Source organism: Mastacembelus armatus, chromosome 6, assembly GCF_900324485.2.
Source record: "Mastacembelus armatus chromosome 6, fMasArm1.2, whole genome shotgun sequence".
NCBI classification, from domain to species: domain Eukaryota; kingdom Metazoa; phylum Chordata; class Actinopteri; order Synbranchiformes; family Mastacembelidae; genus Mastacembelus; species Mastacembelus armatus.
Genome location: NC_046638.1, coordinates 8,425,173 through 8,627,837, shown reverse-complemented (window position 1 = coordinate 8,627,837; position 202,665 = coordinate 8,425,173). Strand labels below are relative to the sequence as shown.

The 202,665-nt window shown below is 40.5% G+C and overlaps 16 protein-coding genes across 33 annotated transcripts; 6 read left to right on the top strand and 10 right to left on the bottom strand.

The window, feature by feature from the left end:
* Positions 1-1,134: 1,134 nt before the first annotated feature.
* Positions 1,135-7,262, bottom strand: LOC113132730 (unconventional myosin-Va-like). Of its 2 annotated transcripts, XM_026311057.1 has the most exons (19): positions 7,081-7,262; positions 6,594-6,704; positions 5,778-5,949; positions 5,349-5,493; positions 5,096-5,252; positions 4,860-5,003; positions 4,592-4,673; positions 4,355-4,462; positions 4,135-4,241; positions 3,733-3,998; positions 3,568-3,649; positions 3,346-3,486; positions 3,085-3,210; positions 2,453-2,536; positions 2,020-2,145; positions 1,725-1,781; positions 1,490-1,576; positions 1,266-1,374; positions 1,135-1,153 (listed from the first exon to the last, which is right to left on the bottom strand). In XM_026311057.1, the coding sequence occupies exons 1-17, from the start codon at positions 7,105-7,107 to the stop codon at positions 1,490-1,492; spliced, it is 2,022 nt and encodes a 673-aa protein (XP_026166842.1). In that variant the 5' UTR covers positions 7,108-7,262; the 3' UTR covers positions 1,135-1,153; positions 1,266-1,374. The 2 variants fall into 2 exon arrangements, with proteins under 2 accessions (XP_026166842.1, XP_026166843.1); XM_026311058.1 differs by lacking the exons at positions 1,135-1,153; positions 1,266-1,374; positions 1,490-1,576; positions 1,725-1,781 and having other exon boundaries at positions 2,453-2,532.
* A 1,274-nt stretch (positions 7,263-8,536) lies between these two features.
* Positions 8,537-10,453, bottom strand: arpp19b (cAMP-regulated phosphoprotein 19b). The gene is made up of 3 exons (XM_026311087.1): positions 10,278-10,453; positions 9,712-9,834; positions 8,537-9,623 (listed from the first exon to the last, which is right to left on the bottom strand). The coding sequence occupies exons 1-3, from the start codon at positions 10,320-10,322 to the stop codon at positions 9,453-9,455; spliced, it is 339 nt and encodes a 112-aa protein (XP_026166872.1). The 5' UTR covers positions 10,323-10,453; the 3' UTR covers positions 8,537-9,452.
* A 716-nt stretch (positions 10,454-11,169) lies between these two features.
* rsl24d1 (ribosomal L24 domain containing 1) lies at positions 11,170-13,696 on the bottom strand. Its single transcript, XM_026311086.1, has 6 exons — positions 13,538-13,696; positions 12,480-12,593; positions 12,324-12,396; positions 12,169-12,232; positions 11,923-12,008; positions 11,170-11,567 (listed from the first exon to the last, which is right to left on the bottom strand). The coding sequence occupies exons 1-6, from the start codon at positions 13,616-13,618 to the stop codon at positions 11,491-11,493; spliced, it is 495 nt and encodes a 164-aa protein (XP_026166871.1). The 5' UTR covers positions 13,619-13,696; the 3' UTR covers positions 11,170-11,490.
* A 995-nt stretch (positions 13,697-14,691) lies between these two features.
* Positions 14,692-28,354, bottom strand: LOC113132719 (protogenin B-like). The gene is made up of 19 exons (XM_026311036.1): positions 28,221-28,354; positions 27,506-27,805; positions 24,542-24,686; positions 24,282-24,415; positions 23,897-24,193; positions 23,481-23,640; positions 23,145-23,392; positions 22,414-22,578; positions 21,868-22,173; positions 20,820-21,005; positions 18,943-19,038; positions 18,655-18,841; positions 18,277-18,404; positions 17,976-18,146; positions 17,377-17,559; positions 16,945-17,068; positions 16,716-16,854; positions 16,450-16,557; positions 14,692-16,356 (listed from the first exon to the last, which is right to left on the bottom strand). Exons 1-19 carry the CDS (start codon positions 28,285-28,287, stop codon positions 15,943-15,945), a joined length of 3,558 nt encoding a protein of 1,185 aa, XP_026166821.1. The 5' UTR covers positions 28,288-28,354; the 3' UTR covers positions 14,692-15,942.
* A 2,214-nt stretch (positions 28,355-30,568) lies between these two features.
* On the bottom strand, positions 30,569-42,843 carry rfx7b (regulatory factor X7b). 4 transcript variants are annotated; one of them, XR_003295933.1, is made up of 11 exons: positions 42,435-42,843; positions 40,496-40,529; positions 39,418-39,503; positions 38,959-38,997; positions 38,746-38,868; positions 38,522-38,638; positions 37,793-37,877; positions 37,486-37,693; positions 36,943-37,238; positions 31,936-36,846; positions 30,569-31,636 (listed from the first exon to the last, which is right to left on the bottom strand). XR_003295933.1 is itself a non-coding variant. In XM_026311033.1 (10 exons), exons 1-10 carry the CDS (start codon positions 42,560-42,562, stop codon positions 33,448-33,450), a joined length of 4,515 nt encoding a protein of 1,504 aa, XP_026166818.1. In that variant the 5' UTR covers positions 42,563-42,843; the 3' UTR covers positions 30,569-33,447. The 4 variants fall into 4 exon arrangements, 3 of the variants coding, with proteins under 3 accessions (XP_026166818.1, XP_026166819.1, XP_026166820.1); XM_026311033.1 differs by having other exon boundaries at positions 30,569-36,846; XM_026311034.1 differs by having other exon boundaries at positions 30,569-36,846; positions 38,959-38,982.
* A 6,961-nt stretch (positions 42,844-49,804) lies between these two features.
* On the top strand, positions 49,805-59,280 carry LOC113133082 (transcription factor 12-like). Its single transcript, XM_026311631.1, has 13 exons — positions 49,805-49,962; positions 52,407-52,506; positions 53,246-53,388; positions 53,477-53,600; positions 53,687-53,757; positions 54,125-54,221; positions 54,346-54,419; positions 54,952-55,128; positions 55,923-56,040; positions 56,151-56,304; positions 57,484-57,713; positions 57,991-58,156; positions 58,289-59,280. Exons 1-12 carry the CDS (start codon positions 49,894-49,896, stop codon positions 58,122-58,124), a joined length of 1,491 nt encoding a protein of 496 aa, XP_026167416.1. The 5' UTR covers positions 49,805-49,893; the 3' UTR covers positions 58,125-58,156; positions 58,289-59,280.
* Positions 59,281-60,108: 828 nt separating this feature from the next.
* Positions 60,109-70,353, top strand: LOC113132381 (cingulin-like protein 1). 2 transcript variants are annotated; one of them, XM_026310378.1, is made up of 19 exons: positions 60,109-60,201; positions 61,750-62,760; positions 62,858-62,925; positions 63,645-63,750; positions 63,858-63,953; positions 64,050-64,198; positions 64,684-64,825; positions 64,935-65,147; positions 65,258-65,464; positions 65,553-65,657; positions 65,840-65,992; positions 66,188-66,358; positions 66,581-66,733; positions 67,533-67,622; positions 68,437-68,520; positions 68,999-69,123; positions 69,365-69,473; positions 69,583-69,746; positions 69,857-70,353. In XM_026310378.1, the coding sequence occupies exons 2-19, from the start codon at positions 61,777-61,779 to the stop codon at positions 69,933-69,935; spliced, it is 3,198 nt and encodes a 1,065-aa protein (XP_026166163.1). In that variant the 5' UTR covers positions 60,109-60,201; positions 61,750-61,776; the 3' UTR covers positions 69,936-70,353. The 2 variants fall into 2 exon arrangements, with proteins under 2 accessions (XP_026166163.1, XP_026166162.1); XM_026310377.1 differs by having other exon boundaries at positions 62,831-62,925.
* A 227-nt stretch (positions 70,354-70,580) lies between these two features.
* Positions 70,581-74,396, top strand: aqp9a (aquaporin 9a). The gene is made up of 6 exons (XM_026311411.1): positions 70,581-70,709; positions 70,953-71,079; positions 72,117-72,254; positions 72,444-72,562; positions 73,279-73,496; positions 73,841-74,396. Exons 1-6 carry the CDS (start codon positions 70,608-70,610, stop codon positions 74,043-74,045), a joined length of 909 nt encoding a protein of 302 aa, XP_026167196.1. The 5' UTR covers positions 70,581-70,607; the 3' UTR covers positions 74,046-74,396.
* Positions 74,397-77,486: 3,090 nt separating this feature from the next.
* LOC113133014 (disintegrin and metalloproteinase domain-containing protein 10-like) lies at positions 77,487-91,631 on the bottom strand. Its single transcript, XM_026311519.1, has 16 exons — positions 91,480-91,631; positions 89,323-89,473; positions 87,735-87,853; positions 87,428-87,586; positions 86,803-86,903; positions 85,481-85,630; positions 84,422-84,514; positions 84,147-84,330; positions 83,317-83,480; positions 83,003-83,186; positions 82,085-82,235; positions 81,787-81,970; positions 81,577-81,685; positions 81,258-81,478; positions 81,024-81,150; positions 77,487-80,584 (listed from the first exon to the last, which is right to left on the bottom strand). Exons 1-16 carry the CDS (start codon positions 91,541-91,543, stop codon positions 80,367-80,369), a joined length of 2,379 nt encoding a protein of 792 aa, XP_026167304.1. The 5' UTR covers positions 91,544-91,631; the 3' UTR covers positions 77,487-80,366.
* A 1,029-nt stretch (positions 91,632-92,660) lies between these two features.
* On the bottom strand, positions 92,661-97,756 carry fan1 (FANCD2 and FANCI associated nuclease 1). The gene is made up of 13 exons (XM_026312464.1): positions 96,291-97,756; positions 96,056-96,196; positions 95,717-95,918; positions 95,400-95,633; positions 95,173-95,304; positions 94,962-95,070; positions 94,768-94,887; positions 94,470-94,634; positions 94,202-94,355; positions 93,988-94,091; positions 93,718-93,912; positions 93,505-93,633; positions 92,661-93,355 (listed from the first exon to the last, which is right to left on the bottom strand). Exons 1-13 carry the CDS (start codon positions 97,462-97,464, stop codon positions 93,218-93,220), a joined length of 2,997 nt encoding a protein of 998 aa, XP_026168249.1. The 5' UTR covers positions 97,465-97,756; the 3' UTR covers positions 92,661-93,217.
* Positions 97,757-98,147: 391 nt separating this feature from the next.
* Positions 98,148-107,730, top strand: apba2a (amyloid beta (A4) precursor protein-binding, family A, member 2a). The gene is given in 13 exon segments (XM_026311671.1): positions 98,148-98,242; positions 100,287-101,549; positions 101,684-101,791; positions 101,989-102,019; positions 102,125-102,270; positions 102,496-102,499; positions 102,727-102,863; positions 102,950-103,135; positions 103,304-103,483; positions 103,644-103,856; positions 104,286-104,405; positions 104,573-104,713; positions 107,579-107,730. Coding segments are annotated over 12 exon segments (2,571 nt in total). The 5' UTR covers positions 98,148-98,242; positions 100,287-100,316; the 3' UTR covers positions 107,651-107,730.
* A 731-nt stretch (positions 107,731-108,461) lies between these two features.
* Positions 108,462-111,505, bottom strand: duox2 (dual oxidase 2). Its single transcript, XM_026311890.1, has 8 exons — positions 111,491-111,505; positions 110,943-111,115; positions 110,697-110,754; positions 110,472-110,606; positions 110,022-110,229; positions 109,703-109,917; positions 109,426-109,616; positions 108,462-108,806 (listed from the first exon to the last, which is right to left on the bottom strand). Exons 2-8 carry the CDS (start codon positions 111,087-111,089, stop codon positions 108,795-108,797), a joined length of 966 nt encoding a protein of 321 aa, XP_026167675.1. The 5' UTR covers positions 111,090-111,115; positions 111,491-111,505; the 3' UTR covers positions 108,462-108,794.
* A 560-nt stretch (positions 111,506-112,065) lies between these two features.
* Positions 112,066-123,234, top strand: duox (dual oxidase). Its single transcript, XM_026311843.1, has 33 exons — positions 112,066-112,132; positions 112,232-112,315; positions 112,415-112,579; positions 112,971-113,158; positions 113,328-113,529; positions 114,466-114,632; positions 114,949-115,012; positions 115,401-115,497; positions 115,624-115,714; positions 116,143-116,245; positions 116,355-116,527; positions 116,622-116,797; positions 116,910-117,028; positions 117,131-117,268; positions 117,396-117,509; positions 117,732-117,934; positions 118,164-118,349; positions 118,593-118,818; positions 119,093-119,186; positions 119,272-119,447; positions 119,536-119,605; positions 119,757-119,798; positions 120,132-120,310; positions 120,411-120,641; positions 120,759-120,858; positions 120,949-120,998; positions 121,088-121,215; positions 121,332-121,485; positions 121,628-121,860; positions 121,942-122,100; positions 122,224-122,379; positions 122,645-122,773; positions 122,860-123,234. The coding sequence occupies exons 1-33, from the start codon at positions 112,066-112,068 to the stop codon at positions 122,980-122,982; spliced, it is 4,587 nt and encodes a 1,528-aa protein (XP_026167628.1). The 3' UTR covers positions 122,983-123,234.
* A 31,115-nt stretch (positions 123,235-154,349) lies between these two features.
* Positions 154,350-184,011, top strand: tjp1b (tight junction protein 1b). Of its 13 annotated transcripts, none has more exons than XM_026310483.1 (28): positions 154,350-154,487; positions 165,904-165,960; positions 166,333-166,457; positions 166,573-166,675; positions 166,893-167,208; positions 167,520-167,626; positions 167,794-167,962; positions 168,058-168,202; positions 169,902-170,035; positions 170,656-170,761; positions 171,206-171,356; positions 171,895-172,003; positions 172,090-172,309; positions 172,563-172,747; positions 172,863-172,958; positions 173,077-173,159; positions 173,263-173,473; positions 173,579-173,679; positions 173,781-174,131; positions 174,952-175,170; positions 176,234-177,094; positions 177,716-177,807; positions 178,182-178,397; positions 178,504-178,640; positions 178,957-179,428; positions 179,598-179,815; positions 181,887-182,030; positions 183,277-184,011. In XM_026310483.1, exons 2-28 carry the CDS (start codon positions 165,913-165,915, stop codon positions 183,369-183,371), a joined length of 5,214 nt encoding a protein of 1,737 aa, XP_026166268.1. In that variant the 5' UTR covers positions 154,350-154,487; positions 165,904-165,912; the 3' UTR covers positions 183,372-184,011. The 13 variants fall into 13 exon arrangements, with proteins under 13 accessions (XP_026166268.1, XP_026166266.1, XP_026166276.1 ...); XM_026310481.1 differs by having other exon boundaries at positions 154,372-154,512; XM_026310491.1 differs by having other exon boundaries at positions 154,375-154,610; positions 167,523-167,626; positions 181,887-181,970.
* A 938-nt stretch (positions 184,012-184,949) lies between these two features.
* LOC113132439 (very long-chain acyl-CoA synthetase-like) lies at positions 184,950-193,237 on the bottom strand. The gene is made up of 10 exons (XM_026310493.1): positions 192,739-193,237; positions 191,075-191,284; positions 190,691-190,849; positions 190,135-190,259; positions 189,826-190,020; positions 189,152-189,242; positions 188,838-189,036; positions 188,356-188,453; positions 188,083-188,213; positions 184,950-187,395 (listed from the first exon to the last, which is right to left on the bottom strand). The coding sequence occupies exons 1-10, from the start codon at positions 193,214-193,216 to the stop codon at positions 187,219-187,221; spliced, it is 1,863 nt and encodes a 620-aa protein (XP_026166278.1). The 5' UTR covers positions 193,217-193,237; the 3' UTR covers positions 184,950-187,218.
* Positions 193,238-194,386: 1,149 nt separating this feature from the next.
* Positions 194,387-198,660, bottom strand: LOC113133016 (very long-chain acyl-CoA synthetase-like). The gene is made up of 10 exons (XM_026311521.1): positions 198,201-198,660; positions 197,172-197,381; positions 196,932-197,087; positions 196,709-196,833; positions 196,424-196,618; positions 196,240-196,330; positions 195,875-196,073; positions 195,688-195,785; positions 194,693-194,823; positions 194,387-194,563 (listed from the first exon to the last, which is right to left on the bottom strand). The coding sequence occupies exons 1-10, from the start codon at positions 198,658-198,660 to the stop codon at positions 194,387-194,389; spliced, it is 1,842 nt and encodes a 613-aa protein (XP_026167306.1).
* Between the last annotated feature and the right edge of the window lie 4,005 nt (positions 198,661-202,665).

Genomic DNA, 202,665 nt, shown 5'->3' with positions numbered 1-202,665 from the left:
GAGGGAAATACCTCTGCCTTTCTTCTGGCCTCCTCCTCTGACTTACGTAGGTTTTCAATCTCTCTGCTCTGTTTTTCTCTCTCCATAGACTGGGTCTTCTCCACAGCACTCAGCCTCTCACTAAGCTCTCTGTTTTCTTTATGCTGCAGGGACAGACACACACACATGCTGTGCATGTGATCCAACAACTCCCAACGACCCAAGTGTTACTCCAGAAACAGATTCCAGAGTAAATAGTTATCTAATTCAGATAAAACTAAACATCCATACTCTCACAAGACACACCTGCTCATTTATCTTGTGCTGCAGCTGCACAATCTTGTTCTCCATGCCAATGTTGAGCTTCTTGTAATGCTCCACAGAGCGCGCCTCCACTTTCAGCTTCTTTAGTTCTTTCTTGGCCTTCATGCGCCGTGCACAGCTCTGCAGTAAGACGACGGCTGCCATGATGCGTCTGTAATGCTGCCTGGTCAGCCAGCCTTTCACCCACCTCTGGATAACCACAGCCTTTTTCTCAAATATCAACTGTGGAAAAAAGCAAAATATAAAAGTTTAAGTGAAATGGTAAGGACAAGTCTTTAAAAAAAAACGGAGCATTATTATTATTATTGTAAAGTTGTAAATAAACCTACTAACACTATACATTTACCATGAAATAATATATGCTAACAATCTAACAAGGATGATATTACCTTATAGTATTGCTTTCTAGCCATGTAGGCCCTCAAGAAGCATTGGAGAGTGATAGCTGCAGAGCGCTGCTGCCTGTACTGTCTCCTGGTTAACCACATACGCACGTTCTTCTGGATGACAACAGCTGCTCTGGTTCTTCGAAGGAACTGAACATAACTGACAGGGGGGGGGGACATGTAAGAAATATAGTACAGATACTTCTAATGCTTCAAAACACCTTGTTCTGCTGATATTTGACATCTACTCACCAGCGTGCCTGGTAACCTCGTACATGTCTCTGAATGATGATGGCAGATTTTCTCATCCGGAGATACTTCTTGCGGGCCAGCCAGCAGCGGATGGTCTTCTGGATGCGGACACAAGCCATCCTCAGCTTGTCAGAACGCAGCTTCTCCAGGTAAGCCACCTGACCAGCCCTGAAGAAGATCTTGTTTTTACCAAACTGATACTTATCTTGGTCCTAGGGAACATAAAACAAAACACATCAGCATACATAATGTGTCACATTCTAGTGGGTCTGTGAACGTTTTTTTTTTTTTTTTTGTTTCTGACACTGGAATGTTTTGACATACTTCTATAAGTTTTTCCAGGAGATTTCTGCAAGTCTGTTTTTTATCAGAAAGCACATCATTTTGCTTCATAAGGACCCGATAGCGACTGAAGAATTCCTGATAGGTCCATCTGCAATATTGATAGAGGTAACAAGTTGTACATATCATTTTTATAACAATTAAATGTGCATACAAGTGCCCATTGCCCTGTGCTCAATCCTAGCTGCTGTTTACTGACATACTACCTAGATGGGAAGCCTGCTGCTGAGATCCGGATTGTTTCGAGGATGCCACATGCACGGAGTTGCTGCACTGCCCTCACAGGGTCCAAGCTTTATAAAAGACAATATACAAACACTCATTATGAAAATTTGTTTACTAGTCTATCTGTGCTTGTTGTAGACAATATTTAACAGTAAAGTGATATCATCCTCCTCACGTGAACGGAGCTTTATGGTCATTTGGTTTGATGCAGCGTACGTAGTGAGGAGTTGTAGCATTTAGCGTGTCCATCAGTAAATGTAGAGACTGTCGAAACTAAAAAAAAAAAAAGCAACAAATCCATCATGAGTATGTAAATATGTTTGTTGTCAATTGTGAATCCATACTTTAATATTTACTTTAAATTAACAATATAAAAAAAATTTTTTGGTGGTTATTAATTCCCTTAAAGGTAGCTACACCTAACACAGGCCGGTGGTGGTAACTATGGGAACTAACTGTAAGAAACTATGATTATCACCACATCTCACGGTGCAGCTTGTATTGCTCTCACCTGCAGGCCAACAGTCTTCTTATTATCCCTCTGAGTCTGACTAGACCTTCCAATGATGCTAGTAGGTTTGTTAGTAGAAACAGTTGCCTTCTCATCATCTTCAAACAGCTTTGGCAGCAAATTAAACTGAAAAGATTAGTTTTCAATCAGACCTGTTATCATTAAACAGCAGATGGCAGTGTGGTCAACCTAAAACTCAAAGGTGGGAGTATTTCCTCCAATAGTTAAGGTTGAACAATTCTAGGGTGGGTGCCCTGGGACTTATAACACAAACGTACTTGACATTTTTTCTGAGCAGTTAAAAAGGTTCTGATAATAAATGACATATAATGGCGATGTACAAAAACTATATTTCATTTGCATCACTAAGACTGACTAAGTGAGAAAGACTAATAAGTTAAAATATTATAAACAACTAATAAATTATTCCAACCTTGCTCTTCTTCAATACATTTATCTGCTCCTCATTTACGGTGTCCTTGTTCTTCTCGAGGAAGCCCTCACACTGGTACTCTACCTAAGCACAAAAGACCTGGTTACACAGTGTTCTTCATCTAAAAGAGCAAAGGTCATGAAAAATTTTGATTTAATCATCCTGATTTAAATAAATAAAGTCACAACCATTTATGATGAAGGCATACATTCTGACTTTAAAGGCAAACCAATTTCAGACAACACTCTAGTGTTAGTGCTCTACATTAGAAAGTATGAGTCATCCATCCATCCGTCCATTTTCCACACTACTTGTACTGTTCAGGATAGGAGGAAGCTGGGGCCTGTCCCAACACACAGCAAGTTATACGCTGGAACAGTCAGTCTATCACAGGGCAAAGAAAAACAGATATATTTGCACCTACTAGCAATTTAGAGTTCCCAATTGACCTGACCTGTACACATTTGGTCTATGCAATGAAACTTATAGACAGGGAGAAACCCAAGCAGACACACACAGAATATGCAAACTCAACAAAGATAGATCCCAGCCCAGCCCTTCTGTGTTAAACCCAAGACCTTCTTTTTGTGAGACATACTAACCTAACTGTGCTTTACAGGGCAATTAAGTACCTTGTCTGCAAAGTGGTGTATGATGAAAGCTCTGTTTGACAACCTGGGTTTATCAAAGTGAGCGTTCTGCTTCAGCAGGGTGTTATACAGCTTCTGGGCCCATGTGTTGTCAGAGCCTTTAGGCATCTACGGAAAGAGGAAGAACTGACACATCAGTTAGTCAGGGCCTTAGTCATAATCTCTAAACACAGCATGAAGGAGATGCCTCCAGTGGAAAGTAGCTGAACAGACTTTTGGAAAAACATAAAACTGGTCTTTTACCTTACATTCCTCATCCAGAAGGTCCAGGATACCCATCTTAGCCTCAATGAGATTAATGCACGGCTGGTTATCATAGAAGTCTATCAATCTCCAGGGTATCTCTTCCCTCATGTACTCCTCTTGCTCCAGTTTGAAGACATGCTAGAGGGGGTGAAAGCTAAATATGACTTTTTGTACATTTTGACTAATGAATGTGCATGTTGGGCAGGTAAATACACATACCAGGTTGAACTGTTGTTGAAGTTTTTCATTGGCATAGTTGATACAAAACTGTTCAAAGCTGTTCACATCAAATGTTTCAAACCTAAAAAAAATATCAATATTTAAATGAAACCAACATGTCTGACTATGTGTGTAACATAAACAACCCTGGAGATGAAAACATACCCATAAATGTCCAGCACACCAATGAATGAGTGCTGTTTTGCTGCAGATTTCAAGGCATTGTTAATACTGCCCACAATCCAGTTGAAGAGTCTGGCATAGATGTGTTTAGCCAGAGCATCTCGGCCATTGACTGCATCCATTTTTGTGACAGGCTTGACATAGGTTTCTGAGGTCGTCTTGAGTTTCCTGTGACATAACCAGTGTGCCATTTCTTCACAGGCCACCCCCATCAACTCACAAAACACCATCAGGTGGGCATCATTTGGCTGGGAATACATTAACAATAAAGATCTAAACATCCTCAACACAACAATGGGACATAAACTAACATAGATTAGTCAAATATAGTACTTACTGTAAAAAAAAAAAAAAAGGCACTGCCTTGTTGTGTCCAGTACTTACCAGGATGCTGCTTCTGTCTGCTGACTGATCTTTAACCTCCACATTGCTAAGGTGAAGAATAGCTGCCAGAATCTGGTAAATCTCCATTTGTTCATTTTCACTAATTCCTACAATGAAAACAGAATAAGACTATCAGTAATGATCAATTGCATTAAATACAGAAAGAAAAAATGTTGTCTATGTAAATGAAAATCGTTATTGAAATGCAACTAAAACTCACCCAACAGTGAGAAGGCCTTCCTGGTATTGCGCATCTCTTTAGCATCATCAACTCTATCGATGACTGGGCTCTGACCCTGGTTAGTATAGTGGAAATCATCTGCGCAACCTTCAAACATTAACCATATAAAACATTGTACTAGTATAGCCTTTTGTTTACAGCTGCTATTGCAAATGTTTTTTTAAATCATCTCTAAATTCTGCTAAATGAAAAACTGATATTCAGATACTCAAATACCTAACTTGAAGGCTTTGAACTCAGATAAATGAGAAGAGGCACAGAGCTGGTAGAATATATGGTAGTTCCTTTCTCCATGGGCCTAAAAGTAATGAAAACATGTAAAATGGGAACCAAGTGAATTACACAAGTACTGGAAACACATTTACTGCAAGCTCATTGCTAAACCCAGGATAAAGCTGAAATAATCAAAACTGCTCTTTAAAATATTTGAAAGTTGATTAAAAGAATGTTACATTCTTCAAATCAACTAACTCCTGAAATTTACCTGAAACACAACTCTAGACTTTTCCAGTAAGTATGTTCTCATGTTAGCCCCAGTTATACAGTACTTCTTGTCAAAGCCAATCTCAATGTACTTCCCAAAGCGACTGCTGTTGTCATTCCTTGTTGTCTTGGCATTCCCAAGGGCCTAAATAAAACATACATGGATATATCAGTAACCTTTGTTATTTTTTATTTTACAATGATAATCATGCGTTTTCCTACAACATTAAATGCTACCTCCATGATGGGGCTGGAGGCAAGAACCCTCTCCTCAACATTGGTCTCACCAGAGGAGCAGCTGACTGTGGCAAAGTAACGCATAGCATACTTTGCAGAAACGGTTTTGCCAGCCCCAGACTCCCCACTCACTATAATGGACTGGTTTCTTTCATCTCTGCAACATACAGATAACATTACATACAGATCAAATACACGCCCATAATAAAAGGAAGCATTTAATCTGCTTTAAATTTGTAAATGTAAAAAAAACCTGGCCATCTGTTTGTATGCTTCCTCTGCTACTGCAAATATATGGGGATCCATGTCCCCCATGTTCTGCCCACTGTAGGCATTGATGATATCAGCTTCATAAATAGGCAGGTTCTCATAAGGATTGATGGCAACCAGGACAATTCCTAAACACCACAAGGAGAAGAAAATTTTAACTCTTAATAACATATACTATCTGACATAGTTAATTCAAATTAATGATCAGTTAATTCTGAATGCACTGTGTGCAATATTGATGGTGAATGTATTTAATACATTTTGGCAATTTGGTGTGTGCTCCTTTAAGAGCAGGCTGTGCTACAATAATCAGCATAACATAGTGCAGATTATGTCAGAGCATGCAATAAGCAGGACTCCAAAGTCTATAGTGACAGTGACAGTGTGAGTCAAAGGAGATGAAGCTCATTACCACAGTATGTGTAAATTAACTTGGAGTCAACAAAGCGCACTTTCAGGTTGTGCAGCACTGCTGGCTCATGGAGGTAGCTGAGAGCTGTAAGGTCATTTTCCCCCACTAGGATGTTAGGGTTTCTTAGTGGTGGCAGGTTCTTGGTTCGAGGGTCTATTTTGTATTCCACCACCTAGTAAGACACAAGAAGTTAGCTATGATTATCTATGAGCATGTAGACAGTACGTTGCTTTTAATTTAAAAAAATAACAAACTCTCAGGACAACTAGTGGAAAAAAACAAAAACAAAACGCAAGTAAAAGTGGTAAAACACAAAAATATTAGCATCAGTTGTACTTCTGTTAAAGCTGTCTATCAAACACTGCATGTTCACTTGTGTTCATGTTCATGATACTAATTTCACCTTATTTCCATACCTGAAGTGCATGCCCAAACTCGACATCACAGCTGCAGGTAGCAACAACACTGAGTGAAAAGATTTCAGCTACACTGTTCATACATTTTCATCTATCAGTCCACCAATGCTGAAGCTTTGTAATTACTGTACATAGTCTTCTTGAATACAAGGTTTTGCAGAGGCATGCAGTGTTTGGTTTCCCTGGGATCTATACACATTTACCAAACACAGTTGCCTTAGAAAAAAAAAATCCCACAGCACATAGAGATTTATGAGACCCCATTGCCAGTGTTCTTGTAGAGAAATATGTGGCTCTCTGACAGAACATCACACGCCCATTTCCATCTCAGTGCCTATTTCTCCTTGTGTGTGTATCATGCGGGTATATGTGTGTGGATGTCTGGCATTTCCCTGCTCACAGTGCCATCCTCCAGCTGCAGATACAGCGTCAGGTCTCCAGGAGTATAATCTTTGATAAGCTCTGCTGACTTCCACACTTCTGTTGCATCTGGGAGCCATACACGGGCATACTGATGGACAAAGAGGAGGAGGGGGGGGGGGGGGGGGCAGGTCAAAGTCATTCAGCCACTGAGCCGACAGTAAATTTAAAAAAAAAGTATTTTACAAACATACACCAAAGCAGAAGTGCTATGCTCAATAACCTGTTGGCAGGATAGCTAACTTCAAGTCCACACAGAGTATGCGTGTTTGGATGGTTATGAGGTATTTCAAGTGGCAGACAGGGAAAAAGCATTAAATTAAAGTTTTAATTACCTGCAGTAAATACCTGTAAGTGACTGACACCAGTAAACCACAATTTTGACTTTTGTAGCAATTGAACTAACGTTAATGTTAGCAGAGGACACGTTGAATGAGCCACAGTCTAACTAATGTAAATGTGCCTACCTTGGAATAAAGTTCAGAGGCTGCCATGTCTTTGAACTCGCTCAGTGAGCCCGCAGACAGTTTCTCTGCCGTCAGAGAGAAGGGTGAAGCATTTTTACTGACCCGCACAGGAGAAAAACATGAACTTTCCTGAGCTGCTCAGCCTGGAGGACTCACCAGCTGCCTCAGCCGTGCCACTCAGCTACGCGTGCCCGGACACGTTTTCTTCTCGTGCGTCTCGCGTGCCTCCCAGCGGCCAACGCGCTCGAGTCAACTAAACCTTCCTGAGGAGGAGGATGATGAGGAAGAGCCATGGAGGTGTCGACAGCACTTCGACAATAAGAAAGTACACCACACTGCCCAGCAACACTCTTTTTTTTTTCTGACGGTACTTTTTGTTTGTATCCTCATTAATCACAGTTTCCATACCAGCAGGGCAAAATCTATAGTTGATCCCCTGTTGATGTGTAATTTCGTCATGTGTTCCCTGAGGCCAACCAATATCCTAGAGTTAAAAGGATTAGCTGACTTTTTATCCACTGGAAAATTAATTTATTCCAAAAAATAATTTTGAGACCTAACCCTGTGATGGAATTATACCTACCTTACCAAATGTTTTATGTAGGCTATGGTAATTATCTGCTATGCAGGAAAAAAATACAACTTCATACCAATTTATAACAAGATCCACTTAAAATAAAGCAATAGCCTAACTTTTCCACCTCAGTCCACATCAAGAAATTGTAATAAATTACAGTACAATCGGGTCAAAAACTAAACTAACTAAAGTTCCTGCAGCAACTCACATATCAATCAAATTGTCATATTTTTTAAATGCAATTTTGCATGTATCAATTTGTTATTTCTATCCAATTACCCATTTCTTTTAACATTTATTTTCTATATAAAACATAGCAATATATCTTTTTCCAGTATTCAAAGTAAATTTTAATTCTAGGAAAATTGATCCACCTTCTCAAGTATTGGATTACATAGGCCACATTTCTTTAGTATCTACCTTTGAAAGCTTTGAGGTTACTTATTGTTTTACATGCAAAACAACCCCACAATATGATGTCAAGGAGACCTGCTGGTCTCTACTCACTGGTAATCTTGCAGGGGGATAGAAGAGAGACTACACCTTTATTCCTTACCAAGGTATACCATAAAAAGTCCAGCTCACCTTTACAATAGTAAGAGAGAATATCAGTAATTATGGACATATTAATATAGTCAAGTCACTTGACTTGACTTGACATTAATATAGGCTAATAAACACATGACACAGATTTTTCTGACAATCTCCAAACATGGATTTTCAAATGTATGGTGAAAGTTATAGTGTTTCTTGTTAGCCATACTTAAGCTTATACGGTACTTCAGTACAATGTAAACTATGCTCATGTTAATGCAGGTAGTTTGTTGTTTTGCAATAAAGCGTTAAAAAAAAATAAGGACACATTCAATTGAATAAGTGTACTTTAGGATATTATGCAAAACTATTTTATTTACAAAACAAACAGTATAGTGTGACTGCACAGTAAATGCACATACACACTCCAGACATTAAGGGAGTTTCTTCCTAAGTGATTCCAGTCAGACAGTAACAGACATTTTAGGCAAGATTCACAACTAAAATTCTCACTGAGGGAGCAAATATTGCTCAAGAGGAACAACGGTTCATTACTTTTAAGGCCATTTTTTGAGGTCAGGATGAGATGGAGACCAGCAGCAAGTCCTGGAAAATGAATGTCACTAAAATGAATTAAAATCCAACTGGCTAGAAGTAAGTGTGTGAAATGATCTTCAGTACTTTTAAAGCACACAATTAAATAGCTTCACAGAAAGGGAAGGGACGAAAACAACCAAGATATAGACAAAAAAAAAAAAAAAAAAAAAAAAGATGACTTCACTTTTCACAGTTTAAACAGATATGCCTCTATATGAGCAGATGAACACTCAAATGTTTAAAACTTAATCCTATCTGCTAGTTACGTTGTACTTCACACATACATCACTCCAAACCTATATTTTCTGTCTTTTTGGTATGGTCTTCAGCTGCCATATGGAGGCACATATCCTTAAAAGGGAAAATGTTCAGTGAATATATGATAAAATGAACAATGTGTTTATGAGTGTGATGTTATGTTCAGAAACCCATCACTAGTCAGTGATTTTGATTTCTTGAGAAACATTTTCAGTTACTACTTGGTTGGATTTAACAACCTGACAATTCAGTGCCTGACAGTTGCCAATTTTTTTTTTTCAAGTATTTGGCTTGGTATACAACTTGTTCTTAGAGAATACATACAAAATCAAAAAATAAAACATACATGACAGGTAGATATGTGATGGGGGGTTGGAATGGTATCAAAACAGTAAACATAAAACCATCAACCAGCCAGTTTGCTGGCCACAATTGAAGTCTTTCTTTGAGGCAGGTCCTGAGGTGTTGGGATGTGGTCCCCTGTGATCTCTGTCTTCTCTGTTGGGGCTGACGGCAACTGTTTATTCTTCACTTTTGCTTTGGCCATGTTGTAATCACCAGAGTCAAAATACTTTTGCTGGACAAAGAAAAAGAGATCAAGTGAGGATAAAGCCTGGTAATGCTTAAATGTGACTCTAGCACTAATCTTTTTTTCTGAAACGCACCCCCTTCTGAAGTCTTTTCCTGAGAAAGTCCGAGCCCCCGGGCTTGGCTCCAAGGTTGGGATACCTGGCCTTCAGCTTGGCCTCCTCTGCTTTCTCCGGACTGATTACTTTGTCCTCCGTTTCCTGTTGAAAGAGCACAGATAAATGCTTTCACTCGGCTGTAGTGCTGGGTGAAAAACGGTGCACTTTCTTTTTAGGGTGTATATAACATTAATGATTAATGCAAATGTAATGAATATCCTGACAGCAGCAGCATTAGCTGCTATGGCCTCTGATTACTTTCCATGAGGGAAAATCCAACCGGTGTTTGCATTGACACCAGCCACTTATCCTGCCATTTAACTTCACGTTAGCACGTTTAGCTACTACTAAGCAATATTAGCTATGTTATAAATCAATTTATTAAAGAAACACCGTCGACGGCTCCAGTGTTTAGCGTTACCAACAAATGGTGGTAGCTAATTAGCTGATTACTTGGCGGTAGCATCGTTGGTGAGATTAGCCATGAATAGCTAACTAGCTCGCTGCTAACCAGCTAAAATGTGCAATTCATCGTGATAATTTACCTGCTGCTCCTCCAAAGTCACTGCTCCTTCAACCTCCTCGGACATGGCTGTATGGGACCGCTAATCTCCTCGGATAAACGGTGGCTATCGCCGTCCAACGAGCTCTTGTGCAAGATGAAGGGTACCACAGGACGCGACTAGGCGGGCGAGAGCAGCAGCAGGCCGGTGTATCGATGCCAGAGATGCCGATCGATGAAAACTGGGACCATCAAATTATCATCGCGTCAATGTGTCAAACGCCCGACGTTAAAAGGTGAAAGGTGCTTTATATCTAATGTATTTTTTGTAAATATTGGCCTTTTCCTCCAATATGTATAATTTCATATTTATATATTTATATTTCATTTCATTTCTCCATTTGATGTCATAATCATCGACCTTTCACAATAAAGCACCTTTATCCCAATTCTGAATAAAATGCCTTTATGTAAAAGTATATGATTTTTGTTACCTTTATACATGTTACATTGAATTGAACTATAGGTGAATGCGTGATATGAGCTTTTAATCTTAAATTTGTGGATCAAATTGTGTATATTTTGTGTATTCTTGTGGTTGAATGAGCAGCAGCTGATTTCTTGCTGAAAACCACTACATTTATAATAGAGATTACATATTAGATAGGTAAAATGATTATATTCTTTTATGTCCTTGCATTATACAATTTATTATCTCTGTGTATTGCAGTGAAGGGCTACAACACTTTCCCATTCTCCATAATGTCCTTCATGTTTATACCAATCACTGGAGATTAAGGGGTTAGAAAAAAAATTCACATGTAGCATTATTGTTTCTGCCAGCTACCCAACCCACTATCCAGTTTACTTCCAATATAGGGGTTAATTTAGCTATGGTTATCATGCAGTTTATGACAGAATATATAACAGAAAAATTCCCATTAGATGTTTATTTTTTGTCAGATACATTTTAACGTGCTCTGCATTACTATAAAACATTTCTATGCAACAGAATAACAGCCCCAATTACCACAGAGGAAAAAAAAACTGGGAGATGTGGTTAATTGATGCTGCTTTTAAGACAGACCTCAGTTAGTTAAATGCTTTCAGTCCTTTTACAGCAAATTAACAGTGGGTGTATTACTGTGTCACTCATCTGCTATTTGGAATATTTAATCCAATACAAAAAAACAATATAACACAAGGTCCACTTGCTCTTGATCTTCACCCACATAAAGAACTCCTTGGGCATAATATTAATCATCCTCATCCCCCATGTTGACATCCTCTTGTAACTTTTGCACCATTTTGTCTTCCATTTGTTTGGCCTTTCCTGTAAAAAACAAAAAAGGCAACATTTAAACAATGATGAAATCAAAGTTTTCTTGACAGTAACTATGCCAGTATTTTAATTTTTTGCTAATTTTATTTCCTTTATAAATTACCTGTGACTGTCAAATATCTATCATCACCAAAGTGTAAAAACAAACATTTATTTTTAATCAGTCCACCTCTATTAAGGGGGATGAAGAAGCATGAAAACTAATATTTTCAGTGTTATGTGTGGACATTAGCTATAGTTTTTCAGTGAGTCAAGCTGTATTAGGTCCCTTATACAAAAAGAGTGCTGTGCATAAGTATGTGTTCATAAAGATACATACAAGTCAAATCAATTATTGTTGCCAAACCTGCATGTGGTGCTTTGATAAGATGAATATTTTTCTTCACTTCGTTGATGTCCTCTTCTTTCTCTAACTGTTTGCCCTTCTTTAATCTATATGTTGGAGAGAAAAAAGGAGTAAAAGGCAAGGCAAACACGGCTTCCCAGATTTTTAAAATGCAATATTTGGTTTTCAGTGCAAATCCAAAATATAAGCCAGAAAATGTAAAAAAAAAAAAAAAAAAAAAAACTCAAAACACAAAAATCTGCTCACCTGTTCATGATAAATCTTGCCTGTCGCTTCTGTTTTAATTCCTCCACCCTCTTCATTGCTTCCACTGTAGAAAATAACAGTGAAGCATAAATACCCTGCTCAAAAATCAGTCAATGTTTTTGCAAGAAATTCTCAGAAGTAAATTTATAAAGTACCTGTCTTGTCCCACAACATCCTGTTATATTTAACAGGAATGTTTCTGCGTTTCTCAAACTCCAAAGAGTTATCCTGAAAGACCGTATGTTTGTTGGATAAGTAACAGTGAAACACATACAGATACTGAGATAGTGCTCTATAGACAACCAACTCACCACTGTCAGCTCCTTTCCAGATGCCTTTCTGAATGCTTTGGTCCATCTTGTCTTTCTTGGGTTACGCTTCTTCTTGAAGTTCTTATGGCATTTTGATCTGCAAAATCTGAATGTCTGTATTTATTCAAAAAGAGAAACAGAAAAACAACGTTGAACTTGATAAGAAACCACAGGACTTTGACTGAATATAACCAGGTAGGACCTACAGGAAGTTTATTGTAAAATTAAGAGTTGAGGATCAAATTTGATATATTCAGCATTGAAGATTGTTCAAAGTTAAAACTCTATATTTTTCACATGTTGATTAGTATCAGCCATTATAACGGCCAAAATGAGCTTATCACAGATAAATGCATGCCATTCAATATGTAACAATGAAAGAAATACCAATAGTAGATTAAAGGTAGTTCAGAAATATCACAGTCTATCCAAGAGTGTACAATATTTCCCTAGGGTATTTATTCGAGAGGAGCTGAGAAGCAATATAAAATGTAAATCAAGTAAAATACCTCAGTACTAACGTTACAGTGAATGTACTTGATTTGCTTTCCACCAGTGTTTGCCGGGAAGTGTAAATTCACATACGATGCATAATATCGAGGAAGTGCCACATAAATCTTTACAATATCACCGACAGACAGTTTTACCAACCCGATATGATTTTCAGTTAAAACTACAAAGTGTTTATGAGACTTAATTTCTGTGTTCACATTGTACCTTAAGAGGGCGCAATTACTCCATTGGATAAAACCGAGGCCCTGCTAGTTAAATGCCCGGGATCTTCTTTATTCCTATCAAGTTTATTAGCAAGGCAGCTTGGATCTAACGCTTCAGAGACTGTGACGTTACCGTGATGTGGATAAACCCCGGGCTGTAAATTAATCACTGAGTTTTTTTTTTTTTTAACTTTATGATGGCTAATAAAACCTCCCGATCCCACGTGAATCCAGCACGTTATGTTAGCAAGCTAGCATCAACCAGCTAGCTAACGGGTTTAACAGAAAAGCATGAACGTCTGTTAAAGTTGCGGGATTATTCAGGCAGAAATACGGCATTACCTTACAGTCGTTCCGTACAAACATCACCCCATGCCCGGGGTACACTGGCCCCGAGCAGAAATAACACTTCTCGATGCGCATTTTCACAGCAAATGTGCTGCGTGCGACAGCTGACAAAAACAAGATCGCCCCGTCGTTTTCTTCTGCTGCTTCTAAACGCGCAGATGAAGCGTCTGTTTGCCACTTAACGCCCCCTGCTGGACTTGAAGCTTGTTGCTAGAAAATGTGGAGACCGGATTCCAACCCGACCTTCTTACTGTGAACATTTAAGGGTCCCATATCCCCCAATACATCACAGACAGCTGTACGTTTTACTCCTACTTTATATTTGACTTTTGTATTTAGTTTATTTATATTTTAATATATATGTATTATATTAGCCAATATATTGAAGTGATTTAGAAAGTGTTGCCACTAAATCTAGATTATTCATCTTTTCAATGAACACTTCAGGGAACATTCATTTGCTCTCAAAAACAACACATAATTATATGCCAGTAAAGTCAAGAACACAAAGAGCAACACAAAATGTATTTTGCCAAGAAGAATTTTATTATCCATTACTTGTGTTCATCTTGAGAGTATCAAAAAAAAGCCTGCTGCAACATTTCAACACTTCAAATAATTTGATTTGTTGCTCACTTTGGATTTCAAGATGCATTTTGGTATTCAAAAGCAGAAATATCAAACAACATAACTTAAATAACAGCAACAGTCAAAGTCTATGCTCTAAATCTACATTTGGCTCCTGAGTTAAGTCAGAAAAATTACCTATAGCCTTGAAATTAACCTTTTATATCAATGCATTACATTAACAAACTTTAAAGTTGAAACCAGCCTTATCAGTTTAGAAAATGTCAAATAAGTATCCAATACATTTCCAATGTAACCAAAGTATCATTTAGGTGAAACCTCATGATAAAAAGACAGCAGTATCATTCTGACATCTCAAGCTTTTTGAAAAAAAAAAAAAAAAAAAAAAAAACTACATAAAAATGCCTTTCTAGCAATCAAAACCATTGAAAATCAGATCACATTTAAATGCAAATAGTGTAAATGAAAACCAAAGAAAATCACTAAAAAACAGAGACTTCAAGTTTCTTTGGTTAAGATTATTTGAATTACAAAGATATAAAAATTGATTATGTTGCTCTTCACACATTGGGTTTCCATTATGATAGTCAGTATCCTTCATTGTCACACCTGGACAGGAAATATTATAGGGAGAGTAGATGAATTCTTCCCCATGCAGGTGAATGGCGACAGATGATTCTCTAAACACAAAAAATAAATATCATCTATCACTGGTAGGACACACTGGATCTTTGGTCTGTGTCAATAATTTCCACCTCATCACATCAAGGATCAACTGAATGAAAAGCCATACCCATCTGAGGAAGCAGACAACTCTTTGGATAATAGCATCGGCATCACCGCTGCACTTAGCAATGGTATAGAAGGCAAATGGAACACAAGCTTGAGGGACCTGTGCTAAAGCTTTCACCAGAATAAAGCATCAAGAAAAGTTACACTGAGAAAAGCATTCGAACCACCATTCTAAGAGAAATTTACATTATTGTAAGAACAATATTTTGGCAAACATACCCTTAATGTACACCCACTATATTTTTGGCTGCTTTAGAATATCTATTGTATTAGCAAAAACTCTTTGTGTATAATTTTTCTTTGGATCTTATTATCTCTAGTATGTGAAGCCCTTTATCAATATTAAGGCCATGTTAAAGCTTTGAGTTAAGTGCAGGAAATGCCAAACAACATGGAGAGTTTAAGGCTCAAAACAGTTTGGCAATATCTAATGCACTTCTTCTTTTCACAACATACATCATAAAAGACAATGTGAATCAAAAGCTCTTTCAACCATAAAAATAAAAGTTGAAAAAAATTTTAAAGACGCCCCAGCAGACATAAGACATGTCAATGAAATGTTTTCACCTTGTCCCCTGAGTCTGAGATAACACTGCACAAAGGTTCATGAAAAGGAGGTAGTAATGTATATACAAGAACAGAACACTGAGGTCTGAGGTAGATGAAGTCAAAAGGGCTTAACTACCTTCTGCTCCAGTGGAAAGTAATTAAATATAATGAAAATGTATCACAGTATATTTCTTTTTAACATTCATCGTGGGTGAGCTTCGGTTTAGGACAGACAATGCCAAACACAGATAAACAGGTAGAGGGTTGTAACAAAAATGGAATTAAAATGCTATAGCAAACATTCATACAAAATCCTGAGGTAGATTTGAAGTAAACGTACATCTTCTCAGTCACAGCAGCTGGCTTCCTGAGACCTCATGCTTCAGGAAATATCAAAGGGGACTTGGAAGCAAACAAGATAGAAGTGCCATTACTTCGACTGCTGTAGAGCAGACGCAGGTCAGGTGGTGTTAGGAGCCGACTGCCTGGGACACGTGCAGAGCAGGATGAGAGCCCTCCGAAGTGGAGCAGATCCGGGAAGCATCAGGGACAAAGTGACAGATGCGATGGCTGATGATCTCCTCATTTTCCACTTCAAAAGACTCCTTCAGCCCTGTGACAGTGCCGCCATCATCTGGCCCAAAAGATTCTGGTCTGGAGGTTTGGGTGGTTGAAGGGTTGCTCATCTCTTTATTGCTTTCTTCACTGGAGTAGTGTCCAGAGTCTCCTGTTTCATGGCTGCCCTCACTGGTGTGAGAGCTCTCTGAGTGAAGCGGTCCATAGATGATCTCACGGGACGAAGGTGGCAGGGGCGCTGCGCCTAAATGCTCCTCATACCTCAAAACAGTTTTGCCAGTTTCATACAAGCAGGCTCGTCTCTCAGCCTGAGGGGATAGAAACGACTGAATATTAAGATAAAAAGAAAGGTGATTTATAAAAAAAAAGCTGACTGACCAAAATAATGCCACATTACTTACATCACTTTCAGCTGAATTCTTGCTCTCCTTGAAAAGCAGCCACTTCGTGCTTTGATTCTTGCTTCTGACTGGACCAGCACTATTTATCACCATAAATTTAGATCCACCCTAGAACATGTAAAAATATAGAGAATAACTGGTTTTATTAATGTTTGTGTGCTCTTTCCATTATAAAACCATTAAAACATGTAACTGTGAAACTTAAAATTGTATTTGAGAAGCCAGCACTCATCAGTGGCTCCTTAATTCTGTTTTGTTTGTCTCACCTTGGTATCTAAAAAGTGATCACCCATCATGGGTATAAGGGCCTCAACATTCTCTCCATGGTGTTCATTGGGCAGGGACAAACCAGCATGCGGACTTTCACCAGCTCCCAGAGAATTGACTTTGTGACTGGAGGATTTTCTATTAGTCGTACAAAAATAGTAATGTAAACATATGTCAAACTCATTGACGTTCTAGTTTTTAATTATTCCAAGCAATTATAATCACTACCTTGGTCGGCCCTTGCTGATGAGGATCACGGCACAGATAACAATACAGGCCAAGGCGATGCTCACTCCAACAATGATACCTGTCATCGACCTCTGGTCTATGTGGTACAGACCATCAGAAAACACTGGAAGATAAATAACATTGTATTACATATTACACATTAGCTAGGCTTTAGAGAGACAATTAAGACAAACAATTAAATTAAATAAGATTACAAAACAAAGTGTATCACCTCACAATTAAATGCTGTTTTTCAACACAAGATACCTTGATTAAATAAAAGTAGATTCTAATTAACCCTGGCTTACATCCCCAACCTGACAATACAATATAGCCTGAATATTTTCAACACTAACACCAAAAACAAAGCTTACCATATACCGTACCAGCTTAGATCCCTCTATCATGTATCTTACAGTGCTTCATGATTACCTGTTGTGTCAAGGAAGCTGTCAGAGTGCCTGGGGTTCTTGCTGCGGTGGGTATTTCCACGCTTCAGTGCCAGCTCCACAGGGTCAGAGAAAGGCCCATCACCGATCTGGTTGGAAGCAGATATCTTTACCAGGTAAACATTTCCCAGCTCCAGTTTCTCCAGAAGGGCCATTGTATGGCTTCCTGTAATCAGCAGCAGAATCACACAGAAAGGATTAGCTGTTCAGTACTGATAGTGGTACACTTAATGCTGCATAAGTAATTGTTTACATCATATATTCCATTTTTTTTAAAATTTTCATTAACAAGTACAGCTGAAGATGAGGAGTTAAGGTGATACACAAAACTGTGTTATTATTAGTAAGACATCTCTCACCTTATTGGTGATATACTTAACATTTCTTAGGCACTGTGGATGAGTTACATACTCACTTTCACTATTTGTCTTTCTAATGTTCTGCTGTTTTGTATCGTCATAGCATTAAAATATCATAAGTAGAGGTGTGTCTGTAAGAGCTGTTGCTGGGACACGTATTGCTCCCAACATACTGTCTTGCATTATTGATTTCAGAGATTACATGATCCAGTGCACTACGCACCCTCCCTCTGGATTATTTCCCAGCGTCCAGACATCCAGGCTTTTTGGGAAGCGTACAGGATGGTGTAGTGGGTAACCACCACATTGGGCTCTGCAGGCGCCCTCCAGGATACCAGTGCAGTGTCATCCTCGATCAAAGTTACTCGCACTCCTGCAGGTGCCTGGCTAGGTGCTGTACACAGTCACATTCATAATAAACAACATTTACTGAGAAATATACAATTATCTGATTTGCAGAAGAGGAAAGAGCAGGACACACAGACAACAACATGATCATGTCGCAGTGTTGTCCGATTTCTCACCTGCTGGCAGGGTCTTATGGTAAACAACAGAACTCCAGGGACTTGACATCTGGTCCACATGGAGACGCACAACAAACTCATAGCGAGTGTTTGGAACCAGATTTTGAACCATCATACTCTGTTTGGTACTGTGGACAAACAACGTTCTTACATTATGGACATATTTTTGGCAATAACCCAGAGCTAGTTGCTGTTTAAAAATGTGTAAATGTAGAGTAAGCTTTAAAAATTCATTCCAAAGAGCCAGTGATAAGCCATATCCTCACATCATATAACATGCAACGTAACGTAATGTAAATACTTATGCATCAAAAGCAAACAAATCTTTTGGAGGCTTTCTTTAAGAAACAGACTCAAATGTTTGGATTTTCAGCTTACGTTTGTAGGTAGCGTATGGCAGAGGCATTGTGAGTGCCCACAGGTGTACAGCGAACTGTGTAACTAACGGCCTTTCCAGGGGGGAAACTAGGGCAGTTCCAGTGTAAAGACACTGCAGATGAATTGTTGGCTGATACAATCACATGATCTGGAGGTGGAGGAGCTGCTGCCAGTTGGTCTCTAGCCGCTGAATAAAGCAAATAAAATCCACATTTTAATCTTATTTCTTGAGAAATTAGTTCTTTTCCATTTCATTATGGGAATTCTGAAATATACAAAGAGACTTACACAAACATCCCGGAGTACTGACTGTTTGGTCTGTCTGGTAGCCATCTCCACCTTGACCAACACCCAGAATCTTGACATGATACTTTCTCCTTGGATCTGGAACACAGAAAATAATTTTTCAAACTGACATTACAATAATTGCACAGAGCCACTTTTAAAAATCAATAATCCAGGAGGGGCCAAATACGCAACGTAAAGCCTGACATCACCATAACAGGCTCACTGACAATTAGCTGCAGGAGGGAGAGGCTGTAGGTCATAGCTGGCCACCCCCCATCCATGGACAATACATGGTCTCTTGAGTCAACCTAACCTCTCATTTATTATATGTTGTCATGTGTAAGGAACAAGAGAAAAATCAACTAGCCTTAAGGCTCACTAAATATGGTGACAAAATCAATAAACTCTATGAAGATTATGACAAACTGATACCACCATTTCACTTTTGAAAGCTATTTATCCCTATTAGCTCTAAGTTGTGCTTTAAAACAAAGTACAAATAGAACAAATACTATGTAGGTTAACAGGCTGGATGAAGTAAAATATGATCCTGTCTGCACTGCACAAGTAAAATATCATATCAAGCACTAGGTAAAAGACACCAGAAAGATAAATGAGGTCTTGCGGTCAAAAGATTTCGTTTGAAGACATGCAATCAAATTTTGTGTTTGAGCTTGAACACCTACAAATGCCTTAACTCCTAAATCAGGACATTTTAGGGAGTGTTAAGATTTGTTTTATGCTTCCAGTGTGAAAGGTCATCTTATGGGTATTGACCGATGAAGGCGGCATGTCCAGGCCTGATGTGGGGGCTGGGCTAGGAGTAGCGTTCAGCTGCTGGGATCCTAGGCCCATGGGACTGGGGGGTTTGACTGGGGTCAGCAGGTCAAGCCAAAATAGAACAGAAGGAAGCTGGGCACAGGACCGTGGGATAGAAGCTGGACCCTTTTTGTTCCCTGCTCCAGGTTTTTTCTACTGGCCTTGTGCTATACCCTTAAACATGGAACCAACATGGCTCCAAAACATAAGTTAAACTGAGGTTACTTACATTATTGTATATGACACCAATGACATGTGGCTTGTGTGAATATTAATATAGAGGCAAATTAAAAGCTTAAACTTTCTAGAAACTAATTTGTAAAAAACAATAAATTGAACAGTCACTAGCAATCTCTTCATTCTATTTCAGCTTTTTTTTTTTTTTAACAGAGTAGGAATGAACCTGAGACTGAAGGCTGACATCTCACAAAATAATAATATTAAGAGTTTTAATTTTTACAGCCCTGGTTTATATTGCATAAAGATTACTTTGGGTTATTTACATGGACAGCTTAGATGACCAGTGGGGGTAGGACTCTTATTCAAGACTGCTGCCTCACAGCTAGAGGTCAGTGATTTGGTCCAGTTCTGGCCAGTCCCAGGGGTTTTAGTCTGTGTGCTCTAGTGTCCAGCTAAAGGCTGGTAGGGGCCAGAGTTTTAAGGGGGGGCCGTGGAGACAATACAATGACCAGAGATAATTATGCAAGCTGCAGGATGGGAAACGGTGGTGGGAGGGACATCTGGACCCTGACCTCTAACACTGGGAGCCTGAGCTCACACAATACTGCAGCCAGACTAGAAAGGGCTGCAGCCTATATTGATCCGGACAGGGGGTGAAAATGCAAATGCAGCACCCAACTGGCCACTGAATTAAATTGGTAATGCAAAAGACACACATTTGAGTTAGGATCCACTGGCCCATTCTCTGTTGTCTCTACACCCAATCAGAAATCAAGATTGTAGTTATGCACTGAAATAATATCATATGTTTTTCATCCATTCCACTCTCCCATGATCTCACAACAGCAAAGCTGTAACAACAAGGCCACGCCACTCACCAAGGCCACTAATGGTATAGGTATAGGTCTGAGCTTGCAGTTGGATATTGGGCTGCTCTGGTTGGCCTTCCTCATGGTAACACAGCCGATAACTCTGGACAGCCACAGAGTCTGAGGAGGTTTGCCAGCGTGCCACAATAGATGTGCAGTTAAGTGGCTCCAGTTGAAGAATAGGAGCTGAAGGCACTGAGGAGACATAAACATGGGATTAATGCTCATATTTAGAATATTGCTCAGCACAAAAAGACTAAACCTCACCCAACCTCTTTAACAATAAACTAAACGATCCTGGATAAGACCTATAATTAAATAGAACATCTCCTAATTAAGCCAATGGTTCTTTTGAAGAGTCCATTCAAATTTAGAATTTTGGATGTGGCAAATTTATTATTTTAATTGCTGTCTCTGGAAAAATAATTTTAGCTATCTAGCTGGCTTTGTAGAAAAATTATCAATTTATATATTGTCCTCATATCTAAAATTTGTACTATACTTTGTCATTTATCTAAACTTAAATATACAACTAAACTTTTAAAACAAGGAATCCAGCTTTGGTGGACAAACAGCCTCCCCCAGCACCCCTGACCATGAAAAGAGGCTATTCTTTCCCCCACATAGACGCCTGAGGCCCTCTCTTTATGACCCATGACTGAGGCCACTCTAACATCACTGACAGCGTAGGGCAAAGGTTCCTGGGTAACCAACACAAAGACTATGGGACAATGCTGCAAGAGAAAACTCTAGTCATAAGCCAGCTACTCTGCATGCATCTTGCTATTCTAAAAGCAGCAACAAACTGACCTGACAAAAGCAAAAGCAGATCCAGTTAAAACTTTTCAAGCACATATGATAATTCTATTACTCCATGCCATGTACTTGTTCTCTCATTATCCTACTGAATGTGCTTGCTTTTGAGCCTAAGAATAAATTCTTGAAAACTTTGCAAAAAATTAAAAAATTAGAAAGCTTTATAAAACCGCAAGAAATTGTAACACCAGCTTTCAAAGTTTGGTAACAAGGTTTCCTTTTCAGCCTTGTGCAGATATACCTTTGCTGCTGGAGGTTTTAGGTGTACGGTGTGAGGTCCATGCTGACGGCTCACACCAGCCCATACGAGTGGCTGCAGCCATGCGGAGCAGGTAGATGGTGTCAGGCTGCAGGCCCTCCAGCAGATATTCAGTGCTGTTCTGAGGTAGCTCCACAGAAGTGACTGTGTTGTCTGCAGCTGTGCGATAGGACAGTCTATATGCAGACACCCGACCACGACTCAACTTGGCTGGCAGTGGCTGCCAGCTCACCTGGATATCTTTTGAGCTGTGGCTGGTCAGACTTAGCTCTGGGGTACGCAGGGGCACTGTGGAAGACACGGATATTACAAATACACTTTACCCATAACAGAGTGATGAGTTTCTTTAAAATACAAACATGTTGGCAAACAACTAGACTTTCACATTTCTATCACAAAAAAAGCCCACCCCCTTGTTTCCACTCAAAATGTTCTCTCTACATACATCAATTGCATGCATGTTAGCTAAACAATCAAAGTGATTTATTGCAAGGAATGCTGGGAGTCTCACTCTTGCTCTGTGCTTACCATCTTCCAGGGTATGTTGACTGACTTGGTCTGACATACGACTGGCTCCCATTGGCATATAAGCCACAACATAAAAACTGTAGTTTTGAGCTGATTCAAGGTCATCGATGATGTAACTGGTCGTGTCGTTGCCAATAACAACTTGGTATTCTTCATTGTTTAGTCCTGACATGCATCAGATCAGAAAGCAGGTTAGCAAATAGGTCAAGTTTATCCAAAAAAACAGAGATTCCTACGAAAGGTTGTTAAGCAGGTACAGTACCATGTAAACATTTACTGTAGTGTTTTGAAAGGCTTGATGCTTGTTCTGAATGTTACTTCTCCTTTTTATTATATTAGGCCATACTTTGTTGGATATTGTGTGAGTGATATATATGACATACATTTGACGTAAAATAGTACTTTACATTATTGGTCTGCAAGACTCAAAGGTTTTTAAAAAGCTCCCTGTCCCTTTAACTGCAAGCAGAATGAGCCTGGAAGTGGACAATAAGCTAGCTGAGGCTGTTATTTCAGTGAAGTTTCCATTCTGTGTCCCCCTTGACCTCTGCTCTGCACAACAACAGCAGATGGCCTTCAATGAGGAAGTTGATCATGTGAGCGAGTGAGATTGCTTCTTGTTATCAACTGTCACGTTGCATCTTTTCACATTTTTTATCTCTCCCAGTTCACAACTGATATTTAATGCAAAATGTGAAACATATTGAAGAGGTTCTTCCTCTTGGCCTCACCTTCAGCCTTCATGTAATGGATGGAGTAGGCAATGACTTTGTCTGCATTGTAAAGGGGTCTCTCCCAGGCCAGTAAGATAGCAGAGCTTGAGATGGTCTCAGCATGGATATTTCTTGGTGCACTTGGCCTATCCTCAGACATGACAACAATCAGGCGAGCCAAGGACAGCACAGAACCCTGTTCACTCTCAGCCTTGCACTGATAGATAGCATCATCTTCAGGGATGATCTGGGTAATCACCAGTTTACTGTGAAACAATAAAAAAAAGAAATAAATCAGCAAAAATCTGAGACAATTTGCTTTTGATTGTGATCACTACTTCTGTTATACATTACCTGTTGTACATTTTTATTCTCCCATTTAAGTGAACCTCCTCTCCATTCTTTAGCCAGCTTATGCGCGGTGGGGGCACTCCTTCTGCCTGACACATAAACCGAGCAGTGCCTGCTCTGGGACGGGTCTGGCTCTCAGGCCTCTCGACAATGGATGGTGGCACTAAAATGGAGGTGTAAGAGAAAAATAAAGAAAACATTTACCATGCTTACCATTTATTAATCCACAAAACACTAATTGTGTGGCATGTTACATCTAAAACCTTCTCTACAAGCAGAAGATTGTCTGAATATAAAAACTCATTCACATCTGCAAAAGCTATTGTTGTGTTACAGCATATGGAACATATGAAGCAGCTATAATATGTAGTCTGAGGGCGTATGGTATGATGGTATCACTATTTAAGAATTTACATTACCTAGAACTGTGACGTTGGCTGCAGCAATGGTGTAATTGCGGGTTCCAGGGGTAGTGGCCCTGCAGAGGTAGACTCCACTGTGTTTTGAATTGACATCAGTAATAACCAGGTTGCCACTGCCCAGTACTTTGGCATTGTACACATCGATAGGTTTACTGTCAGCACGGCTCCAGGAGATGATAGGTCGGGGATTGCCTGTGGCAACACACTCCAGCACCACAGTTTGGTGAAGAGAAACTGTGACATTCTGAGGTTCAGCAATGATTTTAGGCCTCTGACGTGGTTTTGGGCCAGTACCTGCACAAGAAAAACAACATAATGAAATCTAAATAGTATGATGGATTAATGTCCAATATGGTGGTTTAATCAGGTGCAATGACGGTACCTTTGTTGACTGTCAGCATGGCTTCCCTACTCTTCAAGCGGCTACCAATGTTAGTTGCCACACATCGATACTGTCCAGCGTCTCCCAATTGTACGTTATGAATCTGAAGCACTCCATTAGGCAAAACTGTAATTCTACCAACAAACAGTTAAAATTAGTTAAACTAGATAAAAACCAAACGTCACAATGCTCACAGGTTACAAATAAAAGACAAATACATGTTTATGTATGATGGTGTCTAAAATGACTCAAGGTGGTACCTGTCTGTCTGTAGCGGTAATGTGCTTTGGTTGAGCTCCCAGGTGATAGTGGCAGGAGGGCTGGAGGTCACTGCACAGGAGAATCGTGCCACTGAGCCCTCAGTCACAACCATAGGCACAGGATGCAACAGAAACTCAGAGATATCTGTAGAATAAAATAAATTATTGACAAAGCCCAGGATTATTAGCCACAAAAATCTCTAACTAAAATCTACCTTCTGAGCTTACATTGAAATAAATACATTGTTTTAGTCAGGAGGATACTGAATTAGGCAAGATATTTAACATGCTTATGTGCACAGATCTATTTAGCAATTACTTTCAATTGCTTAATACCAAGTATAGATTTTTTTCACTTTTGGTAAAACATCATACATTGTGCATAGTAAACCCTGACTTTGATGAATGTTAGTTGATTACAAAAAAAGAACTGATCTACATGAGAACACCATGGTCTTGCTTTTGTGCAGATGAGCTATTAGGTCCTATACTGACCAGCTGGCATAATCAATGGATCAATAAAAGAATGACAGTGAATGATGCATTGCTGATAAAAACTAATCCATTTACTTTGCATAAGAAGAAGTGAAAGCAACCACTAGGAATAGAAAATATCTCAAATATATATTTTTTTTGTATTACAAAAGTAAAAGTATAACTTGGCTTGTCAGAGATTACACAACACATGAAGGCTTCATTAGTTTCATGTTGCACATATTTTGCAGCAAAATATATGTAAATATTTATTTGTCCATGCAATATAAATACTGTTGCAATACATAAACCACTGTGCACAATTTGTTCACTCACAGTCTGTTCATAGGCATTCAAAGGGTCCTTCTATCATCATCACTAATAAATAAGCCCTGATCTGCATTTATCTGAAGCACACTATAAGACATGACCAATGACCTTCATTAATTAAGATAATAACTCTCTCCCTTCCCCCTCACACACAGGAACAAAGTCAATATCATGTTAAGCAAAATCAATACCTTGTTCTTCCACTCAAACTCCACATTTATGTCCTGATTTCTGGAAGATCTAAATTAAACTTAACTACCATTACACAGATAAACTGGTAACCCTGCATATGTAAAATGCATTAAAGGATTAGCCAAAACTATGTTGGTTTAGCGCTAGTACATTTCCACCCATGCAAAATCACATTAAATTATTTTTCTGATGGTCAGTATTGCCTTGATGTCTGGATTTATCCAGCTACTTTGTCTCCAGAAAATATGTGTAAGTGATGAGAATCATGAAAAAAAGCTAAGTTTACTCTCATCTGATAGATACCAAACCATCTTCATTTATCCTGGACTTAGTGATGTAGATGGTAGGTGTGGCCTGCACAGACTGATCCGCTAATATGGTCACTTCTGTCGTAAAGATCAAATCAATGTCGGGGTCAAACAGCATAAAGGCTTTTCTGAAGAGGTCAAAGTTTGCTTTCCCCCCCTGTCCATTCAATTTTATTCCAAAGTGGGAGCCAGGTCAAAGTCAGTTTACCATTTATCCAAAAAAAAAACTTGTGATTCTTATACTGGATATATAAACTACCAAATAGTACAGTAGTAGTAAATTCTAACATTAAATAAAACATCTACTCATTCGCAAATATTGTAAGAATGATATTACAGATTACAGATATTACAGAAACCGTCTGTAAATCCATGAGGTGCTGAAAGTGATGATTTAGTTCAGAGACTACAAGGAAAATACTTCCTGAATGTATGTAAACATGTTTTTTAACAACTGTGGACTATAAGGGCCATTCACATGACAAACTGGGGTTTCATTAACAATAGGCCTCTGCTTGACATGGCAACAGAGGGGACTGATCCAGTGAAAGGAATTGTGGGCTAAGAGAAAGAACAGCAGGGCAGGCCAGCCGTAGCAGGCCTGTGACATCACAAAGCCTTTCCCTGCTGACCTCTGACCCCCAGTACCCCTGGACAGAAGGGGAGCACAGAGGAGGCCCATCCTCCACTCCCTGCCTGCAGCTGACCAAAAACCTTTAACCCTTTCACTGACAAAGGCTGGCCACCAGATCAAACTTGACTTTTGAGGGTTTATATGTGGTTATAGAAACTGAGTACAGCAACAAATATTGTAAACATTTTAAAATTTGTTTTAGAATTTAGCATTTTTGCTGTGTCTAATTCTTCATTGTTTTGTACATTTGAGTTCTGGACATACTTCTCAAAACTTTTTTTTTGCTGTGTCAGGTTCAGTGTCAAAATCAGATTATTTCAGGGCGCCACATTATTTTCCAAGACCCCAATCACAGTGTATCGCTTCTAAGACGTGTTAAAAGTGTCCATGGTAGACTAGACCCAGTGAATAGACGCAGCTGTCCTGTCCACTGATATGTGGACAAACAAATGCCCTGAAAACCTATCCTTTTCTTCTTGGGCAGTCAAGGGCACTCCAAACAAAGGCTAAACAGCAAATGGCCTTTCAGAGATTCCTCTGTGTAACAGACCGTTCAGCAATTACACAGAGCCACAGTTTGCACTGAATATGCAATCGTACTGCATGTGAGGCTGAGAGGACTAATTTCTAACTTTCCGCCAATGTTTCCTGAGCAGTTTTATAAAAAGTGATATTTTTTACTCAAAAGAAGAAAAGCTAGTGTTCTCAGACTCATGGTTGCATATTTATAGCGTATCTAGGAGCTTTAACAATCTATCTTTAACAGTCTCTTAAAATGATCCTATAACAGCTTTAAACAACTTCCAGTGAATGGAAACACAGGCTTTGGAGGTTTATCCCCAGTAAATAAAAAAATATAGGTGTGGGCTACATCTGCTTCCCATCTCCAGGCTAATAACCCATGAACTTGCCATTTTGAAAGGTGCATGTTGGTACCACAAAGTAACAATAACCACATATTTTAACCCACCCTCCTTTGTGGTCACAATAGTGGGACATAATAATCACTCTGAGCTGAATACTTACTTGCGATAGTCAGACGTGATCTTTGGCTTAGGATAGCTCCATATTTGTTCTGTGAGAGGCACTGGTAGAATCCTTCATCTGAATCCTCCTTGGTATGCTTTATCTTTGGTATGTACAGGGAGCCATTAGGCAGAAACTGTATGTGCTCACTTTCTGCCAATCGAAGTCCATTTTTTAGCCACCTGATAGTGACTGGGGGCTGACCATGTGCCTGACAGTCCAGGACAACAGGGTCCTTTGGTAGTACAGTAACATCACTGGGCTCTGTGATGAAGGACAACTCACTGAAACATAAAACACCTGGAGGAAAAGAAAAGAGTTTATGTTTCTGAGTAATGGACGAGCAATAACGTTATACATGTTATTCCAGTTATACATGTTATATATATTATACAGCCCGACTAATAAGCGCTGCATATTATGAACTACAGAAATATTACTGGAAAACTACATTGATACTAGAGGAAAAGTTAGAAAAAGACCATAGATGTTGCTGATGAGTTTAGAAACGTAGTGAAAAAAAACCAAACATTATTTTTAACAAATAAAATATAAATATGTATGTACTAACATCCATATTTATGTATAATGTTACATATAAATACGTATGTTTGACAAAGCAACTGGCACCAGTCGCTGTGTGTTGGTGAACAGTCCGTTCGCGGCACAACTTAGAGATAACATCAATAACAAACAAACAAAATTAGAGACTTACCAGATGAAGGAAGAAACAAAAGAAAAAGCAGCCAGTGCTGGTAGACTTTCATCTTAAATTTCGCCATTTATCCTGATTGTTGTGTCATTTTTAATCCCGGCACCACCGTCCACCCTCTCTGTGTCCTATCCGTGCATCCCCGGTCTGTGTTCTGTCGGAGGACCAACGGGTCTACAGGACCCCCCAATCTGCCCGCCCTGCCCCGCCGCGCAGGCGCATGCGCAGACATCACAGATCAGAAGCAAGTGTGTGTGCGTGTGTCAAAGTGGGGTTCGCGGACCTCAAGTGCACCCCGGGAGGAACTGTCAGAAAACGCTGGACTGAAACGTTTCCCAGCAGTTTTGACACTGACGTTGAATCTAGCACTCTTTCTCGTCTATACTTGTCTCTTTCAGAAAACATCAAAATGAGAGTTGTTTACCTATTATTTCACTTTATCTTATTTCACTTTCAGAAGTATGTTAAAACATACTTTTCAGGTCTTTACAGGTCAGGTCCAAACAGTGCACAGAAAAGTTGTTCATATCTTAATTGTTTATTTATCATTCTACCTACATTGTACATAGACATATTTATTGCATGTTGATCCTAAGAGAGTGCTCTTCTCTGTTGTTTCTCTATTGTTAATGTTTCCTGCCTTTTTTTTCCTGTTTAAGAGGTTTTTAGTGTCTCTTATCAATAATGTGGATATGTTATGTTGCAGGGCTCAACAAAAGTAGAACCTTTTTACTGCATTCACTGATAACATACCACATAAAGCTGAAATGCATTTACGCATTAAACTCCGATCAGGTCAATAGATTACACTAGGAAATTTTCAAACTACAAACTGATAAGTAATCGACCACAGATTTCCCACATAGCGACTTAAAGATATTTTCTTTTCTGAGATATTTAAGGAAAAGATATGATAATATAAAATGACCACAGTGAATTATCAGTCACTATGAGCCACTGGTAATAAGGTCACACTGAACAGCATCTGCTCCTGCCAGAAAACCTGGTAATTATGAAGAGATATTGATAGTTCCAAATCAGCTGCCTAATGAATTCAGATATTGATCCAGTGGCCGTGGCTTTTGACTATAACCCTCCCATCGCCCAGCCCTCCTTCAATAGAATACAATGGGCTACAGCTGTGAGGTTGGCCATGCTGTATCAGCACAACACCCACCCATTCAGACGGAGAAATATGTAGTGTTTTGCAAAATTCTTTATATATCAGATACATTATATAACCCTTATTCTTAAGGACAACACAGTTGATGATTTTAAGAGATTACTGCCACAAACTTACACATCCACACTTCAATATCCAATCAAAAGAGCAGAGTGAAATGTAATTATGTATTGATTAGAGCTAACTATTGATTTAATCATCTAAAGCCTTATAGTTATAATTCAAGGCTCTTAACCAGTGGTCAGTTTAATGGCATCCCATAATGTGCTTACTCAATAGTTTATGTTACTTTACTAATGATTCTATATTCAAGAAAAACACATTTTTACCCATATGTATTTAAATGGTCATTTTTTTATTTGCTGTAATTTACCACTGATGAAGGGTTATTAACCAGTTAACTGACATAAAGGTTCCTGTTTCTGCAGTCAGACAACATCCTTTGACATGTGTCATTTAAGAGAGACAAAATAAAAGCCAATGTTTTATTTCTTTGGATACAAAAATATTTTCATTTTCACAAAAAACACAGTGATGATTTTAACTATGGCAAGCATGGTAAGATGTCTATGTCACTGCCAGTAGCTTAGCAATTCTAGGGTTAAAATATGTTGTATACAAACAAGAAAGATGATCCCATATCTTTGTGAACTGTTTTGACTCTGCTAAATGACATGGTGTGGAGGTTGAGGTTAAAGCTAGGCTCCACATGGCTTAAGGTTAGGCCAGTTGGCCAAGACCAGTAGGATTAAGGTCATTATCATGTTATGAATATCGCAAGGCCATGGGAAAGCTGGGTAGAGGACCAACAAACTGGGCTCTGATTGGCTGTAGCCTGTCTCTGAGATGGACAGGCCACCCCCCATTGACCTTAGAGGTCATTTGGGGAGCTGATGACCTTTAACCTCAAACAAAGAGGGTGATGGGAAGGTTTTGCATAGACTTGACTGCTGTTTGAAAAATATCAATACCATCATATATTTTTCTTGTTGTCTTGCAGCATTTGCAGTGGAGAAATATCATACATATCTAAAATCTTCTCATCTTGTCATCAGCTAATAAATCAACCAATTCAAGTCCTACAGATTTTACTTTTACTCATGCTTTGAAGCATTTTTATTTATTGCAATAAAATACAAAAGCATTATCACTTCAACACACAAAAACATTCTTTAAAAAAGTTTATTGGCTTTTAAAACCACTTTAAAAATCTCACCAGTGAGTACTTTCCATTGAAAAAACAAAAAAACAAAAAAAACAACGCATTTGCAATATTAACAAGCTACTGTACATTAAGCAGTACACCAGACAACACCACAGAGGAGGGTTTTTTTTTCTACTGTAGAAATGGATAGTCAAACAGAGTTGGTTCTGGATCAGTCAAAGGTAAAGAATCAGTTGCTGCTTGATGGAGCTCCTGTATTGATAAAGAGGTGCATTTCCTTCATTCAAATTCAAATATCAGTGCCTTATTGTTACAGAAAAAAATGAAGAGAAAATGTTTAATTTCTTCACAAATGCATTTTGCAAAATAAAAAAAAAAAAATGCAAAATTGACAGAAAACACTAATAAACATAACATACAGAACAACATTAAATTAGTAAACAACACACAACTAAAAGAAATGTAACTCATGAAACTAGCACTGCCAGTCTGGTTAACAGAACCTGCCCAAATCACAGAAGACAGTGGTTACCAAGAATACAAAGTACAACAGAAGTCATCACACATGTGTGCGTACAATCATTTATCAACATAATGAGCATGTAGGTTTTAAAAGGTTTTTTTTTTTTTTTTTTTACTTTTTTCTCCTCAATGCTTTATATTCTCATGTATGAGAATGAGTAAGAAATGTGTATCTCACTGAGATTAATGCACATTTTGCTACAAGACAATTAGTCATTTTCTGACAATTCAGTTAATTTCCTTACTCCTCTTGCCATAAAAAATATTTTTTTTTTATTTTTTGCGGGCGTCCATCATTACATTTGTCCATAAAGATGTGGCAAAGCCATGTGTCATAAAAATTTAGTGCAATAATGTGAACCTCCAAAGTTTGTTGAAACATGAGTAATCATTTTTTTCCAGTGTCTGCTGAAAGGCTTTGAGCACAATGTCTGTCACAGAGATGTTTGCAACCAGTTAGCATTATCACAACTTATTTTTCTCAATATACCATGCTATTGATCCTGCTCAAAGCACATATCACTTCTGCAACTGCAGAGACCTATTGTCCTTGAATAGAAAAAAAAAAATAAAATCAGCAAGCGAGACCAGACAGCATTACTTTTACGACACATTGAGCCAGAAATGTAACACACAACATACAGTATCTTGCCGACTACAGATCTGTTAAGCTTTTTTTCTTTTAAATGGCACATACTTGGCTAGAATAATGGCCATAATATAGTGTCTTGATACATCAAATCTCTATGTATCTATCCTATTTACAGATGGAGCTTAAACATGACTTATACAACAGTGACAATAGCCAAAAAACTCAAGCAAGCATCCTACTGTATCACATAGCCTACCTGGCTAGCAGTGATGGTTTCAACATGCTTTCAGGTCCATGGTTACCTATAAAACATAGGACAGTGACCATTTCACAAATTTACATACTGTACATAAGATTTATGCAACTTTATCCTTTTCCTCAAATGCAATAAACTCTTGTGTCTCCGAGGCTGCCCGTTTTTCCGTTGTTGTTAATGTTTCCTAGGAGTGTCTCTATGTGTAATAATCTCTTATGTTATTCAAACAGATCATCTTTGGTATGGAAAAAAGACTGAATCTCCAAAAACATAATAATTTCATTTCCTCTTGTACTCTAGATGACATCAAATATACATGTCAGCCTCCAGCCTTCTATGTAACTAAGCCTTCTCCATACCATTGATATTCTTACCCATGCTGGGATTATAGCATGCCAAAAAACAAAAAAAAACAAAATCTCATGACTGAAAGTGTGCCTGCTATGGTTTTCATGAAATGACAGCGTATTCGAGTTCCTCTAAATCCATTACCAATAAGGGCACACACACAGTGTATTTGTTAGCCTATACAATATGCATCTATATTGTAACACTGCAAAACAAAAACAGAATAAGAAATAGTACTGAAAATATCAGAGTAACAGCTGCCTTGATACGATGAAGCTCTGGATGGTTCCAAAGATATCTTAACATTATACTATATACAGTCTCTCTAAAGATGGCATAAGGCCTTGGACTTTGGGAATAAGGCAGCCAGTTGTTGATTCCTTTCAATGTGTAGTCCACAATGTGGCCTGAATTCCCATCTCCTCACTACTGATTGATCTACTCCCTTTGTAAGATATTAAACAGTACAAGAAGTATAGGCTTTAAGAAAATTTCACTCTTGGACAATGCTCAGATGTGAATCAGTCTTCCACTGATTTGGTATATGATAAAGTATAAAGATTATGTCATAAATTCAGCACCTGGCAGCATATGATGCTACCCTTTTTTTTTAATATTGAGATATGGCAGGCAAATGTACTACAACTATTATGTGCATATACTACAGTCCCAATATTGTCTGCATTTGGTTGAACTTGAACTGCACACACTGTCAATACTATACAACAGCATACATTTTTGGTGAAGTCTTTTGTGCCAAATTTTCTACCCATCTCACTTTGACTAAGTGGTCATTAAATACAAATATTGCATTATTGATTGGTTATAACATGGATGATTAGGTTTTGCTCAATGTTCATACCACACAAGTCCGATCTCTGAAGTGCATGCTGCCACCAAGTACTCACACTTTTTGACTTGAAAAGCTTACATTTCTGATTTCAAATGAAGGAGAAATGTGGTTAAGTACTTAAATTTGGATGAGGAATGAAAAAGGAGAGAAGTAACTAAATGTCAGTAGGAGAGATTTTCTGGTAAGCCTGGCACTTTTTAACAGAACAAATGTCCAGACAAATCCCAACAAACTATAGTTTGAAACACATATACTACATACGCACCAAACAAACAACAGAGAACAGAAATCATACGGAATAAAAGACAACATTAGCCCAGCATCTCTACTGTAGTAGGCTGGTCTTTACTTTCTAGCCAGTCAAAACCAGAGTTCACAGTATCACTGCATATCTGCTGAAAAAGCGGGTCATTCTTCAGTTCTTCCAGTGTTGAGTCTTCATATTGTTCCTGCTGTTGATTAGGATCAAACAGCAGGTTGGTGTCCAATGTGTTAAGGTCAGTGATGCTACTGGACAGATCTGAGGTCAGTCTGATGTCGTTTGAGAAGTCGGACGCCACAGCGTTGAGCTCTGAAGCTACCTGACCCACTAACTGGGAACTGGGGTTGAGACCATCATCCCCCAGCAAGTCCTTGACAGTGTTGTTGAAATCCAGCTGTTGCTGCTCGTCCTCCACCTCCTGCTGCTGTGTGTTCTGGAGGAGGAGCTGTGGTTGTGTCTGAACAGGATTCTCCTGAAGCTGCTGAGCCTGCTGCTGGTCTTGCTCAGCAGGACCCACTTGTGCTTGGCTATCCCCAGTGGAGAAACTCATCTGTTCTGCACTGGTAGTGGGAAGGTAGCCATGCTGCTGGAGATCAAAGGCAGCAGGATTGGAGCTAACAGGTACCTGAGGCTGGTGTGCAGCTCCTCCAGCGAAGCCAGGAGTGGTCTCCAGGATCTGTGTGAGGTTCAAACGGGCCGTGTAGTTAGAGGGGAGGTTGTTTATGCCCAGACCACGAACAGAATCATCTCCATCAGCTTCCATCTTGCTGAGCAGAACATTTGTGATTTTGGCCGAGTTACTCTGACCCTGCACAGGCAGCATCTCACTCTGCATCATGATGTTTAGAGGCACAGACTGGCTCCGCTGGACCATGCTGTGCACAGAACTGACTGTTTGGCTGTTGGAGAGAATGCTGAGCACCTCAGAGGTGATAGGAGAGTTAAAGGGTGAGACCACGGCTCGGGTGGTAGTGGTGGTATTCGTGGTGGTAGTTGGAGGGCCTGTGTTACCACTGAAGTTCCTCTGGCGTACTGCAGGGCTGACGCTGCGGCAACGGAAAGTACTGGAGGCAGATGAGGTTGATGCTTTGTTGTCTAATGGTGCAGGCACGGCAAAACTCTCCTGTTTAGTGGGAGTAGTTACACCTGTTACTAGCTGCTGTTGTGTTTGTTGTTGTTGCTGCTGCTGCTGCTGCTGCTGCTGCTGTTGCACTGGGGAAATGGGAGTCAGACGGCCAAAGTGAGCAGCATCCTGTCTTGATTGGGCCTGAAATGACTGGCCAGGAATTGCAAAGGCATGTGGCTTACGAAACTGGTCATCTACCAGATCTTGGTAGCTGGGCAGAATACCAATGCTATGGTTGGACAAAGGACCCCCAGAGTTGCTGTTGTAGCGGTTGTTGATCCACTCCAGTTTGGCCTTGTCTGGGTGTGTGGCCATCGGCCTCTGCATGGGCTTGACAGGACTACTGGAGACAATACTGGCATCGTGATAACCTGTTATGCTTGAGTTTATAGGAGTAAATGCAAAAGGGTTCCTGCATTCCACCGGGCTTGGGGGGACACTGCTGCTGCAGTTGGACAGTGGCGTGCTGATGGGGGTGTGGCGACCCATGGCTCCGTCCACAGGAGTGATGGGAGCCATGCGGGAGCAGGGGCTCTCTCTAGTTAGGCTATGCCCAAGCGTCACTTCAGAGGTGGGGGTAGGTGTTGGGGTTGGTGTGGGTGTTGGAGTGGGCGTTTGGACAGGAGTGGTACTGCTGTGGGCAGAGTGGTAGAAGGTAGTGCTGCCCTGATGAGCATTCAGGATTGAGTTTTGATTGCTGGCTGACTGTCCTTGCAGAGAGACATCAACACAGCTAGCAAACAGACCCTTCAGCTTCATTTGTTCCTCCATTTGGACTAGCTCTTCCACAATGCTGTCCTGGGTCATGTCATCGTCATTAAATGGGAAGTAGTCCATGTTTGGCTGAGAACCTGCAAAGTCCACCATTTCCTGCGTGAGGGTAAGCTGGGCTGAGGTCTCGGAGGGTTGAGCTATAATGGAAAGTTGGTCAGCAGGGGCTTGTTTGTGTTCTGCTGGTATCTGCTGAGCAAATGCCTGCTTCCGGAGCTCATCAAGCTGCCCCTCTTCCCATATTGTGCTCTTTAATTCATTCATCACAGAGGCTTCATGTGCTCCTGAGTTAGCTGGTATGGCATGAGGGTCCCCGGTGATCTGCTGTAGCAATGCCTGATCAGACGGGTTGCTTCCAGCTGCTCCGGTGCTGGTGTCAGGGGTGAGAGAATGGTCTTCTTGTTTCACCACCAAGGCATGGGGTTTGACAACAGTCTGGGATCCCTCAGTGTGTGTGATGGGTGAGTCGGACAGCGCAAGGATCTGTGTAGGCCCTATAGATGTGTGTTTCATAGTCACTTTGCAGGGGGCACTCTCTGGTCTGGCAGGGGTTCCTGGTCTGGGGATCCTCTTCACCGCAGCACTGACTCCAGGTTTGGAACTGTCAACTACAGACAGGGGCTGCTGGGAGATGAACACCCTCTTTACAGGAATCACATGGGACTCCCCGACTGGGCCTGTGCGCTTCCTGGGGCTCTTGGCATCTGGGCAGGGATCCTTCAGTGCTGGGGTAACAGAAGAGCCACTGGATGACATGCTGCCACTGGAGTTCTGATTATCAACAGTCAAGTACAAAGTACTGTCATGGCAGTTACTGTTATTGCTGTCCTGAGTCCCAGCTACAGCTACCGTGGTGGGAGGGGATATGGGATCATTTTTAATCCTTGCCCCTTTATCTGGTCCCGGAGAACACTTAACCAAGAAGCTTGGCTCACTGGAAGCCCTAAACTTAGGCACTCTGTCCTCTTTGATGCTTACAGCAGTTTTCTCAGAAGTGTGGTTATTGTCGTTTCCAGCTTCAGACACCACTTTGGTGTCAGTGGAGTTGCTTGGGCCAGAGCTAGGGGCACTGGATCTGACTGCAGGAGATTGAGGCGCAGCCAAGCTCCCACCCTGTGACTGCTGGGAATCATCCGAAGCAGCTGTGGTGCTCACACCCGCTGAAGAAGGACGCACAGTTGTGCTGCTGCTATTACTAGTGCTGCTGCTGCTGCTGCTGGGAGCCAGCGCAATGGCCGTCATCTTCACCACATTGACTGAGCTCACATGGGAAGTGGGCATCACAGTTTTAATGGGGCTGTTGGTGATAAGCAGGGTAGGGGGTGAGCGTAGCGTGATGGCACTGGTGGCAGAGGGCTTGGGCAGGATTTGAGCGTACCGTGTACTGTGTCGTCCCAGCCGATCACCCACCGGACTAGCTGAGATATTCTGGGGAGTTTTTGGGGACTGTTTAAGAGACTGAGTGACCACTTGGAAGTTCACAGGCAACATTTTTCCCTCTGCTGTCCCTACAGGGCTGGGCGAGGTCATTAACTGTCTGCTTCTCTGTACCTGGGAGAAGAACAATAAGAACATAAAATGACATTGATGCATATTTAATATATCTGAAAAAGAAAAAATGCTACTATTCAAAATGTAGCAGCCTACCGTAACTGGGCTGGGGACAGCTGCTACGACAATGCCTATGGTGGGCTGAGGGGAGAGCAGAGCAGGACTGCCACAGGGGATGGTGGGACCTGGGGTACTGGCCTCTGTTCTTTTGACCTGGGTCTCAGTGGGCAGGGGTGAATGGAGCTTTTGCTCCTGCTGCTTCTTCTGGATCTTTCGCTGGAGTTGCTGCTTTGCATCAACAGAGGGAGAGGGCAGAGTCTTCACCTGGGGCTGGAAAGAGTTGGCCTCAGCTGTGGGCACGAACGCTGACGCTGGAGTTGGCGTCTTCATTCCTGGGAAGGACAGAAAAATTATGAACAGACTCATCAAACTTGCAAAAAGATTTAAAATTCAAAACTCTAACCCATATATTGAAAAACAATTATCTCTGGATCTCTGGTACTTTTAAAACATACTGCCCAGCCGTAATACTGCCATTGATTTCCATTTCATTCCAATTTGATGTACAGTACACGAAAACACAAACACATGCAGACAACAGTAAAATAACCACAGCGATAGGTCAGAGGACATCTTTACCTGTGGGTGTTCCGGTCATAACAGTGAGTGCAGCCATGGACTTAGTACCAATATAGTGGCTATTGAGCAGGAAGCGGGCCAGGTCCTCCACGTTGTCAAACTGCCGACTCAGTACCTTTTGGGCCCACTCACAAACCAGTCCACAGGCTGCAGATCTCATTTCATCTTCAGCACTAGGGGACTGGCCAGTCGGCTCCATCAACTCGCACTACGGGCAGAGCACAGCAGCACGTGGATAAGCACAGACATAAGCAAGTATAACTACATTATTTATTTATTGTTTCAAATTTATTTCAGTGTAACTCACCCCATCACCAGATTTCTGCAGATCCAGGTTGGGTAAAGACGGCATGTGAACAAAAGCTTTCTTCCTTAACCCGCTATAACAGTATGTGAGAAGGAGTTAAGGTTTCGTTGATGCTCAATGACAAAACCGACAGCTATGAACATATACTATGGTGTGGGAAGTATTTTGTAGCAGTCTTTCTGGATCGCATTATTTAAGGACGTTTGATTTCTCAGTAGCACCTTGTTGACATCATGTGCCTCTTTGTGCATTACTGATCCTATCTTTAACAGCATTTTCATTTATTTTTGACAAAGTCAGAACAAATGATCCACCTTGCATACTCATGTATTCACACTGCAAGCAAGACAGCCAATAATTCATCGGGTCATAATTATTCACTCCAGTCATTTGGAATAGAGCTGTATGACCATATAAACTCAGCTTTAAGCCTTTAAAACTTTTTGGCCAAAAAAAAAACTGTCATCACTGGTAAATCACAACCAGATGATTCACATTCACCTTGACCTTTCCAAAGATGGAATTTAATCTTATGAAAATGAGCCAAGAGTTTGAAATAAAAAAAAACAGCAACAGCTAAAAACATGATTAAAAGGCATTTTTTAGGCTCTGTTAAAATAAAAACAATGTGAATGAGAGCTTCACATCATGGATGCAATGAACATAAAGCATTACCCACAGAGAAAAGATGGAAAGAACAACTCTGTTTAGGTCAAAATAAAAGGATATTTGGATTTTCCCCTCATGCCCAGTCGACGTGCTTTCATGTTAGGAAAGACATTCTTCATGATCTTTCCAAAGTCTGCTGCACTCAGTGGATTGTAGCCAAGATTGTCACAATAGCTCCTGTAAGGCAAAGTCCACTTTAAGTTTGTAAGGTGATACATATTATTAGTCCCCATTTCTGTTCCTCTTTACCTGCCCCTGACCCACCGTGAAGGTCACACACTCACTTGTATTCATCATACACCTCTTGCTTTGGGAGGGAAGTCTCTGGGTGCTCCTCTAGGTGATTCCGTATCCAGTTGAATGCATACATCTGTTGAGTACGGCTTGACGACATGGAACTCTGATCACTGAAATTAGTGCATAAGAAAAATAAACCTGGTGAGGCGGTGTCCTCGACTTGAATGCATCATTTCATGTTAATACAGAAACTTTAATACCATAATCCAGGAGTGGAGGACCCCCTGTCATTCTCAGTCCAAATGGGCAGAATTTGGGGGTTGGCGTGATGAATAGATATGGGGAAACAAATGAAACACAGACAGCTAGGTATAGCACAGGTCTACATATATCAGTGGTTGGCTTAACATTGATATTCATACATGGTCATGGTCAGCTGAAAAATAAGTGATCATTTTCTACTAATAAAATAAAAACACTGATGTAAAACTTCAATTCACTTAAATTTCTGGGTGCTATCAGCCTAAACTGAGTCTGTGCAGCATCTAGTGGAAAGTGACTTGAATCTTTGACAAGCAATGAAAAAGTGCCAAAAATGTAATGGGAGCCACAACAAAAGGAGTGTGTGCATGAAAAAAAGTAGAAGGAAAAAAAAAAAAAAAAAAGCAGGCCAGTGAGCAAAGTGGAAAGCTTCAGTAAAGTGTGTGTATGCAGCATACCTTTTATCATTGCCACTGCTGGGACCAGAAGGCAACTTAAGGTAGAGGTAGAGTTTTTCGATGTCTGTAAACTTCTCAACATCTTGCTGTAAAAATAAAAACATCAAAAGGAACAGAGTGAAAGGATTATTTAATGTAGTCTATTAGACTAAAGTCTTCACCTTTTTCATAAGCAGAATCTATGAGCTTCACAATGAGACTAATACAGAATAAAATAGGAGACGTAGCACGAAGTAACTGATTTCAGGCCTATGTGTTTTAAAACACTGCATAGGTATGACAGTTGCACACAACCACCTTGCTATTGATTCCTGCCCAACAGCTTTTCAAATGGTTTCTGAGAACGGATTCATCTTACTTCTTCCTTTTCTCTTTGGCTCTTTGTTGCCAAGGGAACCAATACTTGAATGAATGAGATAAGAGCTGACAGCCAATGAGCAGTGAATGAAATCGCTTTTTACTACTCTGCATTGTTACAAGCACAGAGTGAATTACCAGCCCCTCTCTGCACACACCTTGGCTGAAACGTTTTTTTTTCTTTTGCACCACCTTCCTGTAATTTTTGGGGGGATTTTCCAATTTGACCTTTACACCTGTCATTTGCACATATACTATGATGTTATGTACCTTACTAAATATTACTGTGCACCTTTATGATATTCTGTCCTCTCATCTTTATACCAAATGGAGATTTCTGTACAGGTGCTAAAAGGGCGATGTTTCATCAGAATTTAAAAACAGTACTTGACAGAACTTGTTGCAACTAAAATAGACTCCAGGCTCCAATCACCATATTTTGTATTGGTGATTAATAAAAGGCTTGATTCACGCTTGATTTCACTTACATGACCTTAGCGATGAACCCTATGTGGCACTTCAGCTCAGATAAATATGCATAAATAAATCACCATGTATTATGCTATTGTGTTTCCCAATATGATGTTCACTATAGTACACAGATTAAAGTTTTTATCATTAAATCCTTTTTTCATAATTATTGCTGTGATGCAAATAATCTGAGAAATCTAAGAAGCATCACTGCAGGTAGAACAGTTTATTAGTGCTCATTAATACTCACCAATATGCTGTCCACTTTTGATTGTACAGATTTGCTACAATGAGAAAGAGAAAAAAATGTGAATTACCAGTACTCAGGCTAAAACAACACTGACAACAAATGGTTTTCTTGATATTTCAATTTAAGTTAAATTTCTTATCCCTAAATTTTTTTATTACACTAAATACAAGAATATCTTCATGAAGGAAGGCTTTATCACCAGGCCACATTGGGTTTAACTAATAAACCGTCAGCTGACTGTATATTTTCTGAGATATCATGACATACAGTGGAAGTATTCAGACTCCTTTGTTTTTTGCACACTTTGTGTGACACATTAAATGGTGAATGTATTTTTTTTGCCAACAATTTACAGACAGCACCATCAATAAATCCCACTGAAGAAGTGAAAACATGTCTTTTCACGTCACTTTTTTGTAAATTTTGTATTAAATTTAATTATCTGATTAAGACGATTTATTCAGTACTTCCATAAAACACCTTTAATAACAATTACACATTTGGGTGTTTTTTAATGGCAGGTCCTTTCAGAGTCTGCCCACAGATGTCTGATGGGATTGAAGTCCAGATTTTTTCCAGGGCCATTCATGGACATTAATGAGCAGTATCACACACACCACAACTTCACCCTAACCAAAGGATCTTGACTGGTCACACAGTTTGGCAGGACAACCAGGCTCTAGGAAGAGTCCCGATGGAGCTGACTGTGCTCCTGGGGACATTCACAGCTTGGTTACAAAATACACCTGCCAAGAAACATGCTCCAAAGTCATTTAATCGTGGAGGTCTACAACTTGGCTTCTGGGTTGACAAGTGCTTATTACTGACTGTTCTATTAAAATGTCACAGTACACCATGACCTGTGTAATACCAGGACCCCTGAAACTCAGACAGGTGAATGTGAACATGTGAAACTGTGTTTCTCAAATGTGACATGACAAAATGACTTCTGAAAAACAGCATATTGTGGGCTCTGTTGACGGCCTAAACCTCACATTAAAAAAAACAAAAAACAAAAAGGAATAATAGTTTATCATTTAGTTAACAAAGACCACATCCAGATGCTGCCATATAGATACCTCAATGATAATCAAACAGGTGCAGCTGAGTTCCACAGAAAACCATCAGAATATATGCAGGAAAATGAGAAAGCATCATTTTTGGATTTTTTTAAATTTCAGACACCTCTGTAACATGTTATCACATCACCCCTTGCAGGTTGTTCTCTGTATACTGACTATTAGTAAATTATTCCATTTGGGACTAGTGTGCACAAGGAGGAGGGTGAATCCTTTACCATTGTGCTCTCCTGTCATACCATGTGCATCAATACACTTAATAAAATGTCATGTTATTCTGCTGATTTGAATCATAGTTTACTGGGGAATCGAACTGAAACCGTATATGACTAATTTCCCAACCCACTGTAAATAACAGACACAGACACGCACAGAATCTAGGTCGCTATCGGAAGCAGGTCTTGTCTCACTTATTTTTTTTTTTTTTCCTGTATCACCCTGCTCTCCCACCACCGGATCAGCGTGAACCACTGTGCTTGGGTGTGTGTGTGTGTGTGTGTGTGTGAGGAGCTGTCTGCTTTGACACCTGTCAGCCTGAGCATCAGCACCACCGGTGGACTCTGGTGTCATCCATAACATGGCCTCCTATGGCTCGATGCTAACGATTACGGCTCATGCAGCTGTAAATAACCTGCCGTAGCTTGTTATCGATGCACAAACAGGCAGCGGACAGCGCGGCTTGACTCGCTGCCGTCGCATTTTAAAATACTTCAGATCTATGCGGTGATCACGGGAGCACCCGTGTTATTTTCACCCGCTTTGTGCAGCACACTGCCACCCTGCCACTGCCACGGCTAATTACGAGGCTACGGCTAGCGAAGAGGACCGTGCGGCTGCTTGAGGATCCGTCCCATCCTTACCAAATTGAATTCTTTATTTTGAACTGTAACGCGTTAGCCTCGGGCCCCTGGAGTCCTGGCACCATCGCCGGAAGAGAGCCTAACCCCGAGGCAGGCTTCTGACCAGGTTGTTGTTGATCATCAGCCATCACGGTGGAGGTGGTGGTGGGGGAGCTTTAACAAGTAGGCCTCATCCCCGGCTGTGCGCTGCACCGGACCCACCGCTGCTGGAGCGGCTCAGTCAGCTAGGACAGCCCGCTGAATCCACCACAGAGCATGGCTGCAAACGCTGTGATCAGACCCTCGCAAAACACAAAACAGAACCCCCCAAAAAAAAAAAAAAACACCCGAGCATACAAAAGGCATTTCGCAGGGGTCCCTCCGCTGCCGCAAATAGCACGCCTGCAGCAGCCACAGACGAGCCGTCTGCGTCAAGTTACGCACAAGGAGCAGAGACAGGGCCGGAAGAGGACCGGGATTTTGCCTTCGAATTAAAAGCACACATGTGCCAGGTTTAAATGACGGGTTCATATTTTTTAAAGGTTTAAAAGTCTTATACAATTATCCATGTACACAGAATTTTAGTATTGGGTATTTTGGATCTTTAGATTTTTATACATCACAGAATAAATTATTTATAAGAATTATTTTCAGTGACTAATACAAACAGTCCTGCAAACAGTCAGTCTGGGCCAGAAAACACTGACACGGACTAAATCCACAGAAGAACAGTGGCAGGTCTCCACAATGCTTAGAGCAACGTGTTCTTTAAAAGCTGCGTGCATGTGTACTGAGGAGAACTAGTGCTGTCTTAAGAGCAAACAGTATCAACTATGAATTTGATTTAGCTTTCAGTGCTGAAACCTTCCTGACATGCTTCCAGTGGAAGTGAAGGGGGATAAAACCCTCAGTACTTCATCTTTGCCTCGTCCGTTTTCTAGAGGTGTTGATTGCATTTTGAAGGGAGGTTTAATTTAAAAACCTTGAGCGGGGTTTTATTTTTTCAATGTGTCTGACTTGGCGCTGCTTGTGCGCTGCGGTTTCGCGGACGGCCGGCAGGGGGCGCTGCTGCAGGAAGTTGGTTGATCAGATAGTGACAATGACGGGTAAACAGCCAGGATGATATCACTTCACCATGTAAACTGGTCGTTTCCAGCGCGTGTATCGATCTCGATATCGGCCAGTATGTTCATGTCAAATAATGATTTGATTTGAGTTATTTTTTTTGAGGGGGGGGGGGCTTCACAGACCTCACAGGCTTCACAGACAGATTGTCCCAAGATTTGTCTTTGCTCATCACACAGCTTACTATTTTTTCCTCCGCCTGAAATCTGAGACACACTTGGGCAGGAAGAAAAATAACCCCCAAGAGGATGAAATGAATTTCGACTGTCTGCAGCAGATATTAATATACCCTTGACTTATGTCACATCAGTAAACCTGCTACAAAATGACACACAATATACACATGTGTTAATTTGATAGTAAAACAGTGCAGTCACTGTTCCTAACATACAAATGATAGTAAGTGATGATGGACACAATCCCTTAATGAGAGTATACATGAAAATTCAAAAGAATGAAGTCACCAGGTCAAGAAAAACAGGAGCTAAATACATTCTTACATCATGACTAATTTTATGCTGCCATCTGTTGATGGAAACAGGAAATGTTACTCCACAGCTCCACCGACACTGGTTGTGAATAAAAAGTAATGCATGGCAGCAATAAAGCATGTTATATGACGGCATATGTATATAGAAGTGCAGTAGAACAATATAAAACTGTAAATCTCTTTGTCTTTTCAGCTACTAAGTCGTTGCACAGAATTTGACAATGTGGTCGTGAGAGCTGATGTTAAGGGTCAGAGGCCCAGGTCAGACATCAGGGTATACAAACCTGAAATAGTCGACCACAGGTTGGCAGGGCTGAGAGTACGAGCATGTGTAGTCTCTGAACAAGGCAGTACAGCAGGTTCAGTTGTAACAGCCTCCTGTCAGAAAGTGGTTTAAGTGAGCGTCCTGCCTCATGCTCAGTTTTATGACCACTCTCAAACACAGATTCTTTTCAATTCTAATAATGTTTCATATGATAGCAAAAACCTGTTGGATGCAGTGTACCAATGCAGTCTACACGGATGAATGGAAAAGAAGTTTTGTAATTTGATGTGATGATGCAATATAAATAAGAAATTGCCTTTACAAATGTATGAAAACATTCACATTATGCTGGAGTACTAAGGGTTTCTGTTGTGTAAATGGTTAAATTATGAAAATATTCCAACTATGCAACCTATAAGCAACTGTATAAATATTGTGGTTGAATAATCAAAGCCTAGTTCATGAACTAACTCTTTCCTAGATTGGAAAAATAAGACCCCAAAAGCCACAAATCTGATAGTGGTCACATCAGGGAGTCATGTTGGGAGGCATAAGGTTGGCATGGAGCAGGCCATGAATATTACATATTTCTGTATGATTAATATTCTACACTTATTTTTCTGGAGAATATGTAGGGTCTTGTAGGTGAACTTTGGACACCCTTGGTTTATTATACTATAGACCAAATAAAAACATTGGGAAATCATTATTTACTCAGGCGAGTTTAGCCCATGTTTAGTGATCTTGATTATTTTATTAATTTAGCTTTGATCTCTAAAACTGTCAAACATTTTCTTGTACACCTGACAAATGCTTTAATTATGATTGGATTAGCAACATGCATTTTTTTACTATGATAGTCCTGACAGTTTCTCCTTCTGTTCCCTAACATATCCCACACATACATCAAACCTTGTCAGTTGCTGACTTGTTAATAAAACAGGAGGTGTGGAACGGTGACACGCCATCTAAATCTCAAGAAAATGTTGTTTCCTCGTTAGACATTGTTTTCTCACTCTATTTTTGACCTTCGGTTGCTGGCTATTCTGGACTGATTTATTTCACTGTCAATCTCCTGTCACTACTGATTTGGGTTGGAAGGTCTCATCTCCGCAGTCTTTGCCCTTGCTCATTCCTCCAAATGTTAAGATTTACACAACACTCCTTTCAAAGTGGCTGCCATTTTTGTGGCCATACCATACCACAGTACCACAGTTACAATATCTCTTCAATGTAATCTCCATATTTCTGAAACAGCGCTCCCTTATATTAAAATTTTAATTGAAATTTAAAACAACAACAACAATGATAATGATAATAATAATAAAAGAAATGTAAACTGAAAACAAATGCCCAAACACAAAATTAGTTTGTTGTGGAGCTCTGATTTTATGACATGCTTCCTGGAACTGGTCCCACATTAGACTGGCAATGACCTAAAGCCACCCGTCTTCTCCTTGTAGGTGCTGGTGAATATGGGACAACAAGGTCACTGTTGCGTGGAGGTCGAAGAGTCTGGCTCTCACGTGCAACCTGCAGCCAAGGCCTCTCCAAATCCTCTTACAGTGACCACTTCTTCCAGCGCTCAGGCCAGAGTATGAGATCAGCTCCTTGGGTTCAGTTCTTATCCCGAAGACACAGTAGATCCTCACTACAGAGTCACGTCAGCAGGTATCAAACACCACAGTTAACCCACTTACCCCTGGCCGCATACTGTTGGCCTGTTTGCTTTTGAGATGCATTCAATGACATGTCCTCCAATGGCAATTACTTACAGGCATTAGCTGTTAAATGTATATTTTAATTACTTTAACAATAACATATTTTCAACTGCATTAGATATTAACCGGGCAGCATGGTGGCTGAGTGGTTAGCACTGTTGCCTCACAGCAAGAAGGTCGTGGGTTCGCATCCCGGCCTTTCTGTGTGGAGTTTGCATGTTCTCCCTGTGCTTGCGTGGGTTTACTCCGGGTACTCCGGTTTCCTCCCACAGTCCAAAAACATGCATGTCAGGTTAATTGGTGACTCTAAAATTGCCCGTAGGACTGAGTGTGAGTGTGTGAGGTTGTCTGTCTTTGTGTGTCTATATGTGGCCCTGCGACAGACTGGTGACCTGTCTAGGGTGTACCCCTGCCTTCCACCCGAGAGAGAGCTGGGATAGGCTCCAGCGGATCCCCGTGACCCTGAACAGGAAAAAGCGGGTATAGAAGATGGATGGATGGATGGATTAGATATTAACCATTACCAAACTAACACTTTATACAGAATTAGTATGCAATAGTGTTGGTTGTGTTTTTCAAGGCCTGGCACAATCACATCATATTTACATCATACTGTAAAATGTAAAGTCTAACCCAACTCATTTTTATTTGTCTGGTAAGATGAACATTACTATTTCTTACTGGAGCACTCAACTGCTCACCAAAATATTCATTGTTAAAATGGAAAACAACAAAAGCGGAACCAATTAGTCGATTAATTAGTCAAATGACAGAAAATAATTAGGAACTATTTAAATAATAATAATATAGAAAATGTAAACAAAAAATCCTGCCTTTTGTTATTTCCAACAGTTTAAGTGTAAAGATTTGCTTCTTTTGTGTGCTCTGGGAAAATAAAATGGGTGCTTTTACTACTTTATTTTTATTGACCAAACTAATAATCGCCAGGTTAATTACTAATAAAATCCTAAAAATCATCAACAGTGTTGTTATGTTTCTATAATAGCTGACCCTAAATTTTAAGATGGGGTCATGTACCTCTGATAAAGTAAAGTATCCAGAGAGTGTCAGTGAAGAAGTAAATTTACCCATCAGATCCTAAAAGTAACACTCTCAAGTTTATAATGTCTAGGATCTTTTGTCCACTGTTTATCAGTTCAGTATCAGGTAAAATATGGGAGTCCCTGCTTTGACGTCACTTACATAATCTATCCCAGGCCAGGCTGTTATAACAGTTTTAATACAGGTTTTCTTTTTTTTCTACTTCTTCTTTTTCTTGGCATCCTGTAGAAGAGCGGATGGGAAATTCTGATGTCATCAACCTTGGCACAGCGGGACAGAGGAGCATGCAGACCCTCAGGGTGCCACGATTGGTGCCCATGTGTTTGTGCCCTGTAGATGGTGAAATAGATGGTGTGGTGCTGCCCGCCTGTGCTGCACCTGCGTCCCAGCATGCTGATTGATCAGTTTGGTCATGTGGAATGTCACCATCTGCTCCCCAGTCCCACTCACCCCTTCTTGTGTGAATGCCAATCACTGGCAGGAAGATAGTTATTTAAGCCATGTCAAATCAGGCGCATGATGATGAGGACCACGCCAACAACACTTGAAATTTGTGTTGTAAGAACAGTATGCACAACATCTTACAGTAAGAGGACAACTTGACTTCAGATTGCAAAGAGGTGTATGTTTGGTTGGCTACATTATATAGATTAGATTTTGTTCTTTATGGAATACTCAGATTGGTCTGTCACTAATGCATTCTGGTGAATGCATAACTGTATTTTTTATTTGTTTGCATAAAAAAAACAACAACTTCATTTTATTTTCAGCACGGCTCCTTATTTATTTCCCCCAAACACCCTTCAGTTGCTCTTTTCTGGCCTCTTAATGGCCAGCAGCATATCAGGGGGCCATCAGGAGTGGCATTCTTCACTGTAAAGTGTCATAACCAATGACATTTCAACCACGGGAAAATAAAGATATGCAAATTTGAACTCATTAACATTTGCATTACCTGTTTGAATAATCACGCTCCTGACAAGACTGCAATTAACTAAGATTGATGCAAAGTTCAGGGTTAGGGGACTGTATATATTTGCTCTTGGATCATTTACCCAAGATCCGTGTGTTGGTGTTATGCACGGTAAGTGTGTCAGATAGGAGAACTGATCTCTGTCAAAGGAAAAGGTCATTTAGAAGTGTGGTGTTCCTGGATTATCTGGAAAAAATATATTGTGAATTGTGTTTTTAATTGTTGACAGCAGCAGAATATTCTGTCTCTATATATTAAGATAAACTAAAAAAATAACGTTAGGCCCACATTTGATTGTTCTGATGAAGAAGAAGAGGTTGACCTCCTAACCTAGTTAACATTCGTGTGGATAGTCAGGATTAGACAGTGACTTTGAGGAAGCTGCACTGACTGCACAGCTTATGTTTAGACAGACTGAAAGCAGGAGACTCTATTTATATTTCTGCTTTCAGCTATTTTATCAGTTTGTAAATTTTTTCCCACAGTAAACACTTTTCTCTTACTCATGGTTCTTCTTTGAAAATAACACTTTGTTAATTCCCTGCATGTAGGGATTTCTGGTTTACCCAATACCATCTGTTCTTCAAATACAAAAAAGAATTCAGATGAGTTTTTACAAATATTTGACTATTGTTAAAGGAACACTGCATTAAAAATCACAGGGTATATTTAAATAGAAATACATGTTATGTTAATAGAAAGAAAAAACATGTAGCTTCAGTGTAAAAACAGTGTGTTTAAGAGAAATACGTTGCTGCTGTCTCACTTGGAATTGTTTGATTGGATTCTTATGAGGTCTCTGTAGGATGAAATGCTTTGCCAGGACAGTGTGCCATGCCAACCATGCCAATGTTTTTTTTTTTTTTTTTTCCACTATTATAAAATACAGAGAATAGCACACATGTAAAGGATATCAACTTATTCTGTTTACAGGCAGTTAAAGTATTTCAACCTAAGCATTTTAGGCAGTTGATAATGGGAAATTATTCAGAATAACATTAGTTGTTCATTGGCACATTCAGTAGGTCAATGTGACTTTGAGCACCAGGCCAGCAGACAGTAGGTTTTATGTCAAACAAGAAGTCTGACTGTTGTTCATTAGCAGATTACCCAGACAGACTACTGTATAAATAACCTTTAAACCAGCCCGGGAGGAGCTTGCCACGCCGCACGTGTCTAAAAACTAAGACTTGGTTCTATTTGTAAATGTAGGTCAGACACAGGTATGGTATCCTCTGTTTACTGGAAACCTCTACCTCTGTCTAACAGGAGATAATCATCATAGTGTCATCACAGCTCGCTGATCTTAAGGAGGCATATGTGATTTTACACCAACTACCAAAGGCATAGGATGACACCTGGATTACAACATTTGTAACCCATGCTTCTTTTTTTGTTTGTTTTGGTGAAGGTGTTTTGGTCATGAGTGGGTGGGGAATTCCCTGATTATTACAATTTTGTTTTTAAGATGTCACTTTGCATGAACAGACTCCATAAATTTCAACACACTGAACACTAAACACTAGTGCCTAAATATGTTTTACATATAAAAAAAAATTCTCTAATGAAATTAAAAAAAAAAAAAAAAATGATGTGTGATAATATACTGGACCAGACTTATAGTACAGTAATAGCATGGATCCTTGGCCACCCCCTCTCTGCTGCCTGGAATGGTCCGGCCCTGATTTGCATAAGTTGTCTGCGGGTAGCTGCATGACCAGCAGGGGTAGGTTAGGGGAAAGAGTGCATGTGGACCATATACACATGAGTAGAGACACCGACAGAAGAGCTGTGTGTGGACTATACTGTGAGCCTGGACTCTTGCTCTGAACCTAGACAGAGTTATGTACTGTGCTCATCCTGTCTCTGGCACAGGCAACAACTCATTGATGTATTGCTACAACATGAAACCAGTGAGTATATTCATATTTATTTATTTATTTTTTATTGCCTCAGTGGTTGCATGACACTGTCAGTGTGTTTGGTGATGCTGCTGTTGGACTCTGAAATTGTCCTCTCAAACATTGTGCTCGTTTGTTTGTTGACTCCCATAATTCATTTCCAGTTTTCCAGCTTTATCTGTTCACAGTGGTTGAATAATGTGTCCTCTAACAGATGTGATGCAAAACATTTTTAATATTAAGAAATCCGTCATTTGTTGCAATTTTACTTACGCAGTCTATATGAAATTCAGGAGTAACGTCATTAAATCAATGGATATACCTTTAAATAAGGGGAAATGCTTCCTACTGTGTACAAAACATGTTGAAATACATATTTGCTTTATCTGGCTGTTTTGCATGGGTGTGTTTCTGTGTTTGTGAGTGAGAGAGAGGGATACAGACCTTTGTGTTTTAAAAGTGTGATGTTTGTAGTTTGTAAGCCTTGATCAATTGTGTCCATATCAGAAAAACCTATTCTTGTTTAACTTCAGTGTTTGCCACTCAGTGGAGTTAATGCAAGAAGTGCAAGAGTTTGTCTTGCAGTCGCCTGGATGACTGAGAATATCGACAGACTGAAAGAGTTTGTATAAATATTACAGGGCTTAAAATTTTAGTAAGTTGCACATTGGATTTGTTTTTTTTTTTTTGTTTTTTTTGCCTTTCTGTTAAACCAATGTTCTTTGCAGAGTTTACATAAGAATTGACATTTCTCACATTATGAATCAAGATAATCCACAAATCCCATCATTCATTATTCCCCCATGCACAGCACCTACAATAATGTTATTAATCAGTTAGTTAAACTGGAACTACTTTCTTGCTCGATGTTAAAATGCACCGGTGAGACTCATGCTTCCTGTTAGCTGAGCACCATGTAGTCAAGCCTAGCAGCGAAAAACATCTTGACATGAAGCAGATTGCTGCTATTTCTATTTGATTTAACCCTGCTATGTTGGAGCAGTCCCTCCACCACTGCAGCCATTATCAAAGGGAGCTTTGATCTCTGTGAGACTAACCATATCCAGACATCGTGGATCACAGAGGCAGAAAATTGGTTGCATGTGGCTTGTGGCTGGAGTTGGCCATGGTGGAACACAGGCCCTGAATAGCAAGTTGATATTTCACTCATCTATCAGCATAATGCTGTGTACACTGACAAAGGGAAAACGCTGTTGCTGCTTTTTTGTTGAAGTTTACATGGATTTCTTTATTAAAATAACTTTCATGAAATTTAACTGATACATAACCAAACAGGACACATGCTCATCATTATTTAAAACAGATGTGAAGGCTTTATAGTATTTGAACACCCACTCTAACCCTTAATTGTGGTCTTCATTTGCTAAAAAAAAAAGTCCCTTATCATTTGTGATGCCATGATTGATGGGTCCTAAATCAATACTATGCTAAAAGAGGATGCCATGGTGACGGCCCCTCTCCAGCGGGGGCCAGAGAGGGCGTGCTGTGGCGGGGGTGTGACCATTATTAACGGGTCGCCTGCTATGCTGATGGTAAGGAGGACAATTGGCTTTATCCTACGCCATATGCTGCCCATGGCGGCTCAGACGGGCCCAGTGTCGGCAGGGGCTCCTCTGTTTGGCCTAGCCCACAATCACCATGGGACTCATGCCAGCCAGGGTCACGGCTGCATGTGTGTGTGTGTGCTTAAGTGTGTGTGTCTTTGTGTGTGAGCCTGTGAGTGTGCTTGCACAAGCATACTCAAGAGAGTCTTTAATAGCCTGCTTTACAGAACTTGTCGTCCGGGTAACTGACACCCCATTGATGCTGCACAGGGAGGTTTATTTTCATTTCCTGGGGCACATCAAAGCAATCGAGGGAGGTGCAGGTGCAGCCCAGACCTCTTGGTGTGTTTGAGTGAGCGAGCATGTGTTGGTGTGTTTTTTTGTGCATATGTGCGGTTTGTTGCGCTGCACTTTACAAGTAAAAGAAAAAAGAGCATAAGCTGAAGGTGTCTACACAGATTGATCTATTTGTTATTTACAGTATTTTGTTTTGTGCAGGAGAGGATCATCAGGGCGAGAATAAGTTCTCTGTTTGGTTTCTTTCTGAGGACAAAAACATGAGAAGGCCTGTAATTCAATTTTGTTGGGGAGGGAATTGTATCCCACTCTTCTGAAGTCAGCCGAACCTGATCATGATTAGGGCAGGGATTTCTCATGGTGAATGGTTCCTAAATCCGGATGAGGAGGTGCATGGATCTGCAGCTTATGGATTATCGCAATAGCACTAAGTGTGCATCAGCTCTCTGCTTTGTTTTATAATACTGTTGCTCTAGCTCACTGTACTCGTGACTTTGAGTCGGTCTGACTGGTTTAAAATCATACAGACACATAGAAAGTTTGCGTAGATGTACAGTATTGGATGGTTCACACTTGTTTTTTTTTTTGTTTTAGGTATATGGGCAGTCTCCCACTATTGACGACATCAACCAGAACTCATCTTCACATGCATCAAACAAGGCCCCCAGCAATGTGTTTGCAAGCACATTCTTTGGTGAGCTCAAATAATCCAGAATAAATTTAAATGAATCTAGCAGAGTGATGGTCACTGTAATGACAAAATGTTTTCTTTGGTTCAGTTTTTATCCAGATATTATATTACTTTCATATGTATCACATAGGAACATATACAGACACTATATGAATTTTTAAAAACACTAAAACCCGAGTGAAAGCCCTGATTTCTAAATGGGCAACAGGGATATATTCTGAAGCTAAGTTCATTTTCAAGGTCCATGAAATCACATAAATTACCGTGGCCTAATTAAACAGAGTGATTACGCAACATTAGAAATAATTAACCATAAAATAAAATTAAACAAAACAAGACCAAGGTTCTACAGGCACATTAGTGGGTCTCTGTGGCTCGACTGACATGCTGCTGTGGTCACAGTGACAAGGCTGGCATGCAGATGTTTAGATATATGTCAACCATCTTTATTTAGTGTGTTAACACACATATTTGTGAATTAGTAGTAAATGCAAAGTGCAGCCGAGGCTGTGGAGGACCATTATTTTTCAGTTATTTGGTCATAAACCCAAACTTTGACTTGATCATTGTATTTCAGGGTCAGGAAGGTGTTGCAGTTGTTGTAGGAGCACCAACTTGCATAGTGATCCATTAAATAATTGTCTGTCTAGTCTTCACTAGTTACACAGGAACTGCATGGCTGGAATGGCTGCTTGAGATTGTGTTCTCGTACAGCCTATAACATATCGTTCTCCGTTTTTAGAGGGCATGAGCAATTCACCCGACATCTGGAATGCAGTAAATGGGCTGAACCAGCAGGGCTATGAAGGTGCACTGGGAGCAGCCACAACCCACCAAACACAGTCGGGGAGCTACGGCGGCCTGCCACCACCCCACAATCACCTGGTGAGATTTACCTTCAGCACCCTGGATGTTGACAACACAGCCCTTTGTGACCCCTGTGGATTTAACTGTGCATTTACTTACTGTTTAGGACTACTCTTCACATTCAGTGATGGCTGCTGATATGAACAGGGGTCTCCCGCCCATGTCCACCTTTAACTGCAACAATACAGCATCACGCACTCCGTCAGTCAACACCTCAGATAATTCAACAGGTGAGGAAAAGGAGTAAACACTTGTCTGCTGTTTAGCTCAGGTCTGACTGCCCTTTGTTCTTAAATTTAACGATGCTCTTTTTCAGTCTCAGGAAGCCAGAGAACTGTGTCAGGAGGGTCACAGACAGGCGATACCTTGGGCAAAGCTCTGGCCTCTGTAAGTATGCACCACCTCAATCCCATTAGAGCGACTCATCTATGTCATGTTATGTTCAAACAGTCAGAGCAGAGCATAAAACCAAGCCCTGAGAGCCCCAGTGGTAAAATGCAAAAAGGAAATATGCCAGTAACAGGCTAGTGCATAATAATGACAGGCCACTCTCGTACTGCTGGACTTTTTATTGGCTGCTGACTAGTAAAATGAGCAGAATTGATGAGTTTAGTTCAGGTTCCAAAGGCTGTGGCAGCAGCTGTAAAACCTTACGCAGAAATGACAAGTTGTGCTTTTAAAATGATCCATGCCCTGGTCCCACTAACCCCCCCCCTTTCTCTCCCTCCTTTGCTCTCTCTCTGTCTGCTGCCAGATTTATTCCCCTGATCACACCAGCAGCAGCTTCCCCTCTAGCACGTCCACACCAGTGAGGTCTCCATCTCCACTGCCAAATGCAGCTGAACCTGCAGGTAAACTGGAGTAAAAGATGCTCAGAGAGAAATATATGTCATTTTTGCATATAAAAAACCCTTCATGTTGTTTTTATTTTTTATTTATTTATTTATTTATTTTGTTGTTGTTATTTCCTCCCAGGTACTAACATGTGGCCCCGGAGTTCAATTCAGGCACCGGTCTCACCACATTATGAGTCTTCACTTATATCAATGGTAAAGACCTAATTTAATGTCACTATATATCCTTATGGTTTAAGTGACTTATTCACACAGATGGGTATGGACGAAAGATTACGAGCATGAAGAAAATAGCAATATAATATGAATGAAAAAAAAATAATTTGCCTGTTATATCAATTTAAGAGAGTAGCTCCTGAGCTAACATCCAGAAGGGATTGCTCAGAGCTACAAAAGAGAAAACTTAAAAAATAAACCTATGCTAAGCTAAGCTAACACATACATGGTATTGATGTGTATATGTGACACTTGGCAAGAACATGAATAAACATATTTCCTCATGTTCAGCTAATGCTCTAAGGTTAAGTACAAATCACCTTAGACTTATATGACTATTGTTGTCAAAACAGAACACAAAACAGCTGGTTTTTTTGTTATCTAAAATATTTTCTTTTAGAGTATGAAATATCTCCTCTTTATTTAAGAAGATATTAAAAACTGTTCTTATTGCCAAAAAACACCACAAAAAAACATTCAGTTTTAACTTTGTCTCTCCTGGCACTTGCAGTCTCTGGTGGAAGACCGCCTGGACAGACTGGACGATGTAATCCACGTCCTGAGGAATCATGCTGTGGGCCCGACGGTCGGTCTGCCCACTGACATCCACGATCTGCTGAACCAGACCCATCACAGCCACCCTGGCTCCGCCAGCACTCTACCACTCACCTGCCACCCTCCAACCATGGTTAACAATCATTACTTTGAAGTATTTAAGGAAAGACAGGGCAGTGTGTATGGAAATTCCATGTTATGTGTGTGTGTCTGTGTGTATGTGTGCTGGTATTCAGTTTCAGGAATTTTCCATCCGCTATGTCTGCATGTTTTCCTCATATGAAGGTTGCTGTCCTTGAAATAGGAAACTGAGCACAATGGGAAAGTGCTGTGAAGTGTTACCCTTGTATGGAGAGCATACAGTATGTGGGGACTGTATTTCCACTGTGGGCTGATGGGGGATGTCGGCATCGTGCACTTCCATTCTGACATGTTTCCCTCTCAGCGGACCAAGGGGATTTTAACCCAGCTGGAGTGGAAGTATATGGAGGGGAAAGGGGTTTTTAGTCTAATCCCTTGAGGGAGGGGAGTATTAGATTCTCTCACTTTTATTTTTTTCCAAAGGATATGTGGGCTAGGGGTGAATCATTCCTGAAGAGAATTAGGGGTATGTTTAGGGAGTATATAGTAGTTTTAAGGAAAGGATTAAGATTGTCAGAGATTAAACTAATTCTGTAGAGCGAGAGATCTGCTCGAAACATTGCTGGAAAATGAGAGGGCAGATGTTGGTTTGTGTGATTTATTTGTCATCGGTTGGATCTAAGAGTTGTATCCTGGCTGAGCCGTACTTTTTTTGCCTTAGAAAGATTTATGGAGCCGCAACATCCTTCACACTCAACATTTAGAGGGTTCTGGTGCTGAATTTTCAGCCGATGTACTGTGAACACACGAATAACATCCTTATCTCTATCTTTGTGTGTCATAAAGGTCGAAGCTGTCAGCATGAACAACAATCACTCAGGCTTCCAGAACCGCACGCAAAATGGCCACCCTTACCCAGCTAGACAGAGGGCTACACTTCAGCCAATGCAAGGTGGAGGTAGAGGTGAGTTCTTTCATCTGTCTGCTGCTCTGCTCCTGTATTTCACCTCCTTTATCTGTAGTTTTGAGCCTTTTAGACTCTACAATTTGTCAAATTTTTGTGATCTCCCACAGGAGTCCTGGGAGTTCAGGGTAATTTGGAGCTGAAGCTGGAGAGCGGGGAAAGGGAAGAAATGATGCACACCAATCACAGTCACAGCTCCGACAGCCAGAGATCGGACGAGGAGAGTGAACACAGAACACAGGGAGAAAACAGCACGAGGAACAGGTGAATACAAACGCTGTCCTGCTTTGCACACTTTGCTGAAAAGCTAAAAAAAAAAAAAAAAAAAACTGCCCCAGACTTATTGTGCTGACTGCATAACAGATTTCCACATTATAGTCTCTCATTCAAACACAATATTCACACCTTCTTTCCATTTGGTTTGACAAATTTAAAATACTGTCAGACCTCCCGCTGTGAAGGACAGCTGTGTCCAGGCCAGCCTATTTAGCCCCACCTCATATTTCTTCTTCATGTTGTATTAAGTCACATTGAATTTAAAGAGGAAAATAGAAGAATAGGAACAGCTGCCAGGACATACAGTAGCCTACAGTACTCAATAAAGACATCATGGTAAGTCTTTATACTATTCCCTCACATCTAAAATTAAGAGTGAAATATCAACAGTCCAAAACCAAAACACATTCAAACTACAGAAATGTAAAAAAAAAAAAAAAAAAAAAAAGCAACAATCCTCAGATTAGAGAAGTTGGGGACAGAGAATGTTGCAAGTGATATTGTTGTTGTGCTTCATAAATTAGTGAAATGCTTAACCAAAATAATTACAGATACATTTTCTGCTGATAACTAATGGATTTATTGACTAAGTGTGCTATTAAATGAGCCATTGCAAAAATGATTTAAAACAACACTGTACATCATGAAGGTTTTACAGGTTAGTGTGTATGTCCTGGTGTCTTTAGTTTCAGAAGGCACAGAGACACTTTCCATGAGCTCTGAGCATGTTGGCTTTTTAGTTTGATCTATAACCTAGTTGAGGGGTATTGTCGATGACTTCCAGCCATGACTTTTCTGTTGAAACATTGTTTTTTTTTCTTTTATTAAAACTGAATTTCTAAAACTTGTCTTATAGATCAACTATTAATTTATAAATGTGTGACGGATAACAAAGACCTGTCAATGTGCTGTGTGTCACAGAGCAAATGAGTCTATGATTGACCTCGTGAGATTCTATAACATGACATAAGCTCAGTGACCAGCAGAGGGCAGGGAAATCCACAGTATAAGTTCCCACAGTCCTCCTGAGTGAAATCCATTAAAGGTTGCAGTTGAATCCACTGAAGCTTGAATATCAGCTGTGCATGTTAATCTATTATTTTAAAATATGCAGACCATTTATCAACAGCATCATCTGTATTTTCACTTCCCCTGGTGTTGTTGTAGTATCCATGAGGATGAGGATTTGAGCCCGGAACAGAAGGCCGAACGCGAGCGCGAAAGGAGAATGGCCAACAACGCTCGTGAACGTCTGCGTGTCCGGGACATCAACGAGGCCTTTAAGGAGCTCGGCCACATGTGTCAGCTGCACCTGAAGAGTGAGAAACCACAGACCAAACTGCTGGTGCTGCACCAGGCCGTGGCCGTGATCCTCAGCCTGGAACAACAAGTGAGAGGTCAGTGCATTGGTGCAGCAGGGAGGCAGGAGAGGCTACGTGTCCTTTGTCATCAGAGAAATACAAAGATGGCGCCTTGTGCCTCTGTCAAGTTAAATAACAGACAGTGGAAATAAGGTTGCGCGTTAGTGTGGGAGAGGTTTCAGTTTATACAGAGTGAACAATCTATATTTTTAGCTTTTGCTGTAATTGACCACTTGTAGGCAAGGCATGTAAATCCACACCTCTTTGGTTTCATTGTTTAGTCAGATTCTAACCTGTGTGTTGAACCCCACAGAGAGGAACCTGAACCCAAAGGCAGCATGTCTGCGAAGGAGAGAGGAGGAAAAGGCGTCTGCAGTCATGACTGATCCACATCTCGCTTTTCATCCCAGTCTGACAGACCCAGCAAACCCTCTGGGCCACCTCTGAGCATCTAGCAACTACATGGAGTCCAACATCAAGTATTTAACACTTTATAATTTGATATGAGTGATTAGTAAATATGCAAATATTTCTGTTTGGATGTAAAGTATATTTAGGAAGACCTCTTCAAAGTTCAGTAATTATTAAAAATGTCTTGTTTTGATGTCCAGATGTTGAGGGACGATCATCCCAGGAACACCCAGCTGTTTTTGGATGTCCATCATTTTCTCCTGAATTTGGACCAGAGTGGAAAGGTCGACCTCTCTGATTGTAAAGTGTGATGAACAATCATCTTCTCACTTCCCAAACGGACTTCTGACTTTGTGCCTAAACCTTACTTGTAACAGACAAATGCATTGTAAGCTGCAAATGTTTTGTACATATTTTGTATATTTATTGTTTATCTTTCTGTTTGAATATATCTGAATGGATGAAATTCAGTGGGGTTTTCATCTGAAGTTTGATTTTGGCAGAGCCAGACATATTTCTGACTGACTTTTACAGTGTATCACTATTTACTAGATCCACTCATTATTTCCACTGAGCTCAGACGACTGACATTCCCACATCTGTGTGTTCAGACAACAGATTTCATTTATCCTGTGTTATTGTGTGTGTGTGTGTGTGTGTGTGTGTGTGTGTGTGTGTGTGTGTGTGTGTGCGTGTGTGTAAGTATTGCAGGAGTTTGACCATTCTGTGAATGAACAGATCTCCAAGAATGTTCTTTAACGTGTGGGCATCATATGTTATTTGTATATTTGTGTTATAGCACTGTTAACAATAAGACACTCAACTGAAACACTGGTGGACAGAAATGATCTTCTTCTCAGTGTATTTACTGCTCTTCAGATGTAGTCAAAGCTCTTTGCATGTTTGAGTTTTTGATAGAACATCTCATTGTTTTTCTAAGTTATATAACTTATCTTTTCTACAGATATTGTGAAGTCCATGCGTTTGTCATCCTGATTTTCCACAAGACACATTTTTTTGTGCAGTTTTGCTAGATGTAGCCACAGTTCATGCTCTGAGCAATACAGTATTACAGAATAGTTAACGTCTTGTTTGCTTATCACACTGCTGAACGGAAAATAAATAATCTTAAATACTCCTATCATAACGTGTACAGTATGTGTACAATTTGAAGTAGCCAACAGGCATGTGTCAAAATGATAATGTAGCAATAAATGTCTTTTTTTTTCAATTGGTTTTAGTCTGTGCATTTTTTAATATAGCCTGTAGCAGAGGTTACGACACATATGCACACGAACACCTACTGCAGCTTTGAAATTCCAACCTTTAATTTGAAACTTGCTATAATTCAGTGAAGAGTAAGTAACAGTTTCACAAAAAGCCTAAATACATGGTATTGACTTATCACAGAACACAAAATAAATGTACGAAATTGTAATCTTATAAAGTAGAAGTTTATAATAAGGTATAAAACATATCAAAGATTCACTGGTGTTATTTATTTAAGACCTAGATGAACATACACTGACAATGGCCTTCACTGTGCGTTGTGTTCAACTTTAAAACTAAAATATGGGCCATAGGCTTAGGCCTTTACAGTCCCTATATTCTGAGTGAATGAGAAAAAGTAGTATTAAGGTTCATTAAAGGTACAGAACAGGCATTACTTATTGTTCCAAGTATTTTTATATGGCCAAAAATATGTGGAGGGTGTGTTATGACTATACTACATGATGATAATGCCTCAAACAGGCTACAGTGAAGAGGTCAAACGTGCATCGGTCTCTTCGGGTGTCTTTGCAGGTTTATGGGAACTTTTAACTTCACTTTGTACTTAAATAGACAAACCAGCACACGCAGTTTAGGACTAGAGATTTAAAATCAGAATATCACAGTGTGACAGATGGTCCTAATACTCTCATCACTCATAATTACTACCACATTAATACGCGACAGAAGATATAGAACTAAGCAGCTTGAATATCTGACACAGGGCAGGCAGTGAACGCCTCTCCGAGCGGGTCAGAGTGCCCGGGCGGAGGCAGGAGCAGCCTGAGCGCACAGAGGCGGAGAAGGAGGAGGAGGACTCGGCTTCAGATCCGACACAGAGCGGGTAAGTTTCACCTCAGCTCGAGTTCTTTTAAACACACATTTACTTAAACTAAGGAACATGTTACTGATACTGTGGAGACGTGTAGTGTGCGACCTGTGTGAGTTTAAGTACCATCATGCACTTTTTAACTTCTCTGTTCCACTTTCACTTCATCTGTTATTTTCCTCCTGCAATACTTAATGTGACTGATGTTTAGCGTTACGTACCTGGATTGTTTCAGTAACTGCAGGAGAGAATATTTGTTTAAAGTTAACAGGGAAGTTCATCAAATAAAATAAAAAAGTTTTTTCAGCGTTTAAAGAGATGAAAAATAACAATTCCCAATGATATATTGACCAGAAATAGGAACTTTTTACAAACTTAGAAAAATATCTTCTGCTAATGTCTAATATTACACTTATACAGGGCATAATCTGAACATAGTTCATTTGGTTAACAGCTTAATGAATCATTTAGGTTTTGAGAACATTGTCTATTGTTCTCTTCCTTCAGGAAGCTTAACTGCTTTGTTTGTTTTGTTTTTGACCAAGTTTCTTTTTCAAATTCATAAATTGCCCCTTAACTTGACAGTCACACTTTTAATGCTGATGTTATTAAAGTTAGTAATCAATGGACTGGGTGATGAAACAGTCTGTTTGAGTAAAAGCACAAAGTGTAATGTGGATTTTCCACAACCTGGCAACCCCAAAATTAGTCCTATTCTTTTGACTTCTGGCTGATTGTTAGGGATAATGTTGAGCATTACAAAAGTAAGGCCTCAAAAAAGTGTTTTAATTTGAAAATGGTGATCATTAAAACCTTTCAAGTTTAAGGCTGTGGACCGTTGTTGCGTGTCACCTCCCATCAGTTCCTGTCTGCTCTCTAATAAAAGCACTAAATTCCCCCAAACAGTTAATCTGAGTAGACATTTAGGTGAATTTAAGAAAGTCAAGTATCTTCTAGAAGCCTACTTGATGTTTAGAGTTTATAACTATAAAGAATGAATAACTATTCGTAATGTCAACTTACTTTTAATAAATGAGCTGCAGTGTGTAGTGTTATTAGTTGTAGCAGGCGGGATGTTGCTCTTTTACTAAAGTACCATTTGGTCTCCTGAACAACACCTCTTGTGTCCTCGTGGTTCAGTCTCACAGTGACATATCTGTCAAACAAACGTTTTTTTCTTCAAGTGTTATACCGTGAAGTGGGTGACGACACCTCAGAGACCTCGGCCAGTTGTGATCGTCATGCAGTTGTCCCAGTTTCATTTGTACAATAGTGCACTGTCATTAACGCACAGAGAGAGCTGTGTATTGCACAGCAATATCAGGCTCTTGTTAGCAGTCATTTATTGTCTTTATTGTGGCTGAGTGCAGCTGTATGAGGAGCTGCCCGGGTGTCTGTCAGTGCGTCGAAATGAGGCGCCGACCCTGCTCCGTTGTTTTGTAAACAGCAACACCAGCTCTATCGACCTGATGCCTCAGTTTTATATTCCACTTTTTGTGCAGTATTAGTCTCATTCAGTGTCATATTTTAACACAGGTGTCTGTTTTTTTTTTTTTCCACCAGTTTATCTGTTGATCTAGTGGAGTCAGGATGGAGTCACACAGACTGAACAGCCCTCTTGACGTCAGGATGCAGAGGAGCCACGTTCAGCAGCACAGTCCCAAAGGGAACCGGGACAGTCTGTTTGGAGTGATGGTTAAAGTTCAAGGGATTAAAGGGCAGCCTTATGTGGTCCTGAATACGTCTGGCCAGGAGAACCACAGGGATATCTCTGTTATCACTCACCAGGCCGGGTACAACCCGGGTATGGTGAGGAGGTCTGTGGATGAAAGATACTCTCCATGTGAGGCACAGAAGACTGCAGCCTCCTCCATGTTTCATTTTCAGAAACACCCAGAGATCCTGAGACCTTATGACCCTAAAAGCAACAATCTGAACCAAGTTCTTCCTTCACAAACAGCCTCAGTTGCACAACCTGGTCTGCTAAACACCGGCATTATTCCTCAGACATCCCAGACTGCTAATGTTACCAAACCCAGAATCCCACTACCAGCTGATAGACCAGAGGAAGACCTGGGGGCGTTGGTCCGGAACAAGGCACTTCCCTCAGGGAGACACATTCCTGCGAGGTCCCCAAACTCAGTGGACACAGAGTCAGTCATATCCGTGGGGAAACTCATAAGCCAGTTTAACAGCAGCCACCAGAGGGGACGTGGTGGCCCAAGGAACAGGCTGGACCCAGAGCAGTGCAGAAGGTCACGCAGTGTAGACAGTAGTCGGACCTCAGACTCCTCATCATCCTCCTCTTCCTCCAGTAGAACCTCATCCCTGAAAGGCATCAGGGGGGAGACACCTGATGGGATATATCCTCCTGGGTCAGCCAGGGCTCGACTCCTTGGTGGAGAGGCCACTTTGGCAAACAAGAGGCATGAAAGCAAGACCAGCACACTGCTCAAAGTTGGAAAAGAGATGCTGTCTCCACAGCCTACAAAACTGCTCCACGAAACAGAGAAACCATCCAAATCCACATCATGTAGTGACCAGACTGATGACTCTGATGAAAGAGACACACAGGTAATGAGATTTGTTTTCGAGCGCAGTTGTCAATTTAAAGTTTGTATTAATGCGTATATTCTCTAACCAGGTCACTCCTGATCTTCTGAAAGGACAGCAAGAACTTCCAACAGATCCCAGTGAAGACACAGCAAAACAAATTCTGCTCACATACCTTAAGGATGGGTAGGTTCCCCTCAGTATTCAGCACCTTTAGTTAACAGAAGTATGGTTTGTATTTGTTCTCTTGCTGACAGATGAAAAAATTCACCAGCATTTTTGTTTCTGTGACTGTACAAACTACAGTCAGCTTGTAGTTAGTGTAGTTTAGTATAATGGCAAGACTTTACACTATAAACAAGTTAAGGTGATTTATATAAGGAAAGGCAATGCATTGATCAATCTTCTCATCTAACTTCTGGCAAGAAGGAAAATAAGGATATGTCCCAAAAAAATTGTCCTGCTCCTTTAAAGGTCTGATAAATCAGTTTGAGTTTGCACTTTTAGCTGAAGCTCCAGTAGTGTGTAATGTAGTCAGATAAGGGGTTGTTGCCCCAGCTGTGTGTTCTCAAACACGTAGCAGTAAGGAATGCAGCAGATGATAAAAAAGCTAAATCACTGGGAATGTTTTTTTTGTTTTTTTTTAAGATCCACAGCAGCTATTTCCAAATGTGTGTTACAGTAGAGCTAATATTTCTTTAAAAACCAGTGTTCACCAAAAGCAGATTGAGTGAAAGTCCTTATACATTTTCTCCTCTGGATATCAAAAGCAAAACAAACCCACAACACTCAGAGACATCGACTGGCTTTTTTTTTTTGTTTTTTTTTGTCAGATTTATTTTTTTATTTAATCTCATCATTGCTGCACTTCAGTGTGGTTGTGAAACATTTCTCTTGTTTCCCAGCACAACTGATGATGACTCCACCACTCAGAGGAAGGTCAACCTGCTGCTTGAGAGGATCAACAGGCTCAAGTGGAGAAGCGCTGAGAATGTGGAGGAGGAGAAAAAAGTGAGTGTTGGGATGAGCCTGTTTGCCTGTGTTGATAGTTCGCCCTGTTTTTACATCTTTGCTTGAAACTCCTATTGCGTTTTCTTTTTTCTTTTTCGGATATGGAGGATTATGCAGCTGAGGTGAAGCAGTTGCAGGAGAAACAGGCAAGACTGGAGAGAGAAGTGTCGGAGTTAAAGCAAAAACTGGAAACTGAGATGAAGGTGTAGTGCGGTCACATTGTGTTGATTGACCTCTAAATCACTCACTTCTGGCTTCATTTTACTGATAATGTTCACTTTTGTTGTTTTGTTTTGCAGAATGAAAAGACTCTGGCCAAGGCCTGTGAGAAGGCCAGGATAGAGAAGAAGAAACTTCAGGAAGAGTTGGCCAAAAGTCAGGCAGAACTTTCCAAACTCAGGGACAGACTGGCTGAAATAGAGGCACAACTACAGTCCACCAAACACGAGTAAAGATTTGACCTGAAGTTTAAATAAATATAAATGTATTGTCTTATATTAACTCTGCAGAGGTTAAGATTTATACTTACCATACAGACATGAGAGTAGTGTTAGCGTTCTTTAAAATGTAGAACTGTTCCTTTACTAGAAGTCTAGTGCCACAGAAGAAAGTATATTAGAGAACTTTATTAGGTGTTTTCCATTGATAGCAAATGAAGCAGGTATGAAATACAGGACTCAGGACTAAATACCCACACACTTGAGCTGAATGATATGTTTCATCTTTTAAACTAAGCCTCTGCTCATAGTCTTAGGCCATCTAAGTGTACTGGGCTGTATTATCCTATGGGTCACATGCCTGTGCTTGTGTGTGATCAAGTGATTCTTTTGTGTTGTTCTAGTACTATACAGACCCCCTTTTTTAACAGACGTCTTTCCTCAATATAATATAGATAAATATCTGTTTGTCTTTCCTGCATATTTCTGTTTTCAGGCTGAGTCAGATGAAGGTGGAGAGAGAAAGATCCAGGACTGAGATGAAAGACCTTCAGCAGCAGCTCTCTGAGATGCACGATGAACTGGACCAAACCAAGAAGGCAGAGATGATAAATACAGAGAAACAGGTCCTTCTGAAGGTAAATGAAACCAGGTGTAGAATATGTACTTCACAAATGCACAGCAGCTGTAGAGCCTCTTGACCAGACTTGAGTTAGTGATGTAGCGTTAATGATGGATGTCTGTCAGGACATGGCACAGCTGCGTGTGGAGCTTCAGGAGATGTTACAGGTGAAAGAGGAGCAGGAGGAGGTGCTGGGCTGCCGGGAGAAGGAGCTCAGTGCTCTGAAGGATGCCCTCAAAGAGGAGGTGGAGAGCCACGATAAATACATGACGTCTCTGAAGGAAGAATATGAGCAGGAACTTGAGAAACTGCTTCGTGATTTAGAGCTGGCTAAAGAGGTATGACATGATGAAAACCATAAATTTATTTTAATTTCTTTTTATTTTCCAAAAGATAAAATGTAATTTATTTTGTCTCTCATTTTTTATTACCTCATCGTGTCTTTTAGAGCAATGCTTTGTTGACTTATAAGAAGGTCCAGGCAGAGGAGGACAGGGGCTCAGCTAAGGTGCAGCTGAAGGAGCTGGGCCTGGAGAGAGATCAGCTGCGAGGAAAGGTGCAGGAACTCAACAACAAGCTGGATCAGGTGACTCAGGCAATCCAGGAAGCTAAAACCACAGAGAGACTGCTGGAGCAAAGAGCAAAGCAGCTGGAGGTAGGAAGAAGGTGTAACCACATTTGGAGAACTGATATAATCTGCCATTTAATATACATTCTTGTTTTTTCTTTGTTTTGTTACTCAGAGGGAAAAGCAGCAGGTTGAGGAAATGCTAAAGGAAGTGAAGAGGAATGAAGAGGAAATGTGTCAGTCCAACCAGTCACTGCTCACCAGGCTGGAGGATGTGCAGGTAAAGGGAAGTGGCTGTTCGCTTTACAGACACTGTTTTCGATGCTAACTATGTGGTCCAGGTATCTAACGTGTGTATCATGTGACCATAATGTCTTTTACCACATGTCTCTTTCCAAAAGGGGAACAGCTTTACAGGTTTAAAAATTCTCACTCCCCCTTTCCTTTGTTTTTGTCTTCCAGAGTAAGTTGACTAAACTCAATCATGAACACAGGGACCTGAAAGAGAAGCTCAAGGAGGAGAGGAAACAGGTCGAGGAACTGTGGAAGACAAAAACTGAACTGGAGGATGAGAGAAGGCTGCAGGACCGAACTGTGGAGCAACTGCAGAGGAAGGTAAGATGTGGACCAAGACTATTTATTAGGCCTTATGGGAACGTTCACCACTGTCGGAGCCAAATGAGAGGTTCAAATCAGCTGTCCTAACCCCGAAGCCACTTGAGATAAACAGAAATAGGTGATACTTCCTGTGCTTGTATGGTTTCTTTCATCCACCCAAAGAGGTCTCACTTTGTTTATCTGTCTGATCAGATGAATAGCATCATGGAGGAGTGTGAGGCCTCTACAGACGTACTGCAGAACCAGGTTGACGAGGCCAAAGAAAAGAGTCAGAGGGAGTTGGCCGAGCTGCGGAGACAGCTGCAGGAAAAGGGAGCAGAGCTGGAGAAATCCCGACAGGCAGCCAAAAAACTGCAGGAAGAGGTGTGGCTCTCATTGTCTCTGTGATTCATTAGCATATTAGCAACAGTGTGTCACTAATAAAATAAAATGGAAATGGAAAGCATGAAAAGGAGTTATTTCTGAATTTTTTATTTCTGTTTAATTCAATGTTTTATTAATAATGTCTGACTGACCACTGGCCCAACGCCAGTCGATGCACGTTGTTGCATCTGAAGTTTATTCTGTGGTCTGCTCTGTGTTTAGCTGCTTCCCCTGGAGGAGGATGTGCGGCAGTGTCGCAGGGAGCAACAGGAGGCCCAGCACAGGGGCCAGCAGCTGGAGCAGAGGGTGGAGGAGCTGGAGGAGAGGAATGCAGCCGTGACAGAAGAGAGAGAACGGCAGGTCAAACTCATGCAGGTAAACATCTTGGGAACTTGCATTCAGGAAACTTATTGAATTAAGTTTAAAAAGGCTTCTCCTTTGCATTAACACAAGTAAATGAGTGCTTCTAAGCAAAAAGAGTGTTTACACTAGCTTCCACCTACAGTTGCTGATAAATACATTGACATATACTCAAAGGAGCATAATGGAGCATGTCCTATAAACCGTTTGTTTTTATTGTATTAGATATTGTTATTGCTGAAGCCCTAAGCAGAAACATGTCACCATAGGAAACACCCATTCCAACATACTGTATTGAATGTTTTGAAATGCTCAGGTGCCAGTATTTGCATTAACTTGCTCCTGTGAGCTATACGGGTGCTAAAAGGAGCCATGGCAACAATATCTCACAGCTCAGCACTGTTTTTCCTGCTGCTGACAAAACACTGACACCGGTGCACTCACTGTTGACACTGCGCGTCGACTGAGGAAGCGCATGTTTACTGTAAGAAGTCATCGGACCTGTCTGGGTGTTATCGGGAGTCTGCGTTCGCTTTTTAAACCTCCTTTCCACTGGCGCTCATATCAATACAGGAGTGGAAAAATTGTACACCTTAAATTATTACAGGTTTTACCAAAGGGATTATTTTTGTCTGAATGCATCCTTCCCACCATATATTATTAACCAATACTTCTTTTCTCTGATCAGAGTCAGTTTTCTTACCATATCCTCTGTGGACCTATTGTTCATGCTCTATGTAGTTGTAAACATTGCTATGCGGCGTAATATAAATTAACACTGATGATGGTTTGACACAGTTTTCTTTCCTCTCAGGGACGTATCAGCCAATTGGAAGAAGATCTGAACGATGAGCGCAGCAGTGCTGATCACCTGATGGAACGGTTAGACAAAACAAAAGAGCAGGCAGGTTTACTCCTTCATTGTCTTTGCTTTTTTTTAATTTTTTTTTTTTTATACACAACGCTCATTTTGTATTTGCTAACATTCATTAATTTCCCCAATTATAAAGAGACATCCCATTAGTGATGGAATTATGTTCTGTCTCAAGCTTGAACACCCAGCCCCACATCTGTTTTTATCATAAACAGATGTTTGGGTCTGTTTTTATGATAAACAGATGTAGGGCTGGGTACTCAGATAATCCTTTAGACTCTAAAAGCTTCTGATTGGTCAATTCAGACCACCCTATGCTAAGTTATGTTTCTGAACACTTCATAACTGCACTGAAATATGATTCAATGCCTCTGACTTCATATATGTTTCTTCAGCTCTGATTCTGTCAGAGGAGCCTCACATCCTCTGTTTCTGTAAAGTAGGTCAACATTCATGGGACCAAAATGTTGCAGACTAATTGACACAGAACACTGTTTTTGGGTGCTGTGCGAAGACAAAAAAAAAAACAAAACAGCTAACTATTGTGAGCAGCTATTCACACTCCCTTCACTGGGCCTCTGGATGTTATTAGAGACGATAGAACATTTAGATCTCATGTAGCCACTCAGACCAGACAGCATTCCCTCTGGTTTTGGGAATTAAGCCAAAGATCTTTAATTTAACCTGAAACATATCAAGTGCAAGCTCATATTTAGCTCCATGGTTAGAAATAATTAGTGGTCCAGTGCCCACATGACTAGATATTTATGATATTCTCTTTATGTATCTTATGACCGAAAGGTAAAAACTGTGTTTCTGTCTTTCTTTGTTGGTTGTGTGTCAGATGGATCAGATGAGGAATGAGCTGATGCAGGAGAGAGCAGTCAGGCAGGACCTGGAGTGTGACAAGACGAGCCTGGAAAGACAGGTACTGACCCCCGACCTCTCACGCTGCTTCACTGGACAACAAACCGGAGTTGAATGTTTTCTGGCAGAAAATATCATGGAGACCATATTCAACTAGCTGTTATCACATGACTGAATTAAGGTCATGATTAGTCTACTCGATAACAGCTGACTGTCTATGGAAACTGAAAAAAACTCCATACCCCGAAAAGGCCACGAATGAGATGTGGCTGTAAGCTATGAACAATTCAAAATAATGGACCTTAAGAGTTAAGAATTTTTGTCAAATGCTTAATAATGAAAACTGAAGCTCAAAATAGTTTAACAGATTTTATTGAGGTGATTAACACCTCAGAAAAACGCAAACAAAATCAAGTAAGTTAATCGCTAAGTTTATGATTAAATTAACTTCTAAATAGATTTTGTGATGTTGTTGCCTTTTCCAATGAGTGTCTTTAAATTTGCCTCCTTCATGACATTTTTTTAATCCCCTTTGTCAGAATAAAGATCTGAAGAGCAGAGTGACTCATCTGGAAGGGTCACAGAAGACCAACCAGGATTCACTCGTCTCCAAACTTAACAGCCGCATCCAGGAGCTGGAGGAAAGGTTGCAAGGTGAAGAACGGTAGGCGATTGCACATCATTATTATTACTTACAGACACAACTGTGCACAGGGTTTGTGTTTACTAGTGTAGAAAAACACTTTGGGTAACGTCTCCTGCAGAAACTCGCCGAAACTGTCAGGCAGTGAACCCACTCATGTCACTTTCCCTGTGCTTGTAATAGTGATAGTAACACACTGGGAAGGTGTTGAGTTACAGGAAGCTGCAGTAATGATGTGATCTCTTGGTGCTGTTGCCCTTAGGGACAACAACAGCTTGCAACAAGCGAACCGTAAGTTGGAGCGCAAGGTGAAGGAGATGATGATGCATGCGGATGAAGAGCACGTCAACCTTCAGAACCAGAGAGACCAGGTAGACGTCTCTAAACATAGAGAATGAGAGAAGTTATTAAACACTCGGGGAGGGGGATGGGGGCAGTCTTGACTCATGCTTCAGTATCTCACTTCTGTGAACTCTGCAGTTGACTCAGAGGCTGAAGATGGTGAAGAGGCAGATGGACGAGGCGGAGGAGGAGATAGAGCGCCTGGAACACGCTAAAAAGAAGCTGCAGAGAGAACTGGACGAGCAGATCGAGGCCAACGAGCAGCTTCATGGCCAACTGAACGCACTGCGGAACGAGATGAGGTTACCACTCACCTTCTGCTGCTGAGTTTCTGTGTTTCATATTCTGCGTTACATAAATCATGTTGCTCTTTAACTCTAATAGTTTTATTTATTTATTTTTGTATTAACAGGCGGAAGAAGAAATCCCCTCCTCTCATGAAGGTTGTGGAGGGCAATGTGAACAACATGGACAATTTTGATTCTGATTGACTGACTGACCTGTGATGATAACTGTCAATTATGGACTTGTTTAAGAGATGCTGAGTCCTTAAGTTCATAATCCAACATAATTCCTCTAACAACTCAGGTGTGTGGTCATGTTTCTTGCTGTGAGGATCATGGCATCTTGCCAAGGGTGACCTCTTGTGGCAATATCGATAATTACAATATTTGACCAATGGATGTTGATAGACTCTCTTAATTTACTCAATTAATGTTTTTGTTTCCTAAGTTCTTCTGTTGCCGTGTAAATTAATATGGTGCAAACCAGAAATTTAATCAATAAATGTTTTCCCAACATTCACAAATGTCTGTACACCTCAATTACAACTGAAAGAAATCCAACTGTGTGATGTTTTGGTGAATCTGAAAGCCTGTCTGTGACTATATGTATAAATAAAATCTAATGAAAATACTAAGAAAATCGAATTAATCCATTTGCATGCAAAGGAACTGCAAAACGAACCACGCCTGTCAGTCACCCTACTGTGACACGGTGTGTGTTGACAAGTGGAGTGTGATAGTTCAACTGGATCAATGGCTTTTGCCGAATGGGTGCGGTGGGGGTAGAGGTGGAGATGTGACACAAAATGCTCTGATCAACTCCAGAGGTTCACGCTGTTGGACATCTGGCAGTTTGAGCGGCATTTGGTGCAGTGATACATGGAAATACAACACACGAGAAGCATGAGGCAACACTGTGCTCTGAAACACGGAATACTCAAGGAATTCCTGGCAGAATTCCTGGGCACATTTGTCTTGGTTGTAAGTAACACTTGGATGAAAATATGCTTTTTTTTCCCAGCTGAGTTTGATCTGAGTAATAGTGGAAAATCTTTCAATATAAAGCTATTTATACAGTGTACTTGCTTTATGAATGACATTTGAGCTTCTCCTTAAGTCTTCATATCTCTGCATGTAGTTTTTTGGTGAGGTCAAATCAAGATGTTTATGAAATTCCTTTTAGGCGTGAGTAAAAATCTTGTTTTCTTTCTCTCTCTTTGTCAGTTGTTTGGCTGTGGGTCAGTGGCTCAAACCGTCCTCAGTCGAAACACCCTGGGCGAGCCTCTCACTGTCCACATCGGCTTCTCCATAGGACTGATGATGGCTGTGTATGTGTCTGGTGGAGTGTCAGGTAAATATGATTTTGTGAAGTTGTAAACATTTCTGCAGTTTATTTGAGCCACTACACCACTACACATGAGCCACTACACCACTACACATGAGCCACTACACCCAGAATTAATGTATGTAAAACAGCAATTAACTGAATGAGTAGTTATTAGTAGATGCTGCTGAGATCAGTTTCCCTTTCCACTCAAAAACATGAGTTTTAATAATAAAATTGTAAACAGCTCATCATTTGCATATTCAGCATCTCTCCTCCCATATGATCTACTGCTCAACACTACAAACTCTAAAGCACATTAAAATAATTCATCGTTAATAGAAACAAACAACGGCAGAAGATATAAAACAGTCTGACCGCTCCTTTCTCAGTGTTGTAATCTGAACATTGTTACTCATGAGGCTTGCAGCTTGTAATAATAATATAACTTTATGGCTTCCTGTCCAGCCATGTGCCAGCTCCTCAGCGCCACTGTGAGCAGGACTCTCTGCTCAGATTCAATGAATGTTTACTGACCATTGATTTGTTAGTGCACAGCAGCTCCGGGGTCATACATAACCCCGGGCACTAAATGTCCCGCAAACCCCATTGATCATAGGCTACGTTCATCTGTCGGTGACAGAGACCAGACTCATTCCAAATGAGACTGTGGCCTCATCTGAGCAGCAGCTACTTCTAATTCTACATCAAAAGGACCTATTGCATTTTATAAAGACAGATCACTGACAGATTTTTATTATGTTTTTTTAAAAATAAGAGACTGGCAGGATGTGGGCTGGGCTTGAGTTAAAATGAAAACATTAAAATGCTGATTTTTTTTTTTTTTTTTTTTTTTGACTTAACGGTTGAATTTCTAATAAGTGTCCATTACTGTGTCTCTTTGGTCGTGAACACACATAACAAAACCCTGCAATGCCCCGGGGGCTGCTCCCCTTCTGCTGCTTCTCGTAAATGTGACGGTGTCACTGATGATGGAGAGAACATCACACTGCCCCCCCCAACTGCAGCCCCCTTTTCACTCTGTGCTTTGTCTTTGGTCCCAGGGGGCCACGTGAACCCTGCTGTGTCTCTGGCCATGGTGATTCTGGGCAAACTGAAGATCTGGAAGTTTCCCTTATATGTCATCGCTCAGTTTCTTGGTGCCTTTGCTGGAGCGGCTGCAGTCTTTGGATTATATTATGGTATTATGAACTTTATTCTCTTATATTTGTATGTCAAACCATGACGGTTGTTAAGTGGTGAAATAGGACTTAGTGTCTTTAAAGAAACAGCTGTCACATTCAATTCAGTATGTCCATCAGTGTTATATAGTAATGGATAAAAGCAACCAATGCACACAAATACAGCAATTTATTTATTTGTCCTGCCAGACGCTTTCATGGATTTCACCAGTGGGGTCCTAACAGTGACGGGAATCAATGCAACAGGTCACATTTTTGCCTCCTATCCTGCGAGACACCTGTCAATCCTTGGCGGCTTCATTGATCAGGTGAGCTTTTGGCTTTTGCCTTTTGACCCAGTGACTTTCCCTATTTTGTGCACTTCTATTCAGACTCTAAATACTGTGAAGTCGGGCCAGTGGCTAATGCAGGATTGATTGTCCCATTTAGGATGAGGAGCCCCCCCCCCAATCTCTTTTTTGCTTAGTTTTAAGCCTAATGACCCATTTGCTGGAATTCAGTAGAAAGTCAAATTTATACTTAGCAGTCTGTTGATCCAAAAGCAGCGTGACTGTGTTTATGCTAATCTTTCCTTCATTACGTCTATGTGACAGTGCTTTTGAAGTGAGATTGTGGCCCTTAAATACTTTCTGTTTAAATATTTTTTTAGCACTTAAAACCTAAACTAGAAATATACTGAGGTGTTTTAATAGACACGCAGTAAAGGCTCACCACTTAATTGAAAATCTTTTATTTAGGTTTTTTGGGTATGTTTGATGGCACATTAAAAGATATGTACAGATTTGCAGAGACACACTTTATCTACATGTCCTTTGTTACGCAGGTAAAGAGAAGGAGGAAACAGACCTTTTTTTAAAAACCCAATGAAAGATGAGTTTACTTCAAGGAAAAAGAGTGAAAGGAAAATCAAACTGACACTGCAATCGGAAAGTTATCTGTGTTTGTTGTGATGTTTTTTTCAAAGGACTGTGTTTGTCCTGTAAATTCAGCAGTTTATGATGCAGATGACGTTCTGCTCCTACAGGTGGTGGGGACGGGTATGCTGGTTTTGTGCATACTTGCTATCATTGATGGTGGAAACATCGGAGCTCCTAAAGGCATGGAGCCCCTGGCCATTGGCCTGATCATCATGGCCATCGGTGTCTCCATGGGACTGAACTGTGGCTACCCCCTAAACCCTGCCAGAGACCTGGGACCTCGACTGTTCACCGCTGTAGCAGGATGGGGGATGGAGGTCTTCAGGTAAGCAGAGGATCACAGCTATTTGATTTCTAATATGTTTACTGTGTCATTTCTCTAAAGCGCCTGAGTTGAAACTAATACAGACAAATATGTATTACATGTGTCAATGTGGCAATAATCAGTATTTCTCCTGCCTCCAAATCCTCCTGTGGATCCTTTCATTAGTTTTATTTACGGAGATTGTTATTGAAATAAACTGATTAAGACCCAAGCTGTTGACAGAACTATCGTGTTATATGCTCTCAACAGATGCAGTTGATGTTTCGAAATGATCCAGTGAGGGCCTCTGTGTCAGCTTCTTGTGCATTTAGCTCTTTCTTCTTTTTGTACTTTGGTGTTTGCAGCACCGCAGACTACTGGTGGTGGATCCCCGTGGCAGGGCCCATGGTGGGGGGAGTTGTCGCGGCCATCATCTACTACATGCTCATCGAGCTCCATCACCACCATGATGAGACTGAGAAGCCCCACGACGAGGACGAGGAGGAGGAAGACGAGGAGGACGAGGACAGCAGTCTGAAAGACAAATACGAGATGATCGCCATGAGCTAAAACGGACATTAACCTCCAGGAACGATTGGTCAGATTCAGCTGTTGTACTGTCAGCAGAGCTTCGGTCTGTACGGGCAGGCTGCCTCTGTCTTTGGCAAACCCATTAATAGCAGGATAGACTGTAGTTACATTTCTGATTGGCTTTTTGCTCTGCAGAGTCGTGTTTTTTTCTAACAGAGTGATGACAATGTTACAGCTCTCATGGGCCAAAACACTAAATGATAAAATGTTAGGAACAGTTAGAATAGAAAAAACTGGAGCTAGTTGCACAAAATAAGCAGCATGGATGTGATTTCGGTGTAGAAATGCAGAAAACGAACCAACTAAAACCCAAATGAATGCTCGGCTGTCTCCCCTGCGGTTTAATTTTTTAATGTTTTATTTTTAATAAAGACTTGGGAATCTTGGTCTTTGACTTTTAATATATGCCTGCATGTGTTGCAAATATAATATGGTAATTATTAGCAAAAATACCTGGTTTTAATTCAGTCATTTGGAAATAATTGACACTGCAAAAATAGTTTAACATGCTTTGTTCCTTTTTGTCATGTGTTGTATTATTATCTGTATACAACCGTTTTGTTTAGCTTTTTTTTTTTTTTTTGGTTCTAACTTATTTTGTTCTATTGCAAACAAAAATTTCTGTTCATTATTAATATTTGTATTTTGTTCAGTGCTGTTTTGTCTACATTAAAGTTTATACAAATATATATTTCATAAGAGAGATTTCACTTCAGGGATTTATTCCACTTTATTTCTCACTTCTCAGTATTTTCACAGTTATATCCTCATAAATAAATCATCATAAACCTGCTGTGTAGGCTTTAATAGTCTATGTGATAAAGTGCAAGAAGACAGTAACCTCACCAGCACACGTTCATTAGCCTGAGACTGGACACTATGAAGAGATGAAGAGATGGATCATTTGTGTTTAGATGATTGAATTGCAGAGGATGGTGCCTCACAGTGTCAGCTCAGAGCATCGTACTGTGAAATATTTCCTGTATCAGTCGGGTTAACTGGTGACCAAACAAATGAAAGAGTTAACATCAAAGGGACTGTGGAGACTCCTCACAGTGATGGTGGATGAAGTATTTGGATCTTGTGTTTGAGGGTGTTTGAGCGGGCTTTGAAGGATGAGCTGATTGAGCCAGACTGTGAAGAAGCACTGACAGGCTGCTCAGCACAGAAGCACAGAGCATAACACTCAGAACAGTCTTCTGGGAGCTGGATCTATAAAAATGCCTTTCTCCTTTTTTTTTTTTTTTCTTTTTTCTGATGCTGGCAACAAGTTTATTATGAAGGATGTTGTTTCTACGAAGCAGCTGTTACTTTCAGCTACACTACGATTGTGTGGATCTGTGGGTCTGTAGGTGGTTAAAAGGAAAAGACAGTAATATTGATAATAACATCTACATTTCCACCAACTGGCATCAACATCCAGCTAATTTTGGATGAGCTAATCTGAATAAATTTCCTCAGATTGACTGAAACTATGAACCTTGAAAATCTATGGGCCATTATGTGTTGGTGGACAATCAACTGGCAGTGATTTCTTTGTCTCTGGTGTATTTCTGTTCTTTGTTTTGCAGGTCAGCTGCTCATTTATTGTTGAGTGTGGGCAGGCCGGTGCCACTTTTACAGCCATGCAATGTCACTGCAAGGAGAGACACTGTGACATCAGCTCCTTGCACAGAGCTGCCACTCTAAATGTAGGATATTGACAAGGGTTAGTATCTCTGTCCTCTCTGCAAGGACATTGTTTCAGAGTTGCATTAGCCTGAAGGAGAACTGTGGGGAAATTAACTACAGCATCAGTAATAAAAACAATATATACTTACTGGGATGCAACTCACCACCTGCATCATCCAGAAAACATTGAGCCTGAACTTTTATTGTTGGTGTCTGTGCTCATTCATGTCACAGCAGCAGCAGCAGCAGCAGCAGCTGAGGATCCGCATTGAAAATCGATAGCAGGCCACATGGCACTGCATGGGCAAGCTTGGGCTTCCAGGATTTGACACACACTGTCCTGTGTGGATGTTACATTATCAAACACATTTAAGAGGAAAAAGTCATCAATAAGTTTAAGCAATGAATAATAAATTGTGGAACAAATACCACACATATTGTGTGAATAAACTGTTTACTTGAGAGTAAAAGTGTCTGAGCAGCTGTATTTCTTTCTTCCAGTTTTACTCAAAAAAAAAACAAACATTTGTATTTAAGTTTTTAGGCTAAATTTGTCAGTGTGTGGTGAAATGGAGGAGTTGTTCATAGGTTGCTGATATTTGTGACTCACAGGCTGTGCTCCCTCTGCTGTAGGTGCTTCTTATTGCATTTAGCAAAAGGTTCACTTGGCAGGAATATTTGATAACTATTAATAAATTCACCACATTAAGTGATAAATATGGGCCCAGCTTACAGGAAAGGCAGATCCAGAATTTAAAGGACATTTAACTATAACTTCGTCCTGAGTATTAATAGCAATGGATGCATTTTGAAAAAAGATCAAAATAATCCTAACAAACTCACAGTACTTTTATATAAAATCAGTTCTGACCTTTAGAAGAGGCACCCACGTAATATAAATCTGCACACAAATAAGGTTGGGCGACTTGTGAGAAACATATTACAGATGTAAAAATGAAATAAAATAAAAAAAAAACACACCCACACAACCTGATTTCTGCAATATCTGTTTATTGAGACAAACTTCTGAGACCTTCAAGCATCAACAGGAAATTGTGAGCACAACAGAGGTAAGGTTCTGGTAATGTTGGAGTATCTGACTGAAACTCTCCATAAAACAGAATGGCAAAGTGTGAAGACTCTTTTATATTAGTTTTTACATTGAATTTATTTCTTCACCATTTTGATATCAATTAAATTAGATATAATACTCCTATTCCTCACGTCCTTCTTCTTAAAAACAACTTTGGCTGCTACTATACAACCCGACCCATCTTTAGTCTTAATGTCATGGAATTACGGGTCACTTTGTAAAAAGGCTTTTATACTTAAAAACAGATGCAACCTTCTTAAATTGGTGTGATGCAGAATTACATTTATATAAATGAATTACCTAAGATCTCAGGTCCAGCGCTTCAGACTGGCCAGTGAGCTTTGAGTTCTAAAGCAGATGTTTACAGGGACAAAAAAAAAAGAAACAACGATCAACATTGATGCAGCAGATACTGTGACATCTCAGCTTTTGGGTCCAAACACACTGAATTCCTACATTTCCTTTAATGAACATCTGCCTATGCCAACATATTTCAAATTCCAACACAAAAGTTTCTAATCCAAGCTTTGCGTTTTCAGTCTTCATCTGTTAAATCAGCAGAGCACCTCTTTAAACGCCTGATATAATTACATCTCAGTAACACACGACTGAAACTGCCCCACTTTAACAATAAAAGCCAAAGATCGCACATTACAGACAGTAACCAGGGGTCTATTTATTTTGAACAAGTCTTTTAATTAATGCATTTCAAGTACTCCAAAAATTACATCTCTTTGCACAATACAATTTGAAATTTTTTTTTTTTTTTAGTAAAAATGTTCAAAGTGAACAAAAATTTCCGATACTGTATAAAACACAGTGAACATTAAAATCAGACAGTAGTATTACTTTTTAATCTTGTGTTCTTTCGGCCTACATCACCTACAACATTTCAACTCAATTTGGACATTTTCAGTGCACGTTTATCTAAAAACTTTACCAAGACTACGAAATTAAAAAGAAAGTAAGTTTACAGGCATTATTCTTCTGCTCTTCTACCCAAACCATGCCACAGGATAACAAAGACAGAAAAAAATAAAAATAAAAAATAATAATAATAATAAAAAATGAGAATGTAACATTAACCCCATCACACTGAATTGTTTTTACCATTGATGACGGTGGAGAAAAGTATCAAGCAAACTCCAGTTCAACTAGCACATATAAGAACATAAATAACGTAGAGGAGAGGAAAATTTGTCACGTATGAACATCTTTGACTTACTCTGGATTTAGAATACAAAAAATGAAACATGTATCAAAATGTAATTTTCATTTTCAAATGAAATGTAAATTTTCGAAGTACTGTACAAGTTTACAGGTAAATTCTCCAGGCTTAACGGGCAGGCCAGCCTAAAAGATAAAAGAGCTCCATTTTGTACAGACAAGTTGCAGAAACCTTCAACAAACCTAATTCATCTGCCATGTAAAATAAATTGCTAACTGCGAGACATTATGTTCATGTTCCCTCAAGAGCACATGTGTGATTATGATGACCATCAGGACAGTGTTGCACGATATTAGTGGTGATTAGTATTGCATGCATTTACAAAATAATAACGCCAGGATGAAATAAAGTCAGAGCACAAAAAACTCACATCCTACGCAGAATATATAATGCAAAAATCCAGAGATTTTCTGGATTTCACCCAACATATCTTGTTGGGTGAAATCTTCAAAGGTAACAAAAAAAAAAAAAATATCAAGGGATTTTGCACAATATATCATGACCAGCTTATGAAATCCTCTCACTTAGTGTTAAGTCCCTCGTGTTTTGCTGCAGCGAGAGTAGAATGAAAACACCTGAGGTCCATCAATCCCACAAACAAACAAACAAAAAATAAAAATAAAAAATAAAAAAAAATCACATCATCTTCATTTGTTTCATGTAATGTGGCTCCAGAAACCTTAGAAGTGTTCCCTGTGATTTTATAAAAACCTCTGCACAAAGATCAGCTGTATAAAGTTTTATGGCACGCTGATGTAAACTCACACTGAGGCCTGCGCTCATGAGCTCTTAAGGGGATTCGGTCCATGATGAGATCTGACCAAGAGAAAACTGCAGGTGCTTAGAAAAATAAAATGAATAAATAAACTGCTGCTTCTGTTCTGTGAAACAAGTGAACACACAAATGAACAAGTGTTGGTGAACAATGTGACAATACTGCTGAGTTACACTGCTCCTTCCAGATGTTTTAAGACTAACATTAATAGCTGTCAAAGTAAAAAGCGCTGAGTGACATACAAATATTACAGACCTTGGTCAATTAATAGTCACATTTAAGAAATGTGTCTGCATGCCCACATTGAAAAATTCTTAGATTTGCTATCTTCAAGAATAATAGAATGATTTAATCTTACTTTTTTTTTTTTTTTTGTACATCCACAATGGAGTCATTTTTTAAAATTTCACACTCATGTAAACTAACTCTGTAACATGATTCACTCTCACTTCTAAACTAAGCCACAACAGCCTTCACTTTCCTTTGTCTTCATATCCGAACAGGTAGAATCATCATCGGCTTCAAATAGTGGTTATTCATTCTTCATCAACAAAAACAAATGTAGAGACATTAAATTGTGTACCAAACTAGACAGCTCATCTGGTTTGTTACACAACATGACCAAAACATGATGTTAGCAACACACACACACACATACATACACACACAAAAAAAAAAAAAAAGAAGTAAAAAGGGGCCTTGAATGAAGAAGGCCGAAAAAGTGGGATATGATGACCTTGTTCAAATTCAAAACCTAGCGATCTAAAGAAAGTGAAAAAGATCCACCTGACTGGACGACTGCAAAGAGGACTCGATGGCCTCAAATCCTCAAAAGCAACGTTCCAAGGAACTCACAACCATCATTCCATCATTTATGTGTTAAAGAGTCCTGAGAGCACTAACCAAAAAAAAAAAAAAGAAAAAAAAAAGTGAATCATACATTTACAGTAGAAGAAAGAGTTTGTTTTCACTTATGATACACTAAATATGTACAGTCACATGCAGAAGACTGTCCGCACGAGAGACCGGAGCCTGTGTCTTTTGCCGTTTGACATGTGTAAATCACAAAAGTGCCACAAATCTCCACTGAGTGTTTCTCATTCCTGGCTAGAATGGCGAAAGAAAAGCACGGGACACTTGACCAGCAGCCACGGGCATGTCACTCAAGAAGACATTGCAATGGGAAGAAAAAAGAAAGAAAAAAAAAAAAATACACACACCACAGAATGTACTAAAGCTACACATGATTCCTTAACTCCTTGGCACTCCAAAAAGAAAAAAAAATGGTGGAAAAAGATAGATCACACTGCATTGGAAATGGCTGATGGTCGAGTCCACTCCACAAAGAGCCAATAGAGTTGCTAGATAGTGTTTTCTCTTCTTTACGTGTCTGTTTTGTCTGTAGATGGAGGATATGATGATGACTAACAACCATGTCAGGCTTTTCTTTGGATGGAGTGACGCTTTTGTTTCCCACTGTAGGCACAAGGAGGAGCCAAGGCATTGGGGGGAGGAGGAGCAGGGCGCAGGGTCTCAGCGTCTCATCTGGCCCATCTGATAGTTCTCTCTGGGCTGACGGTGGTGCCGCTGGGGCTGTGCCTGACGCTGAGGCTGCCTCTGGGGTTGCCGCTGGCCACCGTGCCCACCGTGCCCTCCATGACCACTGTGGCCGTGCTGGTGGGAGTGCGGGTGCTGAGACTGCTGCACCTGGGAGCTGGCGTGCTGCTGTGCTCGCCGCCTCTTCAAAGTGCCTGTTAAGACAAAGCAATCTATAGTAATAAATTCATATTACACTGTTAACATTTGCAGGTATTAGCGTAAGTGGCACATAAATACACATACAATTTGTTGTAAAAACTGACTTTTAGCCTGCGCAAACATGCAATATCCAGTTTATTTTCAAATAGACCTTTGGTCAAACTTACAAAATCAAGTTTAACACTGAATATTTTGGAAGTTCTGTGATTAACTATTGGAAACACAACAACTACTGTTATATTAGTATTTGGTACAAGATTGTGAGTAATATAACTAGCCTACATATATGCACTATTTATTGTAGTATGTGAACACTTCAAACTGATTCCTTTTTAATACTAAATCAACATTTGGCAATGGGGTATTTAGTTTAGTCTAAACTGCTATTCCTTGGGTATGACGAACTAAACTGCTGTAAACCTCTGGACTCACCTGGAAGTGGTTTGGGCGGGGGGAGTTTGGGGTTACTGCTTGGTGTATGCACACTACAAATCTTTATGAAGCCAGCCATAAGCATGATGAGTGCAATACCCATCAACAGAACTGCCCACCAATGAGCCTAAGAGAAAAGAATGAAACACGATTCAATTACAACAATAACAAACACAAACAAACAAAAAAAAAAAAAAAAAACATCCATTCTTACTTGAGAATCAATAAACATACCACAATCCACTCTGCAATATTCTCATAGAGCTCTGGGTTGAAGATGGCCTTTTTCAGCCGGGCAAGTGGTCCATCTGCATCCACCAGTCGGCACTTCATGAACACGTCGCAGTAGCCCTTGAAGTCGTTGCAAGGTGAGCCGGCTGGCAGTGTGGTCACTTTCTTGTTGAAGAAACGAGCCAGGCGCTCTGATCCGGTGCTGCTGCATGTATTGGGATTCACTACAGAGATGAACCACAGATAGTCAACATAATTCAAAATGTCAAGCTAATTTAATAAAAAAAAAAAAAAAGAATGGGGAACAAGGTAAATGACTCACTCTTCTCCATGCAGCACACATGGCAAAGCTCAGTTTCATCCTTGCCATCTTGGCTGGCGCAGGTGCATGCTTCAAGCCCGTACTTCTCACAGATGGAACCGGAGCAGCCCTGTGGGGGTGGAGCATGAGGACAGGCAAGATCAGACGCTAACTGGTATGAAGTTGCTATAGCAACTAGCTCTTACAGGTGTGAAGCCTTCAGGCACTCACCCCATTCAGGCAGACTTGGGTCTCTCCATGACAGGCGGTGAAGTTGGCCTTGGGCTCAGATGTGGGGCACTGGGCACTGATTCCATTACACATGCCCTGGTGAGCACACTCTGACTCCTCTCTGCATTTCTCATGTCGACTCTTGTAATTACATTCAGGAGTACAACAAGGACCCTGGCTGGGACTAGTAATGAAGAGACGAGTGTTGAGTAAAGAATTATCACAAATGAGCTGTCAGATCTTCATGATGAAACATCAAAAGAGTGAGGCAAACAAGAAAAATGACATCCGCATCTACCTGCAGACTTTGTTGGGCTTTAATTTGCACTTTTTGTTGTCAGCCTGGTTGGCATCATAGCAGCACTGGTCTCTGCACTGATCACTGTAGCCACAGTCACACTCCTCTCCAGGCTCCACCAGGCCGTTACCACAGATAGGCTGGCCAGACTCTATTTGTGGAGGGAAGAGTAAAGACCGAGTCTGGTCACCAAAAACTACATCATGTTCATTTCACACTTTTTGACATGGAGGGCTAAAAGTGTAGTAGAATTTAGACATTTACTATAGAAACTGTTGCATCTCAAAACCAAACCAAACAAAATACTATTGTAAGAAAACGAGCTGTTTCAGTAAAATGGAAACAAAAAGTGTTCAAATAGAAAAAGAGCCTTTGAAGAACCCAATGCTAAATTAAACCCAACTCATCTGTTAATGCTAAAGCAGAAATGGCAGGCAATTACTGTACCAAGACAAATTAGGAAACTAACACCAATGTTTTTCCTACCAATAACAGCCAAGACTGATATATGCTTGGGACTGCACGTGCAAGCAGATAAAACTCCTTTACACAACATTAGAGTTAAATAATGGAGTGGTAAAAACTGTTTTTATTGTGTTGCTGATTTGAAGGTTGAAAGAGCTGATATAAAAGAAGAAAAAAGATAAATCATAAATAGTAGGAGTCTACCATCTGCCAAATATTGTCAGCAAAAATAACACTGGGCTAATGCCAATAGTGCTTTTCAGTGCCAGAGTCCTGATGTAATTTTAGTTACATGGACTCACTCTCCAGCACAGCACTGGGGTTAACAATCTCCCACACTCGTAAATACAGGATCGAAATAATATTGTGGTCTCTCTCTACACGTCTGAAACGAAGCTCCATACAGACAGTTATGCTGAAAGTTTGAGGTGTAGCACCAACAGTAAAACGTACCAACAAAGCAGTTGCTTCGCTTTTTTTCCAGCACCTGGCTGATGTTGCGAATGCTACAGTTGGAGAACTTGTTGTTGTTGAGCTTGTCTCCTGATGTAGCTCTTGCATACATGATATAATTGCCCTTCTCCTTCTTGTCTTGGCTCTTGGATTCTCCCGGTGTGCACTCAGATCCAGAGTCGTGCTGAGAAGAAGAAATTAAAGAGAAAGGGGAGAAAAAAAAAAACATCACAGGTTAAAAGAAAGGACAAAGTGTATGAGCCTCTCATAAATTCCTTTCTCACCATGCATAAAAGTGACATTAAGTAACTCACCGGGGAGCCGAAGTTGTGTCCTACTTCGTGTGCAAAAGTGATATGGGAGACTTTTGGAGGTACGTGGGAGGCATAGTTCTGTACAGTGATTATACCCGTGTTGAGAGACTTCTTTTTTCCATCTGAATACAGCTTGCTTTTTTCACAGATGCCTCCGGAGCTCCCTTACAAGAAAAAAGACAAAATGGAAAAAACCCTTCCAAACCACAGTGAAGGATTTTTCTCAATAAGGAGGGTAGATGTGATTAATGCTGTAACTCAATTACATAATTAACGTCAAGATGACATAATGCTTTACTTCAAAGAATAATGAGCCTGATTCATCAGCATGGTTACAGTTCATGCTAAAATTGAATTCCTTTCAAGATTTCATGAGGGGACAAATAACCTCCAGCTGTAAATGAAAGATTTGACAAGCTCCATGTTTTTTGTTAAAACTTAAATGAAAGGGGTATTGCAGAAACATCTTTTTACTGCTGTGGAATATGGTTTGAGGACCATAATGAAAACCTTTGGGAATCACTGCATCTGCATATCATCCGAGTTGTTATTTGAACTTGGTTCTTATAACATATCCAATTCCTAGTACCACTGATTGTGTAGCTGCAGATAACTCCCACTGTAAATCATGTGTACTTTTATAAGATAATATCATACCCAAACATGAGTGGTAATCCTTAATGATAACATGCCCAGTACAAAGTGTGAGGTATTGTAGAATTTTTTTAAAACATACATTGGTTTGCCTTTTGCTCATACATGTCTTTAAAAATAGAACAGATTGTTTGCAGTTTCTGATTACTGATTACACATTAACTGTCTTTCAGTACCTGATGGGGCTCCCACCCAGGCCAAACCCAACACCCCGTCATCAAAGTCTCTGTCAGTGAAAACATAAGCCAAACAGTAGTCATCATGGTTCTGCTCTGAGTTCAGCTCAAGGAACTTCTCCACGCCAATGTTGGCAAAGCGGAATGGGTTTGACCGGTCCCTCTCGTCGTTGGTAGTGTTGATCTACACAAGATGTTTGGGATGAGCTCAGAGGAAAGACAGTGACCTAATCTAAAATGGAAACTCAAAATTGATATATCAAGACAAAACCCACCCTGATCCTTTTCACCATGAAGCTGATGTTGCGAATACCCATGAAGTCTGTGCCCTGATAGATGGCATCAATGGCCTTCACGTGACTGGAAATCTGAAACGGTAAGATGAAAGGATAACGTTTCAAACCTGAAACATTACACTGCCAGATTCAAACTATAATGTGGCAAATACTGAATGCACAGTATATATGTAAATAATAAGTAACTTATTAAATAATTCACTAAATCATCATGTAAATTCACCAACCTGTAATAACTATTTTTTCTGCACACTGTTTGAAACAACTGTTTTGTTACTTTCATTCTAATGCATGTCCAGTGTGTGTAAACTGATGTTAGACTAGTTTTAAACACTGCATCCAAAATAACCTAGGTTTTATATTCACTTTGAGAAGTAATTCATTTTTGTTTGTTGAATTTTAAAGGACACACAAAGGAACCCCAGTGCCAACATTTTGATAAATCTGCTTATTCTCTTCCTTGCAGAGAAATAAGAAGATCAATGGTTTCATGTCAGTACTAAAAATATGAAGCCAGTTCCAGCATCCAGAGGGGAAACAGCTAGCCTGGTTCTGTCCAATGGCAACACTTATTGCTATTTATGTCCTAAATGTTATATCCTAATTAGGGATTACCACTTACAATTTTCACCTAACTCTCAGCAAGAATTTAAATGTGGATTTAGAAAAATGTCAAATTACTCCTTAGACATGCCATGTGTTCATGGAAATTATACTTTCATGGACACGGGCTAGTGTTTGCGATGAGTTTCCAGGCTCTGAGTTTTAAAGTTCAAACAGAAAACCACACACTGTGCAGATTCCTAATTTAGAGTGCTTTTTTTGTGTATTCTGATTCCCTATTAGAAGAGCCATGATTCAACCTTTGCACTGAATAAGATATATTATTATTATTTTGATACCAATTAACCTTTACACTTAATACTAATTAGCTGTTGCTGCTGGTTAAAAATGTGTCTCTACAGCAACCACATGAAAATCCTCCATACTGACTGTGTATGTTTAATTTTAAAGTGAGTGGCAGTGACTTTGCATTACCTGAGCAATGACAGCCTCTCTGGTCTTGTAGTACTTGTAGAAAAGGTGGTCAGTCTGGATGAAAAGCTGGCATGTGTTTTTCTCAGCCTGAGCCATCCTCTTCTTTCTCAGCAACACAGGGTCATTAGATTCCACCTCAGTGTGGAGTTCCTGATGGCAGCAATGAAAGGAAGATCATTCTTAGAGGACCAAACGCTGCCAAACTAACACCTGGTCCTTTTAGGCTGTGGTTTTTCAGCTACCATAAATGCAACCCTGCTGAAGAACATTAGCTACACATCTGATTTTCCCAAGATGTTACTGCTATTGTCCATGTAATATGGGGGAAAAAAAACAAAAACAGGCTACCGTACTTTCCAGACTATAAGTTGCACCAGAATATTAGTCATTTTTAGCAAGAACATATATAAGTCACATTTCTAATTATACTACAAAGTAGCCTATGAAGAATGAAGGCTAGGCATAACAACAAGCAGAAGAGCATTATTGAATTCATTCATCCGTGTCAAGTAACGTGGGTGGAGATGAAGCGACATGTCCTTCTCCTCTCTCGGTTGCCTGAAGGCCGACAGACACTCCAAACTTTGTGTTGGCTGCATACTTTATTACCTGCAGCTTTAAATCGGCAGTATAGATCTTGCTTTTGGGCGGCATAAGCATTTTCACTTTTTCAGCAGTTGAGTCAAAAGTGCCATCTAATGCTAGTGACTACTCAACAAAATGACCATAAAAATCCACATCTAAGTCGCATAACAAGCCAGAGGAGTAAAAAAAAAAAAAAAAAAAACGATTTATAGTCCAGTAAATACGATACGATAATACGATGTTTTGGTTACACTGTATAGTATGGACAGGGTTAACTAATGTTTGACTAGTTCATCTAAGCCTAATTGGACAGGCTTACTTGAATAGTAGGCATTGTGCAGTAGTAATGTCATTGCTTTCAGAGTTTTAAGATTCCATGGGGATAATATTTTCTTGGTTATCTGCTATTTGTTTTATTTCAAGGCTCTAAGTTTAAATTTTAAACAGCAAAGCAGGCATTACTGTGTACAATCTGAATTTAGAGAAGTATAAAACTTTCAGTAAAGAGCAATTATTTCATGTTAAAGGGAAGCGGTACTATTTAATTGTGTAGACATCCATTAATTATGTATATATTCACCAGTCAATATAACCTCAACTACACACATGTGTAAATAGATACCAATGTACATCTCTGAGCCTAAGTAGATTTTTTTTTTTTTTTTAAATTTCCTCAAAAATCGAAGTATCTTTTTACTGCACAATGAGTGTTTGCTGTGGTGTGTGGTGAAGTTTACCTTAGGTGGCTTCTCCATAGCAGTGGCTTGGTATTTCCACATCCTTTCAAACACTGAGCTATCAGCGCAGCCTCCCTCTGGGCCATACTTGTGCGGGTAGTCTGAGTGTGAGAGGCAGACACAACACTGTTAGGATTACAGAAGACAATGTTAGCCAATTAACCCCCTGAGTCACTCTATTTCAAGCGCTATTCATGATCAGCTAATGGATGTACTTACACGCCACTTGAGCCTAGCTTTGCTGTGTGAGCTGTTAACTTTTCTGTCGCTCTCATTAGCAACTCCACTCACGTTCATTTCATTTACCCCACAGCCACATGAAATATATACACAGATGATTTGAAATTACGGGGTGCTGGTGTAGTGAAGTGTATTCGGAGCTCAGTACCAATATTGTAAAGACTTCTTAAATGAGCCAGTAGCCCGAGAGAAAGATTGTGTTACTCAGCTAATGAGCACCCCGGGTGTCTCTCCTCCCTGGGGGATGATCACACCATTCTATCTCCATCAGATCAGCTACCCTAACCTTACACATCTACATGGGTGCACTCAATTACATGTACATGTTGATTACATGAAAATAGACTGTCAAGAGTATTTGCGTAGCAGAGGTTGCTGGACTCACGTATGTCGTCTTCATGGTAGATGACAGAGTGGAAGGGCACGTCTTTGTCCTCCAGGTATCTTTCAGCAGGCTCCACGTAGTAGGTGCCATGGTAGCTCTGAATGAAGCCCTCAAACTTACCATCCACAATGGAGCCATGAGTCAGGGTACCTTTCTCACCTGGGAATCCAGATTTATTGGTGTCAGAAGATTCATGGAAGATCATGTGTTCATGTTACAACAAAAAAAGTTAAACAACAAAATGTGCAGGGATGCATGGCTGCTTTTATTACTAAGAAATAGACTGAAACAAATGGCTAACTCTCACCATATATTTCTCCAGTGTAGATATGAGAGGTATCATATGGAATCTCTTCTCCTGAAACTTCAACCTTCAAATCTTGGGCAAACAAGGTGGTATCCCTCTTCATTCTTAAATTAAAATGCCTGAAATCAAAGAAATAAAACTATTAGTATAAATATAAGGTGGGTGTTTCATTGATATTGCAAAACTGTTTGTAGCTTTATTCATGTCACAGAGTGTGTGCCTATGGATTTGGCCTTGAATCTGGATTTGGCCTCACTTTGGGAGGTAAGCAATATTCACAAAGCCTTTGGAAAAAAAAAGGCAAATGCAAATGAAAGGGGGAAAGGGTGAAAGTGAGAGCAGGGTTTGGCAGAGAGAAAACATCTAAGCGGTTTTCTGTTGCACAGGGGAAAACTGCAGTCTTTATGTTCTAAGAGAGGAAACAGAAAATGAGGACATCTCGAGACAATGCTGTTTTTGTTGATCAAACATATGGCAAAACAAAGATAATACAGTAAACCTACACAGTGTTCTTATTGTTCTATAGATCAGTGCACAGCAGCTAAATTAACTGTAAGAAAACAGAGGGCTTTGTAGATCCGAAAAATATGGTGAAACCGAACATGACGGCACATAAATCTCACCCTCTGTGTGCACGGTATCTGTTGAATCACTGTTGTTTTCTGTTATGACTTTGTTTCTGCTGTAAGTTAAGGCCCATAAAGACCAGTTAGCAGTAAAATATCAGCCTTTTCAAACATTTGAACATTTCTTTAAAATAGGGCGAATTGAAGGTGGATAGTGTGTGGAAACTTAAAAGTAAGATTTTAGTTGTGTCCCTGGCTTTGTCATGCATTCAAAAGGAAAAACCAGACACATTTCTACTTTTCAAAGGGACAGACATCTTCCTTCCGTGTGCTTGTTTACACAGCTCTTATGGTTCTCTTCCTTATTAAGCAGCATCAGAGTTTGGGAACAGCAGGTTCTGCTACAGGCAGAACGATGAGCAGCCTTTGCCAAGCTCCCAGCCAGATGGTCATGACTTTGTCATGGAGAGTGTAGACACAACAGTTCTTTTTCAAAATGCTGGATGAAGAACAGTGACTACTGTATGTATACATCCATCCATCTTCATCCATCAATGACAGATCTAACTAACATACTGAAATTATTTTTCTTATTGATTAATCAGTATTATACAGTTACCTTAATCTGATTTTGTATGACCTACAAACCCTACAGTTCACATGATCATAAGCAACTAAATAAGCTTATTGCTTATTTAGTTGCCAGTAAATCTTGTTGACTGACCACTTGATTAATAGCTTTAACTCTAAAGCTGACTACAGAACCTAGAAACCATGGCAAAGGAAAAAACAGATCTTTGATATTCATAAAACAGTATTAAATGTAAACAACTTTCCGTCACACTCCATAACACAGCTGCAGCTGACCTCCACCTTTAATCATAAACAATGAAGGCATATGGGATGAGCTTTGCAAATAACCACAAAGGCAGGTAAATAAAGAGGAAGATGAAATGACATATATACTGAATAACATAAACAAAATTTCCCTTTCTGCTAATATGTGGAAAAATTTGACAAACCTTCCATGAGAATGAAATTCTAAATGGAGGAACTTGTCTTCATGAGACAGCGCCCTCTTGGCCCTCTGATGCTTGCTGTGCACAAGTTCTGTGTCGTAGGACAGGCCTTCATAGTGACGAATGTACTCATTCAGGGGATTTCTGTAGTGTCCTGTTAAAGAAGTAAAGAATAGTAAATCTTATCAAGAAAAACAAGCAAAATACAAGGATAACAAAAACTGATGAAACATGTACCTTCATGGACTCTTAAGTAAACAACAGCTACAATCTTTCTCTCAGTTATTCTAGGTTATATATGTATGTACTGAATGTAACCAAAAATAAAGAATGTTTAAACATGTGCCTGCGAACTCACTAGGCAGAAATGTAAGAATATTATAAAAAGGTGACATAAAACACATTTATAAAAGACAAAATGTGTACTACCATATCTTGGGGACAACATGTAAGTCCATATATCTATAACAGCCATGGCATCACATTCTTCAGTTTCTATAATACTGACTATTCTTAGCAAATGGTGGATCAATTAGAGAAATGTTTTGTATTTGTAATATAATTCAAGGCTCAAATACTTTTATTTGATTCATTAAAAGGGACATCAGGGTAAAACAGCTACAGTATGTCTTAGCGTAGATAACCTATGCATGGTACATATTAGAATAACTGAGGTGCCCATAATATGGATTATCAGGCAGATAATTTGACAGGCAGGATTAACGTCATGGAAAGTGACAACAAACCAGTTTGGTCTGTGTCTTAAAAACCAACTAAATCTATTTAAGTCAAATAGATGCCAGTTTTGGAGCTGTGCTCAACAACAGCCCCCGGCGTCACTGCATAATTATTTCGCCACCAGAAGTGTGGGTGGTGGGCTTGAAGGAAGGAGATTCACAGGCACCTCCAACCATTTCACAAACTGCTTCACACTCAATACCAGTCTGACAAACTACATTTCAAGAAAACAGTCATTCTGTTTAGGCTATTTAAGCCATTCCGAAAGTTCGCTGTATTTAGATCTTTGCTCCATAACATTTAAAACAAAGTCATGTATTTTCAGTAAATTCAGTATATGTAATTAGTTCTCTCTGATAGGTAATTATGGCTGACTACTGAGCCAAAAATTACAGGATTCAAATCAACAAAGATGCATAAGTAGACCAGGATTCAGCTCCTTCTGCATTCATGTGCATTATGAAATATTTAGGTGCTAACATTAAATTTTTCATTGAGGTGACTATGAGAAGTGAAGGCCATGACTGTTACTCTCAAACACTTTTAATTTCTCAAGGCCTACAAAGAAGACAAGCGCTAAACAAACACATGGATTCCCGATTCCTACATTTCTGTGATCGCAAAAACCCTCACAAACTCTCGCAAAACCTTACACAAAACACGAGATTAATAAAGTTCCCAACCATGTTTAGTTGTATATTAATTTAACCACACGAAATGGCCCATTTGTGTGAAGGGATAGTAATCGCTACTTCTGACAGTTTGCATAAGGGATCTAGTTTGAGATATACAAATTTATGGGCTGCGGATGATGAATAGTGATACTGCAAAGGTCTGAGACTTATTTTAGACAAATCTATGCATAAGTTATAGCGTCTATGTATGAACTTGGGGAATATTAAGAAGCTTAGCATACAGACAGCACAGAAAATAAAATTACAGCAGCAAGCCTGAAAACTTGTGTCATGTAAACTGTAAAGTCTGTGATAGGTTCAAGCAACACAACACGAGTGGCTAAACTTTGTCTTCTGCCAAAATCGATGAGGCTATTTGTCAAAGTGTTAGCTAGCACAAAGCTAACGGTCCGCTGATCGAGTCGGCATCACCATCTTCTCATAACAATGGCTGTCTCCGCTATTCGCACGATAACAACAAAACCAAGCCAAACCTCACAGTAAAAATGGTGACAACACGCAGAAATAACTCAGCAAAACGTGTTTATTTCACTCACCCGGACCAACCAAAGTAAGCTCTTACTTATCATTTGTTAGGTAGAAGTAATACGGCGAAAAGGGCGCAGTCCTCCCCATAACAAGCAGGCCCGTCTGTTAGCTAACGTTAGCCTGCTAGCTACTCCTCTCAGCCGCCGCTTCACCGATTCAACACAACTTATAGGGTTTTCTGTAAAAACGCCTCACTCACCTTGGGTGTAGTTTAGTAAGTACACGAAGAGAAAAACTTTAAGAAGCATATCGGACAAATCCATTGTTAAAGCATTGATGCCGTTTTCACTTTATTGTCCTACTTAACGCTAGATAGGCGCAGACGCCCTGTGTGTTTATTGCAGCTTCCTCTCATCGCCTCCTCTCTCCGGCGTCATGACGTCAGACGCACGGCAACTAGACATCCCCCTCCCCCCAAACGCATCCATGATCCAGGCCTGAGTACATTACTGCACTAACTCAATGTGTATACCTGTTTACACCATTACAAACGCATTCACAATAAAGACAACGGAACCAAAGTGGTATTTTAATATTTCAAAGGCCACCCTATTTAATCCTACAGCCCATCTGTCTTTCCATTCTAACAGTGGTGGAAAGAAAGTGCATTTACTCCAGGTCATACAATCTAAACATACTTGAATAGGTTTAAATGATGTTACACAACAAATCAGAGGGAAACTATGTATTTTTTACTTTATTGTATTTATTTTAAAGTTATACTCACTTGCATGTTACGTACCAACCATATAAATGACTTATTATGGATTAAAGACGTTTCAGATCTACACAGGTGTTTTCTGTTAGGGGGCCAATTAAGCTCTGTGAGTATGTGTTTTCACGGGGTACTAATAGAATGGATAAAACTGCAACTTTCCCCACAACAGACAGAAAAGCCCAAAAAGTCTTCCCCAAATTATTTTTTGCATACATTTACAAACAAGTGCACAGAATTTTCAAGATTTTGGGCTAGAGTCTGCATAATGAACACTTCAAATACCTGTTGCTGGCAATGCTCAAGTAGAATTTTGAATACAGGATTTCAATGGCAATAGACTTTCTGAATTATTGCATTGCTACTTGAATTTAAAAGTCTTGAGTACTTGAATTTAATTACGTCACATTTTTTTTGGTATCATTATGTATGGTTCTATTGAAAAAAATATCTTAATCAACAGAAAATTACTTGTCAAACAAAGATACTTAAAAATTGCAGCTTCTTAACTGTGAGGATTTGCTATTTGCTTTTCTTTCTTGTATGTGACGTTTCTTGGAGTAAACTGACTATTGGTTAGACCAAACAAGCAATATGATTATGTATTCTTGGCCTCTGTGAAACTGGTGGGAATTTTCCACAATATTATAAACCAACAAATTAACTAATAAACAGAGAAAGCATCAGTTTAATTGATAAAACATTCATTACATCTTTTTATTTTTCTTTGCACCTATAGTAGTGGAAAAAATGCATGTTATATTATTACAGTAATTATTTGCATAACAATCTTGTAGATTTGTCATACAATTCATTAGCAGCCAACTAAATGTGAGCTTTCGTTGCTTGGTCACTCGAGCTCCTGACAATATAGTTTTGCCAAAGGAAACACTATCAGGTTTGTGTGGCTGTTGGATTCATTTCCTGCCATGCATCCGCTTGATTATCTATAAATAAGCTATTTCTGATCCTGGCAGGTCTCAGTGATGATCATCCTCTTGATGATAATACCACATGTCACAGGGCACACCCCTTGCCACGGCATTTCCTATACTGAACTAAATACTGAGATATATCTAAGATATATTTTGCAGTTTTAGGACTTAGATGACCAGAATCAGAAGAAACACCCACATATTTCTTTATGCAACTGTTTATGTTTCTATTATGACCACACTTGATGAATTAGCAGCAGTCTTATCAGTCAGTTCTTTGTGTCTGTTTATTCCAGTCGAGCTGCTCTGGCTCCAGTAGCTGCCACATGACACACCTCCACATCAGCCCCTAGTTTCTGCAGCTCATCCAGCCAGATCTGTTGCTTCTGGGACAGCCGGTCATTGGGACCTTTCACCTCCACCAGCTACAACAATAAGACATCACATGTAATATTGCATACTGCAGTTCAATCCGTGTAAGCACACTTTAAGTAATCTGGTACTACATGGCAACTGAAAGCATACACAAATGAAAATATCTAATTTAGACAGCTAGGATATGACGTGATCTCACCTTGTAAGTGTTGTTTGAGGAGTTCCACACCACAAGATCAGGCAGACCTCCTCTGCAGTGTCTGTAGTCTTTTGACATTCGTGCTATTACTCCTCCTAAGAAGGCTCCACCCAGGCACGAGACAAGAGACTGCAGGTATCATGTAGACAAACATTTAAATGTCTATGCCACTTTTACTGCAGTGTAATTATGTACATGAATGACAGCAAATACCTGTGCTTGCTGAAGGGATGAGAAACGCTCCCAGTTGACAAGGGAACACACTTTACCCTCCTGGGAGGTCCAGACATCTTCCAACATACTATTTAGTGTTTCCACAGATACCTCACTGAGTAATTGAACACGAGAATCGATCGCCTCTTTTCTGTTCTCATAGAAACCGTCAGTGTATAAATCCAGTGGACATGTCTGTGAGGGGAAACAAACTTGAGTTCAACATACATGGAGAAATGTTCAACATATACTATATAGAGCTTACTTTACCTGGTATGGAGTTCGGAAGACATCGGAGACACCCTCCATAAAAATGATGTCCCACAGAAGAAGACCAAACAATGTAGAGAATGTTGAGCCCTCTCCATGGATCCCTGTCATATAATAAAAAAAAATAAATAAAAAAAAAATCATACTATGCTGTTCTTTTGCTCAGAGGACATCTAAATTTTTGTTTGTTAAAATGAGGAGAAAAGTTAGTTACCCTGATCAAAACCTTGTTGGCGGTAATGTGCTAAGGACAGTTCTTCCACAGAGCATATTACAGTTCTTTCTTCCCCTTCTCCATTTGCTGGTAAAAGAAACACAGATTTCCCCATGCCTCCCTCATGAGGAAAGAGCTGTCCTCGGATTGTCACCTGCAGACAAAAGTACAAACATGAAAATAATACTTCTTTCATTTGCATACACCTAACAATTAGCACAAGAGCATTTTTGCATGAAATCCAAATGACACATTGTGTTAAACCCACATGTTTTACATCTTGGATGTGAATGGTGGGCAAGTCTTTGAGTTGCAGGCGGTACTTCTTGAAGCTGGCAGACTCTTTCATCCTAACAGCTCTCTGATGAAGGGCGAGTTTATGTCCTGTTCGTACCAGACTGTCCGAGAGCCCATCTCTGATAGCACAAATAGCCTCGAAGCAATAAGGAAAGACCACAGAGCAACAAATGAAAACACATCCATTATTGAGCACAGTGTCATACAAGGAGATAAATAATGAGAATGTCTCTGAGGGGCTGAGTGGGACCACAGATAATTGCACTCACTTGCTCAGGCTTTTTGAGGTGCTGGTGAAGATTTAGTGCCAGCCTGTCCCACCATCGTCCTCGGCTGTCAGGACAGTAAACCGTCTGCAACAGTAAGGAACGCAGCTCCTCTACTGCCTCCTGTAACACACAAGTAGACCCATGAGATCTTTTAATACCACATAAATACTTGGGCGAGAGTGAAGTCAGCAAACCTCATAATGGCGTAGCCTCTGCAGGATCTCCACTCCTCTGGATAAGATCCGAGTGTAACCCCATCCTGTAGTGAAGCTGCGCAGGAACACAGGCAGCGCTTCCTGTTGACTATCCAACACAATGATAACATTAAACAATCAGAAGAAACTCTGTATCTGCCTTTGACATGGAAGCAAATAAATATTGAGGAAATATTGATGTGCTTATCACCTGAAGTCATGGTTTTGTCTCATCTCCTGCCAGACACTTTTGGCAGCAGAATACAGCTGCAGAGCCTCTTCCCAGTGACCTGCCTGCATAGATGAGATTATCTCTTGCAGGGTTCGCATGGATGCTTCATACCTGGTGTGATGGATGGAATAATGAGTATTTATTTCTGCCTATCCTGCTTACAAAAACACACTGATCTTAATTCAACTCTTTTGGTAGGCCCTTACCTGATCAGCTCTTCTCTGTCCTGGAACACCTTGACTGTACGCTGCACTGTGTAGTCTGGGAAGGCCAGACGCCCTGAATTGACTAACAAGATGGTATAAAGCTGGCTCTGCCCACCAGCTGCCATCTCCTCCTCATCCATGGTGTCCGTCAGAGAGAAGAGTAAAAGGATGCGAGAGAAGATGGCCCGAGGACCGCGACACAGACGCACACAGAAACCTGCAAGCTGCTTCGCCCTTTAAAGTTAGAGATAACAGGGGTGAGATCTTTACTATAATACTAGTACTGAGAATGACGACAATGCATTTGATCCTCTCACCTTTTGAGGATGACGTCCCTAATTTTGTTTTGAGCAGGGGTCAGAGAGAAGAGGGACTTTTGCCTACTCAGACGAAGAAGCCCATCTGCTAGTTGCTGTTTTTGAGTCCCAGAATTGCCCAAATGGAAGGACTTAGCTAGAGCTTTGAGTTCAGGAGCAGGCAGGAGATCAAGAGCCTCCCTTAGGTCCTCAAGATCATTCTCTTTAAGATGCAAAATCAGCATAGGTGGGCGTTAACAAAAGAAAGCTAAATATGCCCATTTGCAGAGAAAAAAATATGAATAACCAGCCGTCAACTTAATGTTTTAAAATATCAAAAATGTGTTAGGTATCAGTTACCTGTCTGTAGAAAACCACTCTGAACCAGCTCCTGAGCAACAGGTCCCAGATCACTGCATATCTCTTCATAATCCAGTTTATTTACCTGAAGCCACTTTAGCTTCCTCTGAAAGAGCCTCACATAAAGCTTCTGCCCCATGACTTTGATGGAGAAGACACAAATAGTTAGGCCTTAGTTCACTGTTGTTTTTCAGATGGTTTTTAAATACAATAAGTGAGAGAGAGTCCATCATACCTGATAGCTTCTCAAACGCATGTATGAGTGACATATCATCCTGGTTGAACAGTGCTCTATCGTCCTCATTATCCAGCACAGCCTGTAGCACAGTCCGGAAGTTACGGAGGTAATATGGAAGTCGTGTGGGATGAGAACTGTGGACAGCATGGTCAGCGGTGGGTTGCTCACCACCGAACTCTGGCAAAGAATCATTATTTATGATGGCAGTGTTTTTCTTGTATATTTCTTCTGAACTCAGTGGAAGCTCAGAAGAATTGTCAGAAGGCACCTCAGTTTTATACTGCTCTGTATCAGCTGTCACGGCTGTACTTTTACGAGACAGCGCCTCCTCTGACCCTCTGCTGCTCTCCTCATACTTCGCCTTCTTTCTGAATCCAGACACTCTGCCAGTGAACCGCGTTTCCTTTTTCCTCTTTGTCAGTCTAGAGTGCAGCTTTGGAGAAACCAGCTTTTGCACAGTTTCTGATTGAGATGCTTTGTGTTCCAGATTGTGTCCTTTTTCTGAACATGATCCATCTGCCACTTCTGTTGGGGTCTCCACATTGGCTCTTGTCAAGTCAGTGACTGTCACACATTCCTCAATTAGAACATTTTCTTTCTGTGAGCTATTTAATGCATCAAGAGGATCTACGTCCTTTTCAGGATACTTTGGTACTTGTTTATCATCTGTCTGTGTCCTCCCTGACACCTTATTACATCCTCTGGATAACTTAGAAGACAGACTTCCCAGGTCAATTGTCCGGACCACAGTTTTACTGTTTATCTCCCGTGGTGCCTGCTGAAAGTTATTCTTTTTGAAATAAGGGCTGGTCTTGGTCTCTTTGACCTCTTCCTCCTTTTGTGGACCCAGCTCTGAGGACTGTGGGGGATTCCTTCCAGGTGACAGCTGGATGCTTGGTGCGACACTATTGCTTGCTGAGGCGGCACTGCTGTCTCCTCTCTCAAAGTTCTGACACTGCAAATCAATGTGCTCATTGATCCTGAATCTGGATACGAACTGGCCACAAAGAGGGCAGGCCAGCCTGGGTGGAGGCTGGCTGCTGAAGAACGAGGTGATGGGGGTTGTGGTGGTGGCAGCACTGGCAGCGGTCCCAGCTTTGACGTTACCTTTCTTTTTGCTCTTGGACAGTGACAAACTCCGAGGTTTGTCTCTGTGGGCTCTCTCGGACATGGTGCAGGCGGTAACCGTGCTGCTCGATTAAGAAAAAGCTTTTTCTTTGTCGCATACTCTGAGGTGACCTACCAGCGCGGACAGGGTTAATAATAATAACAGTTAGCTAGCTAGCTAGCTGAGGTCTGAAAAAATACTCCAATTTAAATGGTCGCATATTTGTAATTATCGATGTTTCGCATATGTATTAGAAAAACACCAAAAACACGAACGTAAAGACCAGGTGGTTGAAACATAAGCTAACATACCGGTAACAACATCACGGAGCGACATGCAATAACAATCCCGCTTCTCAGGGCTAACCAGAGGAGCACAGAACGGGTTTAAGGCGGAAATAATCGATCCCAGACACATCGATAACTTCTCGACAACAAAAATAGAAAAAAGCTAAAATTAAAAAAAATCTTCTACATATAAATTATTTATGTATATCTATATATACGTGTATTTAAAATAAACTCCGCACTAATTATAATACAAACACTGCACCAATCACATTTTTAAATCATAAAATTTACATCAGTACAGTTAAATATATACGAAGTAATAAAATGTTTTAAACAGAAATGATATGGTCCAGTTATTTCAGAGAATATGCCTCTGACTGTGTTACAATATGTTGGGGAGCAGTGAGCACATGATGGGGGTGTATTGTCTACACAGGTTCCTGGGCTGCTGTGCGGCTTTTATTCAAAAATCACCATTCCGGACAGCAGCAATCTGATCTGATCAGCACACGAGCATTTAGGAGGGAGAGCCACCGACAGCACTGATGTTGGTAAGTGCCTCACAGAATAACCTATGTAGGGACAGGGGGGAGAAAAACATGTAACAGTGATGCATACAGGCCTGCATGCGGTAACAGAGCTGCAGACAATGCTGGATCCCTGTGCTACAACATCAGCCCATAAGCTGGATGTCAGCATGGTGCAGTCTCGATGCTTCAAATCAAGGTCGATGTAAACTGCAGCGGCAGGATGATCATATGTGATGCTTCCAGATGGTGAAACCAGCAGAGTGTGTGGAGGGAGTCAGCTCCATCCCTGCGTGGTAAATGCGCAGGGCGAACATATATCCGCGATTATGTTTACGATATTTAGGCAGATGGGAATGCGGTGTCCACTTGCGGGGAAACCCGGAGCAACCACAAACACCACCCCTGCAGCTGCGGCAAAAGTTTGGCGTAATGGTTTTATAAAATACCATCACAAATATGTGACGGGAAGGGCACAATGCATGAAATCTAAATGACTGAACCTTAATTGGTCACTATAATGACCCTTGTTGTTTTTGTTATCAAAATGCCATCCTGTCAGGTGCGTCTCATCTCATCGACACTGTGAACGATGTGAGAAATCAAATAGCTCAGTGCTTCATGTTTAGATGAGGGTGTTGTTGATGACATTTTGGACTGGGCGGGTATGAGACCACTGTGCTCAGTGTTATAGCTCGAATTCATTCAGTACTAATTCACTGATTAGGACGTCGTTACCACACAGAGGACATAATCACATCTCAGGGTGTATTTAGCATTTGTTTAAATTCCTATCATAAAAACAGATATGATGGAGCTTGTGAATTCATAAGGTTTCATTTAAATAGTCTTTACCAGTCCTCCTAAATTTGTGCCAATATCCATGTAAAACTGATGTGATTTTTTTTTGATCATATATGATCTTTATATCCCTTTGTTAGTGTAATGTGTTGATGTATGTTTGTAATGGTGTAGGGCTGCAACTGGTTTATTTTGATTCTAAATTTATCTGCAGATACTATCAGCTGGGCTACAGACTGCCAGAAAGTAGCAAAAAAAAGAAATACCCATCACATTTCCCAAACCAACCTCACATTGTTTGTTTTGTTTGTCTCAGACCAACAGCCAGAAAAATTCAAAGATACTGAAGTGACTATAAAAGACCAAGAAAAAGGGCACTTTGTCAGGCTGGATTAACAGAAGTTTGTCATTTTTGGATGAAAAAATGTGATTAACTGATCATCAAAGCTGTGGCCATATATTTTACTGGTTATGTGATTGGTATGTTTTTTTTTTTTTCTATACCTAAAAAAATCCAAAGGAAAAAAAAAGCAGTGTGCAAAAAGCATTTGCATTTATAATAAAACTGAGAAACTATCTGTTCATTTGCCAATACAAATGAAAACATTCAGTTGGAAATCCTGTTAAGATGTCAAAAGAATCATTTACTATTCCACTCACAGTTTCCTCAGAGGACATAAGTCAGGTCATAAATCTGGCACCACACTAACACACATTAAATCTGGTCTTCATCGATGAGTTGGTAAGTAAACATATACTTTTAGTAGATAAAGCAACAACGACTTAACAGAAAAAAAACATTGCATGCCTCTGGCCTTTAGTCGGTTAAAACAGTCTTCTGAAGGACGTCCAGACAAAATTAGAGCAGGCACAGCAAAGCAAGATCGCAGATAACAAACAACATCAGCAGCCACAGCAGCAGTCACAGACAATAGGACTGAGATGGTGCATACGGGTGTTAAATCACATAGAAGTAATGATGAAATATTATGATGTGGTTTGTCCTTGAAGCAGTGAACATTTCTGTGTGTGCTTAAAGCGTGAAAGACATTTACTCTGATGTAATAGGTCTTTCCATTCCAAAGTTCTGTGTAAATGTGCAAAAAAAAACATGCTATTTAAATCTGGGACAGTGATTTTTCTGCAAGCTAGACAACAATGGCTGTTGAAAATATCCCAAAAAATATATAACCCAATAATACGAAAATTTACATAATAATGCAGGTATCTGTAAAAATCTAATTTTGTTATCTGTTACTGTTCACAGGGTTGAGGATAGTAGGTTTACGAGCCAGTTATGGCTCATGGAACGAGGCCAGGAACAATCTCCAAAATATTAGCCCCTAGCCCTTCACCGTGTCCCAGTCCAGCAATCACAAAACAGAGCCAAGAAGAGCAGCGAGGTTTGGTGAACGAGGCACCTGAGCAACCACCACGCACCTTGAAGGATGACTGGAAAGACCAGCTGACTCCTCCTGTTTATGCAGACCGCTATTATACAAGTTGTGACCCGAGTCCCGAGGACATGGAAGACACCTGCTCTGAGTATGACAACGTGGGCTCTGATGTGGAGCAGGACTATGATGAGGTGCTGCATTTGAACAGAGAGGGCCTGGTGGACATGCGGTACTACAAACAGTACTGTCCTGAAGATGGTGCCTACAGAAAGCATGCAGCAGGTGATAATATTAATGAGAACAGCAGTGCTGTTGACCAGTTCACCTCCAGACCTCGTCATGTCACAGAAATATGTAAAGGATCACAATCTGACACTAAGCCTCACAAAGCAGAACAGAGCTTTAGGTCACACTGTGCCCCAGTTGCTTCAGATGAAGCAGAGGGGGAAGTGGAAAAGGGCCAGGAGAACAGATTCTTCTTCAGTGATGGAGATGAGATAGAAGAGGTGCTGGATGGGGCCAAATTTATAGAGGATTTAGAGGAGACAGAGAACAGTGTTCAAAGACCCACTAGCCTTTATCAGGGCAATCAAAATGAAAGAATTAGAAAGGGAGGTGATGAAAAGGAAAGAGAAGGTGACCCTCAAGTCACACGAAACCATAATATCAGAGGAGCCAGTAAGAAGTGTGAGTCATCGCAGATGGGTTCAAGGGAGAAGGAGAGACAAGTTAAGGGACGAGGGAGGAAGGGAGCAGGAGAGGACATTGAGCATATTGTTTCTGGGATTAAAGGATGCACGACCAGCAGCACTGAACAGCGTCCAAAGACTTCAACAAAGGACTGCAAAAAGGCAGCTGTGCGGACCAAAGTTAGATCTGGTTCCAGTAAGCAACATCCTCCTCCACCACCCCGCCATTCTCATGCTCAGTCACCTGCCAACACCCAGAAGGCCCAGCCCCGTAGAGAGACCCCTGCTGATCCCAGGCCCAGTCCTGCCTCTGCCAACAGCCAGGAGAATGAACCCAGAGTTATCAAACCATCCCTGACTGCTCAACACACACAGGAACAACAGAGGGAGTCTCCTGAGGAAAGGCAAAGACGGCCAGAGAAGCCACCACTGCAAATGGAGCAGGTCTGTGTCAGATGCCCCCCCCCCCATGGCTTGTATTTGTTAATGCTGCATTTTCCTCATAGTATCATCAGCTGCACAGACCAAAAAGAAACATTTGAAACAAATACTTTTTAAAGTAGGTGTTTTTTGTACAGCAGGGTGAGAGGCCAAGCACAGCTGTGGTTCCTGAGGACGTGCCAGAGGAGCTGAGGGGGCCTCAGTGCCCAGAGCCAACCCCTGCAGAGGAGAGCAATGCTCCCAAGGTGAAGATGTTTTACACAACATGTTTGATGTTTGTCAAAGGTGTAATTCAACCACTTTTCATGTAGCTTTTGGCATTTTTAATTATACTCTGGAAGAAAAACACAGGTGTGTAACCACCTATTTGCTGTGATGTGAGATGTCTTCTGGACTATCATTAACATACAAATGTTTGCTGGTTGTTTTAAATCAAACACAGGAAGCCGCTTCTTTCCCCAGTTTTGAGGACGGTAATTATTTCATTAATTATTTTGTTACGTCTAATAGTTTATAATAATTTCACAATTAAACATTAAACACAAAAGGCCTTACAAGAGACTTGTTTTGCCACATAGTCCCAGGTCCCTGTGAGCCAGAGGATCTTATTGATGGGATCATCTTTGCAGCTAACTACCTTGGCTGCACTCAGGTGTTGTCTGATAAAAATCCATCCAAGTCTGTCCGCATGTCCCAGGCCCATGAAGCTGTCAGCCGTATCAAGGTAACTTACCATTGGTTAATGTCCATTTAATTCGGTTCATAAATAGATATTAGTGTATGCTTTCTTCCTGCTGGAATGTCTCAAAAATGTAGGGACAGATCTGAAGGAAATGAGGGAAAAAGGTCAGGCTGGGGTCCAGGAGAATTGATTTTATTTTAGAACTGGGTTTTTTTGCTGTTCAACAAGTTGCCTTTTAAGCTAACAAACTTACATATATACAGACAGAGGTGTGTGTTTGCAGATTTAAGAAATTTAAAACGGCTTTTACTGTGGGTTTCAACGAATAAATGGAATTTAAAGCAATGGTAGTGTGACACACTAGTATTGCCACGTGAGCTGTGCAGCAGGTTTACTTTTACCACAGGGTGGAGCTGCCGTTTTGCTTTTGTTGCTCACCTCCTAATGAGCAGTGCTTTGATAACTAGCTGAATTTACACTTGTGATATGAGATTTAAGTACAAAAACATAAAAAAATGTCTAATTAATAAATGGTATTAATTTCCAAGAGCCAAGATGAAGACTCTCAGATGATGACAGAAGTGGACCTATTCATCTCCACTAAAGCTGTCAAAGTGCTGAATGCTGACACACAGGTGAGTTGTAACTCTTAAATCTTTTTGTGTTGAGTCTATTTTCAGACATAATGAGCAATGAATGTCATTATTTTTGCTCCACACAGGAGACAATGATGGACAGTGCCTTGCGTACCATCTCCTATATTGCTGACATTGGCAGCATTGTGGTTCTCATGGCACGGAGGCGTATGTCTCAGGCCTCATCAGAGGATTTCTCAGAATCTCCAGACTCTACCAGTGAAGGAAATAATCAGTACAGGATGATCTGCTACGTCTTTGAGTCAGAGGATGTAAGTGTTTTCTGCTTAGCAAGCACACTAAGCATACATTTTTAATCTGTGGTTTATACTCTTTATGCGGTCACATAAATCATTGTGATCTTTCTCACCTCCTTACTGTTGTCAACTTGGATAGCCTCTCTGCTCAGTAGTTTTCCCCAAACACTCCCCTTCCCATAGGCGCAGCTCATCGCACAGTCAATAGGTCAAGCTTTTAGCGTGGCCTACAGGGAGTTCCTGCGGGCCAATGGCATCAACCCGACCGACTTGAGCCAGAAACAATACAGTGACATCATCAACTCCCAGGAAATGTACCACGATGACCTCGTCCATTTCTCAAACTCAGACAACTGTAAAGAGGTGCAACATTTTATTTATGGCTCTAATGAAATGAAATGTGGGTAATGACTAATGGATTCCCCTTTACACAAAAGACTAAAGGAGAATCTCATGTAAAATTTAAAATGTGCTTGAAAAAGACTAGGAAATGTTTTTGTTTGTTTGTTTGGTTTTGTTTCAGCTATATGTAGAGAAGCAGAAAGGGGAGAGTCTCGGAGTGGTGATCGTGGAGTCTGGTTGGGGCTCTATTCTACCCACCGTTATTCTGGCCAGTATGCTGAACAGTGGCCCTGCAGCTCGCTCTGGAAAACTCAGTGTTGGGGACCAGATAATGTCTATTAATGACACCAGCCTGGTGGGGCTGCCACTTGCAACCTGTCAGGGCATCATCAAGGTACGCAGCATATCAAGCACCTCCAGATAGTGTCTGCAGTGTTAATCTAGTCCTGGTGAGCATTCCTAAAACTGTTTTGAGTCTTATAGCCCCAAGGTAATTTAATAACCATTACTCAAACAGGTGTTAACTGTGTAATAACTTTTGAGCCGTGCAGTTGGTCGTTTAATAAGTAGTATGTAGCAGGATGATGCACGTTGGATCAAAAATAATGTTTTAATATGTTTGGGCAGCAGTGGAGCTTTATAGATCAGAGGAATGTGTTATAAAAGGCTTTGGCTACTGGCAAAACTTGTTACTATGATAAATTTCCTGATGGTTTTGGTTTTTTGGGGATTTGTTGACAATAAGAAAAAAATACCACTAAACTTATACTACAAAATGATTACAGCATTAACGTGTGCTGATGTGTTTTTGGACATGCTCCAGGGTCTGAAGAATCAGGTCAAGGTAAAGCTGAGTATAGTAAGCTGTCCTCCTGTCACCACTGTCCTCATCAAAAGACCTGATCTCAAGTTCCAGCTCGGCTTCAGTGTTCAGAACGGCATTGTGAGTAAGCCCTTGTTAGTAAGTAGAACGACACTAAACTTAAGGCTGAGGCTCGAAATGAATGGTTGGCAACTTGTGAAGAGCACCAGTGTTTTTTTAAAGAGTGGTTGTTATGCTATAGTCTGTGTTGCTGCAAACTGTATAAAGTGTCTTTTTCACGCTCTCAGATCTGCAGCCTGATGCGAGGTGGCATTGCAGAGCGAGGTGGCATTCGCGTTGGACATAGAATCATTGAAATAAATGGTCAGAGCGTTGTTGCTATGGCACATGAGAAGATTGTCCAAACCCTGTCTGTCTCAGTGGGTGAGGTAAGGACTCCTCATGCCACAAGATGGCAATTTTCAACAATTACTGCACCAGTTATATATACAGATTGCATCAGCCTGAGATTGGTTGAAGACCAAGATTATTGCATACATGTAGTACCATTTCTTTAACATATAAAATTAATAAAAATGACAGTTGCTTGTTTGAGAAGTCTTAGTTGGCCAGAAATTAAGGAATGAATAATTCCATTCATAATACTCTGTCAACTTTAGGAAACTCACTTCATTTCCTTGCCTTTTCCTTGCACAGTAAATATGAATAAATATGACAGCTAGTACATCCAGTTAGCTGAGCTTAGCAAAAAGGCTTGAAGCAGAGGAAGCAGCCACACTGGCTCTATCAAAAGGTAATGAAATCAGAATCAGAATCAGAATCAGAATCAGAATGAGCTTTATTGCCAAGTGAGTGTGCACACACACACACACAAGGAATTTGTTTTGGTACAGGGGGGGGGGGGGGGGGGGGGGGGGGGGGGGGTACTCCAGTGCAAACAGACATAAATACAAATGCTACAAAGGGTCAAACAGTAAACATAAATGCTACAGAAATGCTACAAAAAACTAAAAGACTAAGAGAAAAATGCACAGATAACCTGAGAAACAGGATGAAAGGGGAACTAATTGCTGTGCAAAGAGCAAGAAGGTGCAAGTGTCATAGTGCAGGTGGTGGAAGGGAATGGTGGAGAGCTACGAGTTTAAGAGTTGGATGGCCTGAGGGAAGAAGCTTCCTTTGTGCCGGGCTGTCTTGATGTTTGGAGCTCTGAAGCGCCGGCCAGACGGTAAGAGCTGGAAGAGGTGGTGACTCGGGTGGGTGGCATCCAGAGTGATTTTCCGAGCTCTTTTTCTCACTCTGGAGGTGAACAGGACTTGGAGGGTGGGTAGGGTAACACCGATGATCTTCTCAGCGGTCCGGACTGTCCTCTGAAGTCTTCGGATGTCTGATTTAGAGGCAGAACTAAACCAGACAGTGATGGAGGAGCACAGGACCGACTCGATGACCGCTGAGTAGAACTGGGTCAGCAGCGTCTGTGGAAGGTTGAACTTCTTCAGCTGGCGCAGGAAGTACAACCTCTGCTGGGCCTTCTTCGTGATGGAGTCGATGTGGAAGTTCCACTTCAGGTCCTGAGAGATGGTGGTGCCCAGGAACCTGAATGACTCCACTAGTGCCACAGTGCTGTTCATAATGGTGAGAGGGGGGTGGGTGGGGGCATTTCTCCTGAAGTCCACAACCATCTCCACTGTTTTGAGCGTGTTTAGCTCCAAGTTGTTGTGACTGCACCAGCGAGCCAGCTGCTCCACCTCCTGTCTGTATGCAGACTCTTCACCGTCCTGGATGAGACCAATGACAGTGGTGTCATCTGCAAACTTCAGGAGTTTCACAGAGGAGTCACAGGAGGTGCAGTCGTTTGTGTAGAGGGAGAAGAGCAGTGGGGAGAGAACACACCCCTGGGGGGCGCCGGTGCTGGTGATGCGGGAGCCAGAAGTAAATTTCCCCATCCTCAGTAGCTGTTGCCTATCCGTCAGGAAGCTTGTAATCCACTGACAGGTGGAGTCAGGAACAGAGAGCTGGGAGAGTTTATTCTGGAGGAGTGATGGGATGATGGTGTTGAATGCTGAGCTGAAGTCCACAAACAGAATCCTTACATAAGTCCCTGGTTTGTCCAGATGTTGCAGGATGTAGTGCAGCCCCATATTGACTGCATCATCCACGGACCGATTGGATCGGTAGGCAAACTGCAGGGGGTCCAGGAAGGGTCCAGTGACGTTCTTCAGATGGGCCAACACCAGTCTTTCAAAGGACTTCATGACCACGGATGTCAGAGCCACTGGTCTGTAGTCGTTGAGTCCTGTGATTTTTGGCTTCTTGGGGATGGGAATGATGGTGGAGCGTTTGAAGCATGCAGGGACTTCACACAGCTCCAGTGATCTGTTGAAGATCAGAGAGAAGATGGGAGCCAGCTGGTCAGCACAGGTTCTGAGGCATGATGGTGAAACCCCATCTGGTCCTGGTGCTTTCCTTCTCTTCTGCTTCCTGAAGAGCCGACACACATCGTCCACACTGGTCTGAAGTATCAGAGCGGGGGAGAGGGGGTTGATGGATGGAGGTGTTAATGGTTGCTCTGGAGGACAATCAGAGCGGGTGGGGGGTGATTCAAATCTGCAATAAAACTCATTCAGATCGTTCACCAGCGTTTGATTGCCTATTGAGGAGGAGGATGGAGTCCTATAGTTGGTTATTGTCCTCAGGCCTCTCCACACTGAAGCAGAGTCGTTAGCTGTAAACTGGTTTTCCAGCTTTTTGGAGTAGCTCCTGCAGGCTCCTCTAAAGCTCACATTGTTGCCTCTTGATAAAGCTAGACTAGCTGTTGTAGTGTCATAATCATACAGATAAAGGGTTGGTATCAATATATTCTTAATTTCATTAGTAAACAAGTGTATTTCCCCAAATGCTAAACTGTTCCTTGAATTTATAGCTCATTTGGCAGTTGACTATAAATGGCATTTCAAATTTTATAGTCAGATTACTTTTCTGTATCAAATTTCCACTGTAAAAACCATTCTTGGTCTGCTCCAGTGATAACCCTTTTCAACAGCTATTAACATACTGCGAATTTATTTTTCTATCTGTTTTTACCTAATTTCTCCAAGTGTGCATCTCCATTAAGCCAATAAAAGCTTATTATCTGTCATTTATGGCTCAGACATCACTTCTGACTCTCTGGTGGCACAGAGCAGAGTAAATTAGGCCTAGGATTTAGGTGAAATCATCATAACTGTGCCTCTATGAATGGGCTTTTACTGTAAGTGTAATAATCCCTGTCGCTCTCATCTCTGCTTCTCTGTCAGATCAACATGAAGACGATGCCTGCTGTGATGTTCAGACTGCTCACAGGACAGGAGACACCTATCTACATATAGAGACCATGCATGGATCTGCCCACTGTAGTTCTGCATGTCTGGCTGTGTGAAGGCGATGGACAGATGATGGACAGGTGGCTCAGTGGGACAAGGAAAATTTATTTTTCTATCATTTTTATTTTTTCGGCCTCTTGTTGCAATGCTGTAAAGGACATCCGGTTCTCATTTTCAGGATTTATCTTCACTTACATTGTCATAATGGCCTTACAATGTGAATACTCTGTCTGTTGTACTGTATGTGAGTTTCTGGTGTTGAAGAGAAGTAGCTTTAAGGTCATGATTATTTTCTTATGAAGAGATAAATTAGTATGTTTATTTTTTATTTAGTCATTTTTATAATGTGTATGGAGTTTAAAAATGTACCACTGTAAATACTTTGGATTACTCAAGGACTTGGTTAGAAAGGCCATATTACTCCTACAGTATATGCATGTTATTATGAAGAATTACTGACCAGGGAATAAGTCTCAATCTGACATGATAATGTATTGCAGTTAAATATTAAAAGAAGATACAATATGCTGTACAAAGGCACTAAACTACGTGTATTATGGTGACGCTGAAGGCCAAAGACACACCTACTTTTCAAAGACGTTCACAATGGATGATCATTACTTTTACCGGAGTGTACAAGAATGTATGAAAATATACATTACTGACTGAATGTAATGGTAAAACACACTGAAAATACAGTATCACTGCTGAACACTTGTATGTTGTTTTCATTTTTTATTGGGGTGTTACTGCAAAAAATATACTTAGAGACATTAACAAAACAAGTTTGAATTAGAGATTAATCAGATGAACTTCCATAGGCAGTTTCCTTTTGTGTTGTCAGATGTATTTGAATCCCTTAAGATAAAATAATGTAGTTTTGTCACTGACAGCTGAATGCTTACTATTGATCAGTGTATATACACATTGTATCCTATAGAACTTAATATACTGTATATACATCTACTGAAACATAGCACACAAACTTTACAAATCCCAACTATTTACAGTTAAATTGCATAGAACACATAACACAGGCTCACATACATATTTAATAGGTGCAAAATTAGATACTCCATCTTAAACACATTCAGCAAAAATATCTTCAAGTATTGGCTGGACAACCTCCCTCAGGGAAGCATGGACAGGTTCATGTATGTTCCTGAAACATGGAAAAAAAGTGATCATATTTAACAATTTGCGAATATATAAACTATTTCCTTAAAGTTTCAATGTGCTATATTTAGTGTGATCTATGGAAATAGTGTTATAAATAAGTTGGCATTAGTATGTAACCACAGGAAAATACCAACATTTTCTTAATCTTAGAATGAACATTTAAAATCTACATAGGGAGCAGGTCTCCTTTCACAGAGGTGGCCATGTTGCACTGCTAATACAGTAGCCCAGAAGGATAAACCAAATAGTATAATTATAAAAATATAATTATATATTTATAGTAACACATAAAGGAATCGTGTTTTGTTTTAAACGTGATAGCCACCGTACAGTCCCTCGCCTCGGAAATGGGTGGGGTGTGAGGGCGTGTTCAGAAGGTTGTATTCTGCAATCTCACCACTAGAGGCCACTAAATCTTTCAATAATGCCGTATTGGTCACATTTTCCAAATGTCCTAATGTTTTGTGCAACAGTAAATGTTTGTCAAAATTAAGTTTTTCAATAAATTAATTAAAACACTGAAAGACTAATCCCCTTACAAGTAGCAATTTTACTTTCCTGATTGCTAGTGTGTCAAAACTATCTTAGCATCACCAATTTACCTGCTTGACTTTTGATGTCAGTGGTGAAATTGTCACTCCATCAAGAAAAACTGAGTTCAGGAAGCCCTCCTCATAAGAAACATCTTCGTCGTCGTCACTGCCGACACCAACGCTGAAAGCCTCTTTCATCTTCTCTGGTATCATCAAGTTAAATAGAACCACCAGAATCCCAATGATGGCGCACAACACACCTGAAAATCATTTCAGTCAGTACAACTCCCATACCCACAAGCCAGAAACACAAAAGTAAAATAAACGTGTGGCTTCTTCTCATTACCTGTGGCCAGAGCCAGCCAGAACGAATGGCTGTATTCTGTTTCAAAGGAATCAGTTCCTATGGAGAAAATACACTGAGGCACATTCATGATGGTGGAGAACGAGGCCATGGAGAAGAAGATGAATGCAGCGGTGGCCAACGTCATGTACCCAGCATACAAAATGACTGGCATGGAGAACAGGATATTGGCGACTATCCAGCAACAAAAGGCAGTCCTGTGAAATTGTGCAGTAATTGTAATTCATAGTATTTTTTTAACAGTAATCTGTTAAAACTGACAGTACTTTAATACTTCATACTTTAAGTTATTTGTAGTTACCAGAGAGTTGCAGACGCATATCGTCCAGAATATCTGTATTGAACAATGAGGCCACACGGGCTGCTCATGGTGAATTTCTCAGCAATGTACAGGATGGGGTTGGGTAAACCTTTTTCCAGAGCTTCCTCGTACTCTTCATCGATAGTGTCATGCCAGCTAAACATTTCATTGTAATCAATGGTCTCATTAAACTGTATAACAGGATTGCCTAAGAAAGAAAACAAAGGCAAATTTCCATACATGCAACATAACAGATTGTCCAAAAATTCATATAAATACACTGAAATCTTCACAAATACAATTTTAGTTTTTTGCTTTTTATGACAGGCATTACTGGAATATTTTATGAGACTACAGAGAAAACATCTATCTTGTTTAAAACACTAAAGCTGCAGTTATGTGAGGATAATGTACACGTATCTGCACATAACAGCAGCAGTAACCACTCACCTTTCAGTGTAACATTAATTCCATACAATCCGACGTGCAAGCCGACCTCAACATTAACCTCTGCGTTGCTGAAAGACTTGTAGGTGGCAGTGGTGGTCATCCTGGCCTCAGCCCAGTTGTTGGTAAAGTTGAGCGCTGCAGAAAACGCATGAAAGTTTGATATGATGGCAGGAGAAGGAAAATCTCTGATATATTGAACAACAATAATAAGAATCCAAAACTCACCCACTGTCACTGCACCTATGAACAAGCTGATAATTATTCTAAACATCCAGAAGAGCCGCTGATAGGAAAGCAATACAATTAAAATTATTTCTGGTGAACAAAATAAAAAAGTTGAAAGTTGAAACTGATGCTGTTGTTATTTTGCACCTTTAATAACACCCCTGCCTTTGCACAAACTCAGTCCACAGTTCTGAGGTTTGGTAATATGTATACGGTGAGTAAGAGTGTCTGATGGGTTGCACTCACCGACTTCCCTCGTATACCTGGCAGAATGACAAGAAGACTGACTGCTAGCACAAGGAAGACCAGAATACTGGTGAGCAAGCAGCCACTGAAGATGAAGGAGGTCCTTTGTAGACGGTAGAATGGGTAAATGTCATCGTAGAATGTCATCTTAGCTCCTGAGCTTATGGATGCAGCTGAGACCAGACAGTGTAACAGAGAAGACAGTGTTAGAGGCACGGTTCTCAGTTTCCTCCAGATGCAGAGATAGCAGCTCTTGGTCCTTATTGCAGATAATGGACATTGCGCATGACTGAGCACAAAACATATGTAACTGATGCAAAAGCATTTAACATTGTCTGGCACTAGGTATCTTCACCTCTGAGAAATAAATATCTGTGTAATACACAGCCGCATGCAACGCTTTACATCCATCTGACCACCATCAGTGAAATGTCAATAGGTGCTATAGACATGCAGATTTTATTTCAACCTATAGAAAAAATGAATGTTTCAAGTAAATCAGTCAGAGAAACTGCGCAAAAAGGTCAAATCCAAAAGAGGTTTCTTACCTGAAAGTTGAAGGGCTGAAGAAGAGAGTGAAGTGTGAATGTTGAGGCAACGTGCACCTCTTTTATACCACCGTCCCCCTTTGTCTCACTGGGGAGGAGGATGTGATGACTGGGTGTCTGTGAGAAAGAGGTGTGATCCAGAGGTGCTGAGCATTCCCAATTTGGGCAACACGGGTCTCATGTAGTTTGTGATAAGCTGTCCAGCGCATGTTGATTTTAGTATTGCACCATTCTTCACCTTCACCTGTGCACCTGCGCTACCACAGCACTACTCTTCCAACTACAGGAGGTAAGACTCAACTATTTCATCTTCTCATGTTGATAAAGGAAACACGACAATAGCTTTGGTGTCTATAGTTTATAATGACCACAAAAGAAAAGAGCAGTGCCAAAGCTTTGTAAAGACAAAAAAGACTTTCACTGGCTTTTTTTTCTAATCTCTTCTAAAACAACAAAGCTTAGTGAAATTGAAATATGAAAGATTGAACAGAAAATGTTAGATACCTTCACGTCGTCTTCACTTTTCAGAAGTCCTTCACTCCTCTTGGCTAAGCTGAAGAGCATCTCTCGCATCAATGGATTTGCGTCAAGGGATTTTGAGTATCTGCGCAGCGGTTGGCTTGGCGCTCATTCTCAGTGAACGTGAGTAGACACCAGTTGAACTTAATATTCCCTTCTATCCACCGCAGTTAAGAAAAAGACATTAATAAGAAATGCCGTTTAAACTCGACATGTATCCAGGTTCGCGCTGCGCAATGACATGGGAGGTTCCTCGCTTTGACGGATGGTACAACAGTTTGGGATATCCCAAACGCGGAGCTGTGGGTAAGTTAAGTCACAAGTGACAAGCCACAAGTGTGCAGCAACGTTATAATTCACTAACAGCTCACCTTTGTCAACGCACCGTACCTTTCCCTCGCACAGGTTCTCACCTTGTGCGTCTGGTTCCTGCGCATTACTGGGACGGGGTCTACCAACCTGTCCAGGAGCCGCTGCTGCCAAACGCGCGCAGACTGAGCAACCTGCTGTGCGAGGGACCCTCCGGTCTGCCCTCCACACGCAACCAGACCGTGCTCTCAGTGTTTTTTGGTAAATATATTACACTGACGTTACAATAAGTGGCCACAAGTGGCAGGACTTGCACCGGTGCCGATAGTTTCCAACCCATGTAACCCGAAATGCAGCTGCAACACAGGTGTAAGCTTTAAAGATAATTAAGCTGCAAAGTGCAATAGCCTGCATGCCTGTCCTTAACAGCTGCATTACGTTTCAAAGTACAATCGTCGACTTACAAAATGAATGTTACAAAATCTGATAAATGCATTGATAAAAGACTGTAGTGATTCATACAAAAGATATTGGATCATACCAGTAATATGCTTTTCAACATCCCCTGGTTTGTCATAACCATTGAGAATAGTTGAATAATATAAAATAGTTGGCAAAGGCTTTTTGAATTCAGTTTTCTTCAACTTTTCAGGCTATCATGTTGCATTTGAAATTTTTGACTCAAGAGCTCCTGGATGTCCACCTGAGTTCATGAACATCCCAGTCCCAAAAGGTGACCCTGTCTTTGACCCGACCGCCACAGGAAAAGTCCTGCTGCCCTTCCAGAGAGGACCGTGGGACAAAGAGTCTGGGCAGAGTCCCAGTAACCCACGCACACAGGTTCTGGTTATGTGCTCATGGCAGTATGAAATATTAATGATAATGTTATCACTGAATTGCAACCTCCTGAAACAATCAGTACATTTTCAGAACTGCAATAATAATATTGTGTTGAATGTGTTTTCTTTTTTATAAAGTGCAATAATTTGAGAAACACAAATACATACAGGTCAACTTGGTGACAGCGTGGATAGATGGCAGCTCAATCTATGGCCCCTCCACGTCCTGGTCTGACTCTCTGAGAAGCTTCTCTGGAGGGCTCTTGACTGCAGGCTCTGAGTGGAACATGCCTAAAGAGGGAGGAGGACAAAATCTCATGTGGAGCGCCCCTGACCCCTCTACAGGAGATTATGGATCGCAGGGGCTTTATGGTGAGACATTTTATACTTCAAACCTCTGACTTGCAAGAAACTGCGTTCACAAAGAAGCAATTTCATTGTACAGTGAACATCAGACAGTGGGACATTTTAGAAATAGGTCAGAAGAGGTGGTGTTGATTAAAGGAATAGTTCACTCAAAAGCAGTCATTTCCTCACTGGAGTTAAGTACATCCAAACAAATAGTGAACTGTTGCAATATTGCATGAAGAAATATTGACAGGGGCTCAATTCAAAACATCTGACCTCACTGATGTTTTTGATGCTTTACAAGTTTTTCAAATACCGTGTTTCAGAATCTGAGCATCACAAACTGGCTAAATTACACTTAATAGATCTCACTGAAAATATCTTGGTGCATAGATTTCCCTCAAGCTAAGACTGAACATGTTTTAGTGTGTGTTTGAGTGAGCTATACCTTTTCTTGCATATGTTGTTTTACCAAGGTCTGCTTTGATCAGGGTTGCAGCCTGCAAGGCTGAGTCAAGAGAGGCCAAGCCTGACGTGTGCTATGACTCTTTAATTATTGTGTAAATGGGTTGTCGCACTCACCACAGTAAATCCCTCTCTCTATAGCAAAGAAGACACCGTCCAGTCATCGCAAAACCAGTGTTTTGTTGCTTGTGTTGTTAAAGGTGTGTAGTTATTATCTGGGGTGGAGACGGAGGATCTTCTTCTTTTGTCACCACTCTTTTGTCATATCATTGAAAACAAACAGCCATATCATCAATCCAGCGGTGATCCCAGATCCTCATCAATGAATGCAATTGGAGTGTGATCTGGAGAAGGTGCAGAATATTTGTCAGACACAGTTTCTATTTAAACTTACAGCCTCTTCTCTATTTCATTTGTTGTAGCTGTTGAGATGCTACTTCACGTTATGGAAAAAAAAAACAAAACAATTCCCTTTTTGCCGTCTTCTGTGTCTAGAGTTGGGAAATGCCTGGGCCAATGAGAACATGTTCACGGCAGCAGAGGGGATTATCTGGTTTCGCTACCACAATTATGTTGCCTCTAAACTGCATGAGGAACACCCTGAGTGGTCAGACGAAAAGCTGTTTCAAAACGCCAGGAAGACCGTCGTGGCCACATTGCAGGTAGAAGGAAAAGTCTCCATGTAATCCTCTCGCTACACAGGAGCTGATTTAATTTGCACTCTGGAAAGAACGAGGTTGCATCAGCACCAGGTGCTCATGATTTTATGGATGAAATGAATGGTTTTAGTTTAAGGGCGAGTGCATCATCTCTCACCTCCAAAAAAGGAGGAAAGGGCAAGAAAAAAACATTATAGCAAGATCTATTATCAGCTAATGCTATACAGTTGTTTAATTGATCCTCTATAATTCTAGTATAGGTTTAAAAAAAAGATGCATTAACCCTTTATCCCTGTTTTTTCTTTTTTTTCTCAAACAGAATATCGCTCTCTACGAATGGCTGCCTGGATTCCTTGGAGACAAAAAACTTCCTCCTTACCCAGGTAAGAACCAGGCAGAGTACGTGCACGTTCAAGTGGAGGGGAACAGGTAATGCACTGGTAACCACAAGCCATCGTGAGGTGACCTATTGCTGGTGGTGTTTTTACATATATGTGCTTCGTCAGCAAAGTATCACCCTGACTCTCCTTTTTCTGCTGATCAAGCACCCACAGCAGAAGAAAGTTAAAGGGCCAATGGTCAGATGCCCCCAGCACTTCAATCATTTTCTGTAGATACACTGCCTAAGTACTTTAACCCTTTATTTGAATGATGGTAAACTGTGGTAGGTTTGCATGCCCAAGTGCTGTTTCTATCTCAGGTTGATTTTTTTTGCCAGTTTGGTGCTTTTGTTTTATATATATATATATATAAATATCTTTATGTATGCAGGTTACCAGAAGTTTGTTGATCCAGGGATCTCTCCTGAGTTTCAGGCTGCTGCCATACGATTTAGTATCACTATGGCGCCACCTGGTGTTTACATGAGGTAGTGATTCTTCCCCCATCCCACACACAGTGTGTTTAGTGGGTTTTAGATGACTGTAGCACTGAGAGTCGAAACACAGTATATATTTTATTTAAGACATGTTACACTGACTCTGTTTTCCTACAGAAACAGAACCTGCCATTTTCGGAAGATTACCAACTTGGATGGCACATCATCACCGGCGCTGCGTCTCTGTAACAGCTTTTGGAAACGTCAGGTATACTCATGTTAACAGCGTGCTTTCATTTGAGCTTTCTTGCCTGTATCAGTGTAACAATTTCAGTGTTATATTTAGTACAGTTTTTTATTTATGGAGATGGGAAAAGTGTGGGAAGAGAACAGGTAGGATTTCTGGCAAGATATTTGTCACTTAAGATGCAGGTAAAAAAAAAAATAATCCAATCTAAAAGTTTATGAAAATGTTTTGTCTGTTTTAATTACAAAGTGTGTGTGTGCTTCTGTAGAGAAAAATAAAGTCTTTAACGACACAGCGAGTAAGTAAATAATATGATGGATGAAGATCGTTTCTCTCCAAGGAACTGGTGTAGTTACCATGGACTTTAAATGGCCTATTTAATACCATCTGTTAGAGACAGAAGAGTTTGGTTTATTATGTATTAAAGGCTTTTGTCCTTTTGTCTCCAGAGAGTCTATGTGGAGACAAGCCAGGATGTTGACGACCTCCTCATGGGCATGGCTTCCCAGATTGCAGAGCAGGAAGACAATATTGTTGTGGAGGATTTGAAAGGTTTGGTCTTTCTTATCCACTGCCTGTGTCTATCTCTGTCATTCACCAACACTTAGGTTATGAACTAATATTCAGTGCTCTGTTTTGTTGATGCTGTTTTGCTTGACAGACTATATGTATGGACCCCTAAGGTTCACCCGAACAGATTTGGTGGCCCTGACCATCCAAAGAGGAAGAGACTTTGGTCTACGAAGCTACACTGAGGTCAGAAAAGCTCTGGATCTCCCTCCAGTAAACATGTTTGAGGACATAAATCCTGAGCTCAGCCGCACAAACCCACAGGTAAATGTTACAACCTCACAAGCAAAACACGTCATTAAACAGATGATGATCCATTCATGAAGAGCAGTAATCCCATGATTTATCTTTTATACAGTTGCTCCACGATATTGCAGAGTTGTATGACAGAGACATATCGAAATTAGAGCTCTTCCCTGGAGGAATCCTGGAGTCCCTCGAGGGTCCGGGTCCAGTTTTCTCCGCCATAATCTTAGATCAGTTCGAACGCATCAGAAATGGAGATCGCTTCTGGTTTGAGAATAAACAGAATGGGTATGCAAAAGGAAATAACTGTATTACAGTTTACAGTTTGTGATCATGTGTTCACATCATGTGACTAAGGCATCTCGGCACACCATTTTCTTACTTGAGTTATGTTTTCCAGTTTGTTTACAGATGAGGAGATCCAGGCAATCCGCAATGTGACATATCATGATGTTCTTATTGCAGTCACCAGTGCAGAGGCCTCTGATATACAAAATAGTGTGTTCTTCTGGCGGGATGGTAAAATAATAACCTTTTAAGTTAAAAAAATCTTATCTAATATATACATATATATATATCATTTAATTAAAGGATAAAACATTGCATATCTGTTGCCCTTAGGTGACCCTTGCCCCCAGCCTGCACAGCTGAATGCATCAGTGCTCTATCCCTGCACTAATGCCACCAAACTTAATTACTTTGATGGGAGCAAAGCTGGCTTTGGGATATTTATCGTTGTACTGTTCCTCTTTCCTGTTGGTTAGTAACACACTCACATAGCCATTCTATTTTGCACTGTAATAATACTATCATACTAATAATACTATAATGCTAATAAATAACCCATCAGGAGTTTGATTCAGTTGTGGATACTTTACCTTCACAGTGAGTTTTCTAGTGGCCTGTATGGTGGCGTATCTTCGTAAATACAGGTACAAGAAATTCCAAAGAAGAAGAAAAGCTGGTGACAGAACAGAGGAGCCATCTGTGGGAATCACCGGTATGAAATCTGTGGGATTAAAAATATCTACCAATATTTTTTCCTGCAGTGTCCAATACTAGTAATACATATTATCAGTCAGGTCTGACAATGGACTCTAACTGTCAGGTAGTATTTAACATCACATGCCATTGAAACCTAAAAGTTTTTTTTTCTGCTATTGGTATTTCCTGTTGTTTTATGCTCATTGTACATCTCTTTCATTCTGTTTTTGCTCTTCAGCCTATGAGTGGCAGGGTTTTAAAAAACATCTGAATCCTGTCAGCGTGGAGGTTTGTGAGAAGAGGAGGCTGCAGGTCTTTGACAGATATGGATCCACACTGCGCTGCCTCAATTTAGGCAACCAGGACTACCTGGATGTCCTTCTCTCCAGTGACCGTAGCTGTAAAGCGCTGCTGCTCAAAGTACCAAAAGAGTATGACCTGGTGAGTGGTTTGAAACTGCAAACGCAGCTTTAGTCTGATGCAAGTTGCAAGCAAAAAAAAAAACTGTTTCAAAAAGAGTTTGCTACTGCTGCTTCGTGTGCAAGTGTGTACCGTCATATTCAGCTTTCTCACACTGTGAAGTTGCTTGTACTTTTATTTTTCACCTCATCCAGTTGTTGATGCAAACATGAGTCTGCAGATGTACCTGATTTTGTGTTTCTACATCCAGGTGCTGTTTTTTGATGACGAGAGCAAACGTACAGCATTTGTCAAGCATCTGCACCCAAAGGTGACAGATGTCAGTCAGGAGATTAGAGTGAAGCAGATGAGAGAGAAGGAACTGCTGAAGGAGGCATTAACCAGAGAGCAGAGAGCTCAGATTGTGGAAACTTTCATTCGACACGCGTTCTCCAAGGTACCATCAGCCTCTGGATGTTTACATCATCCTCTGCTCTGCTACAGCGGCAGCAGCTTTAAGCTCAGCCACAAAATGTCGTCAAACCTTGTATGAGGTCAAATTAGGTCTAACCCCAAGCCAGAAGAACTAATTGTTGGTCTCAGTGGTGACCTCATCAGTGAAGATAACCTCAGCTGACGTCAGAGATATTACTAATGATACTACGTTGACTTTTGATGACACTGTCCCTCTGGTCTATAGGTCTTGGAAATACAGAGGTGTGATGCTGGGGACATGAGTGGTGTTTCCCGTGAGAAAGCCAGAGAGGTTCTCCGGTGCGAGCTGACAGCGTCAGAGTTTGCTGATGCACTTGGCCTCAAGCCTGACTCCATGTTTGTGGACTCCATGTTCACACTAGCTGATAAAGATGGAAATGGTTACCTCTCCTTCCAAGAGTTTCTTGATGTCATAGTTATTTTTATGAAAGGTAAAAGCAGTCACTTCAAAATAACATGAACATTTCAAATTATATAGAAAAAAAAGGTATGTTTGAAGATTTTGATTCCTGGGAGATGAAGAGAACGATCAATATTGTTTCTTCTGACCATCATGCAGATATCATTTTAGCAGGCGTAGCAGCTCCCTCCCTATTATTCAGCTAATCAAAAAATGAATCTACAGAAGATATTATGAAAACAATTAATAAATAAATTCATTGACTAAAAGGTATTAGTCCATCAGTGATACATGTTTTTATACAGGGTCCCCTGAGGAAAAATCCAAACTGATGTTCTCCATGAACGACATTGGTGGAACTGGTTTCTTGTCAAAAGAAGAATTTGCCAGGATGCTCAGGTTGGATTGTTTTTGTTTATTGTTTTATGTTGAAGTCTATGTAGTTCATTCAGTGGGTCATCCTCACCGTTCTGATATGCTGCAGGTCTTTCATTGAAATCTCCAACGGTGCTCTGTCAAAGAGCCAAGCAGAGGACGGCATCAAGGCCATGATGCAGGCTGCAGGCTTTGATGACAAGGAAAAAATCTCATGGGAGGACTTCCACTTCCTCCTGCGGGACCACGAGAAGGAGCTGCAGTTTGCTCAACTCAATGTCAAAGGTGTTTTGTCCAAGAAGATTTTTCTTTTTAAATGATCCTCATTTCTTTGACCTTGTCTGATGAATGACTGTGCGGGCTGTGTGTGCAGGGATGGAGAAACAGGGCAAGAAGCGGCTGAGTCGAGATCAGAGAGTGTCCTTCATCTGTCCAGCTAACAGGTGAGAGAACAGGACACACAGGCTGTAATTTATCATCCAGATCACAACCACTGTTTCTCAATATACACAAAGAAATAATTATTTTCTGTAACTTTCAGGTGATTTCTGTAATTATTGTTTCCAAACTCACAAAACAACCTTCTGTTTGCAGCGACATCAAGACAGATGGACAAGACATACGAAGACGGAAGAAGTACGCTTTTAGTTTCATTTTTCTGCTCTTGTGAACACATAAGGTGTCAGACAACGTAAAGTGAGACCACCTTTGAAAGTTCCTTTTGCATGAATATTTACATATATAAGGTTGTGCAGAAAACCATGTTAGATTGTGGTTTACCAAAACCTTTGGAATTTATATTAGAAAGTCAGAATGTAATAATCGGACTGATCATAAATTTTTATTGTTATATTCATTTTATTTTATTTATTTTTTTGGTTTAAATCAGCTGAAAATGGTTCAAACCTCCAATGCTTTAACACACAACACCTCCTGAATAAAGTCTAATAGTTTTTTTAATATTTTCAGGTCAGGCGTCCATACTCCAAATGTGTATGTGAAGGCCAAGAGGGAGCAGTACATCAGGAACCCAGTGCAGCAGAGAATCCAGCAGTTCAAACGCTTCATTGAGAATTATCGGCGGCACATCGTCTGCGTCATCATCGTGTACGGCATCACGGCTGGTGTCACACTTGAAAGATGTTACTGTGAGTAGAAAAAACAAAATCTTTCCACTTGACTCTACTCCGTCATTATCCCCTGGAGTCACACATTCTGGTCTGCTCTGAATAACAATACTGTGTCCAGATTATGCTTTGCAGGCTGAAAACACAGGAATCCCTGAGACTTCAGTAGTGGGCATCATTGTGTCCCGGGGTTCGGCGGCCGCCATCTCCTTTCTCTTTCCGTACATGCTCCTCACTGTGTGTCGCAACCTCATCACGTTGTGCAGAGAGACCTTCCTCAACCGTTACATCCCATTTGATGCCGCCATTGATTTCCATCGCTTCATGGCCATGACGGCCATCATCCTCTCAGGTTGGTTTAGAGATGGAGAGAGTATCACAGTTGGAAGTATTGATGGGAAGTTTTTTTTTCTCCACTTGTTCATGTTTTATCTTTGTGAGCTCACACCTTTTTCTTTTCTCGCTGTAGTTGTTCACAGTTTGGGCCATGTGGTCAACATCTACATCTTCTCCATCAGCAACCTCAGCATCCTCTCATGCCTGTTCCCAAAAGTCTTCAACAACAATGGGTAATGTTTAAAGTGTGTGCTATATTTTAGCAGAGATATGTGCACTTTGCACTGTGCTGGTAGCCGACTGACGGCGTGTTTTCATTTCAGGTCTGAACTTCCTTTCAAGTGGTCGTGGTGGTTCTTTCAAACTGTTCCAGGTATATTTGAAGACCTTCTGTAATACATGAACTCCTAATTTTATTACGCTAATTCTGTTTTTTTTTTATCTGCTTTGTCCATTTCCTAGGAATGACTGGAGTCTTGCTTCTTTTCACTTTTTCATTTATGTACGTTTTTGCCTCACACTATTTCCGCCGCATCAGTTTTCATGGATTTTGGATCACGCATTACCTCTACATTGTTGTGTACATTCTAGTAAGTACTTTACTGACTTTAAAACACCCCAAATGTAGCCTATAGCCAGCTGTTTTTGTTTTTATGATGGAAAGGTAGTTTGGCTAAACTTGTGACGCTTTTTCTTCACCACATAGACAGTTATTCATGGCAGCTTTGCCCTCCTGCAAGAGCCCCGTTTCTACATCTATCTAATCCCTCCTGCACTGCTCTTCCTTCTGGACAAACTAATCAGCTTGAGCAGGAAGAAGCTGGAGATCCCAGTGGTCAGAGCGGAGCTGCTGCCTTCAGGTAAAAAAAAAAAAAACTCCTGGAAACACACTACTCAGTTTCAGTCTTTGTAATTAAAATTGCAATCTTTATCATTCTAGTCATGTAAAGTGTGTAAATGGTGCATTTGAGGTCACACTTCCTTTGGCTCTCCTGCGTGTAGGTGTGACACATCTGGAGTTCAAGCGACCACAGGGCTTCGTTTACCGTTCAGGCCAGTGGGTTCGCATAGCGTGCCTGATGTTGGGCACAGATGAGTACCACCCATTCACACTGACATCTGCACCTCATGAAGAGACCCTCAGCCTGCACATCCGAGCTGTGGGGCCCTGGACCAGCCAGCTCAGAGAGCTCTACACCGAAGAAAGCCTGCTCGAACTTGGAGCATACCCAAAGGTATGGCATAGCACTGTGTGTGTGAACAGCTTCCTCAGCTTTTCATGATATTAAGATACATTTTTTTTATTTCATCCCTAGCTGTACTTGGACGGCCCCTTCGGTGAGGGCCATCAGGAGTGGACTGACTTTGAGGTGTCTGTTCTGGTGGGAGGAGGAATAGGAGTCACCCCGTTTGCTTCCATCCTCAAAGACCTGGTGTTCAAGTCCTCCATTAGGTCCAAGATTCAGTGTAAAAAGGTGCTGCTTAAAATTGAACAACCTACAACACAATTTATCTCCATTTCCTCCCAGAAGCATTATGTTAAAGAAACTCACTCCATAAACAAACTTGTGTTAATGCTCGCTTGTTATTATTTGAAGGTGTACTTCATCTGGGTGACACGAACACAGCGTCAGTTTGAGTGGGTGTCAGACATCATCAGGGAGGTGGAAGAGATGGACACGCTGGAGCTGGTCTCAGTCCACACTTACATCACTCAGGTGGCCGAGAAGTTCGACCTCCGCACCACCATGCTGGTGAGTGGCATTTCCAAAGTGTCACAAAAAGAGAGAAAGTGGGCTGACTTTTCTGTGAAACAAATTATATATGACAGATAATTAATAAGCTTCACAGGTAGAGAGCCAGGCCGGCTGTTTGTCTCATATGTGGACTTTATGCTATGAGAGCGTGAGAGCGATAGCAATCCTCTCATTTAACAAGACAGAGAATGTGTGTGTGTTTGTTTTTCCCAAATTTTGAACAGTTGTTATATAAGAATCACTAACTGAAATGTCTCGACAGTATATGTGTGAGCGCCACTTTCAAAAGGTGTGGAGCCGCAGTCTCTTTACTGGTCTGCGATCTGTCACCCACTTCGGCCGTCCACCCTTTGTGTCCTTTTTCAGCTCACTGCAGGAAGTTCACCCCGAGGTCAGTGCTTCATGTTGATCTGTCCCCAGCCTGGAAAAAAAACAAATGGATTAGTTTATCTTTTAAATTTGTATCATTTTCTTTAGGTGGGTAAAATTGGCGTATTCAGCTGTGGCCCACCTGGACTGACCAAGAATGTGGAGAAAGCTTGTCAGCAGATGAACAAGAGGGATCAGGCTCATTTCATGCATCACTATGAAAACTTCTAACAACTAATGCACATGGCTACAGAATATCAGTGAGCCACCTTCTGCTGGAGAATACAGGTTAAGTTACTACAGCAGTTAATAAGTAATATTTCCATTAACAACCAAAGAGACAATTTCAGAAGTTGATTTCATATGCTGTAATGCTGAATAATGAATTGAAACATACTTACTGGCTACTAATTAAATGTGTTGTCTTTTTTCATTGTTCTGATCATAAATATTATTGTTATATTCATTTCAATCAGCCAAGGGGGGGAATTTAATTACATACAGTGTTGCAACAATACAGAATTGTATTCATGATTTTTAATCATCGTCATGCGTCAAGTTATGGAGTTAGCTGTAGTTTTTTGAAAATATAATTCTATGATATTGATCTTATATCATTGATGTTATGTTATTGATCTTGTGTGTTTGTGTAAAATATCAGGAAAAAATAAAGCAATGTGTTACAGCAGAATTTGTGCTAAAATCCTAAAATGCAGAAAGATTTATAGGGATGTGTCTTTGAGCTGAGTCTTGAATGTTAAATGTCTTTATTGTAGGACCAGTTGGAAGAAGTTCTCTAAATAATACTGTTGGATCATTCTGATGCTGCTTGTTTTTAGACTGAAATTGAACTTGAATTAACCCAAGCAAAATTTGATTTGTTGGTGTTTAAACCATCCAAAAATAGAAATATATATAAATACAAATATTCTTTTTCCCAGAAAGCTACATTGTTTCTTGGTGGATGGATGGATTCATAAATGAGTATTATTATAATCTGTTAAAACTCAGAAATCAAATTTCAATAAACAGAATTTTTCAAACACATGAATTTCATATTTGTACAATACAGTGGATATATTATCTGCATATGTACTATCCCTCTACTGTGTCCCAAAACAATGGGCTGCACACTCTTGTTTGCTTATTAAATATGCTTTAGATAACATAGAAAGTGTTTATCTATTAAACAGAGTCAATACCTTTGGGGCTTAGCAAAACTTCCCAAACATGATGAATGAGAAATAAGTGTACCGGACTGCAGAACTACTTACTGATTTTGTATTTTTGGCTACAATCCATTAGCAGCACAGGGATGGAGATTGCACTTATGCTATCAAGCAAAAACATCTACTTTGAAGTGTCTTTGAAGAATCTGTTCAAAAAAGTACACATCTGCAATTACAGCCCAGTCAGTTGAAATTCTGGCTGATGTAAGCAATGTAGCTTTTCCTTTTATCTGGACTTACTCATGGTGGTTTTTGCTAAGAGCAGTGGTGTTTTTTCAGGAACGCCCTGGTACAAATGTTCCTACCTGGAAGCTGCCCAGCTCGACCACACTGTGGTCTGCTGGCCACAGGAACAGCTGGGGGTTAACCTTGATTAAAAGCACCTCAGCAGCTGTAATGAAGAGATACGTGCTGCAGTTTTACTTTATCTAGAGTTATAATGAGCTAGTTTAGGGATCGAAATGGCCGCCTTCTTGTCACAAGCCCAATTAATTAAATGATGCACTTTCCCATTCCATGACACTGAAATTAGCACGAGCATCGATGCAATTAGCACTTAAAAGAGAGCTCGACCAGTTCAACATTGCATTCCTATAACACTGTCAGCCTCACAACAAATGGATAAAAACAGATACTACAGAACCACAGATATCATCTTAATTATTCTTCTTCCCTGACAAAACCTGGAACATGGAGCCAACAAAGGCTTTAGACAACCTGTAAACAAAGATATGATATATAAAACCTGCCTCTGACTCTGCCTCCGAAATAATAAAGGTGAAAATATTATGTCGTTGTGTCCACATGGCAACATCACTGCCAGCTCTGACTTTGTGTGTGCATCCACAATAAAGTGGTTTACCTTTACCTGTTTGTTAATCAATAATTACCAGGTCTCCTTAGACCATAATCCTTATTGCTGTAGAAACTTGTGTATTGTTTGTCTGAAAACAAAAATCTGCTGTAAGTCTTCTTGTTTATCAAGTGCGGGTCATTTGTGGCTCACATAGCAATTATTACTTTCATACTCATTTCGAGCTCTGTTGCTTTGGCTTGAATAAAAACTTTGTCACTGTTTTCCCACTCAAGCTTTTCTGGGAAGCTTGAGCTGAATGTAGACAGGAGTGTAATATTCTTATATCTAAGATTTAATAATAATCATCTTTGAGAAGTTTGTGCACAGTAATACAGGAAGGCAAAAGTGCACTTTTATTTCCTTTTACAAACGACTTACTTTCCGTACATGGCGTGCAAATATCCAACAACTGTAAAAAAAAAACCATTAACATAATGAGGAATCTGTCAGCAAGCAGAATTTTTCAGCAGAGCAAAAAGAAAAACACTATATTATTACCTTAAATATGATAATTAATTCTTCAAAATGGTCTTGTTCATATATAGACTACATCTTTTCCTGTATAGTGTTATTACTTTATTTCTCTCCCCATCTTTCTTTCTCTTCACTTTGCAGTTGTTTAATAAAAAAATTAATTACATAAAAAAATAAAAACAATTAAGCATAGACAGATGAAAAGGAGACATTTTTCATGACGTGGCTCCAGCATTACCCAGTGTGCCGTTTGCCAACTCTTGTACAGCTGCCATAGAATTGTTCTGACAAAGTGCTTACAGCAAGTCAAACAGACGTTGAGTCATAAAGCCAATAAGTTGCTGACATTCCTCTATGACACAACTCAACTTCCAAGAAATAAAACCAAATTGAAATTACAGTATATGTTCATGTGCCTGTTCTGTGGATACTGATAATACTATTTGGACAAAGGGTGCAGAGCAAAGAGTCAATTAACAGCATGTCCAGTTTGAGAAGATTCTGTACCAAAGAGGTTTTGGTAGTCACTGATACCTAGGAAGATGCTGATAAGGTGGCTGATAAGGTTCTTCTCTATAACTCACCCTAAACCTAAGAAGTGTTTCTCACCGGAGGTTTGCAATCACTTATGGGCATCTAATAGAATTATTCTGTTATTCTGTACCCAGCAGTGTTTTTGGAGCTTCACACATAAGGATATATTTATATCTGCTGTTTCATTTTTTCTGATTAACTTTTTACTGTGCGCTTGTAAGTGCGATATGAAACTGTATTATATTCATTTTAAAATGCTTATATTACCAACTAACGTATTCAGTCCTGTACTGAATCCTACGTGGTGATAGGGTCTCACCATTGACGCCTGTGGTGTGGTGAACATTGAGTCAACGAGTATGTCCGTCCTGCCCCTGGTCTTGGAATAATAAGGAATTGTTGTTATCACTTTTTAAACGTTACGAATGTCTGAATAATCAGGAAAAAAAATCAGGGATTGATTGAGTAAAACAAACACTTGGGAAATCACTAATCATATCTGAACAGTTTTCAGGTGCACTCAAGAGCCTGATAGCTTGCACCTTTTTTACTGTTTTGTAATCCTGCAACTACATAGGTCAGAAAGTCACTCTTTCATAATGTACTTTGGAAATAAAGAGCGCTGAATAAAACTGACACAGTGAACGCATTTTTTTGTTATCTGGTTTGCTTATAAATGGGCTAAGAGCAGAGCCTGATAAAAAGGATGTGATCACAAATAAAATTAAAATGAATTTTATGCAACTGCAGGAATGTGTGCATAATGTTTAATGTGAAATGCTTATCCAAACGTTGGATAGTAGATAGTTTAAGTAGTAGATAGTATCTATTATAGAAGTATAGAAAAGTATAGAAAAGATGTATCTGTGTCTCAGTTAGCAAACACTGGTAACATGTATGTTTCTTTCCTGATTTTCATGTTTCCATTATTAATCAGATTTTTCATTCAAGATGTTCTGTTCAGTTTCTCTGTTTAGATCAGTAGCGGCTCACTTGTGCTTTGTGCTTGTTTTATTCCCTCCCCTGTTTATAATACCTTTCTTTCAGGTGTTTTTCAATTACTGCGGTGGAGAGACAGACTTGTTTTACTCTTGATGCCTTCATAAAACTGTCAAGGTTTTATTTATTGTATATGTGATACTGATTAAATGGCACCCTCTTCTGGTAAAGAACAGGCCATCATCCATGTTTTTACAAAGCAGCTGGATAAAATGTGATTCAAGGTCAAGCTGCCTTACTTTTCAAATAGATTTTCAGTGCATATAGTGCACTAAACTCCCCATTAAATGCCCCTGTTCTTTTCTATTATATTCGAATGCTTTTCTTCAATGCAGGCCTGACCTGTCAGCATAACAGGGCAATCACTATGACAAAATGCTTTAATCAGGTGTAAAATTAACAGCAATAACCAGGAAGGTGAGCTGCTGGACAGCTGATTGGTGGACTGCTAAGTAGGTGCCTTGCTCAGGGGCAACATAAAACTATGCTTCATTCACATCACACAGATTTTATAGGATGGGTAAAGATTTGAACCTTAGGTGTCATCATTACCGTAAATAATGGTGGAGCCTCTGACATCGCTGTACTGAATTATATTAAAGGACCTAGCAGAGAAAAGAAACTAGTTAGACACACATTTAATTAAATGGGCATATGGTGGTTAAATGACAGGTTAAGTGGCTCAAATGTTTGGTCTTCCAGCAGGATAGGCAGAATAATAGGAAATATGTTGGTGAGCAGTTTGTATTGGTGTACTTAAGAGTCTTGTAATCTTCTTAGTGTCAGTAAGTACCCAGCTACCGTCCAGATTGTCTCTTCCTGCCCCAGATAAAGGACTCAGACAACAACAGTGAGGCTCGAGGAAATATGTGGCATGGTTGCTTCACTGGCATGAAATATGCACCTCCACTCCATAGGGAACTGTGTTGACATAGCTGCGGAAGACATTTTGGTGGGTTTCCTCAACTTGAAGATGTTCGGGAGTGGCACCAAGAAGTGGTTTGTGACGAAGCAGAAGCGGCAGCAGCAGAGGTCTGGCAGAAGACTGTGCACCAAGAAGAAGAAGAGATGGGCAGCTAAGATCCTTAAACAACACAGACAGAAGATCCTGAGTGAACTTGATGTCAACACTGTACTTCCCTACCTGGTATATGACAAAGTTTTCTCACTGGGGGAGTACAAGGAAATACTAGGACAGGAGTGCAACAAGAAACGGACAGAAATATTCCTGGACCATCTGTCCTTGAAAGGGCCTACTGCATTCTGCTCATTCTGCTCTGTTTTGGAGGAGGTGTGTCCCCAACTGCTAACCTGCTTTCTGCTGGATGGACAAGGTACAGCCATTAATTAGCTTAGAAATTATGTCAATGATGACCATAAAATAAAAGTCATATGGGCTGTGGGTTCCTGCGCGGATGCCCTTTTTCCGGTCTGGTCTACGATCTTTAAGTAGCTTTCCACAAATTTGTTCAGTATTTTCACTTTTCTTTTTTTGTATTTAATTAGGTGCAAGAAACCGAAAACAAAAAACAATAAAAAAGAGAAGGGAACTACTTTGCAATAAGCCACAGACTAAGAGCCAGCAAAAATAGCTACTTAAATCTGGATGGCTGAGGGGATTACTGAGCTGCCGGTGTCCCTAACTAGCTTCTGGCAACATATGGCCTCGAGATGGCTGCAGTCTGCAGGACGGTGTCTGTGCTGCATTATTCCAAATCGATATGCATTACTTAAATTTACATAAACCAGGACAGGCGCTTGCATTACAGCTCAGCGAGAGTCTGCCTTGTCTGTGGCTAATATCCTACAGTTACAAACTATTCAGAAGGGAAAAGATTAACAAGAGCCATAAAAATGGTTAATACACGATTCTGTTCCTACAGATGGTGCGTCAAGATGGGGCAGGAAAGGGGGCCTCCCTGTGGCCCCAAAAAACCCAGGAGAACAACCTCTGTGTTCTCCTCCCATGTACACGGACCCTGTATTTGACTCAAGGTGAGCACCACATTACATCACTGGTGTCACGTGAAAGCCTCATATCTTTGATTTTATTTTTTATTCCTGTTGGAATACATAATGTTCTGTGATAGAATGAAGTCATCCTTCTAGTTAAAAAGGTTAAATCCAAGGTTTTGAGGAGCAGCTGGAGAAATGTACATCATGTAGGCATTAGAGGTAGTGGGTGGAGATTTGTTTGGATGTGATGCCTGAAATGACAGATAAGCTGATATGCTCCTTAGAGCGTTAAGGAGGCCTCTTTAATGTATGACAGCTAAGTCAGCATGGAGACAGCTATCCTAGTGGTCTGGCCCTGGGCACTGACACACACACACAGCTAGGCTGACAGAAACAGACCAAACACACATAACACAATGCAATAGCAGCACACACAGCCAGAATGGCCACAGAACCTCCACAGGAGACGTCATACGCTAACAAAGCAATGTAAGTCCTCTTCAAATGTTGTTGTTTTTTTAAGCTTTATGGCTTATTTGTACATTAGCCAAAGAATGTGTCTGCATGTGACGATGCGCCATGTCACAAATAATGGCTAGTGTTAGGAAATGTGGTCATTACAGGGGTTGTTTTGTTTCTCTTGCTGTCTTTACAGTGTGCTTGAATTTCAGCACATATATTCCCTGTTAATACAAGCTAAATGCGATACAACGAGGAAGTCATGTGTCAGGCAAGGTTGACACGTGCATGTATATTTAGATAAAAATGGCAATCTTTTTGTTTATTCACGCTAAGGAGAAGTAGGACAGAAACTGCCTCGAGTAATGAATGCTTGGCTTCCGAATTTGTGTCCCAGCATGTGTCCCTGTGTGACAGAGGGAGGCATGTCTCCAGCGGTGCTTGTTATAAACGTGGACAACCTGGGTCTGCCTTTCTGTGGTGAACGGTGTCTTCGCACACTTGTGTGTGTTGTTTTTCCACCTTTCTGCCCTGCACAGTTTCTCTGATCCAAAGCAAAAGAGCAGATTGATTGTCAGCTGTGTGGGTTCACAGAGACAGTGTTTATTAGTTGGCTTTATGTGTCTGCCCCTGGTCAGTATCTTGCTGACTGAGAGTGAATGTGCAGCATTTAATCAGATCTCTGGGCTTCTGTCTTAAAGGGCACAAAGGACCCGCGTGTCAGTCTGACAGCAGCATAGGAACTGATGTGAAGCTGACAGAAACCAGTTTATTGGCCAGTGATTGCCATACTGTCTTAACTGGACATTGTAGTTTTTTTTTTTTTTTTAATCCAACATTTTAAAACCTCTAGAGCAGTTTTCTTCATCTGAACTCACAAATTAAAGTGCATTAAACTGCTGGGTATATCACTTCCACCTATAGAGGATGTGCATGTGGTTTGCCAGGATGTGTTGGCTGTGTGTTTAGGTCTGAGGCCTTATGCATATGTGAGGCTGCGGCGATGATGTAAGTCAACGTGCCTTCATGCATAAGTGGAGAAAATGAGATGCTGGCAGATTGAGGAGGTGGAGGAGGAGAGGAGAGATTAGCTGGAGCTGTGAGGTTATGCTTCTCTGTGTGATGACTCACCTCACAGCACATATAGGCAGAAAGCACTGCGACAGCACCGAGGTACGACTGTGTGCGTGTGTGTGCGCGTTTCATTAGTCTTGTTCTCCTTGGTGCAGTGCATTCATGTGAAGAGGACTTTCTCTGTGAACTTCTCTTTGTTTGGTGCAAAAGTAATAAATCACGGTGTTACAACGGTAGTGGCTCTTAGGGCTTTCGTCCAGGTTTGTCTCCTTTGGGAGCAGCCTCTGAGTCCTACAAACCAGCTTTGATTCTAATGTACAGAATAAAGTGGACAAAAGAGACTAGGGACACAAGAAAGAAGGGCAGCCTCATCTGTCCTATTTACTCGCAGAAAAAAAAAATCTTAGTGTGTTGTTAGTGCACATCTGCCGGTGTGTCTCCTTGCGAGCATCTGAGTGTGAGTGAGTGTGTGTGTGTGTGTGTGTGTGTGGTGTGTGTGTGTGTGTGTGTGTGTGTGTGTGTGTGTGCGGGGTACAATAAAAGATGTCAGCAGTGGGTTCTCATGTGAGAAGGGTAATGATGGGGCAGGCTGTTCCAAGCCTTTACTGTGGAGGTGCAGAGGGGGGGATGCCAATGTGAAATCAAAGTGCTGCAGTGGAGTGTGCATGGTATGCTGGGGCTTCAGACTGCAGCACCACTGACCCATTGCTGCCTCAGTGCTTCCCCCACTGACATACTACTACTGGTCCCCATACATATCCCCCCAGTCTGTGTGTGTTTCACTATCCACTAATGACTGCTGTGTCTCACATGCCTGATAATGCTGACCCTTAATGTCTGATTAACCATGAGAGTTATCTGAATGGCTTCCACATCAATGGGAGGTGACATGGTGTGTTGGCGGTGGGTTTCTTGGGTCTTAGCTCAGCTTGGATGATTGGGGTAGTGATGAGAGTTAACTGGAATCATCACTGACATCACTGCCAGTGTGCAGCCAAAACTCAGTGTAGGCATTTCCTGTATGTAAAAACTGAAGCAAATGTAAATGTAGTTTAGGTAGCACGATAGGTTCTTCATGCTAGTGCCAGATGTTTTATTATACAAGTCAGTACAAATACTTTTAAAAATAAATATAAGCCGTATGAACTCCGAATCTGATATTGATTTTGGCTCATATTGTAATTTTTGTTATCACCTCTGAATGCATGAGCTGAAGCCAGGGTTTTAAAAGTACTGAGGTCACGAGTTGAAGTCTTAGCACCAAAAAGAGGGTTTCTATTTTTTTGTCTTATATGGATTTTTCTGATCCTATCTGCTGAGTTAGCTGTTCACTGATTCTCTTCAGGTTTTAGTCAAATGAAGCAGAACTTTCAAGTATGTTCTCCTTGAAATAAAAAAAATCTAATTCAACTAACTAAACTAACTCAGGAAACTATTTTTTTCAGAAATTAGTCACGTCACCTATTCCTAAAAGTTTATTCTTGATTTATTATAAAAACAACTAGATTTCTTTATTTGGAGTCTAGAAATACTGCACTCCAAACAATGTGCACCATATGAAAAGTTGTTAAATGCATGACCTTAGTGTCCTGTGGCTTATTGCACGTCTTTATAGGATTTGAACTGTTTCCCTAATACATATTACTTTTCAAACGCAGAAACGTGTAGAAAAATACATATCGCAAATATATGTAATGATTATTGCTAATTTTCTGTTTAACATTTTTATTTCTGTACACATATAACATTAGGAGCTCTTTCACCAGCAGGTACTGCATAACAATTTTTTTTTTTTTTTGGACAAATAAGCAGAAGATGAATTTAGTTTCCTTTAATGCCCTGAAGGGTTGTCTGCTTCCAGTCACCCAGAACTAAGTGGCGACTACAAAAAGGGCTGTTTTACATTTCAGAAAAAGCCTGATGATGTTCTTTTCATGTCTATTATATCAGACTATGTTGTAAATGCTCTAAAACACACAAACCTATACAGCAAATGTGTTTATTTTAGAAAGAGGAATAATTAACATTGTTTTAACCACAAGACATAGTGTATTTAAATGTACAGTTCTATAGGTTCACTTTGCTTTTGCCAAAGAGAGTTTTAGACTCTCTCTGTTTTAGACAGCACACACTGTGTGGAGGATGCTTTCATCTATAGAGCACTAGAGTGTCATGGGTGCCCACATTTTTAGCAACGTTGGCCCCAAAGGGGTTTTGCTCCCCTGACACTCGTTCGCAGTGTCAGTGTCATGCTCTGCCTGTTTAGCTATTTGGTGGAAATCTTCTGTAGGACACAGCAATTGCTCAAGTTCATTTTCAGCCTGTGCCTGAATGTAATTTTTCCTAGTTAACAAACCAGATAATCCCATTATCACATAATGCTCATATCAGCTGTTTTTTTTAATTACACCTCTGTGTTGCTCACAAGAGATAAATATAAAAATCCTCGCAACAGAGCTGTTTGCTTAACTCTGTCTGGTAAAATCACAGGTGTATATCTCTACTCAGGTGAGAAAGTGGCTCTCACCTCTAGGACTTCAAAGTCCAGACTAATCGACTTACTCTAAAGCTTAGAACGGCACCAACGTGTCAGTCTATTGACTGAAAAACAACCGACGCCAGGCTCTGTTTGCTGCTAAATGACAGGTGGTGTGGGCACAGTCCACAGAGACCTAGCTGCTGTGTGCCGCAACTCAATGAACTTAACAAACACCAAGTCACATTATAATCTACAGTGGAACTGAGAAACATACTTTCTGTGTCAAGAATCAAAACAAGTCACATTTCAAGGCTTTATGGAGTAAAATAACTAATACTCCAGACTGAATTATATACAAGAAAAAAAATAATCAAATTTTGTTCAGCAGAAATGAAACTCAGAAACATTCATATTTTAGGGCCACAACATCAACAGCTCCCAACATCGCCCAGGCTCTCTAAGAAAGCAGAAATCTTGGGAGATGTAAATCTCTTTGAGTGACTCAGTGTAAATAGTGCACTGGTGGGAAAAACAGAATTACAAAGAAAAATGATGTGGTTGCAACAGGTAGGAGAGGCATAAAACACAAGGGGTTCATAATCTTGTGAAGGAATATGAAGTCCAATATTCATGTAATACATCCATTAAAGGAAATTAAATAAAAGGAGGCTCTCTAGTGAAAAAGGTCATAAAGTTAGTTCAGTAGAGTAAACCCATTAATGTGTCCAGTAGTTGGCCTTTACAACCATGTGTCAGGTAACGTGGTGGAGGGATCAGGAACTGGTGGATTTTGGCATAATGTTCAACACAACATAAAGAGAAACGTGTCAAATGTTGTGATGTTACAATACAAAACCACCTGCTTCAGCCAAAAAAAATTTTTTAAACGTACTGCCTTTTTGTTTGGAGTTTTGGTGCTGAGGTTCAACCCAGTCCACACACAGTACCGTAGGTTCAAAACCACATGTTGCTCACCCTTTGGCACCTGCGATTGGTTCCAGCTCCCTTGGGACCCGTTAACAGTATCTTTAGTGGCCTTTCTAATTTTACTGTCCATGTCATTTAAGTTAAATTAACCACAGACTGTTTACTGTTACCACGTGACATTTTGAGTTAAACACAAATCAGCACAGAGCCAAGAGAAATGAAATATGGGTTTTCTATCTTTGCGTGTAGGTGTTAAAAAAAAAAAAACATAACATGAGCAGGAAAAATCCATTTGCCCTGCTCATTTTACAAGCAGGTTAACTAAGTGAGACTTTTAAGGTGAAGCGTAATCACCGAGGCCAATAAAACCTCTTCAATTAGCAGTTACACTCACTACGTTTACTCCACTGACATTACCCTGGGTATGACAGATTAGATAGGCTGCAGATTATACAGGATGTGGCTTAAAGCACCTGAAAAGTTTCACCTTCAGCCTCATCTTACTGCCTTTATCAGCAGATAACTAAGTTAGTGTTGTGTCTTTTTTATATCATAGATAGGTAAAGCAGATAACAACATTACACACTGAGCCAGGTTTCCATCAGATTTGCAGGGACTCAACAAAAGAAAATATGTGTTTCCATCCAACGCTGTTATTCAAATATTAGAGGTTGGTTCATTCAGGTAAACAGTTGGTGGCACTAATTCTCCAGTCTGGTGCCAATGAAGCCTTCAGAGTAGAAAGGAAATGATGCTATTTTTAAAAAAGCACTTGTCAAACTTATAAATAGTGAAAAATAACAAAGGGTATGGGAAGATGACGTTTCTGTTTAGCTCACGTATGATCTCCTCATCACTCCACACATGTCCCATATTTTTGTCTGCTGCTGTTTTTTTTTTTTTTTTAGTTTCAAGCCTCATGTACATCATGATTTATTTGTGAGGCATGTTTGTGAGGTCCATTGCAGTTTGGCACATTTTGATTTGTTCAACACATCAACTTTTCCACCGCAGCCAAGTGTAAAAGCTTTCTTGGGAATCTGAGCGTGTCCACTCAAGTGTTTTTAAAAATCCACTGAAAACAGGTGGATGGAAACACAGCCAGCATGCACACAATACCAGGACCATGAAACCTTCAATGCAACCAATGTTTAAAATGCCTCCCTAAGAAAGGCAGAACAGTGAGCGTCCTAAATTATCTCTCCCTATCCCCAAAATAAAAAGTGTGTGGGGGGGGGAGGGGGGACACTATGAGGTTTATAGTGGGGATCAGAATTTCTACCCACACCCCTGTAGGTGGCTTATTGTGCAGCAAAAGACACTTTCAGAGTAAACGTCCCTTAACAAGTAATTAAGGTCAAACTTTGGACTTAATAAATAGCTTCTATGGTCGAGCTTACACAAATGAACCGGCCTACCCCCCTTCTCTCTCTCCCTCTACCTCTCTCTCTCTCTCTTTCCGTCTCTCCCCTCCCTCCCAGTCGCTCCTCTTTGACTACACTGTACACACACTCTCTCCCCTACCTCACACACACGGACGCCTGGACGCTGCAGCGTTTTTAAGAGAGTGTTTCCAGCCCTGGATAGGAGGGAGGAGGCAGGAGGAAGGAGATCATGTCCAAATCGTGACCGTATTAAAAAAAAAAGCACTAAAAAAAAAAAAAAAAAATTAAATACACCTCGGATGGATTGGCGATCTGTTCGCGAGCGCTAAAACACGGTCAGAGTGTCATTGCAGACATGGGTCGCAGCGGTACGGCACCTCTCGCTCAGCTCCTTGGGGAGTGTTTTCACTGTCAGTCCTTCAGCGCTGGAAATGGCGTTGTGACGCTGAGCATGGAAGACGCAGCGGAGGCGGATGCCAGGGAATAAAAGAAATATATGATCACCTGTGCTTTTCTTTGGGTTGGATTTTTAGTAGCGGTGGACAGTACCATGGTGAATTACCAGAAATACATTACTGTTATGCAGCTGGCTCTGGGGGTGACCGCCTCCAACAAAGAACATTGTCTTCCACCCAGGAAGCGTATGTGGTGAGTATGAATCTTGGTGCGGATGATGATGATGATGATGATGATGTGATGCAGGTTGGGTAAAAAAAAAAAAAAAAAAAAAAAAAAAAAAGGGGGGGGGGGGGGGGGTGCGATGAGCCGAGCTGTCGCCTCCCACATCTCGTCAAATGATGAGCGGGTCACGGAGCCACGGTGTGCGCCCACTCACTCTCCAAAAAAAAAGAGAAAAATGACATAATATCCCCTTTCAGGCACTGCAGCCACTCTGCACCATGCTGCGATCGCCACAATCCTACACACAGTAGGTAAGGCAAACTACTGGGCATGCTGGGAGTTTGTGTGCGTGCGTGCCTTTTGTGCGTGCACGCGCGCCTGTGGAGTCTAGCGGCTCTGGCTGTGTCCTTCCTCTCCATCACTTTGTAAAGTTGAATGCGTAGGATGATGTCATAGCCTCATCATTGTTTCTTGCCTCCAACTTCATGTGCTTCAGTGTACTCCATGGCCTCCACTGCACAGCTGCTGGCATCTGGAAATGGCATCATTAAAGCTAACATCTGGTAAACCATCATCCTCCCTCTGCATCCCAGTCCCCACTGCTGTGTTGTAACTAATGAATAAAATGTAAAGCATGAAACATGATCCTCTCCTGTGTTTATTTCCTGTGCTCTACAGCCAAGCCTCTGTGTGTGTGTGTGTGTGTACCTCTCATTGCAACGTCTATTAAACATTTTCTGCCCACCCTCTGCTCTCAGCATGTGTGTGTTTGTGTCTTGTCTGTCCACCTGTTCAGTGTCCTCATTACACCGTGTGCCTGTACGCTACAGTATATCAGCAGTGACCACCACTCACCTGCTCTTTCTCCATCCTGCGGCCTTGTTCGTTTGTTTACTTTAAGGCAGTTTTCTTTTCACTCCTGTTTCTCGTTGCAAGCAGATCGGTGCTGAGGCTGCAACGTGTGTGACATAGTATCCCTAATTACAGCTGGATTACCATCTTGTTTGAAAGCAAAGACGGTTAATTAGGAGTCAATGGGCTCAATGGCACTCTGATAGCAAGTGTTTCATGCAAAACTCAAAATAAATCGCACAGTGTGGATCGTTTACCTACACAATGCAGTTACAACTGGTGTGTTATGGGCTCAACTATTCTCAGCACCTCTTTAAAACCAACCTTAACCATTTCCTCAAAAATTTCAGTCACTGAATCAAGGACAAATCACAGATGCTGAAAATCTCTGAGCATCATATTGTCTTGAGAAAGATTGTCATGATCATAGGCTGAAATAAAGTCTAATAAGGTGTTTCCAATTTATTTTTTTGCATCTTAATTCAAAGGTTTACTAGAAATTAGCCATCATCGCTTTATAATCAGTGGCACCACTAAAGTCAGAGTGCTGCTGTATGTTTAGCAGGGGTCAGACGCTTATCACATGCAGCTTTTTTATCTCTTGATCTCTTTGACTAATTATATTCCTTAGTCATCTTCTTACTAGCCTAAACGCCCCCGTGGGAGATGACAAGGAAGCTCACTAGGACTGGGGACTCATTTCATGTTTTTTCCGCTATTGTTGTTTTGACTGTTGCATATTTCATCCATATTTAAGTAGATTTTGGAAGGGATCTCTTGTCTGATCTACATCAGTGCACTGATACAAAAGGCTAAACTAGTTATGTAACTTTTAAAGCAAGCGCTGGCCTTGTTAAATTGAATATATATATATTTTTTACAGCTCAAGTAAAGAACACTTGCTTCTTTTGTGAGATTAAATGACAATGCTGAGCTCCTGTAGGTCACGTACCCTTGAATAAGCCAATAAAACACAGATCAGTTCATTCATGGTAGTTATGTTTCTAAATGTTTATATTTACATGTGATTTTATGTGATTTCACTTCAGTTACTATACATTATTTTCCCATCTTCCATGCAGTAATTACACTTTAGTTTGCATTAGTTTTCTAATCATTCTGCTTTTATTTTTTATGAAATCCACATTATTGTTATAAGGAAATGCAGAGCAGACTTTCCAAAACCAATAATCATTTAATGTTCATTACCAAATAAAAATAATTGATCTTTGCAGACTTAATAGTCACTTTAATAGATCCATAATATCATATTGAAACCATATTAAATGAAAATCACAGGTTGCCAGAAAAGGTGTGAATTGTGTTTGCAGAATGTTTAGCTGTAATGTTAAAGATATATCCTATAACTGTGCCATGTAGGATAGCAAAGTATACAGCCATAGACAAGAAGATAACACCAGTATGGCTGTTTAAGCTTTATAATTAGAGTACTGGTTCCATAAAGGTTGGTAGACTAGAAAAAGCTTTTATATAATACACCCCAAGAACTAATATAGAAAGATATCACAAAGGTTTAGGATCGCTGCTGGGTACAATGACAGCTACAGTTTGTTTTATGTCCTATTACCCTGACATAATGTACAAAACATGCAGATAGTTAAAAATAAATGAAATTCAATATCTAGGGGGTGGAACGGTTTTGCAATACTGGCAACTCACAGCAATAAGGTTCCGGGTTCGACCCAACCTTTCTGTGTAGAGTTTGCATGTTCTAGGTTTTCTCTGAGTGGTCCAGCTTTCCCCACAGTTCAAAGACATGCAGTTTGTTGTTAGACTAATAGGTGACTGTAAATTGCCCATAAGTGTGAATGTGAGCTTTTGCCCTGTGATACACTGGTGATCTGTCCAGGGTCAACCTCTCGCCCTTTCTCAACTGGGATTGGCTTCAGCCCCCCTCACTCCCAATGACCCTACACAGGATAAGTAGTATAGATAATGGATGGATGGACAATATTTGGGATTGACATTCACGGTAAATGATTTTCCTCATTCTCACTTGCATTGCTGTTTTAATATCATCATTAAAAGCAGTTATAATAACAGACAAATAACAGTCATAGATTCAGAAATAGTAGTTACAATGAAATTAGGAGTACTAGCCATTACGGTCGTAGTGGTAGTACTCAGAAAGTGTGTGGCTCAGGCTGCCATATGCCATTTATAAAATGTGTGTAAATTGAGTTACAGTTATTCCAGTCATTTCTCGTTGTTCCTGAGTGTGTATTGCACAATAAATGTGAAATACACAGAGAGTGTATTCTGGACAAAAGCTTCCACCTGATGATTGTGTCGTAACGTTACATGTACTGTGCCATGTCTGATTTAACGGACATGTTTTGAATACCGTTTTATTTAAAGACACTGTGAAACATGCAGCATCTGTGCACCTGATTGAAATACAGCCCAGTGATGTTGTCAAATAAATATCTTAACCTTGGCACAAAAAACAGGTGAATTTCAGGTCAAGCACAGCAGCACATTTTAACACCTCATGAATCATAAACCCTCGGTAAATCCTGCATTAGGTTTTCTCAAATCCAATAAGCACACATACTGTAAAGCTTCTTAATAGGTGTCAGACATGAAGCACAACAAGATTTTTATAATGATAAATGTGTGGTATGGCTGTAAGCCGTGTGTTGTATAATTCTTCATATTTTAGTTGTAATTCATTTTCTTACATAATAGCCGGCATTATTATGTGAGGACTTGTCTCTATTCTGTCTGCTAGGATTTTGGATAAGGACACTATATTGGTTTAACCTTTTTTACAATCGATATTGATAACTTAATTAAAATGACATTTGAGTTTAACACTGCTTATTAAAACCGTGCATCCGTATTCGTCCATCCATTCATTATCACCATCCATTATCTACACCTTCTTATTCCTATTTAGGGACACAGGGATCTGCTGGAGCCTATCCCAGCTCTCTATGGGTGAAAGGCAGGGGTACACCCTGGACAGGTCACCAGTCCATCACAGGGCTATCCATATTAAAAAATTTAAAAAGACTTCAAATTGCATGAATAGAGCTGAAATTACAGCATAATAGTATTGGCACAAAACTAGACATAATTTTATTAATCCACAATATGCAAAAATATTAAATATTTTCTGATTACAGTTTTAAATGTGAGGATTTGCTGGTGTGCTTTTACATATAAAATACCTGCAAGTGAAACAACAACAACAACAATAATAATAATAATAATGAATTAACTATCCAGATACAGTTACTATATCTTTGTCAGAGCTAATACATGACCACACCGCAGATTTGGAAATTGACTAGGTCTATAGATCATATGGATCATATTTCTGTCATTTGGAAATGCATTTAGCATAGAGATGTATGAAGGGATGTGATCTAGCTTATTGTATCATTCAAGTACCCTGTTTTTAAGGGTGCTTTTTACATAACTGCAGCATTAATTCTGTCCCATTTCTGGTCAAATGGTCAGAGCCGCTTCCTGTTCTGCTCATCTCAGAGCGTGTGGCAGTGAGATTATACACTGCTCTGCCTGAACACTTACACCATCCACCGTGCAGCGGCTGCATGCATCATATTTTCCAAAATTGGAGGAGGCACAGCTCAATTTGCCTTTGATAAAGGCTGAATAGCAGCAGCAGCTCTCTAAATTGGGATTAGTCTTTGCAAACAGATGTTCTTTTTGCCTGCAGTCTTAAAAAACCATCTCCCCCTGCACACAGACAAAGATTAGCATTAACCTGACTTAATGAACTTTACACTCTGTTGCAAGCCTGCAGGGATAATACAACAAGTCTATAGTGTTTATGTAATCTTTCCTATTATTTTTAACATGCACCTTTTCTCCAAAACAAAAGCAGATGGATATTGTGGAGAGGGAAAAATCATTTAAGCTTCTACTCTTATTGAATTGTTTTAAAGTTTTATTGTATTTTTTAGCATGGATTTGTTTTATTGTGTCTCTCTGGTCAAGATCGCTCTTGTTGTTAGGTGTTATATTAGCACTGGCCACGCTGAGATGAATGAAGCGTAACATTGCCTATTGACCTGCTGATTAAGCAATAGCTGTTATTGCTTGAGCTAATCGTACCTGATGGCTCCTCCAGGCAGACTGCAAGAGAGGGAACAGAGGGATGGCATAAAGTCCCAGAACTGATTAATGTGTGTGTGTGTGTCCCGTCCTTTCTATGTAATAACATCAGGCATCTGCTTGACCTTATATTTGGACTACATTATCACACTCTGTACTGGACAGTGCAGGCCATGAGGGGTCTTGGCACTGATCTTTATTTCATTTTCTTTTGAAGTGGATTTTTCTTTATTCGGAAAGACAGCAAGACAGTCCAAGGACTTCAATAGACTCATTATATCAGGGCCAGGCAGACCCTGATTATATTGTGAACCCTCCACACACGATTATAAAGATAATGAATTTACAGTCTTTACCCTTCCATTCAACGTCTACAGCAACAAAAATAAAGCATGCACTGTCCTCTCTATGATGCTCTGTGCATAATATCAGAAGTAGCTCAGATAAAGAGAAGATACTGTAATTAAAGGAAAAGTTCAGCATTTGGGGAAATAGACTAAAATGCTTTCTTGCCAAAACTTAAATGTGAAAATCGATTCCACTCTTATACTTCCATGCTAAATATGAAGCTACAGCCTGCAGTGGCAGCAGATACACTTAGCTTTGTTTCTTAGCTTAGAATAAACACTGAAAACTGGTTCTGTTGAATACACAGTCTGCACACCAGCATATTTAAATCTCACTAAGTAACACTCATTTGTTTAATAATGCAATATAAAAACAATAAATGTACGTGGGCTATTTTCTTCTGAGAGGCCCAGAAAGGTTACCACCAAAAAGAATCAGACAAACAATGCCTCATAAAATTGTAATATGCTGTTCTGACACTTTGATTTATACAGACTAAACAAACAAGATGTAACATGTTAATTAGATGACTGTTTTGTGGAAGGATAATTTTGTTCCTGGTAGACAGAGCCTGGCTTGTGCTGTGCCCAGCTGTAGCACTAAATCACTATAGTTTCATTATAAATGATACATTAATGAAAAGTGGTAACAGTTTTCTCACCTAAGTGATGAGTAGTTTCCAAAATGTCAAAAACTATGTCCCATTCTATGATAATAGGTCATAAAAAGTACAAAGGTCAAATGGTCCTTTCACTGTCCTTAACTTTAGCAATATTTTACACAATGCCATTCATCCATGTGTAGTTTAAAGTGTTCCTTTATAACCAGGGTAAAGTGAAAAGCAGATGTTACCATTCAGCTTTATTTATTCTCTTAAGCCTCAGGAGAAACACATTTTCCCCTCATATTTGATAGTGAAGAAGAATTCACCATAAAAGCGATGTGAAATCATTCACTGAACATTATGTCTGAGTCGGCACAGTTGCTGGCACCACGTTACGTTCTGCCTTTGTGGCCTGGAGTGTTTTGGCTGAAATCCATTTCAGAATCAACATCCAAGAATGAGCTTCTGAATGCACTGGACTGCACAGGCTTGTGATAAAGTCCAAGCTGCTTTTCTCATTAGTCATGTTTGCTGTATTGTTTATGAGAACAATCTGAGGTCGTCTATAATTGACAGAATGTATTGGCGAATGCGTTTGCCTTGCATTTCCAGCCAGTAAGCACCTTACTCCGCTTCAGGCAACTATTAAATGAATGCAGGGAGAACATGGAGGGTGATGTTCTTTTTGTTTTCCATCTTTGTTCATTCTGTCCTCACATAATATTCTTTGCTGAGTCTCCAAAACTTTGGAGCTTTTCAGGGCCTGTTGCTGAGCACGCTATCTACTGTCTCTGAGCCACACTACAGTATATAGACAGGCTTTTTCCTCATTGAATACTGTGTTAAGTAAATCCTAGCTAATGGATTACTTACCTTCTAAAAAAAACTAAAATCCATTTATTATAATTTATTAATATTTATTGATGGCTCATTAAAAAGTGTGATTCCCACATTCCTCTTACAAATGTTTTTACAAAGTATTACTAATTAATCATTAATAAAACAAAAATAAAACCTTATTCGAAAAGCTCTACTGATACAATATATACCCTCAGAATATGGCTGATAGATTTTCTTTGCCTCAAAGGCAGCTCTGCTGTAGATCGAGTGATAATATAAAGTCTCAGTTCAGCTCTGATTTATTCATTCCTACACGCTAGATAAATTTTATGGCAAATGCAGCACATTATACACTAATTAAGCAACAAACATGGGAAACACAAAGAGAGTCAGAAGATGAGAGTTGTAATGTGGTCAGCAGGTCTCCGACCATGCTGCTTAAGTATATGTCATTTGTGAAGGGTAAAACGTTTCCTGAGAATATCGGTGATGGCCAAACATGCTTCCTCCCTGCATCTCTCTATGATCCCGCCTGGCTAATGTGACCCACAGAGCTGCATAGGCTTTCTGTGTGTGAATATGCAATGCTTCCTGAGCTTCATCCGGCCCCCTACAGGGTCTATGTGACATTAAATCCAATTATAGATTTTTTTTAAATGCCATTTTATCCAGCAGGGTACAGTGGCCTTTTCAAAAGCAGAACCGTGACCACGGTGTTCTTCCTCCTCTTCTTCAGTCTTGCCGATGGCACTTTATCCTGCTGTGATACAACCATGCTGCATGTGTATTTGCTTGCCCTGATGTACTGCTGTTGTTTTTCTTTGTCCTTCTCCTCCCACCCCCTCCATGCTGACCTCAGGATACACCCCAGCCCAACCGCTGGCTCCATCACAGCAGCCTCCTCAGCGAGCACTGGTCAGGGCAAGCCATCACTCCGCCGCATCAAGGGCCGTATTCACAGGAGCAAGAGCCTGGACAGCATTGATCTCCTTGAATCCAATGTAAGTACACTGGCACAGAGGCACCCAGAGGCACCCACAATGTATAAATGAGCTGAATCACTTACCCAAAGACAAGTATGATGTCTGACCAAAATAAACAGAAGTGACAAGCCAATAAAAGGCTGAAAGACAATAATACTGATTGCTAAACTCTTTGCATTTGATTTGTGTATGAATTTAAAACAGTGAAAGAAACCACTGACAAAATTTTGTTTTAATATAAAAAAAATGGTACAACTATGTACCAAATACAGGGACCTGTTATTTATAAAACCTCAAACCCCCTAAAAAAGGTTTTCACAAAGCAAGTACGGATCTATCTGTCTTTGGCAAAAGCATAAATGCAGTGAGGCAAAAAAAAACACAATGACAAAATATATTTAGATTATTAAATACCATTTAGAAAAGACATCTGGCACCAGGAGCTTAGTGCACAAACACAATCCTACGAACACTCCTTACACACAGATTGCAAATGATGGCTGAGTCCCACTTCACAAATGATCATTTCTCCTAAACCGTAGGACCATTTCTTTCAATCTCATGCAAATGGCTCAGGTATGAGGTTTGATGTGATTTGTAAAACTGAAGAAGAAATCATCCCCTGAAGCAGAATCTAGATTCACATTTTATAGTTTAAAGCCAAATATTTGATCTAGCTGTGTATCTACATTACCAGTTACTGTTTTATCATCTCATTATGGTTCTTTAACTAAAGGCAGAGTTTAACATTTGGGAAAGATGCTTATTTGCTCTTTTGCCAGGAGAAAGACAAGAAGATTTATACACCAGCGTGTATTATTAGTCTCTAAGGATTAATTCTGTTTGTGCATCAACGTTGATAATAGAAACACGACTAAGTTCACCTTCAGAAAACAGGTTTCTCAGGTGTCTTGATCTATGAATGTCTAAAATGTTTACAAATGTTCTAGGTGGAGCTCGTATATATTTTTGCCATTATAGTCATCATCAATCATGAAATGTGCTTTAGATAGTTGAAACATAATAATTAACGAAGCAGTGTTTTAGACTCAGAGTTTTGATGTGCATAAATCAAAGCGCGCACACACACACACCGTTAGAATACAGAAGGAGCAGTACACTGCTAGAGGGACTTACAGGAATTATATTATGTTGACAGCTTAACTATGACCAGACTGTGAATTCAGCTTGAACGCTCCAATCACTGAGCTGGTTGAATTGTTGATACGTGTATTAGTGGGGTCATGTGTCACAGTCGCAGAACTTTAAACCGACACTCACATGCTGTTTTATTAACAAGACTAGTAGTCTGCACCCATGCTTTTGGCTCTGTCAGGCTGCATGCTACCTCGACAATGCTAATATGCTGATGTATAACAGCTCATCCACTTAGATTAGTTTGAGAACATCCAAAATATTTGGTATTAAAAATGGGCGCAGCTGAGGCTCATGGGAATGATATTAATCATTAATAATAAACCACTGGACCCATTACTTGATGTTTGAAAGTCAGAAAGCTTGATTTGAAAGTCAGAGGGTCACCACAGAAATTCAACCTGAGGTGGCATCAGTGTCTGTACCAAAAGTCTTGGCATTCCATCCAATAATTGTCAAGAGACAACCTCAAAGTGACACATGAGGAAAAAGTGGTGGATAGGATATGTCATCCTGGATATCTGTACCAAATTTTGTGCCAATCTATCCGGCAGTTGTTGAGGTTTTTCAGTTGATAAATTAAAATCTGGATCAGTTGGTGGCTCCTGAAAAGGGCTGGGGCAATTACAAATCATTAGGATTCATCCACTATGAAGTTTCTATATCAAATTTCATGGCAATAAATCTTCAAGTAACTGAGATACAGTACTTTACCAAAAGTCAAACATGTCAATCAGGGGATCACCAAAATCAGTACTGAGGCATTCATTCTCTGGAGACCTGTAAGTGTGTACCGAGTGTAATAGAAATACACCCAATATTTGTTCAAATACTTCTTACAAAGACAACTTACAGTCCCAAAACCTGGAAACTTACAACCCTGGGGGCTTGGCAACAGTTATCAGTCATTGTCTCCATCAAAAAAAAAAAGTATTGTCATGACTGACTAAGATACATTACAAAATTAGTGACAAAATCACCATTCAGCTCCCATCAGTGATATTCTGGAGGTGGATGCTTTTAGGCTGTAATTGACAGATTAGTGGTGGCCTTGATTTTGAGCCACACACAGACAACATAAGCCTTCATCTGACTGGAAAATGCAGCGGAGTGTCACTGTGTTCTCATATCCTCTCCTGTTCTGTAAGTCACAGTGATAGTCATATGTCTTTATGCCCTGCCACTCACGGGGACACTTCAAACAGCTCAGAAGGCAAATATCTCACCAGAGACTGAAAACTCAGCTAAGGGCTCCGGGCCTTTCCACGGTATATTTCTTTCGTGCAGGCTGTGTGTGCACTAGAGGAAAACTTGCTGACTTGCCCAAACTCAATTGCAGCTGATGGAAGTAACGGTCTGCCTTACAGTGAGTGATGAGACTGCAGGATGCTGAGCTGAGGAGCAGTTTCCATTGCATCCTACTAAAATGCCACGACAGACACAACACTGCCTCTGAGCTAGTCATTTTCTAACATAACACCTTGGCTGATTGGCTGTTTCACCAGAAAAGTGAAGCTATTAATCAACTTAGTGTATGAATTTAGCCCCATAACTATCATTTCCCATCACTGTAGAGCTAAATAATCAATAGTAGTTAAGACTTTGTTTATATTGATTGCTTTTTTTGATTGCTTTTCTCTCTTGATAGTCAGGGGAGGACTTTGGCATCCAGCCCAATCCTGCTGTCATTTGTGTTGGCAAGCCAGTGCACTTGTTCACAGAAAGCTTGAATCAGACTTTAGTGCTAAGGCTGCAGAAAGCACAACAGAGATGGAGAGGGGGGGGGAAACGATAGTCTTTTGTGTACTTGATGCCTTTATGTATAGCTGGTATTATTTCTCTGTATTCAACAATATCTCATCCCAATTCAGGGCAGCACTGTTTACAGCATTTCTTAATGCTTTAGGGAGATGCATTGTTCCAGCTGTTCTTGTTTTGCACAAAATCATATTTTACTTTTTATTTACACACTAGCCTCTAATATTTAGTCAGTCTTTATTCTTTTTTTTTTTTTTTTGGATGTTATAAAAAGATTTTCCTTCTTTGCTATGTCTGAGTTTTCATATTGACCACTCTTAACAATGTTTGTGAATATGCAGCTCGTGTTTGCTTTATGTGTTTTATATTTCAGTATGACAATGGGACAAGATGTCTTCTACCTTGTAGCCCTGGCTCAGTGTGTTTTTGTTTCATATGTCTTGATTTGGGGAAAGATCTGGTTTTAATGCAGTGTTTTTCATGCCTTCTCAGCTGTTTTGGAAAATGTTAAAGGAATGTTTGCTGCAGAGGAAATATCACCAGGTGAGTTGCAACTGAGAGTGTATCAGCAGGAGCAGATGCAACTAAGCCAAGATGAAAACCACAATTAAATTAATTACTTCTTAACAGATCAGGGTCAGTCATTACTGGGCCTTGAGCTTTGCCTTGGTCAAGGGCTTAATGTCTTATTAGTTCTGCTTGCTCCATCCCACTCCTAAAATCTCATCCTTGGCTGCAGAAGCTGTGGACAGAGGCACTCCCCCCTAACCACCACCGAAAAAAGGCCCAGAGTAAGCATTTATTTGCTGCTTAGTCTTCGGAAAGTGCTGCAGATGCATTTACAGAGAGAGCAACTGCAGCTGAATTAACCAATCTGCATATTCAGGGCCTGTTAGAGGGAGATTGTTCCCGTGTGATGAAGCCGTGGAGGTGTATAAGGGTGGGAGCGGAGTGCCAGACCTGACTGTGATACACCACGAGAGCTGTGGAAAGAGAGAGAGGGAGGGAGGAAGAAGCATAGCTCAGGGGGTGGGTGCAGGAGATTTATGACAACTAAAACTGTATCAGGCCTTAATGAAGGGAGGTGAGGGGGGACAAGAGGTGGCACAGAGATTGGAGCAGCAGCTGATTTTCTCAAGGTGAGAAAGGTCTGCTATGTAAGAAGAAGAAGAGTTGAATGGATGATTTTTATTTGTCCTGTAGATGATGAGCAGTGGCGGATGGAGGTGCTGGAGTGGGGTTGGTATGTGACAGTGAGGCAGAGCTGACCATGCGTGATGCTTGTGAAGGTTATGTGTGCGATCCCACGGGCTCTTATGATGGGGATGGCAGATGTTTGGTACATTTCTGGAGGCCATAAATCAGGAGCAAAACCTGCCTATGTGTCCTCTGATGGGGCATATGACAGGTCATTGTAGGTACTTTGCACTATGTGTATCTAGTATCATCATGTCGCACATCTTGTAGCAGTGTTTTGACATTGTTCAAATTGCATGCTTTGTAAAATTTTCACTATTGTTTTTACAGTCAGGCTCACATCGCTTGTTTACAACAAATCTTTTCAAATATGGAGACGCACATCCATATTAATCTCAATAACTCCTGCATGATTTATGATACAGGGAGAGACCTTGACAATAAGCACCATCACAGACTGAGTATTATATGAAAATGTAACATTAAAACAGCATCACATGCAATATTTTCCATAAAAACCAAAAAACAGCCTCTCTCTATCAATACCATAATAAGACCCTTTCATTATAATTTTAGAGTATTTTCAAGGAGGGCCCCCTGTTTGAACACTTGAGTGTATGGTCAGGTGAAGGACAACAAGCGAGATGTCGTAATGTTTGAAGGAATCAAGATGGTGATCATGGTGGAAAAGTCAAGCGTGATGAATGAAGCATTGGGAAGGGTTGCCTAAGACAGCTTAATCAATCACAGGGCTTGATGCTCACAGTTGTGCATGCATTGTAAATTATAGTGTCTGTTGATTGATTAGCATGAGATGAGCACAGAGCTACAGTACTTTTGGTGGTGATAGTTTGTATTTATCTACTAAAACTAAAATGAGGTTTTACAGGATGCAAATACACTTACGATGTATTTGTGTTTATTTATGTAAATTTTGATGTTACATAATATTAATACTAATAATGGACAAATTATTGTTAACATTTTGAGAATTGTGTTATGGGTAACATATTAGGGCTAGAGCTAAAAACTCACTTTACACCAACAGATATTTGGCCTTTTGCTTAAAACATAAAATCATTTCTCTCTGGGTCAACTAATTATTTTTCTGCTCTATTGTTGATTATTAGCAGTATAATATCATAATGTACACAGGCTATCACTGTTTAATTGATTGGACTATAAACTGCACAAGTATATTGTTGTGTTTAATCGCACAATATCAAATAACAACACACATTAACAGATCAGCATTTATGGTCATTGCAAAAGTCACACACACGGATCAAATAAAATTTCCTAAATCATATCAAAATGTCTATGCTGTGTTGGAGTGTTTATTTTGTGTATTTAGAAGTGTGTGTGTGTGTGTGTGTGTGTGTGTGTGTGTGTGTACAGCCTGCTGTGTTGCTGGACATGTAGGATGTGTGTTGATGCCCAGGGAGGCACCATATGCTGTTTAGACTCAGGAGCATCCCATCATGGCAGACCCGTGGGTGAACAATCCTAACGCCTTTGTGTGCACTCCCTCCATCAGTTCACATGTGCATCATCAGCCAGCGGGGCTTGAAATCACGCAGATCCATTCTCCTCCTGCTTGTTGCTTGTTTTTACACCACCATATATAATCCTTCATCTAGATTTCCTCTTGCAAGGCGTGACACAGGCAGGCTGGACATAGATAAATAGTGTTCAACTGAATACCTGCAGAGGGCAGAGTTTTACTACCGAACATACAAGAACACAGTGAAACATCCATGTTTGCATAGCTGACGTAATTGACGAAGGCGGGGTTGGATGTGTGCTTGGAATATTGGGTCACTCTGGATGAGTGTTTATCTTTCGTATGTGGTGATATAAGTACTGTAGTGTTTGGTGTAGGAAGAGTTATTAGTGTGGTTTGGAAAAGCCAAACAGGCAAACATACGTTTTAACCCTCCCCGTTTGATGTATTGCACTGGGGGCAACCTTGCACTGTTTGCTCTGTTAAAAATAATTTGTGTTTGATATTATTTCCTTATTTGATTTATCAGTGAGTCAAACTGTAGTTTAGATAAAATTAATTTCCAGCTGAACTGAGTTGTGAAGATTTATAGTATTGTCTGGCTTCTTTCCGCAGTGCGCTAAATTACCCCAGGGTGATTTTTCTCCCTTTTTATTCCTCTCTCTGTTACCCCCTTCACCTGCCCTTCACAGTACCCCTCAGCTTGGTCCGAAGGCAGCACCTGATCCCAGACTGCTAAGGCCTCTAATTGCTTTACTCTCATCCTGAGCAAAGTTGCTCTCTTGGGAATAAGCAATGAATAGACAACCTCTTATGAATCCAAACTAATTTAAACGCTTCGTTGATGGAAAATAAAAAAATTACATCCACTTCATTAATCATTTAACTGGTAGTTCACATCACAGTCTCACAGTCTGTAAGGATGTTCTTCTCTTTAATAGCACTGATGTGTTTTGAACAACAATGTAGGTTTTAGACATACAAGTCTCACTGGGTTTAGAATAATAAATAGACACTAAAGAATCTTTAAATGCTTTAAGGTTTTTTTTTTTCAGATTCATGATTTTAAAACACAATTATTCAATTCCCTCTTTTGCTGCTAAAGACCTCTCTGTCATCCACATTATCTGATTGGAATTGTTCGTCTTTATTAGCATTTGTGTTCCTCTCCTGGGATAAACATACTTATGTGATTGCTTCTTTGCTACTGTACATGATGCTGTGGCTTGATCCAGAGAGGATTTGGATATTGTCGGCCTGTTGTCACATGATGAACAGGCCCAGAGACGTGAGGTCATTTTGTGTCACCTGATATGTCTGAGCGCTCAGCTGCTGGTGAGAAAAATGAGATGGAGATTATAGGTTCATTTGGGGAATCTTTAAAAATATGTATTTCCTCCTTGTACGTGGGTCCTGATTTTAGCTTTTACATTTATGAATCAGTAAACCCAGACTTCTTTGTTATTGTTTGGCAGATTGGTGTCTATCCCTGTTTTTAAAGCCTGTATCTCAGCACCTTTATGTTACTTTTCTTGCTATTTTATCGCAAACCTAGTGGATGTGGATACATTTGTTTGTTTTTTAAAAAGACTGATGTAATCGAGAACTTACTGGCACACACAGTTATGGGTCTCAGAGGATCTCAGTATTGTAAATGCTTTTCTATAGACTAATAATGTTAAATCTCAGAACTATTTGACTGTAGCATTTCCACTGCAGACCGTGCAATAAAAATATGGTTACGCATGCAGCATCTGGCAGCCAGATGATAATATATATGGTATTAAAATATATAATTGATTCAGTTTGAACTACAAGGAAGCAAACCAGAAAGAGCTAAATTAATCATCTGCAAAATTTGCTGTTCGGTTGCGTCACTTGGCTCTTACATAAAGGCTGCGCTACACAAAAGCCCAATGAGCAAAGCCAGCTGCATCATTATCATCGAAATTAATATCTATGTTGTAATAATATAAATGTTATACTCAAGATGAATGAAGAGGTATTTCTTCATTTGTGGGACAGGTGGTACAATCACAATGTATAAAATCGACTGTTAATAAGCTGGACAGAGTTCAAGGGGCTGCAGCCAAGCTCTGTCTCCTGCATGTTTCAGCTGCATTTTACTGCTGTGCAGTCTCAACTCTGCTTCACTGTGGTCGGGGTTCATTGTTTTATAAAGCACCTTTTGAAACATGTTTTTTTAACTGCTGACTTTACAATATATATCAAGCTTGCTGGATCACAGACCCTCGACTCTCCCTTTAGCTCTGAGTGTGTTGCATAATTGTGTGGCATTATAAAATCTTGTGCAAAATCTGTCCCAAATGAATGTGTTGCTATCAAGTTGAAATGCTGCTTTCCCATGCTGGAGGTCAGTGACACTGACGAAGGACGACACAGAAATCACAGAAATATAACCCTTTGTACAGTAGGCAGTCCACTCCATTATGGGATTACAATGATGTACTCCAATTTGTTAAACCAAAGACAAGATAACAAGATAAGAAGCAGGTTTGAGTATCATCTTGGAGGTCTGTCCAACATGGTGTCACATAATATCTTTGTTCTCACACGGCTATTGGACAAATGCATCAGTTTTCCTCTGCAGTGCTATGTTTAACGTCTGTCATGTCATTCAATAGCTGCAGTCATTAGTTCATAGACAGCCATGTCAACCTTTGCTTAGTAGGCTGATTTCCTGACCTATGCATTTGAGAGGTGACTCACTCGCCGTCAGGGGCAGTGCACTCTAAAAGCCGACCTGCTGTGAATTTCTAATTTGCTTTTCCACTCGTGTGAATTGTTCCTGCAGTGATACTCTGGTTTGGATCCCGTCTGTGTGTCTAAATGGGCTGATGGGAAAGAGGGGCTGCATAATTCTGTTGCTCGGCATGTGAAACTCCCTCTGTGCTGTTGGAGCCAATGATGCAAACACTGTCATAGAATTAACAGAGGGTGTTTCAAGGACTTCAACAGAGCTACATTTAGAAGCATAAGCACACATCAAAGCCAATTCAGTCACAATTGTAGATGATAATAAAACTGTATATCCATGCTTTTCCTGAGGGTTATGATAGCTTGTTTCAATACATTAGCCAGTTTCAATAGTGTAATGCATGATGATGACTAATAATGACAACTGCCATCATCTGACCATCATTCATGCTCTTTGACATACAGTATACTGACATATTGCCAAAGGTTTGCCTGTTATTACTCAACAAAACTGTAGAGGTGTAAGTCACAGATACATATGCTGTTTTATGTGGAATTGCTTTGGTAACATACCCCGTTGTTCATCATGTTTTGTTTTTCCACAGGATATCTGTCACTGCCCTTGTTTATCTTATTCTTATGACCTTGACAAACTTGCATTCTTCCCTTTAAGATGCCACACACACAAGCACACACGCTCTCCTTTACAGTCCTCCAATGGAATATGCGGCAAGTCTCCTTACGTCAGCAACATTGCAGGACCTCTGTTCTCCCCCAGCATTACATTCACCTCCTGTCTTCTCCTGTGCTCATTAGTGGCAGAGGTAGAGGTGACAAGAACGGTCACACAATTTCAAGATGAAAAAACACACAACAGAAGGTACTACAGAGAATTAGGTACTTCTGGAAAAGGCGGCACAAAAATTTGCATGCAATAGAGTCTTAGAAGTGGGGTTTGGTGCAATGCACAATTTGAATTCTACTGTATATTGATTAAATTTGTTTGCCCCAAGGGAAGGAGTATTGAGCATCGTGACTGTAGGGTGGATTTTAGTTCTATCCTCTGCATTTTAAATGCCTTTATGCAGCATGTCATTATTACTTAAGTAGCCTACCTCAGCTTTCCCTATAACAACTTTATGTTTCCTGTAGTTAAAAGTCATATTCAAACAGATTTCTTTTTCATTTAAAACATTGATGTAAAATATCCTCCATGTTAAGGACTTCCCGTTTTCATCCTGAAAAACATATTTTGCAGCAAGCTATCATTCTAAAATAAATTCGTTTTTCAAATTTGCACATATGCATAGACACACACCGCAAAACATTAGGAATAAACCACTGTGTCTTCATCCAGCCCTTTGTTTGAATAGACACCTAATTAATCAAACCACAAATTTATTGAAATTTTGATCAGTCAATTTAAAATAAAATCTTACTTAACATGACAAAGATCTTGCAGTTTTACACTGGCTATAGATAACATGCATCTGTACCTGAAGTTGAACACGTGTTACCAAAACAACTGCTGCAACTTAAAGGTTTACTGGAAATACCTTGGTTTCAACACTAACAAGCAGGTATTCCTAGGAACACATATATGAGATGCATTGTCTATTTATATCATCAAATAAAGCTAACACTTTAAACACTCATCTCTTTAAGTGCATTAGGGCAATACCTCTCAAGCGTCTCATCCTCATACTGGTTTATTACATCCCTTGACTCTTTGCATCACATGTGTCAAAGATAAATCTCTGTATGAACACAAAGCTTCATCTACTTGTATAAGTTTACTGTACTACTGCACTACTACCCATAAGGAAACCATAGTCAGAAAAGGAAGTTATTTTTAGATTAGTCCATGTACAACGGTGATATTCACTATTTTGTGCTGGTGTCACACTGCCTTTTTGCAGTTTTTTCACACACAATCAACCTATAAAAAAAAGCAGTTGCCTATGTAGGTGTTTTTAAAATAGTCAAGTAAAAGACCTATTTTTAGTAGCCAAATAAATATTTCTTACTTGTAGGTTAATTTATGATTTCTGTCATCAGTCGATATATTAAAAATACATATGCAATTTCTCAAAACGAATAAATGCCTACCCTATAAATAAAACAATAAATACATTCTATACCGACAAATCTTAAAATGGCATGTCTGTGCAAAATCAGAAATCCGTTTTTTGGGGGTTTTTTTTCGGGATGATTTATTAATAATCAATCAATTATAAATCATGACAACTTGACAACAGTCGCATTCATTCCCTGTAGAGTGCGCACCGGTATGTTTATCAGGAGCCCATAAATCTTCATCGGTGTCTTTTCATCCTCTTCGACCACCTCTTCCTCACACTAGAATGGCGCTTGATGCTGCTGCTGCTGATGCGGCTGCTGCTGTGGACAGTTTCTGCATCCTTGCTTTTCTCCCCCCCCCCCCCACGGACAAACGGGAATGGTTTCTTCCAGGCGAACCTGTCACTGTCACCGCGGCGGTGAAGGCGGCCGAAGTGTGAGAGCGGGGGGAGGGGGGAGGGGGGGGAGGAAGGCTTCATCTCCTGCCTGCCATTGCAGTGCGGCGGCTGCTGCTGCTCTGGACCCACACCAGGGAGACCTTTCTATTCCTGTACTGTAAGATTTTCACAAGTACTCCGCGAGGACCGTTGCGTTTGTGAAGGTGAATGGGTTTCTTGAGCTTATCCGTGAGTATGTTATTGAGGGGAGTGTTTTCGCTGTAGCCGCAGGAGCTGGCTGGATGCGTGTCCCCCTGCGGGAACAGGCGGTAACGGTGCAAGCGGAGGTAACTTTAGCTAGCAAACTGCATCTACGCGCTATGCTAATTAGTTCAGCTAGCTAGTTTCCCAACATGCTAGGGTTATCGTGTTTTTGAAATTGGTGTATATTTATGTGGAGGTTGCGTAAGCGGTAACGTGAAGTCACAAAATGCCCTGCGGTCGAGTTGTCATCTGTTGTTATGTCAGGTCTGCGGACCGTCCAGGTAACGTGAGCTGGGATGAGCTAGCCTGCTGGAACAAAATGTCGGCCAGCTAGGGCTTGATTTGACCAGAAGGGTATAAAGGGGGCACAAGATTTATTAAGTGTCAGGCTGCGGGAGGCAGTGCGGGAGTGCTGCTAGACATCGGGTTTTCTAAATTAAAGGGAAGGTCGTCATCATGTTTTGCTGATTCGCTGGTAAAACCCAAAGTGGGTCTTTGCTGAAGCTAGGTAGCAGTTGGCTAATATTAGCCTGTTAGCTGGATTTACTTTGGTGCTACTGAAATACCCGCTTGCCTGTCCTTGTGCCGGTGCAGTTAAAGCAGCTGTCATGATAATGCACTGTCATGTTAGCTGTGTGGAGGAGCTTTGCTGTGAGCTACTGTCGAGGTCTGGCTTAGCTCATCCAAGCTATTCCGGTATTTTCATTTCCATAACAGCTAATGGGCTGGTGCTAACATACACTAAAAGCATCAGTCAGCACCTGTTGAATATTGGTAACACTGGACAGCGTTTGTTTTTCCAGTTCAGTTTGTCTAAATCAGTCATAGCTGCAGCTGGTGTATGCATGGATGACGTTATGTTGTTGGGGCACGGTACTCTGCCCACTCTCGTTTACCTACTGTGTAAAACTACAGCATAAAAATATAGTACTGAGTTTAAACATAAACCTTATGGAGGGTTTTAGTTTATGTTCTGCTTGAGTTTACCTGATCTATTTAAAAGCTCTGCAAAGAGATAAGCAACACAGTTAACTGAACTTGTGTGACTGCTGTGGGAAATAAAACACTTAGAGCTTCTTTGGCCTGCATCTCTCTCAACCTTGGTTTAGATTGCATGTTGTGCAAAAGCATCACTAATAATGGCTCAAATTATAGGTGTTAACTATATTTTTAATGATTTAGTGGTATTGCCTAGCTCTATATTCAGATTGTATTTATGTTTTGGGGGAAAGGTGTCAGGTAGTTGGTACCTCCTACTATACAGCTCATTCTTTTTTTATTTGTTGTTGATTTTGTTTTTATGATAGATGACAGGCTTTGAATTAAAAGGCAACTTCCAGAATACAAGTTAAAGCATGCAGCATTATTGCATCTTTACAATATCAATTGAAACCTTTCAATATGAGGATTTGTTAATGCAGATCTCAGTATCCCCTGAGCTTCAATCTATGATTTAAATGTGTCATTACTCACCTAATGAGGGTAATGTTGAATGATAGGGCAACTAATAAAGCGGAGGAGGCACAATACAAATGATATGTGTAGTCGCCAATAGATGAATGGTTAAACTGACTTTTCTGAATAATCACAGGTTTGTGCAGAGGATGTTATGTCACTTATTTGTGGCAGGCAAAGCACCGGAGAAGAATATTTAGCTGCTCGGGTGCAGCCATACGTGTTGACCTGTAAATCATGTTGTCCTAAGCTGTCATTGGAGTCCTTCTGGTTTTGGAAGAACAAATGTTTCTATGAAGTTTGACTACATTTTTGTTATCTTATATATTGAGAAACCGTATGTAATAATATAATAACTTTTTTTTTTTTCTCTTTGAATCTTAACTTAGCATGCAAGTTACTGTCCGAGAGAATGGCTTATTTTCTCAATAGGAAAGAGATCAAAGTAGTTGGCCTCTGGTAGTTCTTTGAAGGGATAAATGCTCTATCTGTGTAGGGAGAGGGTGCTGCAGAATGGTGGACTGCGAACATACCACGTGCTTTAGTCATAAACCTGTCATTAGAATAAAAGGGAAAAATATCTAACAAGCTGCCTTGTACTATCTTTAATTATTTTTACTTACACCATCAATTATTTTGTAAAATTAGTATCACTAAGATTGGAGACTTAGACATTTTTTCACACCCCTTGCTTAATTTCATCCTTCATGAGCTCATAGATATAATCTGCTTTTTGCGAGGGTTTTCTCTTCTGCACTGCAGCCCAGTTTAATCCCTTCTCCCTCTTAAAAGTTCCCTCAAATGTTATTCTGCAAGTTTAGTGTGGCTCTGCTAGCTAAAGATAAATTAAAATGTCACTGGTGCGATATGAGATCCATGCTTTCACATGGTTTTACCTGCTTAAGACTTCCTATCACCTCTTCAGACAGTCCTTGTTTTGATAGTATGGACAGTCTCTGTGTTAACAAATGGCACATATGGTTAGGGCTTCAGTTATACAGATGCTTGCTTGTGTAAATCAAGTCCATCGTAAATCCCTATTTGAAAGGGCTGTGCAATTATCAGGATGAAGAGGCTTGCACAGTCTCTATCAATAACATTTCAGCATGAACCTCCATTTTCTTTTAGTGCAGAAATGTCCCTTATCATTACAGTTTTTCATGCGCTCTGTTGTCCTCATTTCAATCACTGTGACAGAGAGGGGGAGTGGTACAGGTCAGCGGCTCAGCTTATCAGCACATTCCTGGCCTCTTGTGTGCTCGGTGTGGAGCGCTGATAACTTGCACAGGGCTGATTGAGTTCAGGAGGTGATTTCCCGGCCCATGTGTGTCTGTACACTCAGGTTCTTGTTGTAATCACTGACTCCAGCTGTGGAGTCTGGAAATAGATTGAACCCGCACAGAACCAGATGTTTTTGAGACTTTATATTTTATGTTTTCTAACTACACATTTGTGATTTATAGAAATTTAACATTTAAATCAAAATCTTACCAACGTGACTTATTTACTTGTGCTCTGTGTTTTGACAAAAGGTGTAGCAAACAATTAATGCAGAGAAATTGTGATAAAATGTTTGCTGTTGACAAAATGTGAATTTTCTTATATGAGCAATGTGTACTAGATCTAGACAGGAAGTGCAGAACTGATGTCAGCAGGAATATTATGGCAACAGATAATGTAATAACAGCTAATTGTCACTCTGTTTTAAGATAAATCAAATCTAACACTTGTTAATTCCAGTGTTGACACTCAGCTTTAATATGGTTTGCCTGCTGGCGGCTCTATTTTGAAAGCTCAAACCCAGTCATTGTTGGTTAAAAGTGACAATCTGCCTCTGATTTCTGGTTTAATGCAGGAACTCAAACTGAGCTGAAGTTGACATGTAACAGAACACTAGCAGAACTACTGCATGGTTTATAAAAGCTTTTTCCTTTTCAAGGTTTGGAGGTAGGAGTGGTTTGGAGAAAGTGCAGGTTTTTACGGTATCACTTCTCGCAGTGGTTCTCCCAAACATTTCACCTTTACATACAATTACATTCAATGAGTGCAGCCAGTTATGTGATTCCTGTGCAGAATTCTTAAAGAAAAGCTTGAACTAAGGACTGTAATCCTCCCACTGCATTTCATAGTAATGAGTTCAGCATTATAACAGAAAGCACAGCAAATGGTAGAACGGCTGATGTAGTGATTAGCAGCCTGGGTTCTCAACATGCGTCTTTTGATTAATGTGGAAATAATAAATTTGGAGTGTGGTAGGTAGACGGTAGCAGAGAGAGTAAACTATGTGTGGAATTTGTCACCACTCTCAGGCTGTGCTCTGAGGGATATAAATTTAACTCGTACTTCTTGCCAGTGGTGACTGGGGGTCTGTCAGACTTGTCCAACTTAATCACTGTCCGGACTGATAAGTGGGATGTCTTGATCCATATGGCCTTGGTTTGGTGTTCAGTCTGTATACCAGAGTGGTGATGAATCAGGGCTAACTATTTGTAAAGATATGTACTTTTGTTTGAATGCTGTTCAACCTTGAGTGCTTCTCACAGTATCACAGGTTGGCGAGCTTAGCTGTTTTGTTTTTCATTTGAAAGAGTTTTTCCTTCTCTAATTTTATCTCACTTTCTGTCAGTGCACTTCTGTGTATTCATTGTATTTTTCGGCATAATGCAAAAAACTTTGTTCTAAGACAATGTCAGTCTGAATACACAGTGCTTCCATCTCAGTGATCACTGCTGGTTAAATGCTCAAAGAGATCAGGCCAAAGGCTGGGTATGCAAATGATGCCTTTACATAAAGCTTTATCTGTAATAACTGTGTCAAGCATATCAGAAGTTTAACAAGGAACAAGCAGTATGTCACAGGCAGTAAGGGATTATTAAGGGATGATGGGGTTTATATTTTAGTGTTAAGCTAAAAGAAAAATGGGAACATGTAGGAGATTTTGTGTAAGTTGCCTTTAGGATGAATTCACATTTGCCTATTCATGGGTACACTCCTTCATAGAAAACACACAAACTTAAACAGTGCTGGGGAAAATGGAACAGCTACAAAAAATATCAACATCCATGACAAGTTGTCTTATAGTGTCCTGTACATGCTGCTTCACTGAAAACAAAACCTCGAAGTTGTTAGTCTTGTTTGTATTTTTGTTGGAAATTGCACTGTAGTATGTTGTTTTCTAAATAATGCAATGTTGGTTTTTGTTACTTGATGTAAAATATGTCATAAAAATGAATTATTTTACTTTGCTGAAGGGTCAATTTAGCGGTAGAGTAGAGTTAATGTTCTTAATTTCTGCAGAACTGTTTACTTCTTAGCAATCTGTTAACTATTGTAACTAATTAGCTGGTTATTTAACTTTATAAAAGCTACTTAAATCAAATAATGGGCTGGTGACTTTTGAATTAAGATATCCTAGTTAAATTAATCATGTCCTGTTACTGTATTTTGGATCAGATGACAGAGTGACTTTTCTTGTTTTATGTAGTGTGTTACACAAGTCACATGCCGCTTTGCTTTTCACTCAGCCTGTCTCCACCTCTCACATTTCATTTTGGCTCCCTTTCCTTCAGATAAATTTGGTTTTATTTTTATCTACATTATTAGGAACCTGTTCATTTTAGCAATTTTTTTAGAGGTGAGATGTAAAGGTAATTTTGTTTATGCTGTCTAGAGTTGCAATATAAAAATATAATTCACCATTAAACCAACAGCTGATCTTCTGTCAGATGTCACTGGCAATGATGAGCATAATTTATGGATGTAATGCAGCACACCTGGTGAGTAGTGAGCGTTATAATGGCCCACATGCAGGGAGAATTGGTGACGTCTGCTCTGGTTCAACGCGGCAGCTGAAGGGTTAAGTCCAATACAGCAGTTTACACTGCGGTTGGATGTTCGCTAGTACAGAGGAGTCCCATGCTGTAGCGGAACTGCAGATCCCACACAGATTGCTGCCAAACCAGAGGGGATTCACTTTGATCCCATGAGTGCTAACGGAGAGTTGGATGAAAGAATGAATTTTGAAGAAAGATGTTGGGACAGGACATAGACCTGTTTGTGGTGGAGGAAGCATTAGGGTGTAGCTGCGGGGCGTGTTTCATAACCTCTCACCTGTGGTCGTAATTTTAGTTGTTTCTCAGCTAAGAAAAGAGAAAAGAAGGAAAGGTGGGGGCAAGTCCCTCCTAGCACTGATTGGTGCGGTCATGCACTGGGGCTGCTGATGTGCATTCACTGGAATCTCCTGCTGAATTTACTGAGGAGTAGCTGGAGATTGGAGACGCTTTTGTCTGTGTCCTCTGCAGTGGCCAGGATGAACTGTTGTAAGTACACCTGATCTTGTATTCATCCAGTTATATCTTAATACTCTGTCTTAGAGATTAAGTCGTCTTTTTCTTTTTACCATAACTTTAATATAACTCAATTGTCTGCCTTTCATGGCTGTAATGGTTGTCTATTAAGTTTTATGTCAAACTTAATAGGTATCATCCTTTGAACTTTTCATCAATCTCGTATTGCTGCATCTCTGCTACTCTCTCCCCTCCCATTGGAGCTCTGCAGCACGGTATCTAACCAAGTTGTATGTGCAGAGTGTCACATATCTCTCTGGGGTCCAACGGCCTGACTGGTGCTTAAGTTATGGGTCCTCATTAGCAATTGAATATATTCTCCAAGGTAGGGGAGTTTTAGCAGTTGTCAGCAGTCCCCAGTACATCGTTTTCAATTTCTGAAGTGATCAATCATTTTATTCTACTTGTTTGCTGCTTCGCTGCCAGCAGCCACAGTGGAGTATGATTCTGTATTTGCTCTCCGTCGTTGGCTGCAGTGCAACTTGCACAGTGTTCAGATAGTTCATTGCTGTGCAGTGTATTAGTCTTTGTGTCAGTGTCATTCCTGGTTTGATTTAATGTCTTTATGTAGGACACCCCAACCTATTGAATTTTGTTGCTGTTTGTTGCTGGACTCTGTATAGTCATTTGGAGAAATGACCTGGAACAAAACTCCAGGAAAAGAAGGTGTCTTGTGTAAAACTGATACTAGATTTGATTTAGTAAAAAGACACCACCTGCAGGTTCTTATTGTAGAAACGCATTATACCATTGTCACTATAAATTACTCAAAAGAAATTCTCTAAAATCTGTTTTAGTTCAGCTAATCTGCAAAATCATCAGCTAAATTTAGCACTTAATGTGCCATTTAGTTCTATTCTGTGTATACACTGAGTATTCTGGCATCGATATTAAGCATGCTCTATTTTAATGCTTATTTGAATAGCCAGCTTTTCTCTGCCTGGCACTGTAAAGTATTTGTGAAAATGATTTACCCCTCCTTTGTTTTCCTCAAACAATACAGACAAATCCAACAAAAAGGCAGGGGAGCGAAATAAATGTATTTTCTTTGCTGTATTGCATTATTTGTTTTAATTGAACCACGGCATTTAAAATAACAAGAGGTTATTAAATGTTCTCCGGCGTTCATGCTGCAAGTTTCCTTTAAGTCACTCTGTTGCAGCATCACAACGGCAGAATTAATGAGAGCTATTTTTAGCTACTCTGGTCCCACAGCGGTCAAAATTGACTACAGTTCTGCCTCACCCCTAAACCGTACTACAGCACAAAATCTATTCCTCCACTCAGAATTGAACACCCCACCATATTGTTTCAGTTTCCTGTTAGGAGGAAAAATCATTTTTCAGTTTTTCTGCTAAATGGAGGATTGTGGAGCTTTTATACTTTATTTTTAATGATACCCTAAAGTGAATACAAAATGAAACGCCATCTTAGCTACACTGTTGATGGGTCTTGTTAGGTTAGCATTGTCATGATTCATTGCATATTAATGATTTTTGTCTCCTGGAGGACATTTTTAGGGTCAGGTTTTTTTTTTTTTTTACTCAGTGTTTGGGTAATTATACCACTACTTGTAATAAAGCAAATGAGATGGCTGCCCCTGTAGAAGATTCACATTTTAGGAGTGAGGGGGACTATGTTCTGTTTCTGTGGTAGCTGCATTATAGAGAACAAGGCAAAAATATGACGTGGCTTGCATTGCAACCCCAATCATAAGCCTCTTTTGGGTTCCAAGAACACAAACACTCGTTCCAAACTTTGTTTCAGCTGCATACTTTTATTACCTGCAGCTTGAAGTCTGCAGTATAGCCAGAGGAGGAAAGAAATGTGCGACTGGAGAATACGGCAGTCAAAATGTGCTAATATTCCTTTTTACTTTTGTCAAACGACAGGTTAATCTTTTATGTTATTTTTGAAGAAAATGCTATTTGCTAGTTTCAAATGCTGTGACAGCAAATTGTTTTTAACTCTTTGTTGGGCGACTCATTTAAATATTTTAATTTGGGCTCTTGGTTAATGCAGTGTTATTTTCTAATTAATTAATTTTGCCTCAACAAAATAATCAGCAGATTTATAAATATGGGATTGCAAGAAAGTATTCTTTTTATTATAATTAATCTACCAATTTTTTTCTCAATTCATTTTTTGGTCTGTATTATGTAAATAAATAGCAACAAAAGCTTTCAGATCCCAGAGTTGTCTTTCTTGAAATATCGACCAACAACCTAAAACCCAAAGATTTTCAGTTAAAAATCATTAGACTGAAACCAGAAAATATTTATTTTTAAGAAAATAAATATAAAATGGTTAATTGATTATCAACATAGTTTCTACTCTAATGAAAATAATCATTGATTTGCACGGTGAAATTACTGACATGGCTTGATTGTTTGTTCTGCAAAGGAAAAACTGCAGTGGCCTTATTGAATATTTGTGTCCTTTACCATTTATGTATTGACTCAACATAGTCCACAGCTTTACTGTCCTTTCTCCACTCTCAGCTGTGTTATCCATCTGTGTTGTAGTCCATCTGTGGTGTAGTATTGGCTCCCAAGTTGCCTGGTTGTAATCCCCCAAGCATGACCCAGCCGACATGGTGTGTCTCCGCTGTGGATGGGCTGCCAGCCCTGGCTCTGGCTTGTGGCATGAAGCTTCTGTTGGCACCAGTTGTTTGTGGCCATAAAGGGCGTAAACAGCAGCACCACAAAAACTCATCAGTCTCTGGATGCTGATGCAACTTTACAATAATGTCCATGGGAGCTGTGCAGAGTGAGAATTCATGGCTTGACTTGAGCTATGAGAAACTGTTCTCTTTCTGTCTTTAGTGTCTCTCTCTCTGCTTTTATTGTTCTTTGTGAATTTCTGCATAGAACAGCGCTTTTGAGGCCTTCTGAAGAAAAAAGTAACATTTGATTTAGACTAACTTAATGCCATTAGTGTAGACTGTGCTCAGATGTGTGTGCAGCAATAAATAAACAGTGCTCATCTAAAATGTAAAAAGGCTTTTGTTTCTAAATTAATTCACCCGTGTCTTTTTTAAACCTCCCACAGTTCAGACACGGCCTGAAAATGTCAGGCCACTTGAACAACGCCACACTGTTCCCCCTCTGTTACCAGAGCAACAAGCACTGCAGGAGGAGAAAGCAAAATTACATCCCTTCAAAGTGAAAGGTCCTTGTATATGAGACGTACACAGGACCCTGCTAAATCTGTTGTTTTCTTCTGTCTAAATTCTGTTTGGTTTTTACTCATTTTAGATTCTTCCTGTTGTGCTACATTTGGGATTTAACATCCCATTAATTTTATGGTGATTTATTTGTATTGGATCCAGCATAGTGAGCATTCTCTAATCATATTTTCCAGACAACAAAAATCACATTTCTCACAATCCTACTGCAACACAGGATTTAAACATTGTACATTATACATGATATATATTTTATGCCACATTAAAGTCCAGGAAGAATTTCTGAAAGTAGGAATGTCAACTGGAAACAAGTATCTCCTATTGCTTTTCAGTTTAGTGGCAAACCCTTATAAATTTAGATGAAATATGCGGATAAATAAGATGCAGGCATAAATCTTCCTAAAAGAGAACTTTTCAGTGAGAATTCATGCGTTTACAGCAGTTTTGTTAATATTCACGTCTTTTTTTCTTTTTTTTGTAAACTTCCTCAAGTGTAGTATATTGAGTGTGAAATGCCAGGAGTTCCCCTGTTCAGACATTTGTTCATTCTCTTTGTGTGAGTCCCACCATGTGCTGCTTGAGGAGTTTGTGATCGCTGCTGCCAAGCTGAAAATGTCTGGGGCCACTTGTGGGGTTTTTTTTTTTTTTTTTTTTTTTTTTTTTTAAAGCTACTGTATTCCTCTGGCTGATATTTGGTACTTTGCTAACAGGTCGTGACAGACGTAACAACTAAGTGGTGAAGGAGGCATGCATGGTATAACAATAAATGGGCTGGCAGGCTAAGTTACTACCTCAGTCTGGACTTTCTAACAGACAAAATCAAATTAGGATAATTATTCTGTTAAAGTGAAAACATGTTTATTCAAAGCTTCTTTTTTTTTCATTTTGCCTCAGGCACTTTCAAAATGTAGCAATCATTATCACTTTTGGGAACTTGATAGCTATACCATTAGCAGATTGTCATGCTGATGTGGTAAATTGTTAACATGTAGCTGGACTGACAGTTTGTAGATGTTTTGTGTTTAAGCTGCCAACACTGGCAGTGATTTCAGATGAGGGTGCAGAAACTGATTTTAATGTTCATCTCCCTTCGCTCATCAACATATGATCAGTCTTCTTGAGGAGTTTTCTGCCCAGGTGGCCTGAGTGTTGGATGTGTCAAAGAAATTACCAGCAAAGGGGGAGGGAAATGTGTAATAGCTTCACCTATTCAAATTGCAGGCCTCAGTAGTTGAGACTGTTGGTGAGAATAGGGATCAATTTACATGATAAATAGGGTTTTTACATTAGGGTGGACCTGATACTGTTCCATAAACAGCCATCGATGTGTAATGTGTCATGAGAATGTGATGAGGGAATGATATAGAAATGACATAAGAAGTACGAGGAAATAAGATGTGAGCTGTGCACAGCTGGTAGTGCTGACCTAACAGCTGAAGGAGTCAACCTTTGTTTTATCTTCTGTGGTTGTTAATGTGATTGAGAGTATTTTAATTTCAAAGACTTGCTGTCAGTGAGATCCAATAGTGGTCATTGTTCCTATTGTATTCAGTTCACTGTAAACATGGGACGTGATACTGTGGACCCTCTATAAAGATTGTCTCCAGTCTGACACCAGTGTGTTTATAGTGTCTAGTGTGTGTGGCAGTGTGTGAGTGCAGAATACAGCCAAGCACAGCACAGTGTTGTCTGTGCCACTATGAATAAGCAGCAGTGTAAAACTTGAAACAAACTCAAAAACCTGTTGGGTGCAGCCCTTGATATGTATAGTGTCTGTGACGGTTTATGTCCTGAGAAGAGCCCGAAAACACTGGGACTTCTTTCCTCTTTTAATGGGAACTCTTGACCTCTTAAAGGAGATGGTCATCAAATACTTTTATTTCTCAGACTGTGTTTGGTTCTGAATTGTTCACTGTTCATTACTTTAATGTTTTCAGTGTGTGTTTTTGATCTCAGTAGAATAACCCTGTATTTGAAATGTAGGAATGATGCAAATAAGAAAAACAAAATCCCTCAGGAAGCAATTGTTTATGAAGAAGCTATTCTGTAAAACCATTAAATGGTTAGAAGCACAGGGTTAGGCATTGTAAAGCCAGTTTAGATTGCACACTTAAGTTGTTCATTTAAAAAAAAAAAAAAAGATGATTGACCTTTCTGTAGACTCAAAAATAAATCAAATGGTACAAATGTAAAATCATTTGGAACAAGAAGCTTTTGTGTTTTACTCAGCTTTGACAGGACACATTGATTTTTTTATTTTTATTTTTATTTTTTTTTGTGTGTCACACTTCGGTCATAGGGTGATCGGTCCAAGAACATTTCTTGTTCTTTCATTTTGCCTTTTTGAATCTGAAATGTTTAGTGTGTTAATCACACTCTGTCTTACAGAGCGCAGCAATGGAGGAGACTGTCATTTGGGAACAGCACACAGTAACACTACACAGGGTAGGTGACTTAGCCTCCCTCATATTGAAACCTGGTCTGAATATCTCCCTGTCCAGCTTTGCATCTTTTCTTCCAAACACCATTTCTCCATTTTTCTTCCTTCCTATCTCCCCTGGAACACATCTTTTAACTCAGTGTTTCAGACATTCTGGGAGAAAAGACAAAACGGGCGTTATTATGGAGCTTTTCTTTTGTGATTCTCGCCCACATGCTCGGCTTTAGAACTGAAATATTCAGAAAAAAAAAAAAAAAAAAAAACAATCTTCATTTTTACTTTGTTGTTGTTACTACTTCACTAAGTGTCTTAACAATGCCACTTTATTTGATTTTGTCCACACAGACAGCTCAATCATCTATCTTCTCTATGTGCAGGCACCAGGGTTTGGCTTTGGGATAGCCATATCAGGAGGTCGGGATAACCCTCATTTTCAGAGTGGCGAGACCTCCATTGTCATTTCGGATGTACTGAAAGGAGGCCCAGCAGAAGGCCTGCTACAGTAAGATTTTGTTCCGTTATTGTCAGTCCTGTCAGATTGCTAGCTATTACTATTAATGTACCCTGCCTGCTTCAGAACGATTCCAGTTTCTGTTCTCGGTTGTGTTTCTCTCTAGGGAAAATGACAGAGTCGTTATGGTCAATGCTGTCTCCATGGACAATGTGGAGCACGCATACGCAGTCCAGCAGCTTCGTAAAAGTGGAAAAATTGCCAAAATTGTGAGTTTCCAAATCCCATTACAAATTGCTTTAGAAAACCTGGCAATGTACTTTGTGCTCAATTTGTTGAAAGTAAAAATAAGGTCAGAAATTACAATATGCTGTTATATATAAATCCTATATGTATATATATCTGTAGGCCATATGTACATAATCAGTTCAGTGATTTTTTTTCTTTTTGTCAGGTTGATCTTATATCTTTATTTCCTTTGGCCAGACAATCAGACGGAAGAGGAAGGTGCATGTCCCCATGGGCCGCCTAGGGGAGAGGGAAACAATGTCCGAGCATGACGAGGAGGAGGACAGCTATGATGAAGAGATATATGAGACACGGAGTGGACGCAGTGGTGCTTATAGCGGTGTGGGTGGGGCCATGGGTAGGCGCAGCGGCCGGAGCAGCGGGAGAAGGGACAGAGAACGTGAGCGCAGCGGTTCACGGGAGAGGAGTCTCTCCCCACGCTCTGACCGCCGCTCCCACAACCTGCCCCCACGTCCTGCCAAGGTCACGCTTGTCAAGTCCCGCAAAAATGAAGGTGAGGCTCACAAAGTCGAGATATAAAAAGAAGGGTGAGAAAGGTAGTCCAGGAAATCAGATGTCATTTTGCTTTTCTGAATAAGATCTCCAAATCATTATTGGTTAAATGCCAGAGTAAATAAAACTTGCCAGCCACAGCAAAGTCCAAGTCAACTCTAATAAATCTAAGTAAAAGAGCAATTAATCTTCTTTAATCAGTACTGTTAATCCCAGAGCGAGCAGCGGCTGTCTGCAAAGTGTGGTCAGTTTAGAGTGGTCACGTGAACTCTGTGCTAACATCATCTTTGTTGTTGTCGTTCACTTTGTAAGCAGAATATGGCCTGCGCCTGGCCAGCCACATCTTTGTCAAGGACATTTCCCCTGAGAGCCTGGCAGCCAGGGATGGCAACATCCAGGAAGGGGATGTTGTACTGAAGGTGAGGGAGAGGAATATAGGACAGCTCCATGTGTATAAAAGATACTATTGATCATGTTTTCATTGAGTATTTAGAACTGTACATTTTCTGGCTAGTTATCATAGTTTTCCCAAACTGTGTAAAAATGGTCATGTCTTGGCTTATGTCTTTTCCCCTGTTACTCACAGATCAATGGAACAGTGACAGAGAACCTCTCCCTGATAGATGCCAAGAAGCTGATAGAAAGGTCAAAGGGCAAACTAAAAATGGTTGTACAGAGGGATGAGAGGGCGACCCTGTTAAACATCCCTGACCTTGATGACAGCATTCCTTCAGCCAACGCCTCCGATAGAGACGGTTAGAATCAGCTAAAATTGAGCATTGATTAGAAACCAGACTTGTCTGTGTTTTTCAGAATGTAGTTTTTGAACAGTGGCTCTTGTTTGAATCAGACATTTCAGATATCCATTCTCTGGCATCCGATCATTCTAATCGATCGCATGACAGACATCGTAGCAGCCGCTCCCGCTCTCCAGACCGACGATCTGAACCGTCAGACCAGTCCAGACACTCGCCCCCACAAATCAGCAATGGCAGGTAAAAACTGTCCACACACAGATTTATTTTAAGACTGAAACTTGACGTTTCTGAATTGTAGCACAGATTTACATAATTTTACTTTATTGTTATTAGGGAAAACAAGCTATTTAATGATGTCATTGGGCTTTTCGAAATTGTCATGGGTGCTGTTTTACTGTTTTCTCACATATTTCAAAATAAATAATTTCCATAATTAATTCAATTTCATTCCTATGCAAATACTGTGTTTCTGCAACCAATCGTGATAATCTCTGTTTCAATGTGTCTGTGTTCATTCAGACAGGGTTGCTTTTGTTTGTTTTAATTTTATATTTTGCTGCAGAAGAGTCACTCTTGGTCAAAATTAAGGTTGAGAGCACAGTTGAGAGTCCATATTGTCTGATCATTTGGCGTCGTTCATAAATCCATTTCAAAATGCAAAATTATCTAAAGTGGCAATGGGAGAAGCACAAACCTAATGAAATTTGTCTTTTCTTTTTTAAATTTCCTTTTATACATCCACAGCTGGAGAATACTGTAAGTTTAGAACTATTAACGTGTGTGAATAGTTACTAATAGTAGTGACAGTAACTCCAGAATAGATTTAAAGTAGATAGACAGGTGAATGTAGTATTAGGTTTTATGAGTTTGATGAGCAACTCTAACCTGTGTGAGTAAACTCTCTTTTGTGTAATATTTGGCAAGTACCTGATCAAATTGGACTTTTTTAATTATTCACTGATGTTTCTTGAGAGGAGATGACTGGAGATGAGGTCTGTGAAAGTGTCACAAGACCTCTGTCTCTATTGAATGTTTTGGTGGATAAACCGCATGTTTGGCACAGTGACATTATGTCTTAACTTAAGAGGCCAAAAGCCAAAACATATTGATATAATTTCCTGGTGACACATGCACTTTTAATCCATTTAGTATTCTAATTAACTGAATGGAGATGTTAGGGCAAAATGATATTGTGTATTAAAAACTTGTGTGTAACCTGTGAGCTTTTTCTCTCACGTCAGGAATTTGGCAGTTAAAAGTAGGGCCTTCCCCAGAAAGGGATGAAAAAGAAGTTTGTTCCTCTGTAGACAGTTCAAACACGGCCCTTCATGGTTGCTTGTTACTTGGTCTGTGAATAAAGCAGTATTTTGCCAATAAAGTTGTGCCAGCGAGCAACCTTGTGACCAAAAGATCCAAGTCAATATAGCAATACCGCTGCCTCGGACTGCTTAACGTTATCCTGTTCGCTTCTGATTTTGCCTTTAAAACACATTGACAGAATTCAGCAAAACAGAGGGACATGTTGCCACCTTTTACAATTATTTCACTCATAATTGGCCATGGTCAGTGTGTATCAGTTTAATGTTTTAGAACTGGAACTGAAGCCAGAGCCACACAGTGAAATTCACCTGGAGGACAGAATCCACTCTGACACCTTAGATAAGCTGCTCTAAAAATAGAGCACAAAAAAGTGGAAAGACAAAGTGGTGACCTTCAAGAGTAAGATGTAGCCTCAGACTCAACCTGTTCTTTTCACCTGTTTTTCTTTTCTTAGCCAGTGCATGTCAGCTGCACTCAAGAGAATAATTCATATAATCCTAGATTTGGTCTGAGTATTGTTGCCTGTAGTCAGGATGTTGTAGCCTTAAAGCCCTTCCTACATGCTCTACATCATAAGAATACACTATTTGTAATCTCATGTCTCCGTTTTCTGCAGTCACAGAAGTCGTGATGACGAACGGCTCTCGAAGCCGTCTTCAACACCCTCAAAGCTAGCAGAGGAGATTCCTTTACCCAAACCAAAGGAGTCGGCCATTGCCAGAGAGGAGAAACAGCTCCCACCACTCCCAGGTCAGAGATACAACCATCAGTGATTAATCCAGATCATTGTGTGTGCATGTAAGAGAAGTAAATCAGTCAGAATTTTAAGTCGTATTTAATCCACACCCATACTTGGAAGATGGACTCTGGAAGCAAATAAAATAGCCTCTGCCTGTAATTTCCAGCAGCACATTAAAAGACTTTATAATAGTAAAATGAAATTTTGTTTGAACCAGTCATTTTTGCCCTTTTTGAAAGCACAACAGCCAAAAAAGTTAGCTCCAGACGCTTGCTGAGCCTGACTGGGTTTGCCTGGAGCCAAGGGAAAATAAACCATATGAGTTGATTGAGTCTGACGTCCTTCCCCGGCCTGCAGCGCTCTGCTGCCTTTATGTTTGACCTCCCTGCTCAGGACACTGTGTGCCTTGTGTGTGCACACAAGCATTTGTGCGATCACACTTTGCCTGTGTGTGGTTTTAAACAGTTGTTTTCATTAGTGAATTTAATCTCTGTTTAAAATATACTGTGTAGCTGAATTATTGGTACGTTACGACAGATGTTGAGTGAGAGTTTTTAAATGTGTACAGTGTAGGTAGATGTTGATCATCTGTCAACATTAATAGCATAAGTTGCTGTGTGTTTTTATTCAGAGCCCAAGCCGGTGTATGCTCAGCCTGGACAACCAGATGTAGACCTGCCAGTCAGTCCCTCTGATGCCCCTGTGCCAAGTGCTGCCCATGATGATAGCATCCTACGGTAACATTGATATTATAATAGGTCATAATATACAGTAAAGGCCTTCCTAAAATCTGAAAAGCATAAACTAGGGTACAAGAGAGTCAAACCTCATCTTTTTTAGATCACCGTATTTCAAAGAAGAGTTATCTGTGAGGAAAATACTTTACCATCGATTTAACAGCACTAACACATGTTAGTGTTAGCAAGACAAACAGTTTACTGTTCGTACTGATATTGAAATCTATTCAGATGTTCTCTAGGATTGAATCTTTCCTTTTCTCAATTTTAAATTGTTTTTGTCAGCTCACTAAAGAGTATATTGTCCCAACAAAAGACAAACCTGGCTGGCATCCTGGTTTCACCTAAGTATTCCTAAAGTGTAGTTTGTATTTGGAAGAGGGAAATGCCCCCAAGTGGTCTCATGTCAAAGAAAATCAACCAAACTAATGTCTTTGTCCTCAGGCCAAGCATGAAGCTGGTGAAGTTCAAGAAGGGGGAGAGTGTGGGATTGCGGCTGGCTGGAGGGAATGACGTGGGTATCTTCGTAGCTGGAGTGCTTGAGGATAGCCCAGCTGCTAAGGAGGGCCTGGAGGAGGGTGACCAAATTCTCAGGGTGAGAGACTTTATTCTTAATATAGGGATTGTACAACCTGACAATTAAAATCAAGTGCTTGTGTGTGAATGTCAAAGCGGTAAAACAGTACATTGCAGAAAGTTATGCTGAAAATTTAAGAGCTGTCATTCTGTGCTACAGCAATTTTGTACATCAGTGTTAGTAAACAGCCATGTTTTATGGGTTGTGCGTCCTTCCTATTTTATTCATGGTTTTACACACTAGCTGCTCCAAAATTCCTGTACTTCCAGACTGGTCTCTTAGCAATCAGCCTTAGGGAGGACACACTAAAAACTGTTTCCTCTCACCATGTTTGTCCCATTTCCTCACAGTCATATATCTCACTGGTTGTACGTCCTCCGAGTACAAAGAGAAATAGCTTGAGTTCTTGCAGTGCAGTTACCAAGGCAAGGCTGAGAACAGGAAGAGCTATGTGTACCTCTCTGTAAATAGAGGTATACACTGTGTACAATAAACCCTAGAGTGAAGCTAGTCTATGAAAAAGATAAAATGTTAACTTTGGTTTCCTAAATTGCAGGTAAATAATGTAGATTTTGCAAATATAATCCGAGAGGAGGCGGTGCTGTTCCTCCTGGACCTTCCTAAAGGTGAAGAGGTCACCATTTTGGCCCAGAAGAAGAAAGATGGTAAGTGAAGTGAGTAAGAGAAGAAAAGAAATATGTTTCTGTGGTCATGTAGTCGAGGTGTTGACTCACTGGTCTGTCCTGTTCAGTGTATCGACGGATCGTGGAGTCAGATGTTGGTGACTCCTTCTACATCCGGACACACTTCGAGTATGAGAAAGAATCTCCCTATGGGTTAAGCTTTAACAAGGGTGAGGTGTTCCGTGTCGTGGATACCCTTTACAACGGCAAGCTCGGCTCCTGGCTTGCTATTCGCATTGGCAAGAACCACCAAGAGGTGGAGAGGGGCATCATCCCTAACAAAAACAGGTGACAGAACATGTGGACAAAGCTGTGTTTGCTTTGGCTTGAATTGCATGTCAGTTATCTTAGAGTTGTAAAAAGTGTTTGTCACAGCAGTAGACAGTCTGTCCCCTATTTGTATTACATTTGTTATGATTGTCATAACCATGCAATTTCCTTAGGTACTAGCAAAATTGAGGTTAGCTGTGTCAGGTTTATGACACATCTATTAGCTTGTCTTACATTAAGAGCTGTCTCTCTTTCTGCCATTGGCCAACAGAGCGGAGCAGCTCTCCAGTGTGCAATACACTCTTCCCAAAACTGCAGGGGGCGACAGAGCTGACTTCTGGAGGTTCCGTGGTCTTCGCAGCTCCAAGAGGAACCTTAGGAAGAGCAGAGAGGACCTCTCCTCTCAGCCAGTCCAAACAAAGTTTCCAGCTTATGAAAGAGTTGTACTAAGAGAGGGTGAGCAATCTGATAATGTCTGCCAGACTATACAGTATGTCACTGTGATACTGAAGCTGCCATCTGTTCATATATTAACACCTCGACATATGTTAATTTATTGTATTTTGTGCAGCTGGTTTCCTGAGACCTGTTGTGATTTTTGGGCCGATCGCTGATGTTGCACGAGAAAAACTCTCCAGAGAAGAGCCAGATCTTTTTGAGCTTGCAAGTGAGTTTGTATGCATAATATTGCAAATATGCTGAAGATGACAACAATAAAGAACAAGAACAGTAAACCTGCACTAAAAACATGCTTCTACATAAATCTGTCGAAACACGTTTTTCAGAGAGTGAGCCGAGAGATGCAGGAACAGACCAGCGTAGTTCAGGAATCATTCGTCTTCACACTATCAAGCAGATCATTGACAGAGTGAGTATGCTTCTTTTTATAAAATTCACTTTCATCCAGTTTTGGGTTGTTTCACCACAGACATGTACACATCCTTCTTCTTTCTTATTTGTATCTCATCAAGGACAAACATGCTGTGCTGGACATCACCCCGAACGCTGTGGACAGGCTGAACTATGCTCAGTGGTACCCGATCGTAGTCTTCCTAAATCCAGATAATAAGCAGGGAGTGAAGAACATGAGGACCAGACTGTGTCCGGAGTCCAGGAAGAGCGCCAGGAAGCTCTATGAGCGAGCCATCAAACTGAGGAAGAACAATCACCACCTGTTCACCAGTGAGTGAGCAGTTTTAAAGCACATTAAATCTAAAATGTCTCCTTTACATGTTCTGTTATTTATAAAGTAAAATAAAATGATTGTGTCAAAATATTTTCTTATAGCCACCATCAACTTGAACAATATGAATGATGGGTGGTATGGTGCTCTGAAAGAAACGATCCAGCAACAACAGAACCAGTTAGTGTGGGTGTCAGAGGGCAAGGTGAGAGAAACCAGCTCTGTTCCACTACACTGAACAGCATTATAAGTCCTGCTGGTCTGACTTAGCGAGCCATGAGGTTACAGTTTCACTTTTCTGCTCAGGCGGATGGCACTACAGAGGATGACTTAGATATCCACGACGACCGTCTGTCCTACCTCTCTGCACCAGGTAGTGAATACTCCATGTATAGCACGGACAGTCGCCACACTTCTGACTATGAGGACACAGATACAGAGGGTGGAGCATACACAGACCAGGAGCTTGATGAGACTTTGAATGACGAGGTGGGTCTGCCCACGGAGCCTGCCATCACCCGCTCTTCAGAACCTGTGCGGGAAGACCCACCTGTAATTCAGGATACTCCTGGTTACCCTGGATACCAGCATCCTGTACAGCCTGACCCAGCCAGTCGTATAGACCCTGCTGGGTTCAAGATGGCTGCACCACAGCAGGTAAAGTTTCTATCTAGCTTTGCAGCCAGGACTCTGCTTATTGTGCCTGTCAGAAATAAATTTATGGCTAATGCCCCTTTTTCCATTACACAGTTTAAGCACTACTCGGCTGTACTCGACTCAATTCGGTTTAGATCATTTTTTTCCCATTACAACTGGGTACGACGTCACCGTGGGCGGGGCCGTCATAGCACTGCGGCGCTAAACAAACGTCCGCACCTCCTCGTATTACCACGGTGATATTGCGTGTGGCGTTAGCCATTTGCCTCGCTAAAGGCGATAAAAATGGAAAAACAAAGCAGTCGCTGTTGCAGGTTTTTTTTTTTTTTTTTTTTAATGCCGGTACCGGCTTTTTGATTTTCGTGTCGGACGTAGCGCTCAGGACTCTCCCAGTGACGTCACTCCGTGTCCAATCGGTGGCCCGCAGTCTGTTGACGTCACAATTTAGCATCGACTCGGCTCGCTTGGAACCTACCGGGTACTGTCCCCTAATGGAAAACTAAAAAAAAATGAGCCGAGTCGAGCAGAGTAGTGCTAGTAGAAAAGCCCCATAAAAGTATATGACTGCAGAGCAGAGGAACAGCTCCTTTGTGTTCATTGCAATGTCCTGACCTTTAAGTTTAGGTGTGTTTTATTAAGTAATAAATAAATATGCTTTAGAAGCTACTGGTATGTTAACTAATCTAACCACATTTTTGCAAGTGTATAATCTGGCTGGTGTAAAACAGTGTGAGGAAGAAGATCGTGGTGTTGGGGTGAGCTGTACTTTGTGTGCCCTTGGCAGGCTGTGTTATAAATGTCTCTTAACAATACTTCACAGCAAGATGAGGCTGCTCTGCCCATGCCCTCGTTGCCGCCGACGGTGGTAACGCCCCCTGCTGTTGAGTTAGAGGGTATGCACCTAGAGGAGCCACCTGCTGCAGCCGCAGCTCCTCAGGCTGACTCACTTAGCAGCCCCAGCCCTGCCCCTGAGCTTATTCAGCCCCCACCACCACCACACGAACCCCACCCGTCTGGACCGCCTGGTCCAGAACCAAAGGTACCCGCTGTTTCACCAGCCACTTGGACCGGGCCTGGGCCCCAGCCTGCTGTTTTAACTGCCTGTCTTCTCGCACATGCTTTCCACTTGCTCTCTGCATGACATGCCCACACTGTGTGACTCACTGAGCCCACTGTGTGCCTCTGGCTCCCAGAGAAAATGTGCGACAGAGTAGTCCACATGCACTACAGTGGGCTGGGAGACCAGAAGGACTGGGACATCCGAGTCTTTGACCAGGGTGAAGACATCCACAACCAGCCTTAACTGTTGCCTCTTACTTCCTTTGCATGGCTCCTAATGTTTTTTGGGTTCCTTTCAGCTTTAACTCTCTTCTGTAGATGAATGATAGTAGCACTTAGAGTGGCATCATAGTGGTAGATGTGTTGTCTGTTGTAGTGCCAGTAGTTTGACATTGCATTAGATGCAAACTGAATGTTGGTTGCATGATGAAAGCTAACCTGCAGACAGTACTCTTGGTAATGATTTCCATCAAGCAATTCTCCCTATGGAAAAACAACCTTACATCAACACACTGCATTATGTCTTGAGGAGTTTTGTCCTGAATAGATGCCAACACATCAACCTTCTTCCATAGGAAGTACTGTAACTAGATTTACTGTCTTCAGGCTACACATCATATGTTTGAATTGAGGCCTTTCAGAAATGTGCAAATTGCTTGTTAGTTAACTATTTATGAAACATGTCAATGTGTAAAATGCAGTTGTGTTTAAATGGATTCTTATCATTCTTGAAAGGCATCTTGTCAAACAGGCATTCAGGTCTGTTTCTGAATAACGGATAAAGGTTTGCTTGTGTAATTGCACTTTGACTTGATGTTTCTTTAGTTAAGTAGTACTGGAATTTTTCTAATAAGTTCATTAGTGATACTCAGTTGCACAAGGTTTGACTTTGTCTGTACTGAAGTTAATCTTGAGGTTATGTTTTAATCTGGTGTTGGGAAAGGTTTTTCCCTGACAGCTTTCTGTCCTTCAACATGGTGGCTGTTAAAAGCTGAAAATAACAATGTTTATGGATGTATTCATATACCGATGTTTCTTTGCAGTTGTACAAGAAAGATCTGTACAATATGGAGGACCCTGTGAGAATCAACCATGGCATGAAGCCGTCTACTAGCTACAGTCACCAGCCGCCGTACCAGGACAAACAGCCATACCGTGAATACAACCACCCGCCTTACGGATATGATGGCGGCGGCTACACAGAACCAAAGCCTCACAACACTGACTCTCACCTGCACTACGACAACCGTGTGCCTCATTACAACGAACAGTGGCCCCCCTATGACCAGCAAACCTCGTCATCCCAGCCCGCAGGGTACCAGCCGGGCCACCAGCAACCCATGGGCTTCAACCCTCGGTCACCCTACGAGGACGGACCAGGGAGGGACTACAGCCCACCTCAGCCACGCTACGATGCGGCCCCAGCAGTTGGTTACGATGGCAGACCACGCCACAGTAAACCTGGTCCGATTCGTTATGATGAACCCCCACCCCCACCCCCAGCAGTCTATGATGCCCGCTCTCCTTATGAGGCAGAACCTCACGGTTTCCCCATTAATTCACCTCGATCGCCAGAGCCCCCAAAGCAGTATTACGGTGACTCTGGTCTGAGGCCCACCTACATTCCTGGGCCTCCAAACCGTGGCTATAAGCCAGGGATACATGAGACCATGATAAACTCTGAACCCACAATTTCCCCTCCTAAACCAGAGACCCTGCCCTCCCCAGGTGAGCCAGCAGTCACCCCAGGTACCAAACCCCTTCCTCCTCCACCCCGGGAAGACCCGGATGAGGATCCGGCCATGAAACCACAGTCGGTGCTCAACAGGGTCAAGATGTTTGAGAATAAACGGTCTGTTTCTATGGACAGGGCTAAAGAAGGTGGAGAGTCGTCACCACTCAGGGTACGTTCCTCAAAGAGAGTTGTACAGCTGTTTCTTCAGTGGGTCAGACATTTTCTGCCTGTAACATGAACAGCTCATAAATCTACATCCTCAACTCTGAAGCAACGTCATCACGTTTATGAACACTGCTTAAAGAAATTCAGTGTTCTTAGAATCATTTCCAAATGGGAAAATTGCAGCCAGGTAACACATCATAGAACAAACCAATATGTGGACATTCACAGAGGTAGATAAGAAAATAGAACAAAAAATATTTAACTCAAAGCTGAATTGCAACCATATGATTATTCTAAATATATGCAATGACAGCGCCTGGTACAAGATGTACCTTATTAGGCTAAATATGAGGTGGGAGCCTTTATTAGCTGTTGGAAGACTGACAATTACAATATGGGTAAACAAAATTACTTAGGCCACAAAATGTTTTTCCATGCAACAGGTTTTGGTCTGATGCAGTTTTCCCATCAGCCAGCAAACTGCAGACCTACAAAATTTAAAAATTATTGTCTGCCTGCAAAATGTCAGATATGCTGTATCTGTTTTCATGCAATCCATTCATTTGAACAAAAATTGTAATTTTATGTAAGAAGTGGTGAAGAGGTGTTCTCGTTTGATTTTCAGCCTGCAGATGTTCCTAAACCAGTGAGTGTACCTGGCCCAGTCCCCAAAGCTAATTCTCTCAGCAACTTGGAGCAGGACAAATCCACCTACAGGTTTGTAGTCCTCATTATGGCAGCCCAGACTGGTGCATGAAAGACCCTTGTAAATGTATCTTACAATGCATTTATTGTTGTTTGAGCTCCATCTAGTGGAGTTATTTCAACACTAGAAGATGGGAGTTTACCCAGACTGGTTGTCCTGCATGTTAGCTGGGTTCTTTAGGAGCCTTTTTGCTCCCTACTGTGAAAAACAACCATATTTCATCATTTCATGTCATTGCCTCACCTTCAAATGAGTACATTAAAAAAATGATAGTCAGGGTATGAAATGTCAAGATGTTGTCTAGTTAGCTTTAGGCCAATGCACTTGCCTGTGCTTGTTGTTTCTCTGCAGCTGTTTTATTTGATTACTTTGGCTTTTTCTGCAGGGCTCCTGAGCCACAGAAGCCCCACACTAGACCACTGGATGATGTAGTGCGCTCCAACCACTATGACCCGGATGAGGACGAGGAGTACTACAGGAAACAGTTGTCGTACTTTGATCGCCGCAGTTTTGACAGTAAAGCCATGAGCCAACCTGCTCCCGGCATCAACCGCTTCCATGATATGCCCAAACCAGCTCAGCTGTCCTATCCTTACAACCGGTATAACAACACCCCTCACACTAACAGGGAACATTAGGTCTCAGCAGTCAAAAACTTTGTTTTTCATAACTATATTATAAAACTGCAAACTGTCTTCCTACTGCAGAGTTGAATCTGTAGAGAAGGTGAGTCCAGTGGAGAAACGATATGAACCCCTTCCCCAGATCAGCCCCTCCTCTCAGTACGGACCCCCTGCCTCAGCCATCCCACCCAACACGCTGCCCAAACTTAGCCCCAATGATGGTAAGCTCTCATGTTTGTCTGCCACTTAACCGTTGCAACTTAGTGCTGCAGCAAGTTATTCTTCTTATTATTGGTGAATTTGTTATTTAGCTGTTCAATTAATTGACATAAGAGATGGAGACAAAGCATTCATCAAAATTTCTTTGAGCCAAATGTTTTAGTTACTTGAAAAAATAATTGAGTTCATTATGCATATTATGGTGTCGGTCAACAATACTGTGTAAACGTTATCTGAACTTTGGAACTGCTTAGGATATAAATGTTTGGCAGAGATTGTATTTGAGTGATTTGTGATTTGTCCTTTGTACATTTGCAGCCAACTCTGTACCTGAACCATTGAGCTCACCCAATCCTAAACCTGACCTGGCAGCTCTCAGGCCAGCCAGCAGGGAGGAACCCACACCAGGTGGCTACTTGCCACCAAGGGCCCTCCCCGATAAATCCCCAGTCAACGGCACCGACGCAGCACCCCCAAAGACACTTGGCGGTCCTGCTCCAACCAGCTATAACCGCTACGTCCCCAAGCCTTACACCAGCTCAGCCCGGCCCTTTGAGCGGAAGTTCGAGAGTCCCAAGTTCAACCACAACCTGCTGCCCAATGACACACAGGTGAAGACAGACCTCCTCAGTAAGTCCAGGATGGTGACCAATAGCAGTGGGAAGCCTCAGTTGTCGCCACAGCCCCCGGATCATGACAGTGGCCTGGACACCTTCACACGCACTATGGACAACAGGCCCAAATACCAGCACAATAACATTAACGCCATTCCCAAGGCCATCCCAGTAAGGTAAGACATCAACAGTGTTCACATTCAACAGCAGTGGTAAGTTCTCCGAGCTGCTGAAAGACAGAAAGAGACTACATTGTTTACAGGAGTTTTCTGTTATGCTGTGCATTATTCTCTCCCTAAACAGTTTCGACTGATTGATGCTGACTTCTGTGCTTCTGCCCCTCAGCCCCAGTGCGCTGGACGACGATGATGAGGATGAAGGGCACACGGTGGTGGCCACCGCCCGGGGAATCTTCAACTGTAACGGAGGCGTCCTCAGCTCCATCGAGACGGGTGTCAGTATCATCATCCCCCAGGGTGCAATCCCAGAAAGCGTGGAGCAGGAGATTTACTTCAAGGTCTGCCGGGATAACAGCATCCTGCCCCCCCTTGACAAGGAGAAAGGTAAGTGCTGCAGTGCTATATACAGTGGGTACGGAAAGTATTCAGACCCCTTTAAATTTTTCACTCTTTGTGTCATTGCAGCCATTTGCCAATATCAAAAAAGTTCATTTTATTTCTCATTAATGTACACTCAGCACCCCATCTTGACAGAAAAAAACAGAAATGTAGAAATTTTTGCAAGTTTATTAAAAAAGAAAAACTGAAATATCACATGGTCATAAGTATTCAGACCCTGTGCTCAGTATTGAGTAGAAGCACCCTTTTGAGCTAGTACAGCCATGAGTCTTCTTGGGAGTGATGCAACAAGTTTTTCACACCTGGATTTGGGGATCCTCTGCCATTCTTCCTTGCAGATCCTCTCCAGTTCTGTCAGGTTGGATGGTGAACGTTGGTGGACAGCCATTTTCAGGTCTCTCCAGAGATGCTCAATTGGGTTTAGGTCAGGGCTCTGGCTGGGCCAGTCAAGAACGGTCACAGAGTTGTTCTGATGCCACTCCTTTGTTATTTTAGCTGTGTGCTTAGGGTCATTGTCCTGTTGAAAGGTGAACCTTCGGCCCAGTCTGAGGTCCTGAGCACTCTGGAAGAGGTTTTCTTCCGGGATATCTCTGTACTTGGCCGCATTCATCTTTCCTTCAGTGCAACCAGTCGTCCTGTCCCTGCAGCTGAAAAACACCCCCACAACATGATGCTCCCACCACCATGTTTCACTGTAGGGATTGTATTGGGCAGGTGATGAGCAGTGCCTGGTTTTCTCCACACATACCGCTTAGAATTAATGCCAAAAAGTTCAATCTTGGTCTCATCAGACCAGAGAATCTTATTTCTCATAGTCTGGGAGTCCTTCATGTGTTTTTTGGCAAACTCTATGCAGGCTTTCATGTGTCTTGCACTGAGGAGAGGCTTCCGTCGGGCCACTAAGCCATAAAGCCCCGACTGGTGGAGGGCTGCAGTGATAGTTGACTTTGTGGAACTTTCTCCCATCTCCCTACTGCATCTCTGGAGCTCAGCCACAGTGATCTTTGGGTTCTTCTTTACCTCTCTCACCAAGGCTCTTCTCCCACGATTGCTGGACAGTTTGGCTGGACGGCCAGGTCTAGGAAGAGTTCTGGTCGTCCCAAACTTTTTCCATTTGAGGATTATGGAGGCCACTGTGCTCTTAGGAACCTTGAGTGCTGCAGAAATTCTTTTGTAACCTTGGCCAGATCTGTGCCTTGCCACAATTCTGTCTCTGAGCTCCTTGGGCAGTTCCTTCGACCTCATGATTCTCATTTGCTCTGACATGCACTGTGAGCTGTAAGGTCTTATATAGACAGGTGTGTGCCTTTCCTAATCAAGTCCAATCAGTTTAATTAAACACAGCTGGACTCCAATGAAGGAGCAGAACCATCTCAAGGAGGATCAGAAGAAATGGACAGCATGTGAGTTAAATATGAGTGTCACTGCAAAGGGTCTGAATACTTATGACCATGTGATATTTCAGTTTTTCTTTTTTAATAAATTTGCAAAAATTTCTATATTTCTGGTTTTTTCTGTCAAGATGGGGTGCTGAGTTAATGAGAAATAAAATGAACTTTTTTGATTTTGGCAAATGGCTGCAATGACACAAAGAGTGAAAAATTTAAAGGGGTCTGAATACTTTCCGTACCCACTGTACTGTAATATACAGCATATTTGCAGTATATCCCAAATATGTCAAGGAACAAGAAGTCACTATACCTGAGGAAAAAAACAACCTGTGTGTACTTCAGATAAAAAGTAACCATAATAAATAGGTTTTGTGTTTTTTTAGAGCAATGGTGGGATTGAACTGTACACACTGTATGTTTTTTAAATCAGTGAAGGTTACATTAACAGTAGTTATGCAGTTGCTGTTAAATATTGTAAAAATCTGTGTCTTGGTATTTGAAATGAACGTTTAGCACGGGGGGGTGTATTTATTTATTTAACCTGGCAGGTCGGTGTGGCACCTGACTCCATTTGCCTTCTGACTGCATAATAGATATTCCTGTTTACAGATTAATTCCTGCATTTTGAATTTGTGGAATTTAAATCTTGACATGTACCTGTGCAGGAGAAACGCTGCTAAGTCCGCTGGTGATGTGTGGCCCTCATGGACTCAAGTTCCTGAAGCCGGTGGAGCTGCGCTTACCTCACTGTGCGTCTATGACCCCTGATGGTTGGTCTTTTGCTCTAAAATCCTCCGACTCCTCGTCGGGTACGCTGTCCTCTCTCTGTCCTTTTTGGGGTCTGTGGGTTCCCTTTGATGATTACGGAGGAGAGTTTCTTGGTGTCTGAATCATTTTAGTCATCTCATCTTTTCCATATTCCCCCTCACTTCTTTCTCATGCATGTGCTGTTTGGAGATTTAAGTTGTTTTCTTATTTTTAAGCTTAATATGAAATGCAGATTTGTTTTAAAGATTTAATTAAGTCTAATAAAAAGCTCAATGCAAAACAGCATAAAAGTTAAAAGTCAGATTAACAAAGCTTAACCATTCCCTGCGGCCGTAATTTTAGTTTACATCACAATGTTTAATCATCCAGTAACATTTTGCATTAAGAGTAAAATGAATGCATGACATCTGACAATTTAATGCATGATTTAATTCAGGCCATATCATGAATTAATGATCAAGTTGCTGTGAGTTTATGTGATTAGTTAACACTTAATGAATCATCAGTTAATGAATGTTATCCTTCAGTTGTTTCATACATTAATTTACATGACACTAAATGAGCTACAGTCCAGTTACATTTGTTCAGCTTCTCTGAAAACACCCCTGTGTTTATTCACTACCTATCTGTATTTACTGTTAGTCAAACTACATTATTTATTTATTTGCAAATTATCATCACGGCACAATTTTTGCCACAGATGTAGCATTTCTCTCCTGTAATATTGTCAGACTTGTGATGGACACAGATCCAAAAATAAGGTTGTTTTATCCCATGTATTCCTCCTTGTCAGAACCCAACACCTGTATTAACCTGTATTACCTTTTAAAGTTATTATCCACTCTTCCCTGATTCATTAACCAGCATCTCCTCAATGTTTCTGATTACAGTTAAGTTCAGTTTGATAAAACAGCGTAATATTTCCCACAGGTACTGTGCTGTTGTGCTATCAGACATGCTGATCTAATGCATGTGGTTGATACGCCCTTTTCTGTGTAACTGGATTCCAGCTCATTTACTGGCCCATGAATTAATGTGGGAAGAATCAGTGTGTTAAAGGTCATTCAATTAATGATCCAGTATTAACAAGTCACTAACTCACCACAGGCACATCAAGGATTCATTATTAATGCAGTAAACCATTAGTTGTACATGATGTTCTTGAGACTAAATGATAACATGTCAAAAACGTCAGTTTTGCTTTAAGCTTCTCCTGTTTTTGTTTCCTGTATTTTAAGATGAAGGGAGGTTCTACTGCAGCTGACACCATGTCTGTATTTCCTGCAGGTGATCCCAAAACCTGGCAAAACAAATCTCTCCCTGGAGACCCAAACTACCTGGTGGGTGCAAACTGTGTGTCTGTGCTCATTGACCATTTCTGAAGAGGGCAACAGCTGGCCTGTTAGTGAATGTGATAAACAGGGGACCTCAGTGGCCCCACTGTGCTCCCTGCACCATGATGGGGTGCCACATGCTTAAGAATGAACTTGATACTTTCACATTGTTTACTGTGCCCAAAATTTAAAAAAAAGAAAAAAACAGAACAGAAAACAAAAGAAAAAAAAACACACAATGGGAGTCAGAGGAGTCCAGCATCTCCAAGGCTGTACTCATGTCCTTTTCTTTCTTTCTTTTCTTTTGGTGCTTTCAAGGCTTGCAAAAAATAAAGATTAAAACCAGTTATTTAAACAAATGAACTGAGGTTGGAGTGCATGACCAGTGCCACAGACTGAATAATCTCATTTTGACATTTTTAGCTAATTTTGTAAAAGGCCAGAGCAGAGAAAGAAAAAGGAGAATTTTGAAAACTTGTTTAATATTAGTGGGATTTTTGCGTACTGTTAAAAAACAAACAAAAAAACAACAAAAAAAAACAAACAAACTCACAAACAGTAAAGTTGGTATATGCAAAACTTTTGTTTGTGAGTTCTGCGGTCATGCGTTTCACTCGTGAAGGATCTCTGAGGATTTGAGAAATGCTGAGCCTGACCCTCAAAGGAAAACAAAGGCATCATGAAGATTAAAAAAAATATGAAGAACGAAAGTTAAGTATTAGACCAGAGGCCCACTTTTTCAGACAGGCCTCTCTCTGTTTAAACCTGATGTTTTGTAGCATTGTTTTACCATAGATAAATATACTGACTTGATTTTACAAACTCCTGCTGTCTAGAGATCTATGCATGTGCTATGACTCAGGTCCAGAAGCCTGCTACTACTAAGTTCAACACATGAAAATCCCATCGTACACTGCAAGCAGTGATGCCTTATCTGCATATTAACTTTTCAGTGAAACTTTAAAACATTGGTCCTTCAGTTAAAAGCGATCACTACGGAAGAAAACGACGTCTCTGCATTTTCTCTCAAACACTGAACTTGGATTTAGCACACAAGAATAATTGAGGCTGATGAAAAGGTATGCTTTCTTTTATTGCTATGCATATGAAGTCTGAGGAAATACAAAAAGCTAGATGTTTAAATCGTGGCTGTACATATTGCTAGCATATGGCCTTGGTTCTCTGTAAATGACCTTTTGTACATCTTTGTTATTTTGTATAAAAGAGAAAATGTTTGTTAAAAAAGAGAAAGCTGTTACATTGGTTATGTTTGTATTCTGGTTATACCCCTGAGCCTTGGAACTGACATGAGCAGTAATAAGTCCGACTTTTCTACCAACGTATACACACACAAACACTACTAAAGGCATTTTTAACAGTCAAGACTTTTTATTCTTATTTACAAAATAGAGAAGTGCTTGGTTTAAATGATTTTAAAAGATGTACTTGAGGGGGTCTGCTGTGAAGAGTGGTCCCTTCCTTTATTTGTGATACTGGATGCTGTATTGTGTGCCCTGAAATGTATTTTTGTACTAATAGACAATTTATTATGGCACATCAGTACTGTTTTCTTTTGATATAACACTGCTTCAACCCAACACTAGTTTATTTTCCTGTGTGGCTGACATTTTTAATTTATTTAGAATTTTCTTCAGTTCAACTTTTTTTTTTTTTTTTTTGGTTGTTGTTTTTTGCGACACATTTCTAAGTATACCACTGTATTAATAAATAAATTCATTTTTAAAGGAACTGCCCCTCGGCGTTTGAGTTATTTGGCGTTGCTCCAAACCTCCAGATGTTTTGCACGATGTTACACCCAGACTGTAACATCGTGTGAAATCATGTGTAAAACAGCTCAAACGATTCCTCGGGGTTCAGACGTTGGCGTGTGGACAGAGTGCACTGCCTGAGTCACATTTCTTTCATTCACAGCTGTTTCCCACCGTGTCAAATGAACAGAGCCGCATCCCATTGAATGTTCCTAGAATTTATTTTCTTTTTGTAAGTTTTCTTTTTTGAGTTCTAAGTTCACTCTCTCTATACACAGATAAGACTAAAACTTTTGTTTTAAGACAGCAACTAATGATTTTCGTTTTCAATTAACCCGGCAGTTATTGTGCAGCAGGTTCAGGAACACAGTAGCGTCTTACCAGTAGGACACACATGAAAAGCCTCCAATAGAAGCTGGACAGGAGGCATCCTGGTCAAATGCCCAAACTACCCCAGCTGGCTCCTCTTGACTGAAAGGAGCAGTGGCTCTACAGCCAAGATGGCACCTGCATTGTTCCTGTTGAATCAAGGGTTGGCAATCAGCAGCATAAGCTTTTCCTGCCTCAGCAATGTGAGACCGAGATAATTGGCACAGGCCCTCTGGTCCTCCTTTTCAAATATGACAACCACCACCGCACTGCCAATTCACAGGCACTGCCTTATGCTCTATGTAACACTGAAAAGAGGTGTCAGCAGAGACAGACCCTCAATGACACCCCCTGTGTTAATGCTGAGAGACTCCTACCAAACAGGAGTTGGAGCTCCCCACAGTCTTCACAATCTTCACAAACCTGGGAGGACCTGCTAGTCCCCAAAGTGCACCTGACATGCCCAGTCTGGGTCAGCAGGTCTCCTCCCCTAGTTAGTATTCACAGTCTAGGTCGCTTCAGTCAGATGTCCAGATCACTACACGTTTTGGGAATGTCCAACCATGTACACTTATGAATTACCCTGCGATCAAACATGGTGTTCAGTGTGGCCCATCTGTGACTACCACAGAAGTCCAAAAGCAAAGCACCAAGCCCATCCCAGGACCCCAGCCAGAATTTCCATGTAGGCCAGATACTTACAAACTGCCAACTCCAAAGACACTCAGCAAGGGGCTTGTGAGTGCCCCCACACCCGCCTGGCACCTCTCATGCTAGGAAAAAGAACAAAGTCCAGCTTCCAGTCCTATGCATGGAGATGAGCCCTACTATACCTAGTTGGTACCTGTCCACCTCCCACACCAGCTCCAGATCCTTCCCACCAACCTCGGCAATCCATGTCCCTAGAATTTCCGTTTACAATAATATGACAAAGAATAAACTTTTAAATGACTATCTGGCAACTTAGAATCAGCAAATGTTTAAAATTGAGCAACCAATCAACTACAAAATATAGTTTCCATAATCATTAAATTGACTAACCATTTTGGTTCTTAAGACATGTTAGTCCGCCTTAAAGAATCTGTCATATGCTTTTCAACAAAAGAAGTGATCTACTTTTGTAAACTACCGACTGGAAAGTTGTGTGAAACTTTTCCAGCACGTGAACGAAAGAAACAAACTCAAAATAGATCATTAAGTAGGGGGTCAATTCCTAATACTTGGTTTTCTGAAACCAACAGACTTCCTGTTTTTGACATTTTGTTTGTCACTAAGCCTGCATCAAAGTCTGAGTATCATTTTGTGTCAGAGGTTGGGTAGGTCAGTCACCCCATCACAGGAGCAGCTAAGTTAGAGTTTAATGGTATGTGTCATTACACACAGTGTGTCAGAGCAGACACTGGCTGCGCAGTGCAAGGTTCACTGATGACCCCACAACAGATTGTGAAATAAGCAGGTCAAATCTCAGTGTATACACAAAACTCTTAATTAAATTATAATTAAAAATATTTGAACTGCTGTATTATCTGACCAATTATAGTCAGTAGAAAAAGATAACTAGTTTCATTATTGAAACTATGACAGTGTACATCACGTTAGTATTGTGAAACAGTATCTGAGTTGATTCAAGATAGTCTCTTTAAATGTGATGAGGTTTCATAGTCACTGTCCCTGAGATTAGCTGGTTGTGTTAAAAGATCCATGAGTGAGGGGTTTCGGCTTTGTAAACAAATGGCTGACTACTTTAAGTTTCTGTGTTAGAGTTTGATTTCGCTAGAAAGGATTGCTCTATAGATCTCCTCAGTCAGCGGGATGTAAGTCTTTTTCTCAGGACTGAGGAAGAATAGAGGATCTTTGATTTCAGCTGGGTTGAATCCCTCCTCCACCAGCTTTACCTTTTTCATCTTGAATGTCCCTGTCATCTCCAGGCACGGCTAAAGGGGCGGGAAAAAAAAAAAAAATATATATATATATATATTAAAAAATTGTTTTCAAGTTAATTTTTAACAACAGCAACTAACAGAAACAACACAGCAGGAAGCCCAGATGTCACTGATCCACATTAAATAGTTTAAAATTAATACACAAATACTCTAAATGTTATTTCCTTAATCTATATACGTTTAAATTCATTCATCTATACTTTCCTTGACACATACCTCACACTTTCCTAAATATTTCTCAAGTAAAATGTTTAAAAATTTCCAGTGTCAATCATAAAACTCTATGTTGTTTGTATCTTGTATAAATGTGTTTACTGCATTATCTTCGATTGATTGCATCGCTTAAGAATGATCTGGGTTTCTTTTTACCCAAACTATCACAGGGGCAAAGGGAGACCTTTGTTGGATTGGTGCATCCCTTGAAAAAAAAACCATTTCAGCACTGCTTCCAAATTAGTGTGTTGCATAAATGTCAAATATTACTCAACCTACTGATAAGCAAACTGAATGCACTAACACAGAGGTTAAATGATATAGAGTCCAGTAGGTCAAAGGGAAGCCTGGGAGAAGTGCAGCAATAAATCTCAGTTTGTATCCATCTGACAACAGTCACAAGGTTGGATGTGATTGAACTGAGATGTGAGCGCAAGGCAAATGAAATTTTTTTTTTTTTTTTACCTGGATCCTAATGAATCGAGGTCTTGCATAAGCTGGGAGGTAGCTGACGACCTGTTTGTAGGTGTCCGAACAGTCAAAATCTTTCCCTTCTTTCAAAGTGACAGCTGCCATGCCGATCCGCCCCTCATGACCTTATCAGACATACGGAAAATATCAAGTTGATTCAAAAGCCTATTCAATTGTGTCCATTTTATTTTCCTTTCCCATACCAACTGATCCATATAATCGGGTTTAACATTTCTAGAGGACTATTCATGACATCAGGGTTTTTACCTTCAACTTTAACACCATATACGTTTGCCTCAAAAATGCAAAGAGCCATTGTGAGAATGTCTGCAACCTCCGATGTGGCGACGTTCTCTCCTTTCCATCTGCAAGAGAGCAACAAATACAGCTTTTTATATTTTTTTTTAAATAGACATACAATGAAAGAAAGAAAGCCAAAAGTTAGACTTGTTACAGATTGACACTAATTTAGACCCAAACTGTGACTATACCTGTGTGTTTCTAAAGAACGGAGCTTAGAGCTTATATTTTGACAGTGAAAACAAGATGAATGGTTTGTATAAATTGATGTATCATCCCTAAAAATAAAGACTACAAGCACATCAAGTCACCTGACTCTGATCCGTCCACACTGAATCACTCACATTCTCATTTACCTGTCTTTACATATTTCATGTCAAAATCATCTTCCACTGACAGAATGAAAACAATGATTTTGACAGATCGACACAAAAGGAGCTGCAACTTGCCTGAAAGTGTCACCAACTCGATCCTGAAAGTACACAAAGTTCTCATGGTCAAACTGCAGCAGATCACCGGTGTTGAAGTAGAGGTCGCCTTTTTTTAATACGTCGCGAAGCCTCTTCTTCTCAGTCTGCTGCTGGTTACCAGCGTACCCAATGAAGGGAGATCTCTGGGTGATTCTTCCCACCAAAAGTCCTGTCTCACCTGCCAAAGACAAGACCCAAAGGCGACAACTTCCATGTTTTTTGCCAAATATCCCAAACCAAATGATTATCATTTACTCTGATTTAAAAAAAAAATTAAAGTGATCCTGACTCACCTCTGGCTGCTTCGATGCACAGACCCTGTGAGTTGCGAACAGGCTCTTCCTTCTCGATGTCAAACTTGATCAGTGTGTAGGGGAAGAAGAACTGGGTTGAGAGACAAAGAGCTCAGTCAAAAAGGTGTAAAGGCGTGAAAGGTCTACGTTCTGCAGCTGATCAGGTTTTTCTCTAACAAGACCTGGAGTCCACAGCCATGTTAGCTGCTATACTTAGGCACAGAGGAGCTTTGAGCTCAGTGCTAATGCTAAAAATGACCACACTCACATACTGATGTGCAGCTGCTATGTTATGATATTTACAGTTTCATTTCATTTTTTAGCACATCAGCATAATATCCATCCATCATCTATAGCCTCTTATTCCTATTTAGGGTCACAGGGACCTGCTGGAGCCTATCCCAGCTCCCTTTGGGTGGAAGGCAGGGGTACACCCTGGACATGTCACCAGTCCATCACAGGGCCACATAGAGTCAAACAACCACACACACTCACACTCACACTCACTCCTATGGGCAATTTAGAGTCACCAATCAACCTGATATGTTTCCACACAGAATCAAACCAGAAAGCTTCTGACTGAAGAGAAAGACTCCATGGTAATCTGCCCAGCTGTTGAGATATTTAACTAAAAAAAAAAAAAAATAAAACATGACTCTTCGGGCTCCACCTGCCTTGTGAACAAAATTGACTCTCCCCACTACACCGATCTTGGACGTGTAGTTTATGAAGCCGATGTTTCCCTCCGTGGCAGCGTACAACTCTCTCACTTTAATGTCACCAAAGCGACTCAGAAACTCCGACCAAACGTCTGTCCGGACCCCGTTGCCGATGGCGATCCTCACTCTATGGTTCTTCTCATTGTCTTTCTGCAACCAGTGAGAACAAGCTGTGATTACTAACTGAGACATGTAAAAACAGTTTTCCATTGCAACACCCATTGATGAATTAAAACCACACAGTTGGTCGGGATTCCTTTTAACCTTGGGTGTGTTGCAGAGGTAGCGCATTGTTTCTCCGATGTATTGCATCACTGTCACGTTGTACTTCCTGCAGTCGTCCCAGAACTGAGAGGCAGAGAACTTTCTCCTCAGGATGATGGTTATACCTGTTAATTAATATCACATTCCACAAAGTTTATCTCACTAGAACTTTCTTAAGCGCCCAAAGCCAAGTGTGTAAACGCTTTTGTTCTTATGCTCACGTGAGGATTGAGAGCAGGGGGGGTTCTAGACCCCCCCCCCGTTATTTCAGCCCCCCTAAAAACGATCAACTATCAAAATTTATTGAAAGTATAATTTTTACTTTTAAAATGCTTCGTTAATGACTGACTGCATTCATAGTGTAACTGCAGCATGTATTCAGCAGAGATTATGTTGGTTCTTCACATATGTGACTGTTTGCATTTACATTTGTACTATCCACATCCTGCAACACACAGCCACAACACTAGGTAGTGTTATCAGCAGCAATAGCGAAGGCTAAGCCCCCCCCTAAGGATGAAATCCTAGAACCCTCCCTGATTAAGAGGATCATTACCTCTCTCGATGGCTCCAACCATCCCGATGAGGAAGCCTGCGCTGTGGTACAGTGGCAGGTTGATGTAAATGATGTCATCTGCCGTGACTCCACATGCTGCCTGGATGAAGGCGGCAGCCCACATTCTCTCGTGGATGATGACGGCTGCTTTAGGCAAACCTTTCCGAACAACAATAAACCACCTCAGGTTCTTGACTACAACAGGAGGGGCCAGCCGCCACCCACCGAAGAATCAAATCAAATCTACCCCTCAGTGGGTAAATATGTTGGATAAAAACAAACCTCACAATATTGCAGTGTCAAGTGCGTTTTAGTTTTAGCTGTTGGCGTGGGTAATAAACTCTGCGGACTTTTACTTTGTGGCAGTTAGAGATGAGTTTCTACCTGTGGTGCCTGATGTGTAGATGTACAGGGCAGTGCTCCTGATGTTGACGTTGGCCCTGAGGTCTGAGGACAGCGGCTGATCCGAGGCCTTGGAGATCTTGTCGGACAAAGTGTCGATGCCCTGAATGCTGCAGCTCTCCGACAGGAGGTACACGCTCGTACCCTGCTCTCTCAGCGTAGGCAGAACCTCCTCTATGGCATCCTGCAGCTCTGTAAATACAGATAAGGTTTCAGACCTGACATCAAATACCAGACAGTTCAGTTTTGCAACGGTGCTCAGTGAGGGCCTGTATCACATTACTTCAGATCCCACTGGGATACCAGCACATGTTGCATGCAGTTCAGCTCAAATGTATGTATTTCTCAGTAATGAAACTAACACCAGAACGGGAGTGCTGAGAAGGCAGCTCCCAGAATGCAATGTGGAGTCTGACAAAATGACTAAAACCATGTGGGACCAAAAGTGATTGAAACATTTGCTCCTGATGACCTTTGCTGAATAAGAATCTATCTCTTTATCTCTTCCCTGCTCTGTGCGAAAAAAAAAAAAAAAGAGTAAGTCTTGGTTGATAATGGAACCACAATGTCACAAAATTGTTCACAGTTCTGAGACGTTAAATGACACCACAATGTGTCCCAGCTAGAGATTCTGGACTCATGCATGCTAGGAAACTTCCCATCATGCACTGGGTTAAATCTCACATCATATCTTTCAGCTTTTTACTGTTATTTTGTGCCACACTTTTCATTAGTATTTGCTGTTTTCAGTGGCTTTTTTTCACACCACGAGTGATGCATGACTGCACATCCCCACAGGCACAGGAGACCTTTTCAAACGACGATCACAAGCCCGATATGGCAATAAAGTGTTTCTGAAAACTCCCAGAAAAGTAGCTTTAAGTATATAAACACTTACGATCTTCTGGCTCCACTGAGTCAGTTTTTGTCTTTTTTTGCTCTCAGTATCTCAAAAAAAAAACAAACAAAAAAAAAAAAACAAAATCTGCATTGGTTCCTTTTTAGTGAGCAGCCTTTTTATCTTGTTTGTTTATTATTTGATTATGTCTAAGTATTTTCATTTTGTGAAAAATCCAAAGCTGCGGGTCACTTGGAGGTGAACAGGACGCACAGGGCATGAGGAAGCAGGTCACTTGATTTCCAAATGTGCTCCCCTAGCAGGTTTCTCCAGTCCTGATTGTGACATATGTTTACAGCTTATATATTTTTAAACTGCTCGCTCAACGTTTATTACCTGCAAAGTAAACAACTACAATCAGATTAGGTCACTTTTTTTTTTTGTGCAAAGTTGGACACTGTATTTATAGTAAGCAAACTGGCCCCTGTGACTTGCACATAATATATTATACAGTTAGACACTTCATTCTGACGCATTAATGTGAAAGCATAACTTCACTGTTGTAGCTGTCTAGAGATGGCTTTATATACTGTTGGTAATTTAGTCTTGTGGTTCCAAATCCAGGGGCCCGTTTCCTCCAAAAGGTCCAAAAATAAAAAATTTAAAAAAAACATAATTTCATATAAATCTAAGATTGTCCTGGGTTTATGGAAAATCCTAGTGTGGAAAAAAATATGACCAATAACTCCCTGTCCAACAAATATAGACGAGTTTGCAGGTTAGTAGTTTTCTGACAGGTGTATCTTACCTGGAGACGTGACGATCACCTTTGCCCCACAGCAGGAGAAACAGTGCAGCAGAGACTTGGATCTGATGTTAAAGTTGAGCAGCGCAGCGGGGCAGCCCAGCTTGGCCAAACCGAGCCAGATCCACACGACGTTGGGCTCGTTGGGGAGAAATAGGGCGACCGTGTCCCCTTCCTTCAGCCGGGCTTCAGCCCGCAGCGCTCTGGCCACCTTGTTGCTCTCTTTATCCACGTCACTATAAGAGTATTCACGACCCTCAAAGCGCAGGAAGATCTTGTTGGGTTGCCTCTGCACCGCATCCAAGAAGCAGTCTACGATGCTGTAGAAAGGTTTGACTTTTTTGTATTTAAACAACCTGGCGCCGAGTTTGATGGTCCTCAGGATGTACGTGCAATCCTCGCCAAAGTAAGGAAAAACGGTTTTGAGGAATGAAAAGGACAAAACAGCCAGTCCGGCTAAAAGCGTGAACCAGACGTACATTTTGCACAGCGCACCACGCAGGAGATCCTGTCAGGAAGCGCCTCAGCCGGTGAAGTAATAAAGCTCAGCCAAAAAAAAAAAAGTTATACCCCCTCTGTGCCCAGGGAGACGCACAGCCCCGGCCCCCCGGCCCCTCCTTCATTCCTTGGTTTTCTACTTGCCAGATCGGATGTTTCCTCTTTCACTCATTTTCATCCATATTTGGTTTTTTGTGTGTGTGTTTCAAGTTCATTCATTTATTTCCTTTCATTATTTCAAACCGAAAACAAAGAGGACTGAAAACCACTGATATAAATTAGTAATAAAAAGTCTTACAGCTTTACAGAAACTCTTCCAAATGGCAACCCCCATTCAAGAATCCCGAAGTCTGAGCAAGTGGTGGGCGTTCACTGCTGAAACTGAACTGCATTTGTCTGCTAATGCAAATCCTGAATTACTGGTTCATTCAGTGAGTATTGTGTTGGAAGGATGAAATGAAAAGTCAGTTTATCCTAAACAAAAAAAACAAAAAACTGTCAAAACATCAAATCATTGTTTCACCTTTTTCACTACTGGACCAAAGTTACTGATGTTGACTGTGATGTTGACTGTGATGTTGACTGTGATGTTGACTGTGATGTTGACTGTGATGTTGACTGTGATGTTGACTGTGCACTGCTTGTCGTGACGACTCATGCCATACGCGAGAAAACTGCATTAGAAAAGCAAAGGTTCTCAGCTATGCTGACTACGAGACACTAAGACGACTGCTCCAGACTGTGAGCTCCAGCATCTGGGCAGCAGAGTCAGGACAAAATGTCAGGAGGATGAGAGGAACATGATGGTTCCCGTGTTATCTGGTCCCCTGTTATCTGGTCAGAGAAGATAACTCTGACCCTGTGGTGATTGAGGTTACTCTGCCCGTCTGAGTTGCCCCCGCCCCCCCGCCTCCCTCCCTCCCTTATATAACTAGTGTCATAAACTACAGGTTGAAAGGGAATCACTGGTTTCACCAGTTATACAACCAACTGTCTGTATTCACGTATTTTATTGAGAAGCATCTACAGTCCTGCTCTACTGTGCGTTGCTTGTAAATCTCACAGCTCAGCTCAAGCACATCAGACATGAAGTACAATCAGACTTAATGACTTAGTGCACTTAAATGCACTGAGCAACACTGTGAAAGCCACTTTAAATTTTGATTTTTCCTGACGTAACAGAATTGAATACATCTGGTGTCAGTGGGACATAGTCCTTTTCTTTTTCATCCAGGAAAAAGAGTGGGTCCGTTATTTGATTTGGATTGAAGCCCTCCTCTGTCAGCTTCACCTTCAAGTGCTTGAACGTGCCCGTCACATCCAAGGAGCCCTGGAACAGCCACAATGCAGGTGATTGTTGCGGAGGGATAAATAAATAAATAATAATGTTGGTCTTAATACAAAGGCTGCAATTGTCAAAAGGTTCTGTAAAAATATAAGATGAGAGAAGTAAATATACCTGAATCCTCAAAAAACGTGGCCTTGCATAGGCCGGCAGGAAGTTTTCAACATGTTTGAAAACATCTGCGGAGTCAAAGTTCAGCCCGTCTCTTAAAGCGACTGCAGCCATCCCAGCCCTCCCCTCCTGCCCTGGAAAAAACCAAGACACGCTTTCAATTCTCATTAACCTAAAGTACTGATTATTTAAAGTACATTTAAAATTGGGGCATTTAGTGGAGACCAGGGTCCCTGTCACTACTGCTACCAGTTTAACAAAGACTACAAACAAGGCCAGCAGGATCAACTGGTCCATTGGACCAGATCTGAAAAAGTGTTTATGGCTGTTCTGAAGAGCCATAACCCCATAACAGGCATCACTGACACCTGACAGTTGGCTGCTTCAACAGATCAATTTGTTCTGAAATTACAGATGCAGTTCAGTGTTTGATGTCATGACAGTTTAAATCAGCTGGTTTTCATGCTTTGTTCTTAACTTTGTCATCGCAGGACTGACACATAGAGACACACACTCACAGGCAATTTAGAGTCACCAATTAGCCTAAACCCAACCTGCATGTCTGTGTCACAGACACAGGGAGACCATGCAAACTCCAAACACAAAGGTCCCATGTTCAAACGGGATTCTAACCTGGATCACTGAGGCGGTCGCTCTACTCAAAGACAAACATATCGGCCAAAGTTTACAACAGAGACAATGAGCTCAACCAGCCAGTGAACTGTAAATATCATTGGGTAACTGGGCTCGAGTTCCATGATCCCTGAATTTATGGTACAGGTTATAATGAATGAATTAAGACCAACATTTAAATTATGTCTAAAAGATAAAGGTTATTGAAATATAGAATGCTGGCTGAGGTGTTTTTATATGCTAGAGCTGAAATGATAATGAATCTGATGAGCGATGGACAAACTATAGTAAGTATAATCATCGTTTGAATAAAAATAAAAAGAATTGGTAGATGCAGAAAGGATAAAGAACACATTGAAAACTACCTGGCACTTTAACTCCATACACGTTGGCTTCCTTAATGCAGTCAGCCAGCGTGATGACGTCAGCCACCTCCGTTGTAGCCACGTTCTCCCCTTTCCATCTGATGATATATAAAAACATACAATATAAAAACATCAAGTTAAAGGCTGTGAGTGCTCCTTTTTTTTTTTTTTGTTAAGATGAACTCACCTGAATGTGTCTCCAACTCGATCCTGAAAGTAGATGAAATTATCTTCATCGATGCACATCAGGTCACCAGTGTTGAAGTAGACGTCTCCTTTCTTGAAGACATCACGCAGCTTCTTCCTCTCAGTCTGCTGCAGGTCTCTCACATACCCCAGGAACGGAGTCCTCATTGATATTTCAGATACCAGAAGTCCAGGCTCACCTGAGGAAAGACGTCACAGGAGTGAGGAAAAAAAAAAAATCTTCGTGTCTGTGTGCAGCACAATGTTGCAGAGATTGATCCAGATTCACTGAGGTATGAAAATTCACGAATTCCCTGAAGAATCAATAAAATAGATGATGGGACCCCCTATGTGGTACTAACAGACCTTTGGCAGCCTCTATGCAGAAACCAGATGAATCCCTCAGGGGTTCCCCTTTAACTATGTCGTACTTGATCAAAGCATACGGATGAAAATGCTGCAAGAAGAAAAAACAAAAGTCCAAACATTGGTGACTAACAGCTGTTGAGTTACAAAATGTGGAATGACAGAGGAGATTTTTGATTTTTACCCTGTGCAGGAAGCTGTCTCGCCCAATGGCTCCAATCTTTCCACTGTAATTCATGAGAATAATATTCCCTTCTGTTGCTCCATAAATCTCTCTGATTTGAACGTTTCCAAACCTGTGTACGAACTCTCTCCAAACATCTGCTCTGATCCCGTTGCCTACTGCAAGTCTAACTTGGTGGCTTTGATCATTGACTTTCTGTCAGGGAAGAAGAAAAACAACCTTTTCATATTTGCAGTTACCTTTAGTGACACAGTACCATAAATGTTGGTGACATAACATACATACCTTTGGTGTGTTGCAGAGGTAACGCATAATTTCACCTATGTACTGTATGACGGTGACATTATATTTCCTGCAGTCGTCCCAGAACTGAGATGCAGAAAATTTACTCCTCAAAGCAACTGTGATTCCTGCCCAAGGCCAGAAGATGACAAGCGACAACCATAAATGAACATGACTGTTCATATCTTGTATTGTGGGTAATTTTATACCAAGGTTGGGTGCATACCCTGATCAATGGCTCCCGTGATTCCAACAAAGCCAGTGCTGTGATAGAGAGGGAGGCAAACATAAATCACATCTTTGGAGTTAATTCCTGACAGAGACAGAAGCCAAACGAGGGCCCACAGTTTGGAATAAGTGATCACTGCTGCTTTAGGGAGACCTGTCGAGAGAGAAGCCAGAGGACATGTGTAGAGAAAACACACGCACTGTTCATTATTGAATCCTCATTGGAGAAGTGACTCACCTGTTGTCCCTGATGTGTATATGTAGACTGCTGGACTTTGAAAGCTTAAATGTGACCTTAAATGCTTAGGCAGAGGCTCTGATGAGGCCTGGCTCATTTTGTCTTTGAAGCTCTCCACACCTGCAGTTCTGCTTTTGTCAGACAGGATGAAAACAGTGACCTGCTGCTCCAGCAGACTGGGCAGGACCTCCTCCACAGCATCCTGTAACTCTGGAAACAAAACAAATCCTTTTTTTTAATTTTTTTTTCTCCCTGTGATCAGTTTTTCATCCACTGAAGTATAAACACAGTGAAGCATAAAATGAAAATAATTAAAGTACCTCTAAACTGCACTTAACACAGTACTTGAATAAATGTACTTATTTAATTTGCTGTAGACTACGTTTTCATAATTTCATGTTTTATAAAATACATCACTCCCACTCTGTCACTACTTTCCTTCAGTACTTTTATGTCACTTTTTATTTCCATATGATTAAATACTAGAGGAACTATATTTTCACCGCACATTCGCTTAGATGTAACTGTATGTTATTATAATCCAAAATATACTATAAAATCATATAACATAAAACCACATGCACTGGAAGAAGAGGTCATTTACTAAGTGACAAAAATATGTCACTGAAAATTAGCACTAAAAAAAAGTTTGGATACTAGTTTGGAAAACTAGTATCAAAAGTTTGGAAAACTAGTATCAAAAGTCAACGCAGGAGGCCGCACTGAATAAGTTATGTAATGCACATAATGTACTTATGTAATGTGTTACGTATTTCAGGTTCGGCTGAAACCTGATTACTGAATCAGAAACTTGTAAGAAACATTTTAGTTTGTTAAATGTTAATATTACAAAATACATTGTAGGGTACTGTATATACTGTATACTCTGCACAGTATAAATACTTGAGTACATGTAGTTAGATGATAAAACTGTACATAAAGACAGTTCTATATGCACAGTGAGTATTTTTTGCTGTTGAGGTGCAATGACTTGGTGCCTATATGTTTGCATGGTATTGCAGCTCCTACCTGCAGCTGCAACCAGAGCGCTGGCTCCGCTGCAGCTGAAACAGTGTAGCAGAGACTTGGATCTGACGTTGTAGTTGAGAAAAGCAGCGGAACATCCGATCTTGGCCAAACCCAACCACAGCCAGACGAACAGCGGCTCGTTCGAGACGAACAGCGCGACCGTGTCTCCCACTTTAACGAACCCGCTCTGCAGGAAAACCCGTGCGGCTTTGTTGCTGAGCTCATCGGCCTCCCGGTAGGTGAAGGTTTCATCTCTGAAGTGGATGAAAGGCTTCTCTGGCTGCGTTTTCACCACGTCTAAAAACCGATCCAGGATGCTGTAATTAGTCTGCATGTATTTTAAGAGACGACGCCTCGTTTTTAATTTGCTGAGCACAAAATGGACATCCTGCAGAAAGTAAGGAAAGAGAAAGAAAAGGGCAAGAAGAACCACAGCTGGACACGCTATCCAGATGAACATTTTCAAAAAGAAATCAGTGAAAACCGCGTCAGCCTGTGCGAAATCAAAACTCACGGAGGATTCAAGCAAAAATCAGAGTATGAGCTTTGAGGAGGAGGAGCTGTAACATATTTACAAGCTGCGGTATATAAGCGGTATAGAAATGTCTAAACCACACTACTCCCCTGTTGGCTTTCTCTCTGGGATTTTTACACATCATTTTCACATTTGTAACTAATTGAAGTCGTTTGTATTCAACAGAAACTTAAAATTCCCTAAACCCAGAGCTGATGTCTCAATTTCAACCTGATATTTAGTTTACTAAGGCAAAGGCAAATTTATTTGTATAGCACCTTTCATACACTACGCAATTCAAAGTGCTTTACAAGGCATATAATTACATTAAAAGTATTAAAAGCATTGAAAAGAGCATTTAAAAATAAAGACATTTAACATAAAATAAATTTAAATCAAGTAAAGTAAATTGGTCCACAACCATTTAGTGCTTTATAAACTAGCAATAAAATTTTAAAATCTATCCTTTGACTAACGGGAAGCCAGTGTAGTGATCTGAGAACTGGTGTGATATGGTCCAGTTTCTTGGTGTTTGTAAGGACTCTGGCAGCAGCATTCTGGATTAGCTGCAGCTGCCTGATTGACTTTTTGCTAAGACCTGTGAACAAGCCATTACAATAATCTAACCTACTGAAGATAAATGCATGAACAAGTTTTTCTGCATCTTGTGTAGAAAGAAAACCTTTTATTCTAGCAATGTTTTTCAGGTGGTAATAGGAAGATTTAGTGATGGATTTTATGTGGTTGTTAAAATTCAGGTCTGAGTCAATGATTACACCAAGGTTTCTGGCTTGATTTGTAGCTTTCAATGACATGGAGTCAAGGTGAGCAATGACCTTTGACCTTTCATTTTTGGGGCCAAAAACAATCACTTCTGTCTTGTCTGTATTGAGCTGGAGAAAATTCTGGCACATCCATTCTTTGACTTGAATAATACACTCACATAATGAAATTAGAGGACTATAATCATGAGATAAAGTTGGGTGTCATCTGCATAGGTATGGTAGTCAATGTTGTAGTATTCCATAATCTGAGCAAGGGGCAGCATGTAGATATTGAATAAGAGAGGACCAAGAATAGACCCCTGAGGAACCCCACATTTCATTTTTGTTCGCTCAGACTCATAGTTACCAAGTGAGACAAAATAGTCTCTATCTTGTAAGTAAGATTTTAGCCAATTTAACACTGAGCCAGTAACTCCCACCCAAGCTTCTAGTCTATGAAGCAGCACATCATGATCAACTGTGTCAAATGCAGCACTGAGATCCAGTAGTACTAAAACAGAGGTTTTGGATTCATCATTATTTAAATGTAAATCATTTAAAATTTTAATAAGTGCAGTCTCAGTGCTGTGGTGTGTGCGAAATCCAGACTGAAGTGCATTAAAAAGATTGATTTGCACCATAAATCTGTGAATTTGTTGAGAAACTACTTTTTCAATTATTTTTCCCAGAAATGGAAGATTTGATATTGGCCTGTAGTTACTTACTGCTGAAGCATCTAGATTAGGCTTTTTAAGAAGAGGTTTTATAACAGCAGTTTTTAAGGCCTGGGGAAACTGCCCTGACTGAAGAGAACTATTGACAATCTGCAATACATCTGGAGCTAAGCTTTTAAAAACATTTTTAAAAAAATTTGTTGGTAAAATATCAAGGCAGCATGATGTAGATTTTAACTGTAGAAGCGTTTCTGTCAGAGCTCTGTGATCAAGGAGATCAAAATGTTCTAGATTCGCTGGAGAACAAGGAGGCACAGGTGATATTGTCATGTTCCTAGGACTGCAGCTAGAGATAGTTTGTCTTATCTTTGATATTTTGTCTGTGAAAAAAGCTGCAAAATCATTGCATGACTTTTTGGACAGCAGTTCAGAAGGAAGAGAGGGTGCTGGGTTTGTGAGTCTGTCTACAACAGAAAACAATGCGCAGGCAGTATTGCTGTTTCTATTGATAACCTCTGAGAAAAATGATTGCCTTGCATTTTTTTGGTTATAGTGTTGAAGACTCTCTTTGTATAAGTCGAAATGAACCTGGAGTTTGGTTTTTCGCCACCTGCGTTCTGCTTGTCTGCATATTCTTTTCTGAATTTTAACCACTGTGGCTTTTCTCCAAGGTGACTTTGACTTTTTTCTTGCTGACAATACCTTGGTCCTAATTGGGGCAATGGAATCAATAACAGTCATAACTTTGGAACTGAAACTTCTTACAAGATCATCAACAGTGGCTGATGGCATGGTTGGTGATGATGTAAAAGCCTGAATGAATAATGCACAGGTCTTCTCGTTGATGTTCCGCTTTTTGACTTCCTCTGTTTCGCCTGTGTGCAAAACAGCAGGGGTGGTTGTTTTAAAAAAAACACAGTAATGATCAGAAAGAGCAACATCGGTCACCTCCACCTCAGAAATATTAAGACCTTTAGAAATTATTAGATCCAGTGTGTGTCCCTTGATGTGTGTTGGATCTGTTACATGCTGAGAAAGCCCAAAGTTGTCCAGGATGTTTAAGAGTTCATTTGCACTTGCATCATTGAGATTATCAACATGAATGTTAAAGTCACCCACTAAAACAATGCAATCAAAATCAATGCATACAATAGATAGTAATTTAGCAAACTTGTCAAAAAAATGTGCATTGTACTTTGGGGGTCTATAAATAGTTACAAATATTGCTCGACAGGAGGATTTGGTATGAATAGCAACATATTCAAAGGAGTCAAACTTTCCATATGATATGTTTTTGCATTTGAGGCTATCACTAAATAAAATAGCAACTCCACCTCTTTTCTTATGTATTCTTGTTTCACTCATAAAACTGAAATTTGGAGGGGTTGATTCAATAAGAACTGCAGCATTATTATCTTGTCCTAACCATGTTTCGGTTAAAAACATAAAATCAAGCTTGTGCTTAATAATAAATTCATTGATTAAAAATGATTTGCCTACCAAAGACCTGACATTTAAAAGAGCTAAATTTAGTGTGTTAAAAACATTGTTTTCCCCATGTTCTGAGACATACTGTGGTTGGCAAGGGATACATAAATTTGCAGAATGCGTTGGGAAAGTCTTATTTCTCTGTAGATTTACCAAACTTTGTCTGTTACCTATCAAAACTGGGATTGAAACAGCTATTTGCATATTGGGCCCCGGCTTTTCCTGGAGAGAGCCATGACTAACAGTATTGCAGCCTGGACCCAGCACATATCAGTTAGAGCTTACTGTGCTGTTATCAGGCTGTGGAGACAAAGAATGATTTTGGTGACGGTGTGGAGGAGGGGTTGGTGGCTGCTGCAATTGCGATGATTGCAGCAGAGCTTGCTGAGGAATTGGTGGGGCATGCCGCTTTGAGGGACTTCTGGGGGTGAAAATGACACTGGGGGAGGAGGTCAGTTTGGGCCCAGTAGTGATGTGCTCCATTAGGTTGGCGAGGTTCTTGGTGATGGGGAATGGGATGCCCCGGGAAGATGGTGAACTAGGTAGGGTTTGCGGGGTTGTGGGAAGTGAATCCTCACAGGCAGTGTCTGCTGGTGGAGGGGGTGTGGCCTCCTCATCTTTGCTCTGACTTCTCTCCATGTTAGAGCATTTGGGGGGGAGTGTTGGCTTTGGATGTTTTGATGTTTCTTCATTTTGTTTAGGTTGTTGTTTAGATTTTTACTACTATAAAAAAAAAACCCAAAATAAAACAAACAGGGTTTGCTGATAATGTTATGGGCTCTGACAAATGATTTTTTTTTCTTAACATTAAATAAAATTTTAAGATTTATTAAAATTACATAAGAAAATAACATTAATAGTCTATGCACAGCATATCTCAATGTGATATAAAAAGACAGCATCTCTATGAGAGCACATGGGTGCTGAGGAAACAGGTGTTTCTTTTCAGAAAGGTGTTTCTTTTCCAAGCTGCCTGGCAGGTCAGTGAACGCCTCTTGAAAATACATTTAGAGTCAGGTGCCTTT

Excerpts from the sequence above, each read along its gene's own strand:
- LOC113132730 (XM_026311057.1), bottom strand. The coding sequence starts at position 7,107 with ATGGCAGCCTCTGAACTTTATTCCAAG. Across the intron at positions 3,999-4,134 it reads CAGACAGAAGCAGCATCCTG|CCAAATGATGCCCACCTGAT; the intron begins GTAAGTACTGGA and ends ATGTATTCCCAG. Across the intron at positions 2,537-3,084 it reads TACACCACTTTGCAGACAAG|GTAGAGTACCAGTGTGAGGG; the intron begins GTACTTAATTGC and ends TTTTGTGCTTAG.
- arpp19b (XM_026311087.1), bottom strand. The coding sequence starts at position 10,322 with ATGTCCGAGGAGGTTGAAGGAGCAGTGACTTTGGAGGAGCAGCAG. Across the intron at positions 9,835-10,277 it reads TGACTTTGGAGGAGCAGCAG|GAAACGGAGGACAAAGTAAT; the intron begins GTAAATTATCAC and ends CTCTTTCAACAG. Across the intron at positions 9,624-9,711 it reads GGAAAAGACTTCAGAAGGGG|CAAAAGTATTTTGACTCTGG; the intron begins GTGCGTTTCAGA and ends TTCTTTGTCCAG.
- rsl24d1 (XM_026311086.1), bottom strand. The coding sequence starts at position 13,618 with ATGCGCATCGAGAAGTGTTATTTCTGCTCGGGGCCAGTGTACCCCGGG. Across the intron at positions 12,233-12,323 it reads GATGTTGTGGGACAAGACAG|TGGAAGCAATGAAGAGGGTG; the intron begins GTACTTTATAAA and ends TATTTTCTACAG. Across the intron at positions 11,568-11,922 it reads TATCAAAGCACCACATGCAG|GAAAGGCCAAACAAATGGAA; the intron begins GTTTGGCAACAA and ends TGTTTTTTACAG.
- LOC113132719 (XM_026311036.1), bottom strand. The coding sequence starts at position 28,287 with ATGGCGAAATTTAAGATGAAAGTCTACCAGCACTGGCTGCTTTTTCTT. Across the intron at positions 24,194-24,281 it reads CATGCTGACAGTCAACAAAG|GTACTGGCCCAAAACCACGT; the intron begins GTACCGTCATTG and ends TTTCTTGTGCAG. Across the intron at positions 18,147-18,276 it reads CCATAAGACCCTGCCAGCAG|CACCTAGCCAGGCACCTGCA; the intron begins GTGAGAAATCGG and ends GACTGTGTACAG.
- rfx7b (XM_026311033.1), bottom strand. The coding sequence starts at position 42,562 with ATGGCTGATGATCAACAACAACCTGGTCAGAAGCCTGCCTCGGGGTTA. Across the intron at positions 40,530-42,434 it reads AAAATAAAGAATTCAATTTG|CAAATCTGTACAATCAAAAG; the intron begins GTAAGGATGGGA and ends TTCTCATTGTAG. Across the intron at positions 38,998-39,417 it reads AGCAGTGGCAATGATAAAAG|GACTGAGAATGACAGGGGGT; the intron begins GTATGCTGCATA and ends TCTGCCCATTTG.
- LOC113133082 (XM_026311631.1), top strand. The coding sequence starts at position 49,894 with ATGTACTGTGCTCATCCTGTCTCTGGCACAGGCAACAACTCATTGATG. Across the intron at positions 49,963-52,406 it reads ATTGCTACAACATGAAACCA|GTATATGGGCAGTCTCCCAC; the intron begins GTGAGTATATTC and ends TTTTTGTTTTAG. Across the intron at positions 54,420-54,951 it reads AGTCTTCACTTATATCAATG|TCTCTGGTGGAAGACCGCCT; the intron begins GTAAAGACCTAA and ends TGGCACTTGCAG.
- LOC113132381 (XM_026310377.1), top strand. The coding sequence starts at position 61,777 with ATGGAGTCACACAGACTGAACAGCCCTCTTGACGTCAGGATGCAGAGG. Across the intron at positions 63,751-63,857 it reads ATGTGGAGGAGGAGAAAAAA|GATTATGCAGCTGAGGTGAA; the intron begins GTGAGTGTTGGG and ends TCGGATATGGAG. Across the intron at positions 65,658-65,839 it reads CCAGGCTGGAGGATGTGCAG|AGTAAGTTGACTAAACTCAA; the intron begins GTAAAGGGAAGT and ends TTTGTCTTCCAG.
- aqp9a (XM_026311411.1), top strand. The coding sequence starts at position 70,608 with ATGGAAATACAACACACGAGAAGCATGAGGCAACACTGTGCTCTGAAA. Across the intron at positions 70,710-70,952 it reads TGGGCACATTTGTCTTGGTT|TTGTTTGGCTGTGGGTCAGT; the intron begins GTAAGTAACACT and ends TCTCTTTGTCAG. Across the intron at positions 71,080-72,116 it reads TGTGTCTGGTGGAGTGTCAG|GGGGCCACGTGAACCCTGCT; the intron begins GTAAATATGATT and ends CTTTGGTCCCAG.
- LOC113133014 (XM_026311519.1), bottom strand. The coding sequence starts at position 91,543 with ATGGATTTGTCCGATATGCTTCTTAAAGTTTTTCTCTTCGTGTACTTA. Across the intron at positions 87,587-87,734 it reads CTACACTGGAGAAATATATG|GTGAGAAAGGTACCCTGACT; the intron begins GTGAGAGTTAGC and ends CTGGATTCCCAG. Across the intron at positions 82,236-83,002 it reads GCGAAGCAACTGCTTTGTTG|AGTCTGGCCAGCCTATCTGT; the intron begins GTACGTTTTACT and ends CTCCACAAATAG.
- fan1 (XM_026312464.1), bottom strand. The coding sequence starts at position 97,464 with ATGTCCGAGAGAGCCCACAGAGACAAACCTCGGAGTTTGTCACTGTCC. Across the intron at positions 94,092-94,201 it reads CCAACAAGGTTTTGATCAGG|GGATCCATGGAGAGGGCTCA; the intron begins GTAACTAACTTT and ends ATTATATGACAG. Across the intron at positions 93,913-93,987 it reads TCTTCCGAACTCCATACCAG|ACATGTCCACTGGATTTATA; the intron begins GTAAAGTAAGCT and ends TTCCCCTCACAG.
- duox2 (XM_026311890.1), bottom strand. The coding sequence starts at position 111,089 with ATGACATTCTACGATGACATTTACCCATTCTACCGTCTACAAAGGACC. Across the intron at positions 110,755-110,942 it reads CAGGTATACGAGGGAAGTCG|CGGCTCTTCTGGATGTTTAG; the intron begins GTGAGTGCAACC and ends CTTTCCTATCAG. Across the intron at positions 110,230-110,471 it reads AATTAATGTTACACTGAAAG|GCAATCCTGTTATACAGTTT; the intron begins GTGAGTGGTTAC and ends TTTCTTTCTTAG.
- duox (XM_026311843.1), top strand. The coding sequence starts at position 112,066 with ATGGATTTGCGTCAAGGGATTTTGAGTATCTGCGCAGCGGTTGGCTTG. Across the intron at positions 112,133-112,231 it reads GGCGCTCATTCTCAGTGAAC|GTTCGCGCTGCGCAATGACA; the intron begins GTGAGTAGACAC and ends ACATGTATCCAG. Across the intron at positions 119,799-120,131 it reads GACATACGAAGACGGAAGAA|GTCAGGCGTCCATACTCCAA; the intron begins GTACGCTTTTAG and ends TAATATTTTCAG.
- tjp1b (XM_026310478.1), top strand. The coding sequence starts at position 154,566 with ATGCGTGTCCCCCTGCGGGAACAGGCGGTAACGGTGCAAGCGGAG. Across the intron at positions 165,961-166,332 it reads ACACAGTAACACTACACAGG|GCACCAGGGTTTGGCTTTGG; the intron begins GTAGGTGACTTA and ends CTCTATGTGCAG. Across the intron at positions 178,398-178,503 it reads CTGTCCTATCCTTACAACCG|AGTTGAATCTGTAGAGAAGG; the intron begins GTATAACAACAC and ends TTCCTACTGCAG.
- LOC113132439 (XM_026310493.1), bottom strand. The coding sequence starts at position 193,216 with ATGTACGTCTGGTTCACGCTTTTAGCCGGACTGGCTGTTTTGTCCTTT. Across the intron at positions 190,021-190,134 it reads ACCTCTGCAACACACCCAAG|AAAGACAATGAGAAGAACCA; the intron begins GTTAAAAGGAAT and ends CACTGGTTGCAG. Across the intron at positions 188,454-188,837 it reads CGAGTTGGTGACACTTTCAG|ATGGAAAGGAGAGAACGTCG; the intron begins GCAAGTTGCAGC and ends GCTCTCTTGCAG.
- LOC113133016 (XM_026311521.1), bottom strand. The coding sequence starts at position 198,660 with ATGTTCATCTGGATAGCGTGTCCAGCTGTGGTTCTTCTTGCCCTTTTC. Across the intron at positions 196,834-196,931 it reads CACGGGAGCCATTGATCAGG|GAATCACAGTTGCTTTGAGG; the intron begins GTATGCACCCAA and ends GGCCTTGGGCAG. Across the intron at positions 194,824-195,687 it reads GTATGGAGTTAAAGTGCCAG|GGCAGGAGGGGAGGGCTGGG; the intron begins GTAGTTTTCAAT and ends GGTTTTTTCCAG.